We start from the raw sequence: 260,034 nt of genomic DNA, 5'->3' as shown, positions 1-260,034 counted from the left end.
GGGGCCGGGCTCGAGCCAATCCCCGCTCGGTCGCCCGCCTGGGTCCAAACGGCCCAATGGGCGGCGGCGGCGGGGCTCGCTGCGGGGGCGCGGCCGGCCGGCTCGGCCAACGGGCGTGCACGTCGGTGCCGCGAGGGGCGGGCCCGCGGCAGGCGTGCGGCGGCGCGGCGGCGCAGGGCGGGGGAGGAGGTAAACAAGATGGCGGCGGCGTGTCGGGCGCGGAAGGGGGAGGCGGCCCGAGGCCCCCGCGACTGAGGCGGGGCGCGGCGGCAGCGGCGGCGGGCGCCGGCCGGCAGTGCGGCCGCCTTGCATGGGCTGGGTCCCCGCGCCGCCCCGCCTGCTCCACGCGCGCGGCGGCCGCGGCGGGGGACGCGCTGCCCGGGCCCCGGCGGCCTCCGGAACCTCGGCCCGGGGCCTGCGGCCTGCGCCGCCTCGGCCGCCCGGAGCCCCGCGCGCCCCGCGGCCCGCGGCCGACGGCGTTCGGGTGGAGAGCGAGCGCGGGCTGCCGTTTGGGGAGGGGCGCCCGCCGGGCCCGCGCGGCCGCTCGGGGTCTCGGGCCGGTGTGCGGGCGCCCGGGCAGTGGGCGGCTCGGACGGGGCTTGTTCCTTGCGGCCGGCGGGCCCCGGGCAGCCCCGGCGCTGGCGGGAGCCGGCCGGGCCGGACGGAGGTGCCCCGCGCGCTCAGGACACGCACCTGCCGGCGTCTCGGGCTCCCCGGACGGCGAGGCCGGCGGGAGACGCCCCCGAGCGGCGCGCCCGGCCCCCGGCTAAGCTCGCCTGCCCAGCTCTGGGGGCCCCGGGGCCGGCCTGTGCGGGGCTGCCGGCGCGCGCCATGGGCCGCTAGTAATGGACGGCGCGGAGAAGACTCGACCCTGCCGCGTCCGTGTTCGTTCGAGGGTCTAAAGTCCCTGGAGGATGACCTAGCACTTCTCGGCCCCACCGGCCTCTCGAGGGCCCCCGTGGACGCGCCGGCCCGCCTCGAAGCTGCGAGGCCGGGCGGCCCCCAAACTTGGGACGCTGCGCACGCCCGGTTGCCCGGGCTCTGGACCAGGCGCGCTTCTTGAACTCACGTTCAGTACAATCGTTTCTTTTCCAAGAAGGGTTTTTCTTTTTTCTCTCTCTCTTTTTTTCCTTTTTTTGAGATTTTGTTGACTTTTATTTTTGGAGAAGGGAATTTTTTTGGGGGAGGGGGACAAACGGAAGAACCGCACACCGCGAAGCTCAGAAAAGGGAATAAGGGACCGCCGGCGGGAGTCGGAGGCCTGGGGTTTAGGATGGAGGTGGCGGACCCGCAGCAGCTGGGCATGTTTACAGAGGGCGAGCTGATGTCGGTGGGGATGGACACGTTCATCCACCGCATCGACTCCACCGAGGTCATCTACCAGCCCCGCCGCAAGCGGGCCAAGCTCATCGGCAAGTACCTGATGGGGGACCTGCTGGGGGAGGGGTCGTACGGCAAGGTGAAGGAGGTGCTGGACTCGGAGACGCTGTGCCGGAGAGCCGTCAAAATTCTCAAGAAGAAGAAGTTGCGGAGGATCCCCAACGGGGAGGCCAACGTAAAGAAGTAAGTGCGGGCTTCCTGGGTGGGAGCGCGGCCCGCTGGGCGGCCCCCTCCTTCCTCCTTCCCTCCCTTTCTTCTCCCTCCATTTCTCGCTTTCTTCCTTCCGTCCTCTCTTTCCTTAAGCACCCGAGCCGACCAGCGAGGGAAGGTCGTGGGCAATTCGCTAGGGTACTTTGGTGAAGTCAGGCTAGCTTGTTGCGGTTGGGCGTCCTGTGCTTTCGGCCGATGCGGAACCCTCCTCGGAAGGGGGCGCCCCTCACCCCCTTTGCCCTCCCAGCTGTCCGGAGGGTTGAGGTGCCCGGCGGAACGGGCCGGCGTTGGTTTGGCTGCGAGCAGCTGGGCTCCGAAAGGGGCCTGCACGCCGCCGGCAAGTTTCCGCGCAGCGTGCGGCTCTTACTAGGGCCGGGGACACGCGGTTTGTTTATCCTGTTGGAGGGGGACCGTACGGTTGCCAAAAATAATTGTTTGCACCGGCTTATCAGTCAGCAGGGGGGAACTTCGCCCTTTCTCACTTTCCTGGGATGTGACACAGGACACTTTGGCGACTCGCAGTCCCGGTGACTCCTGAGAAGGAGATCAGCTTGTGTCCCCGCAAACTTTTTACACAGATATTTTCAGGCGCCCGTCTGCCTCCTGACATCCCAGAGATGGTGGGGTCTGTGTGCAGACCCCCCCACCCCACCCCCCCGCCGCCAGGACGGTGGGAGCCCTGCCTCCGTCCCTCTTGCTGGTTTCAGGAGGGGCCACCCCTCCTTATCGCTGCTGCCTGGGGGGGACCCTGCCCTGCCCGAGCCGAGGGGTTTATCTCACGGGCCAGGCGGCAGCAGGACTGGCTGGTGACCTTGGCCAGTACTGGGAGTGCTGCTCCCAGATCCATTTTCATTCCCTCCTCCTGGCCCCCCTGCTCTCACGCAGTGTGACAGCGCGCTGCCCAGCTGTTTTCGCCTGCTCTGGGATGCCTAGGGTGGTCAAGTCGGGGAGCAGGGTGCTGAGACCTGATTGGCTGTGGTCAGTGCCCCAGCTGTGGACCCCTGGCGAAGGTGGGGCCGGGCGCCCCAGGGCCAGTTGTTCAGTTCTCTGTGCCCGTCTCTTACCTGCAGGGTGGGGGGTGGGGCAGGGGCCACCGGTGTCCTGGGGAGACAGGCCAGGGGACAGCGGGTGCCCTCCTGTGGGCCAAGCGAGGCCACGCCTCTGATCAGATCCCTACTCCCTGCTTCTAAGTCACATTTTCTCTTTAAGGCAGAAGCACGTGGGGGAGACGTGGCCCTCGGGATGCCAGTTGGCCGCTGCTCCGGGTTGAGCCCCCCCCACCCCGCCCCACACCTCCGCTCTCCAGGGCTGGTCCTCGTTCTCCTGGCTCCTCTTAGGCCTCATCCCTGGATCTGTCCGGGGAACGGGGTGCTGTGCTCTTGCAGCCTGGATGCACCCTCCCTCCGCCTGAGGTCAGCCTGGGTCCATGGAGGTGTTCTGGTGCCGGTGCTTTATGCTGGGCTGCCATGGCACCCCAGGCCCCAGCCTCTTGGGAGTAGCACCCTGAGGTAGGAGGGGTTCCCAGAGTCCGTCCCCAAGGGGCCAGGCTGGCTTCCAGCCCCAACTGATCTGTCTGGCTAGAGTCGCCCAAGCCCACCCTGCTGGCCGTCCCTGGGGCTTCAGGTAGTGCATGCGTCCAGGGGCGTGGACTGGGGGCAGCTGAGCTGAGTGGGTCCCAGAACATTCGCAGATGCGATGGAGGTGTCGAGTGCCCACTTCTGCCAAAGCGTGATGTACACGTAATAAAGGCCCTCCCCACATGCAAATGCACATGCTCAAGGTCAAGTTAGGGGACGTTTGTTCACCACCCAAAGAGTACCCTCGCGCTCTGCCGCCCCACTGGAGGGTCGCAGCGTACTGGCTCCCAGTCCTCGTTTCCAGAGCGGTCAGCCACGGTCCCAGGAGTTGTGGAGACACAGTGTCCGTCGGAAGAACCGGAGGGGAAACTGAGGCCTGGGAGGCAGAGTGATTGGCGGTCCACAGCCGGCCTGGCAGTCAACACGAGGTGTCACAGCTGCAGGGCCTGGGCCGGTTCCTCCAGCTTAGCCCTAGACGTGTAGGTCTTCACCTCTCTGAGGCCCCTTGGAGCGCAGCGCTGGCCCCATGCGGCCGCCTGCCGTCTGCAGCGTGTGGCGTGAGGACCTGCTGGGTATGCGGCTGCGGGTTAGAACCCACCGCGCCTCCTTCCTTGGGCGCTGTGAGGGGGCGTGCCCTGCTCGGAGGCACCCTGTTCCCTTGTCCTGAGTCCTGACAGAGCGCCCCGGGTTGGAGGCCGGAGGAGGTGAGGCCCTGGGCTCAAGCAAGGGCTGGGTGTCCACTCACCGGCCCAGAGATCCAGGCTTCTGGGTCAGCCTTGCTGCCAGGCGGCTGCAGGGAAAAAAGGCTCCTTTGTCTTGGAGAGACTTAATGAACTCAACTCCAGACTCTTCTCTTGGAGTGAAGCGTCCAGAATTTTCCAGACAAGCCTCAGGAGTCCTCTAGCTCCAGTTGGGATGGGAAGCTTTTCCTTAAAGGATACACTTTGTGTTAAAGGAGGTCCTCCCCTCTTGTGGCTCCTGCCGGGAGGGCTGCTGTGGGTCTGTGCTTGTCCCCGTCTTGCTCACAAAGACTAATTTGCTCTTATTGTAAAACACGAAAGTTCCGAAAACCACCAAGAAGTAAGACAGAAATTACTCATCGTTTTAATACTAATGCTTCTGCCACACTCCCTCTGAGCCTCTCTTTAGTATGTTTTCGTTACCTATCCAAGCACTTTTTAATGAAAAATTAAACTCTCCTAAGGATCATTTTCAACAGTAAGCTGTACCTGCTTGCTTTCCCGGTTGGCAGCAGAAGCCGTGCTGGCGCCTGCCTGGCCGGGGGCAGCCGTGGGGTTTCGCGCCCATACAGACGGTGGGCACACGCCCCTCTGACGCAACCCCCCGGGGAGGGCGGGTGGCAGATGGGCCCCGCTCACGGGATTCTCACCTGTCCCAAGATACTGTTCTTTGTGGGTTTTCATCAGCTGTTTACAAGTGTACAGCGGCCGGGGCAGTCTGTGTGCCCCACAGCCCGTCTGTGTGAGGGCAGGTCGGGGTCTGTACCCAGTGTATGCGGGGTGCAGGTGCTTGGTGAGCCGTGCGGGGCCGGCACTGGGCGGGTCAGGGCCCTGCCAGCCTCCTTCTTCATCGGTGTCCCTGCCCGTGTGGCTGGGGCCCAGCAGGCCGGCGCCAGTCTCTAGGCTGGGCCTCCCTCGGCCAGGCCAGCAGTGACTGGCAGGTACTTGAACCTGGGGTGTGAGTGGTTGGGATTTTAGTGCGTGCAGCAGAGCCTGGACTTTGCTGGCCTTCGTTCCCGTCCTGAGTGGCTTCCGCCAGGTCCTGGCATCTGCTGGGGCACCTGCCCCCCGCCCCCCAGTGGGAAGGATTCTTCCGTGAGGCCAGGCTGGCAGCGATAGGGCACGGCTGGTCCACTGAGGCGCCCCACACTGAACGTCCTCGTGGCCTCCCTGTCTGGTCCTTCCCTGGCCAAGGGGGTGACTGTGAGATGCAGTGGGAGCTCGGGGGCCGTTGGGATACACCCCAGGCCGGGGCGCAGGGGGTGGGTGGGGACACTGGCTCCTCACTCAGGAGTGTTTTGGGAATCACAGCAAAGCTGCCCTTTATCCCATGTTGACCTCGCGCTGCACAGCAATTTGTTCTTTTAACGCTTTTAATGAGACATAATTTAACGTGACATAAAATTCAACTATTAGCGGGTAACTCAGTGTCATTTAGTATTTTCACAGAGTGTGCAACCATAACCTCTAATTCCAGGACATCCCATCCCCTCAACAGGAACCCCGCCCCCATCAGCATTCACTCCCCCAGCCCCTGACAACCAGGAACCCACTCCCTGTCTCTATGGATCTGCCTGTTTTGGACGTTTCCCATCAGTGGACTCACACACCGTGTGTCCTTCTGTGTCTGGCTTCTCTCACTGAGCATCCTGTTTTCAAGGTCCATCCACGTGGTAGCGAGTGTCAGTGCTTCACCCCTTTTCAGGTGATGTTCCTGGGTGTGGAGGGATGTGGTGTATCCATTAACCCGTCAGTGGACATTCGGGTTGTCCCCACTTGGTGCCTGTTACGAATTGTGTTTCTGGGAAGCTGCGTGAGCGAGTGTTTGTGTTGAACTTCACTTTTGGTGAATTTCTCCTCATTTTAGTCTCTCTCCCGGATCCCCGATGGCCTCTTGCCATATGATTAGAAGCATCAGCAGAGAGGCCAAGGGGTGAGGGGGGTCTTGCTCAGTGTCCCTCGTCCAGAGCTGCCATCGTCCCCTCCCCTGCTCTCCGTGGACCCGTCCCTGTCCCCATCACCGTCTGGAGGGAGTGAGGTGGGTGCATCCCCGGCGGCTCTGGGATGGGCGACTGTGGTGGCAGCTCCTTTCCATTCCTCTGTGAGCTCCAGGGGCTCTTCCGTTTCCCTCGTGGGTAGTCAGCGAGTCCGTCCCCAGCAGTCCGCTCTGCTCGGGTGGCACTGCGGGCAGGTCCCTGTGACACCCGCCCTGAGCAGCTGCGGCCGGGCCGGAAGGCTCGGCTTCCTGTCACTTTACTTCCTGCATCCTGGCTGAGCGCCTGGCTTTTCCTCTTTCTTTAAATACTGTTTTTCTTTTTTTCCGGTCAGTAGTTTGCCTTGTAGGAGACGGAGAACTCAGAGAAGGTGTAGCGGTCCCTCCCCGGCCCGGTCTCTGCAGTGAATGTCTCGGGGGTCCTCCTGCACGCCCCTTTTACCCGCTCGGAGCGCGCATCTCCATGCCGCCTGTGGGCGAGGTTCTCCTCTCTCAGAGGAGCTGGACACTGTAGCCACTTACCTGATATCCATAATGGGACTTACCCGTTTTTCTCCAGGAGGTTTCCATCACATTTAACTGACCACATGAGCGCTTGACGCACCCACAGCGCAGGGACCTCCCTTCAGGGCTGGCTTTGTTGGCGTTGGAGTAGGGGGTGAGCTGTTTAATTGTGGAGGGAAGGGTGCTGCCGTCAGCCTCCTCGCGCACAGAAGTTTGCCCCAAAGGCAGTGGGCGGATGGAGAGGCGCGGCCCGGAAGATGGTTCCAGGCCCAGGTATCTCACGGCACAGAAGGCAGAGCCGTGGGGTTTGTCCTCGCCTTGGAAGGCCTGGGGTGGGCTCCCCGGGGCCCCTGGACTAGCCGCGGGCCCCCCTCCCGGAGCTGCCACACGTGTTGTTGGCAGCCTGTGTCTGCGTTCAGGCAGGTTCTCACACTCGGATCGGCAGACGCTGCTTGAAGCCTGGCTGTAAGCGCTCCAGGTGGTGGCCACGCGTTGGCTCCAGGTACGAAGGGCCTCCTGGTGTCCACACGTGCGGTTTAGTTAGCCCCTGTAGCGCCTCTGGATGGAGAGGAGAGGGAGAGTGCCTGGAGCCAGCTTCCAGGGGAGGCTGGCACGGGGTCAGAGTCTGCGCTGGGCCCTCCCTCAGCCCCCCCAGCTTGCAGCTCGCGACAGCTTGCCCCCCACGTGACACCCTTCCCCTCTGGGCCGCAGACCCCATGGCGGCTCTGGCTAGGTAGCTCAGCGGGTACTTGGCTGGCTGGGTGGACGGCAGGTGCTAAACGCTGGTCTCTGAGGGGAGCCGGCTCTGCACCTGCCCCTGGGACCCCTGCCCCTGGGACCCCTGCGAGGAGGAGTGCTGTACTCAGTCCTGGCAGGGACCCCAAAGGCCTGGTCACCACTGTCATGACAAAGGCTGCTGTGCGGTGCGGCCCGGGGCGGCCACCAGCCCTCGACTGTCAGATAGAAAGGGAGGGGACTTGCCTGCGGGGGAGGGTCCTTGAGTCACCAGAGCCGAGCTCTGGTCCTGGAGAGCTGGCAGCAGGCAAGGCCGGGAGTCAGAGCTGTGGGGTGATCTGGGCGAGAGGGGGAGGGATGCCTGGGGGCACAGGGCCGCTCCCTGACAAGTGGTGGTGGACCTGGAGCATCAGAGGGGCACCCAAGCCCCCACGGACAGGGCACCCACCTGCCCGGGGCCTGACCCACAGGGGCCTGATAAGGCCCGTCTGTTGCAGGACTGAGTGAGTGAGTGGGATCTGGGGGACCAGCACTGGGGCCCGAGCTGGGAAGGTTCAGGGTCTGCTCCCCACACCCCAGGACGTTCCTGATCCTTTACAGCAGGACTCTCACCTGGGCCGTCTTGCCCCCAGGGACGCCTCGCGATACCTGGGGACATCTATGGTTGTCACGATGAGGGAGGGGGGCTCCTGGCATCAAAGGTGTGGAGGTCAGGGATGCTGCTCCACACCCCCCAGAGCCCAGGACGCCCTGACGTCACAGAGCTGAGGCGGAGCTACTGTGTATCATTTATTGGGGGGAAAATCGAGTGTGATCCCTGCTCACACTGGACACCAGGATAAATCCCAAAGGTCAGGCGGTGTAAACCAGGGTGACCCCAACGTCTGTGAGTCTCCTCCCCTCCCTCCCACTCAGGTGTGGATTGAAATGTGTGCAGCGTCCCAGACCTCAGAGGTCAGGTGGTTAGGGATAAGCGCGGAATGATGGGGGGAATGAGGGTAGAGTTACTGCTGTGCCCCGCAACCCTCTGGTGAGGGTGGGAGTGGGGTGGGGGGCAGGCAGGCAGTGAGCTCACGGGAAGCAGCTGTAAAGCTGTGTTTCCTCCAGCAAGTCGGTGGCCTCCTGTGCTATGGGTCTGGGGAGTGGGCGCTACACACAGTTGCTGTTTCCGGGGCACCCTCCCTGCATGAGTGCCGGGCTGGGGAATCTGCATGGGAGGAGGACCTACACCGGGGAGGGCGGGTGGTGTCGAGGGCACAGGATCCGCGCTGGTGTGCGAGGGTGGGGTGTGGTCAGGAACGGCTTCCTGGAATAGGCGACCTCTTCATGGACAGTGAGAGGCGTGCGACTCGGGTCTGGTGAGGTTGGGGACCCCTCACCTGCCTGGCTGGTCTTGTGTTTCATGCTTGGGCTTCCCAGTGAGAACTTTAAAAAATCTTTATTGACGTATTATTCACATACCGTGCAATTCGGTGACGTTTAGTATCTTCATGGCAACTCTCATCTTTGTCTAGTTTCAGAACATTCCATTACCCCAAAAGGAAGTCCCGTCCCCATCAGCAGTCACCCCATTCCATCCCCAGTCCCTGACAACCAGGAACGCACTCTCTGCCTGTGGACTGGCCTGTTCTGGACGTTTCCCATCAATGGAATCACACACCGTGTGTCTTTCTGTGTCGGTTTCTCTCACTGAGCATCGTGTTCTCAGGGTCCATCCACGTTGTAGCGAGTATCAGGGCTTCTGCCTTCGCTCGGCTGAGTGGTGTTCCCGTGTGTGGAGGGACACTGGAGTTGTATCTGCCCTTGGGCTCCCGTGGACGGTGCCGCCGTGAGCACGTGTGACCGGGTCGCCGTGCTCTCGGTCCTCCCGGGCACGTGCCCTGATTGGAGGTGCTGGGTCAGTTGGTGACTGTTCAACCTTCTGCGGAGCTGCCCGCCCCCCCACCCCGCCCCGGCTCCTGCAGGGAGTCCTCGTGGAGCCGCCCTGACAGCAGAGGGGAGCCTGGGCTTCAGTCCCAGAGGGAGGAGGGGGTGGGGGGATGCGGGGACCTGGCTGGAGCCCCAACTCCCGCGTGCTCTCCTGCTGTCCCCGCGCGGTCTTCGCTGTGGTCTCTGTGAATCTTCAGTTAAAATGCGGGGACGGGGCCTGGTCGTGTTGCTGGGCTCGGGCACGTGCCCAGGACTAGCTGCCCCTGTGCGGAGCTGCTCACTCTGGTGCTGCCCTCTGCACGGTTCCTGGGGGCCGGCGGCACTGCCAGGCCGTGGGGCTTGGCTGACGCCTCCGTCCTCTGTCTTCAGGGAAATCCAGCTGCTGAGGAGGTTACGGCACAAAAACGTCATCCAGCTGGTGGACGTGCTGTACAACGAGGAGAAGCAGAAGATATATCCTTTTGGGGCTCGGGGTGCCAGGTGTTCCCTGGGCGCCGCCGACCTCGGGGCCGGGGCCCCTCTCCAGCGAGTGCCCACGGGGGGCGCCGCAGGATGCGGGCTGGTTCTCCGCTTAGACCTCCTGTTCTCGTGTGGAGCTGGGGCCCTGCTGTCAGCCTGGTCCCTGGAGCGGGGACGCTTCCCTGGCTTCTGTTTGGGGGCTGTGCGCCCTGGCCTGTGGCGGATGCATGGTGGACGGGATGGGGAGTGTGTCACTGTGGTAACGGTGTACTGGGAGTGTCCTCGGCCTTCGCCCTTTACTCCTGGGCTGCAGCTCCGAGAAGCAGGGTATAGGGGCCCGGGGGCCTGCTGAGGGGCGTGTGTCGCAGAGGGGCCTGTCACTGACTCGCTGGATGTAGCGTCATGGGGGTCCTCTCCATCCTAGTCGCAGGGCTGCCCCTCCACGGTGGAGATGCGGCTGGGGGGCTTCAGCCTGGCCCTGGGCCCCCCATCCCTGCTCTGCAGCCTCACCCCTGTGCTGCCCTTGTCTCTCCCTGGCCTCCCACCCCTGCTCAGGCCTTCTCTCCCCAGGGCCCACACGCCCCTCCCTCGCTCCTTTGGGGGCCAGGGCTGGGGCTTGAGCTCCTCCTTGGGGTGTGGAACGACCGGGGGGCTTCCTGCAGCACCTGTGATCCCTCTGGGGTCTCCAGCTCACTGTACTAGTGCAGCCTTCGCCCCCTAGCATCTGTCTGTTCCCTGGGGATGGCCCGTCCGGGGCGGGGTCTTGGCTGAGCGCGCTTTCCTTAGCACTGCCGCTGCTGCACGTATATGGTGATGGAGTACTGCGTGTGCGGCATGCAGGAGATGCTGGACAGCGTGCCCGAGAAGCGCTTCCCCGTGTGCCAGGCCCACGGGTGAGCTTGCGGGCCCCACTGCTGCCCCCTCCGCCCCCGCCCGGTCACTCACGGGCCCAAGCGTTCGAACAACTTAATTCTGATCATCAGTGAAACGAAAGCTCGAGTGTGTTTCAAAACTCAGGGCTTTGGGGCTCAGTTTGCAGTCCCGCAGCCCACCTGCTGTGGACGCCCTGGCAGCCCCACAAGCTCCTCTCTGCGCACCTCCCTGCCCCACTGTGGCCGCCACCGAGGCTTTGGGGCCTCCTGTGCTTGGGAAGCTGCTGACAGCGGCCTGTGCTGCCCCGGCTGGCTAGTCCTCCTGGGCAGTCGCCCCTAACACCCAGTTGCTGTAGGACCAGCTGGCCTGTGGCGTGAGGGGAACGGGGTCAGTGGGTTGGCCTGGGTCCCTGGCCCCAGGGGGGACGGGGGGGCAGCAGGGCTGTGTCCAGGCCACAGAGGTTGGGATGATAGCAGGGCCCCTGGGCTGCCCGGGCTGGGGGGGCAGCGGGGGCCCAGGAGTGGCTCGGCCCGGCCACTGGCCCTCTGGTTCCCTGATGGGCCGCCCGGCGCCGACGGCCCCTGAGCCTCGGCCTCCCATCCTTGGTCCCGCTGGGTCGCTGCAGGCAGCCGTTCTAGGCAGCTGAGGTTCCCGACAGGTGGGGCTGCGCCCCTTGGTGCGGTGGCTCACAGAGGCTGTGCCCTGCAGGTACTTCTGCCAGCTGGTGGACGGCCTGGAGTACCTGCACAGCCAGGGCATCGTGCACAAGGACATCAAGCCCGGCAACCTGCTGCTCACCACGGGTGGCACGCTCAAGATCTCCGACCTCGGTGTGGCCGAGGCAGGTGCCCCGCCCCCAAGCCGGACCCAGGGTGGGGACACAGGGTGGGGTCCCCACCCACCGAGGGCCGCTCCCTGAGGGCTGTCTGGTGCTGCTACAGGCCCTGCACCCGTTTGCCGAGGACGACACGTGCCGGACGAGCCAGGGTTCCCCCGCATTCCAGCCGCCCGAGATCGCCAACGGCCTGGACACCTTCTCTGGCTTCAAGGTGGACATCTGGTCAGCTGGGGTCACGCTGTAAGTGCCCCTGGGCCTGGGTCCGTCCACCCCAGGGGTCTTCCCTCACCCCCCCCCCCCGGCCCCAGGTACCCCATCTGGGCTCCAGGCTTCCATGACCTGCCCCTCCTGACAGGTCTCCCAGCTGCTGCCGCCCCCCAGAGTCTGTGGAGGCCACGGAGCCGGGGTCAGGAGCCCCCATGGGTGGGGGGACAGGCACTGGGACCGGCCGTCCTCCTGGCCCCCGCCCACCTTGGGCTTGTGCTGGTCTCCACCTGTGCTGCTTCCCACACCGGCCACAGTCGCTGTTGGGCAGGTGTTTCTGTCCTGACCCCTGGGGCTGAGAATTCTCAGACACCACGAGTCGCCGGCGATGCTCGGCCCACCGCTGCGTACCCCCCACCCAGACGCCGCCACGTGGTCGTCTGTTCCTCCGTGAGCTCAGGCGGCACCGAGTGGGCCTGTGTTCTCTGGAAGCCTCTCCTGCCCGAGGCGAGTTCACGCTGCAGCCCCCTGTGCGCGCAGCCGCCGGCGTGGGTGTCCTGTTTCGTGTTACTGAGAGCTGACTCGTGTACCCTTGACCCACCGTGTCAGAGTGTACCATCCGGTGGCTTTCCGTATCTTCCTAGTGAGCCGCCACCACCATGTGTTCCAGAACATTCTCCTCACCAAGTCCAAGTCCCCGCAGGTGGGGGTGGTTAAGGCTCGGGACCAGGCTGGCTCCAGGCTGGGGCGCGAGGCAGGCCCTCCTGACTGGTCTGTCCTTCCCGGGGCCGCAGCTACAACATCACGACAGGCCTGTACCCGTTCGAGGGAGACAACATCTACAAGCTGTTTGAGAACATCGGGAAGGGGGACTACACCATCCCGGGGGATTGCGGCCCCCCACTCTCAGACCTGCTCAAAGGTGAGGCCCTTGAGGCAGGAGGCTGGGTTGCGGGGGTGGGTGGGCTGGCGGCGGGTACTGGGGCCCCCGTGGGATTCCCGTGGCCCGCTGGCCCCGCGGGAGCCGGCTCTTCTCTGTGCAGTTCCCCGACGCGGGGCGGGGCGGGGTGGTGCAGAGCCTAGTCGGGTGTGGAGAGCAGTGGGCGCAGGGGCGCCTGCAAGGGGCCGCTGGCTCCTCTGGGCTCCACTGCCTGCCCTGGACCTTCGTTCCACCCTGTTCTGATCCCCCATCCCTACAGTGAAGTAGCAGCGGGGACCCCAGTCCGCCTGCTGAGTGGGGGTCTCCTGCAGGGGGGTGGGGGTGGGGTGCTCTTCCTGCTGCAGTTCCCAGGCTGTACAGCAGGTGGCGCTGTCTGTGCACCGCAGGGGCCTGTCTAGGTGTGGATGGGCGGGAGCCACGCCAGCATCCTGGGGCTTGGCCGAAGTTAGTTTTGATGACGCAGCACATCCAGGGTATCGCCCTGTTTGACCGGCACCGTCCTAGGTTCCCTGCCCACAGTCCCTGGGCTCTGTGTAACTGACCTGACCCTCGGCTTGTGCTGAACGCTGGGTCAGTGCCCGGCCTTCGTGTGATGCACAGCCAAGAGGATCTTCACAGTCCTGCGTGGCTCCTGAGCTTTCTGACGACTGAGTCTCGCCGGTCCTTTGGTTTGTTAGTGAAGGTGAAATGAAGCTGGGCAGCTGCGTTCCCAGTGCTCTACGGCCCCGGGCCCCACCTCCCCCCCGCCAGTCCAGGCCTGCATTGCCAGCTGCCCCAGGACCCTCAGAGGGCTGGGCACACCACCTGCCTGGGGTCTTCTTGGAACGTGGGAGGAGCCAGCAAGCAGGAGGCAGCGGCCCAGCTGGCTCAGTCCCGGCCCTCCCCACCTGAGCTCTCCTTAGCAGTTTGTGGGCCCCGTCCTTAGGGGTGCCTGGACCGTGCCCCCTGGCCTCCACCAGCTCCACTGAGGGCCGAGGGCCGTTGCAGGTGGTGAGCTGGTGTTCCAGACTCTCCTTCCCTCGCCAGGGGCTGGTGGGTCAGAGTTTCCTCTGTACGGAGCTTTCTTTGTTCCAGTGACACAGATGATGATCTGTTGCCACCCTCACTCTCATAAGCGCTCAAAACAGTCCCAAGTGGGGCCGACGAGATGGCAGAGAGCACCTGTGTCCCTGTCCCCAGATCCAGGCAGGGTGTCCCATCCTCGCTTCCTCCGCCCAGGCCTGCCTCGGGGCCTTTGCACTGCACTCTGCATGGAGGCTCCTCCCGGCAGCTGGGCTGTTGGGCCGCCTCCCCTGTGAGTCTCTGGAACACCGCCCTGGCCCTGCCCTCCTGCAGCGAGGCCGCGACCGTGACCTTTCCTCCTCTCCCACACCACTCAGATACTCAGCTCTCTGAGCCCCAGCTTCTGAAATGGCCTCTCATTTCCTGAGAACAAAGGCACCTCCAAGAGGTGGTGTGCAGAGCCCTGCCGCCCCCATCCCCCTCTCTGCGTCACGCTCGGTCCTCCCGTGGGGAAGGGGGTGGGCACTTGAGCATGGTGGGGGCTGGGGACCTCGGGCCCTGGGCCCCCTGCAGCCCTGGGGGGGTGGTGCCGCCCTTTGCTGTCTCGGGCCAGCCCAGCACAGCCTGCAGGTCAGCCTTGAGCCTTCTGAGTGTCCGGATGCCAGGCAAAAGGCCCTCACACCAGTGTCTACATACAGTGTGTCACTCTTGAGGCCTCCGGTTCTCCTGCCGCCGCCTCAGGGGGCTTTGGTGTCCTGGCTAGAATGGCCAGTCACAGGCTTTGCTGGCCAGAGCCGGGCGGGCAACAGCAGGGGCGAGCCGTGTGCTTTGTCTTCCTGGGGCGTGTGGACAGGGTCAGGGTCACTGGGGCGGGCTGTCCGTCCTGCATCCCAGCCTTCTCTGGTCTTGGTCCTCCCGACCTTGCTTTGCAGTGTCTGCCCGGCAGCCCCTCGTGTCGAGACAGGGCGACGGCCCCGACTGCGTCCGCCTCCGCTCAGCTACGGGCTTAGCATCTTTGCCGTCGTGCTGGGCGCCCGGCTGTAGAGGCCAGGCCTGCGGGGGAGGGGACTCCGCTCACTCACGCCACCCCCTCCCCCGTACGGGCACCCACGGGCGTCCCCACCTCTCCCAGGCAGGGGAGGGCCCTCTGCCCGTGCTGGCCCCTGCACCCACCGCTGGTCTCCCTGGCAGGGATGCTGGAATACGAGCCGGCCAAGCGGTTTTCCATACAGCAGATCCGGCAGCACAGGTGAGTCCCCGCAGGGCTCCCCGACTTGGGGGCCCGTGTGGCGAGAGCGAGTGGGGGCAGGGGAGGGGGAGGTTGGGGCCACGGGGGTCTTGCTGGCTCAGTCTCTCCCGTTGGGCCCTTTCTCCCTCCCCCACCCCGCGTGGTTCTCAGCAGGAATTGGGGGTGGGCCCACGTGGGGAGCCAGGCAAGCCCCTGGCTGCCCTGACCCGCCGGCTTCCGCAGCTGGTTCCGGAAGAAGCACCCGCCGGCCGAGGAGCCAGTGCCCATCCCGCCGAGCGCGGACTGCAAGGACCGGTGGCGCGGCATGACGGTGGTGCCCTACCTGGAGGACCTGCACGGCTGCGCCGACGCCACGGATGACGAGCTCTTCGACATCGAGGACGACATCATCTACACTCAGGACTTCACGGTGCCCGGTGAGTCCCCGGGGGTTGCGGGGGAAGTGGGGAGGCCCTGCCCCCGGCCCGAGGGTCCGGTGGCCCTCTCCGCACCGGCCGCACTGCTGACGAGTGGCCTTCTTCCCCAGGTGGCGAGGAGGCGTCTGAGGCAGGGCTTAGAGAGAGAGGCCCGCAGGAGAGCCAGTGCTCAGACCTTTCTGGAGAGGAAGCTGAGGCGAGGGCCGCTGAGGCCAGGGCCGCCGAGGCCAGGGCCGCCGAGGAGCTCCGGGCAGAGCCCGGGCCCTAGTGTAGCGCTGCTCCACCCACCGCCCCGCGGTGCTGTGCTGTCCCGGGGCCGGTTCTGCAGGCTCCCGCATAAAGGTCTGCCCCGCTGAGCGTGTGCGGGTCATGCTTGCTTCCTTCCGGCTCGCCGGCCAGGGCTTAGGCATTTACCGTAGAAAGAGCCCGTGTGCAGGGTGGCCAGCGGGGCCTCCAGGGAGCAGCCCCAGGGTGGGTCCGCGTGTCCCACTCTCCTGGGGGCACACTCAGGCCTCAGGTGCAGCTGGCTGCAGCCGTTCCCCATGGGGTCCTGGGGTCAGGTGGGATGCCCCCGCCCTGGGAACCCTGGCCACGGTCCAGTCCTGAGTCAGGCCTCCTGGAGCCTCCGTCCCCTCCACAGGATAGAAGCAAGGTGTCCTGCCTCTCAGAGGCACTGGGGCCCTGGGACAGGTGCCTGGGTGTGAGCCTTGCTGGCCGGCCGGCTGTAGAGGCACTGACCACACACTGTCTCTTCAGGCCTGTTCCAGAGGCCTGGGACTGCTTTGCCTGGGTAGGGGAGGGCTTGTTCAAGAGCGGCTCTCTGGGCCCGAGCCAGATCCCTGGCCTGGGAACGTCCGCCACAGAAGACGTGGGGACGGACGGTCCTGTGCTGAGGTCAGTCAGCTGCTTCTCGCTGACCTGCCCGTGGGCCGGCAGTGGGCCGTATTGGGGCTCCTCCCGTTCCGGTCCTGTCGTGTGGTCACGGTCAGAGGCTCTCAGCTGCTCCCCTGGGCCCCTGGTCTGTCCCTGGTTCTGCCATCCACCCTGAGGGCTGGTGCTGGGCCTTGGGCCGGGTGTTGGTTGGTCGGGGCCAGTGGCCCCAGTGCCTTGAGGGCATGTGGGGCAGATCCCGTGCCCTCCAGCCGCCCTCTGGCCGTGGTCATTGTGCCGGAGGCTGGGCCCCAGGTGATCTGCGCAGAGTTTCGGTGCTCAGCGCCCCTGCAGCCCCCCTGCCCCATCAGAGCAGACACCTGGCACTGCCCCCACCCCACGCTCTGGGTTCTGACCTGAGACACTTCCCGGTCATGGGCCGGTGCCTCCCGGCTAGGTCTGGAGGCCGAGTCAGGCACGTGACGCCATTGGCAGACACGGGGCTCCGTGTGTGGAGGAGATGGGTTTGAGGCAGCTGAGGGGTTTCCTGCTGACGTCCGTGGGAGGGGGGTGCGCCGCGGGCAGCACAGGCTCCCTGCACACTTCCCTCCCCCCACGCCTCAGCGGGCACGCGGTGGGGCAGGCGGCCCCGGGCCAGTGGCCCCAGGACCCGGTGAGGGCTGACAGCCCACACGGTTGGGGCCGGGGCATGGCAGGCACCTGTGACGGCCTCTCCGTTTGTGCCCGGCGTGGAGAGCCGGGGCGGGCTCTTGTGGGAGAGACGGCGAGTCCGGACACCCGGCCCGAGCCCAGCCCCTCCGAGTCCCACGGGGCCCAACGAGGTCTGGCCATCGCACAGGTGAGAGAGCTGAGGCTCGGGCCCCAGGTCCCTGGTGTCCACCGTGTTCCCACCCGAGTGCAGGGCTCCGCTCACACCTGAACAGGCAGGTGAGCATAGGCCGGGCCCTGCCCCGGCCGACTCGAAGGCCAGCCCTGCCGCTCCCTGGATTAGGGCCCCATTGGCAGGACCGGGTGGGACAGGTGGTGGAGGTGCCCTGGGCCCGGGCAGGCGGGGCGCTGGGGGCGTGTTGGTCGGGGACCCCCAGTCAGCACATGTTTGCCTTCTCCCTCCTAGGACAGGTCCCGGAGGAGGAGGCCGGGTGGAGCACACAGAGCCGGGGCCCGCACAAAGCCGTGTGTGTGAATGGCACCGAGTCAGCCCAGCTGAGTGCCAGGTCGAGGGCGGAGCGCCGGGCCAGCGCTGCCACCAACCCCGCCCGCAAGGCCTGCTCGGCCAGCAGCAAGATCCGCCGGCTGTCGGCCTGCAAGCAGCAGTGAGGGTGGCCGCCTGCAGGTGGGATGTGGTGGGGACCGGAGGAATGGGTTGGGGGCGTGTCATGGGCACTGCCCTGCTTGGCTGGTGTCACCGTCATGGCCTGTGCCTGTCACCACCGGGGTCTGGGTTGGAGGTGCAGGAGGTCACTTTCATCAGGGCATTGGCCATGCACTGGGGTCGGGGGGCGGCGTGTGCAGGAGCAGGGCCCCTAAGCCGGCAGCCTGTCTTGCAGACCTGCGGGGCTCACCCCCACCCCACCCAGGCTGCTTCTGCGACAGGGCGATGCTGGTGTCAGACGAGGCTGGGGGGTGGGGGGTTGGGAGGGTGAGCAGGCTAGGAGGGGCTGGGCTCTGACGGAGGCCGTCATCTCCCCTCCCTGCTTCCTCCTCCCAGCCCTGACCACCCAGTCCACAAAGGGCGACTGGGCCCCAGAGGCACTGGAGACCCCATCGCCTGCTCAGGATGTGAGCAGTGGGGTAGGGGCCTGAGGCTACAGCCCCTGTCCAGCCATGTCCCCTCTCCCAGGGAGCTGCCCCTGAAACGCCCCCCAAAGAATTTGCCAGCATCAGAACCAGCCAGGTGGGGTAGGAACTCTTTGGAGGGAGGCCTGGTTCCGTGGCAGAAGAGCCGTGCTTAATCCCACCAGGTGGCCAGCGATTCCCGGGGTGGCCCCTTGAGGCAGCACAGCCCTCCCTGGCCTCCTGAGGCATCTGACATCACTGAGGCGTGACCAGGCCTCAGTTTCCCCACCCTCTGGGCGGCCCCAGGGCAGGCCTGCTTCCTGGGAGGCAGGGCCTTGCGTTGACCCAGAAGTGATCCACCTTCTGTTCTGGTCTCAGCCTGTCTCCAGGAGCCCCGGCCAGGTCCTGCTCAGTCTTCCCGCCGACTGCTGGCCTGCCGCCCACTGCCCAGGAAGGCCGCCGCTGCACCCTTCGTGCTGACTGCCCCTCCGGAAGCCGGAGGGGCCTGGAGGGCTGTGGTTGGGGGACAGCAGGGACTGGGGTCCACCCTCCCCTGGTGGCTGGTGGACACGACCTCCTGCTGACTGCAATCCTGTGCTGAGCCCCTTCCCCCGGCCGGGGGAGGAGGGAGAGGGCCCGGCGCGGCCCCACGCCAGCCCTCGCCATGCACTTTACGTTGAGACTACTGGTTCTCGCCCGCCCCAACCCCTCTTTTTACTCTGCCGCTCATTAGCGCCTCCCACACCTGGTGATGTGTTCCCACCAACCACAGCCGCAGCGGGATGGGCAGGACAAGCGGACCTGTTGACCGCGATGCATGCCCAGTGCCCAGGGGAGCCCGGCGGCTGCCTTGTTTTCATTGTTTGGTTGGTTTTTTCTTCTTCTTCTTTTTTAAGAAAAAATAAAACAGGTGGATTTGAGCTGTGGTTGTGAGGGATGTTTGGGAACTGTGGGTGGCAGGACGTGCTGTCAGGTGGCGGGGGTGGGGGTCTGAGTCTGAGCCTGAGCCTGAGCCTGGGGCCCTTTCTGGACCCCACAGTGGAGGGGCTGGCCCGGGTCTGCAGGTCTTGCTGGTGGTGCCGGGTGGAGACGTGGGCCTCCCACGCGTGTCTGCCTCTGGCCATGCTGGATCTCTGTGCTCTCTGGTGAACCGGCCTCCCCAGACCTCCACAGGCCCCTCTGCTCAGCCCGGGGGCCGCAGCTCCAGAGTGCAGTGGCCAGGGGGGCCTGATCCCCTTCCCCCTAAGGCCTCTGTACTCCTGGGTCCCCAGAGAAAACCCAGAGCAAGCAAGAGTATGCAGTAAATATTTATAATCAATCAGAAAACAGAACACAAACTCCATCACTGGATGGTACACAGACAGCACGAAGCTTCGAGGGGCGGGGCAGGGCGACTCGGCCGCTGGCGAGGGCTGCCCCATCTTTTGGCAATAAATAAAGCTTGGGAAACTTGAAACCTTGACCGTTTGGGTTTGGTGTCTCAAACACTGGTGAGTCCTGGCGGCTCTTTGGACGGTGCGGTTACGGGAAGTGCGGCCAGCTCAACATGCGGAGAGCGGGTTCAGGGTGCAGACACTGGGAAGGAGGGGACTGGGGGGCGTGTACAGGGCTGGGGGCGGCGGCGGCGGCGGGTATGGTTATTGCTCGGAGGGGGCGCGGACTGCCGCGAGCACTCGCCGCGGTGAGGTAAACGGCTTCGGGGGCTTGGAGGCCACGGCCTCGAGCTAACCTCACAGCCCGGGCCGCGCGCCCTCTCTTCGCGGAGCCTCGGCGCCCTTTGGTCCCTGCGCGTGCGCCTTAGCGCGAACTCCGGCGCGTGCTAACCGGACGCGTCTCGAGGCTCGATTGGTGTTGGGAGGGGCGCTCTGCGCATGCGTCTCGCGCAGTCGGCTCTCATCGCCCCTCCACGATGCAAGCCCTACGCATGCGCTTCCCGTTGCGTCGTGCCGGAGGCGCGGCGCGGCGCGGTGCACACGGCGGCCCCGGTCACTAGCCCGAGGCCGCTGTCTGGGGCCAAGGGAAGTTGAATGTGGTCCTCGGGACCCCGAAGATGAGAATCCGCCACACTCTTTGTCGACCCGGTGAAGTGCCCGCAGGGGACTGTGTGCGTGCGCACTTCGGGCTGGCGCAGGGTGCCTGGGGCACTGCGCGTGTGCTCGAGGCCCGCGGTCCCAGGGCAGGCGCGCCAGGGCGTCGTGCCCCAGGTGTGTCCGGCGCCGAGGCCCCGCCGGTGCCGAATAAGCTGACGAGGTGGGCGCAGGGCGTAGGCTTAGACCGGGCTGTGGTCGGGGGACGTGGGCGCGGCCGCGGCCAGCACAGGGGCCGCGGCGACGGGCTGGGCCAGGCGTGGCGGGAAGAGCCTGTCGTCGAGGCTGGCCGCCAGCTTGTCCAGCAGCGCGCTCGGGGGCCCGGCGCACAGGCCGGAGCCAGGGCAGCCGCCGCCGGGCTCCTCCTCGATGACGGGGATGGGAGGCGCGGCCGGGTCGTCGCCCGCGCGGCCGTCGGGCGGGCAGTCGACGCTGTCTCCGCGGCGCAGGGGCGCGCGCGCGGGGCGGGGGGCGCCGGGCTGGGCTGCGGGTGGGGCGGAGGGTGCGGCACGCGCGCCTGGGTCGCTGTGCTGCCGGCCGCGCTGCTGCCACTGCTTGCGCGTGTGGGGGTGCGGGTGCGCGCGCGCGCGGTGGCGCGCTGCGGCGGGAGGGGCGTCGTCGAAGTGCGGGTCGTGGCGCAGGAACTCGTGGAACAGCGCGTCTGTCTTCTCGTCGATGCTGTAGTCGCGACGAGGGGCGCGGCGAGGCCAGGCGCGCGGGCTGCCGGGCCGGGCGGGTGCCTCGGGCGCGGGACCCTCGAAGCTGCAGCCCACGGTGGCCTCGCGGCCCGCGCTCGTGAAGGAGGAGCGCTTCTCGGGCGCGCTGGGGGGCCCGTCGTCGCCCGCGCCGCGGCCCTCGATGCTGGCGTAGCCGCTGTCCATCTGCAGCAGCTTGCGCGGCCCGCCCGGCTCGCCGTCCGCTGTCCGTGGTGTGGGCGGCGGCGAGGGCGGTGGGAAGGCGGGTGCGGCGCCCCCGGAGCCCGAGCTGTCGCCGCTGCGCACCGAGTCGCGGTCGTTGCCGCTGCTGCTGTGGTCTGAGGCGGTGGCCGCGTGCAGCTCGAGCGAGGCGCGCAGGCTCCAGATGTCGCGGTAGATGGTCTGGGCCTGCTCTGGCCCCGCGTCTCGCTCACTATCTGAGTCTTGCTGCTGCTCAGGCCCCGCGCTGACGCCGCACTCCGGGGGGAACTCGGGGCTCGCTCCTCCCGCGGCGCCCACCTCCTCGGCTGCCTCTAGCCTGCAAACCAGGCCACAGCTGTCAGGAGGCAGCCCAGGCCCCCCGCACCCCCTCCCCGGCCACCCTGCCTCTGGGTCCGGGAGGGTGGGCACGGGTGGGAACCCTCTAGGGTTGGCCAGGCCCTGTGGAAGATGATGTATTTGCATGCTGCCTGTTCACTCTGCGCTGGATGCTTTTCGGGTAAACCCGGAGCCGTCCTGGCGCCTGCCGTTCAACCAGGGCCTCTTACAAAATGTGACCAGAGCATCTGCTGCCACTGCAGGAGGTTGGCCCCTCGCCCAGAAAGAGTGAAGGCTCTTCTCGGGAGATGGCCTTCTTCGACTAAGAGCTTCGTGTACCAAGGGGTGGCTGGGGATGGACTGGACCAAGCAGGGTCCAGCTCAGCCCCTACGCCTGGGTGTGTCGCCTCAGCTCCCCACAATAGACTGACAAGTAGCCAGGAGTAAGATACACACAAAGAAAGTGTTAACTACCCAGACCAGGGAATGCCCAAGAGTTGGGAGCCCTGCTCCCGGGATCCAGTTCCCCATCCCACTGACGTGAGCCCAGAGCTTCAGCAGAGTTGTCCTTGGGCTGGGGGAGGGGGTACCGCTGGCAGAAGTGGTCACAACAGTTTCTGAGTAGCGGCCATCCAGCCCTCAGGAGCATGGACAGGCAAGAGGGACCCTGGGGCCACAGCGGAGCCCTTCAGACTCCACCAGGAAGCAGCGATACCCACGCGGGCACATACGCACAGCGGCCCTGCTTGAGCAGGCATTCTGTCTTGGAGGCCCCGCCCACCCCTCTACCCTTACCCAGTCTCCCCCTGCTTCCCTCCTCCGGTCCGTGCTGGAGAGGTGGCCGCAGCGAGGCAGCCTCCGGGAAGGACGGTGGAGCCAGAGGGACACGACCGCCTGTCCGAAGGGCGGGGAGAGCGCTCCCTGGGCCACCTATGGGGGATGGGGTGGGGCAGGGGCCCACCCCTAGCACCTCTATCTACTGAAAAATACCTGCCGAGAGTGGGGGGCGGGCTGGCGGGGCTGGTGGGGCTGGCCAGAAAGGGGCGGGGGCTCGGGAAGGCCACAGTGTCGCCAGCGCTGGCGATGTACTGGATGAAGTCCACGTGGGGGGCGTCCCCCTCCTCCTGCTCCATGCTCTCGCTGGCTGCCCGCTGCCGCTGGAAGTGGTGTCGCTTGGGGGAGCCTGTGCAGAGGAAGGTACAGCAGCCTGCCTGGGCCCCTCCCACCCCAGGCCCCACCCCCTGACCCCTGAGCCAACAGAGCCAGCCTGGACCAGGTGAGCATGTACCCGGCCATGCAGGTGGGGAAACCAAGGCGCCCAGGGCAGAAAGGCCAGGACCGAAAGCCCGGCAGCCAGGGCGGGCGGGACTGGAGGTGCCAAGGCGGCAGCATTGGCCCGAGTGGCCCTGGCAGGCAGGTGTGGCCAGAGCACAGCCTTGTCCTGGACACCAGGTAACAGACACGGCCCAGCTAGAGTGCCGAAGAAGGCCGACGGTGGGGGAGAGTGAGGGAGAGGTGACGCCCTCTCCTGCCAGCTCCAGCCCTGCCGGCCCAGGGCCAGGACCCTCCCACAAGGGAGGCCTCAGTGGGAAAGCCTCAGGGGTGGGGATGACAATCACCCAGCAAACAGGTTCTGGGCGCTTCTGTGCCTGCATTTGCCTATAATCACCTCCCGAAGCACAGGCTCTGTCTGGGCTCCCAATGGGGCAGTGGGACAAGCCATCCCCTCCGCTCCCCTCCCCGGCCAGAAGCACTTCAGCCAGAACTCACCCCTCCCCCCACCCCACAGCAGCTGGAGCCGGGCCCCAACAAGGGGACTGTCACTGTCACTGGCCACGCACCTTCCCTGGCCTCCAACACTGCTCGTCCCCTCGCCCCTCCTTTCCTGGCAGTGGGAACCGCCACCTCCGCCACAGGGCAGCAGGCACCCCAGCGGCCTGGCCCCACTGAGCTCCCATGAGCAGGGATGGTTGTAGCTGTTGGTGCCACCTCCCCCCCAAGACACACATGCATGGTCCTTGGGTTGAGGTTTGGAAGCCCTGTATCCAGGGCCCCATGACCAAGGGTCTGCAGGATCGAAGGCCCACCAACCTGTAGTTGTAAATAAAGTTTTATTGGCCAAAGCTGTACTCTTTTACACGCCATCTAGGGCTGCTTTCACGCCACTGCAGCAGACACACTGACCACAGAGCCAGAAACACCATGCAGTGCCTCGTAGGTGACGCTCACTGATACCCGCTCTAGCCTGACAACCCCTGGTTTTACCGGGGCTCAGCGTGCAGCCCTGGCTCTTCCTCCTGACCAGCTCTGACCTTGGGCGAGATGCCCGCTGGTAAGCGGGCGATGCCGGCCAGCATGGGGTGGGCGCTGGGGACCCCTCCCAGGGTGCAGAGCCGCCTGCTCCACATTCTCCTGGGGCCTCCCCTGGGCCTCGCTCCCCACCAGGAACCACAGCTCACCTCTCGTGTCCAGACTGGACGCCCGCTGGCTGGGCTCCAGCTTCCATTTCTTGACCTTGAAGTAGGGGCTGGCCCCGTCCAGGCTGGCGTGGCGCCTCAGGCGGGTGAAGAACTGCAGGACGGGGCCTGCCCCAGAGACTGGGCCCGCCTCCCCAGGCCCTGCTGCGGCCCCCGGCCCACCAGGCTTGGCACTCCTGGCCCCTGCGTCCAACTGTGAGGGAAGAGGGATGCTCTCAGACCCCCCAGCCCCTCCCTGCTGCCCTAGTGCCAGCCCAGCCCGGGCCACCCAGCACTCACAGAGAAGACAGAGGAAGAATAGGGGGCTGGGGGTGGGCTGGGGCCTCCTCCCCCCAAGACCCTGCCTGAGAGGCTCCCCAGGGCTCGGCCAGGCGCTGGCCACCTCTGTTCCCCCAGCCCTGGACAGAGGGGGTCCCGTCCCCTGGGCTGGGATGGGTCCCTGACCACACCTTCTGCAGCTGTTGGACTGCCCTGTGTGCGGGTGAGCCAGCCGTGCATGTGCCCTGTGTGCCACCTGCCCCTCTTCCTCCCAAGCTCGGGGACCAGGCAGGGGGCCGGCCACAGGCTGCCCCATCCTGGAGTGGGACAGGGGATGCATGTGCGGGGGCCTCACCGAGGTGCCTTCCCCAGAGTCACTGGAAGCCGAGGGGCTGATCTCGAAGTCGGCAGGGCCCACAGCCGAGTTGTAGGGGTCACCTGGCAGGGCGGAGCTGGGGCCCACAGAGCGGCCGGTGAGGGCCTTCCCCGGGGGCTGTGGGACAGAGCCGGGGTGGGGAGGAAGCAGTGACAGGTCAAAGAGCACGGGTTGGGGGGGGTGCGTGCTGGACCCGCCACCCGCTGGACCCGGCCAGTCCCCACTCCCCACCCGGAGGTGAAGGGCGCAGCCAGAGGGTGGGAAAAGTGGTGCCTGTTGGGGGATGGTGGGCCGCCCCCGAGCTCCGGGCCAGCTGCCACTTCCAACTCACCTGGAATATGGCGAGGCTGGCCTTGGGGGCGGCCGTGGGGTGGCTTGTGGTGGTTGCACTGGCCTCGCCTGAGTCACACTCGTGGATGGTGACGATCTTGAGGGGCGGCAGGTGCAGGTGGGTGAGGCGGGCGTTCTTCAGGTGGTGGAAGTCCCCCTCGGTCAGGGTGTACCTGCGCCCAGCGCGCCTGCCCGTCACCTTGGGCGAGCTGGGTCCCTCTGCCCACGCCCCAGCGTCCTCCCTGGCCCCACCGTCACCCTGCCCGCCGGGAGTGGGGGACAGCCGGGCACTGGCGGGGGCCAGCTCCACCCCGCAAGCCCAGCGCAGGGCGGCAAGGTGACCTCCCGGCTGAGCCCCGGCACCAGGCCCTCCTTACCGGCGGCCCTTGTCCTGCGCCTTCCGGCTCTGCTCAAACAGGGCCGCCTCGTTGAAGGACACCCTGCGTCCGGTGGAGCTGGTGGACAGGAAGCGCTCGGTCTCGGCGTCCTGGCCCTCGGGCTCCTCCCCCCTGAACTCGGGGTCTGCGAGGAGAGCCAAGAGAGGGTGGGCCCCGGGTGGGCCGCGCCGGGCGCCGGCGGGCGGCCGGGCTGGGGGACCGGGTCGGGAAGGGAGCGCCGAGGGCCCGACTGACCACCGGGGGCGGGGTGGGGGCGTGGAGGGCACTCGCTCATCCGCTCACACACTCACTCACGCAGCACGCGCCTGTGAGCACCTACGCGTGGGCTTAAGGAAACAGAGATGAGTCGGACTCGAGCTGCGCCCAGTCTGGTGGGGGAGACAGACAGACACAGATGGTCAGGCGGCCGGGGGGGGGGGGGGGGGAGGGGGGCAGACGGGCGGCGACGGGCCTGGCAGGGCGCCTCACCTTGAGCAGGGCGGGCGCCGTTGTCCAGGTAGCTGGTGGTGGTCTTCTCTGCTTCCTCTGTGGCTCTGGGGAGGGGCAGCAGGAGAGCAAAGTGGGCCAGAGGACCCAGGGCGCTGCCCACGGGGTCCCCCGCAGGGCTCATGGCCACCGGGGCATCCTGAGCTCACGGGAGCCCACTCCCTTGGACCCACCCCATTCTCCCAGGCTCCTGCGCAGACACGTGGGCACCGTCACTCAGAAGCAGGCCCAGCGCCCCTGCGGCGCGGGCTCTCAGGCTGACCTGTCCCAGCTCCCCTGCGGGGCGGGGCGGGGCGTGGGGCTGGGGGCCGCACACCTGTGGACGCGCCTGTGGACTTCCCAGCAGCGCCTGCAGAGCAGCAGCGCGCCCGACAGCACCACGAGGGTGCCCCCAACGAAGAGCGCCATCACCACCACCAGCAGCACGTAGTTGTCCAGGACGGGGTCTGGCTCCCCCTGCGGGGCCAGCGTCAAGGGTCAGGGCCGGTGGGCGTGGACTCTGGCGGCCCCGCCCCCATCCTCCCAGCCCGCCCCCCCCTCACTCACGGTGGGGCGGCCCGTGGCGTTGTCCCACGTCGTGGTCAGGGCGACTGTGGCGGAGGTGGTGGCGGCCGTGGCCATGGTGGCCGTGGGCTGCATTCTGAGGCTAGGAGGAGGGGCCTGGGGGGGCAGGGCCTGCTCAGCTCCAGCTCCTCTGTCCCTCCTCCCGCTTTCCCTGGAGCTTGAGCAGGGGACTACACAGGGCGGTGACTCACGAAGAGGTGGGGGGGGAGCCCCGAGGCAGCCCCCACCCGGGTCAGATCAGACCTCCATATCCCCATCTTTGAAAAGGGGGAGGCGCGTGCGTATCAACAGCTTCCCCAGCCGGTGGGGCCGACCCGGCAAGGTGGCATGGGGCGGGAGCCCTGCCCAGGAAAGAAGCGCTTCTGCGAGGAATAGGCAAACTGAGGCCTTCAACTCACTCCCGCCACACCCCAGGGGCCCTGCCTGCACCATCAGGGGAGCGGGAGGGGCCGCCTCGGCCCCAGGAGACTGGTTCCAGAATAGCGGGGACTCGGGCCATCCCTGGGGCTGGCCAGCCCGGGGAGGGGGCGGAGGGGCTGAGCGCCGGGACTCCAGGTTACGACTCCTGGAGGTACAGGTTCCCCCTCCGCCCAGTGCCGGTGGGAGTGAAAAGGCCAAAGGAGGCGCATCTGTTCCCAACCCTCAAGAATCTGGTTCCCATGGCGACTGAGCGAGCAGGCCGAGCTGGGGGGGGGGGGCGGGTTGCCAGGGAGCACTGGGGAGGGGAGGGGGCGCGGGGGAGGGAGGCCTCCTGCAGGGGCGGCTGGAGCCAGCCCCGGGCGGCAAGATGGCTGCTGCCGCCGCCGCCCGCCGGTGCCCGGTCGGCCGCGCGCCCCCGCCGCACCCGTCCCCGCCCGAGCCGGCCGGGCTCCACGTCTGCCTGGAGCCGGGGGCACTGAGGCAAAGAGGGTCTCAGCTCGCGGGAAGGGACTGCCTGGACCTTGCACCTGACCGCTCTCCCCAACACGCGGCTCCTCCCGGCGGGAAGGACCGGTGGCCGCACTCGGGAATCTCAGGAAACCGAGTCCGGGGCCAGGACGACCAGCAGCCCTGAGTGGGCACGGCGCGCGGCCCTTCCCCACAGGAAAGGGAAAGCCTGTGCACAGGTTCCAGCGCCCCCAACCCTTTGGGACTTTCACCCTACTCGACAGCGGGGGAAACTGAGGCCCACAGCAGGGGAGGGTCCTGGAAAAGCCAGGTGTCCTCGGCACTTCGAGTCAGAGGCTGGCCGCGGCTCCCCTGCATTCTCGGGGGAGGGGGCGCCTCTATGTAGGTCGGGAAATGAGTTCAGGTTAGAGGGGGAGGGGGCAGAGGCACAGGGACGATGACAGGAGACCAGGGAAGACGGCAGGAGGCCGAAGGGGAAGGGAGGTGGACTCCTAGGGAGCAGGTGGGGACGGGAAACCAGGGCGGAGGTTGCCCACGGGCCACCCTAAAGTCCCGCCGGGCCTCGGCTCCCGATCGGGCTCGCCACCGCGCCCACCCCCGCGTCCCCAACCGGCCCCGGGGACCGGGATGGCGAGCAATGAGATGCAGAGAGCTGACCTCGGGCACATCTCAACCCCGGGCTAAGCCCGGGGGCGGAAACGCCACGGCCCTCGCCGAATCTCTCAGGGGGAAACTGAGGCTGAGGGAGGGCGTGGGCGAGGGTCCCTCTCCGGGCCGCCGAAGAGGGGTGCAGAGTCCGGCAGGTTGGCCCCCACGCCGGCCCTGGCCCCTCCGCTCCCTGCCTCCGGCCTCGCCGCCTCGCGGGATAGGGCCGGTGGTCTCTAGCCAAGGCGGGCCGTGCGGCCTCGGCCTGTCCCCCGCCCGCCCCGGTGCAGCCCCAGGCCCGCGCGCCTACCTCAGCGCCGGGGCGCGCGGCCCATGGGCGGCGGGCGGGCTGCTGCACGGCGCTCCCGGCGGGCTCCGGCGGGCTCCGGCGCCCGGTAGCCGCGGAGCAGGCGGAGAATTTATGAATGGAGAACTCGGCGCGCGGGGGAGGCAGGCGCGAGAGGAGGGGCCACACACGTGACCGCGCTGGCGGCCAGCCCGCTCCGACCCGCTCGGTGCTGCCCGGTGCTGCCGGGTCCCCGGCCGGCCGCCCCCACCGCGCTCGCCGCCGCTTCTCGCTTGCTCCGCGCCGGCCACCGCCTCCCTGTCCCTTCCGGCGGGGGCGGGGGGGCGGAGCCTGTGCTCCTGGGCGCCCCCTCCCCACGCGGAGCCGCCCTCTCCCGAGGCAGCTGAATCTCCGCCCCCGGCCCCTGCGGCACGATTCCCCGACCTTCCCTGGATCCCCGGGGACGGGGGACCAAAGGGGTGTTGGTCCCAGGGCGCACGACTCCCCGCAGCCTGGAGTCCGGGGGTGCCCAGACTCCCTATCCATCGCTTCCCCGGTTTGGGAGTCTCCGGGGTGCACAGCCTAGGGACTTCGGGGCACATGTCCCACTTTTCTTCCCCTACGTGGGCAGCACTGTCAGGGTTGTCTTGTTAGGATGAGCAGCAAAGATAATGGAACACAACGCATTCTGAGTGCCACCAGGGCTTGCCCGGGTGGGGTGACAACAGGACTACCCCTGCAGAAACCCCATGCCTGGTCAACCCCAAAGCTGCTCTTTCTCAGACAGTTGTGCCTTATCCTTCTAGATGCTCAGGCCACCAATCTGCCACCAGCCTGGTCAGGGTCCCATCCCAGACTACCTGGCCTTGTGTTCAGCACAGCACAATGGCACCCCTTTCTCCTCCAGTGAAAGAGGAAGGCCCAGTCCAACCCCAGGGCCTTTGCACGTGCAGGTGCCAGGCCTGGACAGCTTGTCCCCTCCGGAGCTTCCTTCACCTCTTTCCCAATGACAAAGGCTTCATCTCCTCTTGACTCCCTTTGCTAACAAAGCAACTCCCACCCCACATTCCGGACCTCTGCTGCGCTTTGCTTCACTCCGAGGCCATGAGGCCATGCACGTCGCACGTCGTTGCCTGTTACTTGTTCCTCTGCGTTGTGTCCCTCCTCACCCCTGCCCCCACTGCGGTGACCTCCAAAAGCAGTTCATTTACAGCTGGGTCCCCGAGCAGAGCATAGCACAGCGGCGGCACCCTGGAGGGAAGGTGTGTTTCCAGTGGATGAAAGGGTGACACTGCCCAAGGAGGGCAAGGGGCAGTCAAGTGGACAATTACCCGGGAAGCCTGGCTCCAGGCGTGTGGGAACTGCATGGGCAAAGTCCCTGAGGTCCCCAAGTGTGTGGGCTGAAGATGAATGTGTTGGAGGACCAGGGGGAGGCAGCTTGTGTTCCCAGCAGGGGAATGATGTGGTCCCTCTGGCTGTTTGTGGAGAAGGCGCCGTGGTGAAGCCAGGGCAGGAGCCTGGGGCCATCCAAGCCAGTAAAGGTAGCTGCAGGGGCCGAACTGGGTGGCTTGTCGATGGGTACACCAGAGAATTCCAGGATAAACCCGGGTTGGGGACCTGAGTAACAGGTGATGCCCCGACCCCTTGGCTACCCTGGAGTGGGGATTAGACACAAGTCCAATAGATGGGTCTGAGAAGCATATGAGAACAGGCCTCCATTCCAGTAGGATCCAGGGTTCCGGGACGAGCAAGCCGTGCACAGGACGCACCCCTAAGAAATGGGAGCAGAGCTTCCCTCTGCACACACCCGACTAGGGCCAGGATGCCCAGTGCATAAGGGCTGATTCCACGAGTACCCCTCACAGCACTGGCCTAGAGAGGGGGCGGGGGCCTGAGCGCCAGGCCCCGGGCCTCCCTGGTGTGGGAGCCTCTTTAGGCCACAGCACCTGCCCAGACACGAGCCCAGGTGTGACACCCCCCCCAGCCCCCGCGCCCTGCACCCGTCCGCTCCTCACCCAAGGCCCTTCCGGATGTGGACCCCAGCCCGGTCTAGCCGGACTCCACGTTTTCCCGGAGCCCAAGGTGGGGGCTGGGGCCCAACCGGGGTGCCGACCTGCCCGCGCGCGGGGGCGGAGCGGTGACGTCAGCGCCGCGAGCGAGGCTGCGCGGGCCGCGGTGACGTCCGCGGAGCCCGGGGCCGCCCGCGCACGCGCCCCTGCGTCAGCAGCGCGCGGAGGCGGTGACCGGGAGGGGCTGCGGGGGGGCGCATCTCCGGGCGCGGCGCGCCCTCTGCCGGCGCCCTTGGGGTTGCAGCCAGGAGATTCCTACACCGCTGGACGCTTACGGGAGCTGGACACTCCGCCTGGGATGCCATTCCCGGGACGCCTGCACCTCCTACAGTCACAGCCTCCCCCATCCGGCCCCCATACTCTGCTTTTTCATTTTTAAGTATTTGTCACCTCCTAACATACTGTACAATTTATTACGTTGAGTGTCTGTTAAACGCCCCCAACCACCCCAAACTAGAGCAGGAATTTTAATATTTCCCTGATGTCTCCCCAGCGCCTGACATCCAATGAGCGTCTCCAAAATCTTGAATTAAGTGTCTCTTTCTCCGCGCGGGCTTCTGGTCCTCCCCTTGCAGAGCCGTGTAACCGACCCCCGCACCTGACCACCGGGCTGGGAGCTCTTGCCGGAAGGAAACTACAACCCCCAGCATGCCGCGCGTCCAGGCGGTGCGTTGTCTTCAACATCGCGCACAGCGCGCCGGGAGTCGTAGTTCGCGCCTGCGCCCTCGTCGGGATTCTTCTCCCAGAAGTCCTCGAGCGTCGTCCTCCTCGCCCTCCAGGCCGCTGGCGTCCAGCCGAAGTCTGCCCGCCCCTGCTCCGCTGTCCGCCGTCCGCCCACCGTCATGCTGCCTGCCGCGCTCCTCCGCCGCCCGGGCCTGGGCCGCCTCATGCGCCAGGCCCGCGCCTACGCCGAGGCCGCCGCCGCCCCGGCCCCCGCCGCGGGCCCGGGACAGATGTCTTTCACCTTCGCCTCACCCACGCAGGTTCGGACGTCTGCCGGGCTCAGACCCCATTCTGGACCCCGCACCCTCGCCCCTCCCCCGTGTGGCCCAGGAACCGAGCCCCCAACCCGCAGGTCGGCGACCCCCATTCCGGATCCGCGCCCCTCCCCCGTGTGGTCCGGGATCAGACCGCCCAATTTTCAGGTCGTTCCTCAGCCCCCCATTTCGATGTGCGGCCTTCCTCACGTGGTTCAGAACCTGAGTCCCTGGGCACCTCTCTTGTACGCTCCTCCCCAGGCGGCTCGCTGGTTTTGCCTTGACCGCGTCTCCTTACCCGAGGGCTAGGGTGCCTGGATTCCATTGTCAAGTAGACGAAGGCGCTGCAGTCCTGCACGAGGATCCCACCGAAGCATCGGCTGCCTCTGTGTCTCTCGTCAGCTTTCAGTTCTACCTTGGTTGTTTAACTGCGGGAGAGACTGACCGCTGTTCCCCGAGGGACTAGCCTGAAGTGACCCTTTCTTCATGTGTTTTGTCTAGGTGTTCTTCAACGGCGCCAACGTTCGACAGGTGGACGTGCCTACGCAGACTGGAGCGTTTGGCATCTTGGCAGCCCACGTACCCACACTGCAGGTCCTGCGACCGGGGCTGGTTGTGGTCCACGCTGAGGACGGCACCATTTCCAAATACTTTGGTGAGTCGATTGGGAGGGCAGAGGGAAGGGACTGGGTGAGAGATGCTTGTCTCAACAGGCTAGTTCTCGTTTCAGTTGGCAGTGTCAGAAAGCGCACCAAGGATATAGAACTCCCCGGCACTGGGCTGGGTGTGGTTAGGGATGTAAGTGGTCAGCAGTGGGCCTGGCGGGGGCCCATCAGAGGAGAAAGGATCCTCAATTCGGAGGAGGTTTTTCACAGCCTGGCCCCAGCGGTACAACCCAGACTGGAACCCAGCTCCGGCTCACCCCTAACCCTAGCTCCGCTCCTGGGCCGCTGGGCAAAAGGAGGGGGCTCTGTCCCCATGTCCAGTCTGCAGTGGATGCACTTGGTGGCCCCCATTCACTTGTGTGCTGGGGCCTTTGGAATTTGGAGCCACGCTGTGTGGTCACTTTCCTGGCCCTGAAGGGGCTCTGGGGCTGACTTGTGTCCCCACGCCCGTACATGGACCTCTCACTCCCCCTCTTCCCGCAGTGAGCAGTGGCTCGGTCACAGTGAACGCTGACTCTTCGGTGCAGTTACTGGCTGAGGAAGCCGTCACGTTGGACATGCTGGATCTGGGGGTGAGTGTCCCAGGGGAAGCTGGTGTTCTAGCGGCCAAGAACTCCCCAGCTGCAGGGAGGGAACAGGTACCGGGCTGGGCTCCTTGCTTCGCCCTCACCTGCCACCCACCCTCTGCAGGTGGCCAAGGCGAACCTGGAGAAGGCGCAGTCGGAGCTGTTGGGGGCCACGGACGAGGCTATGAGGGCCGAGATCCAAATCCGCATCGAGGCCAACGAGGCCTTGGTGAAGGCCCTGGAGTAGGTGGTGCGTGTCCCACGCTGGCTCCGGCAGGGAGACTGGGCCAGAGCTGGGCAGGGGATGTCCTGGAGTGAGGACCCAGCTCCTGTGGGTGCAGGCTGGCTGGGAGGCTGGGGGAGTGAGCCTGGGGGAGCCATCCTCGCTAGGAAGCCACCAGGGGGCAGCGCAGTGCCAGCGTCTACCTAGAGCGCCTTTCAGGGTTCTGTTTCTCTGTGGTGAATAAACCAGGGAAACAAGCCAGCTTTGGCAGGCCTGGGGGCTGGCGTCAAGGTCGGGCACTTGCCCTGCCTGTGGGGATTACTCTCACCCCAGAGGGCTCTTCTCCGACCTCCTAAGATCTCCCCAACCCGACGTGCTGGTTACCACTCTTCTGCCGCATCTGCCGCAGAGACCTCTGCTCCCAGCCACCGGCAACGGACAGCGTGCTCCCTGCCCAAACCCCCCATTAAACACCTGGAATCCAGTTTGCGTACGCTGACTCTATCCTGCTTGGTGGTGGGCTCGGGACCCAGCACGGCCTCTCCCCCAGTTTCCTGTGTCTGCGCAGCGAGGTGGGGCAGCCAGCCTCAGCCTTCCCAGCTCAGCAGGCTGTAGTCTGAACCACCTGGGGTGTGCGGTGCGGGCTCAGCTCGCAAAACCCGGCTGGGTTGTGGGAAGGCTGTTGGCTGTCACGCCGGGAGGGTGGGCACAGGCGAAGGTCACCAGCCAGGGCTGGGGACGGCAGGCAGCAGCATGGCTGCCGCTTCTGGGCTGGGCCTGGGCTGCTGGACAGACATGAGGCTCTGCCAGGTTCCAGACTGTGACGTCTGTCCCGTGGGCTCCCCGGCCCCACCCCAGCTGCACTGGGAAGGGGTGGGTCCTGTCTGCTCCCACGGAGGCCCTGCCCTGTGCCTGCCTGGCCTGTGGGTGGCCCCAGCTGGCCAGGTGCCCGATCCCTGGTGGTGTTGGCACCTCCGTGGCACCCGGGCCCCTGGACTGGCCCCAGATGGGTGGGGTGGCTGGGCGGGGGCGGTCCTGGCACCTTGAAGCTTCAGCGCTGTCCCATTTCTTTCAGCCAGTAACTCACTTTTGCAACCATGGGGGTGGCCCAGGCACTGGCCACCTCCTTGCCCCCCTCCCTGGCCCTGGGTCAGAGCAGAGCGGGTGGGGCATTTCAGGGGGGTGAGTGTGTGGGAAAGCTTGGGCCTCTCTGTGTGTCACCGGCAGCCAGAAGGTGACGGAGAGGCCACTCCTGGGCTTGTCATTGGCACGGGTGGGCTGTGTGGTCTTGTGTCACGGTCCTATGCGAATGACTGTCCCATAGCTGCTTCTGAGGCTCGATGTACGGGGAGCCTCCGGGCAAGCTTGCAGCTCTGGGCGGTGTCCGTTTGGGGCTTGCTCCTTCTGTGCAGGTGAGGTCCAAGCAGCCAGCCCCCACTCCCTCAGGAAACCCCAGCTCAGCTAAGGCTGGGACAGCCGTGGGGTCACAGGTGCAGCCCCACTCCTCCCCTCCTTGTCTCCTGGCTTAGAGCCCAGGTCTTCGAGTTCCTGGACTGGCTTCTCATCTGGTCTATAAATAAGAGCAAGGACACAGCTGGGGGCTGGTGGGGGCTTGTGGGAGGAGACCCTGGACCAGTGGTCCCCACACCAGGGAACCTGCCTGCACCGTCACCTCCTGAGGCCACAGCCCGGGGCTATGGGACACAGCCACACAGCTAGGACCCCCAGCACAATGCAGGCCCCCTGGGAGACGTGCAAGCCTCAGAGCCTGGCCTGGGGACACCTGCGCCCGAACGGCTGCAGGATCAGCCTGTGCTGGCCGGGCTGCGTCCTGGGGTGGGAGGCACCCAGGGTGGGATGGGTCACAGGGCCAGGAACCTGGGGTCACGACCCCTTCTGAGAGTGCAGGCCTTGGGCCTTGTGGGGGCAGGCGGTGCCCAAGGGTTCATCTCTCTCCCAGGAAGAGTGTGCTCCTCGTGCCTTGAGTGTGCTGACGGCCTGGGACTGCCCCCCATAGCACAGGGATGCTGTGAGTGGGAGAGAACAGGTCTCAGGCTGATCTGGCATGTTTATCAACTTGGACTTGCAAAGCCAGGCAGGGGCCACTGGTTCCCTCCCCTGTGTGTGTGACCCTCAGGGGCCCCATGCCAGGAGATAGCCCACTTCCCTGCAGGCAGACGAACCAGGCCCCGTGAGATCACAGACCTGCTGGAGGTCTCAGCCGCACCCCACCCAGCGCCACCTGCCCACCTGAGGGTCCCACCTGGCCTGTCCCTCTGTGAGCCCTCCAGTGTTCAGATGCTCCGGCTTCAGAGCGCACGGTCCCCTGTGCTGCCTTCTTGCTCTCTCTGCAGGCAGAGCCAGCCAGGCCCGCAGCCCTTCAGCCCGGCCCCATCACCGGGTCTCGTGAGAGCCTCAGGTGCTTTGTGCTGACTTGCTTCTCACCCGAGCACTGTTCTGTTTGTCTGGCAAACTCCTATCCATGCCTCAATCCCAGCCTCCTGATCCCCTCAGGCCCAGCCCTGACCCTGTGGGGCTGGGAGTGTCTGGGTGTGCCTGTGAGAGGGTGGGGGGCCAGAGGCTGCAGGAGCCTTGGGTGGGAGTAGGAGGCAGACCTGGAAAGGAGCACAGCCCTGGGAGGGGCCCCCAGGGCAAGGCTGGGGGCGGAGGTGGTCAGGTCAGATAAAGGGAGACACCAGATAAGTGGACAAGTGGCCTGGGGTCCCCCTCCTCCTCTGGACAGAGAGGGAGGGACGACCGAGAGGGCCCTACCCTCAGCCAGGGTCATCCTTAGAAAGCCCCCTTACACAGGGCGACCTGCAGGGACACACCTGAGGACATGTCAGGCTTTCTGCCTGTTAATGGCTGCGTGGCCTCAGTTTCCTCACCTGTAAAATGGGTAGGGTGATTACGCCCACCACAAAGGCAGGACACCAGTAGGTGAGCATGCCTGATGGGATCATGGCAATATTGCCAGGCCTAGGTGAGGGTCCCACATCCCCAGGCTCCAGAGTGAGGTCGGCTGTGTTCTCTCACTTCATTCTACTGCCACCCTGTGGAAACTGAGGCTCACAAAGGTCAGTGCCCTACGGGGTCACAAAGCCCAGCGGGTGGTGACTGGATGCACAAGGCAGGCCTGGCGCTGGTGAATCGCTCCATAAATGCCCTCTGAGGTCACCGTTAAGGGATGCAGGAGGCCGGGCCGCTGGGGCAGCTGGCTGGGGCCCCCCCACTGCAGGCAGGTGACCCCAGCCTGTTTTCCTGGACTGAGGCCGCTGACTCAGGCCCCCCTTCCCGCTCCCCCATGGGGGCGCCCCCAGGCGGAAGCACTCGGCCAGAAAGGGGGCGAGGCAGGGAATCCAGCTGTGTACCCCGAAACCCCGTAGCACGGGCCAGAGTGCGGGTGCGCCCGAGTCGTCAACGCGGCCGACCGTGACCCCGGGTTCGTAGCATTCAAGGAGCGCCACCCCCTCCCCGTTTAAAATGCGAGATTTAGGGGGCGGGTGGCCCAGGCCCGACGGCGCCCCAGGGTTCTGGCCGGCCGGCAGGCAGGGGCGGGGGCCGGCCTGCGTCACCGCCTGCCCGGCCCCCCGCCTCCTGGCCGCCCAAACTCCACCCCGAGGGAAGGCGGCGCGGATAAAGGCTCGGGGGCCGCCCGCTCGGCCCCAGACCGGCTCCGCCACCACGCACTCGGCCCGGACGTGGGTACACTCAGGACAGTTGAGACTTCGGACTTGCCTCTCCCGGTGAGTGGGGGGCGGGACCTTGCGGGCCGAGGAAGGAGGTTCCCACTCTAGACTCTTGAGGGTGCCCCACTTTTCTTTGTTCTTTGAGCAGGCAGGGTTGAAAGGTGTCTCCAGTCCTGGGAAGCCCCCAGGGACGTGGAGTGGGAGGCACTCGGCGCAGCCAGCACAGCCCGGGAGGGACCTCTGCCCCCGCCCCGCCCCTCGGGCACTCCCCCTCCCCGAGAGTGACCTTGAGCTAGTTGCCTTTCCGGCCTCAGTTTCCCCGACTGTGAGGCCCCATTCTCCTGACTTGGAGGCTTCATGCTCCTAGCGAGGCTCCCACAACGCCCGCAGTCCCGTCGGACTGCCCCCTGTCCCTGGCGGCCTCGGAGACCCCTCCCCGGGTCTCTGGGCAGCGCTCCCGGGTGGAGCCGGCAGAGGGCGCGCCGGCGCTGCTGACTCACCGCAGCCCGGAGCGGCGCGCGCGGGCGCAGCCGGGGACGCCGCGTCACGTCACGGCTCGGGCGGGCGCGAGTCGGGAAGCGGGCCCGGCCCGCGGGACGGGGGTGGGACGCGAGGTGGCACCGGCGCGGGAGGGCCTCTCCGGCACCGGCCACGTCACCGGGGTGCAGGCCCCGCCCGCAGCTCCACCCCTTGCCGGGGCTTCACGCCTCACGGGTGGGGGGCGCCCCGGACCGACCCTCCCGCGAGCCCCCCAGCCTGGGCTCGGCCACGAGGCGCGGGGACTGCGTCCAGCTTCCGCTCGCGGCGGCTTCCCGGACCGGCGCTGGGGGAAGGCCCCGGCTTCCTGCTCCCTCGGCGCGGAGCCACTGCCCTCCCCCACGGCGCGCCGCCCTAAGCCTGCGTCCCGCGCCCCCCGGGCCGGGCCGCCCGCCCTTTGTTGCGGGCCCGGGCCTTATGAATGGCCGCGGCGGGGCGGGGGCGCGGAGGCGGGCCAGAGCGGCGCCGGCTCCGCCCCCGCCGCGCTCCGCTTGGCCGCCGGGACAGGGGCGGAGCGAGGGGCGGGTCCTCACGGCCACGTGGGGCGGTGCCGCGGGGGCTCCCATTGGCCGGCCCGTGTGGCCGACTGGGCGTTCGGCGCGCGCTGATTGGTCGGCGCGAGCCGGCGGAGTAAGTAGTGAATGGGAGGGGGCGGCGGCCCCGCCCCTCGGAACGTTGATACATTATAACTTTTTTTTCTTGTTACTTTCACCCCCAGATCCTCCGGCGGCGGCGGCGGCGGCGGCGGCGGCGGCGGCGGCTGTTGCTAAGGGAGGGGACGCGCGGGGAAGCTCGGCCCGAGCGGCAGACGGCCCTGAGCGCGGCCGGCTGAGCGGCGCCCCCTCCTCCGGGACCCTTCCCCGCGCCTGCCGCCCTTGAAAGGAGCTGAGAGTGTAGTCCCCACCCAGCAAGGTGCCCCGACGAGCCGACGCGACCCCGGAGCGCCACTCGGATTTTTGATTCCTGATTCGCCTTCCGCTCCTGGGACCTTCTCGAAGGGGAAGCGCGCTGCCCCCCGCCCTCAGGGGCCCCGAGGACCCCTGTTTGGGGAGCCCCCCCGCCCTGCCCGGAGGCGCGGCAAGAATTGGCGGCGCCCCGCGGACTCCAGCCCCCCAGCGTGGGCCGGGGATGGAGCCGCAGCCCGGCGGCGCCCGGAGCTGCCGGCGCGGTGCCCCCGGCGGTGCCTGCGACCTGGGCCCGGCGGCCGAGACGGCGCCCATGAGCCTGGCCATCCACAGCACGACGGGCACTCGCTACGAGCTGTCGGTGCCCCCCGACGAGACGGTGGAGGGGCTGCGCAAGCGGCTGTCCCAACGCCTCAAAGTGCCCAAGGAGCGCCTGGCGCTGCTCCACAAAGACACGTAGGTACCGCGCGCCCCCAGCCCCCGCGCCCCCCGGGCCCGCCGCCCCCTCGGGCCCCGGCCCCGGGGCGGGAACAAAGAGCGCGCCGCTTGGGGAAGGAAGGGGGCGGCCAGACGGGGGGTGGGGGCGCGCCGCGCGCTCTCGGGCGCCCTCTGCTCGGCCCTGCCAGTCTTGGCCCCCTCCTCCACCCGGGGTCGCTGCACAAAGGCGGCTGCGAGGGCGCCTCGGGTCGGGTTTAGGCGGCGTCCCCCACCGGAAGGCAGGAGTCCCGGGCGGCGCGGGGGTCCCAGCTACGGGGGTGGGGGGCGCGGCGGCTGCCTCCTCTGCCTGCGACCCGCCGGCTTCCGCATCTGCTCGGCGGCCCTCTCTGCGTCTGGCTGCCTCTCCCCCCACTGGCGTCTCTCTGCCCCCCTTTGTTCTCGCCACCAAGCGCTTCCCGCAGTCTCCCCCTCCCCCCCCCCGCCATTTAAATCGCCTCCAGGCCGGGGAGCCCTCCCTCCGCGGGCCTCCGGGGACACGCAGTGTCCATCCTCAGCGGAGGGGCCCCGGTGGGGGAGGGGTGGGAGGGGGAGGGTCTCCTTTGTCTGAGCGGCGGCCGCGGCGGCGGCCTGCGCCAGGGAGGGAGGAGGGAGAGAGGAGGGAGGAGGGAGGAGGAGGGAGGAGGGAGGAGGGAGGAGGAGGGGAGGCCCGCCCGGCAAAGCCCGGAAAGGCTAAGCGCTTGGCCCGCAGGGACAGCCCAGGTCCCGGTGGTTGAATTACAGGGGGGCGGCCCCAGGGCGGGGGGAGGGTGCCAAGGGGATCGCTGGGCCTAGATGGTGAAAACGTGCCTCGCTGAGGCGCAGAGGGAGTGCCCCCAGTTCAGAGTTGGGGTTCCTTGGAAGAAGGGGTCTGCACTGTCAGCAGAGGCTTCCAGGGTCTGACCTCAACCCCGCACACACTCCGGGCTCTGTATCTGGAGACCAGGAAGGGGTGGGGGTGAGGGACTCCTGTCTCTACCCCACGAGCCCAGCCCTCCCCCGCGGACTCCGCTTCCGAGCCCCTGCCTTGTCTCCGTGTAGCCTCACCCTCTTCCTTCCTCCCCACTCAGCCGGCTCAGTTCGGGGAAGCTGCAGGAGTTCGGCGTGGGGGATGGCAGCAAGCTGACGCTCGTGCCCACCGTGGAGGCGGGCCTCATGGTAAATTGCTGGGGCAGTGCGCCCCGAGGCCCCACACTGACAGGCAGTCCCCTCCCCTGTGAGCACAGTCCCCATCACACACTGGACCCCTTCTCCTCAGGACCACCCACCCCACCCATCAAGCGGGGCCCTCCCAACCCCGGTGCTCGGGTGCGCGCTCAGGGTCTCTTCTTCCTCTCTCTGTAGTCTCAGGCCTCCAGGCCAGAACAGTCTGTGATGCAGGCCCTCGAGAGCTTGACTGAGACCCAGGTAAGACCCGCGCCGGCCCCCTCCTGGCCCTTGGGGGCAGCAGGCCCAGTGCCCGGCCACTCTGGAGAGCCTGGGGGTTGTTTGTGCTCCCAGCAGGCCTGTGAGGAGGGGAGGGGACGCGCCGCTCCGCCTTCGTGCCAGCTTGGCTTGGTCACCCAGCTTCCTATTCCTTCTCCCCGCCCCCCCAGCACTCACCACCTGACCTTGAGAGCCTTCTCCCACGGTGGCCGCTATGGGGGAGGGGGCCTAGCTTTCACAAGCCTGCCTGCGGGGTGACCTTGGTCCATGCTCCCACACCACCGGGCCTGCATCCCCAGCCCCACCAGCTTTGCCGAGGCGCTCTCCCCCCGCCCCACTGCGGTTTCCCCAGAGCAACCTTTTTAACATTTCTGATGGGGGGGGGGGAGGGATGGGACTGGGTGATACTTTTTCCGCCTTCTGTGACCCCATTGCGAGGAGTGGGGAGTCACTCCTCCCCCTCCTCCCTCTGCTCTTTGTTCTCTGCCCCAAAAGGGGGAGGGGGAGGGGGCGCCCAGCCCCCGGGACCAGCACAGCCCAGACAGGATGTTAGGAAAATATTTAGTAAGCGCCTGGGAGGGCGATGAGGAGGAAGGCTGGGCCATGAGGAGGAAGGCTGGGCCTGGCCCACACTGGGTTCCCGGTTTTGTTGCAGTTTTTTTCTTTTTTCTTTCCCCCTCCTTTCCTCATTTTTCTGGCAGCAGGGCCCTCCTCCCAGGAGGGTGACACAGGCCTCAGCTATCCGCCCGCTGCCAGGGTGGGGGTGGCAGGTCCCCGGCCTCCCCGGCTGGGCTGGGCTGGCCCCCGGCCTCAGGAACCTGCTCAGCGGCTTCCCTTCCTCCTGCCCTGAGGCCCTCGCCCCCTCCCGGCGTGTAGCATCCTGCCCTCACCAGCCGCCTGGTGCGGAGGAGGAGGAGGGGACCCAGGAGCTGGGTGGTCTGCCGTCAGGAGGAGCAGTGGGGTGGCGGGAGAGCCAGGGTCCCTGGAGCCGGGTGGGGCTGGCGTGTGCTTTCCTGGGGCAAATGTGAACTGAGCTCCCTGCTCCTGGGGGTGCTGTGGTTGGCAGGGGGCCCCTGGGCGTGTTTGGTTCACATCCGCCGCAGGGTGTCTACGTCAGGAGGGAGATGGGAGGTGCTGGGCGGAGTGACTGGGCTCCCAGAGCTGCTTCTCCGCCTGGCACCGAGTCATGCCTGCCTGTTCACCCTCCCCTGGGAGGAAGTTGCAGGGTGGAGGCGGGGGGGGACACCCCAGCTGCTCTTGGGAAGCCACCCCAGGCCCTTCCTGCAAAGGGCATCTCTGGGGCTGCGGAGGGCGTGTGCACAGGGACTGTGGGGTAGGGGCTGCGCTCGGCCTGCCTCCTTTGCCTTCTCCCCACGGCCCCCAAGCAGGGAAGGTTACGCCAGCCGCTGCCAGCAGGGAGGGGGTGGTTCTGAGTCATCGCGGCCTGTGTCACTTCTCAGAAACCTCCGCCCCCCACCCCCCCCGCCCCATCCCGGCCCCGGGGAGAGCGCAGCACTGGCCAGGGTTCAGTGCAGATGGGGGTAGTATGCACCCCTCGCCCACTGCGAAGGGGCTGCCAGATTGGAGGTTCACGTTTGAATGGGCTGTGTTGAGGCCCTGGGAGACTCACAGGGCCCCCCCAGTGCCTGCAGAGGCAACGCCTCCTCCTCAGCCTCCGCCCCGCCCAGCACAGATAAATATTTATCTTGAGAAAGCAAAGGTTAGGACAAGAATTTGTCCAGGAATTCCACCCACTCACTGCTCCAGTGGCTTAGCTGGGAGGGGGCCTGAGCTAGGCCCCTGCAGTGTTCACAAGCAAGAGAGGGTGGGGAAGAGGTGTGAGGTGAGGGTTCTTTGAGAGCAGTGATTGCTGGCTGGGCCCCGCCCCCTCTGGCCTCAGTTTCCCCTTGAAAGAACCAAGCTGGCCAGGGCGGGCCAGGCCCCCGTCTCACCCGCCTCTGTCCCCCCACAGCCCCCAGCGGCGCCCAGCCCGGGCCGGGCTGGCGGAGGCAGCTTCCGGAAATACCGATTCATTTTATTTAAGCATCCGTGGCACCGACAGGGACCCCAGAGCCCAGAGAGGGGCGGCGAGAGGCCCCAGGTCACGCAGCGCGGGGGGCCGGGCCGGGCCGGGCTGGGGGCACCGCAGGCTGGAGCCCTGGGCTGACGGGCCGCTCTCTGCAGGTCAGTGACTTCTTGTCGGGCCGCTCGCCGCTGACCCTGGCGCTGCGCGTTGGTGACCATATGATGTTCGTCCAGCTGCAGCTCGCAGCCCAGCACGCCCCGCTGCAGCACCGCCACGTGCTGGCTGCCGCCGCCGCCGCCACCCGTGGAGACCCCAGCGTGACCACCACCCCTGTGTCCTCTCCCTGCCGGCCAGTGTCCAGTGCCGCCCGCGTCCCCCCAGTGCCCACCAGCCCTGCGCCCGCATCCTCCCCTGTCACAGCCGGCTCTTTCCGCTCCCACTCGGCCTCTACCACCTGTCCCGAGGTGAGTCTGGGGAAGGACGTGGTGGGAGAACGTCAGAGCCCCGGATACATCTTTTGTATCAAGGGCCGTCCCTAGACCCGGGGCTGGTGCTGGTCTGGTGAGTGATCCCCTGACCCTGAACCCCAAAGCTCATGTGCCGCCCTCCCTCATTAGCAGATGGACTGTTCTGCCCCTGCCAGCGCCGGTGCCAGCCCCACTTCCCCCACCGGGGGCAGCCCCACGTCCCGCTCCCGCAAACCTGGCGCAGTCATCGAGAGCTTCGTGAACCACGCCCCGGGGGTCTTCTCAGGGACCTTCTCTGGTAGGTATCGTGGCATGTCCCGCGAGCAGTCACATGAACCCACACCAGGGATGGGACACGCTCCCCGGGATCTCCACGCATGTGCCTGGCCATACAGCAGGCCACGCGTCCTCATGGGTGGGTGCGAGTGCCCGTGTCACCCAGGGGTTCCGCCTGCACATATGGGACCCAGGCATTGCTGAGGCTTCATGTCTACCACTGGGGTCCTCATCCACACCCCTTCCCACAGGTACGCTGCACCCCAACTGCCAGGACAGCAGCGGGCGGCCGAGGCGGGACATCGGCACCATCCTGCAGATCCTCAACGACCTCCTGAGTGCCACGCGGCACTACCAGGGCATGCCCCCATCGCTGACCCAGCTGCGGTGCCACGCCCAGTGTGCCCCGGACCTCGCCCCCAAAACTACCTCCTGCGAGAAGCTGGCGGCCGCCGCCCCGGCCTCACTGAGCCAGGCCCGCCTGTGCAAGCCCCCGGGTGAGTGTCCGCCCCCACCCCACCCCGTCCTGGGTCTCTCAAGGCCCCTCTGTGCGCCTCTCAGAGCAGCTGAGCCGATGGTGGCGGGGAGGGGGCCGCCAGCTGCCACTCGCCCTGCTCCGCAGGCGCGTGTAGAGAAGGGAGTGTGTGTGTTGGGGGCACACAGCATCTTTGTGCCCTTCGGGGGGGGGTTCCATCCTCACTTCCTCCTCGCCCCCCTCCGGCACCTTCTCCAGATGGTGCGTGGGGCCTCTGTGAATGGGCCAGTCAGGCCGAGGAGGGGGTTAGCTTCCCCTCCCGCTCAAGGGCGGCCTGCGCCGCCCCGCCACTGCAGCGATCTGGTTATTCCGGACGCCTCCGGACTCCTGTAGAACCATGATGTGGGCCCCCAGGCCCCGTCTCAAAGGGGAAACCAAGGCACAGCCTGAGTCCTATCCTGGGTCGCAGAAACAGCCTAAAGTGTTCAAGCTCCAGCTCATTTTTATGCTAGCCGTGTCCCCAGCGCCTGGCTCAGGCCAGCCCTTGCCCTCATGGAACTCACAGCCTGCTGGTCAGCAGACGTGGAATTAACGACCTAAAGGTTCAGCAGACCCTCTTGACCCACTCACTCACTGGAGGGGGAGTGTCCACGAGGGCTGGACTGGGCCTGATGCCCATCTGCTGGGGGTCCTCGTGTTTGGTTGGGGGTCTGGCCTCCAAGGGGCCCTCAGGGTCATGGTCACTGCCGCCTCTGCAGGGGACCGGCTGCGGCAGACGGAAAACCGAGCCACCCGCTGTAAGGTGGAGCGCCTGCAGCTGCTGCTTCAGCAGAAACGGCTCCGCAGAAAGGCCCGGCGCGACGCCCGGGGCCCCTACCACTGGCCGCCCAGCCGCAAGGCCGGCCGCAGCGACAGCACCGGCGGCGGGGGAGGCGGCGGCCCCAGTGAGGCGGCCGGCTTGGGCCTCGACTTCGAGGACGCCGTCTGGAAGCCAGAAGTGAACCCGGACATCAAGTCAGAGTTCGTGGTGGCCTAGGAACCCTGTCCCTCGCCCCAGCCCAGGGTGGCCCGTGAGCGTGGCCCCACGCGGGAGGGCCAGCAGCCGGCCGGTGCAGTGGGGTGCTTCCCCCTCCCGGTTACGCGGCCTTTTTTTTTTTTTTTTTTTTTGAAATTTCACTTCCTACCGTGGTTTTCCGAACTCTCCATGGACTTGGGTTCCTGCCTCCTCGGTTTGGCTCACACTCCCCGCCCCTCCCTCCATCTCCCATCCTCATCCCCGACCTGGCCGGGTCCCTCCCGCCCACCTTCCCAAGCTCCAAATATGTAGCAGTTTTTCCAGATGGTTGAGAGCGGAGACAAGGAAGCCGCCCCCCCCTTCCGTTCTGCCGCCCTCCCCACCCTTTTCAGGTTGAAGTCAAAAATGTAGATGCCTCATTATGCACTTTACAGACAGGGGAGGGGGCCGCGGAGAGGAGAGGCCCCCACCACAAACCCTGGCCCTAAAACAACTCGGCAGGTGCAAACCTTGACCGCCAGGGACTGTTTCTCTTCCACATCCGTACTCTTTTCTCTTCTTGGTCTCCTTTTCCATTTTCCTTTTTCCTGGAAAAGAAAAGAAAAGCCGTTTCAGGGGAGAGGCTGGCCAGAGCCTGCCTTGCGGTGTGGGCTGGGGTGCGGGGTGGGGTGGGGGGACCCTTTCCTGCCAGGAAAGGAGAGGGAGGGAGGGGAGGTGCCCGCCACCAGCCTGCACCCCGTCCACGCACTGTGCGACTTCCTTCAGCGCTACCCCACCGCCCCACCCCGTTTTTCTGAGCTTGGGGTATTTATAGACTATTAATTTTCTGACTGAGCCAATAGTGGTTGGGAATCTCTTGAAAAATACGGAGAGCAATGGCTGGGGGGGCGGGCTTGACGCCCCCAGCCCTCCTTCCCCACCCAACCTGAGGGATCTGGGCCTGTGGACTGTGTCTGGGGGCCCTCCGGCAGCTGGGAGGGGAGGGGAGGGGGTGCTGAGCTGTGAAACCCCAGGAGGGGCAACGCTGTGTAGCATTAACCCCCTTGGGGGGGGTTCGCTGCTGGTCTAATTTGGACCCTCCCCACTCATGCCCATGCCCCAGGGGCATTCCCCAGGGCAGAGGGACAGACCTCCCCCCCCCTTACTGGGGCCATTTCAATGGGGGTGGAGGGTGTTTTTCATTCACTTTTATTTTTTACTGATAATGGAGATGTTTGGGCCCTGCCCTCCCACCTGTCAGTCTCGTCCTGGCCCCGCCCCTCTGTGCTGCGCAACACCCCTCTCCCTCTGCCTGCCCCTCCCTCCTAGATGAACCCCAGGTCCTCACCCTGCCCCCGGTTATGTGTTTAAAGTTAATGGTTTCAGATGTGAACATCTTGTGTTAACTGTAGCTCTGTAAATTTTTTGTGGGGGGGGTGGGCAGGGAGGGGTCAGAGGGTAGGGGTCAAGGATCTTTGTTTTTGTTTTCGTTTTTCCAAAAAAAAGAAAAAAAGAAAAAAAAGGGGCGGGTTTGTTTTTGAAGCGCTGTCTTGGATATCTATTTAATGTGTGTTCTGATGGGGTTTTTTTTAACGATTTTTAAATAACGTCTGTGCCTCCGCTGGTCTGAGGGTGGAGGCCCCAGGCAGGAACCGCCCACCCCTCTCTGCCCTCGCCAGGGCCCCCCCCCCAAGAAAGCATTACCCACCCTCGGGGGGTCGGGCTGTGGGGTGTCCCAGCACCTTGCGGGAGTTTCCTGTATGAAAACATGAAATTGGAAAAGAAAAAAGCCTACACAAACACCGTGATTGCAAGGAATAAACAGAAAATGAAACACGAGTGAACGTCCGGCCTGCTCGTCTCGGGGGGTGGGGTGGTCTTGGTTGTCACAGAGTGGGCTGAGTACGGTAGGGGGTGATCTGTCTCAGGAGGGTCGGGTTGGATGCTGGGGTAGCCCGCCACCCTAGGGAGTGGGAGGGGGAACGTGCTCCCAGGGCGCCCAGCGGGGGGAGGGGCGCGTCCCGGAACAGTTCCCACGCCCCCTCCCCGCCTTGGGGTGAGGGTGGGCAGGAAGCCGCCTGGCGGGGGAGGGAGGGGCCGGCCACTTCCCGGTACCCAAGGCCGGAAGTCCTGCAGGGTGTGGGCACGGGGCTGCCCGCTTGTGTGCCCTGGGTGGGGCCTCTCGGTTCTAGGCTCTAAAGTGGGCTGCAGGCGAGCCCAGGGACTCAGTCTCCAGGGAGACCTGGCCGCAGGCTCTGCGCCACGGTTTCCCCAGCCCCAGAAAGGGGGAAGCAGCTCCATCCGCCCGCCCACGCGTGGGGGCCCCAGCCTGAGGACCCCTGACCCGATCCCCACCCCTGGGGTATGGCGCCAGGCCTCCAGAGCACCCCCTCTCCCTCCCAGAGTCAAGCCAGGGCTTGGGCCTGGCGCTCGAGGCCTCCCTGTTTGGCTCCACCCCAGCCCTGCGTGGACTCCCTTGGCCTGCCCGGCCTTGCATTCCAGCGCTCCCCATCCCTGACCATCGGGATTAAGCCTCCGGGCCGTGCCCTACCCAGGAACACCCCTAGCCAGTGCCCCTGCTTTGCCTGGGAACTTCCCCCGTCTGCATCTCCCACCCCTGCCCACCTGGAGCTCCCGGAGGGCCGGGCCAGGTGGCGAGTCCCACCTTCATCCACTTTGGGGCTGGGCAAAGACACACAATCATAACAACACTGAAGGTCATTTCACATGTATTTCCTCACTTAACGCAGCCACCTAAGAGAACTAATTACCCTCCCATTTGGTAGATGAGAAAACCGAGGCCCGAAGAGAAATACCACTTGCTCTAGAGCACTGGGGTGATTGTTACATTAACGACCACCATCCCCGGGCTGAATTCTTATAGCCCAAGACCCTGCCCTCCCAAGCCTCAGTTCTAGGAGTCCCGCCCATGGGGAAGGGAAACAGGTGCAGTCCCAGGTGTGTCCTGGGAGCAGCTTGCTAAGGCCTTTCTGTCCCTCCTGCCACCCAGTCACCCCCAAATCATCGCACGCCCACGCCAGGAAGGTAGAATACCCAGGTCAGGCTGATCCCTTCAGACCTTCAGGTCAAAGGCGCAAACGTCCCCGAGGGCCCGGAGGAACGCAGGGTGGAAGTGTGGGTGGGACAGCTCAGGTCGAACCCCCTGCCCACGCAGCCGGGTCCCCGGGGGTCAGGGCTGTGACCCAGGTGGCCGCTACAGGGCTGGGTGGGAGATGCGGAAGGAGGGAGTAGATGGTGGCACCCGCTGAATCACGGGGGCTGTGTCTGCACGCTGCAGGGCAGGAGGCACTTGGTCTACTGTCGGGGAACTCACTCCTCAGGGCGCTGCCTGGCGCCCAGCCCTGGGGTCCGAGGGTCACAGCCCTGCCCGGGAGTCCTAGAAGAACCCCACCCCGGTTGGGTGCTGCGGCCATTGGCCCCGTCCCACTGCGCGGGCCTGAAACGCACACACCTGAGGCGGGGGCTGAGAGGGGAGAGGTGCCCAGCCAAGGGAATGCAGCGACCGGAGAGGCAGCAGGCCAGGCCACGTGGGCGTGGGCAGCACGGAAAGGTAAACCGAGGCCCAGAGTAGGCAGGGGCCGCGGAATCACAGGGGGCGGGGACGGCCCTCCACCGCCCCCTGCCCCCATTGAGGAAAAAGTTGAATGGGAGGGGGCGGCCCCCGGAAGCCCGCAGGGATGGAAACGCGGCTTCCATAGCAACGTGCCGCGAATCGGGCCTGACGTCACCGTGGGGAGGGCGCCCCTCCCGCCCCCGTCCTTGCGTAAGGCGGACCAGGCCCCGCCCCCCAGACGCCTCATTGGTGGCCACATCATTCGCTCTTCCGCACGCACCAATAGCCGCGCGGGGTTGCCGCCCGGAGGTGGGACTACGGCGTGGCCCGGCTGAGTGCGCAGGCGCGGCGCGGCGCGGCGCGGAGGCGTGCGGCCCCCCTCCGACCGCACGTCTGCAGTTTGGAGGAGGGATGCGCGCCAAGGGGTCTGATGCCTGCGGCAGCTCCGGGACGGAAGAGGGGGCGTACCCGGGGGCGCCGCACGTGCACCCCCCCTTCTAAGCCGGGCCATTGCCTGTTGCCCCCTCCCCACGACACCGTGTGCGCGAGCCCCGGGCTGGGGGGAGCGCAGGGCGAGGAGCAGGAGGAGGGCACTTGGGTTGAGGCCCTGCCAAAGGAATAGGATTTTGCCAAGGATAGGAAGAGGGAACTGGTGCCCCAGGTGTGGGGCATGGCGTGTGCAAATGTCTGAAGACGTGAAAGCGGGTGCATTTGGGGAACAATTGGGAAGTCAATTTGGGGGGCCTAAGCCAAAAGGCGAAGGCAAGGACTCGAAAGGGGTGATTCCTCAAGTCTGGCTTAGGGGGGGATGAGATGGGAACCTCACGGAGGAGGGGCGGGTGGAGAGGGCAAAGGCCAGAACATCCCAGGAGCTGTCTGGACGCTCTGCTTGGGCTTCGGAGAGGCCTGGGAAGGGACCGATGGGGCATTGTCTGAAGGTGGCCTCTGGTTCACAGTGAGGTGGTTGGCAAGGGGGCTGCAGGGAGCTCGGAGATTGGGGGAAGGGGAGCAGTTGGAGACGCCCCTGTGCACCTGGAAGCCTACAAGCCAGGAGCCGGGACAGTTGGGGCCCCGCGGGGGATTATGGCGGCAGGAAGTCCTCGTTGCTGCCTGGCTGAGGGGCAGTTTTGCTGTGGCCAGGAGTCCACTCTGAAAAGGCAGCAGGCTGCGGTCGGCGTAAACAGGGTCGCCTTTGCCGGGTGGCGAGGATGTGAGCAAACCTTTGGTCCGAGGTTAGCCCCTGGGGCTAGCCGGGCGGGCAGAGAGCCCTGAGACTGATGGGGGTTGGGGCTGGCGGTGTGGACAGGTGTGGCTACCAAGGTGTGGAGTCCGGACGGAGGCCTGGTTCCAGGTGCTGGCTTCTGGGGGTGATGAGGCAGCTGTGGGCGGGCAATAGAAGGTCACTGGGGTCACGTCTTTCTGCTGGAGGCCAGAGTCCCCTGGAGGCGGCCAAATGGGTAATTGGGGCAAGCTGCACGGTTTTGAAATGCCAAAGGACGCGGTGAGGGGTGACTTGGGAGGAAGGCAGGGAGGAGCCAGGCCCCTAGGGAGATGAGAGGGAGTGGTGCCCCGCTGGGGCCAGCTCCGGCACCCCCAGGACCCGGCGGCTGCCCCAGCACAGCCACCCCTACCTCGCCTGGCGGGAACGCCCTCCTCTCCAGGCACCTTGGGAACGGGAGTCGCCGAGCTACGGCCGAGGGTGCTGGGGCCCCACCCAGAAGTCTCCACTCCAGCCCCACCCACGGCCGCCCAGACCTGGGAGGGCAGAGGACAGGCAGCCGCCGGTGTCACTCGGGATGGGAGAGCGTCCAGCCCGCAGGTGCGGGCGGGGCCGCTGTCACCTGGGGCCCTTCCACGACTGGAGACTGCCCTTCGGAGGGGCCTCTGTCCTTGGCCTGCTGCCTCTGTTCCCCCCACCCACGTGTGCCCCTCCCCCTGCTCCCTCTGAGTTCTCTTTTCCTGTGTCTTTCTGTTTTCCCCTTTCCGCCTTCCTCGATCTCTGGGCCTGTCTGTATTTCTGTCCGGGTCTCCATCTCTCCCTGGAGGTCTCTTCTCTATTTTCTTCCTCCCCTCTCGGTCTCACCGGCTCCTCCTCCCGGCCCCTCCCCCGCTTCCGCCCCCTCTCGGAGGCACCCTCCCTCACCCCCGGCACACATTCCAGCCTCCACCCCCGCCTCGCCGCCCCTCCCTGGGGCCAGCTGCTGCGGCGTTCGGTGCCCGGGATGCTGGGAGTGGGCTTGAGCCGGGGTCAGAGGTCGGGAGCGGGCGGGGGCTGGGGAGGGCACCCCCTAACTCTTCTGGAATGTGGGCGGGGCCGGCCCCACGGGGTCGGGGGGAGGAGGTCGCCCGCCGGCAGGCGGAGCCGGTGGCCCGAGACAGCTGGCTACATCTGCCCTGCACACGGCCCACACCCCAGACGCTATCCATAGGCCTCGCAGAAAATCAACACAAGCCCAGACGCCCACGCAGGGCCCCTTACCGCCACCAGACCCAGACCAACCCGTCTCCCCGTCCCACACACGCGCTGCACACCCTCCGCAGTCAACGGGTACATGCCGATCCCACCTGAGTGACAGGCTCCGGCTCTGCAGCACAGGGACCCCAATGCACACCGCCCTCACACCCCCAAACCCGCCCCAAGCTACACTTTGGGGGCCACAACCTCAATCAACTGTGTGACCCTCAAAACCCACTCTCACCCTGGGCCAAGACCTCCCTGACAAAACCCTCAAAATTGAAGGTCACACCAGGCAGCCCAAACTCAGACCCTCAGAGACGCAGCTCAGCTGAGATGGCACCCAAATCCGCGGACACTCCAGCCACAAACACTACCCACGCACCGAGCAGAGCCGGCCACTGGGCTGGGGCAGGTGCAGGGGCCTGTGTGCGCCCTCAGAAGAAGTGGGGCTTCCTCCGGCATGGCCGGCGATTCCCTGAGTGTCCTGAGACACGGAGAAAGAAGAGAACAGCAGAGAACTGGGAGCCCCTCCGTGGTGTGTTTTTGTCACCGGCTGCCCTTCCATCACACCCGCTGACCCCAGGAGATGCTGCTGCTGTGCCCACTTCTCAGATGATGCACCCTAGGCTCAGACAGGAGCCCGGACACCGCCTACCTGCACAGCTGGGCACCGGGCCGTCGCTGATCCTCCAGGGTGGGATGGTGATCGAAGGCTGGACGAGGTCCATGGGCACCTGTGTCCGCCTGCTTGGGTGTGGGGGCCAGGATGTGGGGCTGCTGTGTGCGGCCGCCTGGACACACACAGGTGTCTTCCCTGAGCCCCTGGCAGCTGCCCCAGGGGGGTGTGCTCTCCATGGCTGCCACTCCAGTGTTGCCATGGAGATGCCACAGCCCCAGTCAGGGGTGCTTCGGCCCCTCTGTGTGCCTGCAGGGAGCCTGTACGTGGGGCCAAGGTCAAGGGAGCGGACAGGGCATCAGTGGGGGTCAGCTCCTCCCACCCCTGGGGCGGGGCTGTGAACCTCAGCCCTCCCCCCGTCTCGGAAACCCAGGGGGTTGCATCCCCAGCCTCCACCGAGGCAAGCCTTGGGGTTTCCACGAGCACACAGGGGTCTCTGCGCATGCACAGGCCCTGGCGTTTCACACACACCTGATGTATGTCCTCTGCATGAATGCATGTTATTGGTGTGGGCCTCCGGGTGTCCCCGGGGTCCCATTCCACAGCCCGTGTGCCTGCCGTTGGTGGGGACTGCGGTCACCAGCACGGCCCATGCGCTGCCTGGCCTTTGCACTTCTGGGATGGGGGCTGGGGCAGGAGCAGAAGAGTGGCAGCTTCCACATTCCTGGGCCATGAGTCACAGGGAGCTCCACGCAGGTGCCCCCTCACACGTCCCCCTCCGCCAGGAAGACCCCTCCTAGGAACAGGAGGTAAACTGAGGCCAGGGCGCAGGCAGCTGAATCTCCTGCCAATTCACAGTTGGCAGCCACCTGGGGCCTCCTAGGGATCTCAGATGTCCCCACCTACTCATGCAGGTGGGAAATGGGGTGGGGGGGGATGGGGGGAGTCAGTTAAAGTTAAACCCTTCCTCCTGGCTTCTGGCCTCCTGTAGCTCTCCTCTGCCCTAGAGACCCCGGCGGGGCGGCCGCTGACAGCGCGTGGCATGTTCCCACCCCAGGGGCATGAGTCACGCCACCAGCCATGGGCGCATATGATCTGTGAGTCCCGGTTCCCCCGCGTCATGCACACGCAGCAGCGCTGTCCCCGGCTGATCCCACCTCCTGGTTATGCACATGCTTTGGGGCCCACGAACAACCCCTTGTGTTCTTGCACATAAGACATGACCATGCAAACATGTTTCCATGTGTGCACACGCACACACACACCTCCATGCCAGTTTGCACACACACACACACGTGTGAGTTCTATGCACACACTTCCACAGCCATGTGCACAGGCACACGGCCCCATTTTCATGTTCACACAGGCATGGTCCCCAGAAACCTTGTTTCTCCACCTCTGTACCCGCGAGTCCCCTGCCCACGGGCACACATGTGCACCACACCTGGCAACGTACACACACATCCAGTCCCCGCTTCCCCCTCCCTGGCTCTGAGCCCCGGGGATCTGGGCCAGGCGGGCGGGCTGGAGTCTCTGCCAGGACGGTCCCCTTCCGCGCCCGCGCCGGGCGGCCTCCAGGTGCACCGTCCCGGCCCCCGCCTGGCCAGCCGGGAGGGACCAGTAATTACGCGGCCCAGGGGTCCCCCCCCCACCACGCGCCTTTCATCCCGTCCACGCCCGACCCGAGCCCAGACGCTCATTACTGCCTCCCGCCCGGTCATTAGCCGGGGTCGGGGGAAGACCCGACGTCCGGCGGGCCCGACCCCGCGGGGAGGACAGAGGGGGCAGTGCGGGAGCAAGGAGGCCCCGCCCCCGTCTCCGTGGCAACGCCGGCGCAGCCCCGGGGGTGGTCTTCGGCGGGCGGCCGGGGAGGGGCGTCTTGTGAGTGTGCAGACAGGGACCTCCGGCCTAAGCCCCGTCCCGCCGGGCAGGCGGTGAGCACCGCGCGTCCCGGCCGTGAATAGCAGCCGCGCCCCCGCCCGCGGCTATTTTAAGTCCCCTCCTCGCCGACCACCCCCAGCGCTCGGGCCTGAGGGCGGGACGGGAACCCCCTCCCACGCTGGTGCTCGCGGCCGTCGGCCGGACGGCGGGGCGGGACCGGGAGCCCCCGGCCAGGCTGACAGCGAGGCCGTAGCTCCCCCTTGTGTCCGCGGGGAGAGCGTGGAGTCGCGGCCGAGGCAGGGAGGAAGGTGGTGCCAGCCCCCTGAGACCACCCCCCCCATCTCGCCCCTCACGGGTTCACAAGGTCCTAGGTACACACCGAGTCACAGGGACACGCCGACGTCGGTAGCCGCAGAAACACAGGTGCGCAGACAGGTAACACACCTGAGACGCAAGCACACAGTTCCCACACAATGTCCGGTACAGGCGCACCTGGGAACAGGTATCCATAGGTAAAGGTCCACACCGTGATGGGAACCCAGGACAGTCGTGGGTACGCATGGAGCCCCGTACCCAGCAACAGGCTCGTAGTAAGTACACGCTTGATAACTGCTGGTGGAATGAATGAATGAACCAGGGAACTTCACAAAACCAGGAGAAGGCAGACTAGGAACCACAGAACAGTGAGGGCGGGGGCGGGGGGGCGGCAAAGAGTGATGAGGGGCCCCGGTGACTGCAAGGACCCCTTCGCCTGGTCTGGGGTCAGGAGCCGCCGACCTGACTTTGCTGGGGGAGCAGATCAGAAGGGGGTGGACTACTCCTGGGCTGGGCATGCCTGGCCCCAGGTCCCCTCCATGGGCCCCGGCGGGAGGGTGAGAGCTGAGTGCTGATTCTCTCTGCTCCTTTTAGTAACCGCCCTGCGTGAGTGGCTGACGCAGCAGCGGGCTGCGGCTGACAGGGAGTTGTATGGGGGGGCTGTGGCGTGGGGGGACGAGGTGCGGACACGGCTGCCATGAGTCTGGGGCCTGGAGTGGGGCTGGAACTTTCCTGGGGCAGGCAGCAAAGCAGGGGTCTCTGTTGTCAAATCGCCCTAACTTTTTTGGCCGCGCCGTGCGGCATGCGGAGTCCTAGTTCCCCAACCAGGGATCGAACCCACGCCCCCTGTATTGGAAGCACGGAGTCTTAACCACTGTACAGCCAGGGAAGTCCCTCAAATTCCCCCTAACTTTTATGCAGAAGGTATGCCCTTTCAAGACTTTCTGGGGCAGGGGTATAGCTTGGGCCTCTGGTCTGGGCAGGCAGGGGTCTGCACTAGCTTCTTCCACCCATGGAAGGGTCCAGGGCCACAGAAGGTAACGTGAGCCAAGGCCTGGGCAGGGGGAAAGGGGTGACCACAAGAGGGGCTCCCAGGAACAGCCTTGCGGGTGAAGATCTCTGCAAATCTGGTTCTTCTGATAGCAGAGGTCTCGGGACCGCCAGACAGAAAAAAGATGCAGGGGGAGGAGCCAAGAGGGTTCTGGGTGTGCAGAACAGTGTGCTGGTGGGCGGCTGGAGCACAGCGGTGAAAGGGAGACGGGGGGCTGAGCTGAATTTTGGGGTGCAGTGGAGACTCGAGAGTTGGGCACAATGGTGGGTTTGAGAGCCCACGTCGAGGTCAGACTGAGGTCTAAAGCTGGGGTGTAAAAAGTGTCTGGCCAGGTGACTGTGGGGTGTGGGTGCTGCACCACACTGGGTGAAGTCCGGATTGGGGTGGGAGTTAGGTGTGGTTGCAGGTTGGGATTCGTAGGCAAAGTGGGTTGGGTGAAGTTGGGGTGACCCAAAGTTGGGAAGCAGGAAGAATTGGGATCGTGGAGAATATTGGGGTCCACATAAATGGAGTTGCCTCAGTTTTAGGGTTTGGGCGGGCCTTGGGGCGGATCACACGAAGTGGAGCGTTGGGGTTCTGAGAGTTCTGGGGTGTCGGTTATGTTGGCAAGTACATAAGGACTGATATCGGGGTTCACATGAAGTTGGGGTGTCCGAGAACTGAATCTCGGGTGGGTGTGGGGACCTGGGTGAGGTCGGTAAGTCGCCGACTGCGGGAGCACCGCAAAGGTCTGGGTTCCAGCGACCCCCAGAAGGTTCTCAGGAGGCTTGGGCCACTGGCAGAAGCCGCCCGAACCCCTTTGTTCTCCGCCACAGGCCGGGGGGGTGGGGGTGGGGGGGCCGGGCGCGCGGAAGTGGGTCAGCTCCGCCCCGCCGCGCACTGGCCCCGCCTCCCGCGCGCGGGCGGGGGACTGCGGACCATGCGCGTCCCCGCTGTTCACTGTGTCCCGCGCCCGCTCGCGGGAGGGGGCGGGGCCGGTACAGGCCCGGCCCCCAGCTCATGAATATGAGGCACAGCCACGGCCTCCAGGGCTTCGGATTGGCCGGCACGGGGCGGAGGGGCGGGCTCGGGGGCGGGGCCTTGCGACGAAGTACATAAGGCGGGCGCAGGGCGCCCCCCCAGTCACTTCGCGCGTTAGGAGGCTCGGGTCGTTTTGCTGTGCCGTCTTCCCGCTTGCGCCAGGGACCTGCCCGACTCAGTGGTGAGGGCCCTGGCGGCACCGGCTCCACGGGCCCGGGGCGGCGGGCGGCCTGTGGCCGGCCGGAGGAGGCGGGGCGGCGGCGGCACGCCCCTGGGCGGGGGCGGTGCCGGGGCGGGCCCGGGGTGTAGTCCGCCCCGCCGGCGGCGAGGGGCAGCGGAGACCGGGCCGAACCGCGGTCGGAGGGCATCCCCCGTGGGCCAGGGTATTCGCGAGCGGGACACCGCCGCAAAATGGCGGCCGCGAGCGCGAAGCTGCGCCCAGCGAAATGGCGGGAGCGCCGAGTGCCCGGATGGAGTGGCGCGGGGCGCATGCGCGCGTGGGTGGGGCCGGGCTGGGGCTCCTCCCCGATTTCCCGTTGGAGTAGTGCGAGGGCGACACAGCCCCGGTGCCACCCCCAACGCCCCAAGTTTGGGTCCTAGTTGCGTGGCTGCAGGGCGCCTTCTGGCCAGTGTTTCGGAGCCATTCAGCGGAGGCTACCAGCCTGTAAAGGGTCGGTATAAGCACCGTCCCGCTTTGATATCCCGGCGCAGAGTCCCCGTCCCGCCTGCACAGCGCCCTGCAGTGGACCAAGCACGTTGCCACTCCGCCCGCCCCACGACGGTCGGGTTAGGAGTTAGTCCTCCGCTGTTTGCAACGGGCAGAAACCAAGGTGCACTCAGCCCGTGACGATGGTGGCTGATGCCTGCCTTCAGGGTACAGCCCTAAACGTCCCGTGAGGGCGTCCCCTGGCTGGAGTTTTGGACCCCCACAGCCAGGCAGCACTGAGGAGTACTGCAGAACCGCGGTGTGGCCCCAGCTTTCAGGGAGCCCCCAGTCTGGGGAGCGGAGTTGGCCCAAACATAGAAAAGCGGCCAGGGACCCAAAGTGATAAAGAAATTAAGGGTTTGTTTGAATTAAGTCCTGGGTGTGGGCTTGGGATGGTTAAAGGGAAGAAAAATAGTTTCCCAGCGCTTCCCCCCGAAACATATGTTATTTGTATAAAGTAAAGTGGGGGGTGGGCGTTGAGTCTCGAAGCCCCTGCAGGACCTCTGAGGCTTTTGATGATGTTTGTCATAGGCCGCCATGGCATCAGATGAGGGCAAGCTTTTCGTCGGAGGGCTGAGTTTTGACACCAACGAGCAGTCACTGGAGCAGGTCTTCTCAAAATATGGACAGATCTCAGAAGGTGAGGCTGGTGCCAGACTGGTGGCTGAGTGGGGTTGCTCACGGGGAGGGCTGGGTGCTGACCACGGACCTCTCCCCTGCACAGTGGTGGTCGTGAAGGACAGGGAGACCCAGCGATCGAGGGGCTTTGGGTTTGTCACCTTTGAGAACATCGATGATGCCAAGGACGCCATGATGGCCATGAACGGGAAGGTGAGGGCCGGCTGCTCTGGGGTCCAGTGGGTCCGGGCTGCAGACTGAGGGCGGGAGGTGCAGAGGCTAACCGTGTCCACTTCTGGTCTCCAGTCTGTGGATGGGCGGCAGATCCGGGTCGACCAGGCTGGCAAGTCGTCTGATAACCGATCCCGCGGGTACCGAGGTGGCTCTGCCGGGGGCCGGGGCTTCTTCCGCGGGGGCCGAGGCCGGGGCCGTGGGTTCTCCAGAGGTGAGTGCCACTTGCAGGGACAAGGTGGGGGCATTGCTGCAGGAGCTGACACTCACTTCTCCTTCCCGTCCCGTCTGTAGGAGGAGGGGACCGCGGCTACGGGGGGAGCCGGTTCGAGTCCAGGAGTGGGGGCTATGGAGGCTCCAGAGACTACTACAGCAGGTACAGGCGGTGGTCCTGCGCAGGGGGGCCTGGGAGGCTCTGTGGGGACGTTGGCACGGGGACCGGTGAGAGTCCCCTGAGGTGGCCCCCGGCGCTCACCTGTGTCCTTCCTGCAGCCGGAGTCAGGGTGGCAGCTGCGGTGACCGAAGCTCGGGCGGGTCCTACAGAGACAGCTACGACAGTTACGGTAAGCGGCGCTCCAAGGGCCTGTGGTGGGAGCTCAGTGAGCCTCGGTGCCCTCTGGGCTGTGCTCAGACCCGGTCACTATGTTTGCCCCGTAAGGGACGAGACTGCCCTCATGGGTCTCGGTGCCAGCAGCCACTTCTGCCACAGAACGTAAAGGCAAAACCAGGCTGACCAAGGAGAAAAGGGAGAGCGAGGGCCCACCGAGCAGAGCAGGCCGCATCCGTGCATGTCGGCCGTGCCCGCCACCCTCGGCCATGGGGGGGGTTGGTCGCTCCCGAGCCCCCAGGGCTGAGCCCCCAGGTTTGGGCCGGGAGTGGAATGCTGCCTCTCGTCGCGTGCTTCAGCGCCTTTACACTGTGCCTGCTTCTTGTTCTCAGCTACACACAACGAGTAAAAATCCTTCCTGCTCGAGATCGTCCTTCCAATGGCCGTATATTTAAAGATTTTGGGAGCTCCGCTGAATCGTTAATGTGTAGTGATCACACCTCCTTGTACCCACTTTTGTAGTCTTATTGGTTCTGATCTTGTCAAACACAGCCTGACTGCTTCTGGCCCTCAGATGGCCTCGTTACTACACTTTGCTTTTTAAGGAAGCGCTGTCCGTTTTTAAGAGTCTTAAAAACGTTTTGAAGAGCCCTTCCAGTTTTACTTTTACCTTTTTACCGTGAGCCAAGAGTTTTTTTTTTTTAGAAAATCACCAGGGGTTGTGAGACTTTTGTTTTTTGTTTTCGGTTGTGTTGCTTTTTTTCTTTTTCTTTTCAGTGGGGTCAGCCCCGTGAAGTTGGGTGCCCCGAGTCACTTCTCTTTGAGATAGAACAGACTCTGAATCTGCTCTTTGTCGGAAGCTGAGCAAGTTGTAGCTTTTTTCCAACTCGGTGTCACGTTTCTGAGTGTAGCGTGGTAGAACCGTGCGGGTGGCAGCAGAGCACCCGGGCTGCCCTGGCCCGGCCCGGGCGCCCACCTGTCCTGTGGGACCCACAGTAGACTTGCAGACATCCCCGAGAGGTTCTTGAAAATGTGTATTTATATTGTCCTTTTTTGCCGGAAGACGTACGCATATCCCGTCAATGTTGTATCTGAAGTGGTGAAGGAATTCTTGTACGCAGTTTTCTTTGGCTTCACGAAGCCGATTAAAAGACCATCTGAATGAACCTCGCTCTGACCATCTCCCTTTGATTGCACCACACGCGCCCTGCAGGGGCTCGAGGCAGGCAGACCTGAGCAGAGAGGGCAGCTAGAGGACTAGGTCCGCAGTCCCGCCCAAGGCTGCCACAGCTAGAGGAGAAAGGCAGGGTCAGTGACGCTGGCTGGGCCCCTATGACAGCCGACGGCCACCGGCCCCAGTTAGGCGAGCAGGTGGGTGACGGGAGCGGGCTCTCGGACCGCAGGGCAGCCCCGGGGCGCTTCTGGCCATGGCAGCCGGAAGGCTCGATGGGCGGGCAGCCTAGCAGGGACGGTGGACACGCGGGCGCCCGACGCTGACCCTGAACCCCTTAGTCTAGAAGCAGGCCAGAGAGCAGACACAGGCAGGGTCCCCGGGTGACCACAGACTGACCGGCTCATTAGCTAGCTCTGCTGTTGCTTTACAAGTTCTGAGCGTTCTCTGCTAGCCTATGGAAGCTGCAGCCCCTCGGAGGACAGAAGTGTTGTGCGCCCAACAGAAACCTCTGAGACGCAAGCTGCTCCCTGGGCTAGCTCATATGTGGAGATAGTCCTGTAATTCGAGGTAACTCCTTTTGCTCGTCCGCATCCCTCCTCTTGTTGAGAGCTCATTTGAAAGTAAAGTCGTGTACCCGGGGAATGTTCCTTTGACTTTTTTGCTTTTCGATTTTTCTTTTTCCTTTTTTAAAAAAAAAAAAAAAAAAAATCAAGCTAGAACTAAAGGCAGACCCCGGCCGTTTGCCCTTCCCCGCCTGCAGCCAGGCGAGCGGCCCGGGCAGTTGAGCAGGATTGGAGACCACCAAACGCCCCGCCTTTTGGAATTTTTTGTTCATCAATTGACTGTCTTTTCCAGACCTCTTTGAGTCACACTCCTAACTAGCTCTCTCTGATGTCTGTTGCTGCCATGAGTTTTTTCTCAGAGCCCGCGCCGATTTCTAAGCAGCTCCATCCCAAGTGGGTAGCTGGCTCTGCTTAAGAGTACAAAGTGGCCTGGCCCATCTGAAAGGCGCAGGCCCGCCCTGGGCACGCTGGCCCGTGGAGGGGCCTCTTGGGTTGGCCCCGATGACTAGCTTGACACCCTCCTAGGAGCTGTGGATGGTTTCGGGGGAGTCGGGGAGGGGCGGCTGTGAGCTCAGCCAGGGTGTCAGGGTTAACACTCCTTTGCTTTGGCAGGTTGAATGGAAGCCAGTGCGACCCGGAAGGGTGACCCGAGAGCAACAGTGACCTGGGGTCACTGCCCCAGGAGGAACTTCACCTGGGAGCAAGAGCCAGCGGCACAGCTGCCTGCCCTTGCAGCCCGTCACCTGTAAGTGCTTCTCGGGGTGGGAGACACGTGGCCCTGTGGCCCTGGCCCTTGCGGTGGGTTCTCCCCCGTCCTGGCTGTGTGACCCCTGTCGGGGGCAGCGTCTTCATCTCCTGCTGGAGCAGCCCTCGTGTCCCCCTCTCACCTCTCCCGTCTTTCCAGCAGGTGCTTCACTGGCGAGGTTGGGGTGCGGGGCTTCAAGGTGCTCCAGGAGGATGGGCGTGTGGCGCTGGCACGGCGGCCAGCCCTCACTCGCGATGTGACAAGACAAATGTGGAAGGTGCATTTGAATAAAGGGATGGTGTGTCCACCCACAAATCTGAGTCTGGTTTGGGGTGCGTCGTGGAGGGCGGACACTGAGCTTCAGGCTGAGGCCCGGCCGGAGGGGCTGTGGCGGGGAGTCCACTAGAGAGAGCCTCCTCTTGGGGCCTTCGTTCTGGCCACGAGCTGGATCCAGACCCGTAGGCCACGCAGCAGTTCATTGCCCCCCGGGGCAGTTCTCTCGGGGCCGCCGAGGGAGCCAAGGAGGAGGTGGAGGAGGTGGTCCCTTGGCGGCGCGTCCCCCAGGGCTAGGCGGAGGCCTTGTCAGAGTAACCCCAGGCACCTTCAGCTTGGCCGCCCCCGGAGCCGGCCTGCCTTGCCAGGCTGTTTGCCTCCAGCCTTGGTCTTGGGGTACAGAACGTTGGGGCTGAGCCCCAGTTCCAGCTGCCTTGGGCTCTGGGCGGATTACCTCAACTCCCAGCAGGGTGCGACCGGGTGAGGTCCGGGTCACCGGTACCCCCCCCCTTCTCCCACGGGGTGTGTCTGGTCCCTCCTGGCTCTTGCCAAAGGCGGGATGCCCAGGCTCACAGCCGGGACAGGTCTCCTCTCCGGGAGGGCCAGGGACAGCGGGCCACTGCTGGTGTCACCGAAGCCCAGGGCGACTGGGGGCGGGGACGCGAGAGTTACAGGGCCCAGATGGAAGGGAGGCCCGCAGAGCACGGTCGCGCCTGTCCCTTATCATAGCCCCCCTGCGGGGCGGCCGCGGTGCTCACGCTCTGGGCCGGGGACACACAACTGCGGCTCCGAGCCTTCGGGGGCGGGATGCGCGCGGAGCCGGTGGGGCGCGGGGTACCTCCCCGGCTCGGGTGAGGCGAGGTGAGCGGCCGGGGGCGGGGGCGGGCAGGGCGTTTCCGGGAGCCAGGCCCCGCCCCCGCGGGCCATTGGCTGGCCCCGCCCCCGCGCCAGTGAGTGACTGCTCCTCGCGGGGGCGGGGCGCGGCTACCGCTTCCGCCGGGCTATGGGGCCGCGTGTGCTGCCGCCGCGGCTCCTGCTGCTGCCGGCGCTGCTGCTGCCGGCGCTGCTGTGCGGAGCCGAGGGTGCCGCGCCCCCGTCGCTGCGCCGCACGCAGGCCACGCTCTTGCCGCAGCCCGCCGTGACGAACGGGAGCCAGCCGGGGGCGCCGCACAACAGCACACACCCTTGGCCGCTGGGCTCGCCGGACTCGCCGCTTCTGCGTTCCCTCTACGTGGTCACGGGCCTCATCTTCTTGGCCGTGCTCTACTTCCTCATCCGGGCATTCAGGTGCGTCAGGCGCACGCCGCCGCCGCCGCCCTGGCGCGGCCAATCCGCGCGCGCCTCGCGCCCCAAGTGTTGCGGCGCGAGAGCCCCGCCTCTCCAGCGCGGTGCGCCATCGTCACGTGAGTGGGTGGGGACGTGGGTGGGTGAGTGGGTGGGGTCAGGCAATCACGTGACGCACCGCTCCTTCGGGATGTTGGGGTCGGTTTTCTAGACGCAGCCACCGAGACTAGAGGTTGCGGGATGATGAGGGCACCGGGAATTCCCGGGACCCTCTGCGGCTCCCCCAGCCCGGCGACGACGAGCGCAGCGCCCACTAACCCAACTTGCATCTGCCACGCGGGCCTGGCTGCATCCTTCCTTGTAGTTAACGCCCACAGCCTGACCAGGGCCGGGCGGGAGCCTGCCCCCGCACGTTGCTCCTCCTGCTTCTTCAGCCCAGAGCTGGCCGTGATCGTCAGTGTTTAGGTTCTGCCCACGCTCTCCCCAAGAGTTGAGGACCCCCTTGCCTTCCCCGCGGCGTACGCCCTGCCTCCTGCAGGCCCGTGACCCCCTCCTCAGGTCCCTGTCCTCTCCGTTTGGCTTCCTCTCTGGGGCTGATCTCCAGAGGGCCTTTGTCACGCAGAGCTGATCATATCCAGATCCTCTGAAGGGGCCTTTTCTGTCTTGCATTGACACTGCTGTGGGTACACAATGTTCGTCTCCCATCTGAATACGTGCCACATCCACCACAGAGGGTCCCATGCTTTCCCTGGTGGTGGTCAGGAGCCGGGGCTTTTGCCCGTGACAGCCTTCCACTTGATGTCTTTAGCAAACTCTCTCTAAGGCTCAGTCGTCTCATTAGTAAAATGGAATTACGGCGCCCCCCTCCCAGGGGTCCTCGCCCAAGGGCCTACGCCCTGGGGGCCTGCCAAGGGAGATGTCCACAGCAACTGATAATGATTGTGACCATTATGAGAAGAAACACAGTTGGAGCCGGAAAGTTCACAGCAAGACTCTAGGAGTCGAGCAGACGAGCATTATCGGAGAAGGTGGGAAGCAGGGCAGAGTGTCAGCAGCTCCACCGAAGGGCCATGAGAGGGCCGCTGAGCGAGCCTGGGTCTGCTTCCAGATTGAAAAAGCCGCAGCGGAGGAGGTACGGGCTCCTGGCCAACACCGAGGACCTGACTGAGATGGCATCGCTGGACAGCGACGAGGAGACGGTCTTTGAAACAAGGAACCTGAGATGGTAGGGCAGCCCTCCACACATCTTCAGGGGCTCCTTGAGTTGGGGGGTGGGGTCAGCAGGCCAGAGAGTTAGGAAGACTGTCGGTCGGTGAGGCCCTCAGTGCAGTCAGCGCACAACAGTGGCCGGGCCTGGCTTTGCCGTCACAGGCTGTGTGGTCTCGTCCCAGGCACGTCCATCTCCCAGCCTCAGTTTCTCATTTCTTTAAGATGGGAACGGGCTGCAGCGCTTGAGTCAGTGGGCACTTGCTCTGGGCCTGACCCCGAAGGCCAAGATCAGTGTCAGAGATGGAGAATGAACTGCGAGGTGCTACCAAAGCTGGGGGGTGTGGATCAGAGACGGCCTCTCCACGGCCCCAGCCCGGGGTAGAGCATCCCAGGCAGAGGTAATGGCAGAGACAAAGAAAGAGGGCTGACGACGGAGGTGACCCAGTGGCCACTGGGCGTAGGGCCAGCGACAGGGCCAGCGACAGGACCTGAGCGGGGAGGGATGGCCTGTTTAACCCCAGCTTGTTGGGGGCTCAGGCACAGAAGCTGAGAGACCACAGGACGATTCTGACTTTACAAGCCCCCCGAGGGAGGTGTGGGTATGGCCTGAGAATCCCTCTGGTCTTGGCGTCTCCTGGCTGGGACACCCCTTTCCCCCAGGTAGGGAGTCGGCAGGGCCTGCAGGCTGGGGGTGGGGGCTGGGCAGGTTAGAGGCACAGGCACAGCGGGGTGGGGGCGGGGGCGGGGCGGGGTGGGGTGGGGGCGGGACGGGCTCCCCACCCCACACTTCTCATCTCCTACCCCTCGTTTCTAGATGTACAGGTCGGGAAGGCAGCATTTCCAGCGGCCCTGTGGGAAGGACAAGAGACAGGGCCCCTCCCAGTGCTTGGAACGCCCTGCTGATTCTCCTGCCACCAAAGAGCTTGTGCGGGGCCTGCCCGGCCTTCCAGAAGCCGCCTCAGCCCTGCCCCCGGACAAGACCGCCCAGGATACCGGCTGGAAGCCAGAGGGGCCCCGGCAGCAGCACGCAGAACTCTGAGGTCCCCTGGCCACGTTGTGACTTGTGCTGATCACCCTTCCTGGTGGGGATGCGTCAGCCCCAAGCTGAGGCCTGGTAGGCGGGTGGGCTGGGGGGCCTGTCTGGGAGCACCATATGCCTGGGCTGAGGACAATAAAGGCAGCCAGTGGTTCTGTAGCTGGTACCCAGCTCCACAGTGGGCCAGACCCAGCGCTCTGGCTCACAGGTGGGTGGTGGGCAGCAGACCTGGGCTCCATGTGGGCCTTAGTTCTCCCACCTGTGACCATTTGGTCCCATCCTCAGGTGTCCAGAGGGTCCCGTGAGGAATCCCACAAAGGAGACAAAGAGATGGGGGAGAACTACTCCTACCTGCCTGGAAAAAGACCCTGCCAGTCATTGTTTTTGAGCCTAGGGAGAACTCCTATTCATCCAGCAAAGCTCCTGCTCAGGGCTCCCCTGTCCATAATGCCTTCAGCCTGGGGCCCCTAAGGGCCATGCTCTCTGCCTCACCACACTCACACCACTATTTTGGGGGTGTTTCTTAAGGAACCCCAGGCTGTAGTGTACGGGTCTGGAGCTTTCTGCAGCCTGAGGCTCCCTGTGCCCACCCTGCCTCTCCCCCATCAGCCTCTTGTGGAATCACTGATGAACCTGATCCCCCATCCCAGGAAACCTATTCTGGCACTCAGGCCTCCGTTCTGGTCACTTGAGATCCATCGTGGGTACCTAGCTGAGTCCCACTGGGGCACCTGACCCTCATCCCAGGCACCCCAGTCCCATGGGGGGTACCTCAGCCCCATCCCCGGAACTTGAACCCCTTTCAGGCACCATAATCCCCTTGGGGCAATCGACCCCCATCCTGGGCACCTAACCCCTTTCCCACCTGAGCCCCATTTTGGGCACCCGACCCCCACTGGGGTACCTGACTGCCCATCCTGGCCACCTGCGATCCATCCTGTGTACCTGAGTCCCACTGGGGCAACTGACCCCCATCCTGGGCACCTGACCTCCTTCCCCACCTGAGCCCCATCCCGGGCACCTGCACCCCATTGGGGTGCCTCAATCCCCATCCTGGCCATCTGAGATCCATACTGGGCACCTGAGTCCCATCGGGGTACCTCAGTCCCCATCCCTGGTGAGGGGCTTGATGAGTTCCTCTGTGGGCCTTGTTTCTAGGCGGAGTCCAGCTCTGGCCTGTTCCCCCCCAGCACCCCCGCCCGCACCCTGTCATTGTGGTCCTGGAGAGTGGGAGAGGTGGGGCTGGCCTGTGGCTGCCCACAGCCTGAGGTCTCCCCGGGCCGCTGGCTGGAGGCACCGAGGCTGTGTCGTTAGGAGGAGCTGCCACCAGGTGGCAGCCTTGTGCTGCCCGGCCTCTACCATGCTGGCCTGTGGTCCCGGGCTGGCCTGAGGCAAACCGTTGTACAGGTGGGGAAGTACTTCGAAGTCGGGGGCCTGTTTCGCACACCTTCTCAACCCCACCTTGTTGCCATGTCCACCATGGGATGGTCCCAGCCTGCTGCCCACTCAAGACCCATCAGCCTCTGGGGCCCGTCTACCTTGCAGTCCTGTTGATCCTCCTGGCCCAGCCTGAGCCTGACTTCCTGCAGAAGAGCTGTCATGGTCAGCTGGCCACCCCTCTCTCCAGCCGGGGTCCTCTGCATTGGCCCCCAGTTGGCTTCCTTGGTCATCTCTTTTGGCAGCCCCCGACCCTGCCCCAAGTCTGCTCACACTTCCTCTAGCCCCTCTGGCGCCCAGCTGCTGCCTCCAGGAAGTCCTAACTGCCCCCGCCACCCCCATTCTTTGGGAGGGTCCTGTACGGAGTGGTGAGCCGGTCCCCAGCAGCCAGGGAGGGTTGAGGAAGTGAGGCCAGAGTCCCTGGGAGGCCCTGAGATGTCACGCCCCCTGACCCCCGGGCTCTGGCCACTCTTTCTTCCCCATCTGTTCTCCCTGTGGGTCTCTCTCCACGCATCTCTGTCTTTCTGTCTCTGTGTCTCTGTCTTTGAACCTCTGCTTGTCTCCCTGTTGGTGTCTCCATCTGCACTGTCTCTCACTCAGCCTCCCTGGGTTTCTGTCTGTCCCTCTCTGTCACTCCGTCTCTCTCCGTGTCTGATCCGCTGGGACACGCTTTTAACAGGCGCTCAGACACCGTCCACGGCCCGCCCCCAGCCCCCACCCCCCACCCCGTGATCTGCGCCCCTTTCCCACAGCTCTGAGCGATTTCTCGGGCTTCAAAAGGCACATTAATTACTCTAATGAGGTCAGGAGAGACCCCGCGCTCTGCCATCCGGAGCCGGGAACACACCGCGTGCCCCCGCAGCCCCGCTCCTCCTGCCCGCCCCCCTCGGGTGGGGGGGAGCCCCGCCCGCTTCCCGGGCCCCTGCGCCTGTCAGCGCCGTCCGCGCGCGCACCGCGCCCCCGGCGTTAGTGCCGAGTAATTGGCAGCCCCCGCCAAGGTTAATGCACTATTAGCGGGAAGTTCTCTGCGGCTAAGAGCCGGGAGAGGGGCCTGTCAGCGCGAGATGAAAGGCCCCTGGGCCCGGGTGGCTGGAGGGCCGCGTGTGCGTGTGCATGCCGGCTCGGGAGGCGTTCCAGCACCTTCCCCGCACTCACACACGGGCACGGCTGCGAGGACAGGCGACACGGCCGCCAGGCGTGCGGGACGGACACAAGGCACAAGCCCACACGCGCGCACACACGGGTGTCGCCCGCAGCGGGTCCCAAGCCCGCGCCGGGTGAGGGTGCGCAGACCCACAGCCCGGCGCCCTCGAGGCCCCTCCCACCACCTCCGTCCCCCAGCCCCCACCCTGGGAGTGCCCACTGGACACGCAGCAAAGCAGCCCCCTCGGCCCGGGGGCCACGTTGGGGTCTCTGGCTCCCGGGAGGCTCGCTGTGAGGCTAGGCGGCCCCGCCCCCAACCTCGGTTCTCCGTCTGGGGACTGGGGCCGGGAGGGGGCGGGGAAGCTGGTCAAGGCCAGGCGTCTTCCCTGTAGTTGGGAGCCCTTCTGCTGGTTCTGACGTGGTCTCCCTCGGACGTGGCCCCCGCTCCCCTGGGGTCAGCAGGCGAGGGAGCTGTGCCCTCCCTGGGGTTCCCAGGACCCCTCCCCTGATCCCCCATCCTACCCGGGGGCTCAGCCCCGCCTCCCCCATCTCCTCTCTGCGCTGAGCCGCCACCTCCCTTCTCTACGCAGGCCGTGAGGTCCTGGTCCCGGACAAGAGTGGCGGTCCAGGTGGCCACCCAGGCACGGCTCCACCCAGAGCCGTGCCACCCAGTATGGTGACCGTGACTAGCTATTTATATCCACGTTAATTAAACGTAGGTGAAGTCTAAAGTCCTGTTCCTCATCGTACTGACCACATTTCATGTGCCCAGTAGCCATGTGGAACTGCTGGTTGTGCCTGTGTTGGACTTGTCCATCCTTGTGGGTAGTTCTTTTGGACAGTGGTGGTCTAGCCCCCAGACTGTCAGGTGGCCACTGGGAGGAGGGGGTCTGTGTCCAGGGCCCTGGGGCTGGGAGGGGGAGGAGGGAGGAGGGTGGAGAGGAGGGAGGGGAGGGGGGAGGAGGAGGAGGAGGGGGAGGGGGTAATAGCTGGGATGACGCCTGCTTGGTCCGGCGCTGGCCTGGCTGTGGAGCTTGCAGGAATCTGAGGTCCGGGCTGAGGTTTCAAGGGCCTGACTGGTCACTGGACATGAGGGTGGGAATTTTAATTTACCAGCAAGAGAAAGGGACCCGTTGGTTTGTTTATGCTCAGTCACAGCCTGGAGGACTCTTCTTGAGGCCGGCTCTGACCTGGTTCAGTGAAGCCCCAGACCCGCCAAGACCCCCTGCCCTCCCCGGCGACCCCTTCCCGCCTCTTGAAAAGCGCTCGAGCCGGAGCGGGCGGCGGACTGGGTCCAATATTTTCTGTAATGAGAAATTTTTGCCCGCATATTTTTAGCTTTCTTCAAGGCACTGTGGCCTTTGAAGGTTGAGGGGGTGCTGGTCGCTGATGCCAAGCCCTGGGAATTCACCCTGTGGGCTGGGGCGACAGGTAATGGGTGGTGGGCCCTGGGCCGGGGGTCAGTGGGCAGAGGGTGATGGGTGGTGTGTGATGTGTTGGGGCTCGTGGGCGGCGGATGACCAATGGTGGGTCAGGAGCCAGTGGGGGTGGGCAGGGGACAGTGGGTAGGGGGTGATCGGTCAGGGTTGGTGGGCGGTGGGCAGTGGGTGCTGGAGCAGGGGTGCTGGGCACAGACTAGGGGCAGGTCTGGGCCTGGCTCGGACAAGACCCTCCCTGAGTCTGAGGTGGACCTTCGAGCCCAGGAGTGCAGACTGCAGTGGACGGGGACAGACCCCATCAAAAACCCTGCCCTGGGTCTGGGCCTGGGGCTGACAGTCAACCCTGAGTGACCCCTGACCCTGACTGAGCCTTGAACCTAAGACTGACCACGGTCCCCAAAGTGAGCCTGACCACTGACCCTTGATTCCAGCAGAAGCTTACTCCAGAATGACCCCTGACCTTAGCTGACCCCCCCTGCCGGTAGAGCCTGGAGGCTGGGATGGCCACCCACTCTGGGAGGCCGACAGAGCCTCTTGGGGGCCCACAGCGGGACCCACCGGGCAGGGGTCCGCAAGGGCAGATGGGCAGCTGTTCCCGCGCCCCCGTCCCCGCCTTACCCGGGGCCGGACCGTGGAGCAGCCCTGCCCTCCCCTCCCCTCCCCGGGGGCCCCTCCTCCGGGAGCGCGGCGGGCGCAGGGAGGTTGAATGGGGGACGTGCGCCTTTGTTCCTGTCCCTGCTCGGGCTCTGACCTTGAGAGAGAGACAAGAACAGAAGGAAAACGGAGCTTCTGCTCAAATCCGCTCAGCGGCAGCGGCTCTCGCCTCGGTGGCCCCTGCATGCAAATGAGCCGACCCATCCGGGCCTTTGCCGGATGTCCCCTCACCTGCTGTGCCCTTCTGTCTCCCACACCCCTGCAACCCTGCGGGTCCAAGTCCTGCTGGGTGTGACAGAAGAGACCCTCGCCCATCCATGAAGTCCCATGCCATGGAGGGTGCTCTCATCCCAGGGCAGAGAGAGCTTCTGGGTGGACCCCTTTGCCGGCCAGGCCTGGCACCCCTGGGCTCGCAGCCCCTCTTCCTGGGCTCAGGCCCCACGCCTTCCAGAGTGGTGGCCCCATCACTTCCCAAAGAGCCAGACCAGCCAGCCCGGGCCGAGAGCCTGGCCTGTGTGGCTGGAGCCCCAGGCCCTCACTCCAGTGGTGTCCAGATGGTCTGTTTGGGGCCTTGCCAGGTGACCCTGGGCCCGTTCTGGTCCTCTCTCGGCCTCCCGGGCCTGCCCCACCCACCACCTGGGGGCAGGTTCCCACCCTCCTCTGTGGAGCCGCCTCAGCCAGCCCTGGGACTTCACACTTGGGCACCTGCAGTCAATGGACAAGACCCAGAAGCCAGAACACCCCAAACAGATGGGCAGAGTTCCCTGGAGGGCAGAGAACAGAGAGCCTTGTGGGCGGGGTGTGGGGGGTAGCTGAAGTACAGGGAGGACGACAGGCCTTGAAGGAGGAACCAGAATTTTACAGGAAGAGAGGGGAAGGCCTCCCAGGCACGGTGCAGCCCAAGCAAAGAGGGGTAAGTGCCGGGAGGAGAGCAGGAAGCTCAGGGCACATGTGGAACGTGGCCACAGCATATCGGAAATGTGTAGCTGGGGCGGGTGCATTTACCATCCCCGCCTGGCTGGGGCAAAGCTTGGTTTGCCGGTCTCTGGCCTCTCGAGGTTCTTGCGAGGAGTTTCGATAATCCCTCACATGGGGACCTTCCAGCTCTTGGCTCCCAGACCCTGCACCAGGCCTGGGAGAGTGAAACAAAGCCAGAGAGGTGGAATCTGGCTGGGCACCTCTGGCACTTTCCTGCCAGCACTTGGTGACAGCGTACCTCCACAAACTCAGAGCCTGGTGAGGGAGACTATGACATGAATAAGGACAGAAATGAAGGACAGTCTCCCAGTTCCACAGTCAGCAATTTGCCCCCTTCCTCCGGGAGTGGTCACTGAGTGCCCCGAACCCATCAGGCACTCTAGCCCCTTGCTGAAGCTGCACCCTCCGCCTGACGCCCTTCCTATCTTCCGCCCCGGTCAGACTCCCCGTGCTCCCACCCGCTGTTGGCCTGGACCCAACTCCGGGTTGCTGGGAGTATTGGGCACCTACTGTGCTTAGCACCCTTAGGGGCTGAGGTCAGGATTCCTATTTTGTTTCCTAGATGAACAAACAGACTCAGAGAGGAGAAGTGACTGCCCTGGGGTCCCCCTGGGTGGCAGCAGTGGACACTGGCTTTGGACTTTGGTCAGCCTGACTGTAAAACTCTTCACCAGGCTGGACAGGGTGGTACGGCATTGGCTGGGCCTGGTTTAGGATTTCGGGGTCTGGGTTTGAATGAGGGAGGGGAGATGGGGGTGAGCAATCTCTGTGTCTTCTGCTTCTGGCGCCGGGCCAGGCTCTGGAGACCCGCTTGGTGGCTTGAATGGAGGTGACTGAGAGCAACTCAGCGACCCCGGCCTGTCCCCGTGATGACAGGGGCGGATGCAGGGCCCCTCAGAGTTGGGGTGGCCGGGGAGCTGGGGGGGTTAGGACCCCGGGGGTGCAGGCAGCCCGACGGGAGGGACGCGTCCCGGAAAGTCGGGGCGGGGCGGGGCGGGGCGGGGGGTGGAGAGGTAGGGGCGCGGCGGGGGCTGGAGCCCCCCGCCCAGCCCCCGCGCGGCTGGGGCACGGCAGGAGGGGGCGCCCGCGGCCCTCCCGGCGCTCGGGCGGGACAAAGGCCGGAGTCCCGGCCCCTCCCCGGCGGTGCGGCGGCGACGGCCCGTGCTCTCAGAGTCCGAGCGGCCGGGCCGGCGCCCCGGCGCCCCGCCCGCCGCCGCCGCCTGACTTCTCCGGCGCCCGAGGTCGCGCGCGCTCAGGCGGGGGCGGCCGGGGATCTCCAAGCGCCGGCGCTCCCTCCTCCCGCCCGCCCCGCGCCCGCCCGCTCGGCGGCGGCGGAGGAGGCGGAGACGGCTGGCAGGCGGCGGCCAGGCGAGCGCGGCGGCCGGACCGGGGCCATGGCGCCCGCGCAGCGCCCGCTGCTGCCGCTGCTGCTGCTGCTGCTGCCGCTGCCGCCGCCTCCGCCCTTCGCGCGCGCCGAGGACGCCGCCCGCGCCAACTCGGACCGCTACGCCGTCTACTGGAACCGCAGCAACCCCAGGTGAGCGTGGCCGCGGGCGGGGACCGGGCGCCGGGAGACTCCGGACGCCCCCATCCCAGCCTGGTCTCCCGCCCCGGGCTCGGGGCGGCCCTGCGCGCTGCCCCCGGAGTGGGGGCGCCCGCTTCCCAAGGGCGCCCCCAGGGAGTTCCGGCCCCCAGAGTTTGGGGGACTCACGCTCCGTGGGCATCTACCCCCAGGGCGCCCCGCCGCCTGCAGATTTGGGCGCCCTGCATGCCCCGGCGCGCCGCCGGCCCTGGAGTTTGGGGATCCCCTCTGGCACCCTCAGATGCAGTGCGGCCCTGAGTTCCCTCCCCGGACTTGGGGCACCCCATCTTCTGGCTTCTCCAGGGACCCCCGCTGGCTTTAGAGTTGGTGGGGATTCCCGGGAACCTTGTCACTGAGCCGCGCCCGGAGGTGGGGGACCGTGGCCCCTCGGGGGAGGAGTCCAGGGGTGCGTTCTGCCGGCGGGTCCCCAGATGAACTTGGGGAAGTTAGAATGTCCCTCCCTACGGGCCGGCGTCCACATTCGCTGCAGGGGGTCCCTGGCCCCTGCTTTGCAGGGACAGAGAGACTGAGGCACCAAGGGGGCTGGTGGTCTGTCCCGGGAGTCCTGACCAGGTGGCGTCCTCTCCTGTTCTGGCGCTGGTGGGGAAACTGAGGCACAGAGGGGCCGAGCGGCTGGCTCAAGGTCACGGCCAGGGGAACAGAGCTGGGGCAGGGACCCAGGTGGCCTTGTGCCCAGCCTGCCACGCCCGGCCGAGTTGCCCCGCCCGCCTGCCTGCAGTCCTCCTCGGTGTCAGGCGCTGAGTGCCATCTGGGGGGCAGCAGAAGCCCTTGTTTGTCGAGTGAGAAAAGTTTGCTGGTGACTGACCACATCCTGGACAGCAGCAGACACTTCGGGCCATCCAGGGTCTGGGAGGCTGGAGCGGGCTGGGGATCCGTGGGAGATGGGGCTTCAGGGTCCTGCTGCTCCCGGTCAGCCCCACGGTCACGGTCACCGTTGTACCGAGGCCAGCCGGGCTGCACGTGGGGGTAGAGGCGCTGGCCTCCCCGCCCCCTGACCCTCTGCTACCAGTCACTTTCTCTCGGTTTTCAAGCACCAGCCGCACCGCCTTCCACAGCCCGCCGTCCCCTCACTGTCCCCCACCGTTCTCCATCCTCCGCTGGAAAGTTGCATAAAGGGCCATCTTTGAGGCAGGCCTGGGACCAGGGCAGTCAGGGTCCTGGGTGGAGGCAGGGAGCACGCCCAGACACCCCCCTCCATTGCCTGGCTGTGGGGTTGGGCCCCGGGGCCGAGGGCAGAGACCCCGGGCCTAGGAGGGTTGGCCGGGCCACCATGGAGCTGGTCCCCCGCGCGGCCCGCCCCGCTGGTCACATGTGGGTTTGATTAAGGCTCTTCCTTGCGGCCGAGCAGGGAGCCCAGCGGGCAGCACTTCCCCGGCCCAAGTTTTTGGTTTCAGCTCCGGAATCTCCGTCCCGGCATGGCCTGTCCTTTGTTCTAGCAAACGCCAGACACGCGAGGAGCCTCGAACGGGGACAGAAGGGGGTCGTTGGGGCCGCCTGCTGCCCCACCTGCCACCGGGCCGCAGGCAGGACCTCGGCCGGGAAGGAGGCAGCCCCTGGGGCCGGGCTCTGGCCGGCCGCTCGGCCGCCTCCTGTTGCTGACCTGATAGCCCCGCTCCGACCAGCCGCCCGAGGGGACGGCCTTGCTGTCCAGCGCAGACCCTGGCAGTCAGGGCCTTCCTCTCCTACCTCTCCTCCCCCTTCTCTGCCTGGGGCATCCTGGGTGGGAGGTGACCTCCCCGACCTCTTGCGATGGGGTCTGGGGCCCTGGGGAGCCCCTTGCCCAAGAAGCCCGGTTGGGTCCAGAATTGGGGCTCCATCCATCGCTGAGGTTCAGGGGCTCTTCCAAAGGGGGCCTTGGAGGCCCGGGGGCCCCTCAGGAGGTTTCGTGTCCAGGGGTGTCTGGACTGGAATCTGCGTCCGGTGACAGGGTGTGTGCCAGTCACGGGAGGAGGGGTGCTGTCCGGCCTCGGGGTCCGAGGGCACCCGGAATGGAGATTTCCTGAGGGCACCCAGTCCCGGGGGCAGCTGCCAGGGTCCGGGGGTGCGGGGAGACGTGTGGAGTCATTGAGCGGGCCCCACGCAGGAGGCAGTCCTGCGGGCAGAGACGGGCCTGTGCGGGGAGAGACAAGGATGGGGTGGAAACAGAGAGATTGGTGGCGGCGGCAGGAGGAGGAGATGGGGAACGCAGGGACGGGGGGGCCGTGCCGGAGACAGGGGCCGTGCCGGGGACAGGGGCCGTGCCGGGGACAGGGGCCGTGCCGGAGACAGGGGCCGTGCCGGGGACAGGGGCCGTGCCGGGGACAGGGGTGCACACAAAAGGCACCGTGGGGACGGGGACGGAGCCAGGGCTGGGCAGGCTCGGGTGGGGGGCGGTCGGGCAGCCAGCGGAGGAGCAGGGGTGGGAGGGGATGAGTGCGCTCAGGTGGGCTCAGTGAGGCCGGCCACCCTCGCCCGGCCGGGCCTGGCACCCGCGCCGAGGTGACGCGTATGTGGCTGTGTCTCCCCAGTTGCGTTCTCCTGCTGTGCCGTGTATTTCCTGCGCACGTGAGGCTGGCGGACGTTGCCAGGAAGCCCTGCACCCACCTCCGCCGCAGCCAAAGGGTGGAGCCCAGTCCAGCCACCTGGCCCCGGCACCCCGACCAGCCGGCTGTCCAGCCGTCTCTCCGGCCGGCCCCTGCCTGGGCCGGGCACTCCCGGGCTGGCTGCCGGGCGTCTCTGGACCTGTCTGCGGCCCTGGTGGGACTGGGCCGGGGGTCCTGGTCGACTGCTCACGGGCCGAGCGTGGGGCTGCGGGTGCATCTGTGTACATGGGGGACCCGGGGGCACCCAGGAGTCTCTTTGAGCTGCAGGGTGTGTCTGCACGTGTCACTGCGTGTAGCTGCGTGTTCTCGCCCATGATGTTCGGGGGTCCTGGGGCCCTGGGAGGTGCAGAACTGTGTGTGTGGAGCACATGCGTCACCCCGCCACACAGACGCTCGTGTGCCTACGTGTGCACGGCGACCCTGGCCCTGGACATTTGCATGCGCCCACGTGAGTGTGCCTGGAGTACACACGTGTGCAGGGTGCATGCATGTTTGCAGCAGTGTGTCTGGGTGTGGAATGTACGTGGTGTCTGAGGTGCGTGTGTATATCTGTGTGTGCAGATTGGCACCTGGGGAGCAGGTGCATCTGTATGTGGGATGCATGCATGTCTTTAGAGTATCTGCGTGTGCGGCCCGGCTCTGGCCGTCCCGGGGGCTCCGGTGAGGGGGCAGACACTCCACACCAGTGGGGGCACAGCTTGCCCTCCCTGCCCGCCCGGCCGCTCCTCCTCCGCCCCCTCCTCCAGCCCAGTGGGTTCCTGCTGGGGGGACGTGGCCACGTCCCATGGGCACCGTGCCACCCTCGGTGCAGAGGGGCCATCGAGGTTCAGAGCTGGCACCGGCAGGACACCCGCCGTCCCCGGGGACCCCCACCTGGTTGGGGTCCTGTAGCCCGGGTGGACCCAGCGGTGCGGACCCGGGTGGAGGCTCTGATCACCCTCGGGTGTGGGCGGCAGCCACGTTCCCCTCTCAAACGACCGGGTGGGAAGATGGCGACTGGGGCAGCATCTTCCCCATGGGGGGGGGGATGTCAGGCACCCCGGTCCCTGCCAGCCTTGTCCACGCCTCCGGGGAACCGGCTTTGAAGGGGGCGATGCCATATTTTGCCGCATGAGGCTTTTTTGTTTCCTTTGGAAGAGGCTCGACCACCCGGCTTGCAGGGTGGGGTGGGGGGTGGCTTGGAGAGTGAGGATCCATGGGTCTGGGGGGCCGTGGGGGGCCGGGGCTCGGACTCGGGGATCTGGGAAGCCCGGCTGTGCCCTTGGGTGGGCAGCTTGGCTGCTCGGAGCCCCCGCGCCTCCTCCAGGAAGTGGGCCGGTGGGTGTTGTCACTCTGCAGATGGCAGCAGGGCGCAGCGTGGACGGGCGAGGCATGGGCGTGACCCCAGGGAATCAGAGGCCCCCGAGGGGGAGAGGAAACCGATGCAGCTCCTGTGGGCAAGCGGGGGAGCCTTGGGGACCAGGCCCTCACATCTGCAGCAGTCGTGACGTTAGGGGGGAACCGCAGTGCCGGGGCTGCGGGGTGTTTCTCAGATACCCCCACCCTGCTGGGGGCCTGGGCGCTGAAGCTGGGGTCCACAGGCTTCCTGTCCCCAGCCTTGGTCCCTCCCCGCAGTGGACCTGTCCCCTGCCCAGGCTGCTCAGTTTGCAGAGGAAGGAACCGAGGCTAGGGACCAGCTCAGGACACAGGGCGGTGCGGGGGGCGCCTCCAGCCTGCCTGGGAGCTGGGCCGGGGAAGGGGCGGCCGTCTCTGACCTCGGGACCCCCCAGCAGACGTCCCGTGAGGTTCACGGGTCCCTCGAGGTCATGGGTGCAAAGGTGGTTTTCCTCGGGACGGCAGGTGCGTGAACGGGGGTCTGGAAGACAGACTTCTTTCAGGGCCGATGGCTGGTTCTGCAGCTTCTGAGCCGGGTCTGCCTGAAGGGGGGTCCCGCCTCGCAGCAGGTTTTCTCTGGGACACCCCCCTTCCCCTTTCCTCCTCCTCAGGACCCGGCACTCGGCCAGCCTTGCCCCCCTCCGCCAGGTGCTGCTTTGGGGAAATTGTCTCTTTGGAAACGGGTCCAGAGGGGGCTTGGCTGCATCCCCCACCTGGTGGGCCATGCGGGGAGAGGGCAGAGCCGCCTTTGTGGCTGTCCCATGGCGGACGCGCAGCGGAAGGCTGGGAGCACAGAAGCCAGAGTCCGAGCTCTGCACCGGCCGGCCCTGCGGGGGGGGCCTGTCCCCACACCCCCTCCCACGCAGGGACCCTGGCTTCGAGGGGCTTGTTCCACCACCCGGGCCACGTTGCCCCTCGCCCGCCCCAACCCAGCCATGCACCCCCTAATCTGCCCACCCCATGGGTCGGGCTCCCCCTTAAGCCCCTGTTTCATGGACCCAGAGAAAGTGACTCCTCGGTGGCCATGAGGAAGTCGAGTCCAGTGGGGTGACCCCCTCCAAGAGGCAGCCACGTCTGCGGCTGGCCGAGGAGCATCAGGGACGCCATGCACACCGGGGGGCAGAGGAGGGCGCGGTGACCGAGGCAGGTGTGCCCCGTGGACCGTGCACCTGGGCCTCCTCCTGCCTCAGACCAAGGCCTGAGGGGTGGGGTGGCCCTGAGGCCCTCCCCCTACCTTTCCTGCCCACCCAGCCCCATTTGTTTACCTCTTGCTTCAGCTCTGGGGCCCGTGCCTCAGTTTACCCATCCACACACAAGGCCATAATCGTCCTTTCTCAGCTGATCCTGCACCACCTTGGGGCCCTAATTTTCTGGGAGGTCCTCCCCACTTCCCACCAGCAGGAGGAAGGCGGCCAGGCCTTGGATGGGGGACATGTCTTCTTGGCCCCTAGAAAAGCTGGGGGAGGACACAGGTCTCAGGGGTCTTGCTGAGGGTGGCAGGCAGGGATGGGCGAGCTCGGTCCACCCTGGGCCTCGGGGCTGTTTTGCCCACTCAGGCCGGCCTGGGCGTACTGTTTGCTGGGATCTTTGTTGGCATGTCTGAGTGCCTTTAGTAGGAGCTGTGCATGGACTCAGACCAGGGAGATAGAGGCAGAGCCACAGGGAGTGAGGGGGACACAGACTCCACTGCCCGCCTTGCCCGTGCCTCAGTTTCCAGTCTGGGAAGGTGGCACAGCACCCCACCCCCATTTTGGGTGAGACTCCTAATTAGTGGCTTTGCTATTAGCATCTAATGACTTGACAGTCGCCCGATTGGAGCTGATTAGCTGCGGGCTGGGTGTTGCTGGGGAAGGGGTGGTGGGTGGGTTGGTGGCGGGTAAGGGTCACCTGGGCTTTGGGGGTGCTGCCTGCAGGGTGGACGTTGGCAGGAGGCCGGCAGGGTGAGCAGCTGGGGGTGAAGGTGTGGCGGGGCGGGGGCGGGGAGGTCTGAAAGCCTCGGGAGCCCTCTGTCTGGGAACCATCCCAAGTCAGTCATTAACCCCTTAGTGAGAATTTCGATCTCTATCCGCCGCTCCCGCGGAGCATTTGCATATCAGGCTTTGGCACTAACGGAGGAAATGAAGGCTTTGTCTTGCTCTCACCAGGCTCCGTTTGGGGTTGGGGCCTGCTCCCCTGCATAAGCGTCACCCTGAGCAGGGGCGAGGCGCCAACTTGGAACAGGAATGCCAACGCAGCAAGGCCGTCACTATTTTAGAGCAGGGAAGGGAGAAAAATGGTCCATTTAGGCGGCCAGAGCTCAGGTGTGTGTGTGGGTGTAGGCGTCTCCCGGGGACCCGCCTGTCTGGGGTCCTCACTCCCCCACCTGGGGGGCAGCTTTCTGCTCCCCATGACTCTAGCACCTCAAAGACCTCGAGTCTTTGGCCTTTGTTTGATTAGCAAACATGTATCGAGCACCACTGTATACAGGGCCTGTGCGGGCTACAGGGAAAAGGGCAGAGAAGGAGGCCAACCCCCAGGATCCAAGGAAGGCAGACAATGGGCTGCTTAAAGGTAAAAATACGATGATGTCCAAACGAGATGAAAAAAAAAAGTAGGGAAAAACTTAGGGAAAAAGTAGGGAAAAACGTGCCAGGCAGAGGGAACAGCATGTGCAAAGGCCCTGGGGTGGGGGCTTCCCTGGTGGCACAGTGATTAGGAATCCGCCTGCCAATGCAGGGGACCCAGGTTCGAGCCCTGGTCCGGGAAGATCCCACATGCTGTGGAGCAGCTAAGCCCGTGCTCCGCAACTACTGAGCCTGCGCTCTAGAGCCCATGAGCCATAACTACTGAGCCCAGGCACCACAACTACTGAAGCCCGCGCGCGACTAGAGCCCGTGCTCTGCAACTGCAACAAGAGGAGAGAAGCCTGCGCACAGCAACAAAGAGTAGCCCCCCCTCGCCGCAACTAGAGAAAGCCCGCGTGCAGCAACGAAGACCCAATGCAGCCAAAAAAAAAGGCCCTGGGGTGGGACCAGGAGCAGCCCGGAGGCTGGTGTGCCTGGAGGGGAGTGAGCTGGGGGAGCCAGAGGGCGATGAGGTTGGGGATGGACGGGGGCCACATGTGGCCTCATGGGCCTGGGAGGACTGTGGATTTTGTTCAGTTTTGGGGGAGCCAATGGAGGGCTTTGAGACAGTGGGTCACGGGGTCTGATATACACTCAGAAAAGTGAGCCCTGGATTTTGGGAGGCAGGAGTCTGGCCGCCCTAGTGGGGCCCAGGTGTCCAGCCTCTGAGACAGCAAAGCAGCTTCGGTCTCTGATGTTCTTCAGAAAGTGAGCTGGGGGGACCTGACGGGTGCAGGTGTCACGGGGGGAGGGAGGCAAGCCTGATGGGACAGGCAGGAGGAAAGGGGAGCCCACCTTCTGGAGTCCGTTCTCTCCAGAAAGACCGTGCGTGGAGTCACGTTCTCTTTCAGGTTGAGTATACATCCCTCGGCATCGTGCCAGGGCAAGAGGGAACACTGAGGGCCGGAGGCCAGGACCAGGACTCCCCCCACTGCCTGTGGTTCCCCGTCACAGCCTCCCCTGCAGGGCCCACCTGGGTGAGGCTGGGTCCCTGGGCGGCTGCTGGGCCACAGCTGCCATTGATCGGCTGATCAATGGGGCTTTCAGTGGGGCCGGGAAGGAGCGAAAATGACTTTTCAAAAAGCCTGGAGCAGCTTCTGCATCGATCGTGCCCAAGGGGCCGGAGGACGCGGCCGGTCAATGAGACGCCCGTGCCTGGCCAGCCGTGGAGCTGCCTGAGGGACGGGCAGGGTCCCAGCCCGACCCAGGGCCGCCCCGCATGCATCTATGCAGTGCCTGCTGTGTACAGAGCTGGAGTTCTCCCATCAGCCTTGAGGACCATCCCCACGGCACAGAGTTGGAAACTGAGGCTTTGAGAAGAGGAGCTGAGACCCAGCTGGGTTCCAACCTGTGACTGACCCACATTTGAGGTTCCTTGGCCCCCAACTGACCCCCGAGGCCAGACACATTTATTCTGCAAACGCCTTCCCACCTCTGCGAGAGGGGGTGGCCTCCCCGTCCCTGGACGAACCCAGTGGAGCAGGGAAGGGGCTGGAGGTGAATCCACTCCCCCGCTCCCCAACCTGAAATTCTGCGAGCCTTGACCTCAGCCCCAGACGTGAATCATCACGCTGGGTCCCTGCTGACGGAGGGGGAGACTGAGGCACCATGAGCTGGTCCCCTGTCTCCGTCATTCCAGCTCTGGGTTCCCAGGAGCCCTCGCCCCCACCTGGCTCAGTCTCACGGGCGAGGGGGGGGCCAGCCGATGCCATCTGATAATCCAGCTGCCCCCTCAGGTGCCAGCTGTGGGGATTAGCGCACCCGGCATGGGGGCCACCTTGCTCCCTCCCATGGGCCGGGGCGGCTGGCACGGCGGGCACGGAGGCAGCGGCGCGGCTGGGATCCTAGCAGCCCTCCCTGCCTCTGACCCGCACTGGGCCTCAGTTTCCCAGCCGATACAGAGAGTGGAGGAGGCTGGGGGAGCCCGCCCCCCAACCCTCTGATGCTCAGGCCTTTTATGTGCTAATAAGCCCCTCTCGGGAGGCCCCCTTGTCCCCCCTCGGTCCAGGCCACGTTTACATGACGGGCCCGGGGCACCGCATCCAGGAGGTCTAGGGGCTCCTGGCGCTGTAGCCCGAGGCGGTGATGGAAGGGGAGCTGCTGGTCCCTCGCTCAGCTGACCTCCATCCTTGACAGATGAGCCTGGGTCAGGAGCCCCCCCCCCCAGAGAAAGGGGTGCAGGCTGCATGACAGTGTGGGGAGACCTCCAGAGCAAAGCCTGGGAGGCAGGGCTTGGGGGTGGAGGTGTCAGGGGTGGGGAAGCTGGTGGGGTGACCAGGAAGTTGAGGGGTAGCTGCCAGATTTTGGAGGCTCTGGAGGAAGAAGGAAGGATGTCACACAGGATGGAAGGGGTGGGGCTGGGGGGCTTGAACCCAGGGCACCCCTGAGTTGGACTGAGCGAGGGAGGGCCTGAGCATCCTTTATGCCAAACCCCGCCCCCTCTGGGGAAACTGAGGCTAGGGGAGGGGCAGAGCTTGCCCCAGAGAGGCTGGGAACACTTGGCCTGTGTCCCACACTGCCCTCGGCCTTCTTTTTTTTTTTTTTTTTACATCTTTATTGGAGTATAATTGCTTTACAATGGTGTGTTAGTTTCTGCTTTATAACAAAGTGAATCAGCTATACGTATACATATACCCCCATATCCCCTCCCTCTTGCGTCTCCCTCCCACCCTCCCTATCCCACCCCTCTAGGTGGTCACAAAGCACCGAGCTGATCTCCCTGTGCTATGCGGCCTCTTCCCACTAGCTATCTATTTTACATTTGGTAGTGTATATAAGTCCATGCCACTCTCTCACTTTGTCCCAGCTTACGCTTCCCCCTCCCCATGTCCTCAAGTCCATTCTCTATGTCCGCGTTGTTTTTATTCCTGTCCTGGCCCTAGGTTCTTCAGAACCATTTTTTTTTTTTTTAGATTCCATATGTATGTGTTAGCATACGGTATTTATTTTTCTCTTTCTGACTTATTTCACTCTGTATGACAGACTCTCGGTCCATCCACCTCACTACAAATAACTCAATTTCATTTTTTTTTATGGCTGAGTAATATTGAAACCTCTCTAGTAACGAACTATAGAAATGATCCCTGAAAGTATAGTCTTGCCCTCGGCCTTCTTGGCAGGCAAATTTGCAAAAGGAAAGCTGAGGAGGCTGCATCTGGGGATGGCGTGGGGGGCTGCCTGGAGGAGGGGGCATCTAAGTCAAGCAGTAAGGTTTTTGGAGAGGGACTTCCTGGTGGGGTGGGAGACATCTTGTGCCAGGCCTGTTGCGGCTGAGGGGCCCAGATGTGGATTCTGCAGGGGGTGGAGAGACTGGGGGGCTCCGAGTCACGTGGCGCCTGCTCGTTTGCACGTGGTTATCCAGAATGCCTGCCGGCAGCCCCTCTTCCCCAGCGCCCACCTCGTGGGCTCAGCGCTAGTTCCAGTGTCAAGGAGCCTGCTGTGGCCTTGGTGGGGCAGGGTTGTGCCAGGCAGGGGGCCGTGGGCTCGGACCCTGGCACCTGTCTGTGGGTAGGGTGCCCGCCCATCGGTCCCCTAAGCCCTCCCCCTTCCCCATCTCTGACCTACCCCTTTCTACCTGCACTGACCCGTCTCCACCCGCCTTCGTGCTTCCTGTCCCCTATCCCGTCCCCTCCCACGCGCTGACCGCTGACCCCTCTCTATTTACCCCATCCCTGACCCTCCCCTTCTCCCTTGCACTGATCCGTCATCCCCATCTCGGGCCCCGCCCCTCCCCCCGCGCTGACCGCCGGCCCCGCCCCCAGGTTCCACGCGGGCTCGGCGGACGACGACGGCGGCGGCTACACGGTGGAGGTGAGCATCAACGACTACCTGGACATCTACTGCCCGCACTACGGGGCGCCACTGCCGCCGGCCGAGCGCATGGAGCACTACGTGCTGTACATGGTCAACGGCGAGGGCCACGCCTCCTGCGACCACCGGCAGCGCGGCTTCAAGCGCTGGGAGTGTAACCGGCCCGCGGCGCCCGGGGGGCCGCTCAAGTTCTCGGAGAAGTTCCAGCTCTTCACGCCCTTCTCGCTGGGCTTCGAGTTCCGCCCGGGCCATGAGTACTACTACATCTGTGAGTGGAGGCGGGCCAGGGGCGCGAGGGGGGGGGGGGCCCCCTCCTCCGCGCTGGCCTCCGTCTCCGGGCGGGTGCTCCGGTGGTCTCGCCATCCTCCCCGCAAGCCCCCCTGTGACCTCGGCCTCTGGATAAGCCTCTGGGCCTCTGGACTGGGACCATGTGGTCAGCCTGTCCCACACTGAGACCGGGGGTGCCGTCCCCCCATTGCACTGAGGCGGGAAACTGAGGCCTGCGAAATCTTGAGGGAGGGGGTGAGGGCGACCAACCCTGGACCCGGCAGGGGTCTCCCGGGCCCACCCCCCACCTCCCAGCGGCCCACCCGCGCCCAGATTCCCCGAGGAGCGTGGGACTTTTCCCTGTCAGCTGGTGGCAGCCTTGGGACACTGGGCATGCGTGCCCCGCTGTGAGCCTTGCGGGGGGGCCGGGTAGGCTGCCCCCACCTGTCCTGGGCATCAGGGGTTCCCAAGGGGCACCTTTTTCCTTCCCATCAAGTGCCAAGGGCAGGGTCTGGGGAGGCGGCAGAGTCGGGCCTGGGTTCAAGTTCCCGTTCAGTGGGGCCTTGGCAGACTGTAGTCTGAGAACCTAAACCAGGAATACTGGGGTCCAGGCATCGCCCCTGCTGAGAGGGGGTATCAGGGAGCCCACCTTGGCATCGGACTGATGCCTCTCCCGAGGCGGTGAGACTTCAACGGATTGTGGAGTCCCGTTTCTCAGCGTCCTGGGGGCTGATGGGGAGCAGGTGGGAGGGGGGGTCTGCCCCCCGGGGCTTCGGAGAGGGAACCAGCGCCTCCCCACCCCGGTTCCTGCTGAGTCAAATTAAACTCTACAAGGCTCCCATTTCCTCCTTTCTCTGCTCTATTTGGAATTTTTCTTTTTAATTCAGGGAAGAAGAGGGTGGGGGAGGGGAAGAAGGTGCTTAAATTAAGTCTCCATAATATAAGAAAAATTACATTTTTCTTTCCGAGACGGGAGTTTCATAAAGATAATTATTGTAATTATTCGTCCTATCTCTGTGATGAATGTTACTTTTATTACGTGCTTTTTATCTTCATCTCCCAGCACGAGGGGCTTCTGGGGGGCGGGCAGAGGTGATGGCCACAGAGAGGACCGGCCGAGAGCACAGGCAGGGGCAGGCCCAGCCGCAGCCGTGTGGGTGCCCGTGCCTGTTCACGTGTGTGAGCCCCACCCCCCGCAGGGCCTCAGGCCTCCCTCCCTGCCCCTGTCCTGGTCCCTGAGCTCCTCCCTCCTGACTCATGGCTGATGCTCTGGTACCTCCCCCGCCCGCCAAGTGGGCCAAGAAGCTGGGAGCCCTATGGTGGAATTTTAGGTGTGAGGACCCAATGCACTTCGGCCTGCACATGACTCGGCGGTGTGGGTCGCTCTCCAGGTGAGGCCGGAAGCTGCCTCCTTCCCAGGGGTAACTGGGTTCCCGGCGTCACCCAGATGGAAAGAATGATTTCCAAAGCACCTCCCATGGACCAGATGAGGTCCAGATAGGGGGTGACTTGCCGACAGGCACCCTGAGAGCAGGGATTTGATCCCTGGTCAATCATTTGGTTACACTGATTTTTTTTTTTTGCTGTTTGATTTTTGTTTTGTTTTGTTTTTGGCCGTGCTGCATGGCATGCGGGATCTTAGTTCCCCGACCAAGGATGGAAGCCGTGCCCCTGGCAGTGAAAGCTAACCACTGGACCGCCAGGGAATTCCCTTTTTTTGCTGATTGGAAACACACCTATTTTTATTCATCACCTTTGAACTTTGCCCTGTGATGCCCTGGGGTGAGATGGAGCCCTGGGGTGACATAGACACCTCACCTGACCCCCGTCTCTGGGGTTAGGATTCAGCAAACTGAGAGGTAGGGGGTGAGTGCAAGAGGACTTCTGGGAAATCATGGGCATTGTGTCTGGGGCTTTGATGTATGATGAGGAGTTTTATGGGTGGATTCCCCAACCTGGGGTCAGGGTTGGGTTACCGGCATAGGGAAGGGGATACAGCCTCAAGAGGTCTCAGGCACCAAGAGCCTCCTGCCCTACTAACCCCCAACCCCTTTCTTCCAGCTGCCACGCCCCCCAATGCTGTGGACCGACCCTGCCTGCGGCTGAAGGTTTACGTGCGACCGACCAGTAAGTTATCGGTGGGGGTTCATGTAGGCTCCTCAACTCACAGAACCCAGTGAGTCGTCAGCGGAGTTAGGAGGCGGTCATGGCATAGCCTGGGGAGTCCCACAACCTCAGCGATGGCTGGGACAGGCCCTGCCTGAGCCTCTGTTTTTCCATCTGCAAATGGGGCCATTTCAGACCTTCAAGAATGAGGGTTGAAGTCCATGGCTGGGCTTCATTGAGGCCGAAGCCCCCTTCACCCAGTGAGCGGGTATCACGGAAGTTCTCTGAGATGGACCAACGGTTCTGTGTTCTGAGCTCCTGAAACATGGGGAAGGGGGATCCTGCAGCCTCGCCACTTCACCCGGCGCCTGCTGATTGCCATGCTCTGCATTGGAGGCACAGCCTCAGCCGAGGTGGACAGAAATCTCTGTGCCCTTGGAGGAGCAGCGAAATGGAGATTTTTTTTTTTTTTTTTTTTTTTTTTTGGCTGCGCAGTGCATATGGGATCTTAGCTCTCTGACCAAGGGTGGAACCCGTGCCCCCTGCATTGGGAGCGCGGAGTCTTAACCACTGGACCGCCAGGGAAGTCCCGTAATGGAGATGTTTAACAATGTCAGGTCGTGGTGAGGTCTAGGAAGCAGGGTGGGGGGTGGGAGGCCTGCCACTGACCCCCCTGTCTTCCTGTCTACCCAGACGAGAGCCTGTATGAGGCCCCCGAGCCCATCTTCACCAGCAATAACTCATGCAGCGGCCTGCGCAGCTGCCAGCTCTTCCTCAGCACCGTCCCCGTACTGTGGACCCTCCTGGGCTCCTAGTCCCCAATGGGATGTTGGCTCCGCCCTGATGGCCCGCCTCCGAGACCAAATAGAGACTCCGCTTCTCCCACGACTGGTGCTGCTTCGCGGGGCAGGGGGCCGTCCACCCGCCCCAGGGCTGAAGGGGGGTGAGGGCAGCCGAGGTCCCCCAACCCTGTGCCAGAGGGGCCGGGTGTCTGCTCAGCTCCTGGCCATGCTGTCTTGTCCAGGGGACCTGCTGAACCCTGGGATCTCTTGGTGATGTTGGTTTTTGTTTTTGTTTTTTAAGTGTATTTTTCATGGTTGCATCAGAAAGACTTGAGTTTTTAATTTAATTTATTCCTTGCTGTCGCCTGTGACTTTGGGAAGGAAACAGAATGGACAGACAGACGGGGCAGGGGTCCCTGGCCCCCTTGAGGGGAGGGGGATTGGGGCACCCCTGGCCTGGTCACTCCATTTGTTGGGTCCTGGGTGGAGGCAACCATGGAGTGGAACCGCAGGTGCCACGGGACAGGCTGGCCTGAGGCAGAAGGGGCGGGTGGTGAGTCCCCCCGCTTCTGGTCCGGGGCCCTCAGACCCTTGTCCTGCCAGCTCTACCCTCCTCCCTCCTGGTGATAGTCTCCTAGAGCAGAAAACCACGGGGTTTCACCAGCGGCCACCATGGAGCCCCGGCCCCCTCGAAATCATAGCATCACAACGTCTTAGAGATGATGTAGGCCCCACCTGTCTGCCCAGCCTCACACAGTCGCCCCCGAGGCCGAGAAGACGTTATATTTCTGTAAATAGAGCCAGCAAGTATATACTGTGATTTATTTTTACTGTATTCCTGAGGATGGACTGGAATGTTTCTTTTTCTCTCACCCCTTCATGGGGGGGGGCTTTTATTTTGATGGGGGGGTTGGGGTAGACTTTTTAGCGTAGAAGCCGCACTTCACAATAAGCTCCTTTGTCTGTCAGACCCCCTTCCCTCTACTGTATGACTAATAATGTTTGTAAGAAAAGGGAAAACAGGACAAAACAAAATGGGGGGGAGGGGAACATCACCACCAAAAAAGAGAAACCCCCTCCCAAAAACACTCTAATGAAGTAAACAGTGCATTTATACAGATTTCATATTTCTACCCGCCTTTCCTGATCTGTGTTTTATATATATTATATATAAATATATATGGTGCGCGGCCGCCGGGAGATGGCTCGGGCACGCCAGTGGGGGGCTTTTGTAGGGGTCGTGGGCGGGCGGCATTGCCACGTCTGGAGCTGGCGACGGGCCCCCCCCGCAACCCCGTCACAATCAACTTTGGATTCTGTATTTTTTTATAATAAAATGAGCGTAAGCATCCAGGCTGTGTGTCTGTGTTGGGGCCGCAGGTCGGGTCTGGAACCTGCTGGGGAGGGGTGTCTTTAAGGAATGTCTGGAGACCCCGGGGCCGGTTGTGATCCTTTGGTTTTCTGTATCGTTTGGGTGGCTGGCCCCAAACTGAGCATCTTATGGGGTGCTGTGCCCTTCATACCACCCCTAGGAGAGGGGAACAAGCCCCTCTCCCCTGGGGCAGCTGGGAGGATGGAGGGAAGAGACGGAGCTGGCTTTGAATACACAGCAGGGGCTTGTTAAGTGTCTGTCACTCGATGCACCTGAGCAGGTGGGAATCCCTGGACCCCAGGGCCAGTCAAGGCCTCCTGTACCCTTGTCCTCACTTGGGGGCGGTCCTTGGGTTCTATGACAGGTCTTTTAGGACCCAACCAAATTCCGTGCCATCTTGGTCGCCAAGCTCTGCGGAGGGGTGACTCAGTTTCTCCAACTGCTCCAGGCAAGGGTGGGGGTTTGCCATCTCGAATTCCCTCCTGGCTTTCCGAAAGACATGTGTCAGAGGCTTCTGGGGTCCCGGGGGCCTTCACCCCAGCCTGTCCCCGGAGAGGCACAGAACAGGGCGGAGAGACTGGGGACTCGGGGCTGCTCCTTGCCTCAGTGTCACCCGCAGGGACTGCGGCGTCCTGGGCACAGTTAGCCAAGAGGGAAGGCTCTCAGCTAATTAATTCGGCCGTGCTGGGTCCAGCGACGGGGGCTGCCTCTTAATGAGGCCAGGAAGCGGCACAAAGACCCCTGTGTGCGCCCCGCCTGCCCTTGCCCTGCCCAGCAGCAGTGGGACGGAGAGTGGCCACTGCCGAGCACCCCGGAGGGAGAGCCGAGGGGTCCCCCCACTCTGTGGAGAGGACCCCGAGGCCCAGAGAGGGAGGAGGCCCCCCTGTGTCCACCCCCCTGAGACCCCTCGCTCGAACACCCCAACTCGGCCACGGGGACAGAGGAAACTGGAGGGCAAGGATTAAATGCAGGGGTCGTGGGGCAGAATCGTAGCAGCTAACTTTGACTTTGTTATTTAAAAAAAAGTTATTGAGATACAGTTCACATACCACACAATCCATCCGTTTAAAGTACGATTCCACAATTTTTATCCATTCACAGGGTTGTGCAACCATCACCACTATCTAATTCCAGAACATTCTATCACCCCAAAAAGAAGCCCCATCCCCCTCCCCAGCCCCTGACAACCAGGAACCCACTCTCTGTACCTGTGGATCAGCCTGTTCTGGACGTCTCTCATCAATGGAATCACACACTGCGTGCCCTTCTGTGTCTGGCTTCTCTCACTGAGCATCGTGTTCTCAGGGTCTCTGCACGTTGTAGCGAGTGTCAGGGCTTCTGTCCTTTTCATGGCTGAGTGATGGTCCAGTGTGTGGAGGGATGACTTTCTGTCCATTCACTAGTTTGTGGACATTTGGGTTGTTTCCTTTTAGCTATTCTGAGGACTTTTGAGACAAAATTTTAACACAAAAAGGTGACCTTGGATGGGTAAGTATAAAAATGGCTCTATTCCCACCTCGGGGCCTTTGCACGTGCTGTTCCCCCTCTCTGGTGTGCCCTTTCTGCAGACCACTGCTTGACTCTCTCCCCCAGCCCCTTCATAAGGGGTACATGTCCCCTCTAGACCTCCCTGGCCAAGTGGCTCTCACCCCATCCCCCTGCTGTCAAATCTCTGATTCTTTTCTTCTTTTTTTTTAACAATAATGTGTATTTATTTACCAGGCATTATTTACACCTAATTTACCACATGTATCTTTTTTTTTTAATTAGATCTTTATTGGAGTATAATTGCTTCACAATACTATGTTAGTTTCTGTTGTACAACAAAGCGAATCAGCCATATGCATACACATGTCCCCATATCCCCTCCCTCTGGAGCCTCCCTCCCACCCTCCCTATCCCACCCCTCTAGGCGGTCACAAAGCACCGAGCTGATCTCCCTGTGCTATGTGGCTGCTTCCCACCAGCCAAGTATTTTACATTCGGTAGTGTATATACATAGATGCTTCTCTCACTTCGCCCCAGCTTCCCCCCACCCCATGTCCTCAAGTCCATTCTCTATGTCTACCTCTTTACTCCTGCCCTGCGACTAGGTTCATCAGTACCATTTTTTTTTTTTTTTTAGATTCCATATATATGTGTTAGCATACGGTATTTGTTTTTCTCTTTCTGACGTACTTCACTCTGTATGACAGACTCTAGGTCCATCCACCTCACTACAAATACCTCCATTTCGTTTCTTTTTATGGCTGAGTAATATTCCATTGTATATATGTGCCACATCTTCTTCATCCATTCATCTGTCGATGGACATTTAGGTTGGTTCCATGTCCTGGCTATTGTAAATAGTGCTGCAATGAACATTATAGTACACATCAAAAACAGTGATTAGATGCCACGAAGTAGGTGGCAATGCCTTAACCGTATGTGTGTTGTCAGGCCCGAGGGCCTCTTCCATCCTGGTCGAGGGGAGTGCTAACCTTCTTTCATACAACACAAATCTCTGATTCTTTACTTGTCCATCTTCCCCACCGGCTGGGAGTCCCCAGAGGGCGGGGGGGGACGGGCCCACAGTCAGGAGTCTCCCCTGGGACTTGTCATCTGCCACATGCACAGACACGCGTGCACACACGTGTGTGGAGGAACCCCATGGCCGCGCCCACCTGTGCGCACCCTTGTACCGACGGATGCTTGCGTTTGGGGCCTGGGTCTCTCAGGAACCACGCTGTCCATCACTGGTCACCAGCCACGGCCTCGGGGGCCACCACCAAGGTGCAGAGTGGCCCCTCACTCCTGGGGCTGCACTGGGCACAGCGGGGTACCCCCAGGGTGGCCATCAGTAAAGGGGTCCTGCACGTACCCAGAGGATCCCCAAGGGCGGGGGGTCAGGGAGGTGGGGAGGGGGAGTCCTGAGGTTTCCCCCACATCCTGATGGTCGCTCTCGGGTGGAGCCAGGCCTCCCGGTCGGGGCCCCCTCAGATTCATGGCCGCCTTGGCTTGGGGGCATCAATGCCCACAGTCACAGGAGGGCACCCCACAGCCCTTCCCCTCTGGGCCCCTGAGTCCCCCTCTAATCTGTGGCACTGTCTCAGGAGAAGCCCCAGGCCACACCCTGAGTCCCCGACCACCTCCCCACCCCGTGACCGTGACGAGGGGGCTCACGCCTCGCCCTCTGGACTGATGGGGACCACCCTGGCTTTCAGGGGTCCGATCAAGTCCCTTGACCACAGTCACGCAGTGGGTCATGTCATGTGGAGGAAAGGCCACCATCCCAGGGGCCCGGGGCTCACGTCCCCAGTCTAGGTGCCTCCACCTGCCACCGGCTCCCTCGGGGACCTTCTGCCTCCCTGGGGTGCTGCCGCCCCACCCCCCCACGTTTCCCATGTCAATGCCAGCGCCCCCCAGCAAACAGTGAGCACCTACTGTGTGCAGTCAGAGCAGGGCCCTCCCTCTGTCTGTGGCGTCAGGGCGAGGACAGTGGGGCCTGCCCCAGTGGGCCCCGGGCCCCATATTTGGCGGGCTTATGGGTCATGGGAGGAGGCCACGGTGATGGGGACTGTGGACCAGGTTGCAGGTGGCCAGGCGGCCACTGACAGACAAATAAAAAGCGAGTTCACAGCCCGGGAGCCCCTGAGGAGCCATAAATCACATGAGATGACACACAAGGCGGAAATTAAGTGGCTGCAGCTGGGCTGGTGTGGCTGGTGGGGCTGAGACAGGTGGGGGCGGGGGAAGCCAGGAGCCCCTCCAACCTTCAGTTAACTTCCCCCCCCCCCCGGAGCTGCTGGCGGTGGTCCTTACTGGAACAATACTTGTGAGGATGATTAGGGCTGAGGCTGGGTGTGGACCTAGGACAGGGAGGGGCCTCAAATGCTGGGCACGGGGCAGGTGCAGGACAGAGACGGACTGCTGGGCGATTGAGGCCTTTCTTCGCCTGATCTTGATGGAGGCTGGGTGGGGAGGGGGGTAGGAGCAAAGGAGATGGGCAGCGGGGGCCGCGGGAGGCTTGTGGGGCAGGACTGGAGGCCAGGGAGGAGGAGAGGACTCTGGGTGGGGAACTGCTGAGCCTGAGAACCCCGGCTTCCCTTCAGGGAGGCGTCCAGGAGGCCACTGACCCTTCTGTGCCTTCTCTGCTGGAGAAGAGAGCCCACCCCATCCATCTTCTCCATGCTTACCGGCTCACTTATGGGAGCCAGGAAACTTGGGGTGGAGGCAGGGGTGTCGGGGGCGGGACCCCTTCCTCTGGGGCCGCCCACCTGACAGCCCCTCACCCACCCCATTGGTCCGGAAACGGAGGTTGAGGCCTGGAGGTGATCGATGGGCCCTAATGGACAATGCAGTCCCTGGGGAAGGGGGGGCAGCGAGTGGTGGAGGAGACCCCCCCTCTCCTGCACAGAGGGGGAAACTGAGGCCTCACCAGGCCCCACATGTCAATGGGGTGAATCCAGGGTGAGCCCCAGGCCTCCGTGGGATCAGGAGTTGGATCTGAGTTGGGCCTAGGGCAGCTGGCGATGGAGGAGGGCTGGGTTCCCCGACAGCAGCCCGGGTGGGGGCGGCCCTGCAAGTCCCTCCTCCAGGAAACACCAGGCTGTGTGGCCTCCCAGTGCAGGGAGGTGAGGGCGGGTATTGTCTATGGCGCCCCCGGATCCCCGCACCCGCCGGGCCACCCTCCTCCACGGCTTCCAGGATTTGTTTGCACCATCTACTGATCCCTCCCCGGGAATCTGAGGCAGGCCTCAGGGGCGTTGCCCCAGCCCCGGCGGGGTTCCTGGGGGGAGGAAGGGGCGGCGAGAGGTGGTGCTGGGCCCCTGGGGGCCCTCGGGCCAGGCTGGGATGGGCCAGAGGACCAGCTGCTTCTCTCACACCGGTTTCCGGCTCTAAGTGCTTAAAAGCTTCCTGCGGCCTCTGGGACCTGCAGGCTGGCGGGCGGGCGGGCGGGGGAAGGGTAGTGGGGGCCGAGGCTGGGGGTGCCTCCACCCGAAAAGTCCTAGCCCCCGAGACAGGCGGTGCATCCCAGCACGTCTGCCCCCTCCACCACCCCCCCAACGCCGCTGAGCCCGAGGTCCTGGATCCCGCACTCCTTCCCCTGCTCAAATCCCTGCTTGGCCCCCAGGTACCCAGGACAAGGCCCCACCCCTCCCGTGAGGCCCTGCCCACTGCGCTCCCCCCTCCCTCCTTTCCTTCCCCCGCCGCCCAGATGGGCCCCCCAGCCAGCGGCGCGGTTCCCTGCGCTCATCTCACCCTGGAGGGCCTGCTCTGGGCCTCAGTTTCCCCGTTTACAAAGTGGGGGTGTGAGCTCCGGTCTGGGGTGGGGAGGACAGGCCCGGTTTGAGAGCTTTGGCTAAGCTGCCCCCTCCCCCGGGACTCAGTCTCCCCAGCTGTGTGGTGTGGTGCAAGGTCTGGGTCCCAGCCTCCACTCAGCCTCTCTCTCCGCTGGGACCCCCCGAGGGAGGGGGCATTTTCCCTTCTGGGCCTCAGTCGACCTCTCTGCGAGCAGATGAGACCCAGCTGAGACCCATTCTACAGATGAGGTGCTGAGGCCAGACGAGGGGCGGGCCAGCCCCAGGCCCTACAGCTGGGACCCTGCCGTCAGCACGAGGTGGGTGGGGAGGGAGGCGGCCCACCACCCACCACGGATGAACCACCGCTGTTCTCAGAGCCTCAGTTTGCTAGTCTGGAAAATGGAGCTATAATGGCACACAGAGGGGACTCTGCCTGGGGGTTCTTGATGACCCTTAAGGGCAGGACCTTTGGTTCTCCCCTCCCCCCATGGCCCCAGCCTCTGGCACAATGTCAGCCAGCCCTCAGCGAACATTTGTTGAATGACTTACTGAGTGTGTTCTGTACATGGACTCCAAATCAAGTGCTCTTGCTCACCAACAGCGCTGGAGGTGCTGGCCTCCTTCTCCAGCGTTCGTTCCTTGGGGGAGGCCCGGGTATGGGGAGGTGGTGGGGAACAGCCTCTCTCGGATGAGGGGGGCAGTGGGGGCACCGCAGGAGTCAGCCGTACTGGCTGGCACATCTTTACATTACAATGCATATATACACCAGATAAATAACCCGGCCCACAGCCTCGTGACAGGCGGCATTAAGTCGCCCAGCTGGGGACCGGGCCGCGATGGCTGGGGTGGGGGGGTGGGGATGCGTCACTGGCTCTTGCCCCTCGACCGTCCCTCATTCTATCGGCGAACATTCTGGCGCCCCTGGAGCCTGCTGGGGACCTGGCGGAGGGGGGCATCCTGGGAACCTCAGGGAGTGAGATCTGGGTCCAAGACCTGAATTCTGAGCCCCAGGGTAGGGGCCCACAACCTGGTCCTACAGGCCCAGGTTTGAGTGAGACCCCCCCATCCGCACTGCGGAGACCACCCCCCCGCAAGCCATGGTAGCAATGGACGTGGGGCTGGGACAGAACAGGTTTGAATCCAGGCTCAGCCCCTCCTGGGCGGGGGTGGCAGCAGTACTGGCAGCCCCCGTCAAGGTGGATACCAGGGAGACCCCATTTGAGCACAGGGGGAGGCCCCCGTGGGGCCCACACAGCCGTGGGTGCTCCCTGGCCCCATCCCTCTGCCTGAGCTCGGCCCAAAGGGGCAGAGGGAGTGGGAAGGGAGTTTTCAATTAAGGAGAAGCTAATCACCCAGCGAGGGCCGTTCTGGGGCCCAGTAAATCTATTATGAAAAGCCTCTAAATGTATGTAAAACCGGCCTCCGACAATCCTGGGATTAGGCAGCCGGGAGGGGAAACCGAGGCGCAGGCTGGCTGGTGGATTAGCGGAGCGAGGCCCCTGGAGGGTTGCAAGGGAGCTATCCCCGGGGGGCGGGGGGGGGGCAGGCAGAGGGAGAGAGGTCTTCCTCTGCAGAAGCCAGGACCCATTTTCAGCGAGGGAAACTGAGGCCCAGATAGACTCAGAGACCCCGAGTGAAGGGGGCCTCCCAGGGCATGCGCCCCAGGGCACCCCCAGTGGACCCGGCCCAAGCACGGCCCACTGCTGTTCCCCCCTGCACACCGAGGTGGGTTTTCCCACAGAGGGCGAGGTGGCCTAGATGGCTGTCAAACAGCAGGGACAAGAGGCGGGGTCTTTGTCCTGATCAAGCTGCCTGGAGCCCAGGCCCCCGGCCAGCACGGAGAGCCCCTCAGGGGAGGAGCTGGATTCCAGGGCTATGAGTCCAGGGTCCCTGGAACCCAGGCCTTTTTAAGCGGCTCCTATTCCTTTGTGGTTTCAGAATGGCTTTATTGAGCACCTACTGTTTGCCAAGCCCAGTGCTGAGGCCAAAGAGTGAACAAGAGGGAGGGAGACTGGGGCCCGTGCAGCCAGGGGTCTGGTGGGAGAGAAATGCCCACTGGGGAGCAGCTCTGGGGACCAAAGGGGGAGGAGGTCAATGCGGAGGGCACTCCGGGTGGAAGCAGTAAAAGCCGGAGCCCAGGAAGGCCTGAGGGTGGTGTGGCAGGAGGTTGGCAGAAAGGGAGTTCGTCTTTCCTTCTGAGGGTGACAAGGGAGCCCCGTGAGGGTTTTTAGCCCAACTGGTCCCCGTCCCCCTCCCAGCATTCTTTGCGGAACATTGACCCCCATGGACACCTCCCCCTGGGGCTCAGTTTCCCCAGCCTGCTCCCCACTCGCCCGCAGACCCCATCCGACCCTCATGCTCCACGAGTCTGCTAATTATCCTGCCCCTGGGCCTTCCTCCTCCCAGGATCTGTCCCCTCCTGCAGAAACCTTTCCAGGCCTGAGCCAGAGAGACGGAGGCACATGGCAGGTAGCCTTGTCTACCGGCCTCGGCAGCAGCCAGGGGGGCCTCCCCTGGGACCCTGGCCTGGCTCCAGTCCAGCCACCTGTGTGTACCTGCCGCCCAGGTGCTGGGGAATGAACAGGAGGTGAGTTGTTCCCATGACTCAGCGGGGCCCAGGCCCCCAAATTCCTCCAGGTCACAGGTGAGGCTGTGTTGCTGGTGGGGGCGGAGAGGTCCTGGTGAGGCTGTGTGATGTGAGAGGTCGTGTGCGCCTCCCGTGACTCAGTTTCCCCACGTCGTCATCAGTGGTGGTTTGGTGCTGTTCCCAGCACTGGGGGCTGTTGGCGGGCTCCCGGCGCCCCCCCGCACCGGCCTGGCCGTCAGTCAGGCCCGCGGGGCCCCTTCAAGTCGTCACGGCCCAGCAGCGGTCGCGGGAGGGATTATTCCGGCCTGTCCAGGATGGACTCAAGTGGAACCGACGCTGACGAGCGGAACGCACCCCCGCGGGCCCGGCCTGCCGGCCTTTGTCCACCACCGGCCCCGCCCGCGCGCTGTCCCGGACGCCGTCTCCAGTGCCGCACATTCAGCTGTGGCCCCTGCCGGGTGAGGCCGGCACAAAATCCCACCGGACCCTCCGCAGAGCGGCTTGCGGCCCAGTGGCCCAGCTGAGTCCCTTCCCAGCCTCAGTTTCCTCATCTGTAGCATGGGCGCGCCCACCGGGGCTGCCCGCGGGTCATTTGGGGATTGACGGGGGCTGTGTGGGCAGTGGCGGCTGGCGGGCAGACACCCTCCCTGAGCTGCTGCAGTTTTCCCAGGGGTGCTCGGCCCGGCCCTCTGGCCAGTCCCTCCACCGAGCCTTTGTCCAGGAAATTCGAGGTGGCAGGGAGAACGGATCTGCTCGAGGCCTGAAAGGGGCTGAGGCAAATGCTGTTGACCCCTGACCCCGGCCCCCTAATCCCGGGGTTGAGGCCCTCACTGGGAGGGCCCTAAGAGATGGGCCAGGGTGTGACCCCCGCCCCAGGCACCAAGGGGGGCTTCCGGGTCAGGGTCACAGGGGCTTCAGGGAACACGGCTGCCCCATTGGCCACGTGTCTGGTCACCATCCCGCAGAGGCCCGTGGGAGAAACTGAGGGCAGGCAGAGCCCTTGGAAGCCCCCAGGCCCTGCCACCTCCAGGCTGGTGACCAGAGGCCAGCAGCTGCCCTCTCTGAGCCTGAAAATAGGAAGGTCACAGGCAGCCCGGGCGTCTTGGAAGGCATCCCACAGCCATGCTGGGTGTTGGGCTCCTAACTGGCTCTGTGCCTCAGTGTACCCCTCTGGGCTGGGGGATGGCTAACGATGGCTCCCGTGTCCCCTCTGGGAAAGCCCCAGGAGACCCTGGCCTGGAGTGTGGGAGAGGCTTTCTGACCAGACTGCCCTCCCCTGCTCTAGACTCCTCCATAACTCCGACTGTCTTCAAGACAGTTTCCCCACCTGGACAAGGGCCACAGAAACAGTGGCAAACGCTTTGGCCATTGAGCTCTGTGACTTGGGTTCAAATCTCAGTTCCCCCCACCCAGGGTGAGTCCCACTCCGTGGGCGTGGGTGTGGGTGAGCCGTCTTCCTTTCTGGGCCTCCCCCGGTGGTTACAAGGGATAGTAACACCAGGGTTGTTGTGAAGATAAAATGAGGAACTGCACTAATCAGGCTGAGCCCAGGGCTAGGCAGACAGCAGGCACTCAATAGATGCAGCTCAGGACGGTGCTGACTTCAGCCCTGGCTCCAGTCCTGACCTTGGGCCACCGTGCAGGAGCATTTTGCCTCTTTTTGCTTCTACCGATCCGGCAGGGCTGGCTGAGGAGAAACTAAGACACTGAATAACCAGATGCTTGTTAAATGCTTGAGGAAGAACGGGGTGAAGGCATGAGGAGAGGGGGGTGTCCCCGCTTCTGGCAGCTGTGGCGACTTAGCCTTCCGGCTCCTTGGAGGCTGCCGCTAGGAGCCTTCAGTGAAGATTAAACGATTCTCCACCGCTGGCTGGGATGCATTCGCACGCCCGGGCGCCCCTGGGCTCCCCAGTGGCCGCGTGTCTGTTCCACCCTGCCGAGCTGTTCCCCACGATCAATTTCAATTTGGCCTGGTCTCTGCCTCTGCAGCCTGGCCCTCCTCGGGGGCTGGGGTTGGGGAGGGGGACGTGGTGGCCTCCTCAGCCTGCCCCACCAGGTCCCGAGCACCTGCGCCTGGTGCCAAGAGGGCTCTGCAGTTGCTGCCCCTTTCTGGGCCTCGGTTTCCCGGGAATAATGAAATGGGGGGAGGGAGCCTGGGGCCAGGCCTGTTTCATCGGACCTCCTGCATTTCTTGAGTGCCAACTGTGTGTCTGATCCCAGGCGGAACGCTGGGGACAAAGTGGGAACCAAAGTAGACAAAACTGAGCCGGAGTTAATCAGGGTAAGGGGACTCTCAGGCATTGGGCGGGGGGAGCACGTGCAAAGGCCCTGAGGCAGCAGGAGCATAGGGCCCTGGAGGAGCACGAGGAGACCTGTGTGGCAGGAGCAGGTAAGGAGCGGGGAGCAGAGGGAGTGTGGATGAGCCTGGTGACAATATGACTCAATGCTAATCAACAGCCAACACTTATTTAGTGCCTACTATATGCCTCATCTCCCTCACAACTACCCTATGATCTGGAAACTGAGGCCATGCGGGGGGCGGGGGGGCTGCTGGCCAAGTTTACTGACGGCGCAGAGCTGGGGTTTGGTCCCAGCTCAGATCTGTCCTAGAGTCCCAGGCAGGACGGGGGTGGGGATCGTCCGTCCCTCTGCAGTGGACTCTCAGCCAGCACCTCCCCACCCCCATCCATGTACCCCTCTCCTCACCCCACTATTCGGGGACTCCAGGCCCCCCACAATTTCTGAGGTGAGGAAGGACATAAATGGGGTCCGGAGTCGGTGGACTTTGGTTTGAACTTGCCTTCCCTTCTGGGTGACCTTGGGGCATGCCTGTCCCTTTCGTGCCTCGGTTTCCCCACCTTGTAACAAGAGACTGTGGGAGACTCTTCCCTCTCAGAGTAAGGGCGGGGGTATGAAGCTCCACCTCTCCTGGCTGTGAACCCCGCCCCCCACCCTCGCAGCCCTGCTGTGGCCTGTGCACTTGGCAGGGGGCGACCCCCACTGTGCGCCCCGGGGACTCCCCCCCCCCCCCGGGCCCCGACCCTGCTGTGCATCTGGCGGCCCCACGCCCTCCCTGGGCCCAGACCCCGGCTGTGTGCCTGGTGGCCCCGCGCTCTCCCCGGCTGTGCGCCCGGGGCCCCGCGCGCCCCCTGGGCTCCGACCCCAGCTGTGCGCCTGGCGGCCCGCGCCCTCCCTGGGCCCCGCGTGGCTCCGGCTCCGGCCGCCGCTAGGTGGAGCAAGGAGGCCGGTGGAGACGCGGCGCGGGCGGACACGCGGTCCGGAGCTGCGGAGGCCCTGAGCGGACGCTGCTGGGTGGACGCCCGCGACCCCTCCGCGCTCGAGCCCCCTGCCCTGCAAACAGCGGCCCTGAGAGGGAAGCGCCGCCCGCGGGCCGGACAGCCTGCGAGGGGTAAGCGCGGGAGCAGAAGGGGCGGGGTCCAGAGCGCGCGCGGTGAGGACCCGTCCGACCTTGACCCCCGACCCCCTGACCCGGCCGCCGCGCGGATGCCGGTGTGGGAGCCGGACGCACAGCTCAGACTCGGCAGCTCCCAGCGAACGCCCGCAGCCTGGCAGCGGCGCGAGTAGGCGGCTGGGGAGGCTGAGGCTGGGTGCCCGCCGGCGTGCAGGGGCTGCGAGGGTCCTTTTGAGTTAGGGCGCTGCTGAGGCTGGGTGGGTCTTCTCGGGTCCTCAGGACCCCCTCCTCACCCCCAGGCAAGGACCCGGGTGGGCTTCCCTGAGGAGGTGGCGTTGCAGCTGAAACGTGGGGCACGAGGGATGCTGGGCAGAGTGAGTGTCCTGCACAGAGCGGGCGGCTTCTCCCGGCCCCAAGGTGGACCGCAGGCTGGGCGGCAGAGGCAGAGCAGGGCCGCCTCCACCCCAGGCCTTTGTAGGCCACGAAGGGTAGGGAGGACTTGAGTTTTGTGCAGAGAACACTGGGGAGCCATGGTGGGTGAGGGCAGGAGAGTGATATGGTCTAAGTTACTTTGTTTCCCAGCTCCCTCCGGCTGCCTGGGCCCAGGCAGGAGTCGGGGCCCAGTAGGGCCAGGGGGGAAGCTGGGTGGGGTGCAGGTGGGGCCTGGGCCGGGACGGAGCCGCAGGGCTCAAGCTGTGGACAACCAGAGGGGGCTCAGGTGTCAGCCACCGGCCCCAGGCTGTCCCCTGCTTGCCAGAGCCTCAGGGTCGGATCTGACCCTCGACTGGAACCCCAAGCCTGCCCCGTGCCCCGCTCCTGGCTCTGCCAGCTCCACCTGCCGCCTGAGGAGTGGCTTCTGGCTTCATCCTCTTTTTTTTTTTTGGAGTATAGTTGCTTTACAATGTTGTGTTAGTTTCTGCTGTACAGCTTCATCCTCTTGGAAGACCCATCTCTCAGAAAAGGAAACTGAGGCACAGAGGGTTTGGTCATTCACAGCACATGTGGGGCTCCCTCTGTGTGATTAGCTCATCTGGGACCCCCTTTTGTGTAATTAGTACTTTTGCGACCCCTTCTGTGTAATTAGCACATGTGGGTCCCCTTTTGTGTAATTAGCACATATGGAGCTCCCTCTGTGTAATTAGCACATTTGGGATTCCTCTTCTGTACAATTGCCACATCTGCGGTGCTTCCTCTGTGCAGTTAGCACATTGTGGTCCCCTTCTGTGTAATGAGCATACCTGGGTCCCTCCTTCGGTATGATTAGCCCATCTAGTGGCCATTTCCCATGTCCTGGGCCCCAGGAAGGCCACATTGCCCTGGCAGCCATTCTTGTTTTCATTGTGGGGAGGTGTCCCCCCCAAAGCACCGGCTTCTATCCTTCCCCAGCATGCCATCTGCTGTGGGGTGGCACTGGGGTTCCAGCATCTTTCAGCCGCCCTGCTCCGCCCCTGAACCTTCTCCCCAGCAGCTTCTCTATACAGGTTCACGGCACTGAGAGTAAGGAATCTGGCCCCATAGGCCGCCCCTCCTCCTTGCTCACTCCGACCCAGCCATCCTGTTCTTCTTTGGAACAAATGAATCTTGTCCCTGCCTCAGGGCCTTTGCACAGGCCCATTCCCTTCCCGTGTGTGATGACCCTTGGCCAATCAGGCGAAGGGCAGCCCCACTGGGCACACCCTCCCCCATGTGCCGACCCCATTTTCACTTTCAGTTCAACAATATTTATTACAAAGAGGCTGGGGGATTGTGCCCCACTGCCTCCAGAAAGTCACGGTCGAGTACAGGAGGCAAATGTGTTTGAAAAAGGTCGGCGTCATACACTGATGGAGTGAGCGGTACATTCTTACCCAGAAGACCCAGTGATTCTCTTGTTTCTAATTGAGGTGTAATTCACATACCACATACTTCATCCATTCAAAGTGTGCAGTTCAGTGTTTTCAAGTCCATTCACAGTGTGGTGCAACCATGACTTCTGTCTAATTCCAGAAAATTCCATCACCCCAAAAGAAACCCTGTCCCCATAAGCAGTCACCCCCCACCCTCTCCCAGCCCCTGACAAACAGGAACCCATGCTCTGTGTCTGTGGATTGGCCTGTTCTGGACGTTTCCCGTCAATGGAATCACAACCTGTGTGTCCTTCTGTGTCTGGCTTCTCTCACTGAGCATCGTGGTCTCAGGGTCCGTCCACGTAGTAGCGAGTGTCAGGGCTTCACCCCTTTTCGTGGCTGAGTGATGCTCCCGTGTGTGGATATTCCCATTTCGTCCTGTCCTTTTCTCCGTGTTGGTCAGGGTGCTGATGAGATTCGTGTCTGAATATCGTATGTAGGCAGCCCGATTCGTTCCTTCCTCCCTGTGGGCCAGCACACCCAGGCCGGGTCCCACAGGGATCCGCCTCCTCCCTGACCCCCCCATCTGTCCCCATCTCGTACAACACACGTGGCATCTGCCCCTTTCCTCATCCGCGACTCTGCTCTGGGTCAGGCCGGTTAACTACCCAACACTGCCTGCTTCCTGGGGCAACCAGGGCACTTTTCAAAACCCCAAGTCAAACCGTGACTCTCCCCTGCCTAAATCCAAGGCTCCCCACTGCCCTCAGGGTTAATCCGAATTCCAGGGCATGGCTGGACATTCCCGCGGCCACACGGCGAGGCCGGTTGATCCTCATGAGGGTCCCGACTCGGATAGGAAGGGTAGGGTGGGCGACAGCTGGGGGATGTGGGATTGGCCCCATTTTCCTGGTAAGGAGACGGAGGTTCAGGGGATGCGGCATAAGTCGGGGTCCAGAGACACTTCTCAGCTGCACAAAATGATGTCAGTTGAACCCCTAGATGCCCAGAACCCGCTGCCCCCCGCCCGGCATTCCTGCCCGGAAGGAGTGGCCCTTGTGGGTGGCTCAGCATCCTACCGCTGCTTTCGGAGGTGCTGAGGTGGGGAGGGGAGTTGTCAGAGACCCTCAGACCTGCGGGAACACCGCCGGCCTAATGAGGGTCCCCAGGGCCCCCGGCCGGCCTGCTGTCCCTCTGCCCCCACCCTAATGGGATTGAGACTTTTGAAGTTAATAGGAAACGAGGAGGCTCCCACGTAGAGAATAGAGGAGAGGGCTTAGAGGGGCCTTTGTGAGCCAGGCCGGCGATGATGAAAGCACCGTGAAATCCACGGTGTCACCGTTGCCCCATGACCATGACAGGCTCCTTTACTTGAAGAAAAGAAGGGAAAAATCCCCAAACGTTTATATGTGTGCATGTGAACGTACATGTATGTATGTGCAATGGCAGCGGCCCCACCAGGCCCTGAGGCTGCATCCCTGAGGTGCCATGTCAGCAGAGGGCTCACCCCTGGGGCCCCTACACCAGGCACAGTGTCTGAGATACCAGGTAGTTTTAGCAGCCAGGAGTTCCAGGATTTTCAGTGCTGGGCCTGAGTCAGAGGCCATTCATCACCAAGGGCAGGGAGACCTGCCCGCAGCTCGCTGCTCCCTGCTTGCACGCCTCTGGAGACGGGAAGCTCACTATCTTGCAAGGCTTCTAGACAAGGCCTCCTTGCATGTGGCCCTGGGTGAGGGCGAAGTTGTGCCTTACCTGGGGTGGACTTCCAAAGTCAGGGAGGAATGGGACACAGGGCAGGAGGGCATGTCATGGTTTTAACAACATTATTGAGATACATACCTTACAGTTCATTCATTTAAAGTGTATGATTCACTTGTTTTACTATATTCACAAGGTTATGTGTCCATCAACACAGTCGATTCTAGAACATTTTCGTCCTTCCTAAAAGAAGCCCCGTCCCCATCAGCAGTCACTCCAACCCCTGACAGCCAGGAACCCACTCTCTGTCTCTGTGGATTTGCCTGTTCTGGACGTTTCCCATCAGCGGTATCACACACTGTGTGGCCTTCTGTGTCTGGCTTCTCTCACAGCATCGTGTTCTCAAGGTCCGTCCACGTGGTAGCGAGTGTCAGTACTTCTCTCCTTTACATGGCTGAGTGATGTTCCCGTGTGTGGAGGGACCACGTGGTGTTTATCTCTTCACCACTGAGAGACACTTGGGCTGTTTCCCACTCTGTTGGAGTTTATGACAGGGATGCTGTTCTTTTTTTTTTTTTTTAAATCTATTTATTTATTTATTTTTGGCTGCGTTGGGTCCTCGTTGCTGTGCGTGGGCTTTCTCTAGTTGCGGCGAGTGGGGGCTGCTCTTCTTTGCGGTGCGCAGGCTTCTCATTGCGGTGGCTTCTTTTGTTGCGGAGCACGGGCTCTAGGCGCGTGGGCTTCAGTAGTTGTGGCACGTGGGCTCAGTAGTTGTGGCTCGCGGGCTCTAGAGCGCAGGCTCAGTAGTTGTGGCACACGGGCTTAGTTGCTCCGCGGCATGTGGGATCTTCCCAGAGCAGGGCTCGAACCCGTGTCCCCTGCATTGGCAGGCGGATTCTTAACCACTGCGCCACCAGGGAAGCCCAAGGGGATGCTGTTCTTGAAAGCCCTTTAATCATCCCTTGCCTTGTGCATGAAACCCTCACACAAGGTCAAGGCCCACCAAGGCCAAAAGCATAGTGCGGGTTGGGGCGTCTGCAGCTCCGGGAAAAAGCCTCATGCGGGGTCAGGGGCATGGACCCCGAGTCTCTCTGGGTGGCCCTGCCCTGACCCCGGTGTCTCCATTGGCCAAAGGGCTTTAACAGCACCTAATGTGTTCACGTCACACCGGAACAGCGCCTGTGCCCAGACCTGCTTTTCACTTAAAGGCAGTTGCGCAGGGGGTCCCGGCTTGCATGCTCCCGCAGATGGGGGCCTCACCACCGCTCTTGTTGGAGGGCAAGCTGGGCATGTGGAGGGGGTGTCCCAGCGTCCACGACCCCTCGGTTTTCTGTCCAGAAATCCACGAAGGCCACTTTCCTCCTCTGGTCCCCGACCTTGGAGGGGTGGTCCCAGAGGAGCGAGTTCGCACCTGCTGTGCAGACGTGGGGAGGGCAGGGGATGGGGTCCCTGAGCCCGGCCTGGGCGTGGGTAGCACCCACCTGATGCCTACAGCCTGGTGGGGGCACTAAAGCCCCCTTGTCCTCTGGCTAGGCAGCTGGCAGTTTCCGGGCCCTCCCTGGAAGCTGCCCCACTCTGCCTGGGGCGCCAGGTGACCTGTGTTCCAGTCCTCAAGGAGTAGGGGTTGCATAAGTCCCTGCCCTTGCATCCATTTCCTTCTTTTCCTGAAGGAGATCTCAGAGACAGAGTGGAGACTGCTGGACAGAGGCCAGAGAGGATGGGGGCCAAAGGCCACACAATGGGTGGCAGACACAGAGACACAGAGAGGGACAGACACAGAGGGACACAGGAGGAGCCGGGGCCGGGGACGATGTTGCCAGGCCAGCGGCCTCACTCCCGGGCCCCCTGAGCCCAGCAGCTCCCCGAACCCCACGCCCCGGCTGTTTGGGTGGTTCCGTTCTGTGGCCTTGGACGGACAGCCGCATGACTCCTCTGAGTCTGGGGTTGAGGGTGAGCTGATGCCGCCAGGTCAGGACCCCCGGGGGCCTAGGGGCTGCCTCATGTCCGCTCCCAGTGTCCCGAAGCTCCGGGGTGGCCCCATCTGTGAGCATCTGCCGTATGCCAGGCGTGGCCGTAGGGACTCAGGAAAGGGCTCAGACACCACTGGGCTCTGCTGGGCCTGAGCGCCCCAGGCCCCCAGGAAGGGCCTCCTGGCCGGACTCTGGATCTAAGAGGGGGCCTTCTTTTTTTGGGGGGCTGCGTCATGTGGGATCTTAGTTCCCCGACCAGGGATTGAACCTGTGCCCTCGGCAGTGAAAGTGAGGAGTCCTAACCACTGGACCTCCAGGGTAGCCCCTAAGAGGGACCCCTCTTAATGTCAGGTCCCAATATTTCAGACGGTGGAGCCCCAGGCACTGCCCTCGGCACGCTCACGGCATCTCCCCAGACCTCGAAGGGAAGGGTGAGAGGCTGAGGGTTCGGTGCAGAGGGGGGCAGAGGAGGGAGGGCCCAGACCTACTGATGTGCTGTTATGAGTGGAACCGTGTCCCCAGAGAGATGTGTCCAAGTCCCAACCCCTGGAATGGAACCGTGTATGGAAATAGGGTCCTTGCAGGTGTGATCAAGTGAAGATGAGGTCAATAGAGTGAACCCTCATCCAATGACTGGTATCATAACACATAATACGTGTGCATTCATTGAGCACCGACTTTGTCCTCTGGGTGTAGGGGAGCAGCAGGAAAAGAGAGACCTGTTCCCTTGGCCTCAGTTTCCACCTTCAGACATCGGGGTAACTGGGTGGTTATGGGTCCAGTGAGTCTGTATTTGTAAAGCGCCTGGAACAGTGTGTGGCACAGAATCCACATGCATTGTGTCTGAACATGAAATGAAATTTTAAAAGATAATAAAATAAAAATGAAGACAGAGCTGGTGCCTGTCCTCAGGGAGCCGGCAGTCTGTGAGCTCCAAAAGCTGCCTGGATCTCTCTCTGCCTCAATCTCTCCCTGTCTGTCTCGACAAGCTCTAAGGGAAGGAACAGGAGGCCTTCTCAGAGGAAATGTCATTTGAGCTGAAAGGAGAGGAGTGTCTTGAGGTGACTTTAGGCAGAAGACACAGCAAGTGCAAAGGCCCTGAGGTGGGGCACAGCCAGGTGTGTTTGCAGGTCCTCTGGGCAGCTGGTGTGATGGGCAGTGGGGGAGGCTGGTGTGGGGAGGCCAGTGAGGGCTTGGGGTACCTCAGGGAGGAGTGTGGTTTCCCCCCGAGGTCCTGGGGAACCATGGCAGAGTTTGGAGCAGGGGAAGGACATGATCCGATGGTGGGCCCATCAGGAGGGCCAGGCACGGAGGGCTGCCTGGAGGTGGGGGAAGGAGCCCAGGGCAGAAATCCTGCCAACAGGAACTTGGAGGAAAATTTCTCCTCCCTGACCTCGTTTCCTTGTTTCCCTCACTGTTTAAGGAATTGGAGGGAAGGGCCTGGGGGTGGGTTCCTGTGCCTGGTGGCGAGGATCCTGGTGCCCGAAGCCACTCTCCATTGTGTGGGGGGGTGGCCCAGCTGAGCCAGCCGCCCCTTCCCGCCCTCAGCCCTTGTCTGACCCCTGAGGGAGCACCGGGCCAAGTGATGACCCCGGGCCTTGACCGGCTGCAGCCTGGGAGTCTCCTCCCCGTCATGGGCAATAGAGGGGGGCCTGGTTTGCACACTGACCAGCGCGTCCCTGTGCCTGGCGTGGCAGTGGCTCTGCTTGGGGAACTGCCCCTTACGGGCTCCAGCACGGCCAGCCAGTCACCTCCACCTGCTGGGTCCTGCCGTGTCCAGTGTACAGAGGGGGAGACTGAGGCTGGGGCGCCGATCTTGGCCCGACTGCGTCTTGGGCCGTCCGGGCAGCGTTCGCTGATTCCCAGGCCCACCCCAGCCCAGAGCATGCATTTCTAACACCCTCTCCCAGGACACCGTTCCCTCCTCAAGTTTAGGACACGGTGGAGCACCTGGATTGAAATTCTCAGGCCGTGAGCACCGGCAGAGAAATCCATAATGTATTGTTTAGACAGATGCCTTTAAACCGCGGCGGGGCGGGGGGTGGGGATGGCAGGGAGGGGGGCTGCATTGGGAGGGTCACCCTTTCTTCCTGCACAAAGGTCAGCCACAGACTGTTGCCAAGGCAACGGCTGGCTTAAAGATGGAGGCTTAAGGAGAACAGACGATTCCCCTCCCCGAGGTGCCCCATGCGAGGGCCCTGGCTGTGAGCTCTGGGGGCAGGGGGCCTCAGGAGGCTGGGGGCTGGAGCACAGCGAGGTGGGGCATGGGGGCCCTAGGAGGAACGTGGGGACAGGGAAGATCCCAGCCCTGCCCTGGCTGGGGCTGGGGCCTGCTGAGACCTCCGTGAGCCTCGGTGTTCTTGGCTGTGAGGTGGGAGCAGTGGGACCCCCCCTGGCCTGGGCTGGTATGGAGTCACTTGCAGAGTCCCGAGCCCTGCATCGGCTCAGACACAGCGGTCAGGGCCTGGGGCTTGGCTGGCGTCCCAGTCTCCCACGAGTGCATCCTGTCTGGGCAGTGCCCCAGGGGGATGAGCTGGGGCTTGGGAGAGGCCAGGGGTCTCCTTCCCCACTTCCTGGGCCTGGGGCAGGGACCCAGCAGCCCCTCTGGGTCTGAAGCAGACGCGAGGCTCAGGTTTGCAAACCCGAGAGCAGCGATCCCGCTGGAGAAGGCCCCCCAAGAAGGATGGGTGGGCCTGGGACCCTCATCAGCAGCCACTTTTGACTCTGTGGGCTCTGAGGTCCTTCGCAGCCAGCAGGGGTGGACGTGAGCTGCCCTCAGCTTGGGGACCACAGCCGTGGCTGACATTACTTTTTCACTGTTACATAAAAACGGCATTGTCTGCGCAGACCTCTGTCCCCGGAGAGAACTTTGAACACAGGTGCGAGCTTCCTGGCGGGCTACAGACTTTTACGTCGGCTTTAGTTAGCAGTGACCATGCCTGACTTCTGCAATACAAAGAACAGAATTTAGGAAGGTAACCTTTTAATTGAGATGAACTTCACACAACATAAAATTAATCATTTTAAGGCAAAAAATTCAGTGGGATTTTGTACATTCACAAGGTTGTGCAACCATTACCTCTAATTCCAGAACATTCCATCACCCCAAAAGGAAGCCCGTCCTCATGAGCAGTCAACCCCCCAACCCCTCCCCAGCCCCTGACAACCACAAACCCACTCTCTGTCTCTGTGGATCTGCCTGTTCTGGACGTTTCCTATCAATGGAATCACACACTGTGTGTCCTTCTGTGTCTGGCTTCTGTCACTGAGCATCGTGTTCTCAGGGTCCATCCACGTTGTAGCAGGTGTCAGAATCTCCATCCTTTTTTTTTTTTTTTTTTTTTAATTTATTTAGTTGTGCCAGGTCTTACTCGAGGCAGCCGTGCTCCTTAGTTGTGGCTCACCAGCTCCTTTAGTTGTGGCAGGCGGGCTCCTTAGTTGCAGCATGCATGTGGGATCTAGTTCCCTGACCAGGGATCAAACCCAGGCCCCCTGCATTGGGCGCACGGAGTCTTACCCACTGGACCACCAGGGAAGTCCCCAGAATCTCCATCCTTTTTAAGGCTGAATAATATTCCACTGTGTGTATGGACCACATTTGTTTATCCATCATCCATTGATGAACACTTGGGTTCTTTCCACCTCTTGGCTGTTGTAAAGCACGCTGTTGTGAACATGGGTGTGCAAATATCTTTTTGAGACCCTGCTTGCAGTTCTATTGGGCATACACCCAAAGGTGACCCAGAAGTGGGATTGCTGGTTCACATGGTGAGTCAATGTTTAATTTTAGGGGACCGCCATCCTGTTTTGCACAGCGGCTGCCTGTGTCATGCTCCACCAGCCGTGCACCAGCACCCAGCCAGCCTGGCTGCTCTGCGTTGTGGCAGAGATGCTATATTTGGTCACTGAGCTTTTACTTGCTGTTTTCATAATAAATGCAGATGTGGGGCACCGGCCTCTGTGGTGTCTCCCTCTGTAGGAGAGCCGGTTTGGAGAGAGGCCTGCGTGCGGGCTCCCCATGGGGGGGGAGCTCCGAAGCGGCATTTTGGAGGGTGCTCCCACGTGCTGCAGCCACTCAGCGTCCCCTGGCCCTGGCCTGGTCGTCCTCCTGCGCTGTGCGCCCAGAGCTCTGCAGGGTGACTGGGTATACGGTTTTCTGGGGCAGCCGTGGCAAATGACCACAAACTGGGTGGCTTCAAACAATAGGATGTAGGACTTCCCTGGTGGCGCAGTGGTTGAGAATCCTCCTGCCAATGCAGGGGTCACGGGTTCAAGCCCTGGTCCCGGAAGATCCCACATGCCGCGGAGCAACTAAGCCCGTGCGCCACAACTACTGAGCCTGCACTCTAGAGCCCGCGAACCACAACTACTGAGCCCGCGAGCCACAACTACTGAAGCCCGCGTGCCTAGAGCCCGTGCTCTGCAACAAGAGAAGCCACCGCAATGAGAAGCCCGCGCACTGCGACAAAGAGTAGCCCCCGCTCGCCGCAACTAGAGAAAACCTGCACACAGTAACAAAGACCCAATGCAGCCAAAAAATAAATAAATAAATAAATAAATTTATAAAAAAAAAAACCCCAAACCAATAGGATTTATTTCCTTCCAGGTTTGGAGGCCAGAAGGTGAAGATCCAGGTGTGGCAGGGCCATGCCCCTCTGGAGGCTCCAGGGAATGGTCCTTCCCGCCTCTTCCAGTGTCTGGTGGTTTCTTGATAATCCTTGGCGTTCCTTGGTTTGAAGCCGCATCATCCTGATCTCTGCCTCTGTGGTCACGTGACCACTCCCTGTGCATCTGTGTCCAAGTGTCCCTCTTCTTACAAGGACACCAGCCATCAGGGCCCCCCTCATCCGGTGTGACTTCATCTTAACTTGATCACGCCTGCAAAGACCCGATTTCCAAATAAGGCCCCGTTCACAGGTCTCGAGGGTTGGGACGTGGACCTATCTTTCCGGGGAACACAAGGCAACCCACAACGCTCAGGGATGAGAAAACCCACCTTTAGAGATTAGAATGGACTCTAAATTTGTGTAAATTTTGTGTAAATGCCACTGGGGGAAAATCAAGCAGATCCTTATATGACAATAACTTCTGGCTAGAGAAGCCTGGGGAGACATGAGAACTGAAACGTGAAATCCTAGATGGGGTCCAGGAGCAGAAAGAAGTGGAAAAATGGGTGAAATCAAAGAAAGGCTGGTTTCCTTGTTAGGGATGCACCCCCTCCCCCCATCAGAGGTTCCCATGGGGATCTGGGTGTCGGAACACAACGCACTGCCTTTGCAAATTTTCTCAGAATCTCAAATTATTCCACAGTAGAAAGTTCACTTGAAAAAGACATCCTTGGACTTCCCTGGTGGCGCAGTGGTTAAGAATCCGCCTGCCAATGCAGGGGACACGGGTTCAAGCCCTGGTCCAGGAAGATCCCACATGCCGCGGAGCAACTAAGCCCGTGCGCCACAGCTGCTGAGCCTGCGCTCTAGAGCCCGCGAGCCACAACTACTGAGCCCACGTGCCACAACTACTGAAGCCCACATGCCTAGAGCCCGTGCTCCGTGACAAGAAAAGCCATTGCAATGAGAAGCCTGTGCACCGCAACAAAGAGTAGCCCCAGCTCACCACAACTAGATAAAGCCCATGCCAGCCATAAATAAATTAATTAATTAAATAAATTAAAAAAAAAAAACCAAGCTCATAGATGCAGAGAACCAATGGGTGGGTGTCCGAGGGGGTGTGGTGGAGAATTGGGTGAAGGGGGTCAGAGAGTACAAACTTGCAGTTACAAGATAGGTAACTTACAGCTTGCTGACTATAGTTAACACTGTATCCTGTGTTTGAAAGTTGCTAATAGAGATATTTAAAGTTCTCATCACAAGAAAAAAATAATTTGGGACTTCCCTGGTAGTCCAGTGGTTAAGACTCCAAGCTTCCACTGCAGGGGGCGAGAGTTAAATCCCTGGTGGGGGGAACTAAGATCCTCCATGCGGCACAGCATGGCCAAAAAAAAAAAAAAGCAAGAAAAAATAATTTGTAGCTAAGTGTGGAAGGAGGTGAACTAGACATCGTGGTGATCATTTCATAATATGCACAAATATGGAATCATTAGGTTGTATGTCTGAAATTAGCACAATGTTATATGTCAATTATATCTCAATTTACCAAAAAAAAGGCAACATAGAAAAAGTTTAAATGCGCTGGAGGGCACGTGGCCCCACGTGTCAACACGAGCACGAGTCCTTGACCCAGTGGTTCCACTTCTAGAAAAGCGTAGTCTGAGAGTCACAGCAGTCAGTGGGCGCCGTGTGTCTGGGGCTGCATTCCCGCCAGCGACCTGCACGTTCATATCCAAGGAACCCAGGGACTCACCTCTGTGTGGAGGGGACCCCGAGCAGCCACTGTAAATGAGAGTATCCAGCGGTGAGGGATATTGTCCTTGATATGCTGGTGTCAAGCTCACCAAACAGCATGTAAAACACGTAGGAGGCGCCCCAGCAGTTGCCGTGTTTATCCCTGGCGTTCATCCCAGAGAAATGAACATTCACGTCCTGCACACAATCTGTGTACAAATGTGCAGGGCAGCTTATTTTCGAAAGCCCCCAATGGGAACCAACCCAGATGACCTCAAGAAGTGACTGGCCGTGCCGGCTGGGACGTGCACGCCATGGCATGTTCCTCGGCCATGGGGATGGGCGACACGGGGCAGGCCTCTCCTGGGTACTGCACTAAGCTCCAAAGGCTCCAAGCTGCATGGCTGCATCTATAGAACATTCTCAGGATGACAGAGACAGAGAACAATCGTGGTGCTGGGCGGGGGGGGTGGGGGGGTGAGGCATGGATCTTGACTGGGGTGATGGTTACAGGAATCTACACGGGAGATGCAGTGATACAACTGATACAAAGAAGTCTACACCCGCCCGACATTATGTAGCACCTTAGCATCAGATTCCTGGTTTTGAGCGTGGAGGGAAGCTGGGTGATGGGTAGACGGGCCTCTCCGTGCTGTCTGTGCATGTTGATGTGATTCTGTCATTAGCTCCAAATAAACAGTAGAAAAAAAAATAAAGCAGCATAAAAAATATGATCCTGTTTGTGTAAAAACACACAGACTCCCTGATGGGGTGTTCCTGGGATGGTGACATCCATCCGGTCTGGGGGAGTGTCTCCTTTCTCCTTTTTCTGAATGTTTACAAAGTTTTTACACAAGGAGGTATTTTTACCATACAAACAAACAAACAACAAAAAAAGCAGTTTCTAATTTTTGGAAAATACACGCCTATATTTTGGGCAGCCTGTGTGTGTGTGTGTGTGTGTCACGTCCTTCAGCGCCCGGATGGGTGACTGGAAGCCGTCGTTATACGTGGTCTCCGCAGACCCGACAGTCTGTGATTTTCCAGTTGTCACCGTTTCCCAGAGGAGGGTCACGCAAGGGCAGTGATAACCCCTGCTCCGACAGGGAGTTAGTGTCAGTGCCGGGCCGGGGTGCAAAGCTGGCTCCTGGATGCCTGCCCTTTCGCCTGTGGGCTGGCCAACTCCCGGCTCTCCCTGTGGCTCGTTGCCCATTACAGACACTTCTTGTCTTCTTACTGCTTGTGACAGTGGGACACCAGCATCGGAGAAGGCGTGAAAAGCACAGAAAAGCACTCCAGACCAAGCCACAAACTCACCCGAAGTTCTCCTCCCAGGACCCACACTGGCACCGTGGGGTGTGAGCCCCTAGCCCCACCATGTCCGTGTGCGTGTGTGCGTGTGTGTGTGTGTGTATCTGAGCGCCTGTGTGCACACGCTCATCCACTTGTCTTTTCCCGATCGGAGGTGTTTTGCCTGCTGATTCGTAACCTGTTTAAAGCTTAACAATGTTTCGCCATCATGGCCCTTTCCCCACGTGGATTGTTCTCCTGGGACAGAATTTTTGGTGTCTATACCGTCCTCCTTCCAGTCAGGGCCGTGGCTTGACGCTCGCTGGGACTTTTCCCAGGGAGCAGCCCCTGCCCCCCGAGGGCTCTGGACAGATGTCACCTAATTGCCCTCCAGGAGGGCGGCTCAGGTCCGCATGCCTGCTGGCCGGGCAAGGCCGGGTGGACCTCCTTTTTCATCTTGGTCGATTTAGAAAACCCCAGAGGTAGGTGGTTACTCTAACTTGTGTGCGATCACGGGCGATGCAATCCTTTTTTCTCCCCCCACCCCGGGTATCTTTAGTGGTTGTGTGTCTTCTGACACCTGCTGCCTTGTCTCTGGTCCATTTTTTCCTCTGGGTCTTTGTCTCCTTCCTTCTGGCCAGGGCCGAGCTCTCCCGTCTGGCTTGGATGGTGGGAGAGAGGTGTGGCGGTGCTGAGCGGTGTGGTTTGGGGGTGGCAGGACATTCTGTCTTCTTTCTCGATGGCCCCAGGATGGCCCTGGGCCCTGCGGGCAGAGATGGCCTGTATCTGCAAAGTGGAGGGGACGAATGAATGGGGCTGGCAGGTTGGCTGTGCACCCCATTCCCCTGCCCAGGAAGCCCCACGTGCAGGCCAGAGAGCCGCCGGCCCCCCCCTCCACCCCAGCCCCCCTGCCCACTGCTCCAGGCAGGAAATTCCGTGCCGTGTTCTGAGTTTGTTTCCCTTTGGCTGCAAGCAGAATGTTGCTTCCTTTAACCTTCTGGAAATTTTCCTGCAGATTACATTCAATCCTCCCTGAACAGCCCCTGAACATTGACCCACAGCAAGCAGGCAGAGCTCCCTGATACGATGTGGAAGGGAGGGCAGACTGGCGCCTGGAGGGGGACCCTGGTGGGCTGAGAGGGGATGAGATGGGCCGGGAGGGACTGAGTGACCTGCCCCGGGGAGGGGGTGACCCGCCGCTGCTCAGCTTGTCGTACGACAAGGGGACAAGGCCCAGGCCTCGGTGTCCAACCCCGGACACGCCGTGCGGGCCAATGCTCAGCGGGACCCCAGGCATGGGGGTGGGGAGGAGGGGAGGTGGGGGCACAATGGGCCACTGAACCCTCCCCCGGGCTCTGGTTCTCCCGAAATCGGATGGACACGGTTGCAGAAAGCCGCGGCCTGTGGCGCGGTGAGGAGCCGCGCGCACAATGCGGACTGTCGTCCCGAGTTTTCTGCCGTCCCCGCCTGCTGTCTGCCATCCCTGCAGCCGCTGTGGAAAGCGGGGACCAAGGGCCCTTCCTGGCTGGCTGTCTTTGTCGCTGTTCTGTGTGTCCCTTGGGGGAGACAATAAGGGACACCTTCCTTTCCACCCTCTGAACTAGGCGGGGTGACAGCTCTTGGCTGATGGCAGTCACAGTCAGACCCTCGTCGTCCGGGCCCTGGGGGGCTCTCAGGGGAGCAGCGGGGGAGGGGTCCTCGCAGCCCCTCCAGCCAGCTCCGCGGGTACCGGCCACACCCCTGCCCAGCAGCGTCCTGCCCCTTGATTGGTGTGTTTCCCTCGGGGGCACGGGGTCTCCCTCCACGCACAGTGACAGGGACGGTGCAGGCAGTGACCAGCTGTGACAGGGGCTGGCAGCAGGGTGGGCTTGGGCGGAGGGTGGGGGGCGATTATCTGACCACCAAGGATCGTGGCTCCGATCTGGGTGACCAGGTGGGAGGGGGGCTCTGGAACCCCCAAGCCCAGCTCAGGCCAACCCTCTGAGCTGCCTGGTGCAAAATTATAGAAAATGCAAAATTACAGAAAGGCGCTGAAAAGAAATGAGGGCAGACCCAACTACCGAGACGCTTGGAGAGCAAAGACTCACAGGCAGCGGTGAGTCTTATTTTTTTTTAATAAGCAGCCCTCTGTCCCCCATCAGCCTGTTCCGGAGGTTACCAGGCACTGCACATTTCCAACCAGAGCCTCCGGTTGTCGGGGCAGAACCCGCGGTGGGGTTGCAGCCTGGAGGTGCCAGCTGTTCCTCGCCTGACCTCCAGAGAAGCCTGGCAGTGTGGGGACCGCAGCTCCTCGTGCTGGCCTGGACTCCCTGCTAAAAACCTGTAATGGTTACACAGAGCCGGGATCCATGAATAAAACACGAGGCCGGGCGTTGGCGTTTCCTCTCCTCCGGTGAATGCATAATCCGTGCAAAACAGCAGGGACGTGGGGCTGTGCGTGGAGGGGCCGCACCCCAGTGACTAGCCGTGATTCACACCCGAGGGCTGATTGCCTCGCCGGCTGGTCCTTGCTCTGGTGCACCTCTGGGGACCGGGGGTCCAAGGTGTGCATTAGGTACCTGGCCACTCCATGCCCCCTCAGGGCCAGGCTGCGCCCGCTTCCTCAGTGTGGTCTGTATTCCTTTTTTTTTTAAATTAACTTTTATTGGAGTATAGTTGATTTACAGTGTTGTGTTAGTTTCAGGTGTACAGCAAAAATAATCAGTCATACATATATACATATATCCACTCTTTTTAAGATTCTTTTCCCATATAGGTCATTACAGAGTACTCTGTACAGTTCCCTGTGCTCTACAGCAGGTTATCTATTTTATGCATGGCAGAGTGTGTATGTCAATCCCAGTCTCCTAATATATCCCCACCCCAACCCGGGGTCTGTATTTCCTGGAACTGGGGCTGCAGGTGGGGGGAGGAGGGGAGAAGCTGGATGTCTGGGCCCCGCTTGCACACAGAACGGCTTTCTGGGCTGAGAGGTGGTGGCTGTTCCCACTGGGGGGCTGGGGAGGAGTTCCCTGTCTCTGTGAAGCCCGGGGTGGGATGTCATGGCCCCGCCTATGGAGAACATCTTCCGACCAGCAGAGCAGGGCCCGTCGGATGCCCCGGCTTACGGGACAAATTCCCCCCCGTGAAGTGGTCCCTGAAGTTCTTTTTTTTCCATTGAAGTGAAACTTGCATAAAGTGAAAGTAACCATTTTCAAGTGAACAGTTCAGTGGCATTTGTTGTTGTACAACTATCACCTCTATCTAATTCCAGAACATTCCATCACCCCAAAGGAAGGCCCCCCCCCCACCGTGTCCCCATCAGCAGTGACCTCCACCCCCTCCCCAGCCCCTGACAACCAGGAACCCGCTCCCTGTCCCTGTGGATCTGCCTGTTCTGGACGTTTCCCATCAGTGGGGTCGCACGCTGGATGGCTGCAGATTCTCGGTAAGCAGGCCCCAGATGCTACGGCTCACGCTTTCACTAAAGTTACCGGTCGTCTCTCTGAAACCCCCTTTCGGCCGACAGCCTGGGTTCCTACTCGCTGCACCTGCAGCCTCTCCGGACAGGGCCCCTCTGGCACACACACACATCTGTGTGCAGCACTGCCGGCTGCAGGGGGTCATCTGCGCTCCTGCAGCGCCCCGCGAAAAGGCGCAGGTGAGGCCGCGGTGCGCGGGCGGGAGGGCTCGCCGCACCGGGAGACCCTGAGCCCGGGAGGCTGGACCCTGGAGCTGCTGCGGGCGTGGGAATCTCCGGACGTACAGCAGAGCTTTTGCACAGGCCTGGGCGGGGAGGACCAGGCTCCCGGCTCCCAGGAGCGCACCAGGTACGCAAATTGCATCACAGAAACCTGCTTCCAAACACGAGTGAAACCCATCATCTGCCTGGAGGTGAAAATGTAAGTAGTTTCAAAACTGCGTCAGGGCCGGGAGACGGGCGCCTCCGTGTGCCGCCTGGGGCTGGGGCGAGGTGGGAGTGGGGGGCGTGTGGATGCCTACGGGTACAGAGGGACCCCCGACTCCCAGCCCCAGGTCAGGGCGGGCCCTGGTCCAGGGCGGAAGGATTAGTGGCTCTAGGGGACCAGATGTGCAGCGTGTAGCGCAGGCCTTAGCCGGGCGCCCACTGCCCATGAGAGAATGACCCCTTGGCCGCCCCCAGGACAAACCGGGCTGAGTGCTTCACAGGCCGAGGAACGCCATGCTTGTAAAGAATTTTCTGGACCTTTTATTATTGTTCTCACTATTATTAATAGACTTTATTTTTTCGGACAGTCTTAGAGTCACAGAAAAGTTGCAAAGACGGCGCACAGTTGCCATGTGCCCTGCCCCCAGTGCCCCCCAATGATAGACAGCATCTTACCGTGTCCTGGTACGTCGCTCACAACTAACAATCCCACACTGACTGCTGTGTCAGGGTTCGTTGAAGCCCACATGCTCTCTGCCCCAGGACCCTGCAGGGTCCCCCGAGACGCCCAGGCCTCCCGTCTCCTGGGCCCCTCTGGGCTGTGACGGTTTCTCAGATGTGCCTTGTTTGGAGCCCTGGGCAGTCGTGAGGGGAACGGGTCAGGAGTTATGTGGACGCCCCTCTCTTGGGGTTTGCTGGTATGTTTTTCATGGTCAGACTGGGGTGATGGCTTTTTGGGAGGAAGATCAACACATCATACATACTAAGGGTCCATAAAAGCAATTTTTTTCAAATTTATTTTTTATTGAAGTATAGTTGATTTACAATGTTGTGTTAATTTCTGCTGTACAGCAAAGTAATTCATTTATACACATATATACCTTCTTTTTTATATTCTTTTCTTTATATTCTTTATATTCTATCACAGGATATTGAATATAGTTCCCTGTGCTATACAGTAGGACCTTGTTGTTTATCCATCCTATCTATAATAGTTTGCATCTGCTAACCCCAAACTCCCAATCCATCCCTCCCCCACACCCCTCCCCCTTGGCAACAACAAATCTGTTCTCCATGACTGTGAGTCTATTTCTCTGTTGTAAATACGTTCATTTGTATCATATTTTAGATTCCACATATAAGTGATATCATATGGTATTTGTCTTTCTCTGTCTGACTTACTTCACTTAGTGATAATCTCTAGGTCCATCCATGTTGCTGCAAATGGCGTTATTTTGTTCTTTTTTATGGCTGAGTAGTATTCCATTGTGTATATGTACCACATCTTCTTTATTTATTCATCTGTCGATGGACATTTGGGTTGTTTCCCTGTCTTGCCTACTGTAAATAGTGCTGCTATGAACATAGGGGTGCATATATCTTTTTTTTAAATTAATTTAATTAATTTATTTATTTATGGCTGCGTTGGGTCTTCGTTGCTGCGCATGGGCTTCCTCTAGTTGTGGCGAGCGGGGGCTGCTCTTTGTTGCGGTGCGCGGGCTTCTCATTGCAGTGGCTTCTCTTGTTGCAGAGCACGGGCTCTAGGTGCACGGGCTTCAGTAGTTGTAGCATGTGGGCTCAGTAGTTGTGGTTCGCAGGCTCTAGAGCGCAGGCTCAGTAGTTGTGGCACACGGGCTTAGTTGCTCGGTGGCATGTGGGATCTTCCCGGACCAGGGCTCGAACCCATGTCCCCTGCATTGACAGGTGGATTCTTAACCGCTGCGCCACCAGGGAAACCCCATATATCTTTTTGAATTAGAGTTTTCTCCAACTTAATTCCCACCAACAGTGTAGGAGGGTTCCCTTTTCTCCACACCCTCTCCAGCATTTGTTATTGTAGGTTTCATAAAAGCACTTTTTAAATTACAAAGTTTTTAAGTGGTAGAAATTTTGGAGAGAACTCAGGAAAGAGAGCAGAAAATATCCACTAAACTAATTACACATATACAAACATATGTGTAAAATATAAAGTGTATATGTATATATTTTTAAAATAAAATACATAAATTAAAAGGTTGAGACCATAGCGTAATACTGCTTTTAAAACAAAACAAAACAGCTTTATTGAGACATAATTCACATATCATACAATTCACGTATTTAGAGTGTACAATTCAATGGTTTCTGGAATATTACATTATCAATTTTTTAAAAAAAGCGTGTCAAATATATTTAACATAAAATGTGCCATTTTAACCACTTGCGTCGGCACCAATTCTTGGTGTTATTTTTTAAAATTGACTATTTGGAGTTAGTCCCTATTTTTAATTTCCCGCGCAGGGTAACGATACCTTTCTCACGAGTTTATTAGCCATTTGTAATTCTTTTCCTATCGGCCTCCTGCTCATCTGTACGGAACGCCCCTTTTTCTTGGGGACCTGCTGATTCTCTGCAATAGGGTGATGAAGCCTTTCCCAGCAAAGCTCTGCAAACACCCTTCCTGGGCGACAGCACTGCCTGTGTCTCCGTCCTCCGCACTACAGCCCGGCTCCCGGTCCTGGGAAGTAGGTCAGGGTCTCAGTTCATGGTTTACTTCCAAGGACTCTGGGAGCTGTTGAGAGGATGGTTAAGAGGACAACTTGGGAACGGTTGAACAATAAGCATTGTTAGTTTCCTGTTGGGCTTAGAGCTACACCGGTTGGTGTGCGGCGGCCGCGTGGGAACCGGCCGGCTGGTGGTTCTCAGTCCCCCACCCGGGGTCCTGCACTCGTGGGGTGTCCTCCTCAAATGGCTGCTCGGCACTTTTGCAGCACCTCCTGGTGCCCCTACTCGGGCAGGAACATGTAAAGCGTTTCGATAAGCAGACTGTGGTTTTATTGTTTAGGACGGGCTGTCATTGAAGCATTAGGTCCTTGGAGCCAGAGGGAGCTCTGCGTGACCCTGAGGCTGATTATCTGGGGCTTCCCACTGTAGGGCCCCCGCGTTTCCGACGGCGGCTGGAACAAGTCACCACAGTCTTGGTGGCTGAAAACCACACAGCTTGGTTCTCTGACAGTGCTGACGTCAGGAGTCCGACCGGGGTCTCACGGGGCTGAATGCAGGCGTGGGCAGGGCTGGTCCTTCCAGAGGCTCCAGGGGGGCATCGGTTCCCGCCTTTTCCAGCTTCTGGAGGCGCCGCCTCCCTGGCTCGCGGCCCCTCTGCCATCCTCACAGCCAGCAGCGCAACATCTCCCGTCTCTCTCGGCCTCAGACCCTCCCGCCTCCCTCTTATGAGGACCCTCACCATGTGAGATGACATGTCCACAGGTCCTGGGACCAGGGTAGGGACACCCCTGGGAGCTGTGTTCTAACACCTGCTCTGGAAATTGTGAATGTTCTTTCTGTCTGGGCTCTCAGCAGCCATCTCCGTGGCCTTGAGACAAACTGTATACAAAGCTTTTGTGAGCTGGGCAGGCCGAGGGTCTGGGGAATGCTGGGCGTGGCCAGGGGGCAGATACAGAGAGCCCCTCCACCCCTAGGCCTCCCCCAGGGACCCAGACCGAGGCCCGGGCCTCAGAGTGTGGGCCCTGGGAGACTAGATGGGGCAGGGAGCCACCTGGGCCCCTGCAGGCTGGCTCTGAGAATCCTGCCGAGAGAGGGGCTGCATCCTGGTGCCCGAGTTGGAGGACCGGGGAGCGGGCACTGCAGCGGTGTCCGTCCCTGCAGTGCAGGGCCTGGGGTTTGGGAGCCGCTGGGCCACGCAAGCCTCTCTCCTGGTCCTGGCGTGTGGTTCCAGGTCGATCTTTGAGCTGCCCCAGCCTCTCTGCCGTTTGGGAACGGGGTCATTGCCACAGAAGCTGACAACCAAGGGGCGGGAGCCCTGGCTGGGCTCTGGGGGTCAAGGTGGCCCCGGGGCCTCGGCGTCACTGTCGTGCGCACAGCCGGGGGTGGGGCCCCCACGGGAGAGCAAAGCTGCCCCAGCGGCGCCCTCACATCCCACGGCGGAGCTCACGGGGCAGCTGCGGGGGAGCAGGTGTGGAGCAGGTGTCCCAGCGCGGGAGGTGAGGGTGGGCGCCGGGCCAGGTCCAGGCAGCGGGAAGGAGCGCGCAGGTGCCCGGCCGGCCCTTGAGATCCCAAGCGAGATGCCCTCGTGCCTCGTCCCGACGTGGGAGGTCACGTGGCCAGGTGGGGCTGCCAGGACGACGGGGCCTCGTGCCGCGTGCCCAGGAAGGAGGGGAGAGAACGGTCTGGGCGCTGGCGCTGGCTTCGGTCGCATGTGGACTCGCGTCCTTAGAGTTCAGGTTTTGTTATCGATTGAACTGTGCCCCCCAGAAAAGCTCAGAAGTTGAAGTCCTGACCCGACACCTCAGAGTGGGACCTGAGTGGGAACGGGGTCTTTGCAGGAGCAGTTAGTTAAGGGGAGGTCACACGGAAGCAGGTGGTCCTAATGCAGCAGGACTGGTGTCCTTATGAGGGGGGATGTTTGGACACAGACGCACAGCGAGGCGCCGTGTCCCCCGGAAGCCGGGAGAGAGCGGGGGTGGGGGTGGGGTGCAGGTGGTCCCTCGTCAGGAGCCAGCCTGGGACCCCTGATCTCAGGTGTTGTTTAAGCCTCCCTGTTCGTGGTGCTTTGTTACGGCTGCCCTTTAACCGAACACAGGCATTGATTTTTACTATTATTGCAGAAGACATGCCCGTTGTCCACGTCCCTCCCTCACCGGGTCAGGGGAGAGCCCGGGGTGGGCACTGTCATCGGCTCGGTGTGTGGCTTCCCCAGGTGGCCACGGGGCTGGGCTGCATGGGGGCTGGGACCTGGCCGTCCCCACGCCTGCTGCTGGCTCCTCCCCCCGCCCCCCGCAGTCGGGCCTTGTCCCTGCCCTGCGGGGCGCTAAACCCTCCCTGGGAGCGATGGCCTCCCCGGCCGCAGTCACGAGGCATCATAAAGGCCACCACCCTCGGAAGGGCCAGGCGCTGGCTTGACCGGTTCCTGGAACAGAGAGCTGACCCCAGCCCCTCCCCGGTGCTCTGCCCTCGCACACAGGGCGCCTGGACACCGTCCTTCAGCCAGGGCCACCCAGTCCCCCCTTGGGCCCACTGTCCCCGCACCTCTGCGCCCATTTCTCAAAACCAAACTCACTTTCCTTGTCGCTTCGGAATAAGTTGTAGATTTCAGAGGGGTTTTAGATTTACGATAAAATAATGACAGGAGCTGGGAGCCCCACACCTGGTCCCCCTTGTGCGGTACATTCGTCACAAACAACGAACTCGAGATGTGATGAACTGACACCCATGCTTTGTTCAGATCTCCTCGGGTTCCCCTGACGTCCTCAGGGTCCCCCATGATGTCCAGGCCTCCCGTCTCCTGGGCCCCTCTGGGCTGTCATGGTTTCTCAGTCGTGCCTCGTTTGGTGCCCTGGGCAGTTGTGAGGGGGACGGGTCAGGGGGTTTGTAGAACGAGCCCCACAACTGGGGTTCGTCTGGTGTTTTTCTCGTGGTTATTAGCCTAGGGAGGTGGCTTTGGGGAGGTGGCTTCGGGGAGGAGTCCTTGGTCCAGGCCCGCCTCCGCGGGGTCTCCTGTGAACTCGGGTCACATGTCCCCTGGACTCAGGTCCTGGGGGGAGACCTCAGGACACACACCCAGCACCTCTGGCATATTTCACATCATCGATAACCGGGCTCTTCTGTTTTCTAACATTATTTCATTTTGGCATTATGTATGTTTTACTCGTATTTTATGACCTTTAAAAATGAAAGGATACCACTTGTATCTGCAATCCTAAATGAAATGTCTACTTTGTCCTGCTTTTGAACTTTAAAGGGAATCATACTCTGAAAAAAAAAAATTAAAGGAAAACCTCAGATCTCAGAATCTGAAAACAAAAAGCAACATTTTTGTGTCCTTAAAAAAAAATACTCAAGTGTTTGGTCATTCATATTTTAAAAAAAAGTATGTGCCCTTCCTTGGACTTCAGAAGGAAATACTTCTTTTAATCGCTGGTGGCGTCTCTCTAGGACCATTTTAAAGGAAACTGTATGTTCTTTTAAACTGAAAAAGGCAGCACATCAGCTGAGACACCTTTAATAGAGATTTACCCACAGTCATGGGTCTCACTGGGGCAGTCCTGCCCCCAGGGGGACACTGGGCAACGTCTGGGGACATCTGTGGCTGTCACACTGGGGGGCTCCTGGCATCGAGTGGGTGGAGGTCAGGGAGGCTGCTCCACACCCTGCAGTGGCCAGGACGGTCCCCACAGAGGATGGGCAGCAGATGCAGCAGTGGGGGGGGGGGGGAGACCCTGCCCTAGGCTGACAGAGCGCTCCCCTGTGTGCATCTGTGTCCCCATATTCCCTTTTCGTAAGGACACCATCGTGTTGGATCAGGGCCCCCTGATTACACCTGCAACGACCTTATATCCAAACAAGGTCTCGGTCCGAGGTCCTGAGGCTCAGGTCTTCACACGTGGACTTGGAGGTCCGATTCAAGCCCCACACCCGCTTTCTCTTTGTACACTGGACTCGCCACTGCTGAAGGGTGTCTTTAGCTCGTCAAGGTCGTCGGGAGTCCAGTCCTGTCCTTGCTGGCACCTTTGTGTTGGGACCGTTGGCTTCAGGAGACGGGAGCAGCACTTAAAAGCTTCCTTTCAACTCGCCACCTCCATCCTGGGGACAGGCACTGTTTTTTTGGAGAGCTCTGAGGGGGGCACCGTCCCGCCGCGACAGCCTCCCCGATTCCAGGGACGGTGCCCCGATGGGACAGGCGCTTTCAGGGAGTCCTTGCAATTTCCAGGCACCCAGAGCCAGCATGGGGGTGTCGGGGTCACTGTGGCGGTGGGGCACTTCATTTTAAGCCACTGCCCTCCTGTAGGGGCACAGCGGTGGCCTCCCTCTCACCTGGAGTCCCGTGGGTTCCACCATGGCTGCGTTTTCAGGACGGCGCTTTTCTGTTGCTTCCAGAACCTCCGGTTGCTAGTAGAATATTAACGCCCTCCTTTATCCTAACAAGGACACGCACACTGTCTCCAAGTAGGGGACTCCGACCTTGACACGGGTTTGCAGAAACACAACGTGCTGCGGGGTGTTAGATGCATTACTGGGCTCTGTCCCCACGGAGCTGGGCCCCATCAGGGATACCCCACAGTCCGGGCCCTCTGAGCTGCCCGCTCGCGGGTCTGGGCACAGGTGGACATCCTGCGAACGCTGAGGTCGGGAGGAACCTGGGGTGGGGGGTAGCCAGGGCTGCTCAGAGGCCCCCAAGTCTCCTGGACAGATGAGAACCGGCCCTGACTTGAGTGTGAGGGTGATGCAGAATCAGGACAGTGCAGCCCCCAAGAGGAAGGACCTGCCCATATCCCCAGGCCTCCCACTCCCCGCCCCACCGTGCGGGCTCAAAGGCCTTCTCCATGGCGTGTGGTCACACAGGTGTCCACTCGCCTCTGTCCACCTGCAGCCCCGCCGACCTGGGGAGAGAACTGATTTCTGAAGCACTGCCTTCATTTTTTTAAATGCAGTTTCAAACTTTTTACTTGAAGTAATTAATAGAGTCACAGATAGGTGCAAAGAAATGTACAGGCAGTTCTGTACGTACTAGAGCACCCTTGCTCCAGCCTCCCCAGTGGTGACATCTTGTAACCATGGCACCGAGATGCTACAGCACCTAGATACCAGAGCACCCAGAGAGTAGCTAGATACCAGAGTAAGCAGATAGTGACTAGATTAACTAGATACTACAGCACCCAGATAGTAACTAGATCCCAGACACCAGGGTAACCAGACAGCAGAGCATCAAAGCCAGGCCACTGCTGCCGGCACAACCCAGGAGCCCGTTCGGATCTTGCCAGTTCCACGTGTGCATCTGTCTGTGTTTCCCTGCCATTCGGTTACATGTGCAGATGTGAATCACGGCTCCTGAGGTCAAGTTACAGAAGGACACGGGCCCCCACCACAGGCCCGCCCTCGCCAGGCCGTCTCTCCATCCTGAGAGCTACTTCTGCCACCTCGCGCGCCCCCGAGGACGAGGCAAATTACTGAGCGGGCGGCAGCATGATTGAGAATACAGCAAACGCACTCTGTATCCAAAAAAAGTTTATTTTTATTATCTTTCCTCTGTTTCCCTCACTCCCTTATATTCTGATGTATGGCGCTGTTGAAAGCAGGTATCAGAGACTAGGATTTTCATACAAAAAAAAAAAAAGAAAGAAAAGAAAGAACAAAAGGGAGTGTTTACGGAAACGTTCACAGCTATATTGTACCACCGAGGCAGTGCGTCCTGGTGAGCGCTGATGGGTGACGTGGGGCGGCTCAGCGGCCAGGCCGAGGGCGTCGGCGATTGATGTCCCAAACGGTGGGAGACACACAGACCTGGGCGGCCTGGGAGAGGGGTGCACTCGGGGGCGCGAACGCGTCCATCTTCCAGATGTGCTCGTCATCAGCTGGCAACTCGACCGGTCTCCAGCTCTTGTCACTCTGACGTGCAGTCGTGGGGTTTTAAATTTTTTATTGATCAGTTTCACGTTCAGAGAATGAAATTCTGGATGGTAGGGAGACCGACGCCTCCCGGCGTCGTCCCACTTTGTTTTAGTAAGATTGTACAGTGAAGTCGTCTGCTCCTCATCAAAAGAATTAAAAGCCTAAATATACCACGGTTCGTGTCGTAAGCTGACCCGTGAACCGTGGCGAATATAAAATATGACTCAACTGAAACACTAAATGCTTGCAGTTTTTATCTCTTAGCCAGATCCATGACGGCCTATTCTGTCCAACGACAGACGTGTATGGACACGGAAAGTTGAACCCAAGCTTCAAAACGGCCCCAGTGTCGCCGGCGGGGGTGGGGGACGGCAGTCAGGGTTTCATGGGGACGGGCTTTCAGTTTGGGAAGATGGAAGGTTCTGGGGTTGGAGGGTGGGGATGGCTGCACAGCAGTGTGAATGTGCTTAGTGCCACTGAGCTGTGCGCTTAGACGGTAATTTTAGATTATGCGTGTTTTACCACAATTTTTGAAAACTGCCCCCGTGTGACAATTAGACACAGAAATAAACAATCCTTCGAATCCACACGGTGGAACTGAGGGGCACCCGCCCAGTGAGAGGCAGGCGACAGTCACCGTGCCTCTGGTGTGCAGCCCGATTCCCGCCGGGGCCCAGCCTGGAGCGAGGAGCCAGGCGCCAGCCCGGTGCTTCAGTTCTGGGTTCCTGCTGCAGCTGGCGGCCAGGAGTGGCTGTCGAGCTTCTCGGGGACTTAGAAAGGCAGAATCCTTATTTCCGCTCAGTGTCTCTTGGGTGGAACCGAAACGGGGTTGGGGTGACCCTGAGAAATGTGGGTTCTGGGTGCCACATTGAGCGCTGGTTTGGACCCTGGGGGCACTGGACGGGGGCGGTCAGCGCTGTGTCCGTGTGGAGGAGTTGCAGGCAAAGAAGAAAGTTACTGCCTGGAACAATGTGAGATAATATGATAGAGGACCTTGAAGAAAACAAAAGACGGTTGTAGATTACTGACGTCTGGGAGAAGAACAAGGAAACAGAAAAAAGGAAGAAAACAAATCCTCACAGCGGCGCTTTTTTGAAATGCAGATGACACTGTGCAGCCTGCCCTGAAATGCCTAATAGTTAAAATGAAAGGCTTTTTAAAAAAAATCAAAGGCAAACAGGATGGAAACTCAAACGGGGCCTAATCCTTGACTCTTTGTTGAAGAGACCCTGCAGCGCACCGCCCTTTCCTGGTCTGGGGACGCCGGGATCTCCGCGGAGTGGAGGACAGAGCGACGGGAGAACTGAAGCGGGGCCACGACGGGGTCATGTTCCTGGCGGGGTGTCTGTCGCCCTCTGATGCGAACAGTGAACACACCAGGAAGCATCCCACATGGTATGGGAAATGCTTGCTCGTAGGGATGAATTTAGAGGAAAAAAAATTTTACGTGGTAAAATATAAAATGTATCATCTTTAAGTGCACAGCTCGGTGGCATTAATTAAGCACATTCACATTGTCGTGCGACTGTCCCCACCATCCATCTCCAGAACTTTCTCATCTTCCCAGACTGAAGCTCTGTCCCCATGAAACACTGACTCCCCACCCCTCCCCCAGCCCCCACCATCTACTTCCTGTCTCTGTGGACGTGACTCCTCCAGGGACCTCATGTGAGTGGAATCGGACAGTATTTGTCCTTCCGTGTCTGTGCGCCTCTCTGAGCATCACGTTCTCAAGGTTCATTCACGTTGTAGCAGGTGTCAGAATCTCCTTCTCTTTTTATTTAAATTTATTTTTATTTTTGGCCGCGTTGGGTCTTTGTTGCTGCCTGCGGGCTTTCTCTAGTTGCGGTGAGCGGGGGCTACTCTTCGTTGTGGTGCGTGGGCTTCTCATTGCAGTGGCTTCTCGTTGTGGAGCACGGGCTCTAGGCGAGCGGGCTTCAGTACTTGTGGTTGTCGGGCTCTATAGCGCAGGCTCAGTAGTTGTGGCGTACGGGCTTAGTTGCTCCGCGGCATGTGGGATCTTCCTGGACCAGGGATCGAACCCATGTCCCCTGCATTGGCAGGTGGATTCTTAACCACTGCGCCACCAGGGAAGTCCCTCCTTCTCTTTTAAGGCGGAATAACATTCCAGTGTGTAGATGGACCACATTGTGTTTATCCATCATCCGTCCATGGACACTTGCGTTGTTTCTACCTTTTGGCTGTTGTGAATCATGCTGCTATGAACACGCGTATGCAAATATCTCTGAGTCCCTAATTTCCCTTCTTTTGGGTATGTACCGAGGAGTGGGATTGCTGGAGCATATCGTGATTCTATGTTTAAATTTTTGAGGACCCTACAGACTTTCCACAGCAGCTGTACTTTCTTCATTCCCACCAGCCACGCAAGAGGGTTCCAATTTCCCCACATCCTCACCAATTCGTTATTTCCTGTGTTTTTGTTGTTGTTTAGTATTGGCCATCCTAATGGGTGTGGTTTTGGTATGTGTTTTTGAACCGTGTTCTTAGTAATATCACCATGCTTAATATTTTTGGTATTTATAAAGGTGGGTTGGAAATACATAAAATGGGGATTAGAAAGCATGGATAATTTTCTTCTTATTCCATTGTCCACAACTGCAATTTTTTTCAAAGGCTTAAAACTACACACATTGATTCTCTCACAGTCCTGGAAATCAGGAGTCTAACATGGGTCTCACGGGCTAAAATCCAGGTGTGGGCAGGGCTGCATTTCTTTCTTGAGGCTACAGGGGAGACTGGTTCCTGCCTTTTCCAGATTCTAGAGGGGCCGCATCCTTGTCTGGTGACACACTTTCCTCTCCAAGGCCAGGGGTAGCTGGAGCGCTCTACAGACGGGATCTATGTTGTGTTGGGATTCCCGGGCCAGGCACTCCAGCTGCTGCCCCGTTAGCATTTCATCTGAGGTGCTAGTCCCCTGCCAGCACAGCCCCCGTGGATGGCACCAAGTCCTGAGCCCCGAGAATAGCCATGTGCCAAATGCACACGGCTGGTTACTGAGGTGCATGGCTGGACTGTCTCGGGTCTCAGGCAGGAAGGTTTTGCGTGAAGAGGAAAACCAAGTTCCGTTTGCCAAAATCAGGTTGGGAATGCCAGGAGATGGTGGAGGGAGAAAGATGGGGTGGGCTGACATGGGGAGCTGGTGAAGGACGTCCCGGGACAGGCCGCCTGGCCCCTGGGCTCTCCCCTCCTCCTGCTGTGGCCCCCGCCCAAAGGGCAGCGCTGACCTACACAGGGAAGTTCTGGAGGAAATCTGCCTGCTGCGAGGGTTGCCTTTCCCTTCATTTGTTCAGACACCAGTTGTCAAGCATACCCTGGGTGCAGGTGCAGGGCTTGTCCTGAGGACACCGCAGGGAGCAAGCTGACCCAGGCGCGGCTACTTCCAGCACTGCTGGCAGGGATGCAATTAGTCTGTGGCCGTGGGCCTCACCCGAGGGGGATTCTGCTCCCCTGGGACACTGGGCCATGTCTGGGGACATCTGTGGTTGTCACGACTGAGGGTGCCCCTGGCATCGAGTGGATGGGGGCCACGGAGGCTGCTCTACACCCCACAGTGCCTGCGACCTCCCCCCCGCCCCCGCCAGAAAACAACTGGCCTCAGCATCAGCAGTCACAGAGGGAGACCCTACTCTGGCGTTAAAGCTGGTCAGTGCACAATGGGGTCAGTGCTGAGAAGGGCACACGGCTCCTTTACAGTGGTCAGTGGAGCCATGGATGAGGCCTGAAGGCCAAGTGAGGAGTCGGGGCTCCTGGGACAGCTGGCAGTGGGGCAGCTGTGGGGATGGGGGTCAACACGGTACGGCAAAGAGCAGTTAGCTCAGCAGCACTTGACCACCCCTTGGGGCCTAGACAGAGCACAGAAGAGCTAGCATTATGTTGGTGGTCTTAAAATTTTTTACTTTTTTTTAAAAAAAAAAATAACAGTACAGAAGTAATACAGGCCTAAGGCAGCCAGACAAAGCTAAAGAACATGATGGAACCCCGCCTGCCCTTCCTCCAGTTCGGCCCTGCGCCCACGTCTGGCTGACGTCAGTACCAGATGAGCTGGGCCTCGGCTCTATGGGGACCTGGGCACATTAGGCTTTCACTGTTTTAATTAGTAGCTTGGTTCTCCTTGGGTTTCTTGTGAATCGCGGGCGTCTTCCAACAACCACGTTAATATTCATCTTTGTCAGACGCGGTCGTGCTGCACGCCTACCAAGTGCTGGCCGGGGCGCCTGGCTGCTGGGCTCCAGCCGGCTGGTGGGCTGGGCCGTGCAGGCTACTTCTCTGCTTTAGCTTAGCTGGTCCAGCTCTGCAAGGGTCTGGCCAATCCTGCCTCGTGGCTCAAGGCCCGCGAATGGGACGTCGGAGGTCCCTGACCCCCACCTGCTCCGCCATCTCCCGCCGTCTCTCTGTCTCTTGATCTCCATGGGTACCCACCTCTCACGGCTCCTTTCCCTCTCCTCCCGAATGCAGCTATTTTCTCATGCAGAGGAGTTTAGCTGTCTCCCTGTGGGCCCTTTCATCTCACGTCCTCAGGGCCTCGCTCACCGTCCCCTAGTACTAATTACGGTATTTTCCTAAACAAGCCCAGTTGGTCTCTAAAATGAGTTCTGATACCAGCTGGTAAAATTAATTTTTTCCCCAACCATCCTCTACGATACAGTAACGAAAGACACACAGTCTCTTGTCAGCAGGTGGTCAGCGTCTCGGGTAGACGAGTATGTAGACAAATAATTACATTACAGCGTAAATCAGCGAGGCTTCGCACGGTGGTGCTGCAGTGACAAACAGCCCGCAGCTCAGCATCTATAAGCAACTAAGGTTCATTTCTCACAGACACTAGTGGGACTTGGTTGCACGTCATCCCCCCCAAATTCAGGTCCACCCAGAACCTCAGAATGTGATCTTATTTGGAAAGAGGGTCTGTGCCGACGTAATTAGTTGAGATGAAGCCGTACTGGATTAGGGTGGGCCCTAAATCCAACAACTGGTGTCCGTATAAGAGGAGACACAGGGACACCTGGCAGGGAGAAAAAGCCATGTGAAGATGGAGGCAGGGAGGGGAAGGATGTGTCTACAAGTCAAGGATTGCCAGAGCCCCTATCAGCGGGGAGAGGGGTGTGGGGCAGATTCTCCCTCAAGCCCCCAGAAAGAACCAGCGTAGCCCACACCTCGATCTCAGACGTCTCCGGAAGTGTGGGGTCAGGGATGTCATTGCTTGCAGCCACGGGAACTCATCCAGCAGCCGTCCACCAGAGCTGGTGGCGCTCATCTGTGTATCACCATCCTCCTTACTCTCGGCCCCGGCTGGCGGGGCAGCCAGCATCAGGGGCAGAGCCGGTCCCCAGGGTGGACAGAAAGGGGATGAGGGGACCTCCATGCTGGCCACGGTGCTCTGCTCACATTTCATCAGCCAAAGCAAGTGCCCTGACCACGTCTGCATCAAGTGGGCAGGATGCGCCCCATGGAGGAGAGAGAACCAAACAGACGGGAACAGTGCCAGTGACCACCATGCTTTAGGTTCAGACCGGCCGTGGGCTCAGAGGGAAACCTGCTCCCTGGGCTGGGCTCCCAGGGAGGGTTTCACGAAACTTGAGCTGGGACTGGAGAGGGAGGTGGCCCTGGAGAGAACAGAAACGGAGGAAGGTGGGAGAGGGAACTTGGGAACTCTGCCTCAGTGGACCAAGGGACGCCTGCACTGCAACAGGTTACCACAAATGGCAGCTTAAAACAACACTATCTGAAAGCTTCTGTGGGTCAGGAGCTGGGTGTTCTGCTAGGGTCCCCTGGTGGTGATCCAGGTGTCAGCTGGGGCTGTGTTGCATCCGAGGCTGGGGCCTCTTCCAAGTTCACAGGTTGTTGGCTGAGTTCCTTTCCTGGCAGCTGCCTAACGCATGGCATCTTCCTTCCCCATGGACCACAGGAGAGCCTCTGCAGCCTCCGGGGGAACCCAGTCTTCTCTTCTAAATGGCTCCTTCGATCTGGCCCGGCCCGGCCAGGATAATCTCCCTTTTAATTAACTACAGGTCAACTGATTAGGGACCTTCATTCCATCAGGAAAATCCCTCTGCCTTTGCCAGAGTATCATATGATCAGGATGTGACGCTCATCACGTCGCAGGTTCTACCCACGCTCAAGGGCGTGAGCCACTGGGGACCAGCTTAGGATTCTGCCTGCCACCCAGTTAAAGACACTGACAGCAGGGGGGAGACTGGGTGGAGAACGGCCAACAGGAGGCCGCTGGCACAACAGCTTGAGGTGTGGCCGTTGGCACCTGGGGTCTCGGCAGGAGTGATTCAGGACATGCAGGTGCCTTTCTCATTGGGGTTTGTTCTCGGCCCCCCAGAGTCACAGCACCAGCCTCCCCTCTATTTTACATGCTATGGGTAAGGGTCCCAAGTAACAAAAATGCTGCTCTGAGTTACATAGGGGTGAGGTGTGGAAGGCTTCTGCTGTGACAGTTTGTCAGCTGCCCTCCAATATCCCTTCTCCCTCAAATAGAAGAACCCCATTCTTGATTAGGCAGGTGGCCCCCAGAATAAGGGCAACTCTCCCAGCCGGCCTGCACCTAGGCATAGCTGGGTGGGTATGTTTGGACCCGTGGGACGTGGGGCAGACATGGTACATCCAAGGCCTAGGTGACTCAGGCCCCCCACTGACCCTCGGTCCCTGCAGTGGGCAGATGGGCCCCAAAGATGTCCACACCCTCATCTCTGGAAACTCTGTATATATCATGTGAGATGGCAAGGGGGACTCTGCAGGTGGGATTGAGGTTAGGGACCTTAAGATAGGGAGATTATCCGGCACACACACAGCATGAAATACTGCTCGGTAACAAAAAGGAAGGCAGTCCTGATACACTCGAGGGCTTGGAGGCACCTCCCGGGTGTTGCGCTGAGTAAGAGAGACGCAGCTCCGAAGGTTCTGTGCTGCACTGTCGCTTCTGTAGAACATTCTCAGGATGACGAAGATGGAGAAGAGTCCTGGTGCCCAGGGGTGAGGTGTGGTGGCGAGGTGGGGGTCTACCCAGGGTAGCTGGAGGGAGCTCTCTGTGGGGAGAGAAATGCCCTGTATCTTGACTGGTGGTTACACGAATCTACACAAGAGATACAATGACTCAGAAGTCTACACGCACTGTCCCCATGTCACTGTCCTGGTTTTGATACTATATTATAGTTACATAAGATAACCTTTGGAGGAAACTGGGTGACAGGTACAAGGGAACTCTCTGTACTACTTTTGCAAATTTCTATGAATCTATAATTATTTAAAAAATAATAAGATAGAAAAAAAATCTTCCTAGGGCACATCTAAGCCCCGAGGGACTCCTCTGTGTCACTCCACCTTCACCTTGGTCCTGGCCTCACTAGGCTTCACTTAGTTCCTCTGACGAGTTGGGCCTTCTGCCACCCCAGGGCCTTTGCACAGTTCCCTAAGCTCTGAAAGCTCTCTCCCAACTCATTCAGACGTCAGGTTTCAGGGTTAAACGTCATTTCCTTGATCCCCACCCACACCCCTGCTCCAGACAAGGTTGTCTCTTTGTAATTCTCAAAGCTCCCTGCGCTTCTCCTGTATTAACTTCTTCAGAACTTCTATTTATTTTTTGGTACAGTGGTTACCAATCTGGACTCTGGAGCGGGACTTCCTGTTTCAAGTCTTAGCTCTGCCTTAGACAGGTGACTTAACCTCTTTCTATCTCAGTTTCCTTTAAAGTCCCCAATGAATCACATCTGCTGGTATAATCCTCTCCCCTTGTATCTGAACTGGCCCTCTGAGTCGCTTTCACCAAGAGAACATGGTGGAAGTGAGGTCGTGCCAGCTCCAAGCCTACACCTTAAGAAGGGCTGGCAGCGTCCACCGTTGTGCTCTTGGGAACCTTGAGCAGCCGTGTAGGCAACAAGTCTGCTTCCCTGCTGAAGCGAGCATGTGGAGGGGCCGGGCCCTGAGAGCACGTGGAGAGACAAACCTGACAGGCCCAGGCTCTGGCTGACTCACCAGCTGAACACAAGCACCCATGTGGCCACTGGCGAGACCAGCAGAAGAACCACGCAGCTGAACCCAGGCCAGACTGCACAACTGTGAGCAAACAACTCGGTTCTTTCAGCTAATGGGCTTCGTGGTCCCTTGTTGTACAGTAATAACCAAAACAACTGGGCTGATTATTATTTTTTATCTTTAAATGCATGATACTAACGGTATGATTATTTTTATTTATTTATTTATTTTTGGCTGCCTTGGGGCTTCGTTGATGCACGCGGGCTTTCTCTAGTTGCGGCGAGTAGGGGCTACTCTTCACTGCGGTCCGCGGGCTTCTCATTGCGGTGGCTTCTCTTGTTGTGGAGCACGGGCTCTAGGCACGTGGGCTCAGTAGTTGTGGCACGCGGGCCTAGTTGCTCCGCGGCATGTGGGATCTTCCCGGACCAGGGCTCGAACCCGTGCCCCCTGCATTGGCAGGCGGATTCTTAACCACTGCATCACCAGGGGAGTCCCGGGGCCGATTATTATACTAACGTTTTAGGGTTCTTGTGTTAAATAAAATTAATAATTATAAAGTGCTTATAGTAGTGCCAGCATAAAGTGTTTCAGTCTTAGTTGTGGTTTTATTAAATGTCTTCTCCATCAGGCTGAGTTCCCTGAGTGCTATTTTCCTCACCACTGTATGCCCAGTTCCTGTCACCAAGCAGTCACTCAAACATTCGTTTAAAGAATAAGCACACACCCCAAATCATCGAGACTCACAGTTGCACCAAAGAAGAAGTTGCACTTCTACTTCTGAAGCAGCACAAATGACGGGCAGAGTCAATGAGGGAACATCCTTTGACAGGATCCACCCTTCTCAGAAGTCTGTTTGGCTTTCATTAAAAATTTTTCCCCTTCTACTGGAAATGCATCATAAATATTTCTTGTTACCGAAGACATTTCAAAAAATAACTTCCATCATATTTTAGCTAACCACACCTCTACTGTTGGACATCTCAGGGCCTCCTGATTTTTTCCACGATATAAGTAACGCTGCAGAAAACATCATTGCACACCCATCTTTGTGCACATCTGATTATATCTTTCCGATAAATCTCTGGAAGTGGAAATTGCGGGGTTGGAGGGTCTGCAACGTTTTCGAGGCATTTGACAGATAACGTCAAGTCGTTTTCCAGAAAGGTACCAATTCACACGTCTCAGCAGCCCCGAATTACGGCTGCCCATCTCACATCCCGCGCTGGGGCCGGGCCTGAGGATTTCTCTCACCTTTGCTAATTGGATGATGGCAGAAAAAACGTATTATGTTTGTTACTGAACCATGAACCACGTCAAAGACGAAGACGTCTTTTTACACACACACACACACACACACACACACACCCCCGAGCGAGCCAGCCTGCACCAGGGCGGAATCTGTATTTTCTCAAACGATGGAAATGGAGCATCCAAATGGCCCGTGGACTGAGACGCCCCGCCGTGTTTCCATGCATTCGGGGCCCTAAGGAGGCCACGAAGGGACCCCACTCAACACCCTGATCTTGTGAACAGGGACTCCGACCCCCGCGTGACCGGGGCGAGCGGCCACCTGGCCCTGCGTGGGCTGCACCGGTGTCCACGGCCCCCTAGCGACCCGCCGCGTTTGACACGAAACTTCCTCGAACGAGGCGGGCCGAGCAGCACCGGCTCCCGAACGCGGCGCCACGACACGTTGAACCCCGAATTCTGCCTTCGACCCAACAGACACTCTGAGTCCGGCCGGGGGCGGAGGGGACACACTCGCGTGTGCGGCCGTCCGTGGGGTCGCCACTTCGCACACCTGAACCCCACACTGTGTCTTCACACCGACCCCACGGCGACCACCGCACTGACGTGGCCGGCGCGGGGTCGGCAGGGTACCTGCTTCCTGGGTCATCGCCCACACAAGTGGGTCATGTGTGAAACGCACGACCACCCCTCTGGTGGGCGCGGGTCGGAACCGCCGCGACGCCTCACCTCTGGCGCCTCAGGCCGTGGAAGGTTCTGGAAGGCTCTCGAGGCTTTCCTCAGGGCCTCGGCGGGGAGGGGCCTCGAGGGCCGCGCGGGCCTGACAGGCGCAGTAAGGAGGCGGCGGGCGCCCGGGCCGGAAGATGGAGGTCGCCGCCGTCGCCGCCCACCTCGAGCCCGCACGCCCGCCCTCGCCCTTCAGTCAGCCTGGCGCGCGCTCGCCTGTCAGTCTGCGAGCAGCCGGGCGGAAGGGGCGGGGCCGTGGCGCGAACGCGGGCTCCCCATTGGTCGGAGGCGGGGGCGGGGCTTGGCACAGCCGCCAGGCTGGCCCCGCCCCCGGCCCGCGGGAGCGGCGGCGGCGGCGGTGGCGGCGGAGGTGGTGAGCGCGGGCGCGGACGGCTGCGCCTGGGGCGGCGCGGGTGCAACCGCCGTTGGACCGCCGCGGCCACCTCGCCCTCCGCGCTGGGCTCGGGGACGCCGTGCTGGGGAGGCGGGGCGCCCGGTGAGCCCGGCGGGCTGCGCCCCTCGGGTCGGCTGGGCGGGGGCTGAGGCGGCGCGGCCGGGCCTGGGGGAGGGGTGAACCCCGAAAGAGGCTCCCCAGGGCGGTAACCCGCCCTCCCGCGGGAGCCTCCGTCTCTGTTCATTGAACCCCTTTGCTCTCTGAACCCCTTTTCTCCCTGGACCCCACTTCTGCATCCTGAACCCCCATCTCTGCTCCCCGAACCCCTACCTCTGCTCCCTGAAGCCCCTCGTTTGCTGCCTGAACCCCTATCTCTGCTGCCTGAAGCCCCACCTCTGCCCCCTGAAGCCCCCATCTTCTGCTAACTGGACCCACCCTCTCCTGCCGGGGTGAACCCCTCTTTGCACAAACGAACCCCCCCCCCACACGTCCTTTTTTCTTTACTGTCACCGCCAGACCAGCCTTCCCCATTGATGTAATCAACCGTCTGCAGCTGTCCAGTCCTTTCAGGGACACGGCAGCCAAAAGAGCAGTCGTGTTCCTCTGATTTTATTTTTTTGCGCTGTGGTCAACTGTTAACTCCCCAAACATGGGAGGGTTGTAAGCTTTGATTGTTTTTAAGCTTTGAATGTTTACAACGCCTCTCCTGCCGACGTTGGAGGCAGGCTGATTTATTCAGGAGCCTTTTAAAAATAATCTAGACGGGACCTTTGGGAGGGACTTTGGCTGTATTTTATTTATGAAAATCATCCAGGCGCCTCCCTAGGCACTGAGGCCGGTCACTTCTTTTTGGCATTGAGCCAACTCAGTGCAGGATGATGGAATTGAACCATCTCCTTGAGGATCAGCCCCGCTAACCTTTGCCCTTGAGGGTTGTGTCTGCGTTGAAATGGGAAGCAAACGATGTTATAAACCACCGTGCAAATTTTGTTGCAGGGCACATCGCGTCAGACCTTCAAGTACTTTGTTTGTGCCAAATCATTACTGCTTACCACATGAGTCTAAATCATGACGGATGCCAAGTATGTCCTCTGCAGATGGAAAAGGCGATTATGGCCTGCAAAGGTGACAGCTATTCTTCTGTAATTTCAGGAATTTGAAATGACTTTCGGGTGACAAGTAAAATCTTTATCAGGAGATATCTAGGAGTTGCTTCAGCGAAATAATTGAGTCTGAACAGTTGGCGCTCCTCTCCGTTGGCACCGATTCTCCCTCCTTCCCCGTCTAATGGGGATTTGGTCGAGTGCTTACAAGGTTATGCTTCCGGAAGTGTCTTTTTTTTTTTCCTCACACTGGGGAAAAAAAAAAATTTAACAGAGTCAGCTATAAAAAGGCATGTAAGGCTGTAACTCAAGGAAATAGCTGGCCGGGAGCCCTGATAGTAAATAACGGGAGTATCTCGGGGAGACTTCCCAGCAGCGTTGTGGGAAGAGGGCCAGATAAAACCCTGGTTCTGGTCTGGGTCTGCTGCTGCACCTTGTGCCTCAGTTTCCCCGCCTCTGGAGTCCTTTGCTCCTTTAAGAATCATCTGTTGCATTTGTATTTATGGGTCGCCACGGCTTCTTACATTGTGTTAGCTGTTTGTTGTGTCTAAGTAACAAGGTTTTTTTTTCTTTCTTCTTCTTTTTTTTTCCTAATGTAGGTCTTGGCCAGAACTGAGAAGTCAGCCAAAAATAAGAGAAAAAAGGGATTTTTTCTAGACGTTCAGATACTTTCCCTAGACAAAAAGTTAAGTGTTGTGTTTTTGTGATATTATCTTTTTTCCATATGAGATTTCTGATACTACCATTCCCTCCCCCAAAAAGTGAAGAGCACTCTTAAGGGCTTCTTATCTTTTTAGTTATAAATGGGATCAAAATAACCCAAAGCGGAAAACAACTGATTTTATTTCACGTAAGTTTGGAAATTGAAGATGTATACGAGGTACTGATGTCCAGAGAGATCAGTACAAAAATGGAACGAATTTAAATTAAACGCGAGGTAAACGCTCATTGGGGTTCAAGTAGGGCTGTTTCCTTCCCACAGATGTATTTGTGTGTCTTTTTTTCAGAAACTTGTGTGACAGCCCCCTGAGTTTTGGGATATTTGATGTTTGAGCCTGTGCCTCTGATAAACTGTCGTTTAGCATTCAGAAGGCAAACGCACGGGTGTGGGGAAGCACGTTATGTTGTGTTCTTGATCGTCCGTCCGTGGTGGAAGGACGTAGATGACCGGGAATGATTAAAATGCCCAGGTCATGTGTGTCTGATGGGAGAATTCCCAATTCTAAATAGAGAATGAAACCAAGTCAGCTCCTGCTCCCGCCTCCCCACGTCCCCGCGTCCCCATCCCTCTTTCTTCAGAGCCGCTCCTAAGCCTGCTTAGTCCACAGCTCACACTTTCCCCGAGGCTGGGAAGGTAATTGAATACTCGAGTTTGAAAGGAAAGCGCATCCTTTTAAACTAAAACACACCTGCTGGGCCGTAAACAGCTTTTAGTGACATTATCCTCTACTCTGAAAATCTAACAAAGGAGTTATTTGTGCAGTTGAAAGTGGGATTTGCCACATAAAAGCCACAATTTGAATTCATTTTTGCTCTTAAATCCAGCCAACCTTTTCTGTCTTAAAAGGGGAAAGGAAAAAACAAAACCAAAAACATTCACCAGGGTCCTTGCTGCCTCTCACCTCAGGTGCATGAATTCCCAGTTGGCCGTGACTTTTGGTTTGAGTGGAAGGGTGCAAAGGAAGAAAATGAATCTAATTCTTTTGTCGTCTAAAGCAAAACATGTTTGAAACGTCTTGGTGGCATGGCTGGTGGCGTATAACGGCCGTTCCTGTCCCTGCAGAATTAAGGTGAAAAGCACGGGAGCCCAGATCCTGAAGAAGTCTCACATTGAAGGCATTGCTTCCTCGTTAGGTAAGACCATGTTTTTGAGTAACTGTGAGGTTTTAATAAAGTAAGAGGCAGTTTGGGAGAAGATGGAGACTCAGGTCTGCAAAGCGACCCTGTTCAGGGTTTTCCCCTTCATACAAGGGAACGTGATTTCCCTGAGCTGGAGGAGATGGGTCTGCTTTCTTCACCCTTTCTAGAATTTGCCCCTCGAGCCCGTCCTGTTCTTGACTCCTAGGATGGCCAGTGGTGGCATCAGGGTCCACAGGCCACATCCGCGGCCCTGCAGGCCATGCAGAAGGGGCGCACCTCCCTGAAGAAAGGGGGAGAGGCTTTTCCTCTTTTTATGTGTTTTGCTTATCGCGTAGCAAGACTGAGGTGGTTCTGTTGCTGGTCTGGCCTCCGCCCAAGGTCTGAGAAGCAGTTGGATGTGTATTTAAATTCTATCACTGAGCCCAGGGGAGTAAAAAGGGTGTGACCGGCACCAGCCTTGCTGCCAGGGTGTCGGTGTCCGCGGGCTGTCGGGGCGGGGGGCGGTGCGAGGCGGGCTGGAAGTGGAGCCCAGACTCCGGCCTCCTTGCGTCTCGTCGTAGGTCAGACAGACTTGGCCTGAGCCCGGCCCAGCTCTGCCCACGGTGCACACACCCCCTAGGAGACCGACCGGGCGCCGGCCTAGGCGCGCCCTTCCACAGGCCCAGACGCGGAAGCGTTCTCCCTGCTCAGACTGGGAGTGCTTACTTCACGTGCAGAGAGCTTTCTGTCCTGTGTAAAGGTTGCCCAGGGTATCTTCCAGCGGTAACTGTGACGTAGGGTCCATTTTCCTGCGTCTCTGGGGAAACTGCTCTCGTTCAGAGCATGATGCCCGCCTCGGGCGGCAGCGACCAGCACCTCTCGGACGCCGTGACTGTTCGTGCAGCCCGTGTTGGGGGGCCGCTTGCTTGTGGGCGCCTTTACCGTTAGACGGGTAAACACTGTGTTGATGGAGGCATCATTTATGCCTGCTGAGCTGTGGCGTCGCCTCCGTCCCCTCGTTCAGATAAGAGCACGGCACCTGCGCGTCGGAGTGAACGAGGAAAGCTGTTGCAGCGGGGAGGTCAGGCTGAAGTTTCCAGGCCCCTGGTGCCACTCGCTGGCTTGGAAATGCCCTTGCAGAGAAGTGTGGGCGATTTACCGGCCCACGAGGAGCCTCTTAGTCGTCTGTTTGTCACCCCCACCCCAGAGTACACTGCCCGCAGAGTTCTTTATTTAGTTGGTGTGGGTTTCTGCTGACCCTGATTGAATTTGAAACCGTGAGGCTGAGAGAGGATTGGAGAAACATCTGAATACGTTTTGCCGGGCGGCATTGTTTTGTAACCTGGAGGAATGTATCTTTGTAACCCAATCAGGGGAGGGTCAGTCAGTTTGCTTTTGGGAAAGGGAAGCCTTGCAGCCCTGAACTGTTTTTTTTGTCGTCCGGGTCCCTCCTTTGGGAAGATGTAGGTGAGAAGCGTCAGCCTCCCTTCAGGTGCCGAGACCAGCGGTCCCAGTGAGACGCCCCAGCCGGTGGAGCACCGCTCGGGTGCCGGTGCCGGCTGTCTGCCCATCACCAGGCTTTGTTCCTTTTCTGTCCTTCAGCCTTGCAGAACGAGGTTGCTGCCGCGCCCCTGGAGGAGTTGGCCTACAGGCGGTCGCTCCGCGTGGCTCTGGATGTTTTGAATGAGAGAACCCGTCCGTGTCAAGAAAGCTCTTCCGGGGAAGAGAGGACCACTCGGTCTCTGAGAGTGAAGCCCACGGAACCGGCCTCCTCGCTCTGCGACCCCAGCCCTTCGCCTTTGCTCCACGAAGACGCGTCCGGCAGTCCTGGGCACACGAGGAGGGAACGTGCGCCCCAGAGGCTGTCCGGCCCGCCCGCTCGCGAGGAGGACCCCGGGTGCAGAGTGGACCACAAGAAGGGGCTCGGGAGAAGCGGAGGCCTGCGCGCCCCAGCCGTCTCCTTGGCCGGCAGTGGTGCTCAGGACGGACGGGGATCCAGAAAACACCGGGCAAACCGGACGGTGAACCGGACAACGACCCTGAGTAAACGGGAGAGGAACCTGGCACGGGGGCCCAGGTGGGGTCAGGAAGCGCCTCCGTCCTCAGAGGGAGCCGGGGAGGAAGAGAGTGAGACGGGGGCCAGCCCGGCAGCCCTGCGCTCGCCTCCCGGAGGCGGGGCCGAAGGTCCTCCGGGCGGCCCCAGTGCCCGTGGCCACCCTGCCCAGCACCTGTGCCCGGACGGCGGCCAGAGGCCGGGGCCCCGCTTGGCTCCGCGCAGCCCCACTCAGCTCGGCCCCGCAGAGGAGACCAGAGACGCCCGGCTCCTGGAGGGAGGTAAAAGCCCCGGAGAGGACGAGTCGTGTGCCGGGGAGGGGGCGGCGTCTGCTTCTCCCGTGGCCCATCCGGAGCCAGGCACCCGTGTATTTTTAACTAGATTCTGAATGAGATTGTTACCAAGATAGATCCCGAGCAGAGATGTCCTAAGTCCTTTTCGTCTGTCTCTCCCACTGGGCTATAATTACCTCAACTGCTCCCAAATACTTGTGTGTTTTTATTTTTGTTTTGAAGCGGAGGGAGGGAGTGGAGGGGCGCGGGGCGGAAGCATGTGGCTGTGATAACGCTGCATCTGCTCCCCGAGGATTAATTCCTTTCTTCTTCCCGTCGCAGAAGCCATGATGCACTCCCGTTAAATTGGCAGGAATCTCAGAAGTGATTAACTCACTTAAAAGGCTCCTGACTTTTTAAGGATTCCCGTGTCATGTATTTCTGTGTGGCTGCAGCCAGGCGCTATGATTCCGTCCGTTTGGACGTTGTAGCATCCCACTTAGTTTTGAAACGCTAATTTGGAAATCCAGTTCTGCGCGGCTGGTACCTTGCGCTCTGCCTGCCCCGCAGTCTCTCCTGGGTTTCTGCCTTTCTTCGGCCCCTGAAAGGGGCCCTCTCCCTGGCGCCGGGGGCGCGGGGATGGTTTCCCAAGGGGCCTGGCCCCAGGGCCGCCCCCTCCCCGCGTGTCCGAGGGCGCCTGCGTGAAGGGACAAGCCGCACGCGAGGACCCCTTGCCCAGTTCCTCCACCTTCCGTGCTTGCGCTCGCGGTCTCTCCTGCCCTCCTTTTCTCTCTTATTCTGTTGAACGTGCTTTAACCGACGTGCCCTGACTGAGCGAGGCCGCGGGGAAGTCTGCGTCGCGGCAGCTTTGCTCTCTGCGCCGATGCCCACGTATCAGGAGATGTTCCTGGGGTGAGTCCCTAGGACCGTGACGGGGGAAGTCTGATCTACCCTTGTTGGCAGCCCGTCCACCTTCTGAAGAGTCAGTGGAGTTGAACGCCGTGAACGCTCTCCTGGCAGAAGACGAGGAGGAGGAGGACGAGGAGCCCCCGAGAATCCTCCTGTACCACGGTAAGCGAGTGGCGCCTTCCTGGGGGGAGGCCTGCGGCGCCCGACGTCCGGGGAAGGTCTCTCGCTGCGCTGCCTGGGTTTCGTCCTGAGCCGAGGGCTTACGGAGAGGGAGTCCGGGGTCCGCTGTCCAGGACAACCACATGAGGGGGGGCTCCCTGGGGCGCGACAGCCCAGCCTCCCTGCTGTCGCCTCAGAGGGGACGGAGGAGGGCAGCCGAGTGAATAGATGGGCTCTGTCGCCACCGCTTGGGTGCGGCCTGGCGCTGCCTCGCAGCCTTCCCGGATGGCGTCCCGAGAAGCAGGGGCTCGGCGCCCCCACGTGTGCACAGTGCCCGCGCCCCCGGGCACAGGTCAGCTGCCCCTGTCCTCCCCGGAAGGGGGTCAGACACAGGCCCAAAGGTCAGAACCGGCCAGGAACGGAAAGCTAGTTTGCTTTCAACTGAATAATCGCGGACCGGTTTCAGTATTAGACTCGGCCGTTAACCGTTAGTCTTAACGTGGTCTGGGGGTGGTTTTGGTTTGGGTTTTGGATCTTTTTATTGTGAAACATTTACGCGTTCACAGGCTGCAGCGCGAGCAGCACGGGAGGCCTGGGGGCTTCTGCACGGCCGGGGGCTGGCCTGGAGCCCCCCCCCCCGTCCCCCGTCGTCCCCACGCAGCAGGCTCCCTGCCCTTTCTGTGTAAGCGAGTCTCGGGCGTTTCCCGCGGGCTCTGCCGATTGTTCCTGGTGGCGGCTGGTTACTATGGTGTCTGGATGCTTCCGCCTGGGCTGCAGTGCCTGGGCTCCTGGGGAGTCACTGGGGTCAGCTCCCCGCGGGCTCGCTGGGCGCAGGGGGGCCGCCGTGCCTTCTTGCAGAGGGCGTTTCCGTCCCTGTCGCCCCACAGGGGTCAGTTACAGCCCCAGAAACCCGGGTGTTGGCTCTTTTCTCCCGGTTTTGTCTTCCATTTGGTTTTGGTTTGCTGGTGTTTTGGCGGGCCGGCCCGGGTTGGCTGTCTGCACCCGTGACCCGTCGTCCTGGGGGCCACGACGCTCCTCTCGCGGGTGACCAGCGCTCCGCGTGTGCCCCAGGCGGCTCCCTGTCCCCCAGGTCCCCTTTCTCTCACAGCCCTTCCTCCTGTCAGGCACCGCAGTGTGGCCGGTTTTTGAATGTTTGAGTTATTTACACATTCTGGAACTTTTTTGGTTGAGGATGCAGTTAAATTTTGTTGAGAAGTTACTTGCAGTTATCTTACGATTGTTTGAATAGTTCTCTTTTTTTTAACACTTTAAAGCCCCCAGTTTCCCAGACAGATGAGCTTCTCAGAAATTCAGTCCCCGTATGGGGTCTTCATTGTGTGCTGTGGTCTCCTTTCTGTTTATGTGCCATGCTCTTCAAAAAGTGCTTTATTCTGGAGTAACCTGAGGCTTACAGAGCAGTTGCAGAGGTGGCACCGAGCCCCCGCCTGCCCCCGTCCCCACGAGCACGGCGCACGGTCACTGCTAGGAAACCAGCTGTCACCCTGGCCGCGCTTGTGGTCGGCATTTGGGTTCCAGGGGCAGGACTTACAAACCTGCCCCTCAGACTCTCGGGTCTGTTAGGGGAACTATGTCAACACTGGGCTTAAACAATGTCTCCGTGGTTGCGTTTTCTCCAACAGCTGCTTTTGGTGCCCGTTATGGATCTAACTTGTCTCTTTTTGTTTTCCTTTCTTTCTTTCAATTCTAGAACCACGTTCGTTTGAAGTAGGAATGCTAGTCTGGCTTAAATACCAAAAATACCCCTTCTGGCCCGCAGTGGTAAGAATTCTCCTCCACCCCCTGCTCGCTCAGTTGGTCCCCCGAGCCTGAGGTCCAGCGTCCTCCATTCTTGACGCCGGGACCCGGGCAGGTGGTCCACTGTTCTGGTGTTACTGGGGAAACGCTGGGTCCGTGAGCATCGACGTGGACGCGTTTACCTAAGGAAAGGGGGTCTCAGCCTTCTGGCACAAAGGATTGTGAGGCTTATAGGTCAGGTTTTTATCAAGCAGGCTTAGAAAGCCTGCCTCCAAAAAACGCCCATGGTTTGCTCATTTAAAATATTCTACATTTCAGCTTTTTCGTGTGCAGATTAGGGTGGGCATTCGTTGCACAGCAGGTGTTTGAGGTCCTGGCCGCGCCCCCAGTGCAGCGGACGCCCTTAAGTGTGGCTGACGTCCTGGCTGTGCCTCCTCCGCCTGCTTGGACGGTGCCCATGGTCAGTTGGAGAATTTGTGAGGCAGGGGCACCACCCGGTTGCCCTCGCCCCTGCCATTTCCACCTGAATTTCCCCCCCTTTGTCCTCTTCTGGCAGGGGCAGGGTTCTGATGGTTCTAGCTGTAGTTCTTTAACTTTTAGGAAGAGGCAGTGGTGTGTAAATCCTAAAGATAGCTGCCACAGTGGAGCGGCTTTTGTTGTCGCGATGAGTCTGAGCTCATCCGGGTCAGCACGGCCTCCTGGCACGTGACTGACCGTCCCAGGAAGGACAGAATGAAATCTGTGCGGCATCTGTAGACAGAGCGCAGACGTGCAGGTGAACCGGGGTTGCCGTGCAGCTCCGTGGCAGGGTTTGAGGGGCTAATTATCGGGGACCCTCACTTCCCGAGGTTCCCGTGTCCTCCTGCGGTTGGCAGCCTTCTCCCCGCCTCTCCGCTTTCCCCAGTTCCCGGGGGCCCTGCTGCTTCATGGGTGCCAGCGGCGCAGATACCCGTGGCGTGCGGGCTCCATCCTCACCCACGGCGCTGGTGATGCCGAGAGGGGCCCCTCTGGGGTCCACAGCCTGCCGCCTCGCGCCTGACATCTGCTGGGCCTGGCCGGGCCTCCCCGAGCTCGCTTTGCCTGTCCCCCAGAATGAGGAGGATCGCGCCCTGAGTCGGGCGGAAGTGCTGAAGGCAGCGGCCATGAGTCCTCTTGTTGTAGAGCCCCGGCTCTGCTCAGTCGGAACAGCACTGAGGGCCACGCGGCGCTTTCTGAGCGTTTCCCGGTGTCGGCTGTCAGCCCGAGCCGGCTGCGTTCCTTGTCACATGCTTGACGAGGTGACATCAGGAAAGTGTCGAAAACCCACGACCTTCTGGGTCCTTGACACCTGGTTTTCTTGGATCTGCCAACAGGTCAAAAGTGTCAGGCGAAGAGATAAGAAAGCGAGTGTGCTTTTCATTGAAGGAAACATGAACCCCAAAGGCAGAGGGTAAACCCACTGTTCTCTGCTCTTGCTGAGTGCTTCTGGGTGGAGGCTGGCGAACGGGGCCGGGGTGGGGTTCAGGGATGCGGCCAGATGGTTGGGTTTTCCAGACTGCTTGCCGGCTTCCAGAGTCAGCCCTGCCGGACACTCCTTGGGCCCCCATTTCCCACAAACTGCAGCGGAGTTGGCTCCCTGCAGGGGCTGTGAGCAACCCCCTGCCCAGTCACCCCCCTCCGCTCAGTCCTCCACTGGGGGCAGAAGCACCGTCTTCCCGGAGCCGGCCTGGAAGCATGGGCACACCTGGGCCCAGCTCCGAGGGGCTCCCTCCTCCACCCACGAGCCTGCGCTGGCAGAGGCCCCACGCTTTCCCAGAGGAAGGGCGCTTTTAGGTCGCGGGATGGGGCTGGCTCCCGTGAACCTCTGCTCTCTCTGCTTCCAGCATCACGGTGTCTCTCCGGCGATTGAAGCACTTTGATTGTAAAGAAAAGCAGGCGCTTCTGGTACGTGGATGGTTGTTTGCGCTGCTTTGAAGGGCTGGCTTGGTGGCTGGTAACGGTGTCCTCCACCACGAGGCCCTTCAGACAGCGGTAGTTGTGGGAGTGACGCCTGGCCCCGGCTGCTCCGCTGGGGGTCACTGCCCCTGGGGCGGCTGCTGGCCGTTCCCCACTGCGCAGGTTTGGCGTGGAGGACAGGGCGCCCTGCGCAGAGGGGAGGTGGGAGAGCCCAGGGCCAAGGCCCACAACTTGCGGCTGCATCTGAGCCGCCGCCGGGAAGAGCACTGTAGACCCCGAGGCCGTGAGCCTGAGCACCACGTACGTCAGGGAGCATCATCGCCGTGGCCCTGTGACCGGCCCAGCCCATGAGTCCCCAGGAGCTAGTCCACACAGGGTGCTGTCTGTTAACTCTGAAACACCCACCACTTCGTTGTCCCAACTTTCAAAAACACAGACTGTGACTGGGTCGGGCAGTGGGGCCCATGAGCCCCGCTCCGACGCGGGTGTCTTCTTGGCCCCCGGTCAGCGGGTTCTGGGCTCTGCGTGGGGTGACGCCTTCCCGTGTGGGAAGCAGCATCTGAGCTGGTTCCCCGGGTGAGTGGGATGCGGTGGGGCTGTCAGGGCATCTCCTGCCGACCAGCTGTTCTCTGAGGGCAGCAGGCCACGGGCCTCAAGTGCGGGCGCTGCTCGGAAGGTCGGCACCCACGCTGGACCCAGCCTTGGGCTCTTGGGACCGGAGGGCGGGGGCAGAGGGGAGGGGGGAATCGAGTTTGAGATTCGTGTGCCTCAAATACCTGAGGAATGGGTTTTATCGCAAGGATGCCCGGGTTCAAGAAGATGGCGTGCAGGCTTCGCGAGACCCGGATGCCTGGGCATGTCCCCTGGAAATGGGCCGTGGGAGCTCGGGGCACGTGCCGGCGACACCCTGCTGTCCCAGGTGCTGCTCAGCGAGCCTGGCCGCGGCCCAAGCGCCCTCCGCCTCTGGAGCTGCCCGCCCCTCCCAGCACACACCTGTGGGTCTCAGGCTGGTCTCGCTGGTCATCCCAGCTCAGGGGTTCTCCCTGGGGGTGACGGCCTTGGGTTGCTGTGAGGATCACACGCCAGGGGTCCCTCCCCCGGGGCAGCACTTCTTCCCACTGACCGTGTACAGTTGAGGGCCACGGGCCCAGAGGTGTCTCCCACGGGGTTCATCTCCTGCAGCCTCACGTCTTGTCCATCTGATGGCCCGTCAGCTGCCCTGCGGTGGGTTTTCGCCTTCCTGCTCTCAGGGTGTGTGGTGTCTCTCTCGGCCCCGAGGGCTCGGCTCACAGGGGACCGTTTTCTGAGCAGCCCTGGCCCCAGACATGCCTCGCAGGGAGCCCTGTGCGGGGGCGTCTGCAGGCCCCTTCCTGGACGAGGGGACTGAGGACGCGGGGCCTCGGAGGTGCTCCCGGCTGACGCCCGCCGTCTGGGTCTTGTTGCAGGACGAGGCCAAGGAGGACTTCGACCAGGCCATCGGCTGGTGCGTCTCCCTCATCACCGACTACAGGGTCCGGCTTGGTACGTGGGGCTCCGGCGCCCCTGCACGAAGTGACGGGGGGCAGCAGTGCGGGGCCTTCCCTGAGGGCCCCCGAGGGTGGAGGGTGGCCCGGTCCCCATAGCTGTCTGGCCCAGCCCCGAGCAGGCTTCTCCCCATCCCAGCGGACAGGCAGGTGCCTGGTGGAGGCTCATCCTGGGTCTGAACAGAACGGTTTCCTTTGAATCCGGGCTGGTTTCCATCCGTCCCAGGTCCGGCCGTGGGGGGTCCTCGGGCTTGAGGTCAGGGCGCACACCAGCTGGACGACCCGGCAGAGTCCAGTCCTGTGTGTGACCTGACTTCCCTTCCGCCCCTGTGCAGGTTGTGGTTCCTTCGCTGGCTCTTTCCTGGAATACTACGCGGCTGATATAAGTAAGTCCGCCCGCAGTTCCTTTAAGGTGGGACCCGCTCTTTTGCCCGTTAGGAGTGGCAGTCTTCTTTGAGCTCTGGAGGGGTGTGTGCGGCGGGCAGCGCGCCCCAAGCCTGAGGCCTACGGTCCAGCCATGCCTGGGTCCACGGGGTCCCCTCGCTTCCCTCTGCTGTGGGGCCGGGAGGGCGGCTGCACACCCACACCTGCCGCCAGTGCCCAGGTCACCCGCCTGGGGCCGGGGCATCTGCGTGGCCCTCTCCCTGCCCTCCTGTCGCTGGCGTCTGCAGGGTTCCGCTGAAGCAGGGTGGAGGGCAGAGCTGGGGCGAAGGGCGGGGGTCCTGTTGGCGGGAGAGCCCTTGGGGACCGTCCCGGCGCAGCCCACGTGGTCGCCGAGGGCGCCCAGTCACGGGGGTGCGCTTCCTCCGCAGGCTCCCCCGTCCGCAAGTCCATCCAGCGGGACGTCCAGGGGACCAGGTTCCCCGCGCTGAGCGGGGTGGGCCCCGAGGAGGCCTCGGCAGGGAGCCCGCGGGGCAGGAGGCCGGCCTGCAGGAAGGTCCTCCCTGACCGCTCGCGGGCCGCCCGGGACCGGGCCAACCAGAAGCTGGTGGAGTACATCGTGAAGGCCCGGGGCGCCGAGAGCCACCTGCGGGCCATCCTGAAGAACAGGAAGCCGTCCAGGTGGTTGAAGACGTTCCTGAGCTCGGGTCAGTACGTGACCTGTGTGGAGACGTACCTGGAGGACGAGGAGCAGCTGGACCTGGTGGTGAAGTACCTGCAGGGGGTGTACCAAGAGGCGGGGAGCAGGCTGCTGGCACGCGGGCACGGGGACGGGATCCGCTTCGTCCTGGATGTGCTTCTGCCCGAGGTGAGCGCCGGCGGGCCCCGCAGCACCCCGGGGTGTTGGGGCCTGGGCGTCGTTCTCCAGAAGCCTTCCCGGGGCGGTGCCGCCTGAGCCGTCCGCGGGCAGGGCCTGAGGCCTGGGGGCCTGAGTCTCCCCGAGGCGCTGTGGGCTGGGCGCTGCGGCCTGGGCCCCTCGGGTGGTCCCTGGCCCAGGGGAAGGGGAGCTTTAGCTTTGCGAACGTGCTTCAGCTGGAGCGCGGGCGGTCGAGGAGCTGGTGCACAGCCCCTCGGCCCTCCTTCAGTTCAGGGAGGACACTGCTGGCTGTGAATGGAACGTGTGGGAAAATGTCACCAGGCTCTAAAGTGTTGAGCTTTATCGTTGTGGAAATTTCAAATATGTTAAGAAAAATTAAGTAGCACCGTGAACCCTCACGTGTCCGTCACCCGCTGGAATAGTGCGGCCTTGCTCCACTTGCACTTCCAGCCCCTCCTTCTGGATTGTTTTTTATCCGTGCGTACTTTCATGTGTGTCTCTAAAAAGGGTGATCCTGCCCCCTGGGGACACTGGGGGACGTCTGGGGTTGTCTGTGGTCGTCACGAGTGGGGGGCTCCTGCCGTCCTGTGGGTGGGGACCAGGACGCCGCTCCACACCCCACAGTCCAGGACGGCCCCTGTGTCAGCCGAGCCGAGGGGAGAGAGACGCTGCTCTGAACCAGAAGAACTCTTTAAAAATAAATAGCTACGATACTATGATTTCACTCCAAAAAAGTGACAGTGATCTTTTGATATCAGGCATCTATTGTGTATTCAGATTACTGCTTTGTGTTTTCTTGTTTTTTTCCTTTTTTTTTCTTTTTTTATGGCCACGTCACTCGGCTTGTGGGATCTTATTAGTTCCCCAACCAGGGATTGAACCCAGGCCTGGCAGTGAAAGCACGGAGTCCTAACCACTGGACCGCCAGGGAAGTCCCCAGGTTCTGCCTTTCTCTGCTTTTGGTGACGTGAACTCTCATCTCATCCAAAAGAGAACGTTGTAGATTTAATTTGGAAACATCAGGAGCAGAGATTTCGTAGACTGTACGAGTGTGAGCTGGGAGGGCTCTGGCGGCCGGGGCGTGGCTGGGCCGCCCGCCCACACGGCCTCCTCCGAGCTCGGTGCGAGCCGCCAGGCCCGGCCTGAGCCTGACGTGCGCTGCCCTCTTGCAGGCCATCATCTGCGCGATTTCCGCGGTGGACGCCGTGGACTACAAGACGGCCGAGGAGAAGTACATACGAGGACCTTCACTCAGCTACCGGTAGGCAGGCCGCGCTGCGTCCTGAAGGGCTTCGTCTCCACGCGCCGGCGGCTGTGGTGGCTGGGCTGAGGGGCCCTGGTCCGAGCTGGCAGAGCTGGGCCCACCGTGCCCTACGTCCTTCATGGGGCTGATGTTTGCCTCCCCGACGTTCTCCCCCGTTGCCTCGATGCCACGGCTATTTGAGGAAACAGCGAGATTAAGCAGCAGCCGCTGCCCGGACGTCCCTGGCTGGCGGGAAGAATGCGGTGATCAAGATGTTCCTCTCACGCTGCTGTGGTTAGCGCCCTGGACTGGCGGTCTGGAGCCCCTAATCCCATCTCTGGGCGGGCTGCCAGGCCTTGCTGGGAGCAGGCGGGGCCGCGTGGCGGTGACAGGCTGAAGAACCAACTAGGGTCTCATGGTGCAGACTCTCCCCAGCCGCGGCGGCTGCCCTGCACGGCCGGTAAAGAGACGGTGCTCCCGGCAGAGTGAGGTCCGGGCGGCCCGTCTCCAGCCGGCACCACCCTCCTGCTCGGGCTGCCGGTCGGAGGGCGTCCTGAGTTTCCCGCAGCCTCCGCCGGCTGCAGGCACCCCGGATGCCTGTGGAGGGCCGTGGGCTGTGCCCCGGCCGCGCCCTGCCGCCTCAGGGACGCGGTCTGAGCGCCGAGCGCTGAGCCCGGTCCCTTGGGCCGGGTGTCAGTCGGGCAGTGGGTCTGTCCCGGTGCGTCCACCTCCCGATTCTTTTCACACCGTAGTTGCGTTTAGGCCCTTGTGCACAAACCATCGAGCCTCGGCACCACGACAGGGTTTGGGTCTCCTCGTGGGGTTCTTAGGCTGCTGTGTTGCGTTTACCTTTGGGTCGTCCCCCTCAGGATCATATTCCTTGTTGATCCTGAGAGGGGCAGCCAGTCAACTAACTGATCATGTAATTTTTTGTTAACAGATAGGCATTTAAAGGACAATTTGATATTTCATCATTTTTTCATTGTAGTTTATTTTTCTTCATTGTGGTGAAGTACCCATAGCGTAAAATTCACCATCTTAACCATTTTAAGCACACAGCTCAGTGGCATTGAGCACATTCACACTGTCAGGCAACCATCCCTACCATCATCTCCAGAACTTTCTCATCTTCCCAAACTGAAACTCGGTCCCCATGAAACACTCACTTCTTTGTTTATGGGGTTTTTTTTGTTTGTTTGTTTTTAATTGAAGTATAATTGATTTACAATATTATGTTACTTTCAGGTGTACAGCAAAGTGACTCAGTTATATGTACACATGTGTGTGTGTCTGTGTTCTTTCTTTTAGATTTTTTTCACTACAGTTTGTTACAAGATACGGAGTATAGTTCCCTGTGCTATATAGTAAATCCTTGATGTTCATCTATTTTATATATACCAGTGTGCATCTATTAATCTCAAACTCCCACTTTATCCCTTCCCACCCTTCCCCTTTGGCAACCGTAAGTTTGTTTATGTCTGTGAGTCTGTGTCAGTTTTGTAAATAAGTTCATTTGTGTCATACTTTAGATTCCACATATAAGTGACATTGTATGGTATTTGTCTTTTTCTGCCTGATTTACTTCACTTAGTATAGGGATTTCCCTGGCGGTCCAGTGGTTAGGAGTTGGTGCTCTCACTGCCGCAGCCAGGTTCCATCCCTGGTTGGGGAACTAAGATCCTGCAAGCCGTGTGGCATGGCCAAAAAAAACTACAGATAATTCACTTAGTATGATAATCTCTAAGTCCATCTGTGTTGATGCAAATGGCATTATTTAGTTCTTTTTTATGGCTGAATGATATTCTATTGTATATGTGTACCACATCTTCTTTATCTATTCATCGATGGACATTTCGGTTGTTTCCATGTCTTGGCTGTTGTGAAGACTGCTGCAATGCACGTTGGGGTGCATGTATCTGTTTTTTTTTTTTAAGATTTTTTTTTTTTTCAAGATTTTTTTGATGTGGACCATTTTTAACGTCTTCATTAAATTTGTTACAATATTGCTTCTGTTTTGCGTTTTGGTTTTTTGGCCATGACGCATGTGGGATTTTAGCTCCCTGACCAGGGACGGAACCCACACCCCCTGCATTGGAAGGTGAAGTCCTAACCACTGGACCGCCAGGGAAGTCCCTATCTTTTCGAATTAGAGTTTTGTCTGGGTATATTCCAGGAGTGGGATTGCTGGATCATATAGTAATTCTGTTTTTACTTTTTTGAGGCATCTCCGTACTGTTTTCCATACTGGATGCACCAACTTAACATTCCCACCAACAGTGCAGGAGGAGGGTTCCCTCTTCTCCACATCCTCTTCAGCATTTGTTATTTGTAGACTTTTTTTTTTTTTTTTAATATTTATTGATTTGGTTGCACCGGGTCTTAGTTGTGGCATGTGAACTCTTAGTTGTGGTATGCATGTGGGATCTAGTTCCCTGACCAGGGATCAGGTGATACCCCCTGCACTGGGAGCACGGAATCTTAACCACTGTGCTACCAGGGAAGTCCCGTTACTTGTAGACTTTATAACGATGGCCATTCCGACCAGTGTGAGGTGATACCTCATTGTAGTTTTGGTTTGCATTTCTCTAATAATTAGTGATGTTGAGCATCTTTTCGTGTGCCTGTTGGCCATCTGTATGTCTTTGGAGAAATTTGGATTTAGGTCTTCTTCCCGTTTTTCGATTGGGTTGTTTGTTTTTTTGTTATTGAGTTGTATGAGCTGTTTGTATATTTTGGAAATCAAGCCCTCTTCAGTTATATCATTTGTAAATATTTTCTCCCAGTTCATAGGTTGATGGTTTCCTTTGCTGTGCAAGAGCTTATAAGTTTGGTTAGGATCCCATTTGTTTATTTTTCTTTGATTTCTCTTGCCTTGGGAGAGGGTTTATGTTTATTAAAACAGAATTGCTGACTAAAACGAAGTGATCTCCTTTTGGTTTTGCAGGGAAAAAGAAATATTTGATACGCAGCTCCTGGAAGAAAGGAGCCGGCGAAGCTGAGGCCGGTGGAGGCAAGGCCCTGCACTCTGGAGCACAGGCGGGCCGTCGGCCTCCCTGACGGCTGCCGCCTCTGTTTTCCTGGCTCTTGTGGAAGGTACAGCTCCTGAAAGGGTTTGAAAGGACAGAGACTTTTTTTTTTTTTTTTTAACTTTACGTCATTACCTGTGACTGTACCGTGTAGGTTCACAGAAGGTGCACGTTTGTGTTTTATGTTGAAAAGCACTGTACCCAACGTTAAACAGGAGCTTTAAAGACTCTGATATGAACGTATGGCTCCCGCAAGATCAATGTATTTTTCCGTTTGTTTCCCTCCTGTGTGTGGCTCCTCTTACGATGGCTCCTGAGTTTGCTGTGCCTCTGTTACGTGTTTTTGAGGCAAACCCGTGTTTGTAAGAGGCAGGACCCGAGACCCGCTGCTTTCCCGTGCTCTAGCATCTTCTGGGACTCATGCAGGAGAGCAGACGGACCGGCAGTCTTTCCAGCCTCTTTCCGCACGGCCCCCATGTGGGTTTCCCCGCCCGGCCTTGTCACCGCGCAGTCAGCTGCCCAGATAGCTGTGACGATCCCACCGGGCTACTGCGCCCGCCCGGCCCGGCCAAGGTCATTGTGTGCACAGCCTGGGCCTGGGCCGTGGGGTTGCAGCCCGGCGCCCGTGGAAACCAGTCCTTTGTCTGGAAGCCCGAAGCACAGATGGGTCCCCCGATGCCTGAGGGTCCCAGGCTCAGGACCCTCCCCCACCACCTTTGGAGAGAGTTGTGTGAAGGCCCGGTCCTTGATGTGGTCACAGAAATTCTGTTCTGGTTTAAAGCCACACACGGTGGATCATTTATTCTAAGCTGACGCGAGGCTGCCTGTGGAAGGAAACAGCCAAGTCCCCACCGTGATGGCTGGGCCGCGGCGTCTGAGCACGGCCAGTCCTCCCCGAAGCCGGCACCGGCCAGCGAGCGGCCGCTGCAGAGGACAGTTGGGGAGAGGTTCTCGCGGGCGCCGGGGACACGGGCCCTGATCCTGACGGGAGGCTGGGTCCCCGCGGGAGGGAGGTGCAGAGATCACTGCGGGGACCTGTGTGTGGTGTCTCTGCTGGTTTTGCTGAAACCTAAGCAGAGGTGCAGACACGGCCCTGGAGGTCCCGCTGAGCTGCCCCCCAGGGCGGTCGGAGGGGCATCCCGTGTGGGCCAGGCTTGGGAGGACGGCCCCGCCAGCATCTCCACCGCGGCCTCGCTCCCTTCTAGAAAGGTCTAGACAGCAAGCCTCCTTGAAGTGGGTCAGGATGGAGAACAGGGTGCTCTTGTGGGTGAGGCATCCACGTGGAATATTCCGTTATTGTGAAGTATTTTTATATATCTGTGTTCTGAGCTCTGGTTGTGGAATTGAACTCTTCAGACTGGAATTAAATGCCATTTTGCAGCCCTGCCTGTTCTTTCCTGGGCCCCACGCGCAGCCCACCTTGGGCACTCGGGCCGGCCACGCTGTCCCCGACGGCTGCTTCTGGAGGCTCCTTCCCCAGCCTGGCTGGGGAGGCGGTTTCCACATCAGCCGAGCAGAGCCGGTGTCTGTCAGGTGTGCCGGGTGCTGACCAGAAGTGCTGGAGGCTTCTGCCTCTCGGCACCCAGCCCCATCCCAGTCCTGCACCCCAGCAGGTGTGTTCAGCTCCTGACTCCCACTGTGTTATGTTTTTGTTCGTCTTGAAACTTTGTCCCAGGGCCACTGGGGCAGGCAGTGCTGGGTGGGCGTCTGTTGATGCCCTAAATTGGTGCTGGGTAGTGGTTACAAAGGCAGAGCCAGCTGACCAAGTGAGGAATGTTCCAGGAGGGGCTGTGAGGTGGCCCTGGCCCCCGGGAAGCCGGCGCACTGGGCTGCTTCTGCATCAAGAAGAGAGACCCAGCACAACACGGGGTGCAGCCGGGGCCCCCACCGGCCGGCCCGTGGCCTCCTGCACCCCCGTCCACCACAGCCCCAGCTTCCCTGCACCCACCCTCACCCGGCGTCCCCCCTCAGCTGTCTGGGCTCCGTCCAGCTGGCGTCTCAGCAGCCCGCACCTCTGCATGGCCACCCTGCTCCCCACCCGTGTCCCATCCCCTCCCCGGGCGTCCACCCCTGCCCCGGTCACCTCCCACCACTCACAGCCACCCTTCCTGAACCTCTTTTAGCCAGACCCCTGACCCCAGACCCTGTGATGCTTGTCCTACAGTCTCTGTACCTTTCTCGCTCCAACCCAGATGGCATGAGGGGACGATCAGACCCCCCAGTGCAAGGAGCAGTGCATCAACAAAACCGCTTCCTGGAAGGGGGAGTTTTCCTGTGTTCACTTCAGCACCTCTTTTTTTTTTTTTTTTTTAAACATCTTTATTGGAGTATAATTGCTTTACAATGGTGTGTTAGTTTCTGCTTTATAACAAAGTGAATCAGTTATACATATACATATGTTCCCATATCTCCTCCCTCTTGCATCTCCCTCCCTCCCACCCTCCCTATCCCACCCCAGCACCTCTTTTAAGTCTATCATTTATCTAGGAAATTGATTAAGACGAGGGATGCACACACACACAGAATCTCAAATCAGACAGGCACGGCTGTGCAGTGTGGTCAGTGCCCCTCCCCCCAACGCATGGCTTCTACGGCCAGGCTTTCCTGTCCCGGCTACCCTCGCAGCCCCTGCTCCCCCCATCCTCCTGCCCGTGCTCCACCCCTTCCAGGTCCTGCTCCCCACCTCCTCCAGCCCTGGCTCCCCCTCCTCTCCCCCCCACCTCCTCCCCACCTACCCATCTGCCCTTCACCCCCTCACTGACCCTCACTGTTCCTGGAATTGTGGTGAACCCTCTGTTAACTCCCTGCCCTATCAGACCTGCTTCTCCATTTCAGGGCTCTCCCTTGACCCCCCAGTTTCCTGATGCAGGCTCTTACCTCCCCTATCCACCTCCCCTCCCCATCCAATCCATCACCCTGACAGCTGATTGCCCCTCCTATATTAGTTATCCATCCCTGCCTTAGCAGTGAACCGGCCCCTGGCGGCTGGAAGCAACATTCTCTCTTGACTGGGCTGTTCTGTGGTCTCAGGAGGTCGCAGTCAGATGTCTGAAGGCTCGAATGAGGCTGGGGACTCGGCTCCCAGGTGCCTGGCTCACGGGACAAGGAACGTTAGGAGAAAACAGGAGCCTGAATAATGCCTGGACATGAGTTGGCGATGTAACACATTGGGTCATGAATTGTTAACGTCAGTGTAAAATGTTAGCAGTAGGAGAGACTGGGTGATGAGTACAGCGAACTCTGTACTAGGTTTGTGACTTTTCTCTGAATCAAACTATTTGGAAGTACAAGGTTTATTTTAATTAAAAAATTCCAGCTCCACAACCTGGCCAGTTGTGGGAACGGAGGGCAAGGAGGTGTAGGATTCCCAACAGACCCGGCCCTCGGCCCAGCCCCGCTCTTTTCTCCTGTATGTCACCACCGGGATGGTGACACCAACCGGCGCCCCGCCTCCCCTTCCCGGGACCGCGCAGTCCGGCTCCAGGACACACCTGGCGTGGTCCTCCCTCGCCAGGAGCCAGCCCTGCTCCTCACCTGCATTCCCCTATTGGGAACGGGGCAACCTCAGTTTCCCCATATGTATTGTAAAATGGGCAGAATAGGTACCCAGCAGGACTGTCACAGTTAAATGACATCCGAGCAGAAGGTGTCTCTGCAAACTCCCTTTTGGCGCTTTTGGTATTCAGTAGTGTTCCTTTTGACAATTACATTAGTTCTAATCCTGCCACTTAAAAAATATTGTAAATGGGAGTGGGGAAGGGGGTCATTTGGGCTGGGATCATAGTTTTGGGGGTGGACTGGGGTGGGTGGGGATGAGGCCTTGTTCTAAGCCCTCCCGCCTTGGCATGAGCCAGCAGCCCATCTCCTCATCTGAAGAATGGAGAGTATTCTGGGGAGGAAAGGTCAAAATCGACACATTCTGGGTAAAAGTGCTGAGAGAAGCTGGATCAGCTTGGAGCAAAAAAGAACGCTGTTCGCTGGGGGCGCCAAAACGTCTGCCGAAACCCGGGATCGAACCAGGGACCTTTAGATCTTCAGTCTAACGCTCTCCCAACTGAGCTATTTCGGCTGCACAGCAGGGGTTGCTCCCGCCCCCGACTCCGCCCCACGCTGAGCCGCTTGCGTGCAGGCGCAGCTCGGGCAGCCCCTGCGGGCCGCGCGCATGCCTCGTAGGATCGCGCCTGGAAACAGACCGCAGCACCGTCTCTGTGGCGCAATCGGTTAGCGCGTTCGGCTGTTAACCGAAAGGTTGGTGGTTCGAGCCCACCCAGGGACGGGCTTGCGCTTTTCCTTCCCCGGGTAACAAAAGAGTGGACGGCTCCGCTCGCCTTCTTTTGCCACGACCCTCCCCATGCACTTCCGTATCCTTCTATCCTGCGTGGGGCGTCCGGCGGCGCGCGGCGGGGGGGGATTCCACAGAGGCGGAACGTCCCCGCCCGAGTTCCGGTTTCCGAGCACGAGCCGAGGCACTTTGGGCGACGGCCCTGGGGACCCGGAGCTCTGAAAAGGACGGACCATAGAGGTTGTCTGAAGGCCGAGGCCGAGATGGCGGCGCTGGCGGGTGAGCTGGTCGGGGCGGCGGGGTCGGGGCTTGGGTCGCTCCGGGCGCCTTTCCCCCCGGCCGCCTGGGGAAGCGGAGGCCGAGGGCGACGCAGGCTCCCAGCCTCGGGAGGGGGCCGGGGCGGGAGCCGGAGGAACCCAGGCTCGGCCCGGGATGGTGCCCTTGAAGTTTCCGGGAGGAGGCGGCGAGGGGGCAGCAGCCCCGACATCCGAGGAAACTGAGGCCCAGAGAGCGGCTGGAACCGCTGGAGGTCACGCGGCCTGGCCGGGCAGGGACGCGACCCCGGGGCACCCTGCCACCCCGGGAAGGGAATGGTCACCCGCAGAGAAGGCGTCCAAACCCGGGCTGCTCCGGGGACCTTTTTTCCGATTAGCGATTAAACGCATAGGATGGATTCACAGGGTTGCAAAGGAAAGCGGTTATACTGACTGTTGCCAGGATACTGTCTGGGAACCGGGGGTCAGTTCGCAGTCCGGGTGCTTCATTATTCATGCCTGGAAAGCCGAGGTGGCGGATCTGCCTACTGCTGTGACTTTGAAGGAGTGAGAAGTGGACACGTTACTTTACACAGAGTTGGCTGCAGCCTCTATATCGGTGTTAGGAAATCACTGTCATTTCTGTTGGTGAAAAGCCTCAGTCTCGCTAATACTGCTGTAGTTTTGGCTACACTCAGATTTTAAGGAAAGGCCAATTTTCAGCAAGACGTTGGTGACAATAAAGAGGATATTTTTCTTTCCCGTGCAAGCTCACCGGTCTGCTGAATCCTCACCAGCGGCCCCTTGCTGAGAATGTCTGGTCCAGAGGCTGGAATCCCCTCACCTTGGAGGTGAAGGGCATTTACTGTGCTGTGAGATTACCCAAAGCCCTACATTTTCAGGTGGGGGAGCTGAGGCTCAGAGAGGGGCAGCTTGCTCCAGAGTCCGGGTTTGGGCTATTAGCCTGGACTCCTTGCCCAGCCTCTGAAACCCCGGAACTCCCAGCCCAGGGCTTGGAGCCTCGCTGATGTCTATGGGTTTGTTGACTTGACACTTGCCTGTCAGGCTGAGCCCAGGCCGAGACAGACACTGGGGAACCCAGGGAGGCCCTAGCATCGGGGGGAGGCAGGCGCCACAGGAGGACATGTGGATAGAAATAGAACAGGGTGACAGGATCGAGAGGGCCTGGGGAGCTAGTGTAGACCCAGGCATTTGAGCTGAAAGCTGCCCCATGAAAGGGGTGCTCCAGGCAGAGGGGACAGCAAGTGCAAAGGCTCTGAGACAGGAGGGACACTGACATGCCTGAGGAAAGGGAAGGTGGCTCTGATGTGGAGTGTGCAGTTGGAAGCAGGGGAATGACACTGTCTGGTTCACATTCTGAAAGATCACTTTTTTTTTTGGCTACACCTTGAGGTTTGCGGGATCTTAGCTCCACGACCAGGGATCGAAGCCGGGCCCCCTGCAGTGGAAGCGTGGAGTCCTAACCACTGGACCACCAGGGAATTCCCCTGAAAGATTGCTCTTTATCAATTGTTTGTTAAATGGAATGTAGATAGCCTGAGGGTGAAAGGGCGGGTGCACAACGTGGGGGGCCTGAAGGGCAAACACCTGGAGGCTGGACCCTCTGGGCCGTTTGTGGCCTCTGATGCTGCCACAACTCACTGCCCCCACCCTGTGGTTCTTTCTGCAGCTCCCGGCCTGCTCCGCGGGATCCTTGCTCTTCGGTGAGTGCCTGCCTGCCTGCCTGCCTTCCTGCCTGCATGTCTGCATCTCTGATCCTAACACCCCGCAGTGAGGCCCTGGCAGGGAGGGGCTCAGAGGGGGCTGTCAGGGGGCCTCAGATCCGGGCGGGCCCTCCATCAGCACCAGGCCAGGGGCCGCCTGGCATCCAGCCCCACGTCTCCCTGCCCTAGTACCCTCAGAGCCCAGTCGCTACCTGGCGCACGAAAGGCATTCAGCACGTTTGCTCTGATGGCAGCCCCGTGCAGGCCTCCTTGGGACAGTAAGGCAGGTGGCTGCCAGGCCCTCGGATTTGGGCTGTTTGTTTTGATAAGGCCTTTCTCCTACGAATAAAATACACACTCACTGCAAAGCAAAGGGAAGACGGGGAAAATGAGGGAAGTATCAAATGAAAACCAGGCACTCTCTAGACCAGGGATCAGCAGATTTTTTTTTTCCGTAAAGGGCCAAACGGTAAACGTTTTTGGCTCTGCCTCTGTAAAAACAGTCCCAGACACCAAGGAAGTGAATGGGTGTGGTTATGTGTCAATAAAACTTTATTTATAGCTCGCTCGCAGCAACGAAGACCCAACACAGCCAAAAATAAAATAAATAAATTTAAAAAAAAAAACTTTATTTACGAAAACCGGCGGTGGGTTGGGTTTGACCCCCTGGTCAGTTTCCCCATCCTGGCCCTGGGGTAACCCTGTCACAGTGTGTTGGGGCGCCCCGGGCTCCTAGTCATGGGCGGTCTGTCTCCCCGCAGCTCCGGCGTGGGCGCGGCTCTGCAGGTGCGCGGGGTCCATCCGAGCTCGGCCGCTGACAGCCCGAGCAGGTGAGGCCAGCCTTCCTGGGAGCCCACACACCCTGAAGTCCCCCCATCCCCCCACCCCAGCACAGCAGCAGCCTGTGGCAACTCCGGGGCACTCCCACCACCCAGCGGGGTATGTGAGGGGGTCCCTGCCCTCAGAGTCCTGCCCAGCCCGCTCCTGTGCGCCCAGGCCAGTGGCTGCACAACTCCAGACCAGGAGGGCCCTCGCTAAAAAGTATGTCAGCCGAGCCTGTTTTCCAGACGGGGAAACAGTCCCCGAGAGGACAGGGTCGTGCTGGGCCTCAGTGAGGCGGTAGAGGCCTGTCCACACCATCTTTCACTCCGGTGTTGAGCAGGCGTGTCCTGCCCCAGGCCGGGGCGCAGGGCTGCTGCAGACCTGGCCTCACGGCTACTCCCAGTGCTGCTCTGGGGACCCACCGTGACCACGGCTTTGTCCTGCCCTCTGAGAGGCTGCTCTGGGCTGGGCCTGGCCGGGGATACCTGCCTGGCTGACGCCTCCCCTTGCTGTGTGTCCCGTGCCCAGCACCCACCCCGCCGTGTCCCAGGCCGGAGCCGTGGTCCCCAAACCCGCCGCCCTTCCCAGCAGCCGGGGCGAGTATGTGGTGGCCAAGCTGGACGACCTCATCAACTGGGCCCGCCGGGTGAGCCCCTCCCCGTCTGTGTCCGTGGGGCCCCCTCTGGCTGCTCAGCCACGCTCCCGTGGCTACGGAGTGGGCTGGACTCCCCCAGGGCCCCTCCGTGTGGGGACCTGTGGCTTTGATTCTGTCTCAGGACCCCTGCCCTGCCCCCAGCAGTTCCTGGCCTGACTTCCCTCTGTGCTCCCTGCCCCCCGCATCGGCCCCCAGGGAAGATGAGCCACCTCCCTCCTGTTCTTCTCCTTTCATCTTCTGTTCATTCCTCTCTTTTCTCTCTTAACGTAAAACCCATGTTTTTAACTGGAAATACACGATGGAAACAGTAGCTCCTTCCCAGCAAATATCCTAATCCCCCACCCCACCCCCACACTGGCCATGGGACAGTCTTCGTGCTCACGTGTGTGTCCGTGTCTCCCCCTGGACATGTGTCCTCTGTCCCAGGACAGTGGTTCCTTTCAGTGCTCTCGGGGCGCCCGGCTGGGTAACAATCCCCCATTGACGGGCGGGCTGGTGCTGTCCTGGTGTCTGTGTGTGACCAGCGAGTCCACAGCGAGTGTCCCTCCAGGCCCACAGCTCCAGGGCGGTGATGGTCGCTGTGGCCGTGCGCTGTGGAGTCATGGCCCTGCCGTGTTGGGCAGCCCTTGCCCGCTGTGTGACCCGAGCCCTGTCACCTGAATTGGGACATCCACAGGGCAGCAGGGACCTTGGCCAGATCCCAGACTGGACACAGACAAGCAGAGAAAGCTCTGGTGGAGAACAGCTTGTGGGTGGGGGCCAGGGCGATATCGGGCACCAAAGGATGGAGGGAAGTCAGAGGGCATCCAGGAGGGCTTCCTGGAGGAATTGGCACTTTGAGTCCAGGCGGTGTTGGGAACAAGACCCTCCAGGGTGCTGAGCCCCAGGGTCTAGATCTGTGCCGTGGGTGGCCACTGGGCACTCAGAGCAGCAAGTGCCCATGTTGGAGGCTGGGATTTAGGATATGCTGGGTTATGTGGACTATATTATTAAAGCTAGTTGCACTTGGTTTTATTTTTGTCTGTTTTTCTTTTTGGTAATGTGGCTGCTGGGAAGTGTAGACCCAAGGGCCTAACTCATTTGGCCCTCCTGTCACACAGTCCTGGGCTGGGGCATCAGGCTCAGGCCGATCACCAGTGTCCAGGGCAGCCTTCGGGGTCTGGAGGTCACATGGTTGCTGTGGGCAGGGCCCAGAAAAGGCTAGAAACAGATTTTTCTATGTGAAATCGTCCAATTTCTTTAAACACGGTGGGCCACTCGTCCACTCACGGGCCAACTGCCCCGCCCTGCAGAGCTCCCTGTGGCCCATGACCTTTGGCCTGGCCTGCTGCGCCGTGGAGATGATGCACATGGCAGCGCCCCGCTACGACATGGACCGCTTTGGCGTGGTCTTCCGCGCCAGCCCCCGCCAGTCCGACGTGATGATCGTGGCTGGGACGCTCACCAACAAGATGGCCCCCGCGCTCCGCAAGGTGGGCCCCACCGTCAACCCCACCCTCCACCCTCCACCCCCCCTTCCCCTCCCCCTCCCCCAAACCCCCTCCCCCCAACCCCCCCCCAGGCTCGAGCTGCACGCAGACCCCCGTCTCTTCCAGGTCTACGACCAGATGCCAGAGCCTCGCTACGTCGTGTCTATGGGGAGGTGAGTGCCCGGCGGGGCGGGGGCTCCAGCAACAGACACACCGGTGACACGCTGGCTTGTGTCTTCCAGTCTCGTTTCTGTGCTGCTTTCTGATCGGGGTCGTCCAGAACGTCCCCTTCTGTCCTGTTACAGTCGCTCCCCCACCCCAACAGCCTGTCCATTTTCGTTGTTTCTGTGTTATGACCACAGGAAGGACGTTCTGCTGGGGGGCGGTGGCGTTGCAGCCTCCTCACCATCTAGCCAGCACCTCATTTCTCCATATCATTAAAAGACATTTAGTCACCTGACTTTTTTGGTTGAGGTAGAATTCACATACTACAAAGTTCACCTTTTCAAAACGTACAATTTTGTGGATTTTAATGCATTCTTAGTGTTGTGTAATCATCATCTCTATCTAATTCCAGAGCATTCCATCACCCCAATAGAAGCCCCGTCCCCATCACCAGTCACTCCCCACCCCCTCCCCCAGCCCCTGACAACCAGGAACGCACTCTGTGTCTGTGGACTGGCCTGTCCTGGACGTTTCCCATCAATGGAGTCACACGCTGTGTCCTTTCACGTCTGGCTTCTCTCACTGAGCGTCATCTGTTCACAGCCCCACCGTTTGTTTCTGTCCTACCCGGTCCCACAGAAGGTCTCAGGTGGCCACTTTCTTTCCTGTGACTTGTGTCCCAGTCTTGCCCTTTCCTGACCGCCTGGCACCTGCTTGAGGTTGGAAGGGGGTGCGGGTTGGGGGCTGCGAGGAGGGACGGAGGCTGGGGTCGCTGGAGAGGCTCTCACGGCCGGCGCTGCCCTCCCCACCAGCTGCGCCAACGGAGGCGGCTACTACCACTACTCCTACTCTGTGGTGCGGGGCTGCGACCGTATCGTGCCCGTGGACATCTACGTCCCAGGTGAGCCCCCAGGTGGCGCCCACGCGGCCCTCACCCAACTCACAGAATCCCCGCAGCCCCACTGAGACAGCTCACCCCCTTTTAAGAATAAGCAAATTTGGGTACAAGAATAAAGAGTGACACCGCAGCCTTTCCCCCCCGCTGTCCCTGGAGGGTTTCCCAGCCTGAAGTCTGCCCCATTCCTTTCCAAGGGTCTTCGCCGGACGCCGGCGTGGCCTGGGGGTTGGCAGGCAGCCCACATTGTCCTCCCGGGTCCCGAGCCGGGTCACGTGGCGGGAGGGCCAGGGACAGGGCAGCTCGGCCTGGGAGGGGTAGCCCAGGCCTCCCTCATCCTGGCTGGGAGGTCGGCCCTGGGGTCAGCATCTGCCCACCCTGCCCCGCTCTGGCTCCTTTCCCGTGATGGGCCAAGCCCCCCAGCTCGCTTGGTGCAGGCCTAACAGGCTGCTGGGGCAGAGCCCCGTCTTGCCCCTCCCCACCCTGGGAAGTGGCCTGGTTGCCCCCACCTGGAGCAGAGCGGAGGGGAGGGGGAAGGGCAGGGAGACTGAGGTGTCACCCGCCCCCAGGCTGCCCGCCCACGGCCGAGGCCCTGCTCTATGGCATCCTGCAGCTGCAGAAGAAGATCAAGCGCGAGAAGAGGCTCCAGATCTGGTACCGCAGGTAGTGCCAGCCGCCCGGCCGCCCTGCGGCGTCTGCGCTGTTACTCCAGAGGCGGTCAATAAACCCGATAAACCCGCCTGGTTGCCCCTGCTCCACGTGGGGTGTGGGCCGGGGGTGGGGGCCCGGGAGGTGGGCGGGGCGAGTGCTGCTTGGCAGGGTCAGGCCTGTCTCTCTTGTGCATGGAGATGCCGAGGCCCCTGGAGTGGACAGCCGGGCCCAGCGTGGCCCAGTGGGAGGCCCCACCCATGAAGGAGGGGAGTGGACGCGTCCAAGAGCGGGTTGGGGTGAAGCAGATGGCACCGCGGCGACGAGCCGGGCACCAGGGCCCAGGGCAGACGGAGCCAGGGTGTCCCTGGCGCTGGGGCTGGAGGGGCGTCGACTCAGAGCGAGGCATGGTGGTGCAGCCTGACTGGGTGGGACCAGAGGGTCTGGGCCTTGGGGCTGCCACCCGCTATGAGGTCCTGACCTAGTTCCACCTCCTCTGGGGACCCCAGCTGCCCACCAGAGGGAGGGCGGGAGGGGCCGTGGGTGACTAATTGGCAATGTCTGCAGTGGGCACGGCGGGGGGGTCAGAGGCAGGATCAGACACTTTGGAGTGGTATAGCCACTGTCTCGGTGGTGGTCAATTTAACAGGTTTCTTTCCTTTCACTTTTTTTTGGAGGGGCAGGAAGAGTAAAGCAAGCACATGTTTGTGTCTTCGTGCTGATTGGCTAAACCCAGTGTTAGCGTTTATTTCATTCTCAGGACCATGGTAGGAAGGTAGTGGTCGTCCCCTTGCAGAGAAGGTTAGGGAAGCTTGCTGGTCATGCGGCTGGTGTGGGTCTGGACCAGGGCCGAGGGGCCAGAGCCTGCACTCCCGGCCACGAAGGCGCTCAGTAGGGGTCTGGGGGTTAGGGGTTCCGGAAGCCCAGAGCCCCCAGGGTGGCGTGGGCAGCTGAGCCGGTGGGCCCAGTGGGCTCAGTGCTTGGTGACCAGGGGCGTGATCATCTGCGGGAAGGCGTAATAGCGGCAGTCGGCCGGTGGGACCAGCTCCATGACCTGCGTGTGGATGTTCTCCGGCCGGAAGCCCGCTTCCAGCAGGGCTGGCACCTGTGTCTCCTGGCCAGAGGGAGGTGCCGAGTCACCTCCAGGGCCCTGGGGCCTCAGGAGACACCCTGCCAGCCACCCCTACAAGTGCCAAGGCCCTTGGGGGCTGGGCGGGGCTGCTAAGAAAATGCTGAAGCCCAGGTCTGGGTGGGAATCTCCAGGTGTCCACACACAGCTTCCTGGCTGTCATGGGGTATCACCAGGCTGCTCACCCACACGTCCTCGCAGGCAGAGGGAACCGAGTGGGCAAAGGCCCAAGACAAGGGGTGGCTAGACCCATAAAGATGCACCCCGGGTGGAGGAGGGCAGAGTGAGGGGATGCCGCTGGGGACCTTGGGCTGAATCCCTGTATCCCAAGGGCACTGGGGAGCCATCTAAGGTCCTTGAGCTAGGGAGAAACCTCTCCTGATTTACAAGTGGAGGCGCAGAGTCCACCCAAGAGATGAGCCCCCAGGGCCAGCGGCAAGGGACCCTCCCCAGGTCACAGGTGACCCCAGCTGCCTCCCCACCCAAAGTCGCTGCCGGGGGCGTAGGGGGGGCGGGGGGCGGGGCAGGGAGCTCCCAGGCTGCGGCACCTCAAACATGGTGGTGATGTCCGAGTACTTGGACTTCATCAGCTCCCCCCAGGAGGTGAGGTTGCAGTAGGTAAGGACGCCCCCCGGCTTCAGCAGGCGGAAGGCATGGTCCTGGCCGGGGGTGGGGGGGGACAGTGGTCAGGAGGGGGTGGGGGTGGGCAGAGGCGTTCCCAGCGGGCCTCCCGCCAGGTCAGGGGAACGGCGGAAGGAGAGGTGCCTCCTGTGTGGACGGCAGGCGCGCCCACTGGGCTGACCCCCACCTTAGGGCTGGCAGACCCCGTCCCACCGCAAGCGATCCTACCCGAATGAAGTTGAACTGGTGCGTGTGCCAGGTCTCCTCAGACAGCGGGTACGTGTCGTACAGGATCCCTGCTCCGGAAGACAGAAGCCACGTGGTCAGGACGCTGGCTGCAAGTTGAGGCGGCCGGGAACCCAGAGTTTGCTATGCTGCAGCCGGCCCTACGAATTGTGTCCCATCTGGTCGTTCTTGAGGTGTCCACGCACCTGAGTGCCAGGCTCCTGTATGTGTGTCCGTGCCTGCCCCCCGGGCTCTGCCACCCCAGTGACACATCAAGGCATGTGTGCTTCAGAAGCAGGCAAAGGAGGGGCTGGCAATCCAGGCAGAGGCCCCCCGCCCAGTGCCCAGAGCCCCTCACCATCGAAGTGACTGTCTGGCAGGGTGGGCGCCGCCTCCTCCCACAGGCCTTTCAAGGGAACCACCTTGGCGCAGGGGAGAAAGAAAGAGAAGGCTGAGGGTCAAAGGGGGCCCAGGACTTCTCCACCTGTTGCAAGGGAGGGGGCAGAGGAACTCCCAAGAGAGAAGACCACCTCCCCCATGTCTGTGGCCACCCCAGGTCCCCAACCCACTCCGAGGGCAGGGCCTTTCCCCTGAGGAGCGGGACCTCGGGCAGAGGCGGGCACCTTGTGCGGCTGCCGTGGGGCCCAGTCCTGGAGCCGCTGGAAGACGCCCTCATTGCACTCGATGATCCAGTGCTCGTCGATGGGGGCCTCCTGCACCTTCGTAGCTGCGATGGCCATGCCAAAGCCCACCTCCAACACCCGGCCCCCTGGGCAGACAGACAGCCCAGGCCTTACACACTGGGTGGGGCTGGGGAGGCTGCCTGGAGGAGGGGGCGCGGGGGCAGGGCCTTGGCAGAGAGAAACGACTGCCACTAGGAGCGACCGGTTGGCAGAGCAAAGGTGGGGGGTGGGACAGAACACAGCAGCCCTGAGAGGGAACAGCGTGGGCCCGGGGCCAGCAGCCAGAGAGGGTGGCCTGCCGGGGAGGCCACGGACAGCGGCTTCTGGGCTGGCCCACGGGGCAGGGCAGACCCTGGACTTTGAGCCCTGGCCCATGCTGTTTGCACTGAGGGCGCTTATCTCCTGATTTGGGCAGCGTCCCCTGCCCCCCCAACAAACAATGAAATCTACAAAGTAAGGGCAAGGGAGGACCAGGATTCAAGGCCCAGGCCTGGAACAGTGAGGGGCGGGGGTCGAGCCCCTTTGGGTCAAAGAGGAGGGGAGAAACGCCCTAACCATGCAGGGACACTGGCTGTGCCCATTTGCCAGATGGGAACACAGAGGCCCAGAGGTGGTGCGCCCGGCCTCTGGGGGTCGTGGGGAGCCCTCGGCACCCCGCGGGCTCTGACACCAGGTGCAGGGCCACCCCCGACAGCTGTCTCCAGGCCTCAGCTTTACCAGAGCTATTCTTAGCCAGGGCAGGGCCTCCCGCGACTCCTGGGCAGGAACATTACCCACGTGGGCCTGGGCAGCACCTTGCCAGGCCGCCACTCCCCTGTCCTCGACATCTGGCGGGGGGCCGGCGGCTGAGTTCCGCGTCTGAGAACCCATCCCGCGACCCAGCCCGACCCCTTCCCGGGGTCGGGGCCTCGGTGCCCCCCGGAGAGGGGGTTCCCGGTACTCAGGGCGCCCGCAGCGCCCCAGGACTACTCCGCTGCCCTCGCGAGCGGCCCCGTTTTCCAGGCGAGGAGAGGAGCGCAGAGGTTCCGCCACGTCGCTGGAGAGCGGGCGGGCGCCGGGTCCCACCGGCCCCGGCCTCGGTCGACCCCGCGCGCCCGTCGGGGGCTACCTCTGGAGGCGGCGGCGGCCGCCAGCGCGTGCATGTAGGGGGTCTCCCAGCGCTCCATCACCGGCTTGCCCAGGATCTGCAGGTGCGAGTCCGACGCGTCGTAAGCCGCGGGCGCCGCCCGCCACGCGGGGCTGCAGTTCTCGCCGGGTGCGAAGATAGGGGTCGCGGCGGGGGCGCTCATGCTGCAAGCTGGACGGCGCGCCCCGGGAGCTGGGGAGAGGAACGCCCGCGTCCCTGCAGGGCCTTCTGGGCAGGGGGCGGACGGGAGGCGGGGCGGACGGGAGGCGGGGCGGGGGCGGGGCACGAGCGCACTGCCAGGCGGCCCGCGCGGCCCCTAGCGGCCGCGGCGGGGAAGGCGGCCCCCACTGACTCCCGGACCCCCGCGACGCCCCCGCCTCCCGGGCCGCCAGCGCCTGGCGGGCGGACTCGGCACCAGCGCAGCGAGCCCTCGGAGTCCTCACCCAGTCGCTTTCCTGCTTCGGTTTCCTCGTCTGTCACCACCGCGTCAATAGCCTCCTCCTTGCCGGGGTGTGAGGGTCTAAGGATTTTCCAGACACGGTTGGAAGTGCCTTAAGTATATAAAATCACTTAGGGAATTCCCTAGCGGTCCAGTGGTTAGGACGCTGCGCTTTCACCGCCCAGGGCGCGGGTCCGGCAACTAAGATGCCACAAGCTGCATGGCGCGGCCAAAATAAATAGAATGAATAAATACAATCACTTAATCGTCAGAAGCGCTGCAGTGGTTTCTTCTATCGTCCTCATTTTACAGGTGGGGAAACTGAGGCTCCAGAGACAAAGCGGGATATCTCATGGCCGGGAGGGCGGGGTGTGGGAACCCCTGATGAACCCCACTCTGACCCCTGTGCGGGGCTGCCTCTCCCCTTTCCTGAGCTCACCTCAGACCCCAGGGGCCTGATGAGGGGCTCAGCGCACAGGGGGCCTCCAGTGCTGGGACTGAAATGCCCACCCCAGCGGTCCCCGGGCCCTCCAGCCCAGGACGGCAGGCAGGGCAGCCCTGCAGCGCCCACCCCTAAAGCCTTGTCCCAGGGCAGCCCTGGGGTTCAGCTGTGTCCTCTGCTGGCCACGCTGAGACCGGCCCCCAAGGCGAGCTGGGGTTTCCTCCGGGTTCTGAAACATGACTTCCCCTTCCCATCTATCTGCACACAGGGGGCCACCGGCTGTGAGCCTGGAACACCCCATCTGGGCCAAGTGTTTTGCACATCCCAGTGAACACGTGGGGAAACTGAGGCCCCGAGAGGCTGAAGTCACAGAGTTTGAACCCAGGCAGCCCTGCTCTTCTGTGTCCACCTCTGGATGGCTGCTCACAGCCTTAACGTGGCTCCAGAGTCCTCCCCGTGGCCCTTCCCACCCCCTGCAGAGCTCCTGTGTCCCTCCTGCCCCTGGGCCTTTGCATATGCTCTCCCCTCTGCCTGGACAGCTTCTCCTCTCTCCTGGCCTGGTCTCCTTCTCTTTCTGCTTCATGCCCGAGCCCACACCTCCTCTGGGAGACCCCCCGGGTCCCCCCAGGCTGGGTATGGCCCATTTGAAGCTGTTTCATCTCTCAGTACCTCTCTTTGGTATTTCAGTCACCGAAGGTATTTCTTCATGGTTACATTGTCTGTCCGACCCGCCTGGCACACAGAAAATGCTTGATGACTCCTGAGGGCACATTGGGTCTAATGTGGTCTGGATGGGACAGCACGGATTCCACGAGACCCTCAGGTGGAAACAGGATGAGTAGATGTCACCAGGCACCAGGGCTGGGCTCACGCTGAATTCGTGAACCCATGTGATTTCGTGTTGTCTAGTTTCCTTACAGCTGTCCTGGTTACTGTGGCAGGGGCTTTGCGGGCATCCTTATGCCAGCATCCTTGGGCCAGCCACGTAAACAGGTGGTACTCACTACTGTCACCCAACTCAAGCAATGCCCTGGAATGCCCGGCCTGAGACAGAAGGCAGGCTGTATTCATTAGCTACTGCTATGTAACAAATTGCCCCAAATGTAGCCACTTAAAGCAACACATGTTTATCATTTTTCGGTGGGTCAGGAATCCAGGTGCAGCTTAGCCTAGCCGGGTCCTGTGTTTCACAACCTCTGGCAAGGCTGCAGTCAAGGTGTCGCACAGAGCTGGGGAAGGCGTCCGCTTCCAGGCTTGTTCACTGGCTGTTGATTCCACTCAATCCCTGGCCATGTGGGCCTCCCTGAAGTGACAACTTGCTTCTAGCAAGACGGAAGTCAGAACCGTTTGCCATCTGATCACAGAAGGACACCCCCTCACCCTGGCCATATCCTACAGGTTAGAAGCCAGGTACACAAGGCTAGGGAATCCCAGGAGGCTATGAATATCAAGAAGTAGGGGTCAGTCTCAGAGGCTACTGCCCACACAGACACTAAGAGGAAGCCGAGGCAGTGGTCAACTGGGAGCCTTTCCTGCAGCTTTGGTGCCCAGGAGATAAGGAACCGCCTGTGTCTGGCCAAGCTGCCACCTCCCAGTGGTCGCTTACATGCAGCCTGGACTCTATCCCCAAGAGTGGCTGAGGGCATGGCGCAATCTGGCTGGCGACTCAGCCAAGGGGTCTCTGTTCCAGCCTTGGCTGGGGTCCTCTTCTCTCAATGGAGTGACCATTCTTGCCCAGCTGATGTCCTCAAGTGAATTACTGACACGTGGTCATTCATCGTGTCCACTTTTCTCAAGAGAGTCTAGCGTGCGTGTGCTGCAGTTATCTGCAGTTTGCAGACCCGGACTCAGAGAGGGAAGGTGGCTTTCTCAAGGACACACAGCAAATCAGTGGCAGAGGGGATGGGGACAGGGGTGTGCCTGACTCCAGACCACAGTCTTAAAAGATGTTTTAAAAGAAGGAAAATATTTATTTTCTGATTAGAAAAGGGACACAGTTGATCAAAACATTCTAACATTATAGAGTTGGCAAACTCCGGCCTGCAGGTCACATCCCCCTTCTGTGGTTTTTTGTTTTTTTTGTTTTTTTTGTTTTTTTTAAATAGTCCTCTTTTTTTTTTTTTTTTTTTTTTAAGATTTATTGATTGATTGATTGATTACTATGTTGGGTCTTCGTTTCTGTGCTAGGGCTTCCTGTAGTTGCGGCAAGCGGGGGCTACTCTTCATCGCGGTGCGCGGGCCTCTCACTATTGTGGCCTCTTTTTTTGTTGCGGAGCACAGGCTCCAGACGCGCAGGCTCAGTAGTTGTGGCTCACGGGCCTAGCTGCTCCGTGGCATGTGGGATCTTCCCAGACCAGGGCTTGAACCCGTGTCCCCTGCATTGGCAAGCAGATTCTCAACCACTGCGCCACCAGGGAAGCCCCCTTCTGTGGTTTTGATACAGCCTGTGAGCTAAGAATGTTTTTTACATTTTTATTTATTTATTTATTTTTTGGCCATGCTGCGAGGCTTGCGGGATCTTAGTTCCCTGACCGGGGTTTGAACCCATGTCCCCTGCAGGGGAAGCAGGAAGTCTTAACCACTGGGCCACCAAGGAAGTCCTGCTTTTTACATTTTTAAATGGTTGAAAAAATCAAAAGACTATTTCGAGACACGTGAAAATTATACAACAGTCACACTGGCATGTCTGTAAATAGTCAGGACACTTGTTTACGTATGGACTCTGGCACTTTCCAATTACAACAGCACAGAGTCATTGCCACGGAGACCCGACGGCTGGCAAAGCCAAACATATTTACTGTGTGGCCCTGAGCAGAAAGCTTGCCAGCCCCCCTTACAGAGCAGCCCACAGCTCTTTCCTGGGAAGTGAAAGTCACCCGTTTATTCAGCACATACTGAATTCCTCACCCCAGGGGGCCCAGCCCTGACTCCTCTGGAGCTCATAGCCTACTGGGGGGATGGACAAAAATAAGTAATAAGTACATCACATAATTACAAGTCACATGGCAGCTATGACAGAACAAGGTCCCCATGACCCCTACCCTCTGCCCAGGTCTCTCCTCTACCAGGCAATGTCCACGTAGCTGTATGTTTTCTGTGTATACAGTGTTACATGTAGTTATGTTTTAAAGTAAAAGGGACCAAATGGGCATTTATTTGTACATCCACGTTCTTAGCAGTATTATGCACAATAGCCAAAGGGTAGAAACAACCAAAGTGTCTATCAACGGATGATGAATAAACGCTATGTGGTCCCTCCACGCACAGGACCATCACTCAGCCATGAAAAGGGGTGAAGCACTGACACTTGCTACAACGTGAATGGACCCTGAGAACACGATGCTCAGTGAAATAAGCTAGATGAAAAAGGACAAATACTGTCTGATTCCGCTCACAGGGGGTCCCTGGAGGAGTCACATCCACAGAGACAGGAAGTAGATGGTGGGGGCCAGGGGCTGGGGGAGGGGCTGGGGAGTCAAACTTCCCAAGTTTCAGTTTGGGAAGATGAGAAAGTTCTGGAGATGATGGTGGGGATGGTTGCACAGCAATGTGAATGTGCTTAATGCCACCAAGCTGTGCATTTAAAAAGGGTTACAACGATAACTTGTATGTTACATGTATTTTACCACAATGAAAAAAAGAACCAAAACTATATTCTGTGTATTGGGTATGCCTGAACCCACGTTAGGAGTAAATTCAGGAAAGTGTGCACATACCCGTTTTTGTCCCACCGTTTGCCCTGGGATGGGAGGAAGGAAGTGAACGGGGAGGAGGGAAAAGCAAACCGTCAAGTTCATTTTTTTAAAAAGATCTGAAGCAAACGTGACAAAAACGCTAACGTGTTCGTTTCAGTGGCAGGTACATAGCTGCTTGTTGTTTTATCCCTGGTAGGTGTCTGTATTTTTAAAAGTATTTTCTTTTTAACAGTTTGTGTCTGCCTTCCTTCATTTGACCACATCCTGTGCATGTCATTCACGCCCTTCGTGGTTTATTTATCCTGTCACCAATGGATGGACATGGGGGTTGCTTCCAATTTTCTGCTCTTCTAATAGTGCACTGTGAGTAACCTAGGGCGTGTCTGTTTGACTGAGCACTTGGGTCGTGCTCCCCCCACACCCCTCCCAGGGGGGAGCCCGCCCCCCTCCCCCCCCACAAGTGTTACTGGTTTCTTCTGACCAGAAAAACTTCACAGAGCCCCCAGGGCGAAGACAGAACACCTGCCCAATGCCACCTGAGGCCACTCCTTTCCCCTCTGCTGAGCCTCTGCTTCTCACCTGCGAAGGGGGACTAATGAGTTGTTCTCCTCTGGTGGAACTGATGATGCCAATGTGCTTTGCAAACTGTAAAATGGCCAAAGTGAGGTGTATTTTAAATGTTTTATGTTGTACTGTTTGCCTGTGACCTGGTTCCTTGATTCCTCACATTTGTTTCATTTTATGGTGAATCAGTTATATTGTCAGGCTACCAAGAGGCTGAGAAAGTGAGTGGAAAGTCACCACGCAGCACAAACCGCCATCTAACAACACCATTCAGGTCAGCTTTTATTATGGTCCGTGTAGACCTGGGTTTCTCCACCTTCCGTGTTGACGTGTTGGGCAGATTATTCTTTGCTGGAGGGACTGTCCTGTCCATTGCAGGATATTTAGCAGCATCCCCAGCCTCCACCCACTAGATGCCAGTAGCACCCACCTCCAGTGGTGACAACCAAAACCGTATCTCCAGACATGGCTCATTGTCCCCCGGGGGGAGAAGGAGGCTGAATCACCCTGGGTGAAAACCACCGGTGTGGACAAATGAGGACAGGACAATCCTTGGCACATGGCAGGGACTCAATGTGTTTTCATAATCAACAGCCAACTGTTGGATTTGATTCCAGTTCTTTCCCTGAGTAAGTGACCTTGGGCAGGTGAATGAGCCTCTCTGACCGTCGGTATCGTCTTCTGGGGGCAGCGGGAGCACTCGACGCGCAGGAGCGGAACGTGGCGCCAAAGCCTCCCGCGGCCTGGCGGGGTGCGGGCGTGGCCTCCTCCCACTGCAGACCCCACTCGCGCCCCCGCCCCGCACTCAAGACCGAACAAGGAAGCCACAGCCGCGCCTGCGCCCCGCGGTGCCTAGCCCCGAGCGCCCGGCCGCGCACGCGCCCCGCGCCGCCGCGCACGCACGTACGCTCTCAGCACGCGCACGCGCACGCACGCGGCTCGATCCGCGCGCTCCCCTCCTCAGGGCGGGGCCGGCGCCGGCGCGCGGGACTCCACTTCCCAACGTGCCCCGCGGCGACGCTTGCAGTCGCCGAGGAGGAAGGCCGACGCGCAGCGGCCAAGTGGCGGCGGCGCGGGCCCGCCGCACGCACGCACGCACGCACACGGGCGCACCCCTGGCTCCACCCCCGGAGGCCCCGTGCGGGAGCGCGCCCGGGCGTGCGCAGGGCGGCGGCGCGGGCGCGAGGGCGCGCGGTGACCGTTGGCGCTGAGGGGAGGAGGCAGCGCGGCAGCCGCCGTTGCGCAGATCCGGGCCGCGACTGTGGGGAGGGTGCCGGGGCCAGTGACCTTCCGGAGGCGGGAGCGAGCCAGGGGGCCCGGACGTCGAGCGCCTTCGCCGCCGCCGCCGCCATGAATAACTCGGGCGCCGATGAGATCGGGTGAGGACGCGCCGGCCCGCGCCGCCGCCTCGGCCGGCCCCCGCCCAGACCCGCCCGGCCCGTCAAGGTCACGCCGCGGGGCCGTGCCGAGCCGGCGGCCGGGAACCCGGGGGCGCGACGGGCCGGGGGCCCCTGGCGGGACCTGGGGGTCCGGACGCCCCGCCGCCTCGTGGCCGGGGACCCCGAGCGGGAACCGGGGGTCCAGGGAGTTCTGTGGGTCCGGGCGCCCCGCCGCCTCGTGGCCGGGGACCCGGAGCCTCAACCGGGGGATCCGGGGAGTCCTGGGGGTCCGGGTGTCCCGCCGCCTCGTGGTCGACGACCCCGAACCTCCACCGGGGGATCCGGGGAGTCTTGGGGGTTCCTGGGGGTCCCTGCTGTTTCCTGCCGGGGGGAGATCCCGCCGCCGAGCCGGGGTTTACCGCAGGGAGACCCTCGATCGGGAACCCGGGGTGGGGGGTGGGTTCGGGGCACCCTGTCTGCCCCCGCGCCTGGATTTCTCGCTGGCCGGGGGGGGGGGGGGGGCGGAACCGTCCCCGTGCTCGTGCTTTTCCTCGGGGACCTCGAACAGGAACCTGTGGGGTCCAGGGAGCCCCTAGCCCGTGCACGAACTTGGCGGGTCAGCGCACGTGGCGGCCCGGTCGGGGCCGGGGGGGGGGGTTCCAGTTCTGCCACCGCCCAGCTTCTCCCACCCGGGGCTCAGCGAGTGCCCACTCCACCATCTACTCTCCTCCCAAGTGTAGTTTCGCAAACCGAAGGCCCGAGGGCCAAGGTCATGGGGGGCCGTCGCCGGTCTGCAAGCAGCGCACCCCGCAGTGTCCACCATCTCAGCGCCTCCGCGCCACCTGATGGGGTGTCTGCAACTGTTGTTTTTATGTTGCTGGAGCCCCTTCCTGCTCAGCCCCCACCTAACCCCCATGGGCGGGTTTAAGATAAAGAGAAAGAGAAACTTGGGCGGTGGACAGACAGGCGTGCTCCTGAGGTCTTTCTCCTTGGTGTAACTATTAGTGAGAAAAGGTTTGTTATAGCTAAGTTTCCCTTTTAATTATATCCTTGCCTAATGTTAAACGAGCTGGAGAGGAGAGTGATCCCAGAGGAGCTAGGAAATCCCATTCTGCCCTAGTCTAGGGGTTTGGTCTAGTTTTCTTTGCAGAGACTGGTTTCTACAGCATCAGCGTAATTTTACAGTTAAATTCTTTTTGCGGAGATGGCAGAACAGCCTGGGCTGGGTTTCCGTGGCCTTGTGTACATTTCTCCGTGCACTTAGCTTTGAACAGATGTGGTGTTTACAAAACGCTTGATTTGGTGAGTAAGTCATTGTTGGCTGGTGGGTGGCTGGCCTCACTGAGCCTCCGCCAGGTTCCAGCAGCACGTTACACCATAGGACATAAAGTGTGTTTTGTGGGCTCCCCCCTCCAGAACCCCACAGCGTTTAGAGGACCAGAAAGAAGGCGTGTAGCTCCTAGCCTGCTTTGTTTAGGAAAGACGTACAGGCACTGGAAGTCTGAGCTGTGTGTCGGGTAAGTGAAAAGTTGCAGCGCTTCCGCTGGGAAACTAGGATGTGGGCAGAAAGAAAGTTGCTGCCGAAAGGGGCAGGACCTGAGGGAGCGGCAGCAGGTCTTCCACAGCCACATGGGCCTCTTTTCCTGACAGCCAAGCCTTCTGCGGCCAAGAGGCTGACTTCTTTAGGCCTGAGCTGCCTTTCCTCTCGCCTGGGAAGGCAGGGAGCCTCCAGATCCAAGAGGCCTGCCCCTCGGTGTGCCCTCGAAGAGACGGCCAGACAGGGGTCCCTGGCAGTTCACCCCGACAGCTTGTACCAACCCCTGGGAGAGGGTGGAGCCAGGATCCAAGGCTGGGTCTGGAGGGTCCCACCCTCAGCACCGCAGACCCACCCCAGACCCATAGGCAGCTTGGGGAGGCCGCAGAGCAAGTAGCAGAACCAGGATCGGGATGAGGGACCTGCCTCTCCGCGCTCCCCTCGCCACCCTGCTGAATGCGCCCAGGTTACCTGAGTTCTAAAGTCGTAGATGTCAGGTGTCCCCGAAACTTGATTGCTTTGCCCCAAAACATTGGTCAGTTTCTGTTTTATGTGGGAGCTTTGTTTCCGTTTGCTGTGGGAAGTCTGGGTCCACCTTGACTTCCTTGCTCTGTGTGGCTGTTCTAGTTCAGTGCTCGTGACCCCATCCGGCTCCCTGGTGATGGGCCCTCTTGGAGTTTCCCGTGGGGGGACCACCGTTGCCCACTTTGGGTGGTCACCGTGTGGGAACACGCATCATGCTCAGACGAAGTGGTAGCCATGTTATGGGGATGTGACCGTCTCACTGATCGCTGACGACACCCACCCTCCCCTCAGACCTCCTTCGCTTTGGTGTCTGGTCAGCCCCTCCCGAGCAGCTCCCAGGCCAGAGGGGCGGCTCCACTGTGGGACGGTACCTGCGTCCTCAGGAAGTGGGTGGATGCCTGGGGCGCCGCCCCATGGGGATCTGCACTTTTGAGTTTGAGCCTTTGGAGGTGAAGCTTCCCCGCGTCTGGACTGTACAGGGGCTGGTGAGGCTACTGCTTTTAGTTCACGTTTTCGTCATCTTGGTTGTCACGGTGGCCCGAGCAGAGCCGGGGCGGGTCTTGAGGGCAGAGGCCCAATAGGAGCAGCAGGTGTCACGTGTGGCCTCGTGGAGCCCGGGTGCCAGGGGCGGATGTCCTCCCTCCTGGGCCGCCCGGCGGGACAGGCGCTCACCTTGCTGAGGGCCGGGGAGCGGTCAGGGTTGTGTCCCGGTCTCCTCCGTGGCCTTGGAGAGTCAGCTTAAAGAGGGGTCCCCGGACTGAGGTTCTGGGGACTGACGTGTCATGGAGCCGGAGAGGAGTTTGAGGGGGGTTTTATCTGGCAGATGTGGTTCTGCTGGCGTTCCCCGGGGCTGGTGAGACAGGGACTCTTGGATGTGACTGAGGGGAGGGGAGGGTCCCAGGGCGAGGAGGGACCTGGGGGAGGGGAGGGAAAGCGGCACTGGGTCTCTGGAGAGAGCGTGAGCACGACGCGGGAGGTGGGTGATGGGGGGGCACATGAGGGCTCAGGTGACTTAGCACCGGAGGGGTCCTGGGGCGGAGCCTGTGGGTCCCTCATGGGCGCAGCTCTTTCTGGAATGGTTACTTGCGGAGGCTTTGGATGCAGAGAGCCTTCCGTTGAGCTCTGGCTGGCCCCGTGGGTGTAGACCGGGAGCACGCAGGGCCGAGCGAGCTTCCTGAGGCCTGTGGGCGTGAGCGCCCTATGGGGGGTCCGCTGTGTGGTGGGGGAAGAGGTGTTTCCTGCCCTGTAGGGGTGGGGGTGGAGGGCCTTTTCTCTGGGGCTTCTCTCTTGCATTTTGGAGCTGTCTTGGGCTCTGCAGGGTGTGGAACAGCATCCCTGGCCCCCACCCCCTCGATGCCAGAAGCCACAGATGTCCCCAGACGTGGTCCAGTGTCCCCTGGGGGCAGGATTGTCCAGGTGAGACCCCTGTTTGGGAGCATTTGCTCTTTGAGGCCTGGTTCCCAGTGTGTCCATGCCGCTCGCTCCCGTGGGTTGGGACGTGTGTCTCAGGGCTGGTTGGACGCCTGTACAGTTGGCTGTGATGCTGGGGGCTGCTCCGCTTGACTCACTTCTGGTTCCGGCCGTTGCAGTGGGCCCCAGCACCTGGACCTGGTGGCGTGCTGCCCTCTGTGCGGGGCCCCTCCTCAGAGCCCCTGCCCTGGGCTGCGCTGGACCTCTGTAGCTTCAGCTCTGACCCCTTCCTCGGCGGGGCACGCCGAGGCTTAGAAGGGGCAGGGGACTCGGCCAAGGTCACTCCCAGGGTGGCCAGGCTAGAATTGGGGGCACCCCTGCAGGCGAGCGGGGCTGTGTTTCAGCGGAGGTCGTTGTCTGGGGGGCTCCGGCCGGCGGGGGTCAGTGGGCTGTGGTGTCTGTCGGGAGCTGGCGCGCCTCCCACGTGCTCAGCGAAGGTCGGCCCAGGCTTTCCATGTGTTGTGCGGCCCCATAGTTTGTGAGAGGTGATCTCACCGGCCAGCGGAGGGAAGCCCGGTCTGCGGGGTGAGACCCCTGCCCCGACCACTGTCTTTGGGGTGTCCAGTCTGTCGCAGCAGAAGGGCTGAAAGTGGGGTGGCTCCTTGGCTGCAGAAAGGCGTGAACACAGGCTGTCGAGGAGAGGGCCGCCTGTCGGATGGTGTGAGGGGTCCTGGCCTCGGCCCCCTGCCCTCCTGGGCGCGGCCTGTGGTGCCTGCCGTGGGCAGCCTGGGCCGGGGAAGCCACCGGAGCCTGACTTTCTGGCGTACGTACCACACAGTTGCCCTAAAGTACCCAGAGCAAGAACAGGGGAGTCATCCAGAGCAGGGGAGTCATCCAGAGCAGTTTTCCATTCAGCAGCCGGAAGAGGGTGAGTGTTTCCCGGATCCCAGCACCCAGTCACTTGTGCCGAACCCCTTCCTGGAGGAAGGCAGCGACCGCACCCCGGCAGTCAGGGTGCAGGCCCCGGGAGCCAACGCTGACTGCAGACCTCCTCTCGGGTCTCCAGGGATGGAGGGGTGTGACAGAGCCAGGAGGTCCCCTGGGGGCGGGGCGGGGTCTGTGGGAGGGCCCCCCAGTTTCCATCTTCAGCTGAGTGATGACTCTGGCACCCTTCAGAGCAGGGAAGGGCTGGAGAGAGGCTGCCACGCGGGGTCAGCTGATCCTTCATCTGCTGAGTCGTGTGTAAGCGCCCAGAAAGGCCTGAGGTCATCTGGTGCCAGCAAGTCTGTCTGGGCCACCCCCTGACGGCGGCAGGGTGGGCAGAGCCCGGCGCCCTGTGCAGGTGTGTTGGCTGCGATACCGGCGATGGCGCCAAGTCTGCCTAGAGCCCCCGAGTCCCTTCCACCGCGGGTCAGTGAGGTCTCCCTGGGCCTTCCGGAACCTTCTATCTGCAGACAGGGAGCAGGAGGAAAGGAAACATATAAAGCACCCAGCACAGCGCTGGCATGGAGTCTCCGGTCACATAGAGCTCTCTCCTGTGCCAGCTGTGCTCCTGACACCTTCTCAGGGGTGAGCAGCTTTCGCCTCCTAGTTTATATAACTTGGGACTCGCAGAGCAGTGACAGGAACAGGGGCACAGTCGCCACGACCTCCTCACGCCGGCCCCGCTGCGTGCTTTCCGTGCCGCGTTCCAGCCCTGTGTGCCTCTGGACGCTCCTGTGTGTCCTGTTTTCCAAGAACAGAAACATTTTCTAAATACAGCACAGTGATAAAATCAGGAAGCACATATCAACACCATATCATCGTCTAATCCACGGGGCAGATTCCGGTTTTGTCAATTTGCACAGGTGATGGCCTTTCTCTCTCTTTTTCCCTTAACGTCTGATTTTGAAATTTAAACGAGGGCTGGAACCTGGACTGGTCAGACCAGTTCCTTCCTCCTCAGCGCATGGGGGTTGGGTTGCTTGGAGGGGCTGGCTGACAACCTTCCTGTCCTGGCCATGTGCAGGCTGAACAGAGGTGGGTATTCCTCTAAGTGAGTTGGCGTTTGTCTCAGGTTTTTTGAGACTGCTCCAGGTCCTTTGTTTCTTCAAGCTCCTTTTCCACAGCAAACCCATTTGTGCTTGTGCCCAAGGCCTGGGCACAGAGGCTGTCCATGCCAGCCTCAGGGCCCTTCGCCCGCCTGGGTGTCAGGCCCTGGGGCAGTGGGGCACAGCTGTGGGCTGTACTCCCCAGGGTCTCTGGGAGGCAGGAGGAGCCTGGCCTGACCTCGCAGGGGTGCGTAGGGGACAGGACAGGAAGGTCATGAGGCCCGGGTGAGAGCTCCTGGCCTCCCCATCCAGGAACGCGCTCTGTGTGGGGGGACGGGGACATGTTGAGGATGGCAGGGGCCACCTGTCTGGGGCGGGGAAATTGTTTCTTCCACACTGAGTTTCTCTCCCCCAGGCAGAAAACCGCAGTGGGAGGGACCCCTGAGTGCGGCTAGGGCCACTGCCCTGCAAGGGTCTGTCCTTCCATCCCGGCTGCCCGTTCTTGGGCGCTCGGGGACTCAGTGCGCTCAGCCTCAGGGGGCCGTTTTGTCTTCAAGCCAAGCAAGGTGGGGTTGGCTGTGGACGGGGACAGTGCCTGGGTGCCGTTCCGAGGGTGCCGGTGTCAGTCCTTTCCCCGGGGCAGCAGGCGGGATGGAGACCCCCGTCCCCGGCCTGCCCTATCACACCTGCCCAGGATCGGGTTGGGAGCCCGCAGCACAGGGCACCTCTCCGTTCACTTAGGCCCAGCCAGCCTGAGAGTGGTGGGCAGTGGAAGGCTCCTGGGTTCTGGACCCGCCCTGGGACCACGTGGACACTAGGCAGGGAGGCCACCGGAAGTTTTCCTCTCAAACATTCTAGGGCACCTGTCCGAAAGGACAGCCCGGGCCACCCTGCCACGTCTGAGCTCCAGGGACCTCCCCAGTGATTTGTGGGTCCTTACTTGTGACCACGTGCTGCATATCCCAGCTTTGTCCTAAAGCCCTCACCCCCGCTGTCGTCCGAGTTTGTTGCGTGGGATCTCAGCTCTGGACTTGGAAACCTTTGGTGTTTGCTGAGCAGTTGGGAAGCTGCCCCGTGATCCTGCTCCCAAACTGGCACGGTAGGGGGTGCCGTCGGTCTCTCTTTTCTTACTGTGGTTGAGGTTAGCGTGTACATGCGACTTGGGATGTTCTAACTCTCACGCCCGCCCTGTGGGCAGATCTTGGAGGCCTCTTTCATGCCTTTGACTGATGAGGCTGGGCCATGGCCGTGCCCCGGGTTACCACCTTAGGGTAGGCCAGATGGTTGGCACTTTGGGCAGAACCCTCTTTTTTTGCGGGGAGCGCTGTGCCATGCAGCCTGCGGGATCTTAGTTCCCCGACCAGGGCTTGAACCCAGGCCACGGCAGTGAGCACCGAGTCCTAACCGCTGGATCACTAGGGAGTTCCCAGGGCAGAACCCTCTTGACCCTGAATGTTTTCTCGTTGCATTGCAGGAAGCTCTTTGTGGGCGGTCTTGACTGGAGCACCACCCAAGGTAGGTGCGAGTGGACCTCGGTCTTTGGATTGTGTGAATTGTCTTTAATTCCTGACTTATTTATTGTCTTGGTTTCTGGGAAGGGGCACTTGATCAGGAGTTGATGGGGGCAGAGATGAATGATCGTGGGCTTTGGAACTTGATCTCGTCCTGATGCTTCATGGTCATGGTCACGGTCACGGTCGGGGAGGGTGGCCGGCTCTGAAGGCAGAGGCTGTTGGCGTGTGGAGGTGGAGCCAGGAGGGCTAGGGATCCACTGGCTCTGCCTACTCAGCTGTGGCCTTTCTCCTTCCCGCGGAGATGGGGTGCACCTTCCCTTCCTTGGCGCCCCGTCCTTCACCGTCTCCGCTTCCCCCACGTCAGTGGATCAGCCAGTTTAAAGGTTCCTAGTTGCACACTTTCCAGGTCAGGCTGACGGGCTGGGAGCGTGTGACCTGCCTAACGCCCTGCTGTGCATGTACGTGTGTCCCGATCTCTGAGCAGAGACGCTGCGCAGCTACTTTTCCCAGTATGGAGAGGTTGTGGACTGCGTGATCATGAAAGACAAGACAACCAACCAGTCTCGAGGGTTTGGGTTCGTCAAATTCAAAGACCCAAACTGCGTGGGCACAGTACTGGCCAGCAGACCACACACCCTCGATGGCCGAAACGTGAGTGCCGGTCCCCGAAGAAAGCTCTCCGTCTTGTTGTGTGTGGCTCCTGGGCGTGCCTCTGTGCCCAAGCTGTGGTGTGTGTGTGTGTCGAGGACTGCTTTCCTGTGGGATTGGTTTGAAGGGGTTAAGGCTCCGAGCTTAGACCGGGCGCTGGGCCAGGATGCGGCCCGGGCCACCTGATGGGCCCTGTGCCCCTGGCCCTGCTGCTCACACCTTCTCTTCTGGGGGAAACAAGCCTCCTGTTCACCACTGCTCCTTTGAAACTTCCAACAGATCGACCCAAAGCCATGTACGCCTCGGGGGATGCAGCCGGAGAGGACGCGGCCGAAGGAAGGCTGGGTAAGGGGCTGGGGGCTCCTCCTGGGTGTCCCGCAGCCGCTGATGCGAGGGGAGCCGTGTCTCTGACCTGGGTCCTTGCTCACTCCGACTGAGCAACAGGAGGGCTTCCGGCATGAGGTTGAGCAGCTGAGAACTGCTCGGGTCGATTCAGTGTTGGAAGTTTTTTATCTTGTAGCTGAGAAGTTTCTTATTAGTCTACCTTGCAAACGACGGCTCACAGCCATCTGTCGTTAGGAACCTTCCGTTGTATCCGCGCCGACTGCTCCCGGCCACCCCCCGCCCCCCGCTCAGCGCTCCGCTGACTGCTCCCCTCCAGGGAGGAGGCCTGCTGAGTTCAGAACCCACCTTGGGACTCTTGTGAGCCGCGTGTGGCCCCCGGCACCAGGCCAGCTGTCACCCAGAGTGCCCTGTCCTCGAGGAAAGCCCTGCTGGACGGGCTGGCCTGGGGGCTGTGCGGGGCTAGGGCCCGGGCACCTGCATTTCCATCAGGGGCCTCAGACCAAGGGCGTATTTTTCCCGCTTTCTGTTAGGAAATATCAAATACAGAAAAAGAGTGGTACAGTGAACACCTAAATAAAACACTGCCCAGATTCATCAGTGGTCAGCATCAGTGATCTACACAGCCGTCCCTCGGTGGGATCTGCGGGGACTGCTTCCAGGACCCCCGAGGTGACCAGAATCCACAGACGCTCAAGTCCCTTACGTAAAATGGCCTGTAACCTACGCACGTCCTCCTGTGCACTTTAAACCATCTCTGGATGACTCATGATACCTGATACAGTGTAAATAGTTGGCTGGCGTGCGGCAAATTCAAGTTTTGCTTTGTGGAACTTTGTGGAATTTTTTTTTCCGAATATTTTTGATCCATGGTTGGTCGAATCGAAGGACGCGGAACCTGTGGCTGCGGAGGCCGGCCGTGTGTGTACCCACCTCCGCGCCTGCCCCTGCCGCTGGCACCCTGCCCCCACGCCCAAAAGTGCAGCCTTTGCGTCCCCAGCTGCTGGTGTCTGGGGGGGTGGGAGGAGGTGGCAGCGCGGGGTGTCCACAGAGAGCGGGGTCCGGGCCAGAAGGCGGAAGAGGTGGCAACTGAGCCTCAGTTACCAGAACTTTCCACCGTCCTTGCATCACCAGCTTACACACTGCCCCTGGAAGCGAGGCTGGTCTGCCAGTTTGGTTTGTGCAGGCCACCCTGGTAGTCGTTCTCCTCCCCTAAAGCCCTGGGTTCCACACCGCAGAGCTGGCAGGCGCCGTGGGTGGGCGCACTTGGGGCGCCCCGGCCTCTGTCGGCGGGTGGACGCGTTTGTTCGTACAGCGGCCGTTGCGGTTTTCTGGACTCACTGGGCTCCTGGGGTGTCTGGTCTGACCTTCAGAGGCCACGCCGTGCACAACAGCGGGGAGTGTTAGGAAGTTTCCCCATGTGAACTAACGATCTTCTCTTCCTTGAAACAGCAGAAAGGACCCAGGAGTGATAACAGTAAATCAAATAAGATATTTGTCGGTGGAATTCCTCACAATTGTGGTGAGACAGAGCTCAGGGAATACTTCAAGAAATTCGGAGTGGTGAGTTCTCCCCGCGCCAGCAGCAGGTCGGTCAGGGCGGGAGTGGCGGAGCCCTGTGTCCTGGGGAGGCTGAGCCTGGCACAAAGCAGACCAAAGCCCCATCCGTTCCCTGTGTGGCCAGTTACCATCCCAGGAGAGGACTTACTGTAAATGGGACAGACTGACCTCCTGGAAGGCCCTCGGGTCGGTTGTAGCCACCGCAGTGGAAAGCGCTAGATGGTGTCAGGGAGAAGGGGTTGGGCTTGGGTGAGGCTTCCGCCCCCTCCCATAGGATGGGGGGCGGGTGGGTTTGTTTTCTGGAAGAGGCTAAAAAACGTCAGAATCTTACGGGGGCTCCTTTGGGGAGCTGAGTTCTAGCAGGGCAGACAGGACACAGGCAGGGCTTAGGGGGCCAGTGGGCGGGGAGGCTGTCCCCTCATCCGAAGCAGAGACACGAAGTCCCCCCAGGCTTCCACCGGCCACGCATGCCCCGGCTGCAGCGTGCTTGCCTGGTGGTGCCTGTGTGTGCCCAGGGCCTGGCAGGAACTTGCGCGGAGCGGACGAGGAGGGGAGTGTGGTGGCCCAGCCAGGCCGGGGACTCTGATCCCGGGTGGGAGGTCCTGGCTCTCGTCTCCCCACTGGAGCGTGGGGCCTGGGTCCCTGGTGATCCGCTGCCCACCCTGCCCCGTGAGCACCCCTCGGCCTGCTCTCGGCCCTGTGGGTCTCAGAGCCCAGGAAGCTGGCCTTTTGCCTCGGGACTTCCTGCACTCAGCAGCCAGTCCCAGGCAGTGGGGGCCGGGAGTGTTGTAGGCAGATGTGCCCATGCCACCTGCAGACCTGGGCCCTCAGACGCCCATCTCCCTTCCAGGTCACGGAAGTGGTCATGATCTACGACGCGGAAAAGCAGAGGCCTCGAGGTAAAAGAGATGGAGTTTGTCCCTGGCCTTCCCCTCAGATGGCAAACTATCTCACAATTAGGTGGTGGTTGTAGCGAGCCTTGCCTCAGGAGAGGGTGGTTTGGAGACTGAAGTCCCTTCCCACGCAGCCCCAGCCTGTCTGCTTCCCAAGGGCAGGCGGTACAACCTTTTTTTTTTTTTTTTTTTTTTTTTTTTTTAGCTCGTTCTTTTGAAGTTTTTACAACTTGGAATGAATTTCAACATGGTTTCTGTTTTTAAGGGTGTCCTGAAAGATTTGTCTTTCTTTTAAATTGTGAACTTCCTCAATTACGACCGTCTCCTGTTTTAAGTTCACTCCAGCGAAGTCAGGAGTCTCATTTCATGTCGTCAGGCTAGGTCTGCCCCAGCTCGGCTTGAACGTGGAGTTCCCTTGATCCATCCCATGCTTTTTTCTTCTTTTCTTATTCTTTCTCCCCTAAGTCGGCGGGGCAGGTGGGCGGAGGGCAAGGAGCCGCCCCAGCGTGCCCCCACCTGGCTCCCCCAGCCGCCCACCTGCACGTCCACTCTGGTTTGCGGGGCTGGGACACTGGGCGCCCAATTTCCGTGCCCTTTGTTTTTCTTTCTTTCCTTTTTTTTTTTTTTTTTTTTTTTCCCCCTGGCTGCTGCTATTTGTCCCTGCCTCTGTGTTTTGGTTCCTGAACCGCTTTTGGACTGGCCTTGTGAGCTAGGTGCGCCAGGCCCTACGGCCCCTGCCCAGCCCCTCGAGGCATCCAAGCGTGGCCGGCGCCGCCCGCAGCATGCGCCCGCCATGCTGGAGAATAGTTTGCCATTTGAACCTCATCCTCCTCTTCCTCCATGATTAAGTAACGTATCCTCACTTCATGTCGATTAAGCTGTTAAGTCTTAGTCTTAATTTTAATGTAGACGTACATGCTTAGTGACATACTTAAGTGTTTCATAGTAAAGTACAGTAATGTTAAGTAAGTTGTTTTTCCTTTTCTCTCTGTGAATTGTTTGTGATTAACGATATCTTTTTAGATTTCTCTTCTCCAGGTGCTAAATTATATCACACAGGTACAGGCCAGTCCCGCAGTCAGAGGAGGGAGCGGGCTTTGCTCCAGTGGGGTGTAAACGAAGTTTCAGTGTGTTTCTGTTCCGCTTCCTCAGCGGTGATGTCGCCTCTTGACAGACAGACGCGTCCCTAGAAGCCCCGCCCCGGGGCTCCTTCCCCACGACTCACCGCCTCTTGCACTCTAAGGACCGCGAGCCCTGTGGCTTCAGACACTCCTGCACTTGGAGAAAACGTTCACTTTTTCACATGCTGTTCATCACCCATGTTGTGTTACACCATTTGCCTCCGATCTTGGGACGCCTCGGGACGCGGGGGTCCCGAGGCTGCTCTTAGACACCCTGTGGGCCGCCTGTGGTCCTCAGCCCGGGCCCCCGGGGGCGCCAGGCGGCCTGGGCGGGGTCTGGGCAGGAGGGGCTGCGGGAGAGCTCTCGGGGCTCGCCCTTTGGCCCCGTTCCCATGTGGCTCCTGACATCCTCCTCCGCCGTGGGGCTTGGCGAGTCCCCGCGCGGCCCCCAGTGCTAGGCGGGTGGAGGGCGGGAGCTGCGCCAGAGCCAGCAGTTGGTCAGCAGGCGCCCAGAGAGCTCGTCCCTACTTTCTCTCCTTCCTGAGCTTTCTCCGAAGCCTCCCTCCCTCCCTCCCTCCCTGTCCCTCAGTCCATCTGAGCCTCCCCGTCCCCGCCCGGTGCTCAGTCCCCACACATCCCGGCCGCTGCCTTTGCTCCCTCACGCCCTCCTGCGTGCCCGTGCCCGCCACTGCGGCCCGTCTCCTCCAGTATGTTCATGGTTCCTCCCCACGCCGTGTGCAGGTTCTGTGTGCATGTGTGTCACGTTTAGGCACGCGCGTGTGCGGAGAGAACAGGCCTCCCTGCGAGACTGCCGCCCACCGTTCTGAGCTGCCTTCCTTCCTCCATACTTCTCCCACCACAGTTTTGCCAGGAGTCTTTCCACGCGGTCTGTACGACTGTGCTCCCGCATCCTTCTTTGCTCAGCTTGAGAGGCCTGGAGGCAGCTGCTCTTTCCTGGGCGCTCCCTCCCCTGCTGCCCAGGGCTGCCCCCCCCCAATGCATCCACCTCCCGCCGTGCTCCGTGCCCCTCCCCCCACACCCATCTTCCGCCCCTTCCCCTGGCCTGTCCTTTGTTGTTCAGGGTCTTCCGGCAGCTGGCTGCCGTGGGGGGCCTGTAGTGCTCAGCGCAGATGGGCCCTGGGGAGGCAGAGCAGCAGCCTGAGGGCTGGATACTCCACGCTAGCCAGGCGGCCGCGCTCACCAGACCAGCAAACTTCGTTTATACTGCACTCTCTTGTGTTTGGGAAACGCTAAATTGTTTTTCCCTTTGAAATTGTCCTTTTGATGACATGGTGCCTCTTGCTCTTGCTGCCGACAGCAGTGTTTGACCTGCTGGAACCCACCGTGGCCTGTATCTCTGTGTATTTATTTATGTAGCTACGTGTAGATAGACACCTGTATACATACGTACGTTACCTTGGCAGGACTCCTCGGGCTTACCCAACAGCGTTGGGCAAGCTTGGCGAGGCTCTAACTGGTAGAGACGTACCTCTGTTAAGGCGCTAGAACAATGTACGGCTGCTGTCAGCACTAGCTGCAAAGCGACTGCCAGCCGAGGGGGAGGACCCTGGGTTTCAGAAAAGCAGAAGCACACCCATGACACACTCGGGGCTGCCCGCCAGCCGGGCCCTCACCGCCCTGCTGTCCGGGCTGCTGCTAAGATGCACCCCGGTGGTTCCAAGGTCATCTCTGTGGAGGAAGCGGCGTCTGGGCTGAGACGTGCTCATGCCCCACAGCCTTGCACACTTGCTTCGCTGAAACCCTTGGTCGATCCCTCGGCCCGTCCCTAATACTGTTCATCATCCTGTTTTGTGTCACAACACCCTGCTACCTTGATTCACTCTTCGTCGTTGGCTAGGTTTTGGATTTATTACTTTCGAGGACGAACAATCAGTGGACCAGGCTGTCAACATGCATTTTCACGACATCATGGGCAAAAAAGTGTGTAGTTGTAGTTTTATTTTACCTTAAGACCAAACTAAGTCTTAGGCAACCTAGGGATTTCACTGGAGAGGAAATCCCTTGACAGGAGGAGGGCCGGGCTAGTCATCCTGGGACCCCGTGCTGGGGGTCGGACCCGGTTCTGGGAGCCCCTGGCTCTAGAGCCCCTGGGGGGCAGCCGGCGGGGCGGGCAGGCTGGCGTCCAGTGAAGTCACGGGTTGCCTCAGGCTTGGTTTCAGTGACCACTCCTTCAGATGTGTGTCCCCTCCCCTCCCATCCCACGCCGGCCCGTAAAGTGCCGGGCCGTGAACCTTTGAGAACAGGTTCCGTGTAAAACTGAAGGCAACGTAAACATCCTGAAGGATTGGTTTTCAAATTGGGTCACTTACTGTGAACTCGGTACCGACCACATGCTCCTGATAGTTCTTAACTCCATGCAGTCAAGTGACCTCTGGTTGTTTCATCTTCATACTGTGTTGCTGCCACGGAGGGAACCTCTCGGGAGGTGGCCCGACCCCTCATTTTCCGGCCCTGAGCTTGCTGAGAACTCAGCTCTCACCTGAGTAGCTGGTGGGGGGCTGTGCAGTCGGCCAGGCTGCCGTCCCTCCCAGGCCCTCGGCTTGTCCTCGTCCCCTCGGCAAGCCCAGCCCTTCTGCCGGAGCCCTGGCCAACTTGTCGGCTGAGACGTGGAGGGACTCTGGCCCCATGGGTACCCCCCCCCGCCCCCTCACTTTACAGATGGGCGGCTGACTCAGCTCCACCCGAACCTGACTGTGCAGGAGACACAGTCACGCTCTCAGTTTGAGACGTTCATTGATGCTCCTAGTTTAAGGTTAGCATGCAGATTCCGAGGGTGTGCGCTGTTATGAACACACGTTCAGAGGAGCCCCGTGTCCCATGTTTTAAGGTCCTGTGGCATTTACAACTGGGGAGAAGTGAGGTCCTCCTTCAGGGACAGAGAGGCCCGCTCAGTGCACGGATCTGCTCCCGGGGCAGAGTCCAGCTCCAGCCCCATCTCGAAGGGCTGGGGCCCACTTGTAATTAAAAGCTAAGGGCAGAATAGGAAGACTAAAAGAATATGTATACTTTTTAAATCACAGGGCTGCTTTGCTTTGTAAGCAGGAACCAAATTCCCTTAAGGAAAGTGTGAGGACTCATTAACTTGAGTTCTTTGAAATGGGTCCTCTGGTCCTGCTTTCACACCGCCCTGAGCTACTGGGGATTTTGTTCCTGTCCATGGAGCATCCTCGGGGTATCGGAAGGTGGGGTCTTTGTGCCTCTGTCCCCCGCCTGTCTGTTCTCTCCCAGGAACGCCTTTAGGCAGAATTGATGGGATTCTGAATACACGATACTTGGCGCACCAGGCTGTGAGACCCCAAGGACGACTCCAAGTGAATTCATTGTCTCTTTCTCCTCACTAAAATTTATCCTACAAACAAGAATAACTGGGGATTCTAGAATGCTAACGCAGCCCTGGAATCGGGGGTCTTTGCTGTCAGTTGGCCCACATTGGAAAGGCTGTGTAGGCGGGGCTAGGCCTGGTGGGATGGGTACCTCGGTCCCCTTCTCCCGCCCTCCACATGCTGTGGCTCCTGGCACGTCCAAAAGCGGAAGGGTCCTGGGCTGCTGACCTAACACAGTATGAAGATTGCTTACTGATTCAAATGTCCATTTTATTGCATGTTTGTTTACTTTTTTTGTTAGATGTAATGTAAGATTCTCTTATCACATCCATTCCCTCTGACATTATTTTGAGTTAATTGAGATTCTTTAAGCGTTAGCCTGGGGAAGGTAAGTCTTTATCTTCCATTAGACATTTTAAATAAAAAACCTAAGTAAATCAACTGTGTTTCTCAGGTATGAGCTGAAGGGCGCAGGCAGGGTGGGGGCTTTGGAGAGGGCCTGCACGGCCGGGGAGGCCAAGAGGAGGGCCGCGATGGTTGGCACAAGCCTGGCCTGCGTGACCCTGGGTTGACACTGCCCCTTAACTTGACTGAAAGCCCCCTGTCACGCACAGAACTCTCTGCGGACTCTTGGCCCTCAGCTCTGCTCTGCAGTGGGTGGGGCTTCATGTGTCTTACAGTTGGATCTGTTGTACCTGAGAAACATTTTTTAGACAAAAGAATTTAAAAACTTTTTTAAGAAAAAAAGTTACTGGCCTAAATAAGGTTTATAGTTAAGTATTTAGTTTTAAGTCATAAGATGCTAAGTGTAGTTGTAAGTTATCTGAGGGTGTGTCTGAAGGGAAGGGGGTCTGAGACCCTCAGCGTCTCCCTAAACCAGAGCTCGATTTGTCTAGGTGGAAGTTAAACGGGCCGAGCCACGGGACAGCAAAAGCCAAGCGCCGGGCCAGCCGGGGGCCAGCCAGTGGGGCAGCCGGGTCGTGCCCAGTGCCGCCAACGGCTGGGCAGGTCAGCCCCCACCCACGTGGCAGCAGGGGTACGGCCCACAAGGTAAGGCTGGCGCCCCTCCCGACGGGCCCATCCGCAGCTGGGACGCGCCCACTGGCACGCGTGTGGGCCGTGGGGGCTGGAACCCGCGCCAGGGCCCCTCCCTGTCCAGGGCTGGGTGGGTCTGTCCCCTCTGCCGCCTGCGGGCGCTGGGAGTGCTGGGCTGGTGCCTCTGGTGGAGGTCGGAGGTGTGTCCCCAAGGGCAGGTGCCACGAGGCCGGAGTGGGAGATGGACGTGGCCTGACTGTCGCGCAGGCTCTGGTCGGAGGCTTTGGGGAGAGCGGGGTTTCCACCCAGTGGGGAGGAAGCATGGAGTCCTGCCTCTTGGGCCCTTTGGGCCTATTCCAGCTCCCCGGGCTGCGGGCCCTCCATGTGGGGCTGGCAGAACTTTTACGGACAGCTTGGGAGAGGCTTGGGGTGGCCAGGGGCCCCGAGCCAGGATCCAGGAGCCTCCATTCCCTTTAGAAACCCAGAGAAAGGACACTGTCCAGGGAAGGGCACCAGGCGCCCCCAAGCTCATAGACCCGTTTCTGCATGGCTCCAGGCTTCATTCCTGGTCTCTCCAGGGCTGGCTTTTAGAATGTTTTTTATTGCAAAACAAGCCACGGCTGTAGGGGACCATCTAGTGAGACCAGATCCCTCACACCCACAAGCAGGGGAAGAACCAGCGCTTGGCCGGAGGCCGCCCTGGCTTCCTGCCTCCCAGCCTGAGTCCCAGACGTGCGACTGAGTCCCTGCTCTGTGGGCGTCCCTGCCCTCCCGTCTGAGGGGCTGCTTGGAAGAGCTGGGTCCATGTGACCCAAGGAAGGCTCCCCTCTGACGCCTCCCCTGCACCCGTGATGCATCAGGACACCAGGTCCCGCGGGGGGCGGGGGTCCCCAGTCCACGCCATGGCGCTGACGCGGCACCCACCCCTCTCTGTTTTCCCCGCAGGGATGTGGGTGCCAGCAGGACAGGCAATCGGTGAGTCCCTGTTGGGAGGAGATGGAGAGAACAGGGTGTGAAGTTGGCGGGTGGGGCTGGGGGCTTCTGCCCGCCCTCAGCCTGCTTGCTGTGTTCCAGGTGGCTACGGACCGCCCCCCGCGGGAAGAGGAGCCCCGCCGCCGCCCCCGCCCTTCACTTCTTACATCGTGTCCACCCCTCCCGGAGGGTTCCCCCCTCCCCAGGGCTTCCCCCAGGGCTACGGCGCGCCCCCGCAGTTCAGTAAGTGGCCGCGGGCCCTGTTGGGGGGCGGTGGGGGTGGCTGGGAGTTGTCGGGTACAGAGGACCTGCCCCCCCCCCCCCCCCCCGGCTCTTGCTCACCTCAATCCCTCGGGACCTGCTCTCCGTGCTTCACTTGAGGGGGCTTGATTCACTTGCTCTGCCCAGCTGTAATTGAAGAGGCATCAGATGGTCAGCGCCCCTGGAGGGCTGGGGTGGGCCTTCTGTCCCCCAGCACCGTGGGTAGAGGGTGTGGCCACACGTGGTGACCGTGTGTCCATCGGGAAAGAGAAGTGCCTCACCTGATCTTGTAGGGCCGACAGGCAGCCACTTGAGTGTGTCGTTCAGCCGGTGGGAACTGTCTTCCGCCTTCCTTCCCTCGTGGTCCTTGGGGCGGCGTGCTCAGTGGCCCCCTGTGGCCAGTGCCCCGGGACCGGGCAGTGCAGCCCTGTAGCCCGGACCAGGGCCTGCGGGCCACCTGATGACCGTGTGCCCTTACAGGAGGGGCGCCTGCTCCCTCCCCCGGCCAGTTTCATTTCTGGTGAGAAAGAGCGGGGCGCCCTTCATGGCCGGCTCGCAGCTTCCCGCTTTCCCAAGGCCGTCCGGGCTGCGGCCCTGCCCCGCTGGCTGCGCTGCCAGGCTGGCGGCTGGCCGGGCTCTGCCGGCGGGGGTCGTTTCCTCGGCTGTGGGCCCGGCCTGTGGGTGTCCTCGAGGCCTGGCTGCTGGGGTGGAGGTGGTCCGGGCGGCTCCCCGAGGGCGAGCACCGCGTCTGTGTCTGTCTTTACTGTCTGTCTGCAGGTTTTGGTTACGGTCCTCCACCTCCCCCACCGGATCAGTTCGCCCCCCCGGGGGTCCCCCCGCCACCGGCCACTCCGGGGGCTGCGCCTCTGGCCTTCCCGCCACCTCCGTCTCAGGCCGCCCCGGACATGAGCAAACCGCCGTCGGCGCAGCCCGACTTCCCGTACAGCCAGTACGGTGAGTGCCTCGCTCTGCATCCACGCGCCGCGGGGAGAGCTCGAGAGACCCAGGCTCGAGCGGGTCTGAAGCAGGCGCTTGGTTTCTGGGGTCTCGGCCAGGGCGCTGGCGCGGAGGAGCATCCGCGGCTGGCAGACGTCTGGGGCCTGTGCCTGGGGGCGCCCCGGCGGGCCCTGCCGCCTTGGGTGTCTGGGTTTGTAGGGCGCAGGGCGGGTATGAGGGCCGTGCGACGTCAGCATTGTGCGTCCCCAAGGGTGCTCGCCAGGTAGATGCTGGAGCCCGAGGTCCGCACCCATCAGAGGAGCTCCTGTGGGGACAGGGTGGGCCTGGGGCTCTGCTGGCGCTGAACAGACGCCCCCGGCACCCCTACATCGCACACTCTTGTTCCCCTGGGGGCCTTGCCCGGCCGCGGTCCCTGAGCATGTGGGTTCTCGCCTCACCCGGAGCAGGACGCAGCGGCGGTGGCGGGTGTGGGGTCGCCGGCCCCCGGTGGGGGTGTGCGAGCGACAGCGCGTGTGCCCCTCCCCACCCCCGCTCCTCTGCCGAGGCCGCCTGGGGCAGTCAGCCTGGTCTCGTCTCTTGCCAGGCCTGGGTACCTCTTCTCCAGAGCCGCCAGGCTTCGGCCCTCACTTTGTTTACACTCTTATGGTCAGGCTGAGCAGTGATGTGGCCTAGGTAGGTGGCGCCTCCTCCTCCACGGTCCCCACTGCCTGCGCCCGGGCCACGATGTCGCCTCCTCTGCCATCCTGGGCGGGGGTGGACTCGGCGGTGCCCTCGGGGACGGGCCCTTGCCGGGGCAAGGATCTCGGCCGGCCACCGCCCTGCTGACCCCGAGCTCTCCTTCCATGGGGCAGCACAGTGGGCGTCTGGGCCCCCTGGATGGCCCCCTCTGCCGCGCATGGTGCGGGTCTGCTCCTGCTTGGAGGAGGGGCTGCCCGACCTGGACGGGCTGTGCAGGCAGCACCGTCAGGGCCAAGCTCTGTACCTGTACCTCAGGCTGGCCTGTCACATTTCCTCCCGTCCTGAAATCTGTGCTGAGTCCACCCTGTGTTCCGCCCGAGGACAAACTTTCTAGAAGCCTGTGGTCCACCAAGGCAGGCCAGATAATCTGTGTCTCCAGGCTCAAGGGCCTCTCCGGCCGTGAGGGCAGGGCAGTGATTGGGGAAAGGGGCTGAGAACAGATGGGACAGACGAGGGGTCCGAGGGGTCTCGGAGCTGCTTTTCTTTCTGTGCAAGACAGCTGCCCAGGGTCCTGCCGAGGCTCCCAGGTGGGCCCTCCACCCTCCGGGTCCACACCCTGCCCCACACAGGGCCCTGGCCGTGGGTGCCAGTGGGAGCGGAAGCGGTCCCAGCTCACTGGGCTCTTCCCCACAGGTTACGGACAGGACTTGGCGGGCTTCGGACAGGGCTTCTCAGACCCCAGCCAGCAGCCCCCCTCCTACGGGGGCCCCTCGGTGCCCGGCTCGGGGGGTCCCCCCGCCGGCGGAAGTGGCTTTGGACGCGGTCAGAACCACAACGTACAAGGATTCCACCCCTACCGACGCTAGCCGCAGCACCTAGAGGATGTCAGACGGCTGAGGCCAGGATTCAAACTTGTGAACTCGTGACAATCACAAACTTGGGGAAAATACCAACTGGAGTGTGGGGGGCTTCTGGCGGTGGCTGTGGGCATCTGGACCGAAGTTTTTAAACGTATTCTTTCTCTAACCCATCAGCTCAATAAAAAAGTCACTGGTTCAACAACAGGGTTAAAAAAATTCTTCAGCTTTAATTCAAAACTTCAGGTTTCTTTTTCTTCCTTTTTTTTGAAATTATTTTCCTGAGCCTTTATTTTACCGTATATTGTAAACTTTTATGTTAAAGAAAAAAATATACATTTACAAATTGTGAGATTTTTAAGAGAAATTTTCTACAATGTATACTCGCTTATTTTTTAATTTAAAACAGGGTTTCTGTCGGCACTGGTGGAGGTGAGGGGCGTTTTTAGTCCCTCACCCCTGGCTTTGAGGGTTGGGACTCGTTGGTCCAGAAACTCTGGGAGCTTAAAGAAGAAATCTACTGAGTGTGTTTTGTTTTTTGTTTATTCTTTGCTTTTGTTGACTGGCGTGCCTGGCCACGTCTGCAGGTGCGCCGTGGGGCCGTGCTCGCCTGCGTCCGCCCTGGCGTCAAGGACCAGGAGGCCGGGCCAGCCCGTCTCCCGCGCTTGGGGCTTCAGGGCATCCCCGCTGACCGGTTTGAATAAAGAAAGTGCGTTTGGATTAGAAACCCACGCTGTGTCCGTTATTCCCTCTGCTGGGAGGAGCCCCTTCCCGTGCGGGGAGCCCGGGCCCTCCTCGGCAGGTCTGGGGCTTTGGGGGATCTGGTCTGGGGGGCGGGCCTGGTCAGAGCTGCAGACCCACTGTGAGGGACCCTGGGTCCCAGGGTTCAGAGGCCACTTGCCGGGCTCCGAGGAAGAGACGTCTGCACACACGTGGGTGGGGCTGGCCAGGCCTCCCCCGCCCCTGCGGGAGTGACACCTGGACTGTGGCCTCGGGCAGGCCGCTCATCTTTCCACAAAGTGGGCCGTGGACATGGGTGGGGGGGCTGTTGGCACCCCCAGTTCAGGGCCGGTGGGGTGCAGCTCAGGGAGCTGAAGGTCGTCATGGTGGGCACTTGGTGGGGCACAGCTGCTGTTCACAGGGCCCGAGAGGCAGGGCCAGGCCTGGGCAGTGGAGCAGCTCGAGTCCCAGCAAAGGGGGGTTCCAGAGATGCAGAGGGAACCTGGGGGCCAGGGAGGCGGGGTGGGACGAGTTCCCACCTGCAGAGTGCTCTCTGCCACATGAAGTGACGGGGCCGTTCTGTCGTCGTAAAAACGACAATCGATGGGCTTCCCTGGTGGCGCAGTGGTTGAGAATCTGCCTGCCAATGCAGGGGACACGGGTTCGAGCCCTGGTCTGGGAAGATCCCACATGCCGCGGAGCAACTGGGCCCGAGAGCCACAACTACTGAGCCTGAGTGTCTGGAGCCTCTGCTCCGCAACAAGAGAGGCCGCGATAGTGAGAGGCCCGCGCACCGCGATGAAGAGTGGCCCCCACTCGCCGCAACTGGAGAAAGCCCTCGCACAGAAACGAAGACCCAACACAGCCAAAAATAAACATAATAAATAAATAATAAATAAAAATTAAAAAAAAAAAAAACGACAATCGAGATTTCAGAACATAAATCCTGGATGGCTCCAGTGTGCCAGGCTTGATAATGCAGTGAACTAGACAGCTGGAGAGCCCCAGCCCAGCGCACTTTGCAGGGGAAGGGAAGCTTGGCTCAGCCCAGAAAGCCAGTGAAACGGGCATCTTCTCCCCCAGACCCAAGATGACCCTCCAAGACTGCACCCCTCCTCTTCCCGTCCCTCCGGTTCACAGAAGCAGCAGGATCAGGCAGAGCGGGGGACCTCGTGCCCCGCACCCTGCAGTCCCCACCACGTGTCGCTGCATTGTTAAAAGTCAGCTCCTTACATCAGCAAGATGAATTCTCTGCAAAATTAGTCTCTTGGCCAAAGGGTGCCGTGCAATCACTGAAGGGCCTTTCAGCCAGCCAGGAGCTCCCAGGACCACGTTTGCCTCCATAAACTTGGGCAAGCCCGCTTCGCACCTTCACACCCTGATAGACACTTCCTGCAGTCCCAAACACAGTGCTTGTACCCCACTGGGGCACGGAGGGACGTCCCCTCCTTCGCGTGAAGCCTAATTGGCTACCTCCCCCCACACCCCGCCCCGTTGTGGAAATGGCTGAGGAGGGCTCAGACTTCCCGTCCCCTCCAGGCCAGCCCCAGCTCCCCACAAAGCCACTCGGCCAAGCCTAGTCGGTAGGGGGCTGGAGACGGTCACCTCGTGCCCCACACGCAAACTGAGTGAGGTGCGGTGGAATCATGTGGCGGGGGGAGGGGAGGGCATTGGCCTTTTCTCTTGTTTTAGCTTCTCATTCCTACCTCAGGGCCTTTGCACATTCACTCTCTCTTCCAGGACCTCAGCCTCCCTGCAGGGCTGGTTGCATCCTCGATCCATTCATGGGGCTTACCCCTGCCAAACGTTTAACTGTTTTCTATGTATCATGTCTTTTTGTTCTTGTATGCCTGTGTTACGCCTTTCTTTTGCATTCAGTGACTATTTTCTAGTGTACCTAGAAAATTAATTCTTTTAATTTTTTTCATTGTGCGTTTTGAGTTTTCTAGGGGTTCTATAGTTTACCACACACATCTGTTGGGTTGCTTTTTACTGTGACAAAATATAAGATTAGTAGGGGACTTTCCTGGTGGTCCAGTGGCTAAGACTCCACACTTTGACTGCAGGGGGCACAGGTTTGATCCCTGGTCAGGGAACTAAGATCCACATGCCACGCAGCCAAAAAAAATATTAAAAAAATACAAGATTGGCCATTTTTAACCATTTTTAAAGTGCACAGCTCAGTGGCATTAAGCACATGCACATTGTTGTGCAACCATCTCCCCCCATCCATCTCCAGAACTTTCTCTTCCCAAACTGAAACTCTTAACTCCCCATCCTCCTCCCCTAGCCCCTGAACCCCACCATCTACTTCCTGCCTCTATGGATTTGGGTCCTCTGGGGACCTCACATGGGTGGGATTATGCAGTATTCTGTCCTTCTATGTCTGGATTCTCTCACTGATGTCCTCAAGGTCCGTCCACATTGTAGCATGTGTCAAAATTTCCTTCCTTTTTAAGGCTCAATTATATTTCACTGTGTGGGTGGACCTCATTGTGTTTATCCCTCATTCATGGATGGACACTTAGGTTGTTTCCATCTTTTGGCTACTGTGAATCATGCTGCTGTGAACATGGGTGTGAAAATCTGTTGGAGTCCCTGCTTTCAGTTCTTTGGGGTATGCACGCAGGAGTGGGATTGCTGGGCCCCATGGGACCACATACATCTTAATGTACGAGAATCGCCTTCAGATGGACACCTTGTTCCAGTGACTATTGAAAGCGTACTCCTATATAGCTCTCATCCCTCGGCCCGTCCTTGCTTTTCTTGTTAGACATATTACATGCTTATGTGTTGCAAACCTAGCACTGCAATGTTGCAGTTGTTACTTTATATCGATATAAGTTCGTCTGTTAAACGCTGGCTGGTCCCTATCAGGGAAGCCTTTTCTGAGCATGTGTGCAAAGCCAGTGTCCCAACCCCCCGAGATTCCTTTTGGCTCAGATATCTGTATGACCTTGTTTCTTACGGGTCTGTCTCGCCCACTGGGATGCGAGCTCCCTAGGGGAGGGCCAGTCCCGAACCCAGACAGTGCGCTTACTGCAAACAGGCACTCCATGAACACTTTTTTACGTGGATTTCATTATGGAGATTACGGAGCACGAATATGAGTTTCCAAAGCGGGCGGCGACGCGTCCCACGTCCCCCAGTTGAGGAAGGGGCTCCAAAATACTAGGCGGCCGGCCCCAGCCTGGGGTGTCCGAGCACACAAGGTTGGCAGAGGCTCCTTTATTCCTCACAGCCAGCGCTCTGGCCTCCGGACAGCAGAGGGCGCGCGTCCTCCGCTGGGAAAGCGGAAGCGCGCGCGCGCGCAGCCCTGGGGCGGGGCACGCGAGCGGCCTCGCGATAACTGCGCAGGCGCAGAAAGGACGCTCCTTTCTGAAGAGCCGACAAGATGGTGAGTGTCACGGTTACCGTGTCTGTTCCGGGCCCATCTGGCGCCATCCGAGCTCTGGCCGCGCAGTGGAGGCCGGGGTCAGGCCGCGCGGCTGCGGTAGCCTCCTGCAGGCCTCCGGAACCGCCGCCGGACATGGGGGCGCGGGGCGGGCCTGCTGGGTGTCGGGACGACCCGGGGCAGGGAAGGCCTGTGTCGGCCCGCTTGTCCCAGCCGAGTCCCCGTAGCCACGGGCCGCTCGGGCCGCCCCGGGACGGGCCCGAGGTGGTGTGTCCCCGTGGGCTTCCGTACCCGGGAGGGCCGCACGCTTTTCGGCGGGAGCCGCGGGCCCGGTGATGCCGCCGCAGGCTGGGAGGTGGGTCTCGGGGTTCGGCTCACCCGCATCCCGGCCCGCGCAGGCGGAAGTGGAGCAGAAGAAGAAGCGGACCTTTCGCAAGTTCACCTACCGCGGCGTGGACCTCGATCAGCTGCTGGACATGTCTTAGTAAGTGGCGGCCGGGCAGGGGGGGATGGCGGCGGGGGGGGGTGGGGTGGGCCCGAGGGCTGGGGGCTGCAGCCTGACCTGCGGCCGCGGCCGGAGACCGTGTGTAAAGGAGAGGGCGGGGCTGCGTGCGGATAAAACTCCACGTGGAGACGTTGAGGATCGAATTTAAGAGGATTTCTACGTGTCTCCTTTGGACGTGTTTTCGTCCACTCGGAAATGTAAACGCTGTTCTAGCTCGTGAGCCTCTTGAGCTCGGGCATCTGCAGGCTGGGATTTGCTACGTGGGCGGGAGTTTGCCGATCCCTGGTCTAAGGTTTGGCTGTAGGAGCTGGAAGCTTTTAGGCAGGGTGGGTGCGACGCCCTGGCCCCCAGATGGGGAGGGAGGCTTGCGGACAGCCAGGGACGCCTTTTTTCCTGGAGGTGTGCGCGGGTCTGGCTCGGAGGGGCCGGCTTCCTGGGGGCACAGCACAGGGTCTTCGTTGGCTGTGGGTTTCTCCGGGTGGCCCCGCTCCTGGGTTCTTGAGGCCTTCGGGATAGAGCAGTTTGCCCGCGAAGTTCGGCTGCTCCGCCTTCTTACCTGAGCTACCTCTTTTCCTGGCTCGGCTTCCTCGTTTGTAGATAGCGGGGGCGGGGGGGGGTGCGGTTCTTGAACCGGAGAGTTTTATCCTGAACAATTCGGCGCGGGTGCCGTGGGCCCTGGCCGGCCTGCGAGTGTGGCTTTGGGGGCTCTACGGGAAGCGGGAATGTCAGTGGGCGGGCGGTGGGGGGTGAGCCGGGGTTCAGGCCACCCGCTCTGTGCGCTTTGCCTGCAGTGAGCAGCTGATGCAGCTGTATAGCGCGCGGCAGCGGCGGCGGCTGAACCGCGGCCTTCGGAGGAAGCAGCACTCGCTGCTGAAGCGGCTGCGCAAGGCCAAGAAGGAGGCGCCGCCCATGGAGAAGCCCGAGGTGGTGAAGACGCACCTGCGCGACATGATCATCCTGCCCGAGATGGTGGGCAGCATGGTGGGCGTCTACAATGGCAAGACTTTCAATCAGGTGGAAATCAAGGTGCGTGTGGGCTGTGCTGGCCCGGGGTGGGGGCCAGGGCCTGGCCAACCACGCCCGCCTGACCACCCTGCTCCCTTCCTCCTCAGCCTGAGATGATCGGCCACTACCTAGGCGAGTTCTCCATCACCTACAAGCCTGTGAAGCACGGCCGGCCCGGTATTGGGGCCACCCACTCCTCCCGCTTCATCCCCCTCAAGTAGCCTGCTGGCCAATAAAGGTAGAGACTTGTGTAGTCCCGAGTGCGACTGGTCCTTCCCACGTGTGGTGCTTCCGGCCCACCCCCCGGGAAGGGGGCTGGGCCTGGTCACAAAACCTGGATGCTCAGGTGGGTCATGGGCCATTGTTGGACAGCGTGTGGCCCTGGGTTTCCTGCTGTAGACACAGCCCCTCTCGGGTAGGCTGAGGCTAGGGAACGGGTGGGTTGGGCTCTGTGATAAGTCCTGGGATGTCCAGTGGCCTGTGCTGCCTGCATCAGTGCCTCTTCTTGGCTCTCCCTGTGCTCCTGATCAGCTTCCAAAAACCTTCCACGGTAACCCCGGGGCCCTGCGCCTTGGATTGAGCCCTTCCTGGGGTGTCCTGTGGGTGGGGTCTCCACCGTGTTCCCTAAAGTCTTCCTGGTCAGATCTTGTTTCCTTCACGATGGGAAAGATGGCAGATGCCCCAGTGGATGGACAGGCACGGTGACTGTCCAAGCAGCAGTGAGGCCCTAAGGGGTCCCTGCGACTTGCTGGTGGGATGTGGAAGAAAGTGGATGGGACTCCCAGGTTCTGGGCTGAGCTACTGGAAGGCTGGAGTTGCCATCAGCCAAGGTGGGGAGCAGGGGGGTGTCCTGCAGGTGGTCTTTAGGCACCCAAGTCTGCACCTCAGTTTAGAATGTGAGGGGCGGCCACAGTCCAGCCATGGAGGCGGGGAGGAGATGGCTGAACGGAGCTGCTGCTTCTGTGACCGCTGCTCTGGGCTCCTTTTCCAGAATTTCAGTTTTAACGTAATTTGCTCGTACTGTTGTATCTTGATCTGGAGTTAAAGTGAACAGAAAGCACAGCTCATCGTGTGTAACCTCGAGTGGAGAAGGCAGGAGACAGATTGTGTGACAGGATTAAGGACTCGGGTTGGCCCAGTTTGGCCCAGTTTGGCAGAAGGACCCAAGTGCTGAGACTAGATTCTCTGCAGTCTGTCTCGTGTCCCTGATTCATGGAGGACTCCTATAAACCCTTAAGGAGAAGAGAGCAACCCGTTAAGGAGAAGAGAGCAACCCGTTAGGAACAGGGCTGATGTATAAACAGACAGACGTCAAAATGCTGCTGGACCTCTAGTTCCTAACACAACGCGCACATGCCAGGAGCCAGAGCCCTGCAGAAACCGTGAGCTTCCATGGGCCGAGAAAGGACAGGTGGGCCTGACCTACACCTGGCAGGAGGGAAGGATGAGTGGGGAAGGCAGCCTGTGGGTCCAGCGCACTAGATAGGACACCTGGGTGATGGCAAAGGTGAGAAGTGAGGGGCTGGCAGCCCATTCAGTGGATAGAACACTGACACACTTGTGGATGGCCCCCTGAACCTGATCGGACTTCAGAAGAACAAGCTAGAAACTTGAATCCATCATGTGAGGCTTGGGTGTCAGGTGAGATTAGCTGTGTGCCTCGCAGTGAGTTTAAAGGCCTTTGTGAGGGCTGCCATGGAAAGTCTCTGGGCAACATGGACCAGATTCACTTCAATCAGAACAGGACCTGCCTGCCCGGCCCTACAACTAGAAAGGAAGTAGGTAGCCTCCCTCCACTGTAGCCTCAGTTGTCTTTTTGGAAATTCCATAATTTAAAAGAGCAGTTGGGCTTCCTTGGTGGCACAGTGGTTAAGAATCCGCCTGCCAACGCAGGGGACACCGGTTACAGCCCTGGTGGGGAAAGATCCCACATACCGCGGAGCAACTAAGCGCCGCGCCACAACTACTGAGCCCGTGCTCCACAACGAGAGAAGCCACCACAATGAGAAGCCCGCGCACCGCAACGAAGAGTAGCCCCTGCTCGCCACAACTGGAGAAAGCCTGCGCAGTAACAAAGACCCAACGCAGCCAAAATAACAAAGTTTTAAAAAAAAAGGACTTCCCTGGTGGTGCAGTGTTTAAGAACCCGCCTGCCAATGCAGGGGACATGGGTTCGAGCCCTGGTCCAAGAAGATCCCACATGCTGTGGAGCAACTAAGCCCATGTGCCACAACTACTGAGCCTGCGCTCTAGAGCCCGTGAGCCACAACTACTGGAGCCTGCGTGCCACGACTGCTGGAGCCCGGGAGTCCTAGAGCCTGTGCTCTACAACAAGAGGAGCCACTGCAACAAGAAGCCCATGTGCCGCAACTAGAGAAAGCCCGCGTGCAGCAACAAAGACCAACACAGCCATAAGTAAATAAATCAATAAATGTATTTTAAAAACAAGGAAAGATAAAGCAATTTTTGAAGTAAACATGTTTTTTACATTGGATTGGAAAGATAAAGCAATTGCTGAAGTAAACATGTTTTTTACATTGGATTGGAAGAGTAGAGAGGAATGCCCTGGGCAAATCCGACCCTTTGCAGGGAGGTGGTTTTTGACCCTGAACATGAAAAGCTGTACAAACGTGCGTAACTTTGGAGCTGCTAGGCCCTCCTGCAGGAGCAAAATGCACGTGCCAGGGGTGTGAGCCCCTCCATCTTGCGGAGTGGAGCGGTGCTGGTGGAAGTGGGGATGGGTGCTGGCCAGGGTGTGCAAACATTGCCATCTGTTTTGTAAATAAAGTGTTATTGGCACACAGACATGCGCATTCATATTCGTTCCGGTGCTTTCCTGGCCTGCGGAGTCAAAATTATTGACTGAACCTTTAGCACAGTTTCTTGTTTTGTAAAAATGAGCAGGACCCTCCCTAGTACAGCAGCATTGGTGTAACCCCTCATCAGGCCCCCGGTAACCAGGGTCACCTTTTGAGCCTTCACAGGAAGCTTCCAGCCTGGCCACCACAGGTCACCTCGGTGGGCTTAGGGCAGGAGTGGCAATGATCATCACTTGAATTTTCTGCAGTTTGTGTAATTACGTATGATTAGGAGACTGCATATTAGTATTGTATGCGAAACACCCTGTCTTATCCAGACTGCGGCGCACACTGTGGCCGCCAGGTGGCGTCCGAATCTTGGAGCACTGTCGGGGCGGTCCAGGGGGCGAGGCAGGAGTCCTTGTAGACCCGGACGTCCCCGCCCGGCCCTTCTGTCTGGTGGCGGCCCGGGCTCCGTCTTCAGGCCGCGCTACGTTCCTGCTTCTTTGTCCCGTCCCTCCTGAATCTGTCCTGGGCTCCCCAAGCCTGCGCGCCATCTCCACCATCTCAGAGGCAACTGCTTCTCTGGGACTCGGGGCTCTACACCACTCCCCCACCCCCGTCGGTCAGCTAGCTTCAGAACCTAAGTTGGATCTGCCCCTTCCCACCGCCCCACTGCTACCACCTTGGCCAGCCCTCCACCATCTCCCACCTGGACGTCAATTTAATGCGTGTCATCCTCCTGGGACCTCCCCAGGCTCCAGAAGAACGCGCAGGGTCCGCCGTGGCCCAGGAAGTCCCGCCCCCCCGCTGTGCCTCGGCCTCTCCAAACCAGTTCCCACCTCCCAGCCTTCCCACGGGCTCCGCTCTCACCCGGACGCCCTTCACGCTGATTCCCGGCACCTGCTTGCGGAGGCCGGCTCTCACCATCCGGGCCACAGTAGCGCCCCCTTCTCCTCTCGCCGCTGTTCTATACTCCCCAGGACTTAGCAGAGCTCGTGATAACGCCTCCTCCGTCACCCCCACCGTCCCTTTCCATCCCCCCTCCCCCATCCCTCCCCACCCCACCATCCTCCCCATTTCCCCCACCCCACCCCGCCCTCAGTCGCCCGGGACCCCGCCTCGTCTCCCGGCACCTCCTACGGCCTGTTCTCCCTGAAGCCGCCAGAGGGCGCGTGTGAGCAGCGAGCGGGGCGCGTCCCTGCTCTGCCCGCCGCCCTGGGGGTTGGCTCCCTCGTCCCCCCACCCTGGCGCTGCACGGCCTGACCCGCCCAGTCCCCTCCTCGCCCTCACCTCCTGCCCCCTCCCTTTGCGCTAGCGGTTGATTCTGCCGGGATGCTCTTCTCTCTTGGGTCACCCCTCAGGTCTCCACTCAAGTGCCCTTCCCAGTAGCCCCCCACGCCCCCCACCTCCCCTGCTGTTTCCTCCTCAGCGCCCACTTCTAGCCAACATGTTCTCCTGTTGACTATCGGTCCCTCTCCCCCCATTGTCAGCTTCCCACGGGCAGGGGTTTTGACTATTTTGTTCACTGCATAGGGCCCAGCATGCAGTAGGTGTTTAATAAGTGTTTGGTAAATGACTGAAAATTGGTTTACGTGTGGTGTCGCCCACCAGGCCCCCGCGTGCCCAGCGCCCAATTCAGAGCCCGGCAAACAGCAGGAGCGCAGCCAACGTTTGCTGAATGACTAATGAACGGAACGCGCGGCCCCGGCCACTGCGGGGACACTGACCAAGCAGGCAGCCGACTGAGGCCGAAGGGCGGCGCCCCCCTCCGTCCCTTCGAGGTCTCCGTCCTCTAGGGGACCCCTCATACCCCGGGCCCACTTCCCAACACCGGACCGCCTCTCCAGCTCCCGTGAGAGCCTCTCCCTGCTCTTCCCCCGTCCCCAGGGACCCCTCCCGCACCTCTCTAGGGCTCCCCAACCCCGTTGGACCCCCGCCCCTCCCCCCGCCTTCTCCGCTCACGCTGGTCCCCGCCCCCATCTCCCTCACTCGGGATCTCCTCACGCCGCCCCTCCCAAGTCCTCAGTCCCTCGAGACTCCCTTCCCCCGCCCGGGCGGGCCCCCCAGTACCCCCCCTTTCGCCCCCTTCGCGTTAGAGTCCCCGCCTGCCCCGCCTTGTGACCCCCCCCCGTCCCTTGCTCCGCGCAGGCGCACGCTTCCCGGCCCGTCCCTCCCACCCCCACCCCCGGCGGCCGAGGGGCGGGGCGCAGACTGATTGAGGCGGCCGCGGCTCCATGGGGCTCCTGGGGCTGCTGAGCCTGCTGCACTCGGCCTTCTTCGGGGACCAGGTAGGGCGCGGGGGTCCCGGCCGCGGGGGGTGGGGTCTGGCCGTGGGCGCGGCTGGGGCGGGAGAGCCGCAGCCCGGAATGGGGTGAGGACCGCGGTAACGGTGGTCGCGGCAGCGGGAGGCGCAAGGGCACGCGCAGGGAATCGCCAAGGGTCTGGGGTCTCGCGCAGTCGCTGTGGAGACCGTTGCCAGGGAAACCGCCTCAGGTTGTTCGCAGGGCTGGCAGCCCCTCCCCCGCGCCGCAGCCACAACCGCCCCCCCCCCCTCCGGGTTTGCGCAGGCGCGGCCACGCCGGGCCCAGCCTTCTGCCTCCGAGACAGACCCCCGGTCCCCTCCTCATTGCGCAGACCAGAAGACTGGCTGCGGCGGGAGGGCTACGGCGGGGGGGCTGCGGCGGGGACTCGCTCTGCCGAGGCTCCGCCGTGCGCAGGCGGGTGGGGGACCGTGCCACGCCCTACACCTCTCCAGGCCTCAGTTTCCCCTTCTGGCCGCAGAGCGTAGGGCTGACTTAGATGTTCGCCCACGCGGATGTTCATAGTAATATCCATCCCACCGGGCCCGAGCGCTTTGCTGGCCTCCGCAATCTGAATTCTGGGGCTATAACATCCCCTCTTTAAGAGAAACTGAGGCTGGGAGGGTGCAGCGGGAAGCCCAAGGTCACCCCTCGAGCTGGGCTGGAGCCTGAGCGCGGGGCGGAGGTGCCCGTAGAGGACACAGCCCAGAGGCCGGCGGGAGCTGTCCGCGGTGCTGAAGGGGCCGCGAGCCCGCCCGCTCCACGCCCGGGAAACTGAGGCCCAGAACCGTGGTCAGGCGACCCATCCCGGGTCGGGATTCGGGGACACGGCCTGGACCAGCCGGCCCCACCCCCCCCTCACCTCCAGTGGCATTCTCTCCTCACCTGTCAGGGCCCTGCGCAGTCACCCAGCCTGAGCCCGTCTCTGTGATCTCATGACCACCTGCTGCCTTCCTGCTTCCCTGTCCCCCACCCCGATCCAGCTCCGAGTCGGGGGACGCTCCTGGTTCCGCCCCCAGCCCCTGACACGGCGGAGGCTCAGTGGGGAAGGGGGGGAGTGTAATCAAGGGGGCAGAGATGCCTGGGATCAGGCTCAGAAGGCCCAAGAGTGAACCTGGCTGTGTGCCAGGCTCGGGGGGGCGTTGTTTTATGTTGGGGATGGGGAGAATCGAGCCCTGTGCGGTAGAGGGAGCAGACGATACCAGGGAGGGAGACTGGGAAGAGGCCCCCCACTAGGCCTGGGCAACCCGAGATTGGGCCTGGGGTCCTGGGAGGCTCTGAGGGTTCCGAAGGCTCTTGTCTTTCTAGAATTTACAGTGATGCCCGATTCTGGCTGTGGCTCAAAGATTTACAGGGTCAAGGATTTGGGGTGGTGTCAGGGACGTGATGTTCCAGAGGCTTGGGGACAAGGGCATTTTGCCTTGGGGTTTCAGCCCTCATGTGCCCTCAACCTTCCAGGCCCCAGCCCCACCCAGAGTGGTGAGGAACGCCCAGGGAGGGCCTGGTGGGGCTTGCGCATGAACTCAAGCAACGTGCTCCCTGCCCTGAGCCTCAGTTTCCCCCTGTGTATGAGGACAAGACTGGCCATTGGACCCTCCAAGCCCCCTGCCAGCTCTAACGTTCTGGCTGAGAGGGGTCTGGAGAACAGTGGCATCTAAGACTGGATGGGGGAGCTGAGACTTCATCCCATGGGGGTTGGGGCAGGGATTCTCTAACCACCTCCCAGTGAACAAAATGGGAAACTGAGGCCATGCCCCAGGTCATGCAGGGGAGTCAAGGTGGAGCTGAAGTCGGCCCTGGGCTCTGTCCTCCACCTGCCCCCATTCCAGCTTTGCCCAGTCTGCCCTGCTTTCCCGTGGTCAGCTCAGCCCCAGGACTCCTCCTGCTCTAAACGCCTCATCAGTTCCCTGGTCCAGCCCCACCACCGAAGTCCATATGCCTTGAGTGGGCTCTGATCTCTCCTGGCTCCAGGCATTGTATGTGCTGTTCCCTCAGCCTGGAATGCTTTTCCCCTCCTTGATCCCATGCCCAACTCTGATTCATGCTGAAGAGGCCCAGCACCGGTGTCCCCTTCTCAGTGCAGCCTTCCCAGCCTCTGGAAAGAGCCCTTCTGCCCATTGCACTCCCTCCTGGGTCCCACAGGCTGGGGGCGGCTGTGTTTGGCTCCGGAGGCTCTGGAACATGGAAGGTCCAAGTTCTTTCGGCGCCCCCAGCGTTGTTGTCCCAGGGTGGGACGCAAGGGGCCTCCTGCAGCCGGCCCAACAGGAGACACCATGGTGGCCTTGGTCCTTGTGTCCTTGGCTGCCCCTCCTGTCCTGTCCTTCCCTGCACCAGCCCTTACAAAGGCTGCAGCCACCTCCCCATTTTACAGAGGGAGAAACTGAGGGTCTCCAGGTAAACGACTTGCCCTGGCCCCCCAGCCAAGAGAAGACAGAGGCAGGCCCAAAACCCATGTCTCCTTCGTCCTTTGGGCAGCAGGCGGCCTGAGCTGCAGCTGCAGATTCGGCCTCTGGGTGTTAAACCCTCAAGTGGCCTCCAGGGACCCATTGACGATCTGAGACGGCTGGGGACGGGTACTCCTGGGAGCCCAGCCCCCTCCCTCCTCTGGCTTCCCTTGTGCGAGGGTGAATTATGGGTCCCACATGGGGCAGAGACACAGAGGGTGAGAGATTCAGAGAATGTAGGAAGGGCCATGGTGTCACGGAGGCGCTGACACTCTGCAGGGCAGGGTGACAGGGAGAGATGTAGGGTCCCAGGTGCTCCCCAGCGTGCCTGCCCATCCCCCACGCTCAGCCCCCCATGCCAGCCAGGACGCTCGACGGGGTGGTCCAGCTGGATCCCCAACCCTGGCCTGCCCTGACCCATCGGATCCAGGCCAGGCCGGATCCGTGGGGAGGGGCTTCCTGCCCCGCCCCTGGAGCTTCCCTCCCTCCACCCTAAGGTTCTGATGTAACACCCAAGACTGGATGGCTTACACTCAAATTCTGCAGATCCAGCCATTGCAGGTTCTGAAAGGCCATTTCACCCCGGAATGGAGTGGAGGACACAAGGTCATGGTCACTGGGACGCTCCCTTCCCTAAGGGGGATTCACCCATACACACACGCACACACGCGCGCGCGCGCGCACACACACACACACACACACACACACACACACACACAACCCCCGCCGAACCCGCTCGGAGGCCCGAAGCCCCGCAGCCGCCGGCGGTCCCCGCCCCGGCCCGCCATTGGCTGTTGCCATGGCACCAGCCCATCTTCCCGTGCCGCCATTGGCCGCCGCGCCTGCATCCCGCATCCTCCCCCGCTCGCGGTGGTCTCGCCCGGCGCCCGGAGCGGCGGCGCCGCCTGGCGAGGCCCGGACTGGGCTTTGTCTAACGCGGAGCGCTCGTCCGCCCCGCCGAAACCCCGCAGCCCTGGAGCCGGCGCCCCGCGGCCGCCCCAGCCCCGGAGGACTGGGAACTTGGGCGGGGCCGGCGTAGCTGCGCGGAGGGAGGAACCCCCAGGCCCTCGGCACCGCAGCCGGCCCAACCCCAGTGAGATAAAGTAAGCGGGCGCCTTCCCTGGGTGGAGGGCAGCGCGGGTGCGGCCTCCGCCTTGCCGGAGCCTCCGTCCTTTTCTCTCTCCCGCGCCTGTAAGCACACAGGCTGGAGCCTCCGTTTCTTCAGGGCGGAGCCAGAGGAGAACCTGTGTCCCAGGGAGGTGGGCGTCTGCGTCGCTGCAGTTGATCCCATGCAAACACCCACTCACAGGTTCCAATACCCAGACCTCCCAGAGTCTTCGGACAAGCCACTGTGTGTCTTGGGGAATGGTGCTGCACCTCTCTGGGTGGCAGCTTAACTAGAGGACGTGCGGCCCCTCACTGTCATTCAGACAAACCCCTAGCTATTGGTGCTTTCCTATCGGTGCACACATCTCGGATGCGGTCCCCCGAGGCAGCCTGGGGGTGAGGGGCAGGCAGGAGGGAGGAGGTGGCCTTGTGACGATGGCAGGAGTTAGGAGAGGTGTGCATGTGGAATGGCCTGGGGGAAAGAGCTGCCGGTGGCAGTGATGCGGGCTGTATGCAGAGGGCTCACAGCTTATGCTGAGGGCACTGGGGAGCCGTGGAGGCATTGGCGCAGGGGAGAAATGGAATCCAACTTGCAACTTTCCCTCTGTCTGTGCATGAAAAGGGGATCGTGGGAGGCCGGGAAGAGGCTGTCGAGGCTGCCCTGGGAGGGGCCAGCTGGGTAGAGCTTGAGGGGCTGGTGGGAGTGTGGCACTGGGGACCCAGTTTGGAATGGGAGGGAGCCTGATGTTTGGCCCTGCTACCAAGTTCAGTCTGATGGGGACGCAGGAGTGACCACTGGGTGTGGGGGGAGCGAAAGGTCTGAGGCTTGGTCTGGTCCATTCCAGAAGAGCCCCTTGGGGGCAGCCTGGGGAGAGGGCCCCAGGAGGGGTCTGGGTTTCCCGAGTGGGAGGGGCATGCACGGGACTAGTGCTTCCCCCTGGCTGGGCATGGCATGGTGGCCTCAGCCAGGACACAGGGCCCCAGCCGGACCCCAGGGATCTTGCCGCAGCGCCAGTGGGTCCTGATCCCCAGCTGGGATCCCCGACTGAGCCTCGGGCGGGATCAGTATCAGGGTGAGAGGGGGGACTGTGGTCCTCAGGCGCCAGCCTCCCCCACCTGACACGCTGTCACCCATGGGACTGTCCTGTCTGCTCCATGACCACCATCCCACCTGGCCCTCTAGTTGGCCCATAAGACAAGCCTGGTAGACCGAGTTCTCCCCATTTCTCAGATGTGCAAACCGAGGCCTGCAGCAGGGGCGGGGCTTGTGTGCTTCCAGCACTGCCTGGACTTGTGAGCACTTCCAGGGCAGTGTCTGGGTTCCAGTCATGCCTGGTGTGTCCACCCAGGCTCAGTTTCTCTTTCTGGGAACAGTCGAATGGTGATCCCTGAGGCTCAAGGCTGAGGACTGTGACAAGGCGTCAGATGACAAGGCCAGGCACGCAGTAGGTCCTCTGAGTGGTTAGAATGGACTGACTCCTCCTTGGGGCGAGCCCCCCCACCCCTACTCCAGGCCCAGCTGTGCCCACAGTGGGTGGGGGGCTCCTGGGGGGAGGAGAGAGAGAATGAGTGAGCGAGTGAAGGAATGGGTGCGCCCCGGTGGTGGAGGGAGAGGGAAGGGGCAGGTGCCCCCCTGTGGGCAGGGGCGGCTGACTGATTTGGGGAGGGGGCTCAGGCGGGCAGGGGGAGGGGGCTCCCAGGGAGGAGGTGGCGGAGGGGATGGGCCGCCATTGGTGCATCTCAGACAAAGGCAGAGGGAGGGGGTGAGGGCTGATGGGAAGGGAACAAAGAGGAAAGGGGGGGCCGGTGGTGGGGCGGCTCGGTCAAGAGGGCCAAGCCAGGGAGGAGACACCGGCTAGCTGGACAGAGGGAGGAGGCTGGGCTGGAGCAAGAAGGGCACCCAGACACACAAAGAGCAAGCGGCAGTGGCGGTTCCAGGGGATGGGGCAGGGCCCCCCGGGGGCTCTAGGGACAGACAGAGGGCTGACTGGAGGGGCACCAGGGCCGAGCAGGTAGCTACTCCGGATCCAACCGCTGCTGGAGGGGGTGTCCGGGCTGCAGACCCCCAGGATGACCGCGGTGGGTTTGGGTCCAGCTGCTGGGGCCACCATCAGCCCATCCATCGCTTTCTTAGAACCTTCACGGCGTTCTTATTGTCCAGCATCTGGGCCAGCTGGCAGTCTGTCCACCCAGCCTCTGGGCGGCTGTGCTCATTCAGGAGAGGGTCTTGGCTGTCCGTCCATCTGTCTGTTTGTCTCTCTCTCTCTCTGGCTGTGTGTCTCTGAGCCTGGTGGCATTGGGCTGGCGAGTCCCCCTGCCAGTTTCAACTGTCTGGCTGTCCGTCTGTCCAGCCAGCTGTCCGTCTGTGTGTCTAAAAGCTTCACAGTGAGGGCCAGTGTCTGTCTGTGTCTTGTCTGTTGGTCAGTTCAGCTGTCTGTCTGAACACCTCTCCGACAGTTCTGTCCCTCTGTCTCCCGTTGTCCCTGCCTATGTCTGTCACTCCACCTGCCAGGCCGTCTGTCCCCCGGATTCCCTGGGCCAGCACCATCCCGCCTGCAGCAGTCCACGCCAGCCACCCCTGCCTGAGACCCAACCCAGGGCTGGAACTTAGGTCGAGGGCCGCCCCCTACCCAGACCCTCGGATGATCCCTCTCTCCCGTGGGCCCAGGCGCTGCAGGAGCTGAAGATGACGAGCTCCGTGGCGCCCTACGAACAGCTGGTGCGGCAGGTGGAGGCCTTGAAGGCCGAGAACAGTCACCTGAGGCAGGAGCTTCGGGATAACTCAAGCCACTTGTCCAAGCTGGAGACAGAAACGTCGGGCATGAAGGTGCGAGGGGAGGCTGGGCGGAGGACGTGGACCCGGGTCACGGGGACAAACACCAGGGCGCTGGGCCCAGGGATGGGCAGGCAGGACAGGGGCATCTCACAGGGGGCTGGACCACCGACCGCTCTCTTTCCGGCCTCCATGTTCAGGAGGTCCTGAAGCACTTGCAGGGCAAGCTGGAGCAGGAGGCCCGCGTGCTGGTGTCCTCAGGGCAGACCGAGGTGCTGGAGCAGCTGAAAGGTGAGGGGCTGGCCTGGGGACCCCCCACCTGCACGTTGGGGCCAACCCTGGTCCGCTTCCTGAGGGAGCTGGGAGGAGGGGGGCAGGGGGCATGCTGACCTCAGCCTCTCCCTCTGCGCCCACCCAGCCCTGCAGATGGACATCACCAGCCTGTACAGCCTCAAGTTCCAACCCCCGGCTCTGGCCCCCGAGCCCACTGCCCGGACCCCCGAGGGAAGCCCGGTGCACAGCTCCGGGCCCTCCAAGGACAGCTTTGGGGAGCTGAGCCGGGCCACCATCCAGCTGCTGGAGGAACTGGACCGGGAACGGTGAGATGGCGGGGAACCTTGCCACAGGCAGTGGTCACAAGGCTCCACCCACCTCATGAGCCCCCCTGCCCGCTCCCTGCCCCATCCCCATGTGGCGCCTCAGCCCCCTTTCCTGGCCCAACTGACCTCAGCTGGAGGACAAGGGCGGGGGTGGTGGTGGCGTTCCTGGCAGAGGGGAAGGCTCCTGGGAGACGTCCCCAGGGGTCCTGGACACACAGGCGTCACCAGGAACAGGGTTGTGTCCAGTGCCAGGGCTCAGAGTCAGGCCTGGAGCCAGAGAGACTCAAGGCGGCCTTTGTGGAGAAAGGGCTGCGGCCCAAGAAACCTGGGCCTGAGGCCAGAAGAAGGAGGCAGGGTCTGGGTGCCTAGCTCAGCTCGGCTGCGTTGTGTGGGGTCAGACAGGGAAGTTCTGGAGCAGCCTGGAGTTAAGTCCATGCTTTGCTGTCTGACCTCAAGCAAGAACCCTAGCCCCTACCAGCCTCAGACTTCTGCTCTGTAAAATGGGAATAGCAGTGTCTCCTCACAGGGTGTGAAAAGGGAGACTCTACTGCACCTGGAGCAATCCGAGCCTGAAGTTTGCCCTGTGTAGGCTAGAGGGAGATTAGCCGGTGTTCGAGAGGTGTTAGAACAGCCTCCTCAGAGCCTTTCTCCGAGGACCAAGATTTACAAAGGAGTTACCTTTTTTACTTTCAAATAATTTCTGCACTCCATCCCCACCCCAGTGCCGGGGGCACCACGGGCGAGACTTTGCCACACTACCTATTAAACTTGGCACCCAGTAAGCACCCCACAAGTGATTACAAAAATCAGAGTAAACAAACACATTATGGCAACGGCTCCCGCTCTGTGAGCCCGCGTCCACCGACCGGCCCTCCGCCAGGTGTTTCCTGTTGAATGAGATTGAGAAGGAGGAGAAGGAGAAGCTCTGGTATTACTCGCAGCTGCAGGGCCTATCCAAGCGCCTGGACGAACTCCCTCACGTGGAGACGGTGAGCGCGCGGAGCTGCCCGGGGTTTTGCAGTGCCCCGCCCCAACCCGCCCATGGCGGGGGGCGGAGCGGAGGCCCAGCCCTCGCCCGGGTATCGCCCCCCACCCCCAACTCACCGAGGCCCGCCCGCCCGCCCCTCCCAGCAGTTCTCGATGCAGATGGATCTGATCCGGCAGCAGCTGGAGTTCGAAGCGCAGCACATCCGCTCGCTGATGGAGGAGCGCTTTGGCACCTCGGACGAGATGGTGCAGCGGGCGCAGGTGCGGCTGGGGCGGAGCCATGCACCAGCGGGCGGATCAGAGCGCAGATATTGTTGTGGGAGGAGCGCAGATATTGTTAATGGGCGGGGTTACATGTCTGCGGGCGAATCAGAGGACAGAGACTCCTGCGGGTGGGGCCTGACGCAGGAAACGGAGCCATAGTTAGAGCTGGGTGTGAGCGGAGCCAGAGGCGGCTTAGCACAGAGCCCGGCTCAGAGGACAGAGTCCCAGAACGATAGGGACGGGGCGACCAGTGCGAGGAACCGAGTCCGAACAAGACTTGGGCGTTGACAGTCAAATGGCGGGACCAAGTCAGAAAATAGGTGGGTCCGGAGGGGTGGCCTGGGGATTAAGCTGTGGGCGGGGCCAGAGCCTGGGCTTGAGGGTTGGACCTTGGGTGGGACCAGGAAGTGAATGGGGTCAGATAACTGGGGGGGGGGGGGGGGAGGGTTGAGAATGGGTGGGCCATATCAAGGAGGAGGCGGGGTCAGAGCCCAGGGTGGGGTTTGGGCGATGGATAGGGCCAAACCAGGGACTGGGCGGAGTCAGCATGGGGCAGGATTTGGACTGGGGACGGGGCCGTATTGGGAGTGTGGGCGGAGTCGGAGCCGGGGTGGGGGTGGGATTTCCTCAGTGTGCCCTTTCTCCCACGCAGATCCGTGCTTCCCGCCTGGAGCAGATCGACAAGGAGTTGCTGTCGGCGCAGGACCGGGTGCAACAGACCGAGCCCCAGGTACCAGGAGGGGCGGAGTCAGGGCCCTAGTGGGTGGTGACAGCCCCAGGCAGCAGGGAGACCCCCGGGCCCTGCCCAGGGTTCAGGAATCCGTCTGCGGCCCCCGGCACATCGTCATGGGGGTAGGGCAGGCATCAGCAGCCGGGGCGGACGCTTTGTGGGGTGCCCCTGGGCGGAACCCGCAGGCCTGGCGTTCTCCCCACAGGCCTTGCTGGCAGTGAAGTCGATGCCGATGGATGAGGACCCCGAGGCTGAGGTCCCCACGCACCCTGAGGATGGTGCCCCTCAGCCGGGCAACAGCAAGGTGAGGGGAGTCCGGGGGGGGGGGGATGCTGAGAGGCGGGGTGGGGGCAGTGGCGGCCGGCTGGGTTGGGATACACAGTGAAGTGGGTCCTGCATCCCTGCTGCATTTGAAGGCCCCTCCCTCTCCAGGCCGCTATAAAGCATCCCCAGGTGTGGGAGGGTCACCCTGAGTTGGAGTGAGTTGGGAGGTTGGGTTGTGGTGCGGAGCCTGGCGTGGGTGTGGATACCTGTTCTGTATATTTGGGGGGCACTCTGGGCTTAGATGTAGGGGGTCACCCCTAGGAGTACTGGTGAGGCTGATGGGGTGGACATTTGGCTCTCATGGGCTGGGGGCATCTCTGCAGTGGGGTGTGTGTGTGTGTTGCTCCCCGGGAGGATGCAGGGTGAGGGTAGTGGGGTGAGCAAGAGATTCTCCTGGGCTGAGGTCATAGGACTCCCATCCGTTCAGGGGGAGTGCAGGTGGGCCAGGTGAGCCAGGCGGGGCTCCCCACCCTGACATCTCCTGCCCCTCGCAGGTGGAGGTGGTCTTCTGGCTGCTGTCCATGCTGGCGACGCGTGACCAGGAGGACACGGCACGGACGCTGCTCGCCATGTCCAGCTCACCTGAGAGCTGCGTGGCCATGCGCCGCTCGGGCTGCCTGCCGCTGCTGCTGCAGATCCTGCACGGCACCGAGGCCGGGGCTGGGGGTCGCAACGGGACCCCAGGGGCGCCGGGAGCCAAGGATGCGCGCATGCGCGCCAATGCAGCGCTGCACAACATCGTCTTCTCCCAGCCGGACCAGGGTCTGGCGCGCAGGGAAATGCGCGTCCTGCACGTGCTCGAGCAGATCCGTGCCTACTGTGAGACCTGCTGGGACTGGCTGCAGGCCCGGGACGGCGGGCCCGAGGGCGGCGGCGCCGGCGGCGGTGAGTGAGTGAGCAGCTTCTGTGCGCTGGGCGGCAGCCTGGGCTCCCCAGGTGCCAGGGCAGCACCGCTGGCAGTAACAGCGGCCTCTGGCTTTAGCTGGGCACCTGCTCTGTGCCACGCGCCAGCTGAGGCCTCCTGGGAACCTGTGAAGACAGACTGGCAAAGGGATAGCCACAAGGTAGATGCTCAAGAAACGGTCGTTGATTGAAAGGATCGATTGTAGTTAACCCTCGAAAGGCGGGGGCAGAGTTTGAGATTCCCTGTTGGGGCCGTCCACAAAGTTAGTATCAGATGCTAAGCACCAGGCTGGGTGAGGCAGGCCCCTCCTTGTTCACTTCAGAGGGGCCGGTGCTCTGGGGGTAACCCCGCACGCCCGGCGGGCAGCACTTTGTAAAGCTCCAGGTCTTGGCAGGTCTGCAGGGTGGAGACTGCAGGGAGGGGCGGGGACCCACCAGGCGACATTTCCTGCAGTGGAAGGGCTCTGACCCGGTCCCCTTGCCCACAGCCCCGGTCCCCATCGAGCCACAGATCTGCCAGGCCACCTGCGCCGTGATGAAGCTGTCCTTCGACGAGGAATACCGCCGCGCCATGAACGAGCTGGGTGAGTGCCCCTCGCCGCCCCCGCGAGCTGGAGCTACCCCCGATCTGGACGGCCTCTGGGCCTCACTCAGCGCAGGGCAGGTTCTCGGCACTAGTGGTCCTGGGGCTCAGAGAACAGGGGAGAGGCCGGGAAGCCAGGAGAAAAGGTGAATCGAAGCTACTGGGTGGTCGAGGCGGAGCGACCCCGTGAAGTTTTAGGTTTGGGAGTACTACAGCATCTTTTCCGCATAAAAGTAATCAAAACGTGGGGAAAGGAAATATCAAGGGCCGAACGAGGCACTACTTCTCACCCGGCAGATGGTCAAAGCACTCAAAGGTTCTTCTGTAAGGTCCCACGTGGTCTGGCCACATAGACTCGGGCGCTCAAAACCCAATGGGGGTGGGGTGGGGGAGCGCCCAGGCGCAGCCTTTCCGGGGCGGGGGGCATCTGGAGTGGCAGACATTTTACAAGAGGGCACAGGTCTGCAGTCCTTCCTCTGCCAGCCGGTCCAGGGACCCCTGGAGGTTACCAAGCTCCTTCCAAGAGGCTTGCACACTCACTGCTATGTTGATAATTCCACGAAGATGCGATCTGCCTTTTTCACTCTCGTGCGCATGTGTGTTCAGAGGGGTTTTCCAGGCACTCCTACTCTGAGGACCGCTGGGCTGTGCGTTCTGGGGTTAAAAGATTTCTCCGTTTTCATTTCTAGTGTGGTAAATATTTTTTGTTTATTGAAGTATAGTTGATTTACAATATTGTGTTAGTTTCAGGTGTAAAGGGATGCAGTTATATATACATTTTTTTTTATATTCTTTCCCATTATGGTTTATCACAGGATATTGAATATGGTTCCTTGTGCTCTACAGTAGGACCTTGTTGTTTATCCATCCTGTCTATAATAGCTTACATCTGGTAATCCCAGCCTCCGACTCCATCCCTCCCCCCTAACCCCCTCCCCCTTGGCAACCATAAGTCTGTTCTCTGTGTCCATGAGTCTGTTTCTGTTTTGTAGGTAAGTTCATTTGTGTCATATTTTAGATGCCACATAAAAGTGATATCATATGGTATTTGTCTTTGTCTGACTTACTTTACTTAGTATGATAATCTCTGGGTTCATCCATGTTGCTGCAAATGGCATTATTTCATTCTTTTTTTAAGGCCGAGTAATATTCCATTGTATTTATATGTACCACACTTTCTTTATCCATTCAGCTGTCAATGGACATTTAGGCTGCTTCCATGTCTTGGCTATTGTAAATAGTGCTGCTATGAACACAGGGGCGCATGTATCTTTTCAAATTATAGTTTTGTCCGGGTATATGCTCAGGAGTGGGATTGCTGGATCATACAGTAGTTCTATTTTTAGTTGTTTAAGGATCCTCCATACTGTTCTCCATAATGGCTGCACCAACTTACGTCCCAACCAACAGTGCAGGAGGGTTCCCTTTTCTCCACACCCTCTCCAGCATTTGTTATTTGTAGACGTTTTAACGATGGCCATTCTGACGGGTGTGAGGTGGTAGCTCGTTGTAGTTTTGATTTGCATTTCCCTAATAATTAGTGATGTCGAGCATCTTTTCACGTGCCTGTTGGCCACCTGTATGTCTTCTTTGGAGAAATGTCTATTTAGGTCTTCTGCCCATTTTTCGATTGGGATGTTTGTTTTGTTGTTGGTGGCAGTATGATGACTATTGAGCTGTAACCCAAGTGAACTCTTTGGGGTCCTCAAAAAAATGTTCAGCATGTACAGGGGTCCCGAGATGAAAATGCTGGCATGTCACTGGTGTCCGTCAGTCAGGCAAGGGATGCACGATGAGCTGAGTGGCCCCTTAGTTCCAGTGAAAGTGCCCCACGCACAGTTCAGTTCAACCTCTTTTCCCCTGTTATTTTTTTCCTTTGTGTGTGTTCCCGGGAGTGGAGTTTCCAGATTAAGAAGCAAAAAGGCTTTGGAAGCTCCCCGCTCCAACTTCTAATTACGTATTTAAACATTTTTAAATTTTATTTTAATTTTTTTTTGGCCACGCTGCAGAGCTTATGGGATCTTAGTTCCCCAACCAGGGATTGAACCCGGGCCCTCAGCAGTGAAAGCACCGAGTCCTAACTACTGGACCGCCAGGGAATTCCCTAAACATTTTTTTAAATTGTGGTAGATTATATGTAACATAAAATTTACTGTCTTAACCATTTTTAATCTTATCTTCCCAAACTGAAACTCTGTCCCCATTAACTACTCAGTCCCCCTCCCCCTCCCCAGCCCCTGGCAACGACGAACCCACGCTCTGTGTCTGTGGATCTGCCTGTTCTGGACGTTTCCCATCAATGGAATCACACACTCTGTGTCTGGCTTCTCTCACTGAGCATCGTGTTCTCAGGGTCCATCCATGTGGTAGCGAGGGTCAGGGCTTCACCCCTTTTCGTGGCTGAGGGACGTCCCCGTGTGTGGAGGGACACGGTGTGTTTCTCCATCATCTGGTGATGGACACTCAGGCTGTTTCCACCTTCTGGCTGTTGTGACTTGTGCTGCTGTGCACACACACGTACAGGTTCGCTTTGGAAGTTTGTAGGTTTGTGTTGCTAAGCCCCTTCCCCAGGGTGGTCCCCACTGGTGTGCTCTTCAGCAAAACTGCCTCATCGGTCCCGGGTCCTGAGGACGATCCTGTTGCTGAACAAGGGGGAAGGGCTGCGTGTGTTTGGGTTCCTGCAGGTTCTTTCCCTTCTACTCCCGCTGACCATTTACTCTTTAAAAAAAAAAAATTATTTATTTGGCTGCACCAGGTCTTAGTTGCAGCATGCAGAATCTTTTTTTTTTTTTTAACTTATTTATTTATTTTTGGCTGTGTTGGGTCTTTGTTTCTGTGTGAGGGCTTTCTCTAGTTGTGGCAAGCGGGGGCCACTCTTCATCGCGGTGCGCGGGCCTCTCACTGTCACGGCCTCTCTTGTTGCGGAGCACAGGCTCCAGACGCGCAGGCTCAGTAGTTGTGGCTCACGGGCTTAGTTGCTCCGCGGCATGTGGGATCTTCCCAGACCAGGGCTCGAACCCGTGTCCCCTGCATTGGCAGGCAGACTCTTAACCACTGCGCCACCAGGGAAGCCCCAGAATCTTTTTTTTTTTAACTAAAAATATTTTTTTTGGCTGTGTTGGGGTCTTCGTTGCTACATGCGGGCTTTCTCTAGTGCGGCAAGCAGGGGCTGCTCTTCGTCGTGGTGCACTGGCTTCTCGTTGCGGTGGCTTCTCTTGTTGCGGAGCACGGGCTCTAGGCGTGCGGGCTTCAGTTGTTGTGGCGCACGGGCTTAGTTGCTCCACAGCATGTGGGATCTTCCTGGACCAGGGCTCGAACCCGTGTCCCCTGCATTGGCAGGTGGATTCGTAACCACTGCGCCACCAGGTTAAGTCCCCATGCAGAATCTTTTAGTTGGGGCATGCAGGCTTTTAGTTGCAGCATGTGGGATCTAGTTCCCTGACCAGGAATCGAACCCCGGGCGCCCCTTGCTTTGGAAGCACGGAGTCTTAACTGCTGGACCACCAGGGAAGTCCCGACCATTTACTCTTTGTAAAGTGAGAACCCAGTTGTCCTAGTGAGTAAAGAACTGTGTGTGCAGGAACCTCCCTGGCGGTCCAGTGGTTAAGACTCCGTGCTTCCACTGCAGGGGCCACGGGTTTGATCCCTGTTCGGGGAACTAAGATCCCGCATGCTGCGTGGCATGGCCAAAAAATTAAAAAAGAAAAAAAAGGAAAAGAAAAATCGTGTGTGTGGGCCATCAGCAGTGGCTCCTGAGCACACGCCGTCCGGTCCGTCCCGGGGACGCAGCGGGACAGCCGCCAGCCCTGCCCTCAGTGGCTTGCTTGCTAATGGTTTGGGAGCTTCTCATCTGGGGAGTTGGGGGCTTCCCTGAGGAAGTCACTCTTGAGCAGAAGGGGACCTAGGAAACTGGGCAAACAGTGGGGAAGAGCATCCCGGGCAGAGGGAACAGCATGTGCAAAGGCCCGGCAGCCGGACGAAGTGTGACTGGGGGCTGAGGGCAGAAAAGAGGCGGGCGTGAAGGTGCAGGGCACCCAGGGGGCTGGGCCAGCCAGGCAGCAGGCTGCCTGGAGGAGGTGTCCTCAGAGCTGGGCTTCAAAGGTGGGCTTAAGGAGAGCAGATTGGAGGGAGGGGAGGGCGTATAGGTAGAGTGAGCTGCGCGGGCAGAGGCTGGGAGGTGGGCAGGCGGGGCGGTGGGGGGGTGCCCACCTGCCCCCAGCCCTGCCGTGTCCCCACAGGTGGGCTGCAGGCTGTGGCGGAGTTACTGCAGGTCGACTATGAGATGCACAAGATGACCCGGGACCCTCTCAACCTGGCCCTGCGCCGATACGCCGGCATGACCCTCACCAACCTAACCTTCGGGGACGTCGCCAACAAGGTGGCTGGGTGGGCCGGCGGGCAGGCCAGCATCGCCCAGGCTAAGCCCCGCTGGCCTCCTCCCCGCCTCGAAGCAGCACTGAGAGGCGGGGACAGGCGGGGAGACTGAGGCCCGGGGTCCGGGCCGCCATCCTCTTGGCCCCTCTGCTGCTGCCCCTGTGGAGCGGGGGCCTCTGGGCCTGGGCGGGGTGTCTGCGCCTGTGTGAGCCTCAGTCTCCTCATCAGAGCAACAGGGCGAGTGCTCTCCCTCCCCTGTGGTGGTGAAGATGGGGGGTGGGGTTCGAGCTCTAACACATAGTAGGTGCTCAGTCAACGCGGGAGGTGCCCCCGCCATGGCGTGACTCCCGTGTCGCCCCACAGGCCGCACTGTGCGCCCGCCGGGGCTGCATGGAGGCCATCGTGGCGCAGCTGGCGTCCGAGAGTGAGGAGCTGCACCAGGTACCCGGGAGGCTGCGGTGCTGCCGGGGGGCGGGGGGCGTCCCCTGGGCTCCGCCACCTGCCGCCGTGGGGCTTGCGCGTGGGCCCTGCGAGGCACCCTGGCAGCCGGGCCCGGGCCCACACGGCCTGCCCTGCACTCGCCCAGGTGGTGTCCAGCATCCTGCGCAACCTGTCCTGGAGGGCGGACATCAGCAGCAAGAAGGTGCTGAGGGAGGTGGGCAGCATGACGGCCCTGATGCAGTGCGTCCTGCGAGCCTCCAAGGTGGGCACCGGGCGGGGTGGCGGGGGCCACGGCTGCGCAGTGCCAGCCACGTGGCCGGGAGGCACTGGCAGCAGGTGGCGAGCTCGCCACCTTGGGGGGAAGTCAAGCCAGACGGACAACCCGCCACCTGGCAGCGGGTCCAGGCCAGGGGCTTCCAACCCGGCGACTCAAAAGATCTTGCCGTGGCCGGCTGTGTTACTTTTGACTTCTACTCGAAAAGGCATTTGGGTGCCTTGTGTTGGCGCCTCGAGGGAGAGGGCCCGTGGGTGGGGCGGGGCTGGGGCCCCCACCGCTGACCCCCTCCTGCTCCGGCCCCGCGCCCAGGAGTCCACCCTGAAGAGCGTGCTCAGCGCCCTGTGGAACCTCTCGGCGCACAGCACGGAGAACAAGGCCGCCATCTGCCAGGTGGACGGCGCCCTGGGCTTCCTGGTCAGCACACTGACCTACAAGTGCCAGAGCAACTCGCTGGCCATCATCGAGAGCGGCGGCGGCATCCTGCGCAACGTGTCCAGCCTCATCGCCACCCGCGAGGACTACAGGTCAGCCGGGGGCGCGGGGGAGGGCGCCGGGCAGGTGGAGCCCGGGAGCAGCTGGGGTGGGGGAGGCGGCTCCCCCTCTGCGGTGAACCACGGGGAGCCGAGCCTCGTCCTCCTGCGAATGGGTCGGCCCGATGCATCCCCGGTCGCTGACTGTTCTTAGTATAAATACATCCCAAATACTGCCTGGGATATACTCGTACCACATTTTAAATTAACTTAGTAAAAACATACGTAGCATTCTAAGTCATATTAACAATGCTTGTTCTTTCTCAAACTATTATGCACTAAGTAGTAAACAATGCTTAATCTTCATTAACATAAATATATACTTCTTACTAGGTAACGTTAACAGTAAGTAATGCTTCTAACGTATGAAAATACGTAACCGTTAAAAAGTATATCCCAAACAATGCATGGGATATACTTGTGCTAAAGATTTTACCAATTAAAATAAAACATTAATTTATTAATAATGCTAATAACAAACAATATTGAGATTTCTGTTTACTTTAAAAGTACTATCTTTAGTATAAATACATCCCAAACACTGCATGGGATATACTTGTACCAAATTTTAAATTAACTTAGTAAAAATATACATAATTTTCTAAATAATATTAATAATAAATACTTGTTCTTTATTAAAATATTATTCACTAAGCAATATTAATAAATAAAACAATGCTTATTCTTCACTAGCATAAATATTTATTACCTACTAGGTAACATTAATAATAAGTAATACTTCTAAGGTATGAAAATACATAGCTATTAAAAAGTATAAGTATATCCCAAATATTGCGTGGAATATACTGAATTTTAAATTAATTTATTAAAATAAAAATGCATTATTTTCTAAATAATAGTAAAAATGTGTTCTTTATTAAAATAAATAAAATTATTTGTTAATACTACTAATAACTAATGCTTCAGATGTATGAAAACACATAACTTTTAAAAAGCATATCCTAAATACTGCATGGGATATGCTTGTGCTAAAGACTTTATCAATTAAAATAAAACATTAATTTACTAATAATGCTAATAATTAACAAACAATACTTAGATTTTTGTCTTCTTTTAAAAATACTATCTTTAGTATATTCCTGAATGTTGCATGGGAGATACTTGTGCTAAAGATCTTACCATGTAAAATAAAACATTTATTTACTAGTAGGGCCAATAATTAAGAAACAATACTTAGTAGTTTTAAAAGCAAACAGAAATATATCTTTAGTATATCCCAAATATCACAAGATTTAGGTGCCCTAAAATGAGTTATACTCTACAGTACTATACATAAAATAGGTAATCAACAGGACCTACTGTGTAGCACAGGGAACTCCAATCAATAGTCTGTAATAACCTAAATGGGGAAAGAATCTGAAAAAGAACGGATACGTGTATATGTATAACTGAATCACTTAGCTGTACACCTGAAAGTAACACAACACTGTAAATCAGCTGTACTCCAATGTAAAATAAAAATTAAAGAAATAAAATGAGATGGTTTTAATGAAATTTCATTTTAAATAATAAGTAATATTAATACATTAGTATTGTTTCATAAATAGTTTGTTGACATCAATGAATGAAAGCTTTCACACAAGTAGAGCGCATTCAATATTTGGGATATGCTTTTACTAAAAATGTATCCCTTCCTTTGAAATTCAAAGTTACCTGGGCACCTTCTGTTCTGACTTGCCCCACGTGGCCACAGTCCTGCCGGCGGGCGGGCGGCCGGCGGGCTGGGGTCCGAGCTGGGCGGGGGGCCTGACGCGCCCCTCCCGCCCCTCCTCGCCCCTCGGGCCCCCGTAGGCAGGTGCTGCGGGACCACAACTGCCTGCAGACGCTGCTGCAGCACCTGACGTCGCACAGCCTGACCATCGTGAGCAACGCATGCGGCACGCTCTGGAACCTGTCGGCCCGCAGCGCCGGCGACCAGGAGCTGCTGTGGGACCTGGGCGCCGTGGGCATGCTGCGCAACCTGGTGCACTCCAAGCACAAGATGATCGCCATGGGCAGCGCCGCCGCCCTGCGCAACCTGCTGGCCCACCGGCCCGCCAAGTACCAGGCGGCGGCCACCGCCGTCTCCCCCGGCGCCTGTGCGCCCAGCCTGTACGTGCGCAAGCAGCGGGCGCTGGAGGCTGCGCTGGACGCGCGGCACCTGGCGCAGGCGCTCGACCACCTGGAGAAGCAGGGCCTGCCCGAGGCCGAGGCCGCCTCCAAGAAGCCGTTGCCGCCCCTGCGCCACCTGGACGGCCTGGCCCAGGACTACGCTTCTGACTCGGGCTGCTTCGATGATGACGACGCACCCTCCCTGGCCACCGCTGCTGCCGCCACCGCCGAGCCTGCCAGCCCCGCCGTGCTGCCCCTCTTCCTGGGCAGCCCCTTCCTGCAGGGCCAGGCGCTGGCCCGCGCCCCGCCCGCCCGCCGGGGCGGCCTGGAGTCCGAGAAGGAGGCCGGCGGGGAGGCAGCTGTGGCAGCCAGGGCCAAGGCCAAGCTGGCACTGGCAGTGGCGCGCATCGACCGGCTGGTGGAGGACATCTCGGCCCTGCACACCTCGTCCGACGACAGCTTCAGCCTCAGCTCTGGGGACCCCGGGCAGGAGGCCCCGCGGGAGGGCCGCGCGCACTCCTGCTCCCCTTGCCGGGGGCCCGAGGTGGGGCGGCGAGAGGCCGGCGGCCGGGCTCACCCGCTGCTGCGGCTCAAGGCGGCCCACGCCAGCCTCTCCAACGACAGTCTTAACAGCGGCAGCACCAGCGACGGGCACTGTCCCCGCGAGCACTCGCGGCCCTACCCGCTGGCCGCGCTGGCCGAGCATTGCGAGGGACCCCTGTGCGGCCAGGCGCGGCCCAGCCGGCTTGACCTCAACCTGCCCAGCGGCCAGGTTGAGCCCAAGGCCCGGGACGCCGCGGCCACAGATGCCCGCGTGTGCACCATCAAGCTGTCGCCCACCTACCAGCACGTGCCGCTGCTTGAGGGCACCGCCAGGGCGGGCGCGGGGTCCCTGGCCCCCAGGGCCCGGAAACAGGCCTGGCTGCCCGCAGAGGACCTGAACAAGGTGCCCGAGAAGCTGGCGGCGGAGAAGGCACCCCTCTGCCTGTCGCGCTGCAGCTCCCTGTCCTCACTGTCCTCGGCCGGCCGCCCAGGGCCCAGTGAGGCCGGGGACCTGGACGACAGCGACTCGTCCCTGGAGGGGCTGGAGGAGGCCGGCCCCAGTGAGGCCGGGCTGGACGGGGCCTGGCAGGGGCCGGGGGCCGCCTCCCTGCCCATGGCCATCCCGGTGCCTCAGCGGGGCCGGGGCCTGGGGGTGGAGGACGCCACGCCGTCCAGCTCGTCCGAGAACTGCGTGCAGGAGACGCCACTGGTGCTGAGCCGCTGCAGCTCGGTCAGCTCGCTGGGCAGCTTCGAGAGCCCATCCATCGCCAGCTCCGTCGCCAGCGACCCGTGCAGCGGGCTGGGCAGCGGCACAGTCAGCCCCAGCGAGCTTCCTGACAGCCCCGGGCAGACCATGCCACCGAGCCGCAGCAAGACGCCCCCGCCAGCCCCCGCGCCGCCGGGCGAGCGTGAGGCCACCCAGTTCAGCCTGCAGTGGGAGAGCTACGTGAAGCGCTTCCTGGACATCGCCGACTGCCGGGAGCGCTGCCGGCTGCCGTCCGAGCTGGACGCGGGCAGCGTGCGCTTCACTGTGGAGAAGCCCGACGAGAACTTCTCATGTGCTTCCAGCCTGAGTGCGCTGGCTCTGCACGAGCTCTACGTGCAGAAGGACGTGGAGCTGCGGCTGCTGCCCCCGGCCTGCCCCGAGCGCAGCAGTGGGGGAGGCGTGGGCCCCGGGCACCGCCGGCGGGACGAGGCCGGCGGCCGCCTCGAAGGGCCAACATCCACCGACCGGGACCTGGAGCTGCTGCGCGAGTGCTTGGGTGGGGCCGTGCCCGCCCGGCTCCGCAAGGTGGCCTCGGCACTGGTGCCTGGCCGCCGCACCCTGCCTGTGCCCGTCTACATGCTGGTGCCTGCCCCAGCCCGGGAGGATGAGTCCTGCACCGACTCGGCCGAGGGTACGCCAGTCACCTTCTCCAGCGCCACCTCCCTCAGCGAGGAAACACTGCAGGGACCCCCCGGGGACGGCGGGCCTGCGCAGGGGCAGAAGGCTGCAGGCCGTGCCGCCCCCACCAGGCAGCCCGCCGGGCACCGGCACAGGGCGGGGGGCATGGGCCGGAGCACAGAGCAGCCCCGGGGGGCTGGCAGGAGCCACGCAGGGCTCGAGCTGCCCCTCTGCCGGCCCCCGAGCGCCTGCAGGGACAGGGACAGCTCCCGCCCGGGCCGGGCGCGTGGGGACGGGGCCCTGCAATCTCTGTGCCTCACGACGCCCACCGAGGAGGCTGTGTACTGCTTCTACGGCAATGACTCAGACGAGGAGCCGTCCGCGGCAGCGGCGGTGGCACCCCCGCGGCGGGCATCTGCGATCCCCCGCGCGGTGAAGAGGGAATCCCTGGCTGGTGGCAGGAAGGAGGTGCAGGCCGTGCCCAAGGTCGCGCCGCCCAAGGTTGCTGCGCCCAAGGTCGCGCCACCCGCCAGGGGCCAGCCCAGCCTCATTGCCGATGAGACGCCACCATGCTACTCCCTGAGCTCCTCCGCCAGCTCCCTGAGCGAGCCTGAACCCTTTGACCGCACGGCCAGCCGGCCCCGAGCCCGCGAGCCAGGGGTCACCAAGGACCCAGGCCCCGGGGGCAGGCGGGACGGCGCCCCCCGCCCGCGGGCCGAGGCAGAGCTGCTCCGGCGCTGCACTGGCTCAGCCGTGCCCAGACGCCGGCCCCAGGTGTCTGGCCCAGGGTGCCGCCAGTCCCGAGCGGCGCAGCAGGAGAAGAGGCCAGCAGAGGGGCCCCGGGAGCACAGTGAGGAGGCGGCGGGCTCGGACCACGCCTCAGACCTGGACAGCGTCGAGTGGCGCGCCATCCAGGAGGGGGCCAACTCCATCGTCACGTGGCTACACCAGGCAGCGGCGGCGGCCACCCGCGAGGCCTCCTCTGAGTCCGACTCCGTTCTGTCCTTTGCCTCAGGGCAGTCGGTGGGCTCCACCCTGCAGCCTCCCCTGCACAGGAAGGGGCGACGGCCAAGGGCAGAGGGCCAGGCGGGCAGTGCCATGCGGCCAGAGAAACGGGACAGGGCTCTGGCCCAGCGCAGCGGCGACCTGGAGAAGCCACGTGGCACTCAGAAGGCCACGTCTGGGGTGCCAGCCGTGCTCCGGGGACGGACGGTGATCTACATGCCCAGCCCAGCGACCCGGGCCCAGCCCAAAGGTGCCCCTGGGCCCCGCAGTGTGCCGAGAAAGACGGGAGCCCCAAACCCAGTGCAGCCAGCAGCCCCCGCCAAAACCCCAGGCCCCGGGCAGCAGCGGTCTCGAAGCCTGCACCGACCTGGCAAGATCTCAGAGCTGGCGGCGCTGAGCCCCCCTCAGAGGAGCGCCACGCCACCCGCCCGCCTGGCCAAGACCCCCTCGTCGAGCTCCTCCCAGACCTCCCCGGCCTCCCAGCCTCTGACGAGGAGGTCACCCCCGGCCGTCCAGGCTGCAGGACCCCTGCCTGGCCCCGGGGCCTCCCCCGCAACCAAGACTCCCGCCCGGGCCCTGCTGGCCAAGCAGCACAAGACACAGAAGTCGCCCGTGCGGATCCCCTTCATGCAGAGGCCCGCCAGGCGGGGGCCGCCACCCCTGGCCAGGGCAGCCCCGGAGCCAGGTCCAAGGGCCCGAGGGGGCCGCCCGGGGCTGCCTCGTGTGGCCTCCGCCCGCTCCAGCGGCAGCGAGGCCTCCGACCGCTCCGGTTTCCGGCGGCAGCTGACCTTCATCAAGGAGTCGCCGGGCCTGCTGCGCCGGCGACGCTCCGAACTGTCCGCCGCCGAGGCCGCCACCCCGGCTGCCCAGGCCAGCCTGCCCCGCCGTGGCCGGCCCGCGCTACCCGCCGTCTTCCTATGCTCCTCGCGCTGTGATGAGCTGCGGGGGGCCCCCCGGCAGGCTCCGGCCCCCCAGCGGCCCCCCATGGCCCGGCCCGGCCCGGGCGAGCGGCTGCCCCGGCGCACCAGCTCTGAGAGCCCGTCTCGCCTGCCGGTCCGCACGCCGGCCGCGCGGCCCGAGACGGTCAAGCGCTACGCCTCCCTGCCTCACATCAGTGTGGCCCGCGGGCCCGACGCCCCCGCCCCTGGGCCTGTGGCGGACAACGCGCCCTGCAGCAGCACTGGGGAGGCCGCGCCGGGCACCACGTGGCGTCGCATCCGGGACGAGGACGTCCCGCACATCCTGCGGAGCACGCTGCCCCCCCGCGCCCTGCCCCTGCTGGGCTCCTCACCCGAGGACGGCCCCACAGGCCCTCCGCAGCGCAAGACCAGCGACGCCGTGGTCCAGACCGAGGACTTCGCGACTGCCAAGACCAACTCGAGCACGTCCCCGAGCCTGGAGAGCTGGGCGACCCCACAGGCCACGACCGGCGGCCCCCCCTCCCTCCTCCTCGGCAGCGACGTGGACGGGCCGGGCCCCGCCAAGGCGCCCGCCCCCGGCCCCTTCGTCCCCGCCAGCCGACACGGCTCCCCCAGCCGCTCCGCCCGCGTCCCCCCCTTCAACTACGTGCCCAGCCCCATGGTGGCAGCCACCACTGACTCTGCCGTGGAGAAAGCCCCCGCCCCCGTCCCTACCGGCCTCCTGGGATAGTGGCCGGGGCTGGCCTTCCAGAACGTCCTCTCCCGGCCCAGGGCCGTCTGGCTGCCCCGAGGGTGGTCCCAGCACCCGCCTGCCCACCCGGGCCCCCGCCCTCTGAGCCTCTGCCCTGCCCGTACGGGCCCCACACTCACTGCGTAGACGCTTGCTTCCGTGCCCAGGGGGCTCCGCAAGGAAAGTGAGCTGCAGGGTGGACCTTACGTCCCCGCCAGGGGGCGCCCACGGGGGCGCCGTCCCAGCCTAGCCCCCACGCGGAGACCGCTCTCCTGGCTGGGGCTGTCCTCGGCAGTGCCCTCCTGGGCTCCTGACCCCACCGGGCCCAGCATCAGCACCACACCCCCTCCCCTCCCCTCCGGGGAGCCGCAGGGAGGTGACAGTGCCCGCCCGCCGACGTGGGGGACGGGAGCCTGCCAGCTGGGGGCAGCGGCAGGCAACCGTGGCAGAGCAGGCGCAGCAGGAAGCCTGTAATTACGGGCAAGGCCGAGTAACTTGTTCACGAGGGCTTAGCCGGTTCGTCTGCCTGTTCAGCCTCAGCGTGGGGCACGGGGGAGGGGCGTGGCTGAGCCCCACAGAAAGGGGGCCCCACCGGAGACGGCGAGTGTAGGGAGCCTGGAGCACCCCGGGACTGGCCGGGGGTGGTCTGGACACAGCACCCCCGCAACCCTCGTAAGGAACACGGAGAGGCAGGCGTGCCGCGAGGGCTCTGGCCGAGGCGGGCGGGGCACCGAGGGGAGGCCGGGGCCCGGCTGACCGCCCCGCCGCCGGGCCTGGACTGCACTCTAAGAGAGGACGTCCCGGCAGGCGCCCGCCCGGCCCCCGGCCTTTCCCTTTTCGATCTCAATCTCCTTTGCGACGCGGGAAGCCCTGGATCTGTGGGCTCCGTGCGGGCACGGCCTCCTCCCTGAGGTCCAGCACAGCTGTGGGACTCGGAGTGGGAGGCCCTGGAGCCCACAGGTGCTGCAGGGAGCTGGTCCCAGAGGAGGCGGAGGGGGAGCCCCGGCACACCTGCAGGAAGAGCCGCCCACCGCCTCCCTGCAGAACCCGGCTCTGGGCGGGGCTGCTCTCGGCCGACCCGCGGATATGCAGTCACAGTCGCCCTGCAGAGCTGCTCCTGGGGCCGGGGAACCCTGTGCCGGCGTCCGTCCTTTCTCTGGGAGGAGGGGGAGCAAGGCTGAGTCAAGAGGAGGTGCTAGAGGGGCCCCATCTCCACCCCGGGCGCCACCGACTGCCCCCTCCTCTCCCTCGGACACCGTGCCGCCGCTGAGACACACAGACTCGCTGCAACCTCTCCCTCACACCCGACACCCGTCCTGCAGGACAGGCGCCAGGACTCTGCCTGAGGGCCTGGACGCAGCACGAGGGAAGGGCTGCACCACGTGCCCCTCCTGTGGAGGGCCAGCCGGCGGCAGCAGTGGAGGAGGCCGGGGGCTGAGCAGGGTGCCAGGAACCCGGCCCCCTGGCGGATCAGGATCAGGATCAGACGCGTCTCAGAAACCAGCCGCCCCCAGCCCCCAGTCCCCTTCAGTAGCCAGAAGGGCGCGGCTGGGGGGTCTTCCGAGCGCCTTCTCAGATATGGGGGCTGAAGGATGCTGCCCCCCACCACCACGGGCCAGCCTCCCCTGGAAAAGGGGGCCCCACCCCAGCTCGCCCCGCCGTGAGGGGTGGGGTGGGAGCCCCCGGCACTGGGAGACCCAGGTGGCGCTCTGGCCGCTGTGTGCCTGTCTCCCCACGTGGGCCGTGGGGCGAACTCCCAGAGCTACCTCTCGGCGAGCAGCGCGGCCACCGTGACTGGGGGCAGAGGGCCCTCCCCGGCCGCCCCCGCTGCCCTCTGTCTGGCCCAGGCGTTCTCTCCCCAGGCCGGGGCCATCCTGTCAGAGCCACCTCTGCCTTGTCCAACCCCTGCAGCGGGGCCAGCCACACCTCATCACCCAGCCCAGCGGGCCAGTGGGGGACCAGGGCCCTGAGAAGATGGGCTTCCTGGAGAAAGGCAGTGGCGGTTGCTGGACAGTCGTCTGAGGCAGGAGCGGGAGGACCACAGTCTGAAGCCCTCAGGACGCCGCCTGGCCACCCGCTGAGGGGACATGGGGCACCCACTCCCGGACCTTGGCCCAGGGGCAGACGGACGCCACAAGCTGGGTTCTGGATTCGGTGCATCACCTGACCCCTGCCACCCTGCCGGCTACAGCCCGAGCCCAGCGGTCTAGGCTCCCCCTCCACCCTGCGTCGCCCTCCTGGGTCTGCAGTGCCACCGGACACATGTAAATATGTACATCCCCGTCCCATCCCGTCCCCCCAACCGTAAAGCCATCATCTGGCGGAAGGAGGCCGCGGAACCAGGCGTCTCATATGCACCTTTAATAAACAGCTGTTGAGTTGCGCTCCACACTGCCTGCGCCCGTCTCCAGAGGGGACAAGCCGGGGTGGGGGTCCACATGCCGCCTGCAGAGTCTCGTTCCCCACAACCGTGAGGACGCAAGGGGACGCCCGAGGGCTGAGCCCCAGCGTGACCCGGGGGTGCAGGGAGAGCGCTCAGGACAGGCGCAGGGGGAGGCACCCGGCAGGAGTCAGTGGAGTGTCTCTGCCTGATGCCGGGGGGATCCGGAGGGTGGACAGTGCCCCAAAGACAGGCGGCCCCACTCGGAGGCCAGGCAGGGCAGGGAGAGGGGAAGCAGCTCACCCCAAGGGCCCGCTGTTAGCCAGTGCGCCCTGGAGGAGGCAGCCTGGCGTCCACTGCTGCCACTAGAGGCAAGCCCGCACTTTCTTGACACCTGGGCCTCCAAGGTCAAGTCTCCAGTTTTGGGGTCTCTCAGGGTGAAGCAGACACTCTTTCTTCCTGGGATGCGCAGGGTCTCCCTTGTCAGGGCCCTGCGTGCTGGGTCCCAGCACTGCCCCGAGCTTCCGGGGACCCTGCAAAGGAGTGGTCCATCGGGGCACTGTTCAGACAGCTACACACGGGGATTTCATCGGAGGGACTCGGGCTCATCCACGACGGTCCTGGCCCCGGGGCCACCTCCCACCGGCCTACTGCTTCTCTGGTCTTCATGGGATGGTTTTTTAGGGTGATGCCCTTTTCAAGATCCTCTCCTGCCCCACCACCCACCTGTCCGCAGACCAAGGTGCACGGACAGGAGGGCAGCTGGGTGATGGCCCGGGGCAGTGGACTGACCACCACGTCCTCTCATGGTGCCCCCGTGTGACAGAACCCCACAGCTGACAGACAGACAAGTGCCCTGGGGGAGCGCCCAGGCCCTGGGTCGGAGTGCCGGGGGCCCTGAGGGGTGGCACCCACCGCGAGGCCCCATCTCAGATCTGGGCCCTGGGGGGGCCACAGCTCCTCACATAACCTCAGCCACCACGCGTCAGGGAGGACACTGAACTCCTTACCCTCTTCTGGGACCCCTGGGACCCCCAGTTCACACGGAGACGGCACCAGCTCAGCCTGATGGGGGGGGGGGGGCAGTGAAGCAGGGTCGCCAGAGGAAGGAAGGGAGGATGGACGGAGGGCCCTCGGGGGCTGGGCCCCGCAGGAAGTCCAGTCGGGGCTCCTCAGGGCGAGGGTCATGCGCACAACCCGGACCCCACCCTCGGGGAGGGGCCTGTGCCTGGCTGAGGCAGCCCCACCCCCTGGGCAGGCTGTGTCCCCCGGGGTCTCTGGGTGCCAGGCGTGCCTAGGCCGCGGAACAGAGAGCCTGGACCCTGGTTCCGGGACCAGGGGCCAGGTGTCAGGTGAGGTGCGCCAGGCCAGGTGTCGAGCGGAGCCCCCGAGGCCCCGGGGAGCCGGGTCAGCCCAAGGAGGTGGCGGCCGCGGCGCCCGGCAGAGCCACCTGGCCCACGTGGCTGACCTCCTGCTCCAGCTCCTCGCGTGCCCGCCGCAGCTCCTCGCGCTGCTGCTTCAGCTGGGCGCCCGCATGCCACAGCCGCTGGTTCGTGGCCACGTAGACCCGGCTCTGCTGGTAGAGCTGCTCCCGCTGGGCCTCAGTGTCCTCGGCCCTCCCAGAGGGGGCTGGGGGGTCTGGGGACAGGACACGGCAGCATCACTGCCCGCTGGCCACACAGGGGACTCAGTTTACCCCCCAAAGAAAGCAGTGGACCGAAGGGGACAGGTCACAGAAAAGGCCGGACTCCACCGTCCCTCCGCCCCGCCTGGGGGTGGGCTCCAGCTCCTGGAAAGGGCCTTGACCCTGACCATGAGCCGGCCGGCCTCACCTGTGCTCTCAGCAATCAGGGAGGTGGGAGGAGGCCAGGAGGGCGTGGACGCACATTTCCCAATGACCACGCTTCCTAAAGGGCGTGGCGGGGGGCGGGGGGGGGGGGGGACCAGGGCGGGAAAAGCACAGGTTTCAGGGCCACCTGGAGACACGTCAAGGTCCTCTCCGCTCTGCCTGGTCCCCTTGCCTACAAACAGGCCCAGAAACACTGGCATTTAATTAAAAATCACGTTATCTGCTTTAGTAACAAGGTGGGAAAGGCCAGACAGTGCACACGGAGGCCAGGTATGGTCCTAGACGTGAACACAGGCCGACAGGGGAAGCCCCTCGCCCTCGAGTGGCCCCGGCACTGCTCATGGGGTAACTGGGCCCAGGATCCTTAAGTTGGGGCTCAAATGGCCTCTGAAGACCCAGCCGCGGGCCAGGGATAAATACAGCTCCTGTTCCTGGGGCTGCCCCGTCCAACACGACATTCCAAGTGATGGAAACGCCCTCCAGCTGAGCCAGCAGGGACTCCTGAGCCCTTGAAATGTGGCCACATGGAACAAAGATCAGAATTTTTTTTCTTTTACTATTAAGAAAAATAATAGTTGTCCCACAGCCACGTGTAAATCACTGAAGTTAGAACACTCCCTCACACCATACACAAAAATAAACTCAACATGGCTCAAAGACTTAAATGTAAGATATGACACCATACAACTTCAAGAAGGCAGCACAGGCAAAACATTCTCTGACATAAATGGTACCAATATTTCCTTAGGTCAGTTTCCCAAGGCAACAGAAATAAAAGCAAAACTGGGACTTCCCTGGTGGTCCAGTGGTAAAGAATCCACCTTCCAATGCAGGGAATGAGGGTTTGATCCCTGGTGGGGGAACTAAGATCCCACATGCCGCAAACTACTGAGCTCGTGCGCCTCAACTAGAGCCCGTGTGCTGCAAACTACAGAGCCCATGCACCCTGGAGCCCATGCGCCACAACTAGAGAGAAGCCCGCGTGCCTCAGCGAAGATCCCATGTGGCACAACAAAGACCGAACGCAGCCAAAAATGTATAAATAAATGAATAATAGAAATAAAAGCAAAAATAAACAGATGGGACCTCATCAAACTCACAAGCTTTTGTACAGCAAAGGAAACCATCAAAGTGAAAAGTCAACCTATGGAATGGGAGAAAATATTTGCAAATGATGCGACTGACAAGGGCTTAATCTCCAAAATATACAAACAGCTCATACAACTCAATCAAAAAAACAAAACAGCCCAATCGAAAAATGAGCAGAAGACCTAAACAGACATGTCTTCAAAGAAAACATACAGATGGCCAAGAGGCACATGAAAAGATGCTCAACATCGCTAATTATTAGAAAACTGCAAATCAAAACCGCAATGAGGTATCAATTCACACCAGTCAGAATGGCCATCATTAAAAAGTCTACAAACGGGTCTTCGCTGGTGGCGCAGCCGTTAAGAATCCGCCTGCCAATGCAGGGGACACGGGTTCGAGCCCTGGTCCGGGAAGATCCCACATGCCGCAGAGCAACTAGGCCCGTGCGCCACAACTGCTGAGCCTGCAAGGCACAACTACTGAAGCCCGCGTGCCTAGAGCCCGTGCCACCGCAATGAGAAGCCCATGCACTGCAACGAAGAGTAGCCCCAGCTCGCCACAACTAGAGAAAGCCCACGCAGAGCAATGAAGACCCAACGCAGCCAAAAAAAAAAAAAAAAGTCTACAAACAATAAATGCTGGAGAGGGTGTGGAGAAGAGGGAATCCTCCTACACTGTTGGTGGGAATGTAAGTTGGTGTAGCCACTGTGGAAAACACTATGGAGGCTCCTCAAAAAACTAAAAATAGAGCTACCATATGATCCAGCAATCCCATTTCCGGGCATATAGCCAGAAAAACCTCTAATTCAAAAAGACACACGCACCCCAGTGTTCACAGCAGCACTATTTACAATAGCCAAGACATGGAAACAACCTGAATGTCCATCAACAGATGAATGGATAAAGAAGATATGGTGTGTGTGTGTGTACACACACACACACACACACACACACACACACTGGAATACTACTCAGCCATAAAAAGGATGAAATAATGCCATTTGCAGCAACATGGATGGACCTAGAGATGATCATACTAAGTGAAATAAATCAGAAAAAGAAAGACAGAAACTATATATCACTTATATGTGGAATCTAAAATATGACCCAGGGCTTCCCTGGTGGCGCAGTGGTTAAGAATCCGCCTGCCAATGCAGGAGACACGGGTTTGGGCCCTGGTCCAGGAAGATCCCACACGCCATGGAGCGGCTGGGCCCGTGCACCACAACTACTGAGCCCGCGCGTCTAGAGCCCATGTTCTGCAACAAGAGAGGCCACCTCAGTGAGAAGCCCGCGCACCACAGCGAGGAGTGGCCCCCACTTGCTGCAACTAGAGAGAGGCCCGCATGTAGCAACGGAGACGCAGTGCAGCCAAAAATAAAATAAATAAATTTAAAAAAAAACACAAAATACCATTCACGTTATAGCAGTATACCATATATCCTCAATAAATATTTGTTAATCAATAAATATTTTAAAAATTTAAAAAATAAAAAATTATGACCCAAATTGGACTTCCCTGGTGGCCCCGTGGTTAAGACTCCACACTTTCACTGCAGAGGGCATGGGTTCGATCCCTGGTCGGGGAACTAAGATCCCACATGCCGAACAGCATGGCCAAAAAAAAAAAGAAAAGAAAAAAAACAACCCAAATGAACTTATCTACGAAACAGAAACAGACTCACAGACATAGAGAGCAGAACTGTGCTTGCCAAAGGGGAGGGGGGGCGAGGAAGGGACGAATTGGGAGCTTGGGATTAGCAGATGTAAACTATTATACACAAAATGTATAAACAACAAGGTCCTACTCTAGAGCACAGGGAACCATATTCAATATTCTGTGATAAACCATAATGGGAAAGAATATGAAGAAGAATGTATATGTATGTATAACTGAGTCACTTTGCTGTACATCAGGAGTTAACAAAACACTGTGAATCAACTATACTTCAACTTTAAAAAAAGACACAAAGACAAACCAAAAACAAACAAACAACAACAAAAAACAAAGCCCCAAAGCGTTTCTCACTTTCTATCGTCCCACAAGTCTTACATATTGAATGTCTCTACCCACTAGAATGGCCCGAGGGCAGGCACCTTTTTTTTTTTTCCCTTGGCCGCGCCGCGCAGCAGGAAGGATCTGAGTTCCCCGATCCGGGAGCGAACCCGTGGCGCCTGCAGTGGAAGCGCCGAGTCTTCACCACTCGACCGCCAGGGAAGTCCCAGGCATTTCCATCTTTTTTGATCACCTATCCACCTCAGTGCTTAGACTAGACCCTGGCCCACAACAGGTTCTCAATGAAGGTTTGTTGAATGAATAAACAAACCTCACAGAGTGGAACACAAAATTCACCCTACAACTGTATGCCACTCATCTGCTTCCACCTTCTGAACAAGGGGTGGACACACGTTTTCTGCAAAAGGCCAGACCTACGTATTTTTGGCACTGCAGGGCCAGACAGTCTCCGTCCTGACTACTTAACTCTGCCAGTATGTCTTAAAGGCAGCCAGGCGCTTCCCCCGCCCCTTCCTGCTGGGGTCTCTGGGCCGCCTCTCCCCTGCCCGACCTGGGCTCCCCCTACCTTCCCGGGCCAGGGCGGTGAAGACTAGGTCCTCGGCGGGCGCCCCCCGCACGTCCTCCAGGATCTGCTCCACCGTGGGGGGCGCCGGGCGGGTGGGCAGCACCACGCGCTTCTTGGCCTTGGAGCCCATCCCTGCAGGTGGGAGAAGGGAGCGTGGACCGGGTCGTTCCTGCCGCCCAGCGAACACCTACACGCGCTCCGGAACCCCGCTCCCGGCGAAACGCGCCCTGCCCCGCTCCTCCCAGGGCCGAACAGCACAGGGCCAGGGGGTTCAGCCTCCGTCTCCACCCATGCCCCAGCTTCCCGCTGAAGCTCCCAGGGCGACCGCCGCCTCACCTGGTGGAAAGGCTTCACCCGCCACCGCGGCCCAGCGGCCACTTCCGCTTCCGGTTGGCACGCGGACCCGCCCTACAGGCCCGTGACGCGCACTTCCGGCCTCCTCCGGCTCCCGCCGGCCGCGAAGCCACGCCCCTCTTAAAGGGGCCGGGCCCGCGAGGGTCCGGGTACCATCCGAGCAGCTAAGTTGACTGGACCAGAACTAGGAAGGACGCGACATCATCCTCCCCGCGCCAGGCCTGGAAGCCCAAGGGGTGGGCGTAGGGTCCAATCCCGGCTCTTCTCGCTGCCTAACAAGGCATCCGAAGCCCGGTTTTCTGCAAAAGGGGGACACGGCCCCCAACCCACGTGGCTGTCGTGGGAACAAAGTTACTGTGCAGCCCACGCCAGGTGGCGGGCGGACAGCGAGCGCTCTGTGAATGCCAGCTGCGTCAGCCCCAGCGAGGTGGCCAGGGGCGTAGCACGCGCGTCTGGTCCGGCCTCCCAGATCCCCGTCAGGGTCGCCTCTCCTGTCTCTAAAACCCCCTCCCCACCGGGGCGGGGGCGTAGCGCTGGACGGTGATCCTGGCCCCTCCCCTCTTGGGTAGCATGGGAAGACAGGCTCAGAGCTCAGGGAGGTTTTTGCGTTTCTAAACAACTTTATTAAAAGTAATTTACAGGGAATTCCCTGGCGGTCCAGTGGTTAGGACTCCGCGCTCTCACTGCCGAGGGCTTGGTTGGGTTCAATCCCTGATGGGGGAACTAAACTCCCACAGTCCAGAAGCCGCAAGGCGCGGACAAAAAAAAAAAAAAAAGCAATTTACATACCATAAAGTCCACCTGTTTAAAGTGTACAAGTCAATGGTTTGGGAATATATAGAGAGACCTGTTCTGGACGTTTCACATCAGTGGAATCACACACCGTGTGTCCTTTTATGCCTGGCTTCTCTCACTGAGCATCGTGTTCTCCGGGTCCATCCATGTCGTAAGGAGTGTCAGTGCTTCACTCCTTTTCATGGCTGAGTGATGTTCCCATGTGTGGATGGACCACACTCCATCTATTCATTCACCTGTTAATGGACATTTAGGCTGTTTCCACGTTTTGGCCGCTGTGAATCATGCTGCTGTGAACATCCTTGCACAGGTTTTTGTGTGAATGTGTCTTTAGTTTTCTTGGGCACGTACCTGGCAGCAGAATTGCTGAGTCCTACAGTAACTCTATGTTTAATTGTCTGTGGAACTATTTCCCAAAGTGGCTGCCCCAAGATGGCATGTTTTGGGCACTTACTATGTGCCAGGCGGGAAAACTACCTCTTTGGATCCTTGAGAGTATTTGGTGAGGCAGGTGCCAGGCTTAATGCTGTTGCTGCACGGGTGCAGCCACCGAGGCTCTGAGAGGGAGGCCAGGTGCCTCTGGACACACAGACTGGACCTAACTTCAGAACTAGGGGCTGAGCTGGGTGGGACTCTGGGGGGTGTGGGCAGGACTCGGAGAGCAGCTGGCTGTCTCCCCTCCCTCACTAGCCACCTGCTTCCATTGGGTCCAGCTGCAGCCCTAGACAGAGACTCATTCCCTTCACGGCTTGAGGCTGGCCAACCTGGGCCTGGTGGCCAAGCAGATACTCAGGGGCCCAGGGCCGCTGGACACTGGGGCTGTCTCTGGGGCTCCTGAAACAAACCAGGACCACCCCTTGGAGTTCAAGTGAAGCCCATGGTCAAGGCACAACCAGCCTCCACTTCCTTGTGGAAATCGCCTCCCCGCCCTGAAAATCAGGAGGAACATGTCCCACCCCACCGGTGTGTGTGAGGACAGAGGAGGGACTCTTACTAACTCCATCCATGCCCTACCCCACCCCCATCCCCACTCCCCTGCACCTCAGGATCCTCCTTCTGTTCCAGAGAGGTGGAGAACCCATTTTCCAGATGAGGAGGTCGAGGCCTGAAGGAGTGAGATCAATGTACCTCCAGCTTATAATTCCCTCAGCCTCCCGACGACCTCAGAAAATAGACAAAGGTGTAATTACTGGAAGCTGGTAGACAGGCTGAGTGGATGGAACGCTGCGTGAATTGTCATTTGCAAATTGCACTTCTATTAGTTCTTGGTGTTAAAGAGAAACTCCCGCATAAAGATGGAAGAGGAGGGCTTCCCTGGTGGTGCAGTGGTTAAGAACCCGCCTGCCAATGCAGGGGACATGGGTTCGAGCCCTGGTCCGGGAAGATCCCACATGCCGCGGAGAAACAAAGCCCGTGCGCCACAACTACTGAGCCTGCGCTCTAGAGCCCGCGAGCCACAACTACTGAAGCCCGCGCGCCGCAACGAAGAGCAGCTCCCACTTGCCGCAACTAGAGAAAACCCACACGCAGCAACGAAGACCCAACACAGCCAAAAATAAATTAAAAAAAAAAAAAAAAGATGGAAGAGGAACCAGAGCCACAGGGGGCCAGGCCGCGTCGTGGGGCCTCAGAGGCTTTGCAGCACATGGGCGGGTATCACCTGGGACCCTACCCCACCCCACCCCCACCCCCAGAACCCCAGCTGACCGCTTCTCCAGGGACAGATGCCCAGGGGAAGGCAGATTCCACATGATACGCAGGGGACTCCTGCAATCATGCCATGGAGAAGGGGCCGGTGCCCCAAAGGAGCCCACAGACTTGCACCTCCTATTCAACCTTTATTTGCAAACTCTGAGGTCGCACGTGGTACCCGAGACTCTGGACAGTGTCATCTGCTCTCTTTCCCGCTTCCCCCATTCCGGGAAGGGAAGGGATGGTGGTCACTGCCGGGCTCTGCCCCATCCTACCCTCTCCCGACCCAAACTGTGCAACGAGACTTCTCTCTCTCTCTCCCCCTCTTTCACCTGGACCTGCCAAGTCCGGGGTGCAGGATCCCACGCGGCCGCCCCTGGCCCGCGGCCTCGGTGGCAGCCAGGGCCTTCCCAGGGCAGCTTCCCACGGGGCGCCCATCTGGACAGCAGGGCAGCAGTGCCCACCAGGGACCTGGGTGGAGGCGCATGCTGGCTGTCCTTGTCAACTAGCTCCGGGTTCCAGCTTGCAGCGGGGTCTGGAGTGGTGACGGGAGTGGTCCCCCGCGCCGGGGGGTCCCACCCATGGTGGCGGGCAGCCCACGAGGAGGACGCGGCAGAGGAGGGGGCTCCCGAAGGCCACGGCCAGCAGGGCCAGCACCACGGCCTGGGCCGGGCCGCGGCGGCAGGGGCAGGCGGTCGCGGTGGGCTGGGGGGGGCCCTCAGGGGGGTCGGGTCCCGAGCAGGAGCCCCGCTGCGTGTCCAGCGTGGACGGCGGGGGGCAAGCGGTACAGTCCAGCGGGGAGCTGCCGCGGCAGGTGTAACAGGACGAGTGGCAGCTGGAGCAGACCCGCAGGGCAGGCGCGGCTGGGCGCCCAGGTTCAGCCGTCACCGCCTGCTGGGTGTGGTTGAAGTACCTCGGTGGGCAGTAGGCGAGGCAGAGGTGGCCCAGGATATAGGCGGGGCTCTGGCATTCTGCACGAGGGCGGGACATGTCCACGGGGCTGTGAGGCCGTGACCTGCCGCCCCGGCCCGCTCGCCCCCTGCCCCAGGCCGCACACGCACACTGCCCGCCTGCCGCCTCCCAGCAGGTGGGCCATGCGGCGCCGGGCACTCACCCTGGCACGGCCCCTCTGTGTCCCGCTGCACACACGCGCTGCTGGTCACCTGGGGGCCCGAGGGCCGCGCTGTCATGTCCTCGGCTGTCCCATAGAGCAGCAGCGTGTAGCGGTACAGCGTTCCTGGGCAGGGGTCGTGGTGGGCACAGGGAGAAGAGGGAAAGGCTGTCGGCAGCCTCGTCCTGCCATTCTGGGCCCCCACCCTCCCCAGATCCCCAGACTCAGACGGTGCCCAGGGTTGCCCAGTACCATCTGCGTGCTGGTAACTGGACACCTCCTGCTCCCTAATACCTGAACCCCTGCTGTGCACTGGTAGCCAGACACCTACTACATGCCAGCCCTGTGTGCTCAGTCTCTCAGAGGAGACCAGCGGGAGCCCCGTGCCTTGGGCTTGGGGGCAGTAAGGAGGCCGCCAGCTCCAGAGCATGGGGCGGGTGGGGCTCGAGCCCCAGCCTGTGCCTGGCTCTCACCTGTGTTGAAATAGTAGCCCTTGTTCTCCAGGACCAGGGTCCACAAGCCGCGCGGGTCCTCGTCCCAGAAGTGGGTGGACATGAAGATCCAGTTGTTGTAGCCTTGGCCACTGACGTCAAAGGGTCTGGGACAGACAGGCAGGCGGGGGGCGGAGGGGGGCTTCACAACCACAGTCCTGACCGGCTGCGAGCACAGTAAGTGTCTGTGATGCCAAGGGGTGGGGTCCAGCCCGCCTGACCCCACGGGGCACTTGGCTCCTCCTCGTGGGGTCGCTCAGGAAAGAGAGTTTGTGGCCCGGCCGGTCCCCTGCCCCCGCACCTGATGGCCACAAGCGTGGAGCGGGTGCCCATGGGGCTGGTGAGCGAGATCTCCAAGTCCCCACGGCGGCTGTAGGACAGGGACAGCTGCACCTGCACGTGCTCCAGCGAGCGGATGTAGTTGGCGTGGCCGATGCAGGCTGACACGTTCTTCCTCACGTGCATCACCCGCAGGATGGGGCTGGGGGCTGCGGCACGCGAGGCGAGGGCCCCTCCTGCTGGCCTGCTGGGGGATGGGCGGCCAGCAGGCAGGGTCTGGGCTCAGATCTTGCCCTCTCCTTGTACAGATGGCTGAACTGAGACCTCGGGGCCTGCCTCCACATGTCCACCCCCCAGGGTGGTAATGACAGGTGTGGGGGGAGAGGTCTGGGGACGCGGCAGTGGGGACGTGGCTGGGGTTAGACGTGGGCGTGCAGGCGGGCAGAGGAGGGCGCTCACGTGGGGGTGTGCACGATGCGGATAACGCATTTCTTCTGGGGTTGTGTGGGCAGCCACGAGCGAGCCAAGTCCACCAGCAGCCCGGCGTCCAGCAGCCCGTAGCCATAGTGGTGGCTCACTGCGTGGAGGGGCGGTGGTCATCTCCCTGTGGGCGTGGCGTCCCCAACCCCGCCCGGTCCTGCCGCACCTTGGCGCCCCACGCCGTTGGTCCTCCAGTCCTCGGCCTGGAGCTGCGCTGGCCTGGACGCCCGGACCACCAGATGCTGCATGTCCCTCCACGTCAAGAACGGGCTGCGGGTGGGTGAGGGGGGTGAGCCGGGGCCACGCTGGGGAGCTCCGGCAGTAGGCGGGACCCCTCCGTCACCTACTTGGCCTCCAGAGCCAGGGCGATCATGCCCGCAGCCAGCGGGGCGGAGGCCGAGGTGCCCGTGTGCTTGTCCGTGCACCGGTGGTGCAGGTCTGTGGTGACCTGGGGGCACAGAGAGGGACTCAGGCGCCTGGTGCACAGGAAAACCCGGCCCTTGTTCAAAACGTCCCAAGCGCTCCAAGAAAGAGGCACCTCAGAGCACGACAGCAGGTCTGGGGCCCTGAACACAGCCGCCCAGCTGCCAGCCCCGCCTGGGAGACACGAGGGCGTGTGAAGGGGCGCCCACCGTGGGGCCTGGTCCCCGGACCCCAGTCTGTGTGTCAGACGCCAACCGGGCAGCCCTGGGAGGAGGCAAGGTGGGGGACAGGAGGGAAGGCAGGGCACCGGGCGGGGCGGGCGCTCACGATTTGGGGGTCGGCAGCAACGCCGCTGCTGTAGGTAGTGGTGAGCGTGGAGGCGCAGGCCTCGCTGTACCAGGGCACGCGGCCCTGCTGGGTGGTGCTGCCCACCGAGAGCGTGTGGATGCTGTTGGTGTAGCCGTCACAGTTGCAGTTGTCATAGTGCAGGCCGCCGTTGCCCGACGCCCAGATGAAGAGGGTGCCCAGCCCGCCTCGGCCCTGCAGATGGAGAACCAGGCCAGAGACGGGGACGGGGTGTGGGCCTCGCATGCTGGCCCAGGCCCTCCATGCCCCATACCAGCTCACCTGGGTCACGCCGCGCCTGAAGGCCTCTCGGGTGAGGATGCCCGGGCCGTCCACTGTGCGGCCGTCGTCCTCGGGGCCCCAGCTGGCGCTGTAGATGTGAATGTGCTGCGGCTGCAGGCTCAGCGACTGGGCCTCGATCACGTCGGTGATGGTGCCGTCCAGCATGCGCACCCCTGCACAGGCGGCCTCGGTGAACACCCCGCCTGCGCCCTGCACTCTCCCCGCCCTGGGGGTGGAGGTGTCTGTGGGGGGCTCAGCTCTCCCCGACCCTGAGCCTGGGGCCCTGACACGGCCCAGTGGCTAGTGTGGGGCCGAGAGGCGCCCCGCCACCCTCCTGGCCTGAGTACCTCCGATTCGGGCATTGTAGGCGACGCCAGCACCACAGAACCTGTTGTTTGCCATCGCTGCCACTTCCCCGGCACAGCGGGTCCCATGCCTGGTGCCAGGGCAGAGACAGGTGCCCGTCACAGCCCCTTGGCTCCTTGTAGGGTAGCGGGGGCTGCCCCCATGCCCTGTGGGATGCCGGGCTCACCGGTTCTCATCGCTGGGTGTGTATCGCGGCTGGGGGTCCGGGTCATAGTCATTGAAGTCATAGCTGGCTAGGGGGTCCTGGGAGGTGGAGACATGAGGGGCTGCGACCAGCCGTGGGACCTGGGGCAGCCCCCACCCCAGCCCCACAGGCTCACATAGTTGGCCCAGAGGTCTGGGTGGTCCTTCTCGATGCCGTCGTCCAGGACAGAGACCACGATGCCCTGGCCAGACAGCCCCTGGCTCCAGACCTGCAGGATGTTCAGGTCCGGCTGCACCTCCTTGTTCTGTGCAAGGTGGGGTCGGGGTCAGTGGGGCTCTGGCCTGGCCTGGCCCCACCGCCCAGCCCGGCCAGCTCACCATGTACCACTGTTTGGAGAACCAGGGGTCCGTGGGCACCACCAAGGAGCGTTTCACCCGCCGCTGCACCGTCTGCTGCTGGAACCACTGCACCTGGGGGCGGGGAGACCACACCATGGGAGGGGCTGGACCCACGAGCAGCCCACCCTCCTCCCAGTTTTCTGCCCTCACACCAGGCTGCTTTAGAGGGCCCTGCCCCTCAGCCCTTCCGCCAGTTCCTGGTCAAAGGGCCCCAATCTTCTTCCAGGGTCTGGCGTCGACCTCTTCCCTGGATCTGCCAAGGGGCAGCGGTGTGGGGCTGAGGCTTAGTGGGTCTGGGCTGTCACCTACTTGTCCTGGGGCCCACGTTGTGTGCGATGGGGCCAGGGACCCCGTGTTTGCTGGGGCTGCTCTTGGGGGTCCCCGTGTGCCTGAGGCTCTGCCTCCGGAGGGGACTGAGGGCCTCAGAGCACCCATCCCCTGTGGCCCACAGACATGTGGTGGCTGCTATTCAGGGTGGCTGCAGCTCCTGGGGTCCCAACCCTGCCCCTGTCCCCATCCCTGTTCTAGAATCCCTCTCCCCAAGACATGCCCATATCCCCTTGCAGTGTTCACTTCTCTCGACCGCACCCTCCCCGGTGCAGGACACCCCTGTATGGCCACACCCACCTCCTCCCCGGTCCTCCAGCAGCCCTGCCCTGCTGCCTCTCTACAACCCATTCTTGGCACACTGCAGCATTACTCTCTGTGGAACCCTCTCTGTGAAACCCGTGCCTGTCCACCACCTCTCCAAAGCCCACAAGGCCCCCTGCCTGTCTGGCCCCCAGCAGCCTTCCTCTGCTGCAGCCACAGTGGCTGCCTCACCCCAGGGCCTTTGCACATGCCCTTTTGCCTGCCCCAGGCCGCCCTTTCTCAGACCTTTGCCCTTTCCCCCTTTTCCTTGTTCTGCTCCCAATACCCCCCCAACCTGGTTCATGTTCCCCCGTCCCCATCTCAGCAATCAGGGCCATCTTCTCTCCATTTGCTCAGCTCCAGATCCTGATTTCTCTCTGTCCCACACACCCAATCCATCAGCAAGCCCTGGCCTCTGTCCTGCAAACCATGTCTCGAACCAACCACTTCTCTCTGTCTCAGTGCTCCTGGTGGGGTTTCCAGCTGTCATGCTTCTTGCCTCCTTGCCAATCAGCCCCCCCACCTCCCCCAGCCCAGCCTCTTTATGGGGTACCTGGGAACTTTGATCTTTCAGGGTGAGATAGAGGAGGGAAGGGGAGGTGACAAGAAATTGCTGACAGTGCACCTGCCCTGGGGTGAGTGCTCTGCACAGATCTTCCCCATTTGGCTCCCCACTGTATAGACTAGGGGGCCAAATGGACACCAAGACTCAGAGAGAGCTGGTGACTTGCCGAAGGTCACACAGACATTTATTACAATTACAAGAATAACGAGAGGTGCTGACACCCCTCAGGGCGCAGCCTCAAGGCCAGGCTCACCTTGGGGTCTTTCTTCAGGCGCAGGCGGTGGCCCCAGTGTGGGGTCAGGGACTGCTGGACCACGCCCCGGTGCCGCAGATGGAAATACTGCCCGTCAGGGAAGATCTGGGAATAAAGGGGAGCAACTGCATGGCTGGGACCTGGTTCCCCTGATGGAGCCCCTCCCAGGACAGGGGCCAGCCCCTCTTCCTTACGTTTCCCCCAACCAGGTGCCCAGGTGGGAGCTTCAGATGCCCTCTGAGGGTCCCAGGATCTGGAGATGGTCTAGGCAGTAGTGAGCTGGGGGGTCCTGGATATCTGGGGGACCTAGCGAGGGACCCTCTCATCTGCCGGGGTCTGGGGTCGTCCAGCCACCGCCCCCTCCCGTCAGTCCGGGTCCCACCCACCGGCCCCAGGTTGACGAAGCCGAATTTGCGCGCCAGGCGCTCGATTTCCTGGTAACCCTGGGACACCCGCACGGCCCAGCTGCTGACATAGATGGGAGCCCGGGGTGAGGCCCAACCCACAGCCATGGGGCCAACGAGTGCCAGGCCCAAGGCCAAGGTCAGGCGCAGCCAGAGCGCACTCCGGGCGGGCCGCATGCCGACGGGGGCGGCCCCGGGGGCGGGGCCTCAGAAAGCCCCTCCTCCTGGCCAAACCGCCGAGACGGCCCAAGTGCCCGCCCCGCCCCCGGCGCCATAGCAACCCCTGAAAGCCTTCAACTCCCAGGGGGCCTTGCGGCTCCCCAGCTTGATGGGCGCGAAGATCTGACAACAGGGTGGGGGAGAGACATGCCCACCCTGTTCTCCCGCAGACTCAAACCCTCTGGAGCCTCAGTCTCCCCATTTGTACAATGATTCCCCAATTCTTCTGACCCAGAGGTACGGGTTCACTGTTGCTATAATTGACCCCGCCCCTTATTTTGCCCCGCCCACTTTCCTATACACCCCCTCCCCCTAGAATAAGCCTTGCCTCCTCCTCGGTCCAACCAGAATTGCCCTTTCGAATAAGTCCCACCTCCTCAGTTTAGCTCCGCCCCATCCCTGCCTTTCAGATTCCGTCCCTCCTCCTTTAAGTTCAGCCCCGCCCCCTCTGTTTTTGCTAATGAATCTCTTCTCGCTTCTCCAATCAGCTCTGGCCTTTCTCCAGCCCCTCCCACCAGCTCCGCCTCCCCAGCACTCTTCTCTCCTCACCCAGCTCCACCCACAACGGCTCAGCCAATAATCCCAGGACATGACCCCGCCCCTCCAATCAGCTACGTCCCGCTCCCGCTGGGCCAATCGGAGCCCTCAGCCCCCGCGCCCCGCCCCTTCCTCCAAAGTCGCGGCTGCGGCAGCCGCGGCCGGCCCTGGGGCAATGCGGCGAAGGAGAAGGGGCAGGCCCCACCTCCTTTGTCCGCCCTGCCCTCCCACTGGCCAGAGCGGGGGGCAGGAGGCGGAGACCAGCCCGGGGGCGGAGACCAGCCCGGGGGTGGAGAGTGGCCCCAGGGTTCGGCGGTGCGGCTCGCGTGGAGGGAAGGCAGCGCGCACGCTCTACGGCAGGTGCGCGGGGTGGCGGTCAAGTTCAACCTGCCAGCCCCGGGCCCGCCGGTGCCATGGATGGCCTGCGCCAGCGCTTCGAGCGCTTTCTGGAACAGAGGAATTTGGCCACCGAAGCGCTAGGGGCGCTCGAAGCCAAGACCGGTGTCGACAAGCGGTACTTGGCCGCGGGTGAGCCGTCGGGGGGGCTCTCGGGACCGCCTCTCCATTTCGCCGACGGGCACACTGAGGCCCTGGGCCACCGGGGCCTCGGACCTGCACCCTCCGGCCAGCTCCGGCTGCGGGGTCCAGCTCAGGCGGCGGGGCGCGCCCACAGTTCAGGGAGGAGACTGAGATCCTGGGGAGAGGTCGTGGACCGGGACCTCAGGTCTACCCGCAGCCCCTCCCCGCCCCAGCTGTGCGACCTCGGTCGAGGACCACCCCCTCCTTCGGCCCCACGGCCGTCCTCTGCCCCCTCCCTCCGGGCCCTGGGTGCCCGCCAGGCAGAAGTCCTGTTCTTACAGTTGTCCTGCTGGCCCCGGGGGAGGACGGGGCAGGTAGGCAGCCAGTGCCCTGCCAGTCTTGCCACCCTCTTCCCGGATGGGCTCCAGCATGGAAGCAAGTGTAGAGATCTTCCCGTTTTCCCAGGGGATGCTCCAGACCTGGAGGGGAAGGGTCACTCCCACCTCTCCTCAGGTTGTTTTCCTGCTAATATCACCTCCCACCCCCCGCCCTTGGCCTGCCCTCTCCCCTCCCCCGTCCGGAGTTGGGTTGTTTGACTGCTGTGGTGGGGTTGCAGAAAGGTTGGATGGGGCCCACGGAGAGGGAGGTCCAGCCACCCCGATTGTCACTTCCATTCCAGTCCCTCCTCTGCCTTTCTTCCTCAGTGACCTTGGGTGGCCCCTGCCACCCTCTGAAACTGTCCAGTAAGTGTCCCTTAAGTGCCTCCCCTCTTTTTTGGTGCTTCAGACCCGACTGCCCTCTGCCACCTCTTCCAGGAAGCCCCCCTGGAATGAATCACAGGACACTTTGTTCGGACACTGGGGGGCAACTCTGGCTGAGGACATGCCACGTGTTTTGAGCACCTGTGTACAGATCCTTGGAGTCCACTTTCCTCCCATTTCCCTGCCAGCTGGGGGATTCCCATGCCAGACAGCCCAAGGAGGGTCCAAAACCTGTCCCCCCAGGTTCCTGGTGCCCAATCTGTGTCGGGTCAGCCAGGGACCTGCCCCTGGGAGCAAGCCCTTGACCTCCTGCCTGGTTTTCAACATCCCTGATACCAGTGGGTGGGGAATTTAGGTCATAGAACACAGGGGAGGGGCCCGTTGGGAGGGGCCTGCTGGGTAGGCTGCGGGGGTCACAGGGAGGAAACTGAGGCCTGGAGTGGAAGGCTGCCCCTGCTGCCTGCCCTGTCTGGAGCATCCACCCCCACCCCACCCCCGCCCCATCTGCTGCTGATTGGACTGTCCTCGCCCATGTCCAAGGTCATCCTCCCTTTGCTGAGGCTGCAGGAATAGGGATTGAGGGGAGAGGGGCCCTGGGAGAGCTGCTTCTCCCCAACTAGCAGCAATCGCCAGGGAAGGGGTGCCATTTCCCCCACCCCCTCTCCCAGATGTCGGAACCCTTGGGCCCCACCGGCCTGAGATGGCCAAAATACCCCCTCCCAGGTAACCGAGGAGGAAACCCAGAAGAGGCAGTGACCAGGCCTCCTAGGGCCAGCGGGGGATTCCCCTCCCTCTCCTGACCCCAGATCCCCAGGATAAAGGCTAATGCAGGTGGAGGGGAGGGTGGAGGGGACTCTGCCCTTTGGTCCACTAGTGGCCTCTGTCTCTCTCTGCAGATAACAGCCTGGAGGTGGGGGAAGAGGCTGTAAATGCTCCCAGGAGCCAGAGGCTACCCCAGTGACCGAGCATGAGCCTCTTCCGCCACCCCTATCCCCAGCTTCCGTTTCGTCCTGGCTGTTGAATGAGACAGAGCAGGGAGGGACAGAGCCCTGCACACAAGAAGTGCTTCATAAATGCAGCAGCGACCATTATGATTTCAGAGTGGCTAACGCTCCTGGCCCCCATCCCCCACACCGTTCTCCTCTGAGCCCTCATTGCTGGGAGTGTGCTTGGCCCGCCGGAAGGGGTTCCCTAGACATGTAGGGTGGGGTCCCTTCTACTGAGTCTTGTTTAGCTAACCCCACAGCAGCCCTAGGAGACAGGGCCACTACCCGCCCCACTGACAGTTGGGGAAACTGAGGCTGCAAGCAGAGAGACACTTGCTAGGTGTCTCGTAGTGGGTGAGAGCTCTCCTCAGCCAGGGGTACTCTCAATACGGCGCTTTGCATCCTCCCACTAAGACAAGGACTCTCAGAGGGGGCCGTGCAGCCCCCAGGAGACACCGGGCGATGTCTGGGGACATCTGATGGTCACGACTGGGGGGGCCTCCTGGCATCAAGTGGGTGGGGACCAGGGATGCTGCTCCACACCCCAGATGCAGTGCCCAGGGTGGTTCCCCCCGCCCCAGAGTCAGCACTGGTGAGGGTAAGAGACCCTGGACTAAGAAAAAAGTTAGAAATTGTTGCCTTTCTCCACTCTCCAGGAATCACGTCTTGGTTTTTCTCCCATTTACTTATATTCAAACTCTAGCCTCTTGTGCTCAGCCCCTCCTATAGGACCCAGAGTGAGGCGGTTATAATTGCAGAGATCACATATTCATTCAACAAACACGGGGCAGCCACTCGGTACAGACCAGTCCTGAGGTGCCGGCCTGCCCTTGGAATGTTCACAGTCCCGCGGCGGAGACTGACATGTTAGTGGGGTTCAGGGCCACGATGAGGGTTGCCCAGGTGCTGTGGGGCAATAACCCCTCCTAGAGGGGCCGCCGAGGCTTCTGGGAGGAGTGATGGATGCAGGCTGCATGGGCCAGGCCAAGGGGGCTCTGGAGACTGGGCTCAGCACGTGCAGCCCACACCCAGCCCCCTCTCTCCGCAGGAGCCGCCACTCTGCTAAGCCTGTGTCTTCTGTTCGGGTACGGGGCGTCTCTGCTGTGCAATCTCATCGGCTTTGCATACCCCGCATATGCTTCGTGAGTGCCCGCTGGTTTGGGGGTGCGGGGGGGGCGTCTGGGGCTCCGAGCAGCCCCTGAGCCTGCCTCGCCTCCCCCAGGATCAAAGCTATCGAGAGCGCAAGCAAAGAGGACGACACTGTGTGGCTCACCTACTGGGTGGTATACGGCCTGTTTGGGCTGGCCGAGTTCTTCAGCGATCTACTCCTGTCCTGGTTCCCTTTCTACTACGCGGGCAAGGTGGGCACCACCTGGGACACACCGTGGCGGCTGGGGTTCCCAGGAGCGGGTACCCAGGGGTGTCTGACGGGGGGAGGCCAGGCCCACCCCCAGGGGTGTCTGACGGGGGAGGCCAGGCCCATCCCCAGGGGTGTCTGACGGGGGAGGCCAGCCTCATCCCCAGGGGTGTCTGATGAGTGTGGCCAGGTCCACCCCAGCCCAGCGTCTGATGGAGGAGACCCCCCCAACCCGAGGCACAGAGTGGGGGCCGAGTGTAACTCCTGCCCTGTGTCCGCAGTGCGCCTTCCTGTTGTTCTGCATGGTTCCCGGCCCCTGGAACGGGGCTCACATGCTGTATCATCGCGTCATACGTCCACTGTTTCTAAAGCATCACGAGGCCGTGGACAGCATCATGAGCGACCTCAGCGGGCGGACCCTGGACGTGGCAGCCGGAATAACGAGGGACAGTGCGTGCTCGCAGGGCGAGGGGTGTCTGTCTCTCCGGTCTCTGTCTGTCTGTCTGTCTCCCGGCTCCCCCTGCCCCACTCACCTTCATTCCTGCCTGCTGTCCTCCTGACTCTGACCGGCCTCTGTCTGGCGTCTGGACCGCCTCCGCTGGGTGCTCGCTAAATCTTCCCCTCTCACTGTCCGCCTCTCTCTCCTACGCTCTCCGGAACCAGTCCTGCAGGCCCTGGCCCGCAGCCGGGCTCTCATCACCCCGGCGGCTGCGGCAGTGGGCCCCTCACTGCCCTCGGAGCCGACTGTACGTAATGCCCGCCCCGGGGAGGTAGGGAGGGCCCACACGTGTGTGCGCACGTGCGTGTGTGTGAGTGCCTGCACCTGCCTCTCTCCCTGCCAAGGCCGGCTGCTGGCCGCTCAAGTGAAGCCGGCCCCCGGCAGTCCCCGGCAGCCTCTGTCCCAGTCTCCACCGGCTTAGCGCAGCCCTTGGGCCCCTGGACACAGCCAGACCCACCTCACTCACCCCCAGGGCGCTCTCTCCACAGCCAAAGCAAGCGTGACTCAGCTCTGGAAGGACGGGTGAAGTGCCTGCCCAGCCCCTGTGCAGAAAAGCCGGCCGGCCAGTTACACTCCAAGGCCTCCGCGGATCCCCCAGCCGACTCCCCAGTGGAGTCCACCGCCAGCCCCGCGTCCCCAAGCAAGCCGGCCCTCAGGAGCTCCACCAACTTGGGCCACTCCCAGCCTCAATCCCCCGCCACTGGCTCTGCCAATGGCACCCAGCTGCCTGGCAAGCTCCGGGGTGGGCTTCGGTCTCAAGCCAACTCCTCCAGCCAGCCCCAGGCCCCAGGGCAGCCCCAGGCTCGCGGGCAGTCCCAGCCGCCCCGACAGCCCCAGGTCCACGGCCGGCAGCACGCCCGGCCCTCCATCACTGCCTCAGGCCCTTCCCAGACGGCCCACCAGTCCTCAGGCTCCGCGCAGCGTCCCAGCACCTCCTCCAGCCAGGGACCCCCCCTTGTGCAGTCTCCCAGGGGCACCACCATCCCCCCTCAGCCCCCCAACAAGACCCCCGATGGACCAGGGGCCTCAGCCCCCAACTCCAGCAGACGGCATCAGAAACGGCCCACAACAAAAGCCACCAGCAGCACCTCGGTGCCCGAGCTGCCCGCCTCCTGCCAATCCGAGTCCTCCCTGGAGTGCTCCTCAGAGTCCACCACTGAGGCCACCTGCAGCTGGCCCCACCACAGACACGGGTTCCGCCACCTGCAGCACTGCTGGCGCCTGAAGCACCTGGCCTGCTAGGGAGGGCTCAGTAAAGCTCATCTGGACCAGCCTTATCTCACCGTCTGTCTGCCGCGCTCCAGGGGGCGGGGCTTCATGGGCACAGGGTCTCCTCCAACCGGGGCAGGTGCTGGGCAGCCCCACTTTACAGATGAGAAAACCGAGGCTCAGAATGGAGGTGTCACCAAGTGGCCGAGAAGGACACGAGCCTCGGCAATCCTTGTCCTCACGCTTTCTCTCTCCCCTCCTGGGGTAGCTCTCAGGCCCACTCACCACAATCCCCTTCTCTTTTTTTTGGCCGTGCAATGCGGCATGCGGGATCTTAGTTCCCTGCCCAGGGATCGAACCCATGCCCCCTGCAGTGGAAGCACGGAGCCTTAACCACTGGACCGCCAGGGAAGTCCCCACAATCCCCTTGTTTTGAAAACTCTTCCAGACAAGCAAGCTAGAGGCAGTAGCCCCACCTCACTTGCGTTCCCTCTAGAAGCAGATGGCGGGGCAAGAATTTGAGTACAAGTCCTTTACGTGGGAGGGATCCCAGGAAGAGCCAAGAGGGAGAAGATTGAGGTGGGAGGGGAAAGAAGCCAATAAAGCAGGCGTGGCTAAACCCAGCACACTTGCCAGCACGTGGCTCTCCCTCCCATGTTGAATGCACACCTGAGACTTATCCTGTCCAGGTGCTGAGGGGCTGGATCCACCACCCTGCCGGTCCCTGGGGGGAGCGGTGGCCATTCACTCCAGCCAGCGCCCCCGCAGGCGGCGCAGGGTCCAGGGCCAGGCAGCCTTCAGCAAAGAGGCCCCGGGAGGCTGGCCGTGGACGTCAGCCTGGCCTTCATGGGAACTGGGAGGCGGGAGCTGGGTGGGCATGGACAGGACCTCCTAGGTCCCGCCGTTGCTTTCCTTTGTGAGGCCGGCACAACCCTGATTGTAAAAACAGGCAGAGCCAGAACAAGTAAGGAACGTGATGCACCTGTCGTGTGGATGTAGACGCAAAAACATCTAAGCAAAAAATAGCAAATCCAACCCAACAGGATATGAAAAACCAGAACACTCTCCCCTCACTGCCCCGTTCAACTTCACGTCCCTGGAAGCACAGCCTGAGTTGGAAGCCGGAGGGTGGGGGGGAGCTGAGTGAAGCAGTGGTGGTGGTGGTGGTGGGGGGTCTGGAGCTGGTACTGCACCTGAAATCGGCCCCCCTGGAGCCCAGGGGCCCGTGTTTTGTGCCTCCACATCTGTCAGTCACTGGTTTCAGCCCACCCCCGGGGAGGGGGCCTTAACCCCACGGGCATCTCCGAGTGGCAGCTACTGTCGCCCAGAGACAAATCTCCCGCGAGGCATCTGCAGCCACAGCTGGAAGGACCCTGCAGCGCCCATCACAGTCTGCCCGCCCACCCGAGCTCCGCTTCTCCCACATTCTGGTTGGTCACAACTTCTGGTGCCAACACAAGGGGAGGGTTAGGAGGAGAAACCACGAACCCCGACAGGGCAGTGGCTCTCAAGGCCATAAGTCAGTGGTTCTCAACCGGGGGTGATTCTGTCCCAGGGCCATTAGGCCATATCTGGAGACACCTTTGATTCCTGCCCGAACACATCAGCCAAGTACTGCAATCCTTTGACATGCCATCCCTCTCCCCACTGAGCGCCCCAGCTTGTCCCCAGCTGGTGGTGATCCCATCCATCACAGTTTTCCTGAAAAGGAGGCAACTCTGTGCAGCTGCCAACCTGGCAGCCCTGTGTCCTCATCCTTGAGAACTCCAGCGAGGGAGGAAGAAGTACGGAGCGAGTGCTACTGGTGAGCAGTGGGTCCAGTTCATTCAATCAGTCACTCAACAAATATTGAGCGCCTACTGTATTCCAGGCCTTGCTCCAAGGGTAGAGTCATGACCCAGAGAGACAAAAATCCCTGTTCCTGAGGATTTGGGGAGGTGACAATCAACAGGATAAATGGGTAACAGGTCAGAAGGAAGAGAATATGGGGGAATATGTGACTAGGAGTTGGGGGGAGGGGCAAGGGTTGGAGGGTCAGAGAAAGGCCTCTCTATGGAAGTGACTTATTTCTCTATTTGGCTGCGTCGGGTCTTGGTTGCGGCTCGCGGGGTCTTCGTCGCGGTGCCCGGGCTCCAGAGCGTGTGGGCTTAGCTGCTCTGTGGAATGTGGGATCTTCCCGGACGAGGGATCGAACCTGCGTCCCCTGCATTGGCAGGCAGATTCGTAACCACTGCGCCACCAGGGAAGTCCCTGGAAGTGACCCCTGAGTAGAGACATGAAGGAGGCGAGGGCTCAAGTCTGTGAATACGGGGGCAGGAGTGGTCCAGGCAGGAGGACGTGCAAAGGCCCTGAGGCAGGACCATGCCTGGTGGGTTAGGAGAAGCACAGGCAGGTCGGTGTGGCTGGAGCCACATGAGCCACGGCGAGAGAGGAGGTGGGTCTGGGGGGTGGACCATGCAGGTGCCTGCCTGGAAGGTGTGGTGAGGACTTTGGCTTTTACTTGAGGATGTTGGATTTGTTGGGAGGAAGGGATCGAGGGTAATTATTAATGAGCCCCCACCCTGCTGAGAAGTCCACTTGGGCTCTGGGGACAGTGATCCCTTAATCTGCTTATCGCCGGCCCAGGTGTTTGAAGTAGGTGGTGTGGCCTGGGTCCAGGGCAGGAGACGGGGCCTTGCCCCACCCCCTGTGCCCCTTGAAGATTGTCCTTGGGCCCTGCCCCCCCGGGTCAGGTCACCTGGGAGCACAGGTGAGCGGACACACACCTGTCTCCCCAGGTGGAAGCAGTGACGTTTACTTAGCCCCTCAGATTTGTTTTGGTTTTAATTTAAATGTGCAGAAAAGTATAACCCGCGACTCAGGGGCAAGTATCTCAACAGGGCCGGCCCCTCCCAGTCACTTCGGCCCCAAGGTAACCCCCATCCTGCCTTCATTGCCTCTGGCCTTGAAGGTCACTTGTGTCATGTCCACGGTGTCTTCTGTCCCCTCCTGTCTGACTCAGACTCACCACGCTGCTGCGGGAATGATTGGTGCATCATTCTTTTTCGTTGGCAGAGCGTGTATTCTGTGAGGGCCAGAGAATGATTCAGTCCACTGCTGATGGGTGTTAGAGTTGTTTCCAGTGGGGGGCTATTGTGACTAAAGCTGCTAGGAACATTCTAGAGGCAGCCTTTGGTGAGCGGAGCTCTCATTTGCCTTGGGCGTACACCTGCCAGAGACGGCAGGGTGTAGGGTGAGCCTCTGAGTCTCCTGGGGCTGCTGTAACCAGTCATCACCAACTGGGTAGCTTGGGACAACAGGAATTTTTCCTTTCACCATCCGGAGGCCGGAAGTTCAAGATCAAGGTGTCCCAGGGTTGTGCTCCCTCTGGAGGGTCCAGGAGAGGGTCCTTCCTGCCTCTTCCAGCTTCTGGGAGCCCCAGGCATCCCTGGGCTTGTGGCCACATCCCTCCGATCTCTGCCTCTGTCTTCACACGGGTGTCTTCTCTCTGTCTCTCCTCTGTGTGTCTCTTACAAGGCACTTGTCACCGGATTTAGCGTCCATCTGGATACTCCAGAATGATCTTCTTGAGACTCTTAATTACATCCTCAAAAATCCGTTTTCCAAATAAAGATCTGTTCACAGGTTCCAGGGGTTAGGGCGTGGACATTATTATTCAACCTTGTACACGAGTGTGTGTTCAGCTGTAGCAGAAACAGCTAAACTGTTTTCCCAGGTGGTCAAGCCATTGTAACCCTCAACTAACCCTCAGGGTGTGAGACAGTCCAGGGGTTTTCAGCAGCCCTTCAACCGGACTCGTCCTCCTGTGGGTGAGCCAGCTGGTACAGGGTCGGTGAGAGAGAAGCGCAGACAACAGAGGGGTGCTGTCTGCAGAGAATTCAAAACAGTAAGAAAAGCATCGCACCCCCCAGAGCTGGTACTCCACAAGGTTGTTGAATACAATATTTTGTGGGGTTGATGAAAGAACTGTCGTGATTACTATTGTTTTATTAACATAGACACAAGTTTCAAGCTTGCCCGGTTTCATTCTTTATCCTTTAATAAACATCGCCTCCTGTGGGAAGTCCATTTGGAGAATTCCCAGTTCTGGACCCTTGAGGACTCAGCTGTGAGTGCTTCCCTCGAGAGGCAGTTCCGTCTGTAATCACCGGCGGTCTCTTCGGGCAGCGATCCAGTCTCTAAACCAAATGGGCCCTGCGTGTTCCTACAGGGACACAGTAAATAATAAAACCCGAGAGCCAGGGATTGTAAAGACACAAAGATACAGCTCTTGAGTCTCTCCGTTTCCGTTGTTGCACCTAGAGTTTTTACTCGTGTTTAAAAGTAAAGCATCAAAACAGCGTGGAATTTTTGCTGGGCAAGTAAGTGCAAATGCTAGTCCCACCTTCAACTGAGTTGCTGATTTTGAGTATCTTTAAAATTGCAATGCTTTCTTCTCTCTTTAAATGGTTCCATTGATTGTTTGTAACGTGACCATTACCGGAAACAATGTTGCCACTCGGAGGAAGGCATGCGGGAAATCGTGGCTCCTGTGGCCACAGGCCATCCTGTCTGCTAGAGTGGGCCCTGCATTGGCCTCTGCCCCGGCAGGAACCTCACCCCTGCAAACCGGTCCCGCTGGTTGGGGAGTAGATGGCAGGGTTGCCCCACAGAGCTCCGGGGAGGAAGAGGCCGGAGGCTCCCATTTCCAGACACTGAACACACTCCCACAGTGCAGTGAGGCAGAGGGGACCATCTGGGGCCATCGGGGACCTGAAGCCCTTGGGGACTGCAGGTAACACCCGAAACGCTGAATTCCTTCTCCCCCCGTCCTGCCACCAGGGGGCGCCCAGACCCCACGCCTCCCTCCAGAACTGCGCCCCACTCTGCCCCGTGGATGGGGGGGCGTTCGGGAGATCCTCCGGCTTTAGCACTTGTTACAGAAGACAGGGCTAGGCCGGGGCCGCCCCAGGCGCTGCTGGGTCCCAGGCATACAGTAGGTGCTCAATAAATACTCTTTGGAGGAATGCACGAATGAACAGAAGGGCTAGGGAAGGAATCTGGAAGAGTGAGGTTCCCAAGGTCAGGGCCGGGAGGGGCTGAAAGGGTATACACAGATGGGGAAACTGAGGCCCAGAGAGGGGCAGGACTTGGCCTGAGGTCACCCCCAAGGTCAGGGGCCGAGTCCATTGAGACCCACATGTCCAGCACCCGTTGCACACTCCCACCATCCCGCGCCCCAGAAGAAGACACAACCACAGATGGTACAGACGAGCAGGTTGTCCCAGATGACGGCGTGAGTCACCCCACTCAGGATGGGGAGGCAGAAGGGGAGGTTTTCTGCGTGACTATGTGACACCCCACTGACACTTCCAATCCACACATGATCTAGGCCTGCCCTCCTGGCTCTAGAATCTATGAGGAGACTACATCCAGGACACATGAGGACAGGGCACACGCTGAGGGTGGGGGCTCTAACCTGCCTGCTCTGCTCGGGGGTGGGGAGGGGCCCCCCTGAACGGCCTGAGAGGAATATGTGGCCCCAAGGGGCATCAGGAGGGGGCTTGGAACCTCAGAAAGTCCCGCCTTCCCCCATCCTCTTATATTCCCCGTCCTCACGGTCGCCCCAGGGTCAGACACGCTGGGGGGAGGTGGGGGCTGGACCAGGAGGAGGAGGGGATGAGGTGCACGTGATCACGTGTGTTCAGGTGGTGACAACGTGGCTGTGGATCTGACTAACAGGGCATCCTGAAGTGTCTGCGGCCAAGTATGTGAAACTGGGGTGCCCTTGTTAAAAAAAAAAAGTGCTTGTAAAAATTAAATAGGAATAAAAAAGGGGTGAACAGCAGTGTTGCCTGGAGGGAACCCTCCCACCTCCCCCCGAATTGCGGAAGCTGTCAAGATTATCTCTGAACTTCCTGGTAGCCAGGGCAAAAGGGGAAATTGGTACGTTACAGTGCCTGGGTAGGCATGTTTTCTAGGGGGTCATGCCTGTTTGTAACAGTGTCTCTGAATACGTGAGTGTGCATGTGTTAAGTGGCAATGAGAAGGGAGAGACAGAGTGTCAGGGGGTTAAACAGTGGTGAGCTTCCTGGTAGCCAGGGCAAGAGGGGAAATGGATACATTACAAGGTCTCCTTAGGCATGTCTTTGTTGGGGTCATGCTTGTGTGTGACAGTGTGTTCCAGCAAATGAGTGTGAGACAAGGGGAATAAAAGCAGACACAGAGTCTCTGAGAGTAAAATAGCTATGAGTTTCCTGGCAGCCAGGGTGAGAGAGGAAATCAGAGCTAAAGAGTCCATTTAGTGTATCCTCACCAGTGCGTGCCTGCTTCCGACAGTGGATCTGACTGAGTGCAGGGGTGTCTGAGTGTGTGTGGCGGGGAGTCACTGAGCTGCAGGTGGGAGATAGTTCTGAGCTTCCTGGAAGCTATGGCAAGAGGGGAAATATGCTGACTTTGAGCCTGGTCAGCCGTGTGTGGCCGAGGTCTGGTCCAGGGGCTCAGAGGGGGCAGTGTCTGGCGGCCAGGCGCACGCGGCTGTCCTCGGCGGGGCTCCAGGGCCGGGCGTAGCCAGCATGGGGGAGCAGCAGCCAGTCCTGAGTGCCATCGGGGCTGATGAGGCGCCGGGCTGCCAGCAGGTAGTCCCGATGAAGGGCCAGCGGTGGGCAGGGGCAGCGGCTCGGCGCCCACACATACTCGAGGGCCCGCAGTGGCGAGCGGTTCTTGTAGATGAGCTGCACGCGCACCTCATATCGGGTCTCCTGGGCCTGCCGGACGCGGCCCAGCACGCGGGCCCGGAACACTGCGGGCAGGGTGGTGCTGAGCCCGGCTGGACACTCCGCCCCGGGGCCCATCCACACACCCCTTGCCAGACGAGGGAACTGGGAGTCAGGTGGGGCATTGGGGGCCCTTGGGGACTGTGGTCAGCTGAGGCCGGGGGTAGGGGTCAGCTCAGGGATCAGTGAGGGGTTAGGAGTCAGATTAGGGCAAAGGATCAGATCAGGGAGTCAAATGAGGGTCAGGAGGGGTCAAGCTGGAGTCAGGTCAAGGAGTGCAAGGCAAAGTCAGACCAGGGTCAGAAGTCAGCTGGTTAGGGGTCAAGTTCAGGTCAATTAGGGGCCAGGTGAGGGATGGGGTCAAGGGCCTCTCACCAAAGTCGCTGCCGCAATAGTGGAGCAGCCGGTGGGCACGACCGCGGGTGTCAGGGCAGGGTGGGCAGGGGTCTGCGGGGGCAGTGCAGTCAGGGGCACAGGCCTTGCCTCCCTGCTCGCCCCCGCCCAGGCTGTCCCCAGCTCACCTGGGGTGGGGCCTGGGGTCCGTGGGGGGATAACAGTGGGGGCAGCGGGAGACTCAGGGGACTGAGGATCTACCTCCCGAGGCTGCGGCTGCCGCAGAGACCAACCCTGGGCCTGAGCCTCCGCCTGGAAGGGGCCATAGCGCTCCCGGGGGAGCCAGAACTCGAACTCAACGCCGGGGTTGGGCTCCTGCAGGAGGACCTGGGCGGCGGGGGTGGGGGTGTGTCACGTACTAGGGAGCTGCCCTCGGACCTGATGGCCCAGCGTTCCCCAACACACACTCTACCCAGCGCCCCCCAGCCCCGACACCTGCTTCCCAACGGATTCTTTAACCCCACACGCCCAGACGCCCTCTCAGAGGCCCGCCCCCACCTGCAGGAGCAGGTCTTCGGAGGTGGGCCCGGCGGCGCGCAGCGTCTCCTCTGACCCTGTGACGCGGGTGTAGACCACGCGGGTGCCCGCTGCCTCGTAGGTCCCGGGAGGGCTGACCGCCCAGTTCCCGTTGAACACGTAGCGCCCGTCGCCCCCCATCAGCGCTGCAAGGGAAGGGTCAGCCCGGGTTCCCCGGAAGCGGCCCCGCCCGCCTCCCGACCCTGTCGCCCCCCTCCCCGCTGGATTTGGGCAGCCAGCAGGGCGCCTCCTCCCTCGGACCCTGCGATACCCAGGTGGTTCCGGCTCCGGTGGGCGGCGCGGATGTGCCTGGCGCCCTCGGGGATCAGGGTCACGTTCCAGTACCCAGCGAAGGCACCTGGGCGGGAGGGAAGGAGGGCGTTGGGGAGCAGGTGGGGTGTATTTGAAGGATGATTTGAGGATTAAGTGGGATACTGCGGTAAGAAGGTTATCCAAGGCCCTGGTACTCCGAAAACGCTTCCTAAAGGATTGGAGTTACGATGATTATCACTTAAGTGCGGCAGCGAAAGAGTTAAACCCCGTCTATTCTGGGAAGGGCGGGGCAATCTGGCAATGACCAATCAGAATGATGAGCGATGGGTGCTGGGCCGCAGACTGCCCAATCAGCGCGGGACGTCTTAAAGGGCCCGCTCTGGGAGAGCACGAGGACGGGGAGGGCGGTCACCGGCATCCCGGAACACGCGCTGCACGAAGAGGCACGAGTCGTTGGCGCCGCCGCAGCGGCCGCAGCGGTCTTCGCGGGCATCCGAACCCAGCAAACCGTCACAGCCGGCGCTCTAAAGGGGTGGAGAGGGCACGCGCGCCGTCAGACGGCCCCTGCCGTCGAGGGGGCGGGGCCCATGGAAGAAGGCAGGACCAAGAACTAAAAGGACGGAACCTGGGGGGCGGGCCCTAGTGGGAGGAGGCTGGGGATGAGGCCTAGTGATAGGTGGGGCAGGGGAGGTCGGGGACTCGGTAAGGGGGCGGGGCCTAGGGAAGAGGGCGGGACCAGGAACTTAGTGAATGGGGTCTGGGGGCGGGGCCTGGAGGGAAGAGGCCGGGTGGCACCTAGAAGGGGCGGGGATGGGGGCGGGGCCTGGAGTTCTTACGAGGCAGCGGCCAGCCACGCAGAGTCCCTGGGTGCCCGGCCTGCAGGGGGTACCGTCCAGCACGCGGCCGAAGCTGTGATAGAAGTCGTGTCCCTCCGCCAGGCAGTTGAGGTCGCACTGGTTGGGTGCTGGAGATGGGAGGAGTCGGTGGGAGTGGGGGACATATCTGAGTTCCAGCCCCCTTCCTGCCAGTCTCCCTTCAGGCAGCCATCCTCTTGGGCAGATGAGGCCCAGAGACTCAGCCAAAGCCACACATGGAGGCTGAGGCAGAGCCAGGACTGGAACTTAGGCATTCTGCTTCCCGTTCGCTGGGACTGTCCCAGGCAAGTATCCTGGGCCTGCACTCATTCGTTCATTCATTCATTCATTCATGTTAAGTCCTAATATTAGGGGCCCACTATTAACATCATCACCCATTCTTCACTCACTCTTCCACACGTTCATTCCACAAACACTCATAGAGCACCTACTATTTTCCAGACAACGTTCTAGGTTCTGGGGTACAGAGGTGGGCAGAATTCACTCGGCACTTGGGCTCTGCACCCAGCAGGTGCCCCCCAAAAAGTATTTGTCCAGTTCTGACTGAGTCCTGCATAGCCTGGGTATGTTGCTGGCCCTTCCCGGGACTCAGTTTTCCCCTCTGCCTGGCAGTGGGGCATAATGGACAGTCTGACCACACCCCAGGCCCACAGACCTGATCCCTGCCCCCCCTGCTCAGGCTCACTCTGGCTCCCGACTCCCTGAGGCTGGCTGGCAGACCCAGCCTGGAATAGAGCCTGAGCTGGCCCTGGCGGGCCTCTGCGGGCGTGAAATCATGGCAAATTTCCTCCAATTCTTAGGGTGAAGGAAAAAAAAAATCTATGAGGTTGACGGTTGGAACTTTCTCCATTCTAGGATTTTCTTATCTGTGTCTACCCCCACCGTGGCGTCTGAAGCTGCCTGTTTCCCTTAAATCTGGAGGCGCACTGCCCCAGGCACACAGTTATATAACTCGCTATTTTCAGCTCAGTGCAGCAATATTTCCTGCTACTGGTGTAAGTTTGAGAAATGTTGGCCTCTGGATACAGCTCCCAGTAAATCCTCAGCTTGGTGTTCGACCCTGTGCAGAATAGACCCTGCCTCCTTCTGCCCCTCTTCACAACTCACACTTGCTTTCCACCCTTCACTTCACCAACTCCTACATATCCCTCAAAGCCCCAGTGCCAATGCCCCCTTCTTGCACCCCTCCAAGTCCCCCTTCCTTCTTAGCAGCCACTTTTCCCTGCCAGCTCTGAGAGAGCTGGACTAACAGGAGCATAGGCTACTCACCACCATAGAAGGGCACCCATTGGTAGGTCTTCTGGGTGCCCAGGACAGGGTGGCCATTGTAGAGGGCGCATTGGAGGTCTCGGAAGGGCACGGCCCCTGGGGGACACTCCTGGGGACAGAGATTGGTGGAGCAGAGGCTGGGACAGCCCCGGGGATGCCCAGAGAATCTGGCATGGTGGCAAGCATATTTGGGGGCATGAGTGGGGAAGCAGGAGGGCTTCAGGGAGAACTCAGTCTGGGGGGGGGGGTGGATAGAACTTACGGGCAGCTGGCATAGGCGGTACTCGTGGGTGTCCCCCCAGCACAGCTCTTCCCTGGGAAACCTTCGAGGAGCAGGGTGGCCAGACTGCGGTCAGCACCTCCGGAAACCCTTCCCCAGAGCCAGCCTGCCCACCCATCCACCCCCGCTAACCCCACCCACATTCCAGCTGGATTAGCGGGATTAAAAGTCACAGCATGTGTGGGCAGGCCGAGGGTGCGGCCAGGGGCTGGGCCAGCCTGACAGGAGAGGAGGGGCAGGGACCCCCTCCCATCCCACCCAGCCGAGTCCCAGGAGCCTCCTCACCGGACGCATTGCCGCCTGCGCACGGAGAGCCCTCGCCCGCAAGAGCTAGAACAGCGGCTCCAGGAACCCCATGGAGTCCACTCACCCGGACCCTACTTGGGGAGACAGAGGCAGAGTCAGCCTGGAAGGGAGGCTGGTGACCCCCACACTGCCAGCCGGGTTCCCATACCCGCTGCCCCCTGGGCTCATGTCCCCCTTTACCTGAGCGTTGACCCCCAAACCACAGTTCAGGAGGGTCCACAGCAGGAGCAGGAGGTTCCGGAGGGGGCGGGGTCTGGGGGAGAGGAGGGGTCGCAGCAGTGGGGGGGCCAGCAGGCCAGGGGTTGCACCCCAGCTCTTCCCTGACTGGCTGTGTGATTTTGGACAGTAACTCAACCTCTCTGAGCCTCCCTTCTCATCTCTGAAAAATGAAGTCATAATAGAGCCCACCTAATAGGAGAGTTTTGAGGGGTTCGTCAGATTAGGTGAGGAAAACGGGGGGTACAGAGCCCGGTCTGGAGAGAGAAAACTCAAATAATTATTATTGGTTGTTTACTGTCTATGATGCACGTAGTAGGTGCTTATTCGGCGTCTGATGATGGAAGGAATCATTCCAGGAGCGTGCACAGGTGTCTCCAGGGTCCTAGGGCCCTCCCCACTCTCCCCACCAACTTTGCTCCTACCTTCCGGTGTGGCCAGGGGCCAGGCGCTCCTCTTCCCTCCGCCTTAGTTTCCCCATCTGTGCAGTGGGGACCAGCTGGGCACAGTCCAGGATTCTATGGGACCTTGCAGAGGGTGTGGCTGGTGGTGGCTGGGTCTGGTGCCTGGCAGAGCTCCCCCCACCCCACCCCCGGGCGGGCCCCAGCCTCCAGGGCCCCCTCAGCTCCCAGACCTGCAGCAGCCAGGAGCTTCTGGATGGGGGGCGGGAGGGGGCAGGGTGACCTGGCCCTGGTCCAGTGGGTGCCTCATGGCCTCATGTGAAGAGGGTGTGGGATGCAGTCCCAGAGCCGCCTGCAGAGGGAAAGGGGCCGCCAATGAGGATGACGCAGGGAAGAGGGAGGCGGCTGTGTGGGGGTGGGGGAGAGGGTGGCTGGGAGGCTTTGTCTCCCTGGGCCTCAGTTTCCCCATCTGTCAGGGGAAGAATGAAGTCACTTGCCATCCCCACCCTCCCCATGATCATGGCATTGGTGGAGAAAGTGGCGGACTAGGGCCAGGGAGCCCAGCGGTCAGCAGTGCCCAAAGGACACGCAGGCCATGCTGGAGGGCTCCAGTCCTGGAGGTCTCGGGCAGCGGATGGGGGAAGGCAGGGCCCCACTGGATGTTCTTGAGCAGCAGTGTCCCTGGTTATCAGGCTCTCCTGACTCTGACATTCAAACCTGGGGCACCAAGGGTCTGGGGCCAAGGTGGCTCCAGATGCTGAGAACCTGGGGGACCACGAGGTGGGTCCCCCCGGGTGGGTCCCCCCCGGTGGGTCCCCCCCCTCTGACCAGAGCTGCGAGGCTGGCTGCATCTCTGAACCTCAGCCCTGGCTGGCCCAGGAAGCAGGAAGAAGTCCGGGTTGGAGAGCAGAGGTAGGGGGAGGGGGCTTGACCCTCGGACACCCGCTCCCCTCTTAGCACTGGCTTACGGAGTGGGGGTCTAGGTGATGCAAAATGAGGGGCTTGAGGGATCACCATTCCCACTCTCCAGAGCCCCCTGCCCGAGGAGCAGGACACACCCCCCGTTTAGGCTGCAGTCCTGACCGTCGGTGTGATCTCAGGGCAAGCCACGCCTCTGGACCTCAGTTTCCCCAGAAGGAAGTGGGGATGAGCTTTCTCCCACCCTGGGGATTGCTGCCTCGCCACCCCACAGCTTAGGGAGGGAGAGAAGACTCCGCCCGGGTTAGTGGGGGGATAGGAAGAGGGACTTACCGGCTACGTAGAGCCCAGGCGGCGCGTCCAGGCTCCCCGGGCGGCCCGTGGGCGAGCGGAAGCGGCGGGGCCCGCGAGGAGGGGCGGGGGGAGCCCGGGGCGGCCCCTCCCACCCGGCCTCCCAGGGCGCGCCCCGGCCGGGGTCCAGAGGGGCGGCGGCGCCGTGCGCCCCCGTGCGGCCGTTGCGCGCCTGGGCGCCGATCTGCGGCAGGGGACTGCTCCGCACGCGCCGCGGCCCCCCAGAACTGCGGCCTGGTGTCTGACCGTCCGCGTGCCGGTGACCTTAGGAAGCCCAGGGCGGGGGAGCCACGCGGGGACTGACCGCCCTTACCCCCACCTCGGGGCTGCTATTCCGGGCGCCGCGCTCAAGGCCCGGGAATGTGAGCGAACCGAGGTCGCCCTGTTGAGGCTCCAGGAGGGCGCTGCCCTCTCCCCACCGACGCCCAGATCGCGTCCCCACGAAGGTTCCCTTTCCTGGCCACTACCCCTCCCCAAATCCCTCTCCCTACCCCTCCCTCAAAGTCACCCTACTCAGGAACCCGCGCGCCTGGGTTCCGGTCCTGGGGTTCCCGCCCCAGGTCCCGACCACCCCCAGCACAGGGCCCCAGAGCACTGGGGAGAAGCTCAGTCCCAGGGGCCTGGCGTGGGGGGCGGAGAGCCCCCTCCCAGCCCGGCGCATTCCCGGGCGCTGCTGTCACCAGAGGACGCGCCCCACCCCGCCTCCCGCTCTCCCTGCCCGGCCCCAGGCTGCAAGCCGTGGCTT

At 61.3% G+C, this 260,034-nt stretch overlaps 17 protein-coding genes, 3 non-coding genes and 1 pseudogene across 44 annotated transcripts; 13 read left to right on the top strand and 8 right to left on the bottom strand.

Annotated features, from left to right (window-relative positions):
- The first annotated feature begins 665 nt into the window (after nucleotides 1–665).
- On the top strand, nucleotides 666–18,636 carry STK11 (serine/threonine kinase 11). 3 transcript variants are annotated; one of them, XR_009502580.1, is made up of 10 exons: nucleotides 666–1,563; nucleotides 9,438–9,521; nucleotides 10,331–10,420; nucleotides 11,109–11,241; nucleotides 11,342–11,478; nucleotides 12,237–12,364; nucleotides 14,576–14,633; nucleotides 14,856–15,049; nucleotides 15,160–15,391; nucleotides 17,055–17,129. XR_009502580.1 is itself a non-coding variant. In XM_059918972.1 (10 exons), exons 1-10 carry the CDS (start codon nucleotides 1,274–1,276, stop codon nucleotides 18,315–18,317), a joined length of 1,551 nt encoding a protein of 516 aa, XP_059774955.1. In that variant the 5' UTR covers nucleotides 666–1,273; the 3' UTR covers nucleotides 18,318–18,636. The 3 variants fall into 3 exon arrangements, 2 of the variants coding, with proteins under 2 accessions (XP_059774955.1, XP_059774956.1); XM_059918972.1 differs by lacking the exon at nucleotides 15,160–15,391 and adding an exon at nucleotides 18,095–18,636 and having other exon boundaries at nucleotides 17,060–17,273; XM_059918973.1 differs by lacking the exon at nucleotides 15,160–15,391 and adding an exon at nucleotides 18,095–18,183 and having other exon boundaries at nucleotides 17,055–17,273.
- A 374-nt stretch (nucleotides 18,637–19,010) lies between these two features.
- CBARP (CACN subunit beta associated regulatory protein) lies at nucleotides 19,011–29,827 on the bottom strand. 3 transcript variants are annotated; one of them, XM_059918971.1, is made up of 10 exons: nucleotides 29,759–29,827; nucleotides 25,907–26,020; nucleotides 25,677–25,816; nucleotides 25,343–25,407; nucleotides 24,854–24,998; nucleotides 24,478–24,649; nucleotides 24,126–24,263; nucleotides 23,495–23,705; nucleotides 22,026–22,218; nucleotides 19,011–21,036 (listed from the first exon to the last, which is right to left on the bottom strand). In XM_059918971.1, the coding sequence occupies exons 2-10, from the start codon at nucleotides 25,997–25,999 to the stop codon at nucleotides 19,986–19,988; spliced, it is 2,208 nt and encodes a 735-aa protein (XP_059774954.1). In that variant the 5' UTR covers nucleotides 26,000–26,020; nucleotides 29,759–29,827; the 3' UTR covers nucleotides 19,011–19,985. The 3 variants fall into 3 exon arrangements, with proteins under 3 accessions (XP_059774954.1, XP_059774951.1, XP_059774953.1); XM_059918968.1 differs by lacking the exon at nucleotides 29,759–29,827 and adding an exon at nucleotides 27,768–29,415; XM_059918970.1 differs by lacking the exon at nucleotides 29,759–29,827 and adding an exon at nucleotides 27,768–29,415 and having other exon boundaries at nucleotides 24,126–24,222; nucleotides 24,478–24,573.
- A 699-nt stretch (nucleotides 29,828–30,526) lies between these two features.
- Nucleotides 30,527–32,727, top strand: ATP5F1D (ATP synthase F1 subunit delta). The gene is made up of 4 exons (XM_059918979.1): nucleotides 30,527–30,795; nucleotides 31,291–31,444; nucleotides 31,938–32,026; nucleotides 32,145–32,727. Exons 1-4 carry the CDS (start codon nucleotides 30,655–30,657, stop codon nucleotides 32,265–32,267), a joined length of 507 nt encoding a protein of 168 aa, XP_059774962.1. The 5' UTR covers nucleotides 30,527–30,654; the 3' UTR covers nucleotides 32,268–32,727.
- Nucleotides 32,728–34,838: 2,111 nt separating this feature from the next.
- Nucleotides 34,839–45,350, top strand: MIDN (midnolin). Of its 4 annotated transcripts, none has more exons than XM_059918975.1 (9): nucleotides 34,839–35,989; nucleotides 37,188–37,830; nucleotides 38,919–39,006; nucleotides 39,193–39,255; nucleotides 41,246–41,374; nucleotides 41,458–41,763; nucleotides 41,920–42,064; nucleotides 42,294–42,539; nucleotides 43,276–45,350. In XM_059918975.1, the coding sequence occupies exons 2-9, from the start codon at nucleotides 37,598–37,600 to the stop codon at nucleotides 43,551–43,553; spliced, it is 1,488 nt and encodes a 495-aa protein (XP_059774958.1). In that variant the 5' UTR covers nucleotides 34,839–35,989; nucleotides 37,188–37,597; the 3' UTR covers nucleotides 43,554–45,350. The 4 variants fall into 4 exon arrangements, with proteins under 4 accessions (XP_059774958.1, XP_059774957.1, XP_059774960.1 ...); XM_059918974.1 differs by having other exon boundaries at nucleotides 34,841–35,989; nucleotides 41,917–42,064; XM_059918977.1 differs by lacking the exon at nucleotides 41,246–41,374 and having other exon boundaries at nucleotides 34,842–35,989.
- Nucleotides 45,351–54,503: 9,153 nt separating this feature from the next.
- Nucleotides 54,504–59,325, top strand: CIRBP (cold inducible RNA binding protein). Of its 2 annotated transcripts, XR_009502579.1 has the most exons (8): nucleotides 54,504–54,607; nucleotides 55,664–55,772; nucleotides 55,857–55,963; nucleotides 56,057–56,195; nucleotides 56,276–56,357; nucleotides 56,474–56,544; nucleotides 58,878–59,010; nucleotides 59,170–59,325. XR_009502579.1 is itself a non-coding variant. In XM_059918967.1 (7 exons), exons 2-7 carry the CDS (start codon nucleotides 55,670–55,672, stop codon nucleotides 56,935–56,937), a joined length of 519 nt encoding a protein of 172 aa, XP_059774950.1. In that variant the 5' UTR covers nucleotides 54,504–54,607; nucleotides 55,664–55,669; the 3' UTR covers nucleotides 56,938–57,694. The 2 variants fall into 2 exon arrangements, 1 of the variants encoding a protein (XP_059774950.1); XM_059918967.1 differs by lacking the exons at nucleotides 58,878–59,010; nucleotides 59,170–59,325 and adding an exon at nucleotides 56,921–57,694.
- Nucleotides 59,326–60,278: 953 nt separating this feature from the next.
- On the top strand, nucleotides 60,279–62,971 carry FAM174C (family with sequence similarity 174 member C). Its single transcript, XM_059919920.1, has 3 exons — nucleotides 60,279–60,570; nucleotides 61,676–61,792; nucleotides 62,591–62,971. Coding segments are annotated over exons 1-3 (402 nt in total). The 5' UTR covers nucleotides 60,279–60,286; the 3' UTR covers nucleotides 62,592–62,971.
- A 6,886-nt stretch (nucleotides 62,972–69,857) lies between these two features.
- Nucleotides 69,858–84,926, top strand: EFNA2 (ephrin A2). The gene is made up of 4 exons (XM_059918965.1): nucleotides 69,858–70,000; nucleotides 80,387–80,703; nucleotides 82,764–82,829; nucleotides 83,502–84,926. The coding sequence occupies exons 1-4, from the start codon at nucleotides 69,858–69,860 to the stop codon at nucleotides 83,621–83,623; spliced, it is 648 nt and encodes a 215-aa protein (XP_059774948.1). The 3' UTR covers nucleotides 83,624–84,926.
- LOC132364234 (small nucleolar RNA U3) lies at nucleotides 79,591–79,724 on the bottom strand (annotated as a pseudogene).
- A 2,412-nt stretch (nucleotides 84,927–87,338) lies between the features above and the next one.
- On the bottom strand, nucleotides 87,339–87,459 carry LOC132364222 (U6atac minor spliceosomal RNA). Its single transcript, XR_009502767.1, has one exon. It is a non-coding gene; the product is annotated as a U6atac minor spliceosomal RNA (small nuclear RNA).
- A 44,513-nt stretch (nucleotides 87,460–131,972) lies between these two features.
- Nucleotides 131,973–150,460, top strand: PWWP3A (PWWP domain containing 3A, DNA repair factor). The gene is made up of 14 exons (XM_059918954.1): nucleotides 131,973–132,107; nucleotides 133,002–133,130; nucleotides 133,708–133,793; nucleotides 134,892–134,962; nucleotides 136,550–137,281; nucleotides 138,236–138,343; nucleotides 140,049–140,119; nucleotides 141,448–141,524; nucleotides 141,958–142,018; nucleotides 143,476–143,551; nucleotides 143,889–143,939; nucleotides 144,366–144,802; nucleotides 145,984–146,072; nucleotides 148,999–150,460. The coding sequence occupies exons 2-14, from the start codon at nucleotides 133,074–133,076 to the stop codon at nucleotides 149,051–149,053; spliced, it is 1,971 nt and encodes a 656-aa protein (XP_059774937.1). The 5' UTR covers nucleotides 131,973–132,107; nucleotides 133,002–133,073; the 3' UTR covers nucleotides 149,054–150,460.
- Nucleotides 150,461–153,076: 2,616 nt separating this feature from the next.
- On the bottom strand, nucleotides 153,077–153,149 carry TRNAF-GAA (transfer RNA phenylalanine (anticodon GAA)). The gene has a single exon. It is a non-coding gene; the product is annotated as a tRNA-Phe (tRNA).
- A 133-nt stretch (nucleotides 153,150–153,282) lies between these two features.
- TRNAN-GUU (transfer RNA asparagine (anticodon GUU)) lies at nucleotides 153,283–153,356 on the top strand. The gene has a single exon. It is a non-coding gene; the product is annotated as a tRNA-Asn (tRNA).
- On the top strand, nucleotides 153,301–160,086 carry NDUFS7 (NADH:ubiquinone oxidoreductase core subunit S7). Its single transcript, XM_059918953.1, has 8 exons — nucleotides 153,301–153,641; nucleotides 155,307–155,340; nucleotides 156,102–156,170; nucleotides 156,691–156,808; nucleotides 158,110–158,289; nucleotides 158,413–158,459; nucleotides 159,264–159,352; nucleotides 159,916–160,086. Exons 1-8 carry the CDS (start codon nucleotides 153,626–153,628, stop codon nucleotides 160,011–160,013), a joined length of 651 nt encoding a protein of 216 aa, XP_059774936.1. The 5' UTR covers nucleotides 153,301–153,625; the 3' UTR covers nucleotides 160,014–160,086.
- A 612-nt stretch (nucleotides 160,087–160,698) lies between these two features.
- GAMT (guanidinoacetate N-methyltransferase) lies at nucleotides 160,699–164,011 on the bottom strand. The gene is made up of 6 exons (XM_059918952.1): nucleotides 163,761–164,011; nucleotides 162,593–162,738; nucleotides 162,328–162,391; nucleotides 161,973–162,040; nucleotides 161,672–161,782; nucleotides 160,699–161,108 (listed from the first exon to the last, which is right to left on the bottom strand). Exons 1-6 carry the CDS (start codon nucleotides 163,939–163,941, stop codon nucleotides 160,968–160,970), a joined length of 711 nt encoding a protein of 236 aa, XP_059774935.1. The 5' UTR covers nucleotides 163,942–164,011; the 3' UTR covers nucleotides 160,699–160,967.
- A 6,061-nt stretch (nucleotides 164,012–170,072) lies between these two features.
- Nucleotides 170,073–190,705, top strand: DAZAP1 (DAZ associated protein 1). 9 transcript variants are annotated; one of them, XM_059918958.1, is made up of 14 exons: nucleotides 173,329–173,772; nucleotides 175,528–175,613; nucleotides 177,271–177,311; nucleotides 177,795–177,961; nucleotides 178,238–178,303; nucleotides 179,753–179,863; nucleotides 180,711–180,759; nucleotides 183,733–183,815; nucleotides 186,115–186,268; nucleotides 187,199–187,228; nucleotides 187,328–187,468; nucleotides 188,264–188,440; nucleotides 189,027–189,115; nucleotides 189,815–189,903. In XM_059918958.1, exons 1-13 carry the CDS (start codon nucleotides 173,557–173,559, stop codon nucleotides 189,113–189,115), a joined length of 1,410 nt encoding a protein of 469 aa, XP_059774941.1. In that variant the 5' UTR covers nucleotides 173,329–173,556; the 3' UTR covers nucleotides 189,815–189,903. The 9 variants fall into 9 exon arrangements, with proteins under 9 accessions (XP_059774944.1, XP_059774943.1, XP_059774942.1 ...); XM_059918961.1 differs by lacking the exons at nucleotides 173,329–173,772; nucleotides 175,528–175,613 and adding an exon at nucleotides 170,073–170,297; XM_059918963.1 differs by lacking the exons at nucleotides 173,329–173,772; nucleotides 175,528–175,613; nucleotides 189,027–189,115 and adding exons at nucleotides 170,078–170,297; nucleotides 176,655–176,895 and having other exon boundaries at nucleotides 189,815–190,705.
- A 3,347-nt stretch (nucleotides 190,706–194,052) lies between these two features.
- On the top strand, nucleotides 194,053–195,855 carry RPS15 (ribosomal protein S15). The gene is made up of 4 exons (XM_059918966.1): nucleotides 194,053–194,095; nucleotides 194,491–194,576; nucleotides 195,389–195,623; nucleotides 195,710–195,855. Exons 1-4 carry the CDS (start codon nucleotides 194,093–194,095, stop codon nucleotides 195,821–195,823), a joined length of 438 nt encoding a protein of 145 aa, XP_059774949.1. The 5' UTR covers nucleotides 194,053–194,092; the 3' UTR covers nucleotides 195,824–195,855.
- Nucleotides 195,856–200,020: 4,165 nt separating this feature from the next.
- Nucleotides 200,021–226,122, top strand: APC2 (APC regulator of WNT signaling pathway 2). 3 transcript variants are annotated; one of them, XM_059918949.1, is made up of 16 exons: nucleotides 200,021–200,255; nucleotides 200,552–200,691; nucleotides 206,923–207,081; nucleotides 207,228–207,318; nucleotides 207,446–207,626; nucleotides 208,507–208,615; nucleotides 208,761–208,874; nucleotides 209,530–209,607; nucleotides 209,813–209,911; nucleotides 210,426–210,816; nucleotides 211,323–211,418; nucleotides 215,656–215,795; nucleotides 216,155–216,232; nucleotides 216,378–216,494; nucleotides 216,819–217,033; nucleotides 218,852–226,122. In XM_059918949.1, exons 2-16 carry the CDS (start codon nucleotides 200,638–200,640, stop codon nucleotides 223,731–223,733), a joined length of 6,804 nt encoding a protein of 2,267 aa, XP_059774932.1. In that variant the 5' UTR covers nucleotides 200,021–200,255; nucleotides 200,552–200,637; the 3' UTR covers nucleotides 223,734–226,122. The 3 variants fall into 3 exon arrangements, with proteins under 3 accessions (XP_059774932.1, XP_059774931.1, XP_059774933.1); XM_059918948.1 differs by having other exon boundaries at nucleotides 208,758–208,874; XM_059918950.1 differs by lacking the exons at nucleotides 200,021–200,255; nucleotides 200,552–200,691; nucleotides 206,923–207,081; ... (2 more) ...; nucleotides 208,507–208,615; nucleotides 208,761–208,874 and adding an exon at nucleotides 209,037–209,197.
- Nucleotides 226,080–232,033, bottom strand: C3H19orf25 (chromosome 3 C19orf25 homolog). Its single transcript, XM_059918951.1, has 3 exons — nucleotides 231,973–232,033; nucleotides 231,637–231,768; nucleotides 226,080–227,751 (listed from the first exon to the last, which is right to left on the bottom strand). The coding sequence occupies exons 2-3, from the start codon at nucleotides 231,764–231,766 to the stop codon at nucleotides 227,522–227,524; spliced, it is 360 nt and encodes a 119-aa protein (XP_059774934.1). The 5' UTR covers nucleotides 231,767–231,768; nucleotides 231,973–232,033; the 3' UTR covers nucleotides 226,080–227,521.
- Nucleotides 232,034–234,603: 2,570 nt separating this feature from the next.
- PCSK4 (proprotein convertase subtilisin/kexin type 4) lies at nucleotides 234,604–245,759 on the bottom strand. 4 transcript variants are annotated; one of them, XM_059918942.1, is made up of 15 exons: nucleotides 245,562–245,759; nucleotides 240,246–240,350; nucleotides 238,777–238,869; nucleotides 238,575–238,703; nucleotides 238,421–238,497; nucleotides 238,236–238,324; nucleotides 237,889–238,061; nucleotides 237,589–237,801; nucleotides 237,186–237,286; nucleotides 237,005–237,108; nucleotides 236,818–236,935; nucleotides 236,381–236,605; nucleotides 236,062–236,186; nucleotides 235,592–235,756; nucleotides 234,604–235,448 (listed from the first exon to the last, which is right to left on the bottom strand). In XM_059918942.1, the coding sequence occupies exons 1-15, from the start codon at nucleotides 245,565–245,567 to the stop codon at nucleotides 234,979–234,981; spliced, it is 2,193 nt and encodes a 730-aa protein (XP_059774925.1). In that variant the 5' UTR covers nucleotides 245,568–245,759; the 3' UTR covers nucleotides 234,604–234,978. The 4 variants fall into 4 exon arrangements, with proteins under 4 accessions (XP_059774925.1, XP_059774927.1, XP_059774926.1 ...); XM_059918944.1 differs by having other exon boundaries at nucleotides 235,592–235,714; XM_059918943.1 differs by having other exon boundaries at nucleotides 236,381–236,602.
- Nucleotides 241,728–246,147, top strand: REEP6 (receptor accessory protein 6). Its single transcript, XM_059918946.1, has 5 exons — nucleotides 241,728–241,933; nucleotides 244,720–244,813; nucleotides 244,894–245,032; nucleotides 245,310–245,478; nucleotides 246,016–246,147. The coding sequence occupies exons 1-5, from the start codon at nucleotides 241,819–241,821 to the stop codon at nucleotides 246,051–246,053; spliced, it is 555 nt and encodes a 184-aa protein (XP_059774929.1). The 5' UTR covers nucleotides 241,728–241,818; the 3' UTR covers nucleotides 246,054–246,147.
- Nucleotides 246,148–250,758: 4,611 nt separating this feature from the next.
- Nucleotides 250,759–259,415, bottom strand: ADAMTSL5 (ADAMTS like 5). 4 transcript variants are annotated; one of them, XM_059919919.1, is made up of 14 exons: nucleotides 259,272–259,415; nucleotides 258,254–258,372; nucleotides 258,045–258,146; nucleotides 257,584–257,782; nucleotides 257,383–257,474; nucleotides 257,080–257,140; nucleotides 256,818–256,926; nucleotides 255,510–255,637; nucleotides 255,086–255,197; nucleotides 254,672–254,758; nucleotides 254,383–254,546; nucleotides 254,013–254,211; nucleotides 253,867–253,938; nucleotides 250,759–253,517 (listed from the first exon to the last, which is right to left on the bottom strand). In XM_059919919.1, the coding sequence occupies exons 2-14, from the start codon at nucleotides 258,328–258,330 to the stop codon at nucleotides 253,216–253,218; spliced, it is 1,704 nt and encodes a 567-aa protein (XP_059775902.1). In that variant the 5' UTR covers nucleotides 258,331–258,372; nucleotides 259,272–259,415; the 3' UTR covers nucleotides 250,759–253,215. The 4 variants fall into 4 exon arrangements, with proteins under 4 accessions (XP_059775902.1, XP_059775901.1, XP_059775900.1 ...); XM_059919918.1 differs by having other exon boundaries at nucleotides 253,867–254,211; XM_059919917.1 differs by lacking the exon at nucleotides 254,013–254,211.
- Nucleotides 259,416–260,034: the final 619 nt, after the last annotated feature.

Source organism: Balaenoptera ricei, chromosome 3, assembly GCF_028023285.1.
Source record: "Balaenoptera ricei isolate mBalRic1 chromosome 3, mBalRic1.hap2, whole genome shotgun sequence".
NCBI classification, from domain to species: Eukaryota; Metazoa; Chordata; class Mammalia; order Artiodactyla; family Balaenopteridae; genus Balaenoptera; species Balaenoptera ricei.
This window is presented reverse-complemented; position numbering and strand designations above follow the sequence as displayed.

Coding starts and splice junctions, on each gene's coding strand:
- STK11 (XM_059918972.1), top strand. CDS start 1,274: ATGGAGGTGGCGGACCCGCAGCAGCTGGGCATGTTTACAGAGGGCGAG. Junction 11,242..11,341: donor CCGACCTCGGTGTGGCCGAG/GCAGGTGCCCCG, acceptor GTGCTGCTACAG/GCCCTGCACCCGTTTGCCGA. Junction 14,634..14,855: donor CAGCAGATCCGGCAGCACAG/GTGAGTCCCCGC, acceptor CGGCTTCCGCAG/CTGGTTCCGGAAGAAGCACC.
- CBARP (XM_059918968.1), bottom strand. CDS start 28,289: ATGGATAGGGAGTCTGGGCACCCCCGGACTCCAGGCTGCGGGGAGTCG. Junction 25,817..25,906: donor ACGCCACGGGCCGCCCCACC/GTGAGTGAGGGG, acceptor CTGGCCCCGCAG/GGGGAGCCAGACCCCGTCCT. Junction 22,219..23,494: donor GTCCAGTCTGGACACGAGAG/GTGAGCTGTGGT, acceptor TCCTCTGCACAG/GCTCCCCCAAGCGACACCAC.
- ATP5F1D (XM_059918979.1), top strand. CDS start 30,655: ATGCTGCCTGCCGCGCTCCTCCGCCGCCCGGGCCTGGGCCGCCTCATG. Junction 31,445..31,937: donor CACCATTTCCAAATACTTTG/GTGAGTCGATTG, acceptor CTCTTCCCGCAG/TGAGCAGTGGCTCGGTCACA. Junction 32,027..32,144: donor TGGACATGCTGGATCTGGGG/GTGAGTGTCCCA, acceptor CACCCTCTGCAG/GTGGCCAAGGCGAACCTGGA.
- MIDN (XM_059918974.1), top strand. CDS start 37,598: ATGGAGCCGCAGCCCGGCGGCGCCCGGAGCTGCCGGCGCGGTGCCCCC. Junction 37,831..38,918: donor GCGCTGCTCCACAAAGACAC/GTAGGTACCGCG, acceptor CTCCCCACTCAG/CCGGCTCAGTTCGGGGAAGC. Junction 39,256..41,245: donor AGAGCTTGACTGAGACCCAG/GTAAGACCCGCG, acceptor GTCCCCCCACAG/CCCCCAGCGGCGCCCAGCCC.
- CIRBP (XM_059918967.1), top strand. CDS start 55,670: ATGGCATCAGATGAGGGCAAGCTTTTCGTCGGAGGGCTGAGTTTTGAC. Junction 55,773..55,856: donor ATATGGACAGATCTCAGAAG/GTGAGGCTGGTG, acceptor TCCCCTGCACAG/TGGTGGTCGTGAAGGACAGG. Junction 56,358..56,473: donor TCCAGAGACTACTACAGCAG/GTACAGGCGGTG, acceptor TCCTTCCTGCAG/CCGGAGTCAGGGTGGCAGCT.
- FAM174C (XM_059919920.1), top strand. CDS start 60,287: ATGGGGCCGCGTGTGCTGCCGCCGCGGCTCCTGCTGCTGCCGGCGCTG. Junction 60,571..61,675: donor TTCCTCATCCGGGCATTCAG/GTGCGTCAGGCG, acceptor GTCTGCTTCCAG/ATTGAAAAAGCCGCAGCGGA.
- EFNA2 (XM_059918965.1), top strand. CDS start 69,858: ATGGCGCCCGCGCAGCGCCCGCTGCTGCCGCTGCTGCTGCTGCTGCTG. Junction 80,704..82,763: donor CCATGAGTACTACTACATCT/GTGAGTGGAGGC, acceptor CCTTTCTTCCAG/CTGCCACGCCCCCCAATGCT. Junction 82,830..83,501: donor GGTTTACGTGCGACCGACCA/GTAAGTTATCGG, acceptor CTGTCTACCCAG/ACGAGAGCCTGTATGAGGCC.
- PWWP3A (XM_059918954.1), top strand. CDS start 133,074: ATGACGGATGCCAAGTATGTCCTCTGCAGATGGAAAAGGCGATTATGG. Junction 134,963..136,549: donor AGGCATTGCTTCCTCGTTAG/GTAAGACCATGT, acceptor TCTGTCCTTCAG/CCTTGCAGAACGAGGTTGCT. Junction 143,940..144,365: donor ATACTACGCGGCTGATATAA/GTAAGTCCGCCC, acceptor CTTCCTCCGCAG/GCTCCCCCGTCCGCAAGTCC.
- NDUFS7 (XM_059918953.1), top strand. Junction 155,341..156,101: donor CGCGGGATCCTTGCTCTTCG/GTGAGTGCCTGC, acceptor GTCTCCCCGCAG/CTCCGGCGTGGGCGCGGCTC. Junction 156,809..158,109: donor TCATCAACTGGGCCCGCCGG/GTGAGCCCCTCC, acceptor CCCGCCCTGCAG/AGCTCCCTGTGGCCCATGAC.
- GAMT (XM_059918952.1), bottom strand. CDS start 163,941: ATGAGCGCCCCCGCCGCGACCCCTATCTTCGCACCCGGCGAGAACTGC. Junction 162,739..163,760: donor GGCCGCCGCCGCCTCCAGAG/GTAGCCCCCGAC, acceptor CTGTCTGCCCAG/GGGGCCGGGTGTTGGAGGTG. Junction 161,109..161,671: donor ACATCACCACCATGTTTGAG/GTGCCGCAGCCT, acceptor CCCTCTGGCCAG/GAGACACAGGTGCCAGCCCT.
- DAZAP1 (XM_059918956.1), top strand. CDS start 173,557: ATGGGGGGTCCGCTGTGTGGTGGGGGAAGAGGTGTTTCCTGCCCTGTA. Junction 178,304..179,752: donor CGCGGCCGAAGGAAGGCTGG/GTAAGGGGCTGG, acceptor TCCTTGAAACAG/CAGAAAGGACCCAGGAGTGA. Junction 188,441..189,814: donor CTTCCCGTACAGCCAGTACG/GTGAGTGCCTCG, acceptor TCTTCCCCACAG/GTTACGGACAGGACTTGGCG.
- RPS15 (XM_059918966.1), top strand. Junction 194,577..195,388: donor CAGCTGCTGGACATGTCTTA/GTAAGTGGCGGC, acceptor CTTTGCCTGCAG/TGAGCAGCTGATGCAGCTGT. Junction 195,624..195,709: donor TCAATCAGGTGGAAATCAAG/GTGCGTGTGGGC, acceptor CTTCCTCCTCAG/CCTGAGATGATCGGCCACTA.
- APC2 (XM_059918948.1), top strand. CDS start 200,638: ATGGGGCTCCTGGGGCTGCTGAGCCTGCTGCACTCGGCCTTCTTCGGG. Junction 207,082..207,227: donor CAGAAACGTCGGGCATGAAG/GTGCGAGGGGAG, acceptor CTCCATGTTCAG/GAGGTCCTGAAGCACTTGCA. Junction 208,875..209,529: donor AGATGGTGCAGCGGGCGCAG/GTGCGGCTGGGG, acceptor TCTCCCACGCAG/ATCCGTGCTTCCCGCCTGGA.
- C3H19orf25 (XM_059918951.1), bottom strand. CDS start 231,766: ATGGGCTCCAAGGCCAAGAAGCGCGTGGTGCTGCCCACCCGCCCGGCG. Junction 227,752..231,636: donor CACCGCCCTGGCCCGGGAAG/GTAGGGGGAGCC, acceptor TCCTGTCCCCAG/ACCCCCCAGCCCCCTCTGGG.
- REEP6 (XM_059918946.1), top strand. CDS start 241,819: ATGGATGGCCTGCGCCAGCGCTTCGAGCGCTTTCTGGAACAGAGGAAT. Junction 241,934..244,719: donor CAAGCGGTACTTGGCCGCGG/GTGAGCCGTCGG, acceptor CTCTCTCCGCAG/GAGCCGCCACTCTGCTAAGC. Junction 244,814..244,893: donor GCATACCCCGCATATGCTTC/GTGAGTGCCCGC, acceptor CGCCTCCCCCAG/GATCAAAGCTATCGAGAGCG.
- PCSK4 (XM_059918942.1), bottom strand. Junction 237,802..237,888: donor TCAGGCGCGGCGTGACCCAG/GTGAGCTGGTAT, acceptor CTCCATCTGCAG/GGCCGAGGCGGGCTGGGCAC. Junction 235,757..236,061: donor GGGCTACTATTTCAACACAG/GTGAGAGCCAGG, acceptor GGCTGCCGACAG/CCTTTCCCTCTTCTCCCTGT.
- ADAMTSL5 (XM_059919918.1), bottom strand. CDS start 258,330: ATGAGGCACCCACTGGACCAGGGCCAGGTCACCCTGCCCCCTCCCGCC. Junction 254,212..254,382: donor CCGAAGACCTGCTCCTGCAG/GTGGGGGCGGGC, acceptor CCCGCCGCCCAG/GTCCTCCTGCAGGAGCCCAA. Junction 253,518..253,866: donor CTATTGCGGCAGCGACTTTG/GTGAGAGGCCCT, acceptor CCCTGCCCGCAG/TGTTCCGGGCCCGCGTGCTG.